A 228791-nucleotide genomic window follows, 5' to 3' on the forward strand; every position below is an offset into this window, starting at 1 on the left:
GAAATATCAAGAATAGACAAATCCATAAAAACAGAAAGTAGATTACTGGTTACCATGAGCTGAAAAGAGTGGTAAGTGGGGAGGGACTGCTAATGGGTAAAGTGTTTCTTTTGGGGATGATGAAAATGTTCTGGGATTACGTGGTAGTGATAGTTGCACAGCTTTGTGAATATACTAAAAAGTACTGAATTGGACACTTTTAAAGGGTGAATGTTATCATATGTAAATTATATATCAATTTCTAAAAATATAGTGAGAATCTGGAGTTCCCAAGAGTGTTCCCAAAAGGATATAGGAGGGTGAGGATGGGAGAGGGAGAGTGAGAGGGGAGTGAGACCATGAGAAGCATAGGCTTATGTGGGGTGGTGCTGTCTTGACATGAGTACAGCCATGTTTGGCCGCTTCATTGACCTATAGCCACCAGCACACAAAGAAATACAAAGCTGCTTTCTGTGTGGTGGGAACTGGCCCTTTCCCGGGAACCGGCCTTTCTCCCACGGAGAGAGTTGCAAGTTGTAACATTTCAAGGCTCTTGGAGCGTCATAGCCCGGAATGGACTGGCCATCTGTGCCGGGCTGAGACGATAACCAAAGAGAACAATGCACGTACACAACTACTGGGCTGGGACGTTAGCCAGGGGGCTCAGTGCACGTACGCCACTGATAACCATTTGTGCATGGAAACACTAAATGCTTGCTCTGCAAACTCTGTAGTTGCTTACTCTGAAAATTACTGATGGTATAAAAACTGCTGGAAACTGAGCCCTAGTGCGAGTTCCACCTGTGGAAGGGACGCCTTGCCCAGGACGTGTGATCCCTGCCCAGCCGCGTCGATTCACAGGGCTCTCCCGGCAGTGGGGCGTGGATGTTGTGAGTAATTGATTTGATGTGAAGTAATTGAGTTGATATGAAGTAATTGATTTGATGTGTTCTCTTTTCGGTCAACCTGGTGTTTCTCTTTCCGGTTGATTTGTGTCATTTCTCTTCAGCCGATGTGGGTGTTTTCCCTTTCCAGTCGGGCTGATGTTTTTTCCCTCTTAATACTTGACCTATTTGGATCTGTTTGCAGACTATCGCCTTTACTATCCTCTATATAATAAAATATACCTTCAGTCCATTTGTTTGGAGTGGAAAGTGTCTTTTACGTCTCCGATCGAATCCCCGAACCTCTTGCAGTAACAGGTGCAGAGGGTGAGGAAAGTCAGTTTTGCAAGAGAAGTGATGGAAAGGAACCAGTAACCACAAGACAAAGGCCATGGAGAAATAGGGAAGGGGCCCCAGGGAAGGTGGGAGAAGTGGAGAAGTGTTAAGAGAACTGAGACGTGGGAAGGGAGAAGGAAAAGAACTCCACAAAAGAGAAAGGGACCTGGGGAGGGACTTTGTGACCCAAGAGTCACAAGTTCATTAAAAAGACATTTTTGAGGAAGAGTTCTCCTGAGGCAAAAGAATGAGAAAAACAATTTTTATTAGGAACCACCATGAAATATATTCTTGGATCTATTTGATATTCTTCAAAAAAGTCTAGTAAAGATGGAAACTCCTATTAAGGCTATGCTTTCTTAAATAGCACACATTGGGCCAGAGATGTGAAAACACAACTCCCCAGGGATATACTATACAATTTTGTGTACAGAGTCCAAAATGATAACATTTTACTGCAAAAATCATTTAGAAACAGATTCTTTACTCACTGCTCTTCTGAAAGGTGAACAAAGCAAGCTTACTTCCTAGATGTGTCAGATGGGCAAAATTATACAACAGGAAATACAGGTGAACTGAGTCCCTGACAGGCCTGAATGGAAATTCTATCCACAACCTCTTGATCCTAAATTCATTTTGTTTAAATCCACTATTTCTCTAAAATTGCTGAGTAAAATGTTGGATACGACTCTTAGGTCTCCCAAAAGTCTCAAAGACTTGCACATTCAACATCAATTTAAAGTAGATACAAGAATATTGGCCTTTTTTCCCCTGTAGTCAAAATACGGGATTTATGCTCTTACAGTTAGAGTGTGTAAAAAATTGTTATGCTATCTTATAGTCATGGAATCAATAATGAGAATTCACAATTTTGTGTACAGGGACTTCTCATAGTTGATAAATCACTTCATTTTGCATAGTACTGATTATTTGCTTTCCAAACACATTACAATTGTTGAAAACATCCATTAGTCAGTATTTACCAACATTTTAGGGAATGATTAAAGTGACTCAGTGCTTTAGGAACATAGAAGAACTACTTGTGCTGTGAAGACATTCGACAGATCCTTTGGGAAGAGAGCAATAAGCAAGAATCTTGGGCCATCTATTAATGTCATTTATTTTCTGCAAGTTGACCAGTTAGCTCTTCACTTCTCCCTAGAAGCATCACAGAAAGAAGAAAAAGTCAAGGGGGGAATACAAATGCAATTGAATATTATAATAGAAGATCTTCACTTACATTGTTTCTGTAGTTCATCTTTGCTTTTGGTTTCCATCCTAATTTTTAAATTGGGGTCAGCAAACTTTTTCTATTTATTCACAGTAAATATTTTCAGCTTTGCAGCCTTAGGGTCTTTGTTGCAATTTTTCAACTCTGCCTTTGTAAGAACAAAGCAGCCGTAGACAATATGTAAAGGAATGGGTGGGGCTGTGTGCCCATAAAACATTATTTTCAAAAAAACGAGCATCAGGCCAGATTTGGTCCCTGGGCCGCAGTTAGTCAACCGTTGGTTTTCACTATACTAGAATCAATAGAGTCATGGGTTATGCTTTACAATGGACACAGGTGTTGTCGTGAATGATTATATTTACATTTATCCTACTTCAGACAAATCACTTGTTTTCTTTTCTCTTTGCGCATTGCCAAACCACATGGCAATGTTATGTCACAGATGTGGAGGTGCCACATTTTAATGGGAAGAGAACATGCTGATATGGAGACAAACATACATCACTCCAAGTCTCCCCAAAATCCTTTGGCCTTTCTCCATCACTCCACGAAGTGGACACACAGTTGAGTCCCCACAGAAATGAAATGACTGGGTGAGAGTCGAACAAGAACTCCTGGGTGGAAGTTGTAAAATGATTATAAAAGCCCTCTGCTTTCTCCCACAAACTTCCTCTTCCCCTTTTGGAGTGGGGTTTTGCTGGTAAGATTTGGGGAGGTGTGTTTTGGAATTGGGTGTGCCTTTGAATGGGAGCCAAGACAGGGCCCCAGGGGAGTGAAGCCTGGTGCCTGCTTCCTTAGCAGGTGGTCACAGGTCACAGGCCCCTCCCTGTCTGCGATGCCCTTTGGTGTGTTCTCAGCCCCCTCACCCCCAATTGTAGATGTGGGAGAGGCTGCTTGTTTCCATGAAGGCTTCTTATCCTAATTCTAGCACGATCTCTATTGCTCAATGGAGCACTCCAGAAAGCCCACCTCAAAGGATCGGTCCAGCAGGGTGGGACTTGCGTTGTCCTGGGTACCCTTGTTCCTACCTGCACAGCTCTGGATGAGCTCAGAACTCCCGATGCCCACTCTTCATTCAAACCTTCCCCAAGAAAGGCCCCCTCTGCTTTGTCCCGCCCTCCCATCTCTTCCAGAAAATGTAACTGTGGCTCCCACTTTCACTGCTGTGCTCTGGCTGGGGAAGCCACTAATTTTTCAACAGGGAAATAATCTTGCATATTAAGATCAATCTTAACATTATCCCAGTCAGCCATGAGGTGTGCACAAATAATCTGCTATTAATAAAAATGTAACAGCTCCGAAACAACATTTAATTATTCTTTCAGTAACTTAGCATGGATTAAATGTTATCCCTGAAATGTCACTTCTGATGTGCTTTTTTTTCTTCGGGGGGAGGGACAATGAAGAAGATTGTCACTGAGCTAACATCTGTGCCAATCTTCCTCTATTTTGTTTGTGGGATGTCACCACAGCACGGTTTGCAGGTCGGTGCCCAGGATCCAAATCCCCCAACCCCAAGCCGCTGAAGCAGAGTGCTTGAACTTAACCACTATGCCACCGGGCTGGCCCCCTGATGTGCTTTCTTGATTTAAAAAAAAGAAAAACCTTGAGTTAGAAAGGAGAGAGAAGTCAACCACTGGTCCTATCACTCGCAACCCAAAAGCCCTTTTTAATAGTTGTGGGAACTGCAAGTTGCTTGTAAAGTGTGGTTTTATAGTCTCTGTTGTTTTCTTTTGAATTCACTCTGGGATATATCTTCAATAAGAAAGACATCAAGGATAAGCAAGGAACATGCGAGCAGCTCCTGCATTGCAAGTGAACAAGAATGCTTCTGTGCCACTCTTCTGAGCAAAGCTAGGGTGCTAGAGAGATTTGCAATTGAGGTGTATTAATTCTTATTTTTTTCAAATATTATTATTTAAAATTTACTGTCATGCATGTATCACAAGAAAAATCAGATGGCTTGAATTTGCCTGTGTCCTTTATTAGCTGGGGTAGCACTTATGCTAATCACAGCTGCACACTTGATCTTTTCATATTGCTAACATTCAAAAATCTGTGAATTCCATTGATTGTGACTTTTAACCAAAATAGTGTTTATTTAAACATATTTATTGTAGTACATGCTTGCTTAATTGTCTGTGGAATAGAGGAAAATAAAACCAACATTCCTTTAAAAAATAATCTATTTCTTAAAATACATTTTAAAAATAATTTTCAAGTACATTAGCAATATTAATTTTTTGCCTATAAAATGACTAGTTTTTGAGATCTTTACATGACTGCTTTACTCAACATGTGGATAAATGTGTTTATGGATGTCATTGAAAAAAGCAGTGTCATTTGCCTTACTTCCCTACAGGATTGTTTATATTTTCTCAAAATCCGAGTCCACTCATGGGATGTGTGATTTTATCAGCTGTATATACAACTATACAGTTTGGGCTGAATGTCATCCATTATATGTTGCAGTGGGTTGAATGGCACTAAAGGGCATTCACAATATGCCACTCTGGCATAAGGACTATTTTGAGCTGATGGCAATTGAGAAACAGCAGATGCAGGAGAAACTCTCTGCCCTCCTCCTTTTGAACCTGAGGGCCAACTTGCATTAACTACACTCAGTTGTTTGCAAAAGTAGCTAGATAAGGCATTACTAAAACCCACCCTGTAGATAACATCTCTGAGGCTTGGGTCACCATGGTAACACATGGAGTGCTTGAGTTTTTCAGGAACTGAGAGACCACCCCTTGTCCACTTCAGGCCGGTTGGGCCTGTGCAAATGCTCGACGACGAGTGACTTTTTGACATCAAGAAGCTAAAAACTCCACCCTCAGATCCTGGTAAAGCCGCCATTTTGGGAACATGCCTTCAAGAGCCATGAAGCTTGACTATGCTTGCGCAGATCATCACTTACCTCACTTCTCCTCACCTCCAATCATCTATTTCCACACTTCAGACTGCCCCACCCCTTTATCCCATAAATATCCCTGTGTCCCGAGGAGGTGGATTTGAGATTGATTCTCCCACTTCCTCACTTGGCCACCTTGTGATTAAATCCTCTCTCTTTGCAAACTCATGGTTTCGGTGACTGGCATAATTACGCGGTGGGGAAAACAATCCTGGTTTGGTAACAATTTCTGCCTCAAATCAGGGCACAAATTTCCATTTGTAAAGGTGCCCCTGCTGCCCCCATACCAGGAAGAGGAAAACAACTCTTATTAATCACCAGAGATTCCTATCACTGGAGATTGCCAACCTGAGTCTGCATAACAAACTTTACTAAATAGGCCACGTCTTCCATTAGTTTCCTCATATATTTACCCTCTCCCCCAGAAGCCTAAACCCCTTTTCCTTTGTCTAGTCATTTCTCTATAATTTTCATCCTTTTAAAAAAGGTATATAAGCTCTCAAGCCTAACTACTGCTTTGGGTTCTTGTTTCTTTTCTGTGTAGCCCCTATGTGCATGCAAAATAAACTATTCTGCTGTTAATGTCTTTTGGCATTTTAATTCACAGGCCACAGTCACTGAACCTAAGACAGTAGAGGAAAAGTTTTTTCCTCCCCTACAGTGTCCTACCCCCCAAAAGAAATGTCCAAGTCCTAAGTCCTGGTACTTGTGAACATGACCTTATTTGGAAATAGGGTTTTTACAGATATAATTAAGTGAGAGATCTCAAGATGAGATCATCCTAGATTAATCAGGTAGACCCTAAATCCAATGACAAGTCCTTATAAGAGAAAAGAAGGAGAAACAGAGAGAGAGAGAGAGAGAGAGGGAGAATGTGATGCGACCACAGAGGTAGAGATAGAGGTGATGCTGCCACAAGCCAAGGAATCCTAAGGATTGCCAGCAACTACCAGAAGGTAGGAGGGAGGCCTGGGGCAGAATCTCTCTTAAAGCCTCCAGAAGGAACCAACTCCACTGACACCTTGATTTCAGACTTCTAGCCTCCTGGGCCCTGAGAGGATAAAATTCTTTTGTTTTAAGCCACCAAGTTTGTGGTAATTTGTTATAACAGCCCTAGGAAACTAATACATATGTGTTGGGGCAGGGAAAAAAATGTTACCACCATACAGATCATACTTGCTCAGGTTTTAAGAGAACAAAAGAACAGGATCTCATTATTGTCAGTCGGGCCCCTGGGAGGAGAACAGACATATGAGGGCCAAAAGAGTTTGCCTGTGATTGGAGCAGGGTGGGTGTGATCTCTTTGTGGGTACCAAATACCAGGTAAATAACTAGGGTTGGTGCAAAGTCAGTGACCAAGAGAAGGAACTCTCCAACAGAACCAAAAAAGAAAGTACATAGTTAACAGACCTATAGTAGGGGTTGGCAAAATTTTTCTGTCAAGGGCCAGATAGTAAATATTTCCAGCTTTGTGAGCCATATAGTCTCTCTCACAACTACTCAACTCTGCTGCTGTAAGGTGAAAGCAGCAATAGACAATTGGCAAACAAATAGACATGGCTGTGTTACAATAAAACTTTATTTACACACTCCTGGATATATACCCAAAGAAACTGAAAGCTGAGACTCAAACAGATATTTGTACATCCATGTTCATCACAGCATAGTTCACAATAGCCAAGAGGTGGAAACATCCCAAGTGTCCATCAATTGATGAACAGATAAACAAAATATGGCATAAATGTATGGTGGAATACTATTCAGCCATAAAAAGGAAGGAAATCCTGTGACATGCTACAACATGGATGAACCTTAAGGATATTATGCTGAGTGAAATAAGCCAGACACAAAAGGACAAATATTGCATGATTCCACTCACATGAGGTATCTAAAAGAGTCAAACTCTTAGAAACAAAAAGTAGAATGGTGGTTCCCAGGGACAGAGGGAAAAGGGAAATGGGGAGTTGTTATTCAATGGGTATAGAGTTTCAGTTTTGCAAGATGAAAAAGTTCTAGAGATCTGTTGCAAAACAATGTGAATAGAGTTAACACTGCTGAACTGCACATTTAAAAATGGTTAAGACAGTAAATTTTATGTTATGTGTTTTTACCACAATTAAAAAGAAGCAATGATGCAAGATGAATAAGTTCTGGAGATCTAAGGTACAATATTGTGTCTATAGTTAACAATACTGTATTGTATATTTGAAATTTCTAAGATGGTGGATCTTAAGTGTCTTCACCCCAAAAAAAGAGATGGTAGCTATGTGAGGTGACAGATATGTTAATTAGCTTGATTGTGGCAATTATTTCATAATGAATATCAAATCATCAAGTTGTACCTTAAATATATACAATGTTTAATTCTCAGCTAACCTCAATAAAAGCAGGGAGGGAGCAATGAAGTACTGACACATGCTATAACATGGATGAACCTCAAAAACATTATGCTAAGCAAAAAACATCAGACAGTAAAGGACAAATACTATATGATTCCACTTACATGAAATATCTAGAATAGGCAATCTGTAGAGACAGAAAGTAGATTACATGTTACCAGGTGCTGGGGGGAGAGGGGAATGGGGAGCTGTTGTCTAATGGATACAGAGTTTCTGTTTGAGGTGATGGAAACATTTTGGAAATAGATAGTCGTGATAGTTATACAACATTGCACTCAACGGCACTAAACTGTATACTTAAAAATGACTAAAATGGCAAATTTTATGTTATGCATTTTACCCAAATAAAAAAAAATTTACGTTTAGAAAAAAACTTTATTTACAAACATAGGGGCTGGCTGTAGTTAGCCGACCCTTGATCTAGAGTTTTCCATAAGATTGAAGTGACTCTTGGTGTGTGTTATTACTCCAGAATTATCTCAGCATAGGAGATACAAGGTGATAAATACTTCCCACGAGCCCTGCGATCCTCCGTCACTGGGCTATCATTTCCGCATAGGTATATACATATGCACATCTGAAACATGCAGGAAGGAGTATTTATATTGGGTTGTGTGACCTTAAAAACCTCCAAACTATGTCAGTTACACTATGCTGTATACCTAAGAAGAGAAAACACACAGGGGGACCGTCTGGTAATGTGAAGATTAAGGGTTTGGGAGACCCAGGCACCATTGACTGCATCGCTCTCAGACACGTCATTTCCCCTCCCTGAACCTCAGTTTGATCAGATGATTCTAATTTGCTGGCTATGCAATGTCCTGCATCAGAAAAAGCACATAGCTTACAGATGAGACGGAGCGAGAGGGCATCCCACCATTCGTGGATGGCTGCCACCATCCTTAGGCATATTTTCATCCAGAAGAATAAACATCCTAGTAGACACAGACATGAAATGCAAAGCTGGCGGTCATAATTCAACGGATAACCTGCAAACCAGTGCAGGTTTATTAGACAGCTAATAAAAATAAATCACGGTGGTGTTTTTTAAATGACTTCCCAAGTGTTGTGGTTACTTCTCGGGCTTCCTGTAAATTAACTGTGAAGTGCTTCTTCCTGCGGGGATTTTTTTTCCCTCCAATATAAAGGGTTATGAGGCTCAAGAATGCAGACACACATCATGTCTGCAGAAATCATAAAAAAAGATCAAATGTAATATTTTCTTTCAACATGGACAAGTGCTTTGAGACTTTCCATTCGAGCGGCCTTGCACACAGCCCCCAGCATTTGCCAATTACTCCTGACAAATACCATTTGGGCCTGAGTGATGTTGTAAGTGAAACAGTGGGAGGAAAAAAACCAGACCATGATAAAAGGCATTTTTTTTGGTCTGCTGAGAACTTACTGTAAGTTATACATTCACGAGGGAAGGCCTCCCTTCCTGCCAGTGATGGACCCCATGTGATCTCGAGCTCTAAGGTGACTTGTTTGACAGTAATAGGAAGGGAAGACAAAACTCAGTTTTCACGTCCCTTAAAAGGTAGTCAGCCCTTTTTTCCCCCTCACAAAGAAAAAATGTATATAAACAAAGGAAGGGACACCAGGCCCTCTCATTCCACACAAAATGAGCTAATGGGCGAGAGCAATGCCATGAAATCAGCCTGGCCAGAACACCCAGCTGCCAGCAGCTCCCCCTGGCTCCGGCCCGCGAGCTTGGAGCATGTCAGAACCCGCTGCGGGTAACCCAAGCCACAGGAAAGAAAAGGCACAGCCAGCACTCAGAGTGCAGTTGTCGGGTCCTCCCCTTGCCCCATCTCTCCTGAACTTTCCTCCTCTTCTGAGGTCTTCCTGTCCCAGGATCCACAGACGGCCTAAGACCAGCAAACACTAAGTCCGTTCCCACCACCACGGCCTCAGTCTTTAAGATTCTAACAAAATTCATCCCTAAACACTACCTCAGCGTTGTGAGGAATCAGAGAGCGACCCACGGAGGTGACCGGAAAGAGGGTGTCTGGATATAAAGCCAGCCCACATGGCATCCATCCAAGCAGCCGGGTCTGTGTTCTTGGGCAAGGAAGGGATTTTGCCTATTGACCCGCTGAGCTGGGCTTGCCTCATCTATCGGGAGGCGAGGATGAAATTGACTCACGGATGGCACCCATCTAGTACCATGCTGGCCCCTAGCAGCTACACAGTCCCTGGAAATGCTACGTCAATGCCATGACCCAGGCTGAAAGCCCCTGGACTCTTCCAGCCAAGGCCCACCAGTCCCGATGCGCCTGCAGCGGCTCAGTGATTTCATAACCAGACCGCTGCACTGGGACCTATTTATTCCCTGTGAATGTGAACCTCAGAAATGTGTGTTAGGGAGACCGGGTTCTGCAGCCCAACTGCCCAGCCGCTCACCAGCCTGTGGTGTGGTGAGGGGCTGGGCAGTTTCTGTCTGGCTGCCTTACCAGGCACTTCAGAGGTATGTGGGAACAGCCATGCCCCAAAGGAAAAGGGGAAAACTGTGATAATCACTCTGATAATTTAGCATCATAGGTCCTCCCGGCAGAGCCCCAGGGTCCCCCTCACTCTTTGTAGCTCAGCAGCTCCAATGGTACCTCGTGTCAAGGATGGGAGTCCCCCAACAGTGCTAAACGGCTTGCTGATGGTCAGATTGACTGGTCCAGGAGGCTGGTAATACTCTGCCCGACTGGCTTACTCCCTGGAGCCAGCGCACTTTTAAGGCACTGCTTCTCTAACTTGCGGATTCAATTCTGTGGCTCCACAGTGGGGCCTGAGATCCTGCGTTTCTAATAAGCTCCCAGATCCTGCTGATGCTGTCGGTCTGCAGATCACCCCTTGAGGAGCAATGCTCTAAGGCAAGTGACCCCAATCAAAGATGCTGACAGCACTTAGCTTCCTGAGGGACATTTTTTGGTGGCAGTGGCCTCCCCCATGGACTCCAGCCACTGGTAGAGTACAAAAGAAAGAAGATGGATTCTGATGGTTGCCCACTGCTAGTATTTTGCTCCTACTGGTATCAGAGACACTGCCTTCTGAATAAAGAGACAGAATATCTCCTGTTTCACACAATTTCTCTCATGGTTGTATCCATGTGAGCTATGGCTCCCAACCTAGGCTACGCTGTGGCTACCTGCCCTGAATAGTGAACCACACAATCAAAGCAGTTCATTATCCCAACCTGAATGTTCTTAAGCAAGATCTGTTTCCCAAACAGGCAGCCACCACCAGTAAGGCAACGCCAATCAGATAGTCATTTGTAGTTTTCTCTACTCTTCCTATTAAGGGGGAAAAAACTTGAACAAGGTAATAAGGGCCTCATCCAGGTCTTGCTAGCACGCTCTAGATGAAACGCCAAAGAGAAAACAAACAACCACTCAAGGCAAGCCGGAATATGTATAAACAGCAAGGGGTGTAGAAGGAGAAGTGTGTCCGAGGGAAACGGTGATAGGAGCTTCCCCCAACCTGCAAGCTGAATTAGTCTTGATCTAAGGTCAGATCACGGAGGCACTGAGCAAGTCCAGCAGACCAAAGGAATCATTTCCAACGAGGCCACCCGCATAGTCACTGTGTGATTTCGTGCTAGGTCACTTCACATCACCAGCCATTGGGGAGTATGTCAGTTGCCTACGGACAGAGAAGTCCAAGAATATCCTGGTGTTGTTTTCACTCTACCTTGAAGTTCTGACCTCAAATCAAACGCACACCTCTAACAACAGATGGGCCAGCCCTCCCATCGGCCAGAAGAAATGGCTCTTTTCCTGCTCTCCACAAAATGCACCACTCTTGGGGCAGGCCCTGTGGCGTAGTGGTTAAGTGCACGCACTCCACTGCTGGCGACCTGGGTTCGGATCCCGACGCACCGCTTGTCAGGCCATGCTGTGGCGGCGTCCCATATAAAGTGGAGGAAGATGGGCACGGATTTGTTAGCTCAGGGCCAGTCTTCCTCAGCAAAAAGAGGAGGATTGGCATGGATGTTAGTTCAGGGCTGATCTTCCTCACAAAAAAAAAAAAAAAGAAAAAAATGTACCACTCTAACTCTAGACACATCCAGCAGAAGAGGAGTCACAGGAATAGATCCCCTATCTTTGTGTGGGTGGTCAATTTAACCTCCTTAAAAGCAACCCGTCTGTCCTCTGTCTGCCTGCATGTCAGGACCTGAGTCCATCTGCTATCAGTGACGATAAAAATTAAAACCTGCTACCTGGTGTTGGGAAATTCTTTCCTTCTCAAAAGAAAGTGCTTATATCCACATTTATTTACAGCTGTCTATAGGCAGAGACAGGGCAGTTCTTGCATCTTATCACCAACCCCCTCCTCTGGCCACCACCTCTCAGCCCACCACCACACGTGGCCAGGCCCCTCCTCTGGCAGCTGTCACCTTGAACTGATGTTTATCTGCCTGTGTTTCTGACCCAAAGAGATCCAACAGCCCACAAGAAAATATGAACGTCTGCGTTTTATCCCAGTAGCAACACACAGAGTTGTTTCTGCCTTGTCTGGATCCTACTACCATCTGGAAAGAAAAAAACAGACGACACTCTGTCGCCTGATTTTGAAGGAGCAGCACTGACCTGACTCAGGATCCTCGCCTCGGCGGTCCTCTCATGCCATCTAGTGTACAAAGATGAAAGTGTCTCAAGCTCATTGCCAAGTCCCACAGAGTCAGAGATCCACTTGGTAATTTTTCAGGCATCAACCCAAACGCATGGGCCACTTACAGGTGTGGCTCATTTTCAAAGGAGACGTGTGAAAAGAACTAGAATATATGGAGCACCTGTTGTGGGCTGGCCACTCATTTAACTGTACTAGCTGAAACAAATATAAAGCATTTGAGCTCTGGATTAACCTGTACTCAACGTGGATTGGTACTTAAAGGGGTATTTAGGCAGCATCAACTTGGGTAGTAGTAGAGCAATTGGCACTCTATCCTGCCTGCTAAAACTACTGTAATTCTAGACACTGGAAAACCAGAAGGTTCCACCTGAGATAGGTTAGAAGAGGCTTGTTCCTACAGCCCAGAGGCTCAGAAAGGGAACTTCGGCGTACATCCGAGTTCACTTGGGGGCTTTAGGACCCCCAATGCCCTGGCAAACCCCAGACCAATTAAATCAGACCCTCCAGGTGGAACCCAGGCTCAGGAAGTTTTAAAGCTCCACCTGTGAGAGGGAGGTGACGTCACCAAGATGGAGGGCTAGGAGGTCCCAACGCTCAGCTCCCCCACACAAACAACAAATAAACAACCACACTCTGACTAAAATACCTCGGGGAAAGCTCTGAACTACAATGAAGAAGCAGCAAAAACCCTGTGGAGCTCAAAATCCGAGGAAGGGCACATGGAGAAGTACGGGAAGCATAGCACCTGCCTCACCCCACCCCCCAGTGCAGAGCAGCTCTGAGCCAGGGGGATCCCCTCAGAGGAATTTCACCCCACGGGGAAAGGAGAGAGGAGAACCCCAGCAAGCCTCACCCCCGTGGACATTTGTAGCCTTTGCAGCTGAGCTCTCCCACTGCCTACAGCAACGCTGATCCCAGCTGACAGAGCTGCCCAGAGCCCTCACCTCTCTCCCTGTCCCAGAGCTGAGCTGTTGAGGTGGTGAGACCTGCCCCCAGGGGCGCTGGTCACTGCTGTGCCTTGCTCTCTGGGATGGGAACCACATACAAGATGGGAGCTCCCACTGCCCTGACCCCTGCCTTCAGTCTCAGGTCACAGCTTTGTCCCACCATTACCACTACCAGGACAGCCTCTGCTGCCCTGATCCCCATGCCCTGGGTCCCAGGTCATGCTTTGGCCATTACCAGGACCACAATGAGGCTGCCCTGAGCTCCGCCCTCAGGTCCCAGGTCGTGGCTATGAACCATTACTGATGGGGCTGTGCTGCCACTGCCCTGAGCCCCATTCCTCAGATCCTAGCATGTGGCTTTAATGGGCTACCACCAAGGACACGCTGCTTCTGTCCTGCAACTGCCCCCTGGGGTCGAAGTTGAGACTTTGACCCACCATCCACAAGCTGTGCTGCTACTGCCCCCTACCCCCTGGGCCCAAGCCACTGCTGCACATTGTCATCCCAGGACCCATTCAGCTGCTGGACCACCCACTTCCAGGTGGAGTCACTGTGGAGAGACCTAGAACCCAGTTCCACAGGAGATCTGCACACACCCACACCTTAGACACCAGTGCCACTGCTGCAGCAAGTGCACCTGTGCCAAGGACCCAGGCGCTGTGGTGGTTCCACATGTGCCTGATCCTAGGACTCGGGGCCCACCACTGTTCTCAGTGCCAGCATGCCAGGCCACATGCCAAGAGGGATCTCCTTGGCTAGAACTTCCTCCCATTACCAAAAAGCAAAGACCAGAAAGACCCCAGCAGCCTCTGCCTCCGAGGGTTCCAAAAGCCTTAGTCACCACTGCCACCCACAGGACCTCTGCAGTCTTGGCCAGAGAAGATCCCACCAGTATGCACCTACGTTGACCTCAGCTCACAGAGCTGCATGGAGACTATGACTCAACGTCTTCCGAGAACCAAAGACACTGCATCCACCCAGCTGTTGCCCTTTCAGCCATCTTTAGGTGAAAGTCTTTCCCACTGAAAACAGTCCAAAAAGTGCAGACATCAATACAAAGCCAACAGAAATATGAAAAAGCAAAGAAACACGACACCACCAAAGGAACGTACTCTTCCAGTCACCAATCCCAAAGAAATGGAGATCTGAGAGTTACCTGAAAAAGAATTCAAAATAATTATTTTAAGGAAGCTCAGTGAGATTTAAGAGAATACAGATAGACAACTTAATGAACTCAGGAAAACAATACATAGACAAAACAAACAGTTCAACAAATAGAATCATAAGAAAAGAAACAAACAGAAACTCTGGAGCTGAAGAATACAATGAATGAAATGAAAAATGGAATAGAGATCTTCAACAGCAGGCTCAATCAGGCAGACAAAAGAATCTTGAAGACAGATCTCTTGATATTATCCAGTCAGAGGAGAAAAAAGAAATTAGAATGAAAAAGAGTGAAGAAAACCCTTGTGAATTATAGGACATCAAACAAAATAATATCTGCATTATGAGTGTCCCAGAAAGAGAAGAGAGAAAAGGACAGAAAATTTATTTAAAGAAATAATGGCTGAAAACTTCCCAAATCTGGGGAGAGATGGTCATCCAGGTACATGAAGCTCAATGATCCCCAAAACAGATACAACCCAAAGAGATCTCCACCAAGACACATTATAATCAAGCTCTCAAAAAAATCAAAATCAAAGAAAATTTTGAAAGTAGCAAGAGAAAAAAGACTCACTACATACAAGGGAATTCTGATAAGGCTATCAGCAGATTTCTCAGCAGAAACCTTGCAGGCCAAGAGAGTGGGGATGATATATTCAAAGTGCTCAAGGAAAAAAAAATGCCAACCAAGAACACCTTACCCAGCAAAGTTGCCCTTCAGAAATGAAGGAGAGAGAGACTTTCCCAGACATATAAAAGCTGAGGGAATTGATCACCACTAGATCTGTCTTATAAGAAATGCTAAAGGGAGTTCTTTGAGCTGAAACAAAAATATGCTCCTTAGTAACATGAAAACATATGAAAGTATAAAATTCACTGGTAAAGGTAAATATATAGTCAAATTCAAAATACTCTAATACTGCACTGGTGGTGTATAAATCACTTTGAACTCTAGCATATAGGTTAAGAGACAAAAATGTTAAACATAACTACAGCTACAATATTTTATTAATGGATATATAATATAAAAAGATGTAAATTTGGAAATCAACAACATAAATTGGGGCTGGCCCCGTGGTATAGCAGTTAAGTGCGCGTGCTCCACTGCTGGTGGCCCGGGTTCAGATCCCAGGCGCACACCGATGCACCGCTTGTCAGGCCATGCCGTGGCAGTGTCCCATATAAAGTAGAGGAAGATCGGCACAGACGTTAGCCAAGGGCCAGTCTTCCTCACCAAAAAAAAAGAGGACGATTGGCATGGATGTTAGCTCAGGGCTGATCTCCTCACAAAAAATTTAAAAAATTAAAAAAAACATAAATTGTGGGGGTGAGCAAGTAAATGTGTAGAACATTTTTATGTAATTGAAGTTGTTATCAGCTTAAAATAGACAGTTATAACTATAAGGCATATTATGAAAGCCTCATGGTAACCACAAAGCAAAAACATATAATAGATACACAAATGATAATGAGAAAAGAATGAAAGCATTCCATTACAAAAAATCATTAACTCATAAAGAAAGACAGCAAGAGAGGGAGAAAGGTACAAAGGAACTACAAAAACAATCAGAAGGCAATTAACAAAATGGCAACAGTAAGTCATTACCTATTAATAATTACTCTAAATGTAAATGGTTTAGTTTCTCTAATTAAAACGTAGAGTAGATGAATGGATTAAAAAAAAACACAAAAAATCCAACTATATGCTGCCTATAAGACACTCATTTAAGCTTTAAGGACACTCATAGGCTGAAATTGAAGGGATGGAAAAATATATTCCATGCAAATGTAAACCAAAGGAAATAAGGGGTAGCTATACTTATATCAGACAAAACAGACTTGAAGTCAAAACTGTAACAAGAGACAAAGCTCATTATATAATGATAAAGAGGTCAATTCATCAAGAGGATATAACAACTGTAAACAGATACATACCAAATATTGGAATACCTGAATATGTGAAACAATTATTAACAGATCTGAAGGCAGAAATAGACAGCAATGCAATAATAGTAGGGGACTTCAATACCCCACTTTCAACAATGGATACAACATCCAGAGAGAAAATCAATGAGGAAATAATGGACTTGAATCACACTTTAGACCAAATGGACCTAAGAGACACACACAGAACATTACATCCAACAGCAACAGAATACACATTTCTCAAGCACACATGGAACATTATCCAGGATAGATAATATGTTAGGTCACAAAATAAGTCTTAAGAAATTCAAGATTGAAATCATATTGATTATCTTCTTTGACCACAATGGTAGGAAACTGGAAATCAGGAACAAGAGGAAAGCTAGAAAGTTCATAAATAGGTGGAAATTAAACATACTCTGAACAACCAATGAGTCAAAGAAAAAATCAAAAAATATCTAGAGACAAACAAAAATAGAAATACCACATACAAAAACTTATAAGATGCAGCAAAAGCAGTTCTAAGAATGAAATTTATAGTGATAAATTAAGAAAAAAGAAAGATCTCGAATAAATAACCTAACCTTACACCTCAAGAAACTAGAAAAAGAAAAACAAACTAAGCCCAAAGTTAGCAAAAGAAAGGAAATAATAAAGATTAGAGCAGAAATAAATGAAATAAAAACTAGGAAGACAATAGAAAAGATCAACAAAATTAAGAGTTGGTTTTTTGAAAAGATAAACAAAACTGACAAACCTTTAGCTAGACTAAGAAAAAAAGAGATGACACAAAATAATAAAATTAGAAATGAAACAAGAGACATTACAACTGATATCACAGAAATACAAAGGATCATCAAGAGACTACCATGAACAGTAAGTTGCCAACAAATTAGATAATTTAGAAGAAATGGATAAATTCCTAGGAACACCCAACTTACCGAGACTGAATCATGAAGTAACACAAAATCTGAACAGACCAATAACAAGCAAAGAGATTGAATCAGTAATCAAACATTTCCAAACAAATAAAAGCCCAGGACCAAATGGCTTCACAGGTAAATTCTACCAAACATTTAAGAAAAATTAATACCAATGCTTTTCAAACTCGTCTAAAAAATTGAAGAGGAAAGAACACCTCCAAACTCATTTTTACAAGGCCAGTATTAACCTGATACCAAAGCCAGACAAGGACACTACAAGAAAACAAAATTACAGGCCAATATCCCTGATGAACACAGATGCAAAAGTTCTCAACAAAATACTACCAAACCAAATTCAAGAACACATTAAAAGACTCACACACCATAATCAAGTGGGATTCATCCCTGGGATGTGAGATGGTTGAACATATGCAAATCAATATGATACACCACATTAACAGAATGAAGGATAAAAATTATATGATCATTTCAATAGATATAGAAAAAGCATTTGACAAATTTCAATATCATTTCATGATAAAAACTCTCAACAAATTAAGTAGATAAGAAATGTTCATCAGCATACTAAAGGCTATATATACAAGCCCATAGCTACATCATACTCAATGGTGAACAGTTAAAAGCCTTTCTTCTATGATCAGGAACAAGATAAGGATGCCCACTCTCACCACTCCTATTCAATGTAGTACTGGAAGTCCTAGCCATAGGTATTAGGCAAGATAAAGAAATAAAAGGCATCCAAATCAGAAAGGAAGAAGTAAAATTATCTCTGTTTGCAGATGACATGATCTTATATAGAGAAAACCCTAAAGATTCCACCGAAAATCTGTTAGAACCAATAAATGAATTCAGTAAAGTTGCAGGATACAAGATCAACATACAGATATCAGTTGCATTTCTTTACACTAACAACGAACTATCTGAAAGAGAAATTAAGAAAGTAATTCCATTTATAATGCCAACATAAACAATAAAATACTTAGGAATAAACTTAACCAAGGAGGTAGAAGACCTGTACACTGACAACTATAAAACATTGATAAAAGAGACTGAAGAAGACACAAATAAATGGAAAGATATTCTATGCTCAAGGATTAGAAGAATTAATATTGTGAAAATGTCCATGCTACTCAAAGTGATCTACAGATTCAATGTAATCTATATCAAAATTCCAATGTCATTTTTCAGAGAAATAGAAAAACTATCCTATAATTCGTATGGAACCACAAAAGACCCCGAATAGCCAAAGCAATCCTCAGAAAGAAGAATAAGTTGGAGGCATCACACTTCCTGATTTCAAGCTATATTATAAAACGATAGCAATCAAAACAGTATGGTAACTGGCATGAAAATAGTCACATAGAGCAGCAGAACAGAAATAGAGAGCCCAGACATAAACTCATGCATATAGGGTCAACTAATTTTTTTGTGTGTGTGTGAGGAAGATCAGCCCTGAGCTAACATCCGTGCTAATCCTCCTCTTTTTGCTGAGGAAGACCGGCTCTGAGCTAACATCTATTGCCAATCCTCCTCCTTTTTTTTTCCCCAAAGCCCCAGTAAATAGTTGTATGTCATAGCTGCACATCCTTCTAGTTGCTGTATGTGGGACGCGGCCTCAGCATGGCCAGAGAAGCGGTGTGTCGGTGCACGCCCGGGATCTGAACCCAGGCCGCCAGTAGCGGAGCGCACACACTTAACCGCTAAGCCCGGTCAACTAATTTTTGACAATGGCATCAAGAACGTACAATGGGGAAAGGATAATCTTTTCAATAAATGGTATTGGAAAAATTAAATATCCACATGCAAAAGAATGAAAATGGACCTCTATCTTAGACTACTCACAAAAATTAACTCAAAATGGAGCAAAGATTTAAATGTAAGACCTGAAACCATAAAACTCCTAGAGGGCAATAAGAGGGAAAAAGATCCTTGACATTGGTCTTGGCAATGATTTCTTGGATAAGACACCAAAAGCACAGGCAACAAGAGTTAAAATGAACAACTTGGACTACATCAAACTAAAGAGCTTCTGCATATCAAAGGAAACAATCAGTAACATGAAAAGCCAACCTAGAGGGTGGAAGAAAATATTTGTAAACCGTATATCTGATAAGGGGTTAATATCCAAAATATACAAAGAGTTCATACAATTCAATAGCAAAAAAGCAAATAATGCAATTTTAGAATGGGCAAAGGACCAGAATAGGCACTTTTCCAAAGCAAACTTACAAAAGGTATATGAAAAGGTAGTCAACATCATTAGGGAAATGCAAATCAAACCACAATGAGATATTACCTTACACCTGTTAGAATGGTCATTATCAAAAAGACAAGAGATAACAAATGTTGACAAGGATGTGGAGAAAGGGAACCCTTGTACATTATTAGCGGGAATGTAAATTGGTATGGTCATTAAGGAAAACAGTATGGTGGTTCCTCAAAAAATTAAAAATTGAACTACCATATGATCCAGCAATCTCACTCCTGGGTATATATCTGAAGGAATTGAAATCAGTATCTCAAGGAGACATCCGCACCCTCATGTTCACTGCAGCATTATTCACAATAGCCAAGTTATGGAAACAACCTAAAATGTCCTTCAACGGATGAACGGATAAAGAAAATGTGGTACATTTATACAATGGAATATTATTCAGCCATAAAGAAGGAAATCCTGCCATTTGCAGCAATATGGATGAATCTGGAGCACACTTTGCTAAGTGAAATAAGCCAGACGGAGAAAGACAAATATTGTATGGTATGACTTGTATGTGGAATCTAAAAAGAAAATATGCCAATTTCATAGAAACAGAGAGTAGAATGGTGGTTGTCAGGGGCTAGAGGGAGAGGAAAATGGAGTGACTTAGGTCAAAGGGCACAAATTTTTAGTTATGAGAAAAATAAGTTCTGAGGATCTAATGTACAACATGATGACAAGTTAATAATACAGTATTTGTATACTTGAAAATTGCTGAGAGATCTTAACCATTCTTACCACAAAAAGAAAAAAAAAAAGTTAACTATGTTACCTATGTGAGGTGATGGATATGTTAATTATCTTGATCTTGGTAATTCTTCTACAAGGTGTATGCATACCAAATCATCACGTTGTATACTTTCAATATATACAATTATATTTGTCAATTATGCCGCAATAAAGTTCAAAAGAAAAAAAGCTCTGCATGCGATTCCAAGGAACAGCTTAGCTGCAAACCAGTGCCATCGCCTTTACTATCTGAGGCCTGGGAGGCCAATTACGCATGCCCTTTATGGGATGTGGGTCGTCATGGTGACGGGGAGGGGGCTGTAAAACTGAAATGCGACTGTAAATGGTGAGGCTGCAGGGAGAGGGCCTGGCCCACGGGGACTTCCAGGCAGGACTTCTTTCTCAGTGCTGCTTGGTTCCTCAGCGCCAGCTTGCAGTGAGGTAGTAAAATCACCTCTTAGAACACAAAAAAACAGACAAAAAGCTTTAAGGTCCCCATCCTGTACCCTAGGCTGCCCATCTTTGGAGGCAGAAACAGGCATAACTGACAAGTGATAGACTTGAATTCAGACACTCCTGGGTTCAAATCCCAGTTGTATGATGTGGGACAAGTCACTTGATCCCTCGATGTCTCAGTTTCTTGATCTCTAATACAAGATGTAACACCTGCCTCATAGAGCTACTGTGAAACTAGATGAGAAAATTAACTGAGAACATAAAGGCTGGGCACAGGGAAGGACTCGGCTCCTGTGAGCCCTTTCTCTACCTTTTCTCGGTCTGAGGCTACCACTTCCCTTTCTCCCCCAATAGCCTCACTCCCATTTCCTGATTCTTCTCTAGAAGAATACAGTTTGGGGAGTTCATATGGGGGAGTGTCTGGATCTTACACTCTGGAAGGAGAATGCAGGAGAGTGGCAAGTCCACTAGAGTTCTGATGCTCAATTCATGACCCAGAGCAAGCTTCTCAACCTCTCGGGGCTTCAACCACAAAGTGAGGGGTCAGAGTGGCTCACCTCGACGACCCCTTTTGCCCGTCCTCTGACACTACATGTATTCAGAGGTTTGGCCTCGGATTCACACAATCAAGGGTCAAGTCCACCTCACACTTCACTCAAGAGCCTGTGAAATGAACAATGAAAACCCTGGGGGCCACGCCTCAGACGAGGGCACAGGCCTCCTCCTTTGGAATCTCTATGTCGGTGGTTCACAAAATCAGGGTGCTCTGAAATCACCTGGGGGCTCGCTGGAAATACACATTCCCAAACTTACCCCCCGAGATTCTGATTCAGTGGGCTTGAGGTGGGCTCATGCAACCTCTCTGTTTCTGAGGCGAGGGTCAGGGGATCACGTTTTGACAAACCTGCTCCAACTGCCTGTGAGGGAAGGTAGCCCCAGCTCCGCCCCAGGGCGCTCTGCACTTTCCTGCTGAGCACATTACCCTCCGCCTGCACGATACTTCCCTTCTCTGAGCCCGTTTCCCCTTCTACAAAATGTGGCTAACAATGCCCCCTCTCAGGGACTGGCTTGTCATTTCTGAGGACAAGATCCCTGGGCCCTGAATCTGCTTTTCCATATATTAGAGTCTCTTTGCTTATCAAAGGTAGGCAGTGGATTGTGCCAGCAGGGAGAGGACGTAAATAGGCAGGACAGTAGTATCCCAGCCCTCCAAACCTCCTTCCAAGGTTGACCAACCCAGCTTCACCTCGATTTTACATGGTCCTCACCAGGTGAGATCTGGTGCCTAGCGAAGCCTGTGTGCGCCTCTCACCAGCACTTTTTTCGGGGTATGAGCATTAGAAGCATGGAGTCTGGAGAGTGACTGAGGTTTGAATCCTAGCTCTGCCACTTAGCAGCTGCGTGACCTTGGCAATAATTTAACCTCTCTGAACTTTTGTTTCCACATTCACAAAATCAGGAATCTATTACCTTATCACTGTAAGGATTAAAGCAGGTGCTAAATGTAATGTTTTGGGCAGGGGGCCTAACACTGCCAGGGCTTTACCATCACCATCAGATTGACAAACTCTGGACCCTCCTGTGAAAAAGTGTTAGCTGAAAGTGAGAAGAGGGATATAATTCTCGCCAATTAGATACTAACCTAACTTTTTTTAAAACATAGCCTTATTGAAATATAACTCACATGCTATACAATCACCCATTTAAAGTGTACAATTCAATGGGTTTCAGTATATTCAGTTGTGCAACCATCACCACAATCAATTTTAGAACATTTTCATCACCACAAAAAGAAACCCTATACTCTTTAACTATCACCCTCAAATCCCTCCAGCACCCACCCCACCCCACAGCAACCACTAATCTACTTTCCATCTCTATAGATTTGCCTAGTCTGAATATTTCATATAAATAAAACAACATGTGGTCTCTTGTGACTGATTTCTTTCATTTAGCATAATGTTTTTAAGGTTCATCCATGTTTTTAGCATGTATGAGTACTTATTCCTTTCTACGGCTTAATAATATTCCATTTTATGGATAGACTACATTTTGTTTATCCATTCATCCGCTGATGGATATTCGGGTTTTGGACTGTTATAAACAATGTTGCTATGAACATTCATGTTTGCATGGACATATGTTTTCAATTCTCTTGGATATGTACCTAGGAGGGGAATTGCTGGGTCATGAAGTAACTCTACACTTAACCTTTTGAGGAACTGCCAAACTTTCCCAAAGCAGCTGCACCATTTTACTTTCCCAACAGCAGTGGATAAGGCTTCCCATTTCTCCAGTCTCAACAACTTATTATTTATCTTTTTGATTATAATTGTCCTAGTGGGTGCAAAGTGGTACCTTACATTTTTGTTAAATTCTACTATACATTTGTGAGCAGTTTTTTAAAATTTACTCACAGCCTAATGTTAAAACTACATGGAATACAAGGAAATTAAACAAGAAAACTTTCCCTGAAGGAAAGGTCACAATAGAATGATAAAGACAGAGAAACGCCCTCTGACAGGTGAGAGGGAACAGCACTGGAGACAGCAGATGGCACTGTCGTACATGGTACACTGGCACTGTTGTATGTGTAACTGACGTTGTACATAGTACACTGGATTGTGTGTGGTACATTGCATCGTTGTATATGGTACAACAGCACTGCTGTACGTGGTACAGTGGCACTGTTGTATGTGGTACATCACGTTGTTCTATGTGGTACACTGGCAGAGCTGTAGAAAACTGCATCAGGCCTACTTTTTCCCCTCCCAATATTCCAGTTCCCTTTAATTCACACATGACTTTCTGAATCTGTAAATGAAAGCCCTTTTCTAAGTGAATCAACATGGCGGCATTCCTGAAAATGCTCTATATTCAAACGACAGCCAACAAATCAATATGGGTTTTGTTATACTTTCCTCCCTGGGACAAAACAACTGAGGAGCTAAACTAAATTCCCCATCTGTACCTGATGGCCCCTCTAAGGGCGTGTCCAGGTGCTTTTCACAGAGTTATATTTCCTCAAAGGTCATTAGCAGTCTCTACCTTCAGGCAGAAGCACTTAGAGCACCCCAGTCTGAGGAGTGCCTCTTCTATTTTTAGCTTGAAAGATCTGAGGCCTGCCTCAGATCATCCTTCACTTCTGGCATCAGTCCCCTCAGACCAAGTCAGCAGTGGGAGGTTTACCACCACAAACTCAGTAACCAGAGGGCAACAAGGGGTGGGTGTGTTAGGAACCTCAGGCATGCCCAAGGCCCTAAAAAACAAAAAACAGAAAAAGGAGGAAGAAGAAAACCGGTGATGGAGGAAGGAGTGGTAAACTAGAGAATACGGAAGAAAACAGCCTCACTGGTAAAGAGCAGCGCCGGCCGCCCCTCCCTGTGGGGGTTCACATGGGTTTTGCTGGGCCTCACAATGACTTTGCAGCGACAAGCCACGGGAGGCGGCGTGTGGCCTGTGAACAGTGGTTTATCCTGTGGGCCACAGACTTCTTGCAAGGAGTCTGACTGCATATATATACACCAAGCATCGTACAAACTGTAAGTCTTATACTACTGTTTTTCAAATAAACGTAGATCTGCTGTGGATGATGAAATACTTGTCATTTGTAAATGTCTCTAAGTAGTTGCTTTTTGCCATTTTCTATTTTTTCTAATCACTGGTTAACTAAAGCCCAACAATTACCACATGAGTCTGCAAAGTGTTTCATGTTAAAGGGGGCTTTATTTTCGAAAGATGTCAAGCACCTTCAAGTGGGAATTAATATATTCAGGTCCTAAACGTCCACTAGTAGGGGACAGAAAACATAAATTATAGTATAGCCAGGGATCAGCAAACAATGGCCTGTGACTTGTCTTTGTAAATAAAGTTTATTCAGACACAGCCATGCAATTTTCTTACATATTGTTTATGGCTGTTGTGCAGTTTAGCTGGAACAAAGACGGTATTGTTGCCGCCCAACGTGGGCCTTCTGCTCGCCGCAAGACATGCCGATAGTCAAGAGGCAAGGTGGTACGAAAAAAAGGACTTTATTATTACAGCTTGCTAGCAAGAGGGAAGATGGCTGACTAACGTCTAAAAAAAACCATCTTGAGGGAGCACAAATCTTATAGCAGTTATCTAGGCTGGTGGGCTACAGGGGAGGGGGCTCGGAATGCTGACCTTCCTGTCCCACAGACTGGGAGTCGCCACACCAGATCCTCCAATCCTCATTGACGATGGCTATCAGCACAGACTCTCTGCCCGGGGGTCATCACACTCCCAAGGAACCCCAAAGAACAAAGCCATTATCTCATCGCAGCTGGGAGGCACACGCACAGGCAGGGGCGCAAAATCAACACCGCAGTTAGATTTCCTGGAGGGTGCACATCCAGGCAGGCTAGTTTGTCAGAGGCCATTCACGGTCACAACAGGGTTTCCTTTCTATAACATGGCTTCCCCCACGCCAACCTTGTCTTGGGCCGGTATCAGTATGGCCCAAGAAGCTTACAATATTTACTATTTGGCCCCTCACAGGAAGAGTCTGCAGTCCCCCCTACAGCATATCATGAGGTACACGGCAGCTATTGAAAGATAAAGTCAGGCACCCAGCCCAGCGGCGTAGTGGCTAAGTTCACGCACTCCACTACGGTGGCCCAGGGTTCTACGGCCCGGGGTTCACGGGTTCTGATCCCAGGCGCGGACCTACACACCACTCATCACGCCATGCTGTGGCAGCGTCCTGCATAACAAAATAGAGGAAGACTGGCATAGGTGTTAGCTCAGGGACCATCTTCCTCACCAAAAAGATAAAAATAACAAAATAAAGTCAACAGCAACTATATATAGGAACAGGGAAGACATTCAAGACATAATAATGAAATGTTTTATTTCTAACTCTCACTGCCTTCTGAGGTGAGTGGATCGCATTCACTTGGTTTTGTTGAGCTCCACGAGAGGAATTCAAGTTCTGGGGAAGAATGAAAACTTGGGAGGGAAAACAGGAGGGCTCTGGGCAACAGAAATGTCTGACCGGGACAGCCCCTGCACAGTCTGTGGCAGGACCACCCACAACCTGGCTCCAACCCCTCCACGTCTTATCCAGGGGTCTCCTGAGGCCAAAGACTGTCGAGAGTTGTGGAAGGAATGCCCCCCTCTTTTCACCCAGGTTCTGAAAAGGATAAAAAAGTAAAGACAGAGGTTAAAATATGACTGTGGTTTTAGGTCCGTTTACCTACACTGAATCCCAGGATCAGGCAGCATCTGGACTGAGGCACCGCTGTGCCGGATGGGGCTCGGCTCCCCAAGTGGAGAGGGCTGCACAGGAAAGACATCAGAAATAAAGCTGAAAGAACTGCGTAGTGGGGCCAGTCCTTCTTCCCAAATTAATACAGTAGTCCCCCCTTATCTGTGGTTTCAGTTACCCGTGGTAAACCACAGTCTGAAAATATTAAATAGAAAATTCCAGAAATAAATAATTTATAAATTTTAAAAGGCGTGCCGTTCTGAGTAGCATGAGGAAATCTCCAGCCATCCTGCTCCTTCCCGCCCAGGACGTGAACCATCCCTTTGTCCAGCAGATCCACGCTGTCCATGCTAGCCGCCTGTTAGTCACTCAGTAGCCGTCTCAGGTCACCAGATAACTGTCACAGTATTCAAGTCACCCTTATTTTACTTTAATAGTGGCCCCAAAACGCAAGAGTAGTGATGCTGGCAATCCGGACATGCCAAAGAGAAGCTGTAAAGTGCCTCCTTTAAGTGAAAAGACGAAAGTTCTCAACTTAACAAGGAAAGAAAAAACCGTATGCTGAGGTTGCTAACATCTATGGTAACTTTTATTATAGTATATTGTTATAAGTGTTCTATTTTATTATTATTGTTGTTAATTTCTTACTGTGCCTAATTTATAAATTAAACTTTATTATGGGTATGTACGTTGAGGAAAAAACATAGTATATATGGGGTTCAGTACTATCCGCAGTTTCAAGGCATCCACTGGGGGTCTTGGAACGTAGCCCCCACGGATGGGGGGACTATTGTAGTCGTAAGATAAGCTCCGCCTCGGAGCTGCGAGAGGCCAGGAGCATGCCTACGGGAAACTCCCTCTTCCTGGAAACCCCGAGTGTCCCCAGAAGGCTTCTCCAACACCCACCTCAATGCGCCCACATAGGGAAGGACACATGAAGGCTGAGAAGCTGTGTCCACAGAGCAGAGAGGCAAGCCCCTCACTTCGCAAACAAGATCCTCTTCTCTCCCAGGACAAGTCAAACTGCGCCTGCACACACCTCCTGCCTTCCTAAGGGAGGAGACCGCAGTGAGGACCAGGCGCTGGCCCACGCCTGCTAAAAGAAAAGGAAAACGAAGGCTGCTCTCTGGCACGGCTCCCGCCATGTTTTTAATCGTGATTTTTAAACTGCGTGGGAGGGAGAGCAATGCCAACCCCTCCGACATCTCCCAACAAAACCCTCAGTGAAGTCCACAAAGCTCACTAATGCTCGTGTAGGAGCACGCAAGAAGCGCTGCCTTCTGCACGTGTGTTGACGCCAGCTGAAAACGGAGATGACACGCAGGGACTTGTGACCTGCATCCCCACGTCAGGACAGCACAGTGAGTTCTGGACACAAACACACCAAAGCCGTGAGAAGACGTCCCCTGAGGGTAAGGTGAGCGGGCATTTTCACCCTACCACATACCAGGAGTATAATTATAATCTTATAATTTCTTAACCTCTGTATTTATAAAACAGGGTAATGGTGAGGCTCATGTAAAACTCTGCACATAAAGGCTTTAGCACAGTGCCCTGCACATAGTAACACTGATATTTAATGTCTTATGTTTCAGTAATGGTCCAGTTTTTATAATAAGCACGTATTTGCCTCTGTGATACGGCATGATAATACTTGCTCTGCCTCCCTTACAGTTGCCACGAATGTTAACTGACAGGCATGGAAATACTGGGGAAAGTATAAATCCAGAGCCCAGATCTAAAAAGTACTAATTAGAGCACCCTTTATATAAAAATCATCCTCAGAGGGAAGTCTATAGCCCAAAATGCTTTTATCATTAAAAAAGGGGAAGGCAAAGATTCAATTCAAAATGGCCAACTGAACACAAAAATTTACCTCCTGTTCCTCCCAATATTCCCATTAAAACAACAGAGAAGCAGCAGAATTAAGAGTTAAACACCCACCACAGAAAGAATGGCAAAGGAACATCGGCTGACGAGATTTAAACACATTTCTGGAAAACTGGAAGCAGAGAGAAGACTGATGAGGCAGGCTCCTCATTTCTCCTGTGCTTAGTAATGGTGAATTAACTTCCCATTCATAAAGCCAGCGTTAGTCCCTCTGATTATCCAATTCCCTGGTTCTCTGAGAGCAGTGAGGCTGAGAAGGGGAGGGATAGCATCACCTGGGGCCTCTGCCTAACACAGGTGCCAGCTCCTCGGGCCTCCCACTGGGCAGGGGAAGCAGGGTGTGAAGGGTTGGAGCACATGGGAACCACTATTCCAGCCCAACAATCTCATTTTCAGATCAGAAATCAAGGATGAAAAATTCGAAGTCACTTGCTCTAGCTCAGAGCTCGGGCTGGGGGTGAAGCCCAGATAGGACCCAGGACTGCCATGCACTGCCCCCAACTCCCCACCCAAAGCCACCAACCACCAAAGTGCCCCTAAACAGGATGGTATCAGAGCATCTAGAAGCACAACTACTTGCCCTTTTACAGCTGCTGAGTCAGATAAGAAGTAGGACACTCAGTGCAAGACCACACGCGGAGCCCCAGGCTGCCTCCTGGCTCCCTCACAGCCTCTCTCTCCCTCTCTAGTTACAGTTCAGTACTTTCCTCAGACTTCTTCCTCAGGGACTCTTGTTTATTTTGAGAGTATCAGAAGTACCATGAGGATGGCTCATTGTTCTTCGCTCACAGCTCCAGAATCCCAGAACCTGCTCTGTCCCCTACAGATACCCTCCAGTGTCCCAGGAGCAGCCACCACTCCACCCCACACACAAAGAAAAGCAAAAGGAAAAGGATTAAGTGTATAATAGTTTAATAGAAATTGCTCATGGACTGTAAATGATTCTATATAAAAGAATCTTAGTTTAAAACTGTTTAAGGATGTTTAAAAACATTTAAGAAGTCACACCCACCATAGGAGGTGATCAAATGCACTTGGGTGAAGTTATGTAAAAGCTGTTTGCAAATCGTTTAGGATCCCAGCAGACGCCTGGAGAATCTTTAGCTCTTCTATCCACAATGTTTCTACTAAAGTTAGTTGGTTTTTCAAAGCCACTTCTTCATCTTTCATATGAGAAACCTGGAAGTTATTTTTAAATGATTTTTTCATTGTAATAAAATATACATAAACATAAAATTTACCATTTTGACCACTGTGAAATGCACAATTCACTGGCACTAAGTACATTCACAATGTTATGTAACCATCACCACTATCCATCTCCAGAACTTTTTCATCATCTCAAACAGAAACTCTGTACTCATTAAACAATAACTACCCATTTCACCCTCCCCAAGCCACTGGTGACCTCTGTTCTACTTTCTGTCTCTACGAATTTGCCTATTCGAGATATCTCCTATAAGTAGAATCATATAATATTTGTTTTTTGTATTCTGGCTTACTTCACTTAGCATAATGTCTTCAAGTTTCAATTAAATTATTTTTTAATCCCAGGAATGTTTTCACTCAAATGAGCTGATTTCTCATTTAATTAAAACATTTACTATATAAAAATTTTAAAAAAAGCATACTTAAAAATCTATTACCAAGAATTCATGCAACAATTTTACCTATTACAAGGTGTAGAGGAAATAGTAACAGTCAAAAAAACAGAAATTACATCAACATTCATCTGTATAAGGCATTAAAGAATGCCATAAGGTGTACTATCTCTATCCAACATGCACAAAACAAGTAACGTCTTAATCAAAATACTTCTTTAAGAAAAGGATGCAATATTCTAGAAACATACCTTTTGAAGCATAGCATTAGTCTCTTCTATGAAATAATGGCATATTTTCTGAGCTATGTCCAAACTTGTCTTCTCATTTGTATCTGAAATTATTTCTCCAAGAAGTACTTTTTTCCAGCATGTACTAGAACCAAAATGTTCAGTAAGATCGTTTCAGCTGGCTCTCAAAAAATAAAGAAAGCTTTTACAATTCAACACAACACACAAACCCTTCTCCTATTTTTCCAGAAGCATAATAAAACTCATTCTATAAGCAGATTCCCTAAAACCTCACGCCAAATGCAGTTGCTGTGTTGAAGCAAACAAGGTACATAAAAAAGAAGGAACACTCAAAAATTAGAAGTACGGGGATGCACACACTTTGCAGGCAGGGACTGAATTTTATCATTCACTCCTGTGTCTGGCACATCAGTAAGTGAGTCACATCCACCAGCCACAGGAATAGAGCTGAAGACAGAAGAGGAAGGTAAGTCCATGGCCAAAAGGATTAGGGACTAAGGAGCAAAGGCGGCAAAGTGTTCCTTCTCTTCAAGGGACGCTCTTTCTTCAAATATGGCAAACTCAAGGGAACACATTTCACAAAGTAAAATGCTCTACAAGTGGAAGGAGGCATCTACAGTGAAGCCCTTCTCTACGGGCAGGGCATTCCCATTTTATACTACGAAAGTCTGTAGGAAATGGGGTTGAGTGGGTGAGGGGGGCCAACGTTCTGCAGGTGGAAGAGTGTAGGTGTTTCAGGGTAGGCGAGAAGGAACCACAGCAGGGTGCTGAGCCCAAAGGTGGCAGAGCCAAATCTGTACACTAGGAAGAAGAGGGAACCAGGGAGCAAGAAGGTGGAGGAACAGATGCTGGGTGCAGAGAATTCCGGAGTAGAAGTTGCTTGGAAGGGGTAAGGTAACATCCAAGTGGAAGTATATACAGGTTGCTTAGAAATTCACAACAGCCAACAAGACACAGAGAGAATAAAGTCTTGAAGTCTTCAGCTTTAGAGACGATGGCTGAACCTCAGGAATAGATGAGTTCTCAGGAAAGAAAGCAAGGAAGGAAGGAAATTACTATGTGCCAGGCACAGAGTTTCATACATAACCATCTAATTTAATCTTCACAATTACTGAGCCAAGAAGGCATTATTATCCCCACATTAGACACAAAGAAACTGAGAACTGGGAATGGTAAAGAACCCACCCTAAGTGTACAAAGCTACAGAGCAGCAGAAATTGCATGCACACACATGTCAGACAGAATCTCACACACCTCTTTCTGCTACACCATTCCAGACAGTTTAAAATAACTCACAGGGAAGAAAAGAGGCCTCAGGATGACCCCTGGGAAACATCCAGTTGTTTTATTTAATTTGAGGTTGACATGCATGAAAAGAACTCACACAGTTTTCCAAGAAGGATTTGAAAAAGCTTATGTGGGTGCACATGAGATAAAATAAAATGTAAGATGAATGGACAGGGAAAATAAGACAAAGAAAAGATGAGAGGAGGAAAGATAAGATATACTCAGGATAAACCGCAGGCCTTAAAATCCTGCACATTTGGATGGACCACAAATTTGCCTCTGAGTTTTCTAGTGAACAGTAAAAAAAGACACATCAGAGGCAGAATTCACAGTGTGTGTAAGATAAATACACACCATCTGCTGAGAATAAACACAACCATTTCTGGTGTTGAGACCAGGGAGTAATTTCTCTCCCCGAGTCCCTACGGAAAAAGAAATAAGCAATAGCATAAACATAACAAGCATCATTGAGTGAGCACCAACTACTTCTAGACACGGTGCTAAGGGTTATTTCTAGATATAATCTCATTTAATCCTCCCAATCGCTCAAGGATGGGGTCGCCATCTTCAGGAGGTCCTCCCTACATACGGTTTCTCTCGCTGAGCTTTTGCTAAGTAGTGGGCATTACTTCCAATTCCCTGACAAGGACCCAGGCTGAAGGAGCTCCAAGGCTGGGCAGCACACAGTCCTTTCCATGCTGACAGTCATCACCACACTGGAGGAAGGACAGACAGCCTCAAGGGACTAGTAAGGAGCCTGACCAGGATGCGAGTCTACACTGGGGGTTCCTCTACCTCCCTCCCCCATAGAAACATCTAGGCCTCTCCTAAAACAGGAAGTCTGGCTGGATCTGCCCCCAGGGCAGAACAAGGTGGAGCCCGTGGTCAGGAGCGCTGCTTGCTCCCAGGAAAACCCTACCTACTCAGAGACTTTCCTTTAAACGTGCCAATGCTCACACTTTTTGAAGTGTTTACCCTAAACAACCAGCTGCAGGTTACCAGGGGGAAATATCCACCAAGAGACTAAAAAGTTCTCAGGACCGCGTACTCTGATTACGACTCTAAAACCAGAATTCCACAAATGGTGAAAACTTAGAAGTGAAACACTCACCACATGAGCAACTTACATAAAGAATAAGTAATCCCAACACACAATGGCATTCCCTTCTCCTCTCCCATTGGGTATTTGAATGTAAGCCAAAAAAAAAACCCCAAAGTTAGGACCAGATTGTAACAACAGCTAGACACACGTGAAACTTACAATTCTCCAGCTTCCAGACATAACAACTTGAGAACTGTGAGTAACCTCCAAGATGGCCCATCCCATCCAAATGTCAAATTTCTACAGTAGAAAAACAAATAACAATGAATCCATCATTTCAGTCTCTCATGACACATGACAAATGGTTGAAGAGCCAAACATTTTTTTAAGGGGCTAACCATTATGTAACCTGCGACCTTGGTCACAAAGACAAAAGAGAAAAATAAGTCTGCAAATACTTAGGAATAAAGCCTGAGTAACAGAAAATTCTCTCTTTGTGTTTAAAAAAGGAAGAGGAAGAAAAAGCTATCTTCCAATTAACTTTGGTAAGGAGCTGAACTTAGATGAGGGGCCACAGTGAGAGGGTACGTATCACAGGTCACAGTGAGATGAATGATGAAGAATCTGGATTATCCTGGATGCTAAACAACTGGCAGCCACCACAGCTAGACTGCCCTCACCTTTCACTACACTATTTAAAACTTAATTTTAGGGCTGGCCCCATGGCTTAGCAGTTAAGGGCACGCGCTCCGCTACTGGCGGCCCGGGTTCGGATCCCGGGCGTTCACCGATGCACCGCTTCTCCGGCCATGCTGAGGCCGCGTCCCACATACAGCAACTAGAAGAATGTGCAACTATGACACACAACTATCTACTGGGGCTTTGGGGAAAAAAAAAAGGAGGAGGATTGGCAATAGATGTTAGCTCAGAGCCGGTCTTCCTCAGCAAAAAGAGGAGGATTAGCATGGATGTTAGCTCAGAGCTGATCTTCCTCACAAAAAAAAAACAAACAAAAAACTTATTTTATCTACAGAAGAAAATATGAAAGGTAGAGCCTTTTACCCTGTTTATCCCATTTGGAATGGAATCACCTAGCCACCATCCCCGGCCCCCCCGCCCCAGGAACCTGAACCATGATGCTCAGTGACTGAGGGCCAGCCTGGCCTGCAGGAGCCCAATGCCATACCCCCGACTACCTATTAGAGACAAACTCACACTGTGCCACCAATCAAGACCTCTGGGGCTCTGTTTAGGGTACAATAATTTAACATTTCAAGCTTGTATCTTATGTCCCCAAGTAAGTTTCTTGAAAATGATCTTACACTCCTTGTGTGCCCACAACAGCAAGCACAATTCACTGTACACAGTAAGTGCTCAATAAACACCTACCTGTCAACTGGTACAGTCAGGAGATCTCTCACACCTATAAAAACCCTAAGCCTCAATTTTTTCATCAAAATTTCCTGAAGGAATAATTTCTAGAGACAGAGAGAAAAACACTTACTCTATAAAGTCATGATCCTTTAAAATGGAAATCTTTTTCTTTATCTGTTTATCTCTTGCTGGAAGATATTTAACAAGTATATCTACATAAAAAAAATCAGAATGAGAATTAGGGTGTCATTCCAAGAAAAGTGTGGACCTTTCCTTCTCAAGTTACTTTCCTTCCCATTAACAATCAAGACGTGTAAACAGTTTTATGTAACTCACACCAAAAAAAGTCTATTCTTCAAATCCAACTCAATGAGTCATTATTTAGCCCTTGAAAAGCTGCAAGAACTCCAAGGCAGGGGACAAAACGTCCACAACTCCAGCTCATGCTCCCACCAAACATGTCAGCCAACAATCAGGTAATTAAGACATAAGCAGGACTGCCGGGAAGTTACACCCACCAAGAGTATGCGCTCTGTACAAACACGAGGAAATGTTCACAACATTAAGTTTTTTGAAAAAGTCAGAATTCAAAACTGTCTGGATATGAGTGACTGCAATCACAAACAACTGGAAGTGAATATGCAAAAATTAACAGAGCTACTTGGAGTAGAAGGATAATCAGAGATTTTTCTATTTTTAAAAGTCCTTTTTATATTTGTTTCTATTTTTTAAATGTAAAAATAATTAAATTTGGTTAATTTTATAAATTTCGTTCAAATCATTTGACAAATCAATATTTCATGGTCATGGATGTGCAAGTTACTCTGATAATATGAGGCTAATCTCAAAGCTAGTTTCTAAGAGACCCGACGAGGCCCAGTTTTTGTTCTTCTATTTGTATTTTGAGAAATAACATTATAATTCTGCCGACAGGATGCAGTAGTATCACCTTGACCAAGTTTCTATTTCCACTAGAACTTATACTAAAACCACCTCAAATTACACAGTTGGTAAATCTCTGGCCACTTCTTCACAGCCTAGAAGACTGCTTCAGCAGACGGGGAAAAGATCAGACTTCTATATCCTGTTGTTAATACTACATTTGGAATTTTCACAGCATAAATTTAATACCAATGATGATGCCTAGTTAGTAAGCCACAAAAGAACATAAATGAAATCAATACTTCATCATGGCATTGAACTCTGAAAACAAGAGCTGTGTAATACATTTACTTCTGTGATTAGCACAGTGCCTTATGTATAGTAGGTGCTTAATAAGTATTTTTTAATTTGTTGCTCTCTAATCCTATTCTATCATTAGTGGCAGTGATAATGTCTCGGTACAAAAATTTACATTTCAGGGGCTGGCCCCGTGGCTTAGCGGTTAAGTGTGCATGCTCCGATACTGGCAGCCCAGGGTTCGGATCCCGGGCACGCACTGATGCACCGCTTGTCGGGCCATGCTGAGGCAGCATCCCACATACAGCAAAAAGAGGAGGACCCGCATGGATGTTAGTTCAGGGCTGATCTTCCTCACAAAAAAATAAATAAATAAATAAAAATTTACATTTCACTCCATCTATTAACGTTGTATTTATTTCCTTAGCAGTTTTCCTTTTCTTCCATTCTATCATCTGACCTGACGCAATAAAACTTTTCTCGGTTCTTCTCATCAATAAAAATCAATGCTTTGCTGTTTTTACTTCAACATTAAAATTATATGGTCAATAAGAGTAAGGCCAGCCCTGCTCAGGAGAAAATAAATGATATACATTATAAGGTTTTGCCATTTTTATTAAAACTTAAAATAAGCACATCCCCAGATGGGGGAAAAAAAATCCTATCATCTTAGTGATAAAAAGAAAGTTGGTTCCAACCTTCTGAGACATAAACACAAGCATGAGGGTTGTGGATGGAAACAAATCCATATTCCAGGAACAGCCGCTGGTTATCATGAGGGCCATAGCAGATGAACACCTCTTCATGCTTCCTACAACTTGAAACTGTTCTAATTTCATAACAGCGAGTTTCCTCATTAAATGCTGCTTTTACCTAGAAAGGAAAATTGTTAAAGTTTTTTAAAGCAAAGCATAAAACTAAGAAGATTAAGTTATTATATGAATCTAAGCCAGATGTAGCTTTCAAACACTCATCACTGAATTTAACCACAAGTGGAAAAAACGCCACATCTGCATGTCAGCCTCTTTTGTTCACCCCATTGGTGAGGGAGGGAGTCCTGCCCAAGGGGTCTGAGGGTCCTGTCAAACACACAACACCTGACAATGGACAGATAAGACTGACAGCAGTTTATCAGTCACATATACAGCCTGGGGGAAAAGGACATAGCAACCATGCAAGGGCCACACCAGGGCTACACTCTGGAGCACAGGGACCAGCAGGGGCCAACGGAAGCAGGCTTTGTAGTAACAAGAGGATGAGGTGACCCCAGTTCCTGTGGGAAGATGTGATTTGCTTTTTGAGTAATTTCGAGGGCTGGCAGGGAGGTGAAACCTGTTAGCTCGAGGACCAGCTGGAGTGCAGCTCGTCTGGCTGATAGGGCAACCAGCTAGGGGCGAAGCCTTTCCTGCTAGGTAGAGGGAATATCTGGTGAGAGCAGGGGAACTCACAGTTAGGCCTTTGGGGGCCTGTGAGGCCCAAAGATGTCAGGTCTTACAACACGGCCTTTGAGCTGTGTGATATTGACTGACACCATCACATGGATTTTGTGACAATTTTGTTAGTTAATAGGTATAGAGGAAAAAAACCAAGACGATCTAATTGCTGCCCACAATAGGGAGTGGGTACAAGCACTAAGGCCTCCTTACTAAGCAGCAAATCCCAGCAAGATGAGGATGAGTAACAGGCTGAAATTCCTCGCTTGCAGCATCAACAACAGATCAAGGCCATGGTTTGGAGTTTCATGCCAAAAGCAAGCCGCAACGCACTTCAGACCAGAAGTCGGCAATCTTTTTCCATAAAAGGCCATAGAGTAAATATTTTAGGCTTTGCCAGGGTTCTGGGACCACAGGTCCATAGCCTGTAGTTTGCAGTGCCCCTAAACGCAACTGCAAAACCACTAGTTTGGAGCATAAATGCGCTAACAACACAATAAAAAAAAGTCAAGCCAATGGGGACTGACTGAGTCCCTGAGACCAGCATCCTATTGTACTACATGACCCCCGACATTATTTCATCGATATCAACCACAGAAACACCCTTGTAACCTTGATCTCCTTTGCTTAATATTGTTAGAGATGCCTCTTTCTACAAAAGCAACAAGCAGACACGCAAGGAGATTGTCTTGGCCTAGGAAAGCACAGTAAGGGCCTCCCTACACTCTCCTCTCACTGGCATGTGGGCTAACCAGCATCATGTCTTCTCAGGGTGGTGTGGGGCATGAAGGGGACAGCAGGAGCATGGGTCCCAGCCAGTGTGCCCCAAGTGAACCCTGAATGGGTTACAGGTGAGCCGACATACGACACTCTTTGCCCTCAAAGCCAGGCTTTGCCCCAGCATGCCCTACAGATATAATCACCTCCTTTATTTGCCACAGGGGAATAGCGCTGGGGAAGAAGAGATCTGTGACTGTCTCCCAAAGCGGGATTCTTTCATGATTTCCCAGACTCCTTTTCCCCACAAATATTCATCCATTCAGTAAACCTTTACTGAACACCTACCACGTTCCAGGCCCTGCACTGAGCCTGGAACAGGCTTTTTGGGGTTACAAAAAGGAATAAGGCAAAGTTCTCGACCTCTAAGACTGCAGAGCTCAAAGGGAGAAGGAGCAGGTTAATCAGTGATCACAGCAAAAATAACTGCTGACAGCGGTGCATCCAAGTGTACAAGGGAATGGGACAGGAAAGCGAGCTAGACTTCAGTCCCAGCCCTGGAAGGAGGAAGGAGGACCCTGCACCAGGGGTGGGAGAAGGAGGGGCGGGCTGTGGGTAAGGCTGTCCAGGGGATATAGCCCCAGGCTCTGCTGGCCTGGAGAGCAGAGTGCAAAAACGGGGCAAGGAAAAGGATGCCAGGAAGGAAAATAGCGTCAGGAGGAAAGACAGGAGCATACCTGACAGCATGGGGGCTTGCCCAAAGCCAGCCACACCTTTCCCTGTGGTTTCACTCATGATTCAAAGTCACAGGTTCTACATGTCAGAGTCCTTCCTATCCAAAGAGAACATGTGCCCTCTTGTCAACTACTCACCTGGACGTCTGGGCTGTGATTGAGCAGATCCAGGTATGGAGCGAGCGCGTAGGTGTCTGGCTCTGCAGAAAAGCAGTGCCTCCGCCTGTGCTTCATGTACACAGCTCTGGTGTTGACGGTGCACCAAGCCCACAGGAGGGCACTGTAGCTAAAGATGCTCTCAACAGTCTCAGAAAATAGAGGCTGCAGGGAAGAGAAAAAGTCTCTGGAGGAAGTAAAGAACTCCTGCACGTGGGTTCTCTGCTCTCTGGCCTTTGTTTTCAATGGTTTGGGAAGAAGATTCACCACTTCTGGCTCCAAACAAACAGGGCAGGTATAGGCCTTCGGTAAAATCTCCAGGTAAGGCTTCCAGGGAGACCGGTCCCCAGCATGCTTTTCTGAAACCAAAAAGGTGCACAGAGCCAGCAGAGGAGACGGAAGAGGCTGCCACCTTTTAAAATTAAAAGCCAAATCACAGGAATTACTTTTATTCAAAATATGGAGTAAGCAACAGATATAGACATCCTAGTGGTTTGCTCTGCTCCCAGGGGTACTGTGGCCAAACTGTCAGTACCCTCCAAGTTTACTCAGCGCACCCAAGAGAGGGTCTTCCTTCCTCAAGGCTCTCCTCTGGAGCACACCCCAATACAAGTGCTCTGAACAGTCACACTGAGACAAGAACTGACTCACTAACCCGACTTTCAGCTTTGTTTGCAAGAGATTCGTTTTTGCAAAAAACCTCTTTGCTTCCAACTTAGTTCTCCAGTTTTAAAGCTTTTGCTGAAAGTCCACTCAGCAAAGTTATCCAAAGCTATCCAGTCATTTCACTGGGATAAGGATATAAAACTTGGTGGGGAAGAAAACTGGTGGGAAGAACCTCGACCTGTCCCTTCCAATACAGTAACCACTAGGTACACACAGCTATTTCAACTTTAATTATTTAAAATTAAAAATAATATTGAAAATTCAATTCCTCAGTCATGCAAGCGACATTTCAAGTGCTCAGTAGCCATATGTGGCTAGTGGCTACCACAATGGATAATACAGGGTGAAACATTTCTATCACTGCAGAAAATTCTATTGTAATATACTACCCTAGATAGAAAACAATATGTTCATTATATACTTGTTACAGTTCTAAAGCTTTTGTTCCTAAACTTACTCACTCTATTGCAAATTATACAATGCAGTATTTTTATGTTACCAATAAAAAGATCTCATGTTGCATGAAATGTATTTAGAAAAGTTTTCATTAACCCTTCAAAGTCCATATTCCTATATTACCATACATTCTACTCAAAATTTCAGAATGATGCAGAAGATGTTAATAAAAACAGGATCCCTGCCTCTACTCAGGCCAATCAAGATATATCAGCCCTCTTACAAAAATATGTCAGGGGGGCAAAAAGTCCAGAACTTACCCTGGGTTAAGAAACAATACAATCTTCCAACTCTCCTAAGTTAGAAACTCCTTCTGAGGATCTCACCCACTCCATCCTCAGAAAGTCCCCCAAAACAAAGGCCCAATATAACACAAGCCAGAAAATAGTTCTCAACTCCCATGCTGGCCTCCTCTCTTCTAAGCTAAACAAAACTAACTCTTTCATAATGTCAACAGCTCTTCAGAGCTAAAGGAGAATTCAAGTAAGCACAATGAGGGTCAAAATAAAAGGGAAGTAACTGACATCTGTCAAGATCTACTACAATGGAGAACAGGCTGCTGTGAGTCAAGGCACTCAGCTGTCATCTACATCCGTTATCCCATTTAATCTTCATTTTCTAGTAAGTGATAGATCAGGATTCAAACTCACATCCCAGGCAGCCTATTAAAAACCTTAAAAATGCAGTTTACAATGAATTAAGCACCAACTTCATACAACAGGTAAACCTTTCGAATCATTTCAGATATTTATTAGCTATGCAAAGAGACTGCATCCTAACAAATTATGCCTTAGATAACATATTTCAATGATAGACTTTAAAGGAGAATCACTTGCACCAGATGAGCATGTGTGTGGTCACTTACTTAGCAATGTACGCCCCTAAGTAGCTTCTGATCACTGTGTCCGTGGTGAGCAGGCAACTCTCAGGCAATGAAATAATCAGCTGTCCCTCCTTCCCCAAAAGAAAATAAAGTTTAGAACACCCATGCTTTGGAAAGGACCTGTGAGTGTAAGTCTTTCAAAGTCCTCAATTCCACAATCATCTACTGAGAACCCAGGATAACCCAACCAGAAACCACCAAACAGCCCACCAACAGACCAGTTCCCAAGTCCCTGAGTCAGCAGATGCAGGCAAGACTGCTCCAGAGCCAGGCACAACCTCAACAACAATTAAAGGTTAATTATGTGACTGACACCCACCACCAGTCAATCCTTCACCAGAAAAGAATGCAGAAACACTTTGACAACTCAAAATCGTTTCTTCACTTTCTTATGCCAGGAAATAGTGCTACCTACAGGAAACAGGCAGAAAACACCCAAAAAAATTCTATTTGGTGAAATCCACGTGTCCAGTCAGTGGCCTACTCTATGTATAACCTGCGTCAACTAGCTAGAGTAACGGCAGCCCACCTAGCACAAGGGTATCATTTTACCACCTGCAAAAGTATAGTTTTCAGTTCCCCCCAACAAAATAGAAACATAGAAAGAAAAATTAAGATGTCAAGTAACAGATACCAGAAACATATGTAAGATTCTGCTTTTGTTATAAGTGGCATCTAAGTTGGTTAAAAATCTCAGCAAAAGTCTTCTGGGCTCAGTTTCTGGTTTCCTCATCTATAAATCCAGATTAAGCTGGATGATCACTATAGTCCCATCCTGCTCTGACATCCCTTGACATTCTGATTTTGAAAAAAGTCACTTAATAAAATGTTCTGTATCTTGATTGGGGTAAATCTCTTCATCATCAAAACTCATCAAACTGGACACTTTGTCCAGTGCATTTACTGTGCATTTACTACGTGTAAAATATGTCTCAATTTTCATAAAGTTTAACAAAAAACCCACATTTAAAGGTACATGTAAAGCAACTGCCAATTACCATTTCATGATCTAAACAAAACTACCTATAGTTACCGCTGTATACATAACAGGTATATTTTTCCTCCCCAAATTCTGCTATGGAATGAAGTCAATTATATCTCCCCTCAAAAAATAAAAATATTGCAGAAAAACGTGAACGTACTTAATACTATTGAGCTGTGCACTTAAAAATGATTAAGATGGTAAATTTTATGTTATGTATATTTTACCACAATGAAAAATATTTAAACAATAAAAATAGTATAATAGAATCACAACATTAAAAGCTACCATTCTTTAGACTAAACAAATGTACCCAGTTGGGTTTTATATAAATCAAATTAAGGAATTAAAATAATTTTTAAATAATTAAAAATAAATTGAGGTATTAATTTCTAGCTTTACAGAAAATTGTGCATTAGATGCACTTTAAACAGCATGGAAAGAACTAAAATGAACCTTGGAGATCATGTGTGTCATTCACCTCCTCGTTTTCCAAGTGAAGACATAGAAGCCGAGGGTGAGAAGCCTTGCTCCAGGCGCCACAGCAAGCTGAAGACAATCCTGGGACAGGCTCCAAGGCCTCCTCCCTCTGCTGGCTCAGCCTCTACTTACTATGCTATGCACAGCCTCTCAGATAGGAGCAGCTCCCTCCCCTGGCACACTTAAAATATGATCTGATTTATAAAATTTTGCAGCAGAGACTGCTAGTTGCCTACCCCAACATGCCTTCTCTCCTCCTCCTCACTAACCTAATCCTATCTGGAGGGCACTGTGCCAGGGAAAGGGTGACACACCTCACCTCCCTCACAGCTAGCTAGGGCCATGTACCTGGTAGCTGGCAGAAAGAATGGGGCTGGAAATTCCTTGACAGTAGGAAGTCTGCCCTTCCTCACCCCCTTGCTCCATCCTGTTGCTCAAGCTCCAGGAGCTACACCCTGGATCTGAGGGTGTAGGGCTCCCTCTAAGGATGTGGATAGAGAGCTGGAAGGAGTCTGGGCCTCTGAAGGCCATGGGGCCACCATACCAGCCAGCTCTGCCTATCCAAGTTGGTTTACGTGACAGCAAAATAAACTTATGCTCTGTTTAAGCATTGTTACTTTGGGTTTGTCTCTTAAAATGCAGCAAACTTAATCCTAACAGACAGAACTGTATTCAAACATATCCACTAGGTAAGAAACGCCTGTATGTCTGAAATATTTTTAATTCACTTGATTTGAACCACAAAAACAAAGCAGCAAAATCTACATGGGGTTTCAAGGATAGGAGAGTTCTCACCTGCAGGGATGTTTTGCTCATCAGCCCTCTTCCAGTACCTAGGAACACAAAGATAGGAAAAGGGTAAATCCTGCTGTATCTTCAAGGTCTTAGAGAGACCATTTTGAATAAAGATGTGAACGAACTTGAAAAGTCCACAAAGCTGAAGCTGAGTGTCTCACATCCTTTGACTCCCAGGGGAAACAGAGGATCAAGAAGCTATTCTGGAAAATGTCCTGACTTCCTTTGGGGTTTATAATCCTTGAAGGGCAAAGTAAGCTTCAGAGTCGAGACCTAAAGATCATCAATTTTATACAGATCTGCTGCCGGGTCTCTTACAAGAGCTTTTAAGCTGTATTCTCTCCCTTGGGGCCTACCAGCTGGGGTCGGAGGGGTCTACTCCTAATGCCCACCCACCCTCAGAGGCTGGATCCTCAGGCCACTTTTATCCATTACCAGACCCAGCTTTCCCCAGTAATGATCTTGGAAGCGCTCTGACTGGCTGACCAGTAAAGCTTACACAGGTCCCACAAAGCCTGAGGACTACACTCTCCCCTCCCCGACCAGGCAACCCATTAGAGATGTGCTCTCCTTGAAGAATGAACTTGGCGGGGTAGATCCAGGGCCAGCTGCTCCCTGTAAGCCAAGGCCTTGACCAGAGCACAGTCACAACAGTAACTTCCCCAGCTGCACTGTCACCACCACCACCATCTAGAAGTTTACTGCTGCATGCCCAAGACTTTCCTCCAGCAACACAGTCAGATGACTGTGTTCTGGCAGGCGTAGGTACAATATGACCTATAATCATTATACGGGGTCTAGAATATTCATTCTTTCAAATTCGTAGTTCTTGAGCTTTTTTCTCTCAGCTAGACAGGAATATAATTCAGCAAAGGTCAATTCCTGTGGGACTAATGGGAGCTCCTTGTTCAGGGAGGGAACTCCTGCCTCGAGTCCTGAATCAGGTGTCTGGCAAGTTTGATTTGATGATAGTTGCTTCCCCGCCCAGAAGCATACCGTCTGCCCAGGCACACAGTTTTGGTTTTAAGAACTTAGTTCATTCTTCTGTGTCCCACGATCAAGTTAATCATCCCTGTGGGCCAGAACCCTTCCTGGAATCAATTACTAATGGGAGGGTTTTTTCTATGGGGTCATCCTTTAAAAGACTCATGCTAATTTAAGTGGAAATTTCTCTCCAAACATATATATGAACAGAACTTGGCATATGGAATAAATCTGGAAGATACTTTACCTATATTTCTATAATACAGTGTTCAATATCACAAAACAGATCATGGTAACCTGGACTTACTATCATTTTATACCAGACAGATTAAGCAAGGTAGGAAGTGGCCATTAGGATCACAAAAGAAAAGCTTATCACAGACTTCTCACTGCCATAAAATTTCTACTATCATATCCACCACAGAGGCCCAGATTTGGCCAGTGTTTTTGATGGTAAAAAGGAAATACTGGTGTCAGTTCCCAAAGCATGAATCAGGTGAGAGTCTAAAGGCTGAATTCTGCTTACAACCTAGGAGCCATGCCTTGCCCCTCCACTAAGATTAATTCCGCCAAATTTTGTTCCCTCCTATCATACACTGATTAAGAGCTAAAGACATATAAAGCACTCAGGGAAGGTGTTATGGACTGAATGTTTATGTTCCTCCAAATTCATGTGTTGAAATCCTAACCTCCAATGTGTTGGCATCAGGAGGTGGGGCCTTTGCTAAGTGATTAGGTCATAAGGAAGGAGCCCTCACAAATGGGATTTAGTGCCCTTATAAGAAGAGATGAGAGAGCTTGCTCCAGCTCCCTGCTCTCCACCATGTGAGAACACAAGGAGCAGATGGCAATTTGCAAACCAGGAATCAGTGCTCACTAGACACCAAATCTGCCCGAACCACGATCCTGGACTTCCCAGCCTCCAGAACTGTGAAAAATAACTTGTTGTTTAAGCCAACCAGTCTATGGTAATTTGTTATAGCAGCTGAGCTGACTAAGACAGAAGGTTCCTTACCCCCAGAACTGTAAAGAAGTGGGCTCTGATCACTGCCAGCCCATTTTGTTCTAGTTCCTATATGGCCATGAATCTGGAGGTGGGCCAAGGGAGAGTTGTTCCCACTTTAAAAAACGGTAACTCTTCACTGCTCCACATTATAGACAGATAACTTACTTCCAGGCATTCCGTTTAAACCATATGCCAATTCCTGCTTGATAAGTTTAAACCTATCCTTCTCAGGACAAAGGACACTGAGGAGTAGGCCAGCCTTAGCACAGTGAGTCCACTCCTGATACTGTTTTCTCTTGATCATCTCATGAAGAACTCCACCCAGTAAAATCTAAGAGAATGGGGGCCAGCCCTGTGGCTTAGTGGTTAAGTGCGCGCGCTCGGCTACTGGCGGCCCAGGTCCAGATCCCGGGCACGCATCACCACACCGCTTGTCCGGCCGTGCTGAAGCGGCGTCCCACATACAGCAACTAGAAGGATGTGCAACTATGACATACAACTATCTACTGGGGCTTTGGGGAGAAAAAGCAAAAAAAAAAAGGAGAAGGATTGGCAATAGATGTTAGCTCAGGGCCGGTCTTCCTCAGCAGAAAGAGGGGGATTGGCGTGGATGTTAGCTCAGGGCTGATCTTCCTCACACACACACACACAAAAAATCTAAGAGAATGGCTTTTACTGATCGTTCCTTGACACAAAAAACAGAAGGTTACACATTCTGTTCAAGGCTGACAATTATGGTTCACCAACATAAAGTAGGAGGAACCATAATAGAAAATGGCTCAAATCAAGTATTTTAGCCCAAAGTCGTCATGTATAACTGATGCATAGGAAACAACTTTACACATATCACTTCACTTGGCCAGGGGCACATGTGGTAAATCATTTATCTTGGGTGACGTACAAGGAAGTTAATTTGCTCAAAGTGAAACTACCCAATGGGTACTTGAATTATCATTTTAATGGCCAAGGGAAGCATTCAGAGGCATATGATTTAATTTTTCTATAAGGTAAAAATGCCTGCGCCTGCCTATGAAGTAGAACTTCAAGGCCCTAATCACACACTGTCTCTGTGCTACAACAGGCCCAAAATCCTTTTGAAGAGCATCTTGGTCCTCCCCTTGGTTACCTCCAGCCCACTTCTGGACAGAGCTGTGTGGCCCTGTATGCAGTCACATACCCATAGCAAGCTATCCAACTTGTATGAGAGAATGTTCCAGAAGAGAATGCTAATCCAAACTCCAAGACAACATCTTCAATTTCCAGAAAAGAATGTTAATCTAACCTCCACAACAAGCTCCTCAACTTCCAGAAGAGAATGTTAATCCACCTCTGCCGAGATGACTGTTGACTCTCGGCCATTAGAGGGCTCCTCCTCCAACACTTGGGAAGCACAGCCAGACCAGCTGAGGGAGCAGTATTTGCTGAGGCCTCTCTAACGACTCCTCTCCTCCAGCCACACCACCAGAGAACAAGAGCCTCCACCGGTTGTTTGGAACCTCCTTCCTCTTAGAAAACGATTTTGACTCACCTGACCTATGGGATAATCCCATCAGCCTGCATGGTTTGAAAAATCCCAGGAAACCACTGTAGTATGTTGATGAGGACACCAGTCACCATCTACATAAATGTGTTTCCTATGAGGACCCAGTGATGACACTTCCCTCAGGACTGAGTTCCAGGAATACCTGCACTTCTGCTGACAAATACTTTAGTTTTGTTCACAGGACATTAAGATTCAGGTAACTGATCATATCAGTTGTCTGGGCTATGGGAAGATGACTGAAATTTGTGGCTCACATCTGACAGGTATACAACAAGATTTTATAATAATCCTGGCTTTTATGTATTATCCTTATCCCTGCCTTCATCTTATTTTTCTATTCTCATTTCCTTTTTTTAATTTAATTTTATTTCACCATTTTGGAATTTCTCCCCATAAGCCGCTTTAATTTATTTTTGTTGTTTTTTTTTTGTTTGTTTTGTGAGGAAGATCGGCCCTGAGCTAACATCTGCCAATCTTCCTCTTTTTGCTAAGGAAGACTGGCCGTGGGCTAACATCCATGCCCATCTTCCTCCACTTTATATGGGACGCCGCCACAGCATGGCTTGACAAGTGGTGCGTCGGTGTGCGCCCAGGATCCGAACCGGCGAACCCCGGGCCACTGCAGCGGAGCACGCGCACTTAACCGCTTGCGCCACCAGGCCAGCCCTAATTTATTTTTGGAACAAAGTAAAATACAAATAAACATTATAGCTCCAAGGCAGGAAGCCTGACACACAACAAAAGATGTGCTCCCATAGAGAACACAGCTCACCTGCAAGAATCACTCCTGCTTTCCTGTCACCTGTGCCCACATGTCTCTCATGTGAGAAAGGTCATGAGGGTTGAATGCCAGACCTTACCTGGAAAACGAGCAGGTGTTAAGTTTGTATCTTCAAACTTCCTATCTCTCAGCCATTTCTTCAGCTCTATAAATGCCGGCTTGTGGCTCTCATTCACTAATCAATGAAAAGAAAAAATAGTGATTAAAATCACCATATAGGGGCCGACCCAGTAGCATAGCGGTTAAGTGTGCACACTCCGCTTCGGCAGCCAGGGATTCGCAGGTTCAGATCCCGGGCGCGCACCAATGCACCGCTTATCAAGCCATGCTGTGGCGGCATCCCATATAAAGTAGACGAAGATGGGCACAGATGTTAGCTCAGGGACAATTTTCCTCAGCAAAAAAAGAGGAGGATTGGCATCGGATGTTAGCTCAGGGCTAATCTTCCTCAGCAAAAAAACAGGAGATTGGCATCAGATGATAGCTCAGGGCTAATCTTCCTCACAGGAAAAAAAAAAAATCACCATACAATCAGATCATCATTTACAAAGAAAATCTCTGATGAACTGTCTCAGTGTTCAGAAACAATTCAGACAGTGTTATCGCAAAAGGGAATAAATTTTAAAACAAACAAATAACGTAAACTGATAAAAACCATACAAGCCTCTCAAAGATGCAGGAAAAGCATTTGATAAAATCTAACATTCATTCCTGACAAATACTCTCAGCAAACAAGGATAGAAGGGAACTTCCTCAACCTGACAAAGAATATCTAACAAAAAATCTACTGCTGACACACCTAATAATGAACAACGGAATGCTTTCCTCCTAAGATCAGGAAAAAGACAAGGAGGTCTATTCTCCCCACTTCCATTCAACACTGTTCTGGTAGTTCTAGGCAGAGCAATAAAGAAAGAAAAATAAACAAAAGGATCTATTTGGGTTGAATTGTATACCTCAAAATTTGTGTGCTGAAGTCCTAATCTCCAGTACCTCAGAATATGACCTTATTTAGAGACAGGGTCTTATGATGAGCAAACAGCTATTTTGAGTTGCTGCCTAGGCATTTTCCAGTATGACAACCCTGCTCACAACCAGAGTCTGGATATTCAGGGAAGGGCCTGAGCTTAGGGTTCCCAACAAAGTTCCAGCATTGCTTTTCCTGGGGCACCTTTTAAAACAACCACTTTGAGTTGAGCCTGCAAAAAGCTAGTGACCACCCCAAGCACCTTATAAATAACAGGTGCTTACTACACTGCTCTCTAGCTCCTGCTCACCTGGGACGTGGGTTGGAGGACGGGCCCTCTAAAGCCCCATTCCCACTTCCAGGATCGTAAGTAATAAATCTTATGACTTTACTTCCTTTGTATGAGACTACTGAAACTGTGCCTTCAATCAAAACGGCCCTGGGGTTTTCACTTCCCCAAAGTGGGAATTCAAATGCTGAGGGAGCCACCTGCTGACCCCATGTGAGTGGCTTGTGCCTCCTCATTCAGCAGGTCATAATCTGCATATTCTTAACTTAACACACCAGCTATGGGCCTTCCAACACAGCTCTTTACAGAGGAAATCAAGTTAAAATGAGGTCATTAGGGTGGGCCCTGATCCAATATGACTGGTATCCTTATAAAAAGGGAAAATTTGGACAGACATGCATAGAGGGAAGACACTAGAAGAGACACAGGGAAAAGACAGCCATCTACAAGGAGAGAGGCCTGGATCCTTCCCTCATAACCCACAATCCTGCTGACACCTTGATTTTGGACTTCTAGCCTCCAGAACTGTGAGACAGGGAAATTTACAGCTGTAAATGCCTACATGAAAAAAGATGACTCAATTAAAAAACAGGCAAAGGACTTGAATAGGAATTTCTCCAAAGATGATCTACAAATGCTGAATGAGCATATACAAAAAAGTTCAACATCACTAATCATTAGAGAAACCCAAATCAAAACTGCAGTGGGTATTGTCTCATACCCATGAGGATGGCTACTATCAAAAAAACGGAAACCAAAAAGTGTTGGCAAGGATGTGGAAATATTGGATGGAACTCTTGTGCACTGTTGGTGGGAATGAGAAATGGTACAGCCACTGACGAAAAAGAGCATGTCTATTCCTCAAAAAATTAAAAATATAATTATCATATGATCCAGCAATTACAATTCTGGATGTACATTCAGAAAAGAAAGCAGGGCCTTGAAGAGATATTTGTCCACCCATGTTCCTAGCAGCATTATTCACAATAGCCAAAAGGTGGAAGTAACCTAACTATCCATCAATGGATGACGGGATAAAGAAAATGTGATATATATGTAGATACAATGGAATATTATTCAGCCTTAAACAGAAAGGATTTTCTGACGGGTATTACATGAATGAACCTTGAGTGCATTATGCCAACTGAAATAACCCAGTTACAAAAAAACAAGTACTGTACGATTCCACCTATATGAGTTATCTAGATGGTCAAGCTCATGGAAAGAGAAAGTAGAATGGTGGTTACTAGGGGCTGGGGGAGAGAAGGTAATAAGAAGTTATTATATAATGGGTACAGAACTCCAGTTTTACAAGATGAAAAGAGTTTTGGAGATTGGCTGCACAAAAATGTCAATGTGCATAACACTACTAAAATATACTTAAAATGGTCAATTTCACATTACATGTATTTTACCACAACTAAAAATAAAAATTTTTCAAAAATCTGAAATCAATAACCTAAATAAATGGAGAGATATACTTTGTTTACAGTTTGGAAGTTTCAATATTGTTAAGATGTCAAATTCTCCCCAAATTGATATATAGATTCAACACAACCCTAATCAAAATTCAAGCAGGCTTTTTTGTAGAAATTGACAAAATGATTCTAAAATTCCTATGGAAATGCAAAGGATCTGGAATAGCCAAAACCATTTTGAAATACTGATTTTAAAACTTATTATAAAGATACAGTAACGAAGATTGTGTGATACTGTCATAAAGACAACAAAGAGATGAATGAACAGAACACAAATTCCAAAAATGGACTCACACATATATGGATCACTGATTTTTCACAAAGGTACAAAGGCAATTCAGAAGAGAAAGGACAGTTTTTTCATAAATGTTGCTTGAAGAATTGGATCTCCATAAGCAAATGAAATGAATTTACTCATACCTTGCACATATATAAAAATTAACTCAAACTGATCATAGACTTAAATATAAAGCCTAAAACCATAAGACTTCTAGAAGAAAACATAGGAGAAAATCTTTGAGACCCTGGGTTAGGAAGATTTCTTAGGTATAACACCAAAAGGAAAATCCACAAAACAACAAATTGATAAACTGGACTTTTATCAAATTTTAAATTTTACTCTTCGAAAGACATTGTTAAGAGAACGGAAAAAAAAGCCATAGAATGATTGAAAATATTTGCAAATCACACATCTCATACAGGACTTGAATCCCGAAAATCCAAAGCACTCTTAGTAGTCAACAAAAAGAACCCAACCTAATAAAAACAAGAGTGAAAGATCTAAACAGTTAACCAAAGAATGCCTATATAAATGGAAAATAAGCACACTAGTCATTAGAAAAATGCAAATCAAGACCACAGTAACATAGCACTTCACACCCCCCTGGATGGCTATAAACAAAAAGACAGACAATAACAAGTGTTGGCAAGAATGTGGAGCACCTAGAACTCTCATAAACTGCTGGTAGGAATGTAAGATCATACAACTACTTTGAAAAACTGTTTGGCAGTGTCTTTAATAATGAAACCTACACCTACCATATAAGCCAGTCATTCTACTCCGAGGTATTTACCCAAGAGAAAAGAAATCACGTGTCCGTGCAAAGACTTGTACACAAGTGTTCGTAACAGCTTTATCTGTAGCAGGCAATAAATGAAGACAACCCAAACGTCCATCAACATGATAAACAAATCATGGAATACAGTCAGCAATAAAAAAGAATGAACTATTGATACACACAGCACCAAAGAATGATCCCAAAATAATTATGCTGAGTAAAAGTAAAGTAAAAAAATTTTAAAAATCCATACTCTATCATTTTATAAAACTATAAAATGCAACCAAACTGATAGTGACAGAAAGTAGATCACTGGTTGCCTGAGGATGGGGGGAGGGAAAAGGGGCAAAAGAAAAGGATTACAAAGGAAAGCAAGGACACTCCTGGAGTGATGGACATGTTCATTATCTTGACTGTGGTGATGGTTTCCCGTGTGCATACATATGTCAAAATCTATGAAATTATACACATTAATATGTGACATTCATTGTATATCAATTATACTGCAATAAAACTGTTTTTTTTAACAACATGATCTAAGATAAAATGCTCCCAAAATATGTTATCACAATCTAGAGAATAGATTTTACAGTAAGAGTATTTAATCAGTGAGCATTTAATGAGCAACTATTACACACACAGCACTATGTTACCACTGTAGGGAATGCTCAACAAGTTCTTCACCTTCAAAAAGTTGACATTTTAGTTGGGAAACAAGACTTCCATGAAAAACAACCAGAAAACCAGTAGATCCTTATGAATAATACCCAGTAGGCAAGATAACAAAGGGTGACATTAGTGAGAATTGGAAATGGCATTACCAAAAATATAATCTCAGCTCAGTCTTGAAGGTTAGAGAGAAACAGAACAAGTAAGAAGGAAAACAGATGTTCTAGGCTGAGGACGGATTAAGAGGAAGAGGTGGAAGGGTGTGGAGCACACTCGGGGAACCGTGAGTAAGAAAAGACTTCCAATACGTGGAGGGGCAGGACAGAGCCACCTACAAAGGGAGCTGATGTCACACAGGAGGAGTTCAGATATCACACAAGAGGGAATGAGGAGGCTGGAGGCTCCCAACCAAAAAAGCCACGTGGAAACAGTCCCTTAGGAAAGTCAACAAATGGAACAACAGGGAAGGAAGAAAAACAAGGGTGTAGGTAAACCAGCAAAGAGCCACCGGAAATCATCTACAGGCAGAACGGAGAAGTTCACCTAAGGCCAGGTGAGATTTAGCAGGACACTGGCTACGGAAGGCAAAGAAGGATAAAGAGTCAAAGATCACCTCAGAAGATGCTGACACACTTGAGGTCCACTAGGAGGAGTGGTTAAATTTTTATCAAAAATAACGACATTTATGTAGTCCTTTCCAGTTGGCCAAGTACTTTCACTTAACGTATCTCGCTCAGACTGGGTTACACTGAACTCGAAATGACGAATTTACATCCAAACACTGATTATCTTATAGATAGCGAGAGGTCAGGAGAGAGGCCAGGACCAGAATCAAAAACCTACAAGTCATCCCCAGAGAAGACAAAGCTGAAGCAAGGAGAGCTGCATTTATATTCCCAAAAGAGTTTAAAAGAATGTAATGGCACTATTAAAAGAGTATTCTTGGGGCCGGCCCCGTGGCTTAGCGGTTAAGTGTGCGCGCTCCGCTACTGGCGGCCCGGGTTCAGATGCCGGGCGCGCACCAACGCACCGCTTGTCCGGCCATGCTGAGGCCGCGTCCCACATACAGCAACTAGAAGGATGTGCAACTATGACATACAACTATCTACTGGGGCTTTGGGGAAGAAAAAGGAGGAGTATTGGCAATAAATGTTAGCTCAGAGCCGGTCTTCCTCAGCAAAAAGAGGAGGATTGGCACGGATGTTAGCTCAGGGCTGATCTCCCTCATAAAAAAAAAAAAAGAGTATTCTTTAAGAAACATTCTTTTTGAACATTGCCCATGTGCCTTTGAGAAAAGCTACGTGTATCTGTTAATTCCAATCAACAAAGGATTCCTTTTTTCATCACTGGCACGAAAAGATCTAAACTGTACCTCCTCTTGATTCAGAACTTCTGAAGAGTTTCCGTCTTCTGATCCGGCTGGTTCTGCCTCTTCCCTTCTTCATACTAAAACTGCAGTTTCTGTTTAGGTGCTCAAACTAAAATAAAAAGCATTTTCTTTGGCTTTCTTTCCAGTTGTACGATAATCATTGATCTTTGTACCTATAACAATACAAATATACAGACACATATTATTTGGTAAACCATTTCTCTAACGTGTTTTTGTATACAAAACCTTTACACTCTGAGCTAAATCATGTTCCCGTGTGCAGTAATGGAGTGCCCATTATATCGTTGCCTCTAAAACAGTTTTATTTTGACGTCCTCCTAAATGCTGATTAATCATGGAAACCCTCATAACTGATTTCATACCCGTGTACTTTAGTGACTTACACATCTCAATTCTAATTAACATTTACTAAGCACCAATCTAACTACACTTGGAATGAACAGTAGCCATGAAGCCACCATCAACTAGGAAGTCTTAGAGAAAAAAAAAGTCCTCTTTCAGTGTGAAGCAAATAACGGTTTGTTTTTAGAACCAGGATCCTGAAGTCAACATGATTAATTGGGAGTTTGCAACAGATTAGGAAGAGAATGAGAGCCAAGAAAGCAGACAAAACAAAGAAATGATCATAAAATCCAAAATGACTATTAGAGTTTCCACATGCTACTTCCTTGGAAGAATAAAAATGAAACCCATTAAATACCAATATGATACAGGCAACAGAGTGGAGTATTATGCAGCCATTCATAGGAAGAAGTTAAGTGCTAAGATGTAAAAATGTCCCAGATATAGGTGAAAAAATAAAGTTGCAGAACATCACAAATTCAATGATCCCTTTTGGGTTTGCTTCTGAGCATATTATATATGCTGATAACAGCAGACTTAAGGAAGGATGTTAAAAAATGTGCAAGGGAGGATGGCATTTACTATTACTTTTGTATCCTCCCGTGACTCGTTTATGTAAGAGCACATAAGTGACATAATGTGAATATTACTTATGTGCATTTATGTGCATTTTAACCTTAAAACTGTTTCTAAAATCTACTACTAAAAAATACCAGACAGGGGCCTGCCTGGTGGCACAGTAGTTAAGTGCGTGTGCTCACTTCGGAGGCCCAGGGTTGGCAGGTTCGGATCCCTGGCGCACACCAACGCACCACTTGTCAAGCACCACTTGTCAAACCATGCTGTAGCGGTGTCCCATATAAAGTAGAGGAAGATGGGCACCGATGTTAGCCCAGCACCAATCTTCCTCAGCAAAAAAGAGGAGGCTTGGCATCGGATGTTAGCTCAGGGCTGATCTTCCTCACAAAAAAGATAAATAAATAAATAAATAAATAAATAAATAATACCGGACAGAAATGAATAACAAAACAAGAACTCCAGGCACTCCTAATACCCTCCTTCAGCTGCGGAAGGTTCACTGTGTCATCTACCCAAAGTTGGCAAGTCGGGTCCCAGGGCCCACCGCAGCTGGTCCCCTCTTGGTGCCCAGCGCTCCGGCCGCACATGGGCCGGCGACCCCCACGATGACCCCTGGCCCGGCTGCGCGCGGCCCCGGGTCCAGGGAGCCAGCTCTGCACGAGCGCCGGGTGACAGCACGGCTACCGGCACCCTCCTCGCGCCCAGTCCTCTGACTCAGACGTGAGGCCACCCTACTGTTCGACACTCGCCGCACCCCCCCCGCCCTGCCTTATTCCGGCGGATGGGCCTCAGGACCCAGAGGGTTACAAACTCACAGCCTTAGGCTCCCTCGCATCCCGCCCGCGCGCCTCCACGGCGGCTTCTTGGGTCAAAGACGCTAAATGAACGGCTTCCAGAGGATGGGGGATACCGTAGTGCGCAGTACAACACCAGGCCTGCTGGGAGTCTGCAATCTGCACTCAGTTCTCCTTTTTACACCAAAAAACTGAAACGTACGGAAAATTCCAAAATTACCCTGCTCCCGTTGCCCGGACAACCCCCGGGTTACCCTGCTTCCATGACCCCGGAAGTCCTTCCGGCCCATCCGGCGCTAGGCACCGCCTCCAAGATGGCTGCGGCGGAGGGCGGGCCCACTGCAGGTGGAAAGCCAACACAGCGCCCCCCTGAACACGAGTTAAAGAAGCGAACCGAAGCCATAGAGAGAGAGAGGCTGAGAGCCGTGAAGACCGCCTCGAGTCCTCGTCGTTAGTCGCCGGGCGGAGCCTCCTCTCCGCTGCAGGCCGACGCCTCCTGGCGTGCGCATGCGCGTTGTTTCCCGGATGCGTCACTGACGCCCACCCCTGCGTGGGTGAAAACCCCCCACTCCAGAGCCGGGTTAAGAAAATCCATTGGCACGCGGGCCAGGAGCCTGCGCTCTGAAGAGTCGGCCTGCGCAGTCTCCTTCCATACTAGCGAAGAGGGACCTCTTAGGGCTCGCGTCTCCAGGCCCGGCCCTTAAAAGAGGCCCTCACCCAACCCTTGGTCCGGGACCTCCGCCTCGCCTTTGGGCCTAGCAGGCCTGGGGCCGCCGCCTAGCGGGCAGCCTTTGCCTCGACCCTGCCCACCCGTCCGTCGGCCGGCTGGGGCCCGCCCTCGCCCCTTTGCCCTGCTAGGCCACCTCAATTCACTCTGTTTGCCTTAACTGTCCCAGAACCAGCCCACAGATTTCCAAATCATTGATGTGAATACTGCTCCCTCCAGGAAACGGAGTTCAGTTTCTGTCCCACCCACCCCCACCTTGATTATGGGCTATAGTTAGTGACCTGCCTCCAATAAAGTATGGAAAGAGGGGAAAAGTGACTTTACAGTGGAGAAACCTGGCAAACACTGCCTCGGCCAGGTGATGAGGGTTAATGTCATCGGTGATGAATCTTGTTGATAGCCTGCCCCCTGGATATAAGAGGGGTACTTCACCTCTGCGATATTCTTCCCAGTTCTTTGAGAAAAACATCAGACAAACCCAAAAATACCTGACTAGTACTCTTAAAAGCTGTCAAAGGTTATGAAAACTGAGTAGACTTGGAGAATTTGTCGTAAACCAGAGGAAAGTTAAGAACTATGTAATGTGGTATTCTGGAGGGAATCCTGGATTAGGAAAAGGATATTAGGCGAAAAACTAGTGAAATCCAAATGAAGCATGGAGCTCAGTTAATACTGCTGTTCCCACATTGGTTTCTTAGTTGTGACAAATGTACCATCAGGGTGAGATGTTGATACTAGGGGACATATGATAAGGCGTATACAGGAATTCTTTGTACGACATTTGCAACTTTTCAATAAATCTATTCTAAAGTTAAAGGTTTATTCAAAAGAAAAAGCGGGGCTGGAAATACGTGGTTCCACATTTGGACCTATGATTCAGTGATGTCATCAAGGATCGAGGCTCTTTCTAATTTTCCACAATACCGTCCTTAGGGAGTTGGCTTTTCACCTTTTAGTATGTTTCCTCCTGGTCTCAAGATAGTCATTGCAGCTCCAGGCATCACACTGTCACACAAAAGTATTCAAGGAAGAAAGGAAGTCAGGAAGAAAGGGGGCAGATAAAATAGGTATTTTCCTTTTATGAAGCAGGAAGATAATGTATACTCCCATTTTTAGATGGGAATTGACACAGAGTCTTTCCTGGACCAAACTCTACCAGGCTTTTCTGAGCCTTCTTCTCAACTAGGCCTCAACCTGGCCTATAAAATCTACAGACTCAGCACAAATGATTTCATTCACTGTCCTCCCCCCACATTAAAAGACTTAAACACTGACATAGTTTCTGATAGCTCAAGGCTGCAAGCCTACCAAGACCCTAGCCTCCTTAACATGTTCAAGGCTGCCGAAAGAATTTACTGTTTGTTCTAGCCCACATCTGACCATGGGCCCTTTACCCCCTTTCTTAGAGCATTTACTTAAAATTTGTGAACCTAGGGTTGGCCCGGTGGCATGGTGGTGAAGTTCCCATGCTCCACTTTGGCAGCCCAGGTTTTGTCGGTTCGGATCCCAGGAACGGACCTAGGCACCACTCATCAAGCCATGCTGTGGTGGAGTCCCATATACAAAACAGAGGAAGATTGGCACGGGTGTTAGCTCAGGGACAACCTTCCTCAAGCAAAAAGAGGAAGATTGGCAGCAGATATTGCTCAGAGGCAATCTTCCTCACCAAAAAAAAAAAAAAAAATTTGTAAATCCTTCTTCTGTCCACTTGAGATAGATACATATCAGCTTGTTGGGGGAGAGGGAGAATCTCCCTCTGCCCTTTTCCTTAAGGTTCTTATGGCTGGCCAAATAATTAACAAGACAGGTTAGCAGGAAAAAATAATACCAAGTTTAATAACATGTATACATGGGAGAAAGCAGGGACACTGCATTTCTCTACACAATAGCAGAAATTCTCGTCTTAAATACCGTGTTCAGCCAATGACAAAGGAGGATTTTGGGGGTGGGGGGAGTCAGTTACAGGAGATTATCACTAAAGCACAGTAAACAAGAGTAAGGTTATTATGCAGATTTAAGGCCTCACCTTCCACATTGATAAGCCTCTAGAAATGAGGCCATCCCCCCCCTTCCCAAAACAGTGAGGGAGATACCTTTACAAATGGAGATTTCCCCTATAAATGTACATGTTTGTCTGGCAACTCCTTGCAGGGCCATCCAGAGAATGTGGCCAGCGAGACAGAACTTCTGATAAGATGGGCTTGTTGGTGCCTTTCCTATTGTAACATTTATACTACATTATCTTTACAGCCATCATGATAGAAGATCTGTTCCAGGAAGGAGCCACCATGTCAAATTCTTTAGGCAGTTAGTGGGGGAGGTCAAATGTCCCTCAGAGAAAACAATCAAGGTAAAGAGATATATTTTAGGATGGCCAAATCTTGATCTCCCACAAGCTACAACTCAGGAGTGTCTTTCTTAAGAACTTGAAAGCCATTCTTCTGAAACGTAATTTTCAGAAAGGATAAGGCTTCTGTCTCTCAATCTCTGTTTAGCAGTCACTGCTGGCCTATTGACATTTACACTGACCATCCCCTTGTAATTTTTCACTTCCCTGACTGTACTCAAGCTCCTCTCTTCCACCTCCCTACTTCCTTACTCTTTCTTTAAATGCCCAGTCACCTCTGTACGGATCCAAGATGAGTTCCGTTCATTCAGGAGCCACTTCCCTATTGCAATAGTATACTGATTAAAATCTGCCCTTACCACTTGAGGATCCAACATTGTTTATCTTTGACAGAATTAAGTAAATTGCTTCCAGTTACATATCTACTTAGCAACTCAGCCACATTTAGATTCTGGGACTCAAAGTCCATGCTCTAACCCTAAGAAAGGCTTACTGAACATCTTAAGCATAAAAGGTAAGAAGAAAAGCCAGTGTCAAGTAGAGTTCTGTGAGGGTAAATAATCATGGGCAAGGGAAGACCCCGAGGGCTTAATAACTTAGAATTTAACAATACTGTTTTCCAACATCTTTTATTTCGATAGACACTGTGGAACTGTGTACTTTAGGACAAATAAAATAACTGCTTTGAACCAGTGGGTAGTAAAGATGTGAGTTTATTCCACAAGTTAATAGATGTGATAAAATTCTTTCTCCATATAGCAGCCAGGATTATCTCAGACTTGACTCTTACAACTATGGCGTATCTTCCATATTGCCATTAGCAGTAATAACAGGTCCAGAGCCTCCACCTTTACATTTTTGTTTCATTTCTCAAATTGTTCAGAACCCAGACAAGGTGCTATGTATGAGGAAGGGTGGGAGGCTCACAAACACACCACCAGGATCAAGATCCAAATTTGACAGGGGAAAAAATATGCAAAATCTTAATACAAGATCTTAATTCACTGGCTTTAAATTAGCATGCTTTCCAAAAACAAACTTTCAATAAGTTTCCCATAGTCAAATCTGTCAGTCCTTTCCTTTGTGATTCTTCTCCTGTTTTTATGCTTACAAAGACCTTTTCCCATACTGAAAAATATAAATTTTACTTATATTTTCTTATACTTGTTTTATGGTCATCTATAAACCCATAAATTTAATAACTGAGAAAGCACTTTCTTCTCTCTCTTTAGAAATTAATTGGTGTACCTTGTAAGATGAGGATCTCTTCCTTTGCAATCATTACTCATTTTCCCCAGTACCATTTTTGGAATAACTCTTTCTTTCCTCCGTTACTTGTTAATGCCACTTTTATAATATACTAAATTCTTATTACTGCATGATATTTTATAGATTGTGTTTTCTGGAGCATGCTGCCCCACTTACTTGTCAATTCTTGTGTTGGTACCGGTGCTAAAAGGATAAACAAATCAGGCTGAAATCATGATTCATGGCCCTCTTAGAATTTGCCTTTTGGAACAGCAGGCCCCTCATCATGACCAGAGTTCCCTGCATGCCATGTGCTATCGCTGAGTGGCTCTAGGTGGATTGAATCCATCCCACTTCCTTCTAGCACTGGCTCACCCCGGCTACAGAAGAAAGTAGATGTAGCTAGGGGTGTGGAGAGAGGCCAGCAAATGACAGACCAAGCATCACTTGGATAAGGGAGAAAATCCAAAACAAAGCTCTTCATCATCCTGAGTGGAAAAAAAAAAAAAAAATCCCAAAAGGTTATGAGGTACCACTTCATCTAAATAACATTTTTGAAATAACACAATTTTAGAAATGGAGAACAGATTACTGGTTGACAAGGGATAAGGTTGGGAGGGTGGGGGCAAAAGACAGGTATGTTTGGTTATAAAAGAGCAACAGAAGGGATCCTTGTGCTGATGGAAATGTCTTATATCTTGATTATAGTGGTGGATACACAAATGTACACATGTGATAAAATTGTATGGATCCAAACATACACATACAAAATAAGTACAAGTGAAACTGAGGAAATCTGAATATGACAGGTGGATTGTTTTGATGTCAATATTCTGATGGGGATATTGTACTAGAGTTTTGCAAAATGTTACCATCGAGGAAAACTGGGTAAAGTGTAAGGAATCTCTATATTACTTCTTACTACTGCATGTGAATCTGCAATTATCTCAAAAAAAATTTAAGTCTGAAAAAAAGCAAAGGTCTTTTCCTGATTGTTAGTTTTGTTTTTTGCACCTGATTGGAAACCTGCCTTGAAATTGTAACATAATTGGAATCTATCTAAAGCATCACTATTTAACAGAACTTTCTGCTGTGATGGAAATATCATGTATGTATACTGGACAATACAGTGGCCACTAACACGTGACTATTGAGCATTTGAAATGTGGCTAGTGCAACTAAAGAACTGAATTTTAAATTGTATTATTTTCATTAAATTTACATTTAAACAGCCACTCGTGGCTACTGGCTACCTTAAGAGACAGCTCAGAAATGAAATTTGACCTTACAGTCCCCTATTCCTCTGTTGTTAGTAGTAAACAGTAAGGAAGAAAATTTATTTCCCACCACTGAACTAATTTATGAACTTTCTGAGGATCCACTTCCTTACATTAAAATGAGGATAATAAGATGCCTCCTGACGAGTTACTCTGAGTGTGCGAAAGGGCTGCAAAGCCCCCTGGCACCTTTATACTGCAGGACCTGGATACAGGTAATTCTATGACTCCGCAAGCGTCTGCGGAAGTAACCCTGTGATGATTTAGTTGCCCACTGTTAGTGAAAACCAGCCAAGGATAAGCCAGCAGGTTCGCTTTCCATACTTAGAGGAGAAATCAACACACACTTGATCCCTCGTCATGCTCTCCCAGCTTATTCCACGTCTCTGGTTCCAAAGACTTCAGTCCAAGCGATATTTTTTAAAACACCAGAAAAAGGCTGTACAAACGCCCCATGTCTTCAAGCGCAACTGTGAAGAGTTGACATGGGGGAATGCGAAGGAAAAACTCTTGGAGAACCAGAGATAAGGGTTCAGTTTAAAAGCAGTCACACGGCCAATCAGATTGATTCTCCACTACCGGGCGGGCAGTCCCCAGCAGCTATCAGGCTTAAGGCTTCAGGTGGTCGGTTTCGCAAAATGGCCGGGTCCCAGTCCTTTGCGTTCGCTTCACGCCAGAGAAGTTCCCCGGCAACCAAGCCCTCACGGGGCGGGGGCTGCGCCTGCGCGCTCAGCCGGGCGGCTCCGGGCGCGCGTCCTGCCAGTGCGCACCCAGGGTCTGCAGCCTCGGAGGGTCTCTCCACCGCGGGGAGACGCTCAGACGCGCGGAGCCCTTTGTACTTGGCAGCCAGAGCCGGTCTCCGACCAGGTGCCCCGCACGCACCCTACGCAGCCATGTCCTCCTACCCTCGCGTGGCGCTGGTGACCGGGGCCAACAAGGGCATCGGCTTCGCCATCGCGCGCGACCTGTGCCGGCAGTTCTCGGGGGACGTGGTGCTCACAGCGCGGGACACGGCGCGGGGCCGGGCGGCCGTGCAGCAGCTGCAGGCTGAGGGCCTGAGCCCGCGCTTCCACCAGCTGGACATCGACGACCTGCAGAGCATCCGCGCTCTGCGCGACTTCCTGCGCAAGGAGTACGGGGGCCTCGACGTGCTGGTCAACAACGCGGGCATCGCCTTCAAGAGTAAGGTGCTGCGTATTCGCAGGGGAGGCGTTCTGCCAGCGTGCTTGGATCTGTCGGAGAATCGCTGTGGTGGGGCTCCTCTGCGTTTGGGGTCCAGAATGGCTCCCTACGGAAGGAGGAGGGATGGGGGATGGGTAAGGCTAGAGCAGAGGCAACAGAAATTGGACTGCTTTCCAGCCAGAGGGACTTTTCTATTTCCTTGGCTCCCACTCCTGGGGATCTTTTCCAGGTTATCATACAGGTTTTCTTTTTTTCTCTTTTTTTTTTTTATTGCGGTCACTTTGTTTTATAACATTATATAAATTTCAGATGTACTTCATTATACTTCTAGTTTTGCATACGTTGCATCATGTTCACCACCCAAGACTAATTACAGCCATCACCACACAATGTGGTTAATCATCCCTTTTGCCCTACTCCCTCCCCCATTCCCTCTGGTAACCACTAATCCAATCTCTGCCTCTATGTGATTGATTATTGTTGCTTTGATCTTCTACTTAAGAGTCGGATCTTATGGTATTTGACCTCCTCCTTCTGACTAATTTCGCCTAGCGTAATACCCTCAAGGTCCATCCTTGTCACGAATAGCTGGATTTTATCCTTTCTTATGGCTGAGTAGTATTCCACTGTGTATATATACCACATCTTCTTTATCCACTCATCAGTTGAGGGACACTTGGGTTGCTTCCATGTCTTGGCTATAGTGAATAATGCTGCAATGAACATAGGGTGTATATGTCTTTACCCATTGGTGTTTTCATGTTCTTGGGATAAATACCCAGCAATGGAATAGTTGGATTGGATGGTAGTTCTATTCTTAATTTTTTGAGGGATCTCCATACTGTTTTCCATAGTGGCTGTACCTGTTTGCACTCCCACCAGTGGTGTATGAGAGTTCCCTTCTCTCCACATCCTCTCCAACATTTGTTGTTTCCTGTCTTGTTAATTATAGCCATTCTGGCAGGACTGAGGTGATATCTGGTTGTAGTTTTGATTTGCATTTCCCTGATAATGATGTTGAACATCTTTTCATGTGCCTGTTGGCCATCTGTATATCTTCTTTGGAGAAATGTCTGTTCAGATCTTTGGCCCATTTTTTAATTGGGTTGTTAGTTTTCATGTTGTTGAAATGTATGAATTCTTTATATATTTTGGATATTAACCCCTTATCAGATGTATGGTTTGCAAATATCTTCTCCCAGTTGTTAGGTTGTCTTTTTGTTTTGTTGATGGTTTCCTTTGCTGTGCAGAAGCTTTTTAGTTTGATGTAGTCCCATTTGTTTATGTTTTCTATTGTTTCCCTTGCCCGATCAGACATGGTACTTGAAAATATGCTGCTAAGACTGATGTCGAAGAGCGTACTGCTTATGTTTTCTTCTAGAAGTTTCATGGTTTCAGGTCTTACATTCAAGTCTAATCCATTTTGAGTTAATTTTTTCTGTGGTATAAGATAGTGATCTACTTTCATTCTTTTGCATGTGGCTGTCCAGTCTTCCCAAGACCATTTGTTGAAGAGCCTTTCTTTTCTCCATTGTATGTTCTTGGCTCCCTTGTTGAAAATTAGCTCCGTAGACGTGTGGGTTTATTTCTGGGCTCTCAATTCTGTTCCATTGATCTGTGTGTCTGTTTTTGTGCCAGTACCATGCTGTTTTGGTTACTATAGATTTGTAGTATATTTTAAAACCAGGGAGTGTGATATCTCCTGCTCTGTTCTTTTTTCTCAGGATTCCTTTGGCTGTTCGGGGTCTTTTGTTGTTCCATATAAATTTTAAGATTCTTTGTTCTATTTCTGTGAAAAATGTTGTTGGAACTTTGATAGGGATCGCATTGAATCTGTAGATTGCTTTAGGAAATTTGGACATTTTAACTATGTTAATTATTCCAATCCAAGAGCATGGATATCTTTCCATTTCTTTGTGTCTTCAATTTCTTTCAACAATGTTTTATAGTTTCCAGTGTACAGATCTTTCACCTCTTTGGTTAAGTTTATTTCTAGGTATTTTATTCTTTTTGTTACAATAGTAAATAGGATTGTATTCTTAATTTCTCTTTCTGCTAATTCATTGTTAGTGTATAGAAACACAACTGATTTTTGTATATTGATTTTGTATCCTGCAACTTTACTGAATATTGGTTTATTATTTCTAAAAGGTTTTTTTATAGTAATTGGCTTTTTTTTTTTTAAGGAAGATTGGCCCTATGCTGACATCTGTTGCCAATCTTCCTCTTTTTTTCTTTTTTCTCCCCAAAGCCCCAGTGCATAGTTGTATTATCATAGTTGTAGTGTTGTAGTTCTTCTATGTGGGACTCTGCCTTAGCATGGCTTGATGAGTGGTGAGTAGGTCTGCGCCCAGGATACGAACCAGTGAACCCCGGGCCGCTGAAGTGGAATGTGCCAACTTAACCGCTGCGCCACCGGGCCAGCCCCTCTAAAAGTTTATTTGGTGGATTCTTTAGTGTTTTCTATATATAAAGTGATATCATCTGCAGATAGTGGCAGTTTAACTTCTTCCTTTCCAATTTGGATCTCTTTTATTTCTTTTCTTGCCTGATTGCTCTGGCTAGGGCTTCCAATACTATATTAAATAGGAGTGATGAGAGTGGGCCTCCTTGTCTGGTTCCTGTTCTTAGAGGGATAGCTTTCAGTTTTTCTCCATTGACAATAATCAGTGCATTTGTCATATATGGCCTTTATTATGTTGAGGTACTTTCCTTTTATACCCATTTTATTCAGAGTTTTCATCGTAAATGGAAGTTGTATCTTGTCAAATGCTTTCTCTGCATCTATTGAGATGATCATGTGATTTTTATTCTTCATTTTGTTAATGTGGTGTATCATGTTGATTGATTTGCAGATGTTGAATCATCCCTGCATCCCTGGAATAAATCCCACTTGATCATGGTGTATGATCTTTTTAATGTACTGTTGTATTCAATTTGCTAGTATTTTGTTGAGGATTTTTGCATCGATGTTCATCAGTGATATTGGCCTGTAATTTTCTTTTTGTGTTGTCTTTGTCTGGTTTTGGTATCGCAGTAATGTTGGCTTCATAGAATGAGTTAGGAAGCTTCCCCTCCTCTGCAATTTTTTGGAAGAGTTTGAGAAGGATAGGTATTAAGTCTTCTTTGAATGTTTGGTAGAATTCACCAGGGAAGCCGTCTGGTCCTGCACTTTTATATTTTTGGATGTTTTTGATTACTTTTTCAGTCTCCTTACTGGTGATTGGTCTAGTCAAATTCTCTATTTCTTCTTGATTCAGTTTTGGAAGGTTGTATGATTCTAAGAATTTATCCATTTTTTTTCTAGATTATGCAGTTTGTTGTCACATAGCTTTTCATAGTATTCTCTTATAATCTTTTGTATTTCTGAGGTGTCTATTGTAATTTCTCCTCTTGCATTTCTAATTTTATTTATTTGAGCCTTCTTTCTTTTTTTCTTCGTGAGTCCAAGTAAAGTTTTGTCAGTTTTGTTTATCTTTTCAGAGAACTAGCTCTTGGTTTCATTGAGATTTTTCTATTGTTTTTTTAGTCTCTATTTCATTTACTTCTTTTCTTTTTTTTTTTGTGAGGAAGATCAGCCCTGAGCTAACATCTGCCAATCCTCCTCTTTTTGCTGAGGAAGACTGGCCCTGGGCTAACATCTATGCCCATCTTCCTTCACTTTATATGGGGCGTCGCCACAGCCTGGCTTGACAAGTGGTGTTGTTGCTGCACGCCCGGGATCCGAACCCTGGGCCGCTGCCGTGGAGCGCGAGCACTTAACCTCTGCACCACCAGGCCAGCCCCTATTTCACTTATTTCTGCTTTGATTTTTCTTTCTTCTACTGATTTTGGACTTTGTTTGTTCTTCTTTTTCTATTTCCTTTAGGTGCATTCTTAGATTGTTCATTTGGGATTTTTCTTATTTGTTGAGGTAGGCCTGTATTGCTGTAAACTTCCCTCTTAGAACTGCTTTTGCTATCCCATAAATTTTGACATGTTGTATTTTCATTTTCATTTGTCTCCAGGTATTTTTTGATTTCTCCTTTGATTTCTTCATTGACCCAATTGTTATTCAGTAGCATTTTGTTTAATATCCACATATTTGTGGCTTTTCTGATTTTCTTCGTATAGTTGATCTTTAGTTTCCTACCATTGTGGTCTGAAAAGATGCTTGGTGTTATTTCAATCTTCTTAAATTTATGGAGACTTGTTTGGTGGCCTAATATGTGATCAGTCCTGGAGAATATTCCATATGCATTCAAAAAGAATGTGTATTCTTCAGTTTTTGGATGGAATGTTCTGTATATATCTACTAAGTCCATCTGGTCCAGTGTGTCATTTAAGACTAGTGTTTCCTTTTTGATCTTCTGTTTGGATGATCTATCCATTGGTGTAAGTGGAGTGTTAAAGTCCCCTACTATTATTGTGTTACTGTCTATTTCTCTTTTTATGTCTGTTAGTAATTGCTTAATGTATTTAGGTGCTCCTATATTGGGTGCCTAGATACTGACAAGTATTATATCCTCTTGTTGGATTGTTCCCTTGATCATTATGTAGTGCCCTTCTTTGTCTCTTGTTACAGTTTTTGTTTTAAAGTCTATTTTGTCTGATATGAGTATGCTATCCCAGCTTTCTTTTCATTGCTGTTTGCGTGGAGTATCTTTTTCCATCCCTTCATTTTCAGTTTGTGAGTGTCTTTAGGTCTGAAGTGTGTCTCTTGTATGCTGCATATATATGGGTCTTGTTTTTTTATCCAGTCAGCCACCCTATGTCTTTTGATTGGAACATTTAGTCCATTGACATTTAAATTAACTTTTGATAAGTATGTACTTATTGGCATTTTGTTACTTTTTTTCTGGGTGTTTTAGTAGTTGTTCTCTGTTCCTTTCTTCTTCTCTTGCTCTCTGCCCTTGTGGTTTGATGGCTTTCTTCAGTATTATGTTTGAGTTCCTTTCTCTTAGGATTTTATGTATTTATTATAGGTTTCTGGTTTGTGATTACCATAAGGTTCATATATAATAACCTACATACATAGCAATCTATATTAAGTTGATGGTCTCTTTAGTTTGACCTCTTGCTAAAAGTTCTACTCTTTTACTCCTGTCTTCCTACATGTTTTGTTTTTTATATCGTATCTAACCTCCTTTTTGTGTCTGTGTATCCATTACCCTCTTATGATAGAAATAGGTAATTTTAGTGCTTTTGTCTTTTGACCTTCATATTCTCTTCATAGATGGTTGATCTGCTACCTTTACTATATTTTTACCTTTACTAGTGATTTTATTGCTTTTGTTTGTTTGTTTATTTAGAATTTTCTTATTCCTGTTTGTGGTCTTTTCTTTCCCCCTAAATAAGTCTCTTTAGCATTTCTTGTAAGACTGGTTTCTTGGTGATAAACTCCTTTAATTTTTGGTTGTCTGGGAAATTCTTTGTCTCTCCTTCCATTCTCAATGATAACCTTGCTGAGTAGAGTATTCTTGGCTTAGGTTTTTTCTTTTAGCACTTGAAATATATTATGCCACTCTCTTCTAGCCTGTAAAGTTTCTGTCAAGAAGTTAGCTGATAGCCTTATGGGATTTCCTTTGTATGTAACTTGTTGCCTTCTCTTGCGGCTTGTAGGTTTCTGGCTTGTAGGTTTCTCTCGTTACCTTTAATTCTTGACATTTTAATTGTGATGTATCTTGGTTTGGGCCTCTTTGGGTTTATCTTTTTTGGTGTTCTCTGTACTTCCTGTACCTGGATGTCTGTTTCATTCCTTAGGTTAGGGAAGTTCTCAGCTATTATTTCTTCAAATAGATTCTCTGCCCTTCTGTCTCTCTCTTCTCCTTCTGGGACACCTATAACACGGATGTTAGTGCACTTGATGTTGTCCCAGAGGTCCCTTAGACTGTCTTCATTCTTTTTAATTCTTTTTTTCTTTTATCTGTTCAGCTTGGGTGATTTCCTCTAGTCTTTCATGTAGCTCGCTTATCTGTTCTCCTGTATCCTCTGCTCTGCTTTTGAGTCCCTGTAGTGAATTTTTCATTTCCAGTATCGTTTTCTTTATTTCTGATTGGTTCACTTTTATATTGTCCATTTCTTTGTTGAAGTTCTCACTGTACTCATCTATTCTTCTCCCAAGATCAGTGAGCATCCTTCTGACTCTTTGTTTGAACTATTTGTCGGGTAGATTGTTCTTTTCTGTTTCATTTAGTGCTTTTTTGGGGGTTTTGTCCTATTCCCTTAGTTGGAACGTATTCCCTTGCTTCCTCATTTTGCCCCTTTCTCTGTGCTTGTAGCTATGTATTAGATAGGTCAGCTACATCTCCTGATTTTGGAGAGGTGACCTTAGGTAAGAGATGCTTTATGAGGTCCAGCAGTGTGCTTCCCTCTTGTCGTCAATTCCAAATGCTCCAGTGTTGACCCCTTTGTGGGCTACATGTGTCCTTCTGTTGTGGTGGGGTTGCTCTTGCCGTAGGTCCCCTGGGAGGCTAGGCTATCCCACTGGCCCCCTGGCTGTAATGCTCAGCTGTGTGTGGCTGCTCTGGTCCCTTCAGTCACTTTATTGGGTGTGGGGAGCCCCAGGACAGTTGGCTGCAAGGTCTAATAGCACAGTCCTGTTGCACTTTTTCTGTTAAGTGAGTAGGCCCCCAGTGTGGCTGGTTGCTAGGCTCAGGGGCTTACAATTGCTGTAGGCTTCTGGCCTATAAAGCTTTTGTCAGCTGTCTCAGGATGGCAGCTGAGAGGGGTTGGCCTCAGGCACAGGAGCACCCAATTGTTTCAGGCTTTGGAAGGTGGGGCCAATCCCCTATGTGGCTGTTTGAGAAGCACAAGTCTTCTGCAGCTGACAAGACCCATAGCCCACAGGGTCACACACACCGTCAACACAGTCCTGCCCAGTGCTTGCACCCTGACCCCCTGAAGTGGACCCAGTCACCCCACTGCAGAGGCCCCACACACTCCACCAATGCCCCACACACTGTACGGGATCCGAGTGCCCGCCCTGCCCCACAGAGGTGAACCCACTCCCCTGGCTACAGAGGATCCAGGCACCAGCCTATGCTGGCCCAAATTTGCCCAAGAGCTTGCTGTTGGGTGGGGCCAGTCCCTAGTGTGGGCTGTCTGCCCTGGCTGAGCTGGATTAAATTGGTGCTCTAGTGGGTGGGGCAGATACTGGGCTAACAACCCGGGGGAAGAACTCCTATGGCGTCTGCCAGCGTCTGTGTCAGCATGCCCGTACTAGGTCACAATAATGGCAGCTGCCAATGTCTCAGTTCCTAGAGAAATCTCACCTCTCACTGAGATGCACTCAGAGCCTATCAGCTGAGTCTCTTTTCCCCAAAGGACTGTGCACCTTTCTTTCTGGTGATCTTAGGTTGCTTTCCAAAATGGGTGAGTTTGTGCATGGGCTCTTTAAGAGCCAGATTTTTCCCCCTATGTCCGGTAGCTTTTCTGGGAGTATTGCATGTTGTTGTCAGTAGCCAGCAAACCCCAGATATTATAACACTCATCTCAGTTGTGCTGAGTCCAAAGGATGCTTATAGCGGTAAGGCTCCCCAACTCAGGTCCCCCACTCCTCCAGGGAAGGCTGCATACCTTTGGATTGCTCCTGGGCGGCTGTGAATCGCTGCGGCTTGTGATAGTGGCTTTTTTTATCTCCAGAAAGGAATTTCTGCCTCTTCCATCTCAGTCAGCACTGTTCATTGTTGCGGGCGTTCTTTTTATCCAGTTTTCAGTTCTCTCTCAGGGGTAATTGTTCCAAGAGTATTTGTAAATTAGTTGTGTCCGTGGGAGGAGGTGAGTTCAGAGTCCTCCTACACTCCCATCTTTACCTCACTCCACCCACACAGTTTTTCTCTGATTGGACTTGAGGGCAGTTGCCTGAATTTTTAATGCATTTTAAAACGAACAAGAAAATTGCACAAACTTGTACACAGAGATCCCATGTGTGGATCCTTTACGGAACATTGTCAAACCGGCAAATTGTCATTGGTACAGTCTATTAACTAGCTGCCAGTTTTACAAAAGTTCACCAAATTTTACATGCACAATTTTTAAAATATAGTTCTCTGGAATTTTACCACATGGTAAACTACCACATGACTACTGTTTATTAACTCTACTCTCATTCTCCCCTAAAAGTTCATGATTCCACACCGTTTCATATTCAAGCAGAAGTGACAATGAAAACAAACTTTTTTGGTACCCGAGATGTCTGCACGGAGCTACTGCCTCTCATAAAACCCCAAGGTGAGTCTGATGAGGAGCCCAAGCTGCAGTGTTTCTGGCATGATCTGGGCCTCCCTGTCTGTGAGCTCATCTAGAAGCCCCTGCTACCTCCCCCTGCTCACTGGACTCCTTGTTGTGTCTCCACTGGGCCAGGTGCCCTTCTGTCTCAGGCTCTGTACACACTTGTTCAGTGGTCATTGGTGCACACTGTTTCACTGGTTTTGTACAACTGATATTATCCTCCAGGTCATTGTTCAAAAGTTACCACAGAGAAGCCCTTTACTTGCTCTGTGCCCCTCACATGTTAGAGTTCCCTGAGTCTTCCATCCCAGACCCTCCCTCCCCCCACCCCCTCTTTCAGAGTGATCTTATTCAGGCTAGTGGAGACTTCACTCCCCCCAATTTATTAGCCCACCCCCAAATCTTTTTTTGAGTCTGATGTAGTGTATTATATTTATTGGTTTTTAGATGCTAAACCAACTGTACATATGTGGGATAAATATCACTTAGTCCTTACAAGTTCAAGAGATTCCCACGACCACCCTCAGGTTCAGTAATTCACCAGAAGGACTCAAAACTCAGCAGAGCTGTTATACTCAAAATTACAGTGTATTATCAAAAATAGAGACAGATTCAGATCAGCAACGGGAAAAGTCTCTTAGGCTGGGGTCCAGGAAAGACCAGGCATGGAGGCTTCTAGTTGTCCTCTCCCAGTGGAGTCCTGCATACAGCATATATTTCTCCCAGCAATGATGTGTGAAAGTGCACGTGGAGTATTGCCAACCAGGGAAGCTCATCCTGCCTCGATGTTTGGCATTTCTGTTAGGGGCTGGTCACACAGACATGGCCCATCGCCCTTACTCCCCAGCCCTTCCAGAGGTCCAGCTGATAGCTGGTAACCCAAAGTTGCCCCATAATCACATTGGTAGCATTGATTCTGTAGCCTGACCCTAGACCCCCAAGTAAACGCACTCAGTCTTATCAGGCAGGACATTCCAAAGGTTTAAAGATTATCTTCCAGTAGCCCTGGGCCAAGGGCCAAACCTTTCTTTGACCAAGCTTAATCCTTTACTTTCACAAGCCAGGCCCTGGTCCTTTGCCAAGGCTCTCTTACAGCAAAAGCATCACTGAGCATCTACATTTAGTGGAGAATTTGTGTAACACATACAGCAATCATATCAGAAATATGCTTAACATTTGGAGGAGCCAGTGTGGGGTAGGAATAGATTTAAAGGAACAGATAATCCATCCCATAAAGCCACTCCATACCCGTTAATGTTTTTGTGCTAATTTGATTCTCTCCTTGATCAACTGCTATTTATACCTTATTTAGCATAGTATTTGTGCAGAACCATTTAGTATTGTTAAGAGATAAACTGAGGCATATTAAAAACTCAAGAATTTATTTGAGAAAAGGTCTATTTGAATTAGGAAGCACCAAACGGGAAGTGGTTAGGAGCGCCCCACCACTTTTATAGAAAAAAGGCGGGAGCAAAGTAAGGAAATAATTGGGCTATAGCTCAAGCCCAGTTGGCTGTTTGTGATTGGTGGTCCTTAGATTTCATTTTTGTAACCTTGAGGCATTTACAGGCTTAGATTTTGGTTTGCTTGATAGGCCACCACAGCATTGGAACCACCTCAGTCTAATGGGCTCCTTGTTTAATTAATTCAGTTGATGGTTAAATTTAGCTGATGGTTAGCTAAATTCAGTTCTTCATTACACGTGATAGTTAAATATTACCAACAAGGCCAGTGTTACGCCACATCACAGTACAGTGGTACATGTAACCTGAAACATAAGAATCAAGAGATGCTGGCACATTGCTAGAGTCCCACTCAGTCATTAACCATCGGTTCAGTTCATCACCATATCGTATGACCATATCTCACAGAGTGATGCCACTCAGGTTCTCAGGCTTCCGTTTGACCTTGTCAGGTCCTGAAAGCAGGAGTGCTCTTAGCAACATGTGGTTTCACATTTTGAGGCGTCTGGGGTATAGTGCAGCTAAGAGACGATACCATATCTTGCTCTGAGCATCTCAAGACACCAATGTAATATTGGATTTCTCTTGTTACATAACCCATTTATTCATTCCTTTATCCTAGTCTACCATTCTTCCTTCTCCTCTTTATCATTGACTTTTTTTTTTAGTAATTTTATTTATTTTCTTTTCCCCCAAAGCCCCAGTAGATAGTTGTATGTCATAGCTGCACATCCTTCTAGTTGCTGTATGTGGGACATGGCCTCAGCATGGCCAGAGAAACGGTGCGTCGGTGCGTGCCTGGGATCCGAACCCAGGCCACCAGCAGCGGAGCACACGCACTTAACTGCTAAGCCACGGGGCAGCCCTATCATTGACTTTTACCCAGACTTTTTCACCTTTCAGAGGGCTGTCAGGTTCAGTCACTGTGCCGATCTTGATTGCCTGCAGCAAAGGCAACTAGTCTAACAAGTGCCTTCCCTTCGGTCCATTCCCATTCATATCGGGTAGGGTTGGGTTGCATAGGTCCAGAACTAGTGGGCTATCTCGACCACTAGGCAATACTGCTGCATTCACTGTCACTCCAGTTTTGCCAGATGGGGTGAAGGCACAATCCACTTCATCAGGCCCTTAGGAATTCTGACATGAAGATTTAAAGCTATAGTTACAAGTTCTTGCTTAGGGATTATTCCTGCTCCCCATATCTGCAGTTGCAGCCCTGGTGTCAGGACTACTGTGTCAGGTAGGAAAAAAGAAAGTTGACGTGATGTGGGGAAGAATCATACAGTCACCCCAGCCCTTCTTCCCCAGATCCCACTGGCAAAACAGAAGAATCTATCTTGTGGGGAATCTCTCTTGGCTCCCCTCATGTTGAGTGTGAGCACATGCTCATCGATGTGTGTAAGCCAGCTGTTCATACCTTTATCTCCTCATGCTTGAGACAACCAGTGTTTCAATTGCCCATTCCAATTCTCTATCAAACCTACTGCTCTGAGGATAAAAGTGTGTTACTTGGTCTGCATAGATGTAATCTGTCAGTCTAAATTGGTACGGTATCTTCTGTTCCAGTCCTGCTATACTACTTGAACATTTGCATCTACTTCTGGGTATGCAAAGCCTGGTCCGGAGATAGTGTCTCCTTTTGTCAGGACCCATTTGTAGCCTCTCAGGGCTATTACCTTCAACTCGACTTGCCAGCTATGTGCAGGGCCTTCCCCTTGGGGGAATCTCTCTCATAACCATCTTCAGTCTTTGTCTCTCTTGCTGGCCGATAGAATGGTTGTTGGCATTTTGTGCTTCACAGAGTGTAAGAGTCATGTTGACAATTATCGCATTGCTTACTGCAGCTCCCCATTTCCACCTATCTCATGGACCAAGGTGGCCACTTCAAGGAAACATACCAGGATATCCACTTGCTGGTTCCAATACCCTTCCAGTTCTGGAAGTGGTCCTTCTGATTGGCATTGACTGACTTGTCCGACTTTAATTTCCCTCTAAATTCCTATAGTTGTTTCCATAGGGCCATGCCCTATATGAGCATCCCTTTAATTGTTCTGTTTTCCACTGCCCCTCTCCGTCACTATATGCCAGGCCATTAGTCACTGTTCCTGAGTGGATAAAAACCCAAACATAGAGAAAACAGCATGCAGTTCAACCCACTGAGCTGATTTGCTTTTACCTTCCTCCATCAGAGTGGCAGCCTTCCAAAGCAGATGCTGTCCATTCACCTAGGAGCTGCCATCCATAAACCAGGCAGCTCTTTGTTGGTCCAGAGAAACCTGATCATAGAGCACTGCCCAAGTGACCATAAGATCCTCAGGTGGTCCCAAAGGCAGCCTTTGACACTAATGAGTACCTCCTTACATTCGCCTTAGCATGTTCCTGTATAAACCATTTTCATTTTCTTATGGAACTTCTGGGCAGTACCCTCCCCATTAAAACATTTCTCTGAGATCATCCGAGACATGGGTAAAACAAGCTTCAAGATTATATTATGTCCTTCACTCATAGAGGCAGTCTTACCTAATGCTCATAGCAAACTGGTAATTGTCTCTCATATGGAAGTTTTGTCATCCAAAATCCCAGCGAATTTGGTATTCATTATTCTTGTGCATCCCTTTCTACATAACGATTTCTGTTATATTTTAGGCAGAGTGGTTAATGTGTCTAGCACTGAGAGTCTCAGAGCTCTTAAAAACTGCAGCCCAAAACTGCAGGAGAAGTTTAGAAGTGAGACCATCACGGAGGAGGAGCTGGTGGGGCTCATGAATAAGTTTGTGGAGGATACGAAGAATGGCATGCACATAAAGGAAGGCTGGCCTAACACCGTGTATGGAGTGACGAAAATTGGCATCACCGTCCTGTCCAGAATCCATGCCAGGAAACTGAGTGAGGAGAGGAGAGGGGACAAGATCCTCCTGAATGCCTGCTGCCCAGGGTGGGTGAGAACCGACATGGCAGGACCAAGAGCCACCAAAAGCCCAGAAGAAGGAGCAGAGACCCCCGTGTACTTGGCCCTTTTGCCCGCAGATGCTGAGGGGCCTCATGGAGAGTTTGTTACGGAGAAGAAAGTAGAACAATGGTGAGTTCAACTCATAGCTCCCGCGGGCCCCATTATACTACGTGCCCTGATTTGATCAAAATGGCACACTGGCAAAAATATCCCTATCCAAAAGTAAAAAAAGAAGAGGAAGAATCAAAATATCCCTATTGAGCACTCATTTTGACTTGGCTACCAATTCTGCGAAGTCTTTGGTGATTTCCTCTGTGCTATAGGGGGAGAAAAAATAGAATCAATGACAATGAATGAAAATCAATAGATGAATAAATGGTTCTTTATAAATGTGCTTTTGTGCAGATTATTTACATGCCAACCTGCTCAGAAATCTCATAGACCTAAAAGTTAGGTCAACAGAAGGACAGTACAAGCCAGGGGTCAGCAAACATTATAGAAACAGACAGTAACTACATATTTTCAGCTTTGCGGGACACGCGGTCTGCGGGAGCTACGCAGATCTGCTGAGGTAGCATCAAAGTAGCTGTAGACGAACCACAAACCAATGAGTGTGATGGGGTTTTGGCTGCCAGCTTTAGTTTACCAGCCTCTAGTATAACATGGACAACACCATGAAGGGAACACATCTGGTATGGTCTCTGTAACACCAAACTCACTGGAAAAATACGATTGCAAAGTGTGAACCCCGAGCAGGTACTCAAGATACATCCATAAGAGAATCTGAGCCAGTGGGGGATATTCAATGTGGATTCTGTGTTAGTGGACATGAGAGAGTTACTGTCAAATCTCTTCAATGCGAAAATGTGTTTTTATATAGGGAGGAAGTGTGATAAGGTCTGCAATGTTAACACAGTTGAGCAAAATGTATATGAAAGATGAACACAAAAATATAGTAAAATATTCATAATTGTTCAATCTAGTCTGGTGGATCTATGGAATATATATATATATATGGGATATATTCTTTCAACTTTTCTGTTTGAAAGCTTTCAAGACAAACATCTGGAAACAAAATCCTGGCTCTGTCACCTCACTCTGTGACTTTGAGCAAAACACTGCATTGTACTGTATCTCAGTACCTCAACTGTGAAACGGGGACAGTAGGCAGAGGATTGCTGTGAAGATTGAATGTCCTGATACAGGTGAAAATGTTGAAAACACAATAAAAGTGCTAAGGGTCTGCTATCATGAGTCCCTGTGACTGGGACCTGACACCACCCAGGGCAGTGATGAGAAGCTTCTTACTGCCCAACACCATCCTGCCTCCCAGTGGGCCTCAGTGAACGTCCACCACATTCCCTCCCTTCACAGAAGCACTGCATGTGGTAAAGATGCCTCTACCACATCATGATTATTCATCCTTCTTCACCAGTGATTTTCAGGCTTACAGACATGAAAAGGGATAACCCCTGAAAGCAAGTGTAGAGCCCTTATTTTAAAGTGAGGTTTACATTACAAATTTCTCCTTTTGACAGGGCTAATTTCCTCCCTGTTATTTTGTTTCTGTGAACCAACACCAGAGGACAATGTCTAGGTGGAGACCACGGCCTCTCAACTGTTTGGAAATGTATACTTGAAATTCCAAAGATGTTTTTCTCCCTAATACCTTAAAAATAACACCTAACTACACATACCACTTATTATCTGTGACCTTGAACAATACCAAAATGTAGACACTTGTGGCAAACAGTAATTATGTAACCATTAAGTAAAACACTGCAGGTAATGTCTTGACACACAATGAGAGCTTCATAAAATATTCCCTCCCACTTGGGGGCTCACTGGGAAGCACAGAGCAAGGTACCCTGCCCACACTGAAAGTCTAATCACAGGACCTAAGTCTCTAATTCCCTTTCTTGAGTTTCTGTAAGAAAGCGAGAGGATCGATGTCATCAGAAGCAGTTACCTTAAGTAATTTCACTGCATGTTAGGAAAAAGCAACCCTTCCAATTCTGCATGGATGATGGGCCCAAGTCCAAGGCAATTACTCTGCACTCCTTTTTCTCCTTTTGGAATTCTCTCAAAATAGTTTCTTTAGTTCAACTGTCATGAATCTCTGGTTCCCTATTGACCCATCACCATCCAGTTTTGCTTTGGGGAGGCACACCTCTCTATCCTGCAATGGAGGATTGCAGGCTTGGCTCAGAGGTGGGGTCAAAAGACAACTGTATCCTGTTTTGGCCCAGGTGCAGCACAGAGAAGGGACGGATACAGAAGTGGAGGTATTAGGAAACCTTCTGGAATATTCGGCACCTCCTGGGAGGGAGGGACAGAGGTGGGGCCTCCTTTTCAGGAAATCACAGCACTGGTCCCAGAACTCACTTCTGTGCAGCCTCTCAGACTGTGGCCAGGCCTACCCGGTGAGTGTCCCTGTGGCCCATAGCCCTGTCTGCTCTCCATGCAAGTGCTCCGCGTGCCCCCTACCCAACCATGTCCTGCACGCATGTGGCTCTGGTGACCGGGGCCAACAAGGGCATAGGCTTTGCTATCACGCGTGACCTGTGCTGGCAGTTCTCAGGGGAGGTGCTGCTCACGGCGCGGGACACCTCGCAGGGCCAGACGGCCGTGCAGCAGCTGCAGGCCCAGGGCCTGAGCCCGCGCTTCCATCAGCTGGACATCAACCACAGGCAGAGCATCCGGACCCTGCGTGACTTCTTGCACAAGGAGTACAGGGGTCCTGACCTGCTGGTCAACAACGCGGGTATCGCCCACATGAGTAAGTGGATATGAGCTGGAAGGGGAGGCGGCCTCCATGAGGATGTCCAGGAATGATTGGTGGGGGTCTGAAATGCTGCTGGGGGGCCCTTAGCTCCTAGCTGATCTAGAACAGACTCCTGAGGGAAACAGGTCAGACTGGAGGCTACAGGGAGAGCAGAATCCTCTGAGACTTGCAAGTCTTCCCAGCAGAGGGCCTTTGCATTACCATGGAACAGACTCTTAGGGATCTCCTCCAGCTTTTCACAGTTTCTCTTGGATTGGATTTAGAGCAATTCAGTCACTTTTTAACTTATTTAGAAAAAAACAAGAAATTGTAAGAATGGTACACAGAGATTTGAGTCTGCCCCCTTCACTTAGCTCCCCTAATGGTGCTGTCTTATGACACTAAACAGTATGAACAGGCCAGGAAATTGGAATTGGTATTGGCACAATATTCTTAACTAAACAAGCCATTACTTGCAATTCACCAGATTTTACATGTAAAAAACAAAATTGCATCATCTTGGATTTTTACCACAAGTACTACTTAATTTATTAACTTTGTTTTCTCTCTCCCCTAAAAGTTCATGATTCCACACCAATTCATATTCAGGCAGAAGTGATAATGAAAACAAACTTTTTTGGTACCCGAGATGTCTGCACGGAGCTACTGCCTCTCATAAAACCCCAAGGTGAGTCTGATGAGGAGCCCAAGCTGCAGTGTTTCTCACATGATCTTGTTACCGCACAAAGGGCACTATCTGCTCGCCGCGAGACAAAAGCCGATCGTCAAGAGGCAAGATGGTGGAAAAGAAAGGGCAGTTTATTACAGCTTGCTAGCAAGAGGGAAGATGGCTGACTAACGTCTCAAAGAGGCATGTTACAGAACAAAGACTACAGGCCAGTTATATAGAGGGCTGGTCTCCAAGTGGGGGAGGCATCTGGTCCCCGGGTGGGGGCATCCATCTGATTACTGAGTGGAGGCATCCATCTGGTCTTAGTTCCTGGCAGTCCTTTGTTTTACCTGGTATGCATCAGAGACTGGAGCAACACCCTATACCCTGATCTCTCAGTCGTCATTGACGATGGCTATCAGCATAGACTCTCTGCCTGGGAGTCATCGCATTCCTAAGGAACTCAAAAGAAGAAAGTTATCAACTTATAGCAGCTGGGAGGGGCCATAAAGTCCAGAGTTAGTTATAGGTCATTCCAAGTCACAATATGGATTCCCCTCTACAATATGGCTTCACTTATGTCAACTTTGTATTGAGCCGGCATCAATCTGGCCCTCCCTGCCTCTGAGCTCATCTACAAGCCCCTGCTACCTCTCCCTGCTCAGCTCACTGGACTCCCTGTTGTGTCTCCACTGGGCCAGGTGCCCGTCTTCCTCAGGCTCTGTACCCAATGTCCAGCTGTCATTGGTGCTCTCTGTCCCGCTGGTCATTGCACAACTGGCTCTTTCTTATCTTTCAGGACTTCCTTCAAAAGTCCTCAAAGTGGGGCTTTACTTGCTCTGTGCCCTCACACACGAGTTCCTTGAGCATTCCATCCTGGACCCTCATTCCTCCCTCTCCCTCTCTCAGACTGATCTTATTCAGGCTAGTGGAGGCTTCACTACCCCCAATTCATTAGGTCCTCCTCAAATCTTTCACCTGTTTAGAACATTTCCAAAGTTCCAGAAACACATATTTGTCTTCTTGCCTCTCCATATCTTCCTGACGAACTCCCTTCCTCCCCTGAATTCTCACATCCAAAACAAACATTTTAAAAATGCACTTGTCCTTTCCCCAAATCATCTTGGTCACTGATCCCCCCATCCAGCCACCAGGATCATGGAGGTCACCATGCCTGCCCCCTTAATATCATTTACCTAGTCCTACGAGTGGTCTTACTCAGTTTTTCCCCAAGCCTTCTCTTCCATCTCAGCTCTACAACAGACCCTCAGCTGTCATTGCTGGACAATTGCAAACCCTCCTAAGGGACCTCCCATTGTAAGTCTTTTCGCACTGGACATTCCCTGTACTCTCTGCATGCTCACTCCCCTCCTGAAAATCATTCAGGAGCAAAGTCCAAGCCCTTAGCAAGGCTTGTAGGGATCTCTGCAATCTGAACTTCCTAATGCCAGGCTAATTTTAACTCCCTTTCAATATGCTCTGTTCAGGACAAAACAAACTATCGTATTTCTGTAGCTGTAAACTCCTGTAATACTTATCCGAAGGCGATGGGATGGAGGGAGCACGCATTAAACAGACCAATTAAGACAAGCAGATACTTTTAGAAGGATTGAGAGGTGTGGCTTGGAATTGAGTCCCATGCCCATAAAATTTACTCACAATTCTGCCTGTTTCCCTGTCCTCTCCTCCAGGAAAGTTCTGCTACTTCTTCTAACACTTGGTTCACTAGGGTCTCAAAGCTATTTTGCAGTCACCTGACCGCTTCACTCACCGCAACACCTGAGGGCAGCAATGGGGTTCCTTGTGCCACAACCACACATTCTACAGGTATTCACCTTAGAGTCATACTGATGTAATCTGGATGGGCATTTTTCTTACTTAACTGAGCTGTGTTAGTTCTTGCTGTGTCTGTGCTTGGTCCAGAAGGAGGAATGGGTACACTCACAGATGTGCTAAGACAGGCTCTATGCAAACAACTGATCTTCCCTCACCAAAGCTACAGTTGATAGAAATATACATACATGCTATATTCTCACTATGAGAGCAAGGTGTTCTTGCCCTTTGAAATAGGAGTGTCTTCCATTATTTGGGGGGAAAGGCAGCCACAGTGGTTCACGTTATCATGACTTTATTCTACCCTCTTTGGGGAGAAAATCTGAGACAAGTCCTAGCTAGGGTAACCAAAAGTAAATGCTGGCCCACCCCTCCCTTATCTCTGATCCTAGGATATGGAGAAACAATCTGGAACGGTTTCCACAGAATCTCTATGGGAAGCAGGAAACATCCAAAAAGGGAAAGTGCAGTTTGTTTTGGCATGGAAGGAGAAAAAGAAAGAGTATTGTGAACTTAAGGATTACTGAGCAATAGTAGGTGTGGATTTCTTTTCATTTTTAATCCTTTCCTTAAGGAGTTGTTCAGAAATACTCTAGACACACTAAGGATAAGAACCCACTCTGCCCATGTGCCCACCACTGAGCTTCACTAATCAATCAGTGTCAATACCATTAAAATCACTTCACCCCTTCCCTTCTCATGTCCCCAGTCTTCCCCAAGGTAAGCATCAACCTGAATTTGAAGAATGCTCTCTTTAATGTTGATAGGCTGTTATCTGATTTTTCTCTTTAAGTTATAATATATAGTTATTTTGAAAAGATATTAAGGGAAAACCGTCTCTGAGGAATGCAGCAAACACTTGAAATCTGGACGCTCTTCTTCATCACATATTAGCTTGAAGAGTCCTAGGAGGAAGTAAATGCCCTGGGTAAGGCTACACTTATCTAGCAAACCTTTAAAGAAGGTGTGATCAACCTTGATTTAAACAGGTACCACTGTTCAACATCCCAGATTCTGAAAAATCACTAGAGGAAGTTGGGGGGCAAATTACTGTACTAAAAGTATCTTCCACCTCTGACATTTTTTGGTTCTAGAAAGGATAGGTGGATGGACATTTCTTGATGTGATATGCTAGGAATTTTAGATATTGTCCCATTAAGAACATGGAGGCATAACGAAACTCAAGGTCACGTGCATAGCTGGGTGCAGAACTAAGTCATGTGGCATCCCAGCTAACTGTTCTTCCTACTACTTCGTGGTCCTCAAATATTTTCTGCTGAGGATACTGCTTTTCAAGGGAAGCTGTACCCAGGCAGGCCAGAGCGACATATTAGAAAAGAAGACTCAGCTTGAGTGGGGCCAATGTCTTCCTCAGCACAGGGCCCCCAGGGCACCTCAGGGAAACCCAAAGGGCTGCAGGAGACACAGTTTAAAAACCCTGCACTGTTTCATGAAAACTCCTTATTAATCCAGAGACTTAACATCAGGTACTCTTGGAATTAGAGACAAATGACCTCATGTGATAAATGTGAAATCCTAAAAGGTCCAGACAATGAGATGTGCACTTAATACCTCTGAATATACAATTAGAATCAAAATGCTTTTGAAGTTTGTTACTAGAGATGACATGATGACTAACAAATCCCTTGTTGTGCAGATGACTTTAGCTCTGGTTTTCAATGGTGAGAGTTTGCAGAGTGAAAAATAGATTCCGAGGCAGAGCCATTCAGGAACACACATCCCACAGAGAGTTCTTGAGCTGCTATTGTGTCTTAAGGGTACATGGGGACACGGTCTATCTGCTTCTGTTTATCTATGCCTTGAGGGAAAATATGGCATCCTTAAAGGAAATTCCTGGTCAGATATAGATAATGTCCTGGGTAAATTGTAACCCTGATACACACCCCAGCCCCACTAGCGAAAGAGTCCTTTCTTAGATGGGTGACATACTTTTCTCAATGATGTCAAGTGAGTATTAAAGGGCCACTGTTTCACACACACACACACACACACAGACACTCCTAGCACAAGAAGTGTGGGCCATTAACACCTCTTAGAGGATTAGCTGTGGCATTCCGGTGCAGTGTCCCTGAAAGCCATGAGTCCACTTTGGAGATGAAACACTTGGATCAGAGTCTTTGCTGTGTAACCTCCAACAAGTGCTTACTGCTTCCTGCCTGTGTGTTTCCTGTCCTGAGTTGTCAGACCAGAAGATCTACAGTCTCACCCGGCTCTGAGGGAGAGGCACCCAGGCAGCTGCCACCTCTTGGGGATTGGTCAGTGGGCGGGACTGGCATGGTGAAGAGGGACTGGGATGCAGCACCCACGTTAGGTATTTACCTACAAAGAGCTTAGGACTCCCCAGTCAGGCTTCCCCACTATGCACAGCTCAGTACTTTCCCAGCTGCTTCTCGACTTTCTGAGACAGAAAATACAATAGAAAAGAGGTCATCACTTCATTACAGTATAAACACCACAGAGAAAGTTAACGGTTTTTCTCAAACTACTGTCTAGACTAAAGTTTCTGAGAACATGATTTCAAAACCCTGTAAGTAATTGTAGCTGGCTTTCTGGGACACCAGTTGCGCGCTCTGGCTTCCTCTCCTGCAGTCTTTTATTTCTTCCTATCTTTCTGTGTGTTGGAACTTTGAATCATGACGTTATGTATTATTTTTAATGTGAGAGGCAGATAATATTATTGAGAATTAATAAAATTTTATTGGGACCTTTGACTGTGCTTGCTAAAACATTTCACAAAGAGGTTCAGTTTACTCTTATACCTCACATGTTCCAGATGAAAGGAAGGACTAGTATAATCGACCCATTTCTAAAATATGTTCATCCTAGAAGACTGCTGGAAGAAATAAAACAGTTTCTGTAATTGATTCTAATTCTAAGATTATTTATTGAGAGTCCTAGTGCCATGGATTATCTATTTTATTGAATTTTTTTTTTGCACTGCCATTCCTTTTGTAGGATGGAGCTCAAGTTCCCCGATTTTGACAGTCTTTCCCAATATTTACATTAAAAAGGGAGAGTTTCCTAATTTACTTGAACCTCCTATTCATGGTATGGTCGCATTTCTTTTTTATACCATTTAAAATATTCATTTAGATGTAAAAATAGTAAACTGTTTCTTTATACATGTTAATATAAATTTATGAATACTAACCAGAGTTTCCAAAAAAATTTAGTGAGAAATGTCTCATTGCTTTACACTTTTAACAGCTTTTTTGAGATATAATTCACATAACGTACACTTCACTCATTTAAAGTATACAATTCACAGGTTTTTGTATTTTTATTGAGGTCACTTTGGTTGATAATATTGTGTAAATTTCAGGTGTACTTCATTATATTTCAGCTTCTGTATAGACTGCATCATGTTCGCCACCAAAAGACTAATTTCCATCTGTCACCATACATACGTGCCCCTTTACCCCTTTTCACCCTCTGCCCCTCTGGTAACCACCAATCTGTTCTCCTTATCTGTATGTTTGTTTGCTTCTTTTTTTAACTACCACATATGAGTGAAATCATGCAGTATTTGTCCTTCTCTGTTTGACTTATTGCACTTAGCATAATGCCCTCAAGGCCCATCCATGTTGTCACAAATGGCACGACTTCATCCTTTTTTATAGGTGAGTAGTATTCCATTGTATATGTATACTACATCTTCTTTATCCTTTCTTCTGTTGATGGGCACTCAGGTTGCTTCCAAGTCTTGGCCATTGTGAATAATGCTGCAATGAGCATAGGGGTGCATACATCTTTTCCAATTAGTGTTTTCATACTCCTTAGATAAATACCCAGAAGTGGAATAGCTGGATCATATGGTATTTCTATTTTTAATTTTTAGAAATCTCCATACTGTTTTCCATAGTGGCTGCACCAGTTGCATTCCCACCCACAGTGTATGAGGTTTCCTTTCCTCCACATCTTCTCCGACACTTGTTATTTCCTTCTTTTTTTTTTTTTTTTCTTTTGGGGAGGAAGATTGTCCCTGAGCTAATATCTGTGCCAATCTTCCTCTGTTTTGTATATGGGATGCCACCACAGCATGACTTGATAAGCGTTGCTGGCTTGATGAGTGGTGCGTAGGTCCACGCCTGGGATCTGAACCCACAAACCCTCGAAGCAGAGCGCGCGAACTTAACCACTACATCACTGGGCCTGCCCCAACACTTGTTATTTCTTGTCTTTTTAGTAATAGCCATTCTGATGGGTGTGAGGTGATGTCTCATTGTAGTTTTGATTAACTTTTCAGTAATAATTAGTGATGTTGAACATCTTTTCATGTCCTTGTTGGCCATCTGTATATCTTCCTTGGAAAAATGTTTTTTCATATCCTCTGCCTGTTTTTTGATCAGGTATGGTTTTTTTGTTGTTGACTCATATGAGTTCCTTATGTATTCTGGAAATTACCCCCTTATGGGATACATGATTTGCAAATATTTTCTCCCAGTTGGTGGATTGTCCTTTTGTTTTGTTGATAGTTTCCTTTGCCGTGCAGAAGCTTTTTAGTTGATGTAGTCCTTTCTGTTTATTTTTTTCTTTTGTTTCCCTTGCCTGAGGAGACATGGTATTCCAAAACATACTGCTAAGACTGATGTCAAACAACATACTGTTTCTGTTTTCTTCTAGGAGATTTATGGTTTCAGGTCTTATATTCAAGTCTTTAATCCATTTTGAGTTAATCTTTATGTATGGCATAAAATAATGGTCAACTTTCATCTTTGGCATGAAGCTGTTAATTTTTCCAAACACTATTTCTTGAAGAGACTTTCTGTTCTCCGTGGTAATGTTCTTGGGTCTTGCTCAAACATTAACTGTCCATAAATGAGCAGTTGTATTTCTGGGCTCTCAGTTGTGTTCTATTGATCTGTTTGTCTGTTTTTCTGCCAGTACCATGCTGTTTTGATTACTATAGCCTTGTAGTATATTTTGAATTCATGGAGTTTGGTACCTCCAGCTTTGTTCTTGTTTTTCCGGATTCCTTTGGCTATGTGAGGTCTTTTATTGTTCCACATAAATTTTAGGATTCTTGATTCTATTTCCATGAAAAATGTCATTGGGATTTTGACTGGGATTTCATTGAATCCGTGTATTGCTTTAGGTAATATGGACATTTTAACTATATTTATTCTTCCAATCCAAGAGCACAAAATATGTTTCTATTCCTTTATGTATCTTCAATTTCTTTCAATAGTTGAAATTTCTTATAGTTGTCAATTTCTCATAGTTGTCAGTGTAAAGGTCTTTCACCTCCTTGGCTAAATTTATTCCTAGGTATTTTATTCTTTTTGTTGTGATTGTAAATGGGATTATATTCTTCGTTTCTCTTTCTGCTAGTTCATTATTAATGTATAGAAATGCACCTGATTTCTGTATGTTGATTTTGTACTCTGCAACTTGACCGTATTTGTTCATTATTTCTAATAGTTTTTTGGTGGGTTCTTTAGGGTTTTCTATATATAGAATCATGTCATCCACAAATAATGACAGTTTAACTTCTTCCTTTCCAATTTGGATCCTTTTTATTTCTTTTTCTTGCCTAATTACTCTGTCTAGGACTTCCAATACTATGTTGAATAAGAGTGGTTAGAGTCGGCATCCTTGTCTTGTTGCTGATCTTAGAGGAATAACTTTCAGATTTGCACCATTCAGTATGATGTTGGCTGTGGGTTTGTCATATTTGGCCTTTATTATGTTGAGGTACTATCCTTCTATACACATTTTGTTGAGAGTTTTATCATAAATGGATGCTGTATCTTGTCAAATGCTTTCTCTGCACCAGTTGAGATGATCATGTGATTTTTAGTCTATATTTTGTTAATGTGGTGTATCACATAGATTGATTTGTGGATGTTGAACCATCCCTGTATCCCTGGAATAAATCCCACTTGATCATGATGTATGATCCATTTAATGTATTGTTGTATGCGATTTCCTAATATTTTGTTGATGATTTTTGCATCTATGTTCATCAGCAATATTGGCCTGTAGCTTTCCTTTTTCGTGTTGTCCTTGTCTGGTTTTGGTATCAGGGTAATGTTGGCCTGGTAAAATAAGTTAAGAATCATCTCATCCCCTTCCTTTTTCGGGGCAAGATTTTGAGAATGATAGGTCTTAAATCTTCTTCGAATGTTTGGTAGAATTCACCAGAGAAGCTGTCTGGTCCTGGACTTTTGTTTTTTTCAAGGTTTTTGATTACTTTTTTTCATCTCTTTACTTGTGATTGGTCTATTCAGATTCTCTCTTTCTTCTTGATCCAGTTTTGGGAGGTTGTATGATTCTAAGAATTTATCCATCTCTCAAGGTTATCCAATGTGTTGGTGCAGAGATTTTCCTAGACTTCTCCTATAATCCTTTGTATTTCTGTGGTATCCATTATAATTTCTAATCTTTCATTTTTTATTTTATTTATTTGAGCATTCTCTCATTTTTTATTAGTGAATCTGGCTACAGGTTTGACACTTTTGTTTATCTTTTCAGAGAACCAACCCCTAGTTTCCTTGATACTTTCTGTTGTTTTTTGGTCTCTATTTCATTTATTTCTGCTCTGATTTTTATTATTTTCTTCCTTCTACTGATTTTAGGCTTTGTTCTTCTTTTTCTAATTCCTTTAGGTATATTGTTGCATTGCTTATTTGAGATTTTTCTTGTTTGTAGAGGTAGGCTTGTATTGCTATAAACTTCCCTCTGAGTGCTGCTTTCACTGCATCCCATAAGTTTTGGTAGGTTGTGTTTTCATTTTCATTTGTGTCCAGGTATTTTTTGATTTCTCCTTTGATTTCTCCATTGATCCAATCGTTGTTCAGTAGCATGTTATTTAGTATCCACCTATTTGTGACTTTTCCAGCTTTCTTCTTGTAGTTGTTTCATCACTGCATACCATTGTCATTAGAAAAGATGCTTGATATGATTTCAATCTTCTTGAATTTATTGAGGCTTTTTTTATCTTCCAACATATGGTCTATCTTTGAGAATGTTCCATATGCAGTTGAGAAGAATGTGTATTCTGCTGTTTTTGGATGGATTGTTTTATATATATCTATTAAGTCCATCTGGTCTACTGTTTCATTTAAGGCCACTGTTTCCCTGTGGACTTTCTGTCTGGTTGATCTATCCATTGATGTAAATGGGATATTAAAGTCCCGTACTATTATTGTGTTGCTTTCTATTTCTCCCTTTGGGTCTGTTAACACTTGCTTTATATACTTCGGTGCTCATATGTTAGATGCATAGATAATTAATAAGTCTTCTTGGTGGAATGTCCTTTTCATCATTATATAATGCCCATCTTTGTCTCTTGCTTTCTTTTTTGGCTTGAAGTCTATTTTGTGCATGAAAAGTATAGCTGCAGCAACTTTTTTTCCTTGCCAGTATCATCTTCCATCCCTTCACTCTGAACCCATTTTCTCTTTAGAGCCGAGATGTGTTTGCAGGAGTCAGCATACTGTTGGGTCTTGTATTTTAGTCAATCCAGCCACTTCGTGTCTTCTGATTGCTGAATTCAATCCATTTACATTTAGAGTGATTATTGATATTTGAGGGCTGAATATTGCCATTTTATCTTCTCCTTTCTGGTTGCTTTATGTTTCCATTGTTTTTTTTTCCTTGTACTTCAGTCTGCCATTTCAGTTTGGTGGTCTTCTGTGATGTTTTTCTCAGGGTCCTCTATATTTATGATTTGTCACTCTGTTCTGTTTTTTGTTTTATGGTTACCATGAGGTTTGAATAAAAGATCTCCTACATGAGATAGTCCTTTTCATGCTGATAGCAACTTCTCTCCATAGCCTATGCAGGTTCAATCCTTTTCCTCTTCCCAGTCTATGTTTTAGTTTTCAGAAATTATCCTTTTCTGTGTTGTGAGTTTTTTACCAAATTGAAGTGCTTATAGTTATTTTTTATTCTTTCTTTCCTATTACCCTTTATGTTGTAATTAAATGTTTACTTAGTTATTCGGATATAGAGTTGCAATTTTCTGATGTACACACCCTGCCACCACTGAAGTGGACAGTGGCTAAGCCACGAGTGCCATCTCTGCCCCTACAGCCTCTGGTCACCAGCACATGAACGTGTGTGAGAATCCAAGTTTTGGATCACCACCACCAGGGGAAGGGGAGGTGGCTTCTCCCCTAGTTCCACTAACCCTTGCAGGTCTAGTCCACCCACCTTCAGATGTATAGATGCATGCATCACTCAGGCATTCTGGTGGGCTGTGCAGGGAGTCCTTTGTTGATCAATAGAGGACAACTGCTTGACACTTATGGGATGAAAGTAGCCATAGACAATCCACACACCAATGAGTGTGACAGGGTTTTGGCTGCCTGCTTTAGTTTCCCGGCCTCTGGTATAACATGGACAACACCATGAAGGGAACACATCTGGTGGGGTCTCTTTAACACCAAACTCATTGAAAAATTACAACTGCGAAGTGTGAACTGTGAGTGGGCACTCAAGATACATCCGTAAGAGAATCTGAGCCAGTGGGGGAAATTCAATATGGATTGTGTGTTAGGAGACATGAGAGAGTTACTGTCAAATCTCTTCAATGCGAATGTGTTATTTACGTAGAGAGGAAATGTGATGAGGTCTGCAACATTAACACAGTTGAGCAAAATATATACGAAAGATGAACACAAAAATATAATAAAGTATGCATAATTGTTCAACCTAGAATGGTGGATATATGAGTGTTTACTATACTATTCTTTCAACTTTTCTGTTTGAAACCTTTCAAGACAAACATCTGGAAACAAAAAATTCTGGCTCTGTCACCTTACTCTGTGACTTTGAGCAAAATACTTCATTGTACTGTATCTCAGTACCTCAACTGTAAAATGGGGACAGTAGACATAGGATTGCTGTGAAGATTAAATGTCCTGATACAGGTGAAAATGTTGTAACCGTGATAATAGTGCAAAGTGTCTTCTATCATGAGTCCCTGTGATTGGGTCCTAACACCACCCAGGGCAGTGATGAGAAGCTTCTTACTGCCCATCACCAAGCCTGCCTCCCAGTTGGCCTCAGTGAACCTCCACCACATTCCCTCCCTTCACGGAAGGACTCCAAGTTGTAAAGACCCTCTACTGTCATGATTATTCTTCATCTTCACCAGTGATTTTCAGGCTTACAGAAATGAAAAGGGAAAGCCCCTGAAGGCAAGTGTAAGTCCCTTATTTTAAAAGAGAGGTTTACAGTTCCTCCTTCAACAGGGTTGTTTATTTCTTCTCTGTTATTTTGTTTTTATAAACTGACATCAGATGACAACCACGTCTGGGTCAAGACCATAGCATCTCAACTGTTTGGAAATGTGTACTTGAAATTGCAAAGATCTTTCTTTCTTAGTACCTTAAAAATAACACCTAACTATACATACCACTTATTATCTGTGACCTTGGACAAAACCAAAATGTAGGCACTTTTAGCAAACAGGGATTACATAACCATTCAGGAAACATTGCAATCAATGGCTTGGCACATAGTAAGAGCTTCATAAAACACTCCCTCCCACTTGGGAGTTCACTGGGAATCACTCAGCAAGGTATCCTGCCCACACTGAAAGTCTAATCACAGGACCTAAGCCTCTAATTCTCTCTCTTGAGTTGCTCTTAAGAAAGCAAGGGGATCTATGCCCTCAGAAGCAGTTACGCTAAGTAATTTCACTGCATGTTAGGAAAAAACAATCCTTTCCATTCTGCAATGGATGCTGGACCCAAGTCCAAAGCAAGTACTCTGCACTCCTTTTTGTCATTTTGGGGCTCTCCCAAAATGGTTTTTTTAGTTCAACTGCCATGAGTCTCTAGTTCCCTATGGACCCATCACCAACCAGTTTTGCTTTTGAGGAAGCACACCTCTCCAGCCTGCAACGACTGCTTAGCTCAGAGGTGAGATCAAAAGAGGACTGTGTCATGGTTTGGCCCCAGGTGTAGTGCAGAGAAGCAGTAGACGCAGGAGTGGAGGTATTAGGAAAACTGGAACATTCGGCCCCTCCTAAGAGGGAGAGATGGAGGTGGGGCCTCATTCTCAGGAAATCACAGCACTGGATCCCAGAACTTATTTCTGTTTGGCTTCTCTAACCGAAGCCAGGCCTCCCCAGCTTGGGCCCCCCATGGCCCATAGCCCTGTCGTCTCTCCATGCAAGTGCCCTTCTTGCCCTCTACCCAGCCATGTGCTCTTATGCCCATGTGGCGCTGGTGACCAGGGCCAACAAAGGTATCAGCTTCACCATCACATGCGACCTGTGCTGGCAGTGCTCAGGGGACGTGCTGCCCCTGGCACAAGATGAAGTGCTGGGCCGGGCATCTATGCAGCAGCTGCAGACTGAGGGCATCAGCCCCTGCTTCCACCAGCTGGACATCGATACCTGCAGAGCATCCTTGCCCTGCACGACCCCCTGCGCATAGAGTACAGGGCCTCGATGTGCTGATCAACAACACGGGTATAGTCTTCAAGACTAAGTGGATGTGAATTCCAAGGACAAGCAGCATCTGTGAGGGCAGCCAGACAGGGTGGGATGGGCCCTGAAACGCTATTGCGGGGCTCTTACCTCCTATGGGATCTAGAATGGACTCCCTAGGTAAGAGGACAGACTGTAGTGTGCATGGAAATCCAAATCCTCTGAGATTTGCAAGGCAGAGGGCCTTTGCATTACCATGGAACAGACTGTTAGGGATCTCCTCCAAGATTTCACAGTTTCTCTTGGGTTGGACTTTAGAGCAATTCGGTGACTTTTTAACTAATTTTGAAATAAACAAGAAATAGTCAGAATGGTACACAGAGATCCCATTCTGCACCCTTCACATACTCTCCCCTAATGGTGCCATCTTATGACACTATACAGCATTAACAAGCCAGGAAATTGACATTGACACAAAACTGTGAACTAAACTGAGGCATTACTTAGAATTCAGGAGATCACACATGGAAAAACATTTTTGTATCACTCTATGGATTTTTACCACATGGTTACTATTTACTAACTCTGTTCTCTTTACCCTTAAAACTCCTGACTCCACACCTTTCATATTAAATCAGAACTGGTAATAAAAACAAACTTTTTGGTACCCAAGATGTCTGCACAGAGATACTGCCTCTCATAAAACCCCAAGGTGAGTCTGATGAAGAGCCCAAGCTAGTGTTTCTTGCATGATCTGGTCCTCCCTGCCTCTGATCTCATCTACAGGCTCCTTCTACCTCTCTCTGCTAAGCTATACTGGACCCCTTGTTGAGTCTCCACTGGGTCAGGTGCCCTTCTCCCTCAAGCTCTGTACACTCTTGTCCAGTGGTCATTGGTGTTCTCTATCCCACTGGTCTTTGCACAACTGACTCTTATCCTTCAGATCTGTGTTCAAAGTTCTCCTCAGAGAAGCCATTTACTTGCTCCACGCCCCTCACATGTTTAAGATCCCTAAGGATTCCATCCCGGACTCGCTCTCAATCCTCCCCCTCTCCCAGAGTGATCTTATTCAGGCTAGTGAAACCTTCACTACCCCAATTTATTAGGCCCCCCTAAAATCTGTCACCTGCCTAAAACATTCCCAGAGCTCCAGACACATTTTGTCTTCCTGCCTCTCCTTCTCCTGATGCCATCTCTCCCTCTCCTGAACCCCTATATCTAAAGCGTTTCCAGAAGACAATCATTTTTTCCTCCATATCATCTTGGTCACTGTCCCCACCATCTGCCCACCAGGATCTTGGAGATTACCATGGGGCCACCTTATTATCACTTACCAGGTCCTAAGACTTGTCCTGCTGATTTCTCCAAAGCCTCCTCCTCCATTCTGGCTGGGGAATAGACCATCAGCTGTCATTGCTGCACAATTGTAAACCCCCTATGGGACCTCCCTTCTTGAGTCATTTCCCTTATGGACATTCTCTGTACTCTCTGCATGCTCATTCCCCTCCTGAAAATCCTTCACAAGCAAAGCCCAGGCATTTAGCAAGGCTTGCAGGGACCTCTGTTATCTGACCTGTCTAACACCAGTCTCCTCTTAACTCCCTTTGAATATGCTATATTCTGGACAAAACAAACTATCACATTTATTTGGATGTAAACAACTGTAATACTTTCTCCAAGGTAATGGGATGGAGAGGAACTACCACCCATTAAATACACCAATTAAGACAAGCAGATACTTCTAGAAAGATTAAGAGGTGTGGCTTGGAATTTAGTACATGCAGGTACTGTTTGTGTGTGTGTGTGTGTGAGAAAGATTAGCCCTGAGCTAACATCCGTTGCCAATCCTCTTCTTTTTGCTGAGGAAGATTGGCCCTGGGCTAACATCCGTGCCCGTCTTCCTCTTCTTTATGTGGGATGCCGCCACAGCATGGTGATGTTGCTCAGGGCAAGTTACCCCAGGAGGCACCACTCTGGTATGCGGATTATTTCGAGCTGAAGACAATAAGGACTCAGAGAGCTCAGGAAGAATATTTGAGTTTCCCCTCCCAAACTGCCTAAAGAATTTAAAACAAAAGATCTGTTTCAGGAAGGAGTTATTATCATGATGGCTGTAAATATAATGTAAAATAGATGTTACAATAGGAAAGGCACCAACAAGCCCATCTTATTGGAAGTTCTGTCTCTCTGGCCACATTCTCTGGATGATGGCCCTGCAAGGAGTTGCCAGACAAACATTTACATTTATAAGGGAAATCTCCATTTGTATTGGGAAGAAGGGGGATGACCTCATTTCTAGAAACTTATCAATGTGGAAGGTGAGGCCTTAAATCTGCATAATAACCTTACTCTTGTTTACAGTGCTTTAGTGGTAATCTCCTGTAACTGACTCCCCCCACCCCCAACATCCTCCTTTGTCATTGGCTGAACATGGTATTTAAGATGAGAATTTCCAGTATTGTGTTGAGAAACGCAGTGTCCCTGCTTTCTCCCATGTATACATGTTATTAAACTTGGTATTATTTTCTCCTGCTAACCTGTCTTGTTAATTATTTGGCCAGCCATAAGAACCTTAAGGAAAAGGACAGAGGGAGATTCTTCCTCTTCCCCCGACAATGGCTTGATGAGCAGTACATCGATCCACACCTGGGATCCGAACCTGCAAACCCCAGGTGGCCGAAGCAGAGCACATGAACTTAACCACTATGCCACGGAGCCAGCCACACATGCATATACTGTTTACTCTCAACTTCTGTCCTGTTTCCCAGTCTGGTCCTCCTGGGAAGTTCTAATACTTCTTCTAACACTTGCTTCACTAGGGCTTCAAAAGGCATTTCTTTTAAAATCCCTGACCCCTTCACTCACCCCAACACTTAGGGCAGCAATGGAGTTCCTTGTGCCACCAACAAACGTTTAACATGCATTCCTCTTGGAATCATACTAATGAATTCTGGATGGATAATTTTCTTCCTTGAATGGCCTATGTTAGTTCTTGCTGTGTCTGTGCTTGATCCACAAGGAGGAATGGGTGCACTCAGAGGTTTGCTAATGCGGGCTCTGTTCAATCAATTCATCTTGTCTCATCAAAGCTAGATTTAATGGAAATGTAAATAGATGCTATATTCATGGTATACAACAAAATTTCTTGCCTTTTGAAATAGGAGAGTTCTTCCATTATTTGGGAGGAAAGGCAGCCACAGTGGTTCACGTTATCATGACTTTATTCAACCCATTTTGGGGAGAAAATCTGGGACAAGTTCTCGCTAGGGTAACCAAATGTAAATGCTGTCCCTCCTCCCCCTTATCTGAGATCCTAGGATACAGAGAACAATCCAGAAGGGGTTCCATACAATCTCTGTGGGAAGCAGAAAACATCCAAAAGAGAAATGTGCAGTTTGTGGCTGGTGTGGAAGGAGAAAAAGGAAAAAGGAAAATGAATGAGTATTGCGACCTTAAGGATTACTGAGGATCATAGATGTGGATTTCCTTTTATTTATAATCCCTTCCTTAAAAGAGTTACTCAGAAATACTCTAGCCACACAAAAGATAAGAATCTACCCAGCCCAGATACCCACTATCGAGCTTCACCAATCAATCAATATCAATGCCATTTAAATCCCTTGACTGCTTCCTATCTCATTTCCCCACTGTTCCACAAAGTAAGCATCATCCGGAATTTGAAGAATGCTCTCTCTAATGCTGGTAGTCTGTTATTCAATTTTTTTCTCCTTAAATTATAATATATATGTGTTTTGAAAAGTTATTAAGGAAAAACCATCTCTGAGGAATAAAGCAAACATTTGAAATCTGGACACTCTTGTTCATCACATGTTAGCTTCAAGTGTCCTAGAAGGATAGAAATGGCATTGTTAAGGCTACACTTACCAAGTAAAGCTTTAGAAAAGGTGTTATCAACCTTGATTTAAACAGGTACGAATTTTCAACTTCCTACAGTCTGAGAAATCACTAGAGGAAGTTGGGTGGGAAATTGCTATACTAAAGGCATCTTCCACCTCTGACAATTTGCAGTTCTAGAAAGGATGAGTGGAAGGACGTTTCTTAATATGATGGGCTAAGCATTTTAGAAATTGTCCCCATTTAGAACATGGAGGAAAAATGAAACTCAAGGTCACATGCACAGATGGGTGCAGACCTAGTTCTTGTGGCACCCAAGCTAATTGTTTTTCCTACTTCTTAGTGGTCCTTAAATATTTTATGCCAAGGATACCGTTCTTCAAGTGAAGCCGTACCCAATTAGGCCAGAGATACAGATGAGAAATGCAGACTGAGCTCACGGGGGCCAATGTCTTCCTCTGGGTGCCACAGGGAATCCATAAGGGCTGCAGGAGACACATTTTAACACCCTGCACTGTTTCACGAAAAGCCGTTATTAATCCAGAGACTTAACAACAGGCACACTTGGAATAAGATAAAAATGGACTTGAGTGATGAATGTGAAATCATAAAAGGTCCAGAGTACCAGAGGTGCACTTAATGTCTCTGAGTAGACAATTAGACTCAGGTAATATTTTTGAATTTTGTTCCTGGAAATGAGATGATGTCTAAAAGATCCCTTGTTGTCCAGATCACGTTGGCTCTGGTTTTGAATGGTGAGAATTTGGGAGTGAAGAAGAGATGCTAGGGCAGAGCCATTAAGGCACAGTCATCCCACAAAGAGTTCTTGAGCCGTACCGTCTGTCAAGCCCTGGGGACATGGTCTGTGTGTTTCCATTCATTTACACCTTTGAGGGGAAATATGGTTTCCTTAAAATAAATCCCTGGTCATATACCAAATAACGGCCTGGATAAATTGTAAGCCTGACACACACCCCCGCCCCACCAGTGAAAGAGTCCTTTCTTCGATGGGTGACATACTTGTCCCCTCGATGTGTAATGACTATTAAAAGGGCTACTGTTTCACACACACACACACCCTAAGCATAAGAAAGTCTGATGGCCCGGAACACCTCTTAGAGGATTAGCTGTGTACATTCCACTGCAGTGTCTCTTAACTGCAGTCTGAAAGCCATGAGTACACTCTGGAATTGAAACACTTGGATCAGAGTCTTTGCTGTATAACTCTGACAAATGCTTCCTGCTTCCTTCCTCTGTGTTTCCTGTTCTGAGTTGTCAGACCAGAAGGATCTACAATCCCACCCAGCTCTGAAGAGAGGAACCCAGGCAGCTGCCACCTCTTGGGGATTGATCAGTGGGAGGAACTGACCTGGGGAAGAGGGACTGGGATGCAGCACCCACAGCCAGGAATTTACCTACAAAGACCTTTTAGCTCCTGGTCAGGCTTCCCTACTGTACAAAGTGACTATTTTCTCAACTGATTCTAGACTTTCTGAGACAGATAATAGAATAGAAAAAGAAAAGAAATAGAAATAGAAAAGAGGTCACCACTTCATTACACTGTATAAACAGCCTAGAGAAGTAGCGTTTCTCCATCTACCTTCTAGACTATAGTCTCTGAGAATATGATTTTAAAGCCCTATAAGTAATTGTAGCTGCCTTTCCAGTATATCTGGCTTCCTCTTCCCCTGTCTGTTTTTTCTTTGTCCTTCTATGTGTTACAATTTTGACTCATTAAGTATGCATTATTTTTATTATGAGGGAGGCAGATAATAACTTTGAGAAAGAATTAAATTCTATTAGGATCTTTGACGGGTCTAGTAAAACATTTCACAGAGAGGTTCAGTTTACTCTTATACTTCACATGTCCCGGATGATAGGAAGGACCGGAATAACTGACCCGTTTGTAAAATGAATTCATCCTAGATGACTGTTGCAAGATTACTAAAACAGTTTCTCTAATTCATTGCAATTATCTAAAAGATTATTTATTGAGAGTCATAGTGCCATGGATTATCTTTTTCGTTGAAATTTTTTTGCATTGCTATTCCTTTAGTAGACTGGATCTCAAGTTAACTGAAGGTAACAGTAATTCTAATATTTACATGAAAAAGGGAGGGTTTCCTAATTTATTTGAATCTATTGCTGGTGGTATGGTCTCATGACTCTTTATAATGCTGGTGGTATGGTCTCATGACTCTTTATAATGTTTAAAATATTCATTTATATGTAAAAATAGTAAGCTCTTTCTTTATGCTTGTTAATATAAATTCATTTATATGAATATTACTATATTTCCAAAAAAAAATAGTGAGAAATTTGTCATTGCTTTACACCTTTAACAGTTTTGTTGAGATATAATTCACATCCCATACACTTCAACCATTTAAAGTATACAATTCAGTGGTTTTCAGTGTAAGTGCAGAGTTGTGGAACCATAACCTCATTAAGATTAAAACATTTTCATCACTCCAAAAAGAAATCCTATCGAACCTTTGTTTCTCTGTTCCTCTTAGCCCTAAACACCAATATTCTACTTTTTGGCTCCAGATTTTGTCACTCTGACAAAATCATATGTGTAGAATCATATAACATATGGTGTTTTGTGACTGGCCTCTTTAATTCAGCATAATCTTTTCAAGGTTCATCCATGTTGTAGGATGTACTTCATTCCTTTTTATAGCATCCTTTAATAGTCCAGTTTTCCCCTGCCCCACTCCATCACCATATTGCCAAGACATTAGTCACTGTTCCTGAGTGGATAAAATCCCAAACATAGAGAAAACAGCATGCAATTCAGCCCACTGAGCTGATTTGTTTTTACCTTCCTCGATCAGAGACTGAGCCTTCCAGAGCAGTTGCTGTCCATTCACCTAGGAGCTGCCATCCATAAACCAGGCAGCTCTTTGTTGGTCAAGATAGACCTGCTCATAGAGCACTGCCAGTGACCGTAACATCCTCAAGTGGTCACAAAGGCAGCCTTTGACGCTAACGTGTACCTCCTTACATTCCCCATAACATATTCCTCTATAAACCATTTTCATATTCTTTTGGAAGTTCTCAGCACTCCCATCCACAATAGAACATTTCTATAACATCATCCAAGACATTATGGGTAAAACAAGTTTCAAGATTGTATCATGTCTTTCACTCATAGAGGCAGTCCTAATAAATACTCATAGCAAACTGGAAATTGTCTCTTGAGTGGACAAAAATCTCAGTGATATTGGTATTTATCAGTCTTGTACATGCTTTCTAGGTAATGATCTGTGTTGCATTTTAGGCAGAGTGGTTAATGTCTCCAGCATAATGAGCTTCATGGCTCATAAAAACTGCAGCCCATAATGGCATGAGGAGTTTACAAGTGAGACCCTCTTGGAGGAGAGATGGTTAGGGCTCATGAACAACTTTGTGGAACACGCAAGGAATGAAGTGCACATAAAGGAAGGCTGGACTGATATCAAGGCCACGATATGTGCAGTGTCAAAGGTGGGCATCACAGTCCAGCCCAGAATCCATGCCAGGAAACTGAGTGAGCGGAGGAGAAGGGACAAGATCCCCCTGAATGCCTGCTGCCCAAAGTGGGTGAGAACCGACATGGGGGGCCTAAAGCCATAAAAATGCCAGAAGAAGGAGCAGAGACCCTCATGTACTTGGTCCTTTTGTCCACAGATGCTGAGGGTCCTCATGGAGAGTTTGTTATGGAGAAGAAAGTTGAAAAATGGGGACTCCTTTAGAATTTCCTCCATTGTTCTAGTATGTTTTGAGCTCCGCTTTGACTGAAAGGACACTTACACCATCAAAAGTATCCCTATCCAAAAAAAAAAAGGAATCACAATACCCCTATAGAGTACTCATTTAGACTTGTTTTGGGGGAGGTTTTTGATTACTCTTTCAATCTCTTTACTTGTGATTGATCCATTCAGATTCTCTGCTTCTTCTTGATTCAGTTTTGGAAGGTCGTATGTTTCTAGGAATTTATCCATTTCCTATCATTTCCTATAGTTTTTCATAGTATTCTCTTATAATCCTTTGTATTTCTGTGGTATCCATTGTAATTTCTCCTCTTTCATTTCCAATTTTATTTGTTTGAGTCTTCCCCTGTTGTTCTTAGTGAGTCTGGCTAAGGGTTTGTCAATTTTGTTTATCTTCTCAATGAACCAGTTCTTAGTTTCGTTGATCCTTTCTACTTTTTTTTTTTTTTGGTATCTATTTCAATTATTTCTACTCTAATTTTTATTATTTCTCTCCTTCTGCTGACTTTGTGCTTTGTTTTATCTTCTTTTTTCTGTTTCTTTTAGGTATAGTTTAAGATTACTTCTTTGAGATTTTTGTTTGTTTGTTAAGGTGGCCCTGGGTTGCTATGAATTTCCCTCTTAGGACCGCTTTTGCTGCATCCCTTATGAGTTGGTATGACGTATTTTCATTTTCATTTGTCTCCAGATATTTTTGGATTTCTCCTTTAATTTCTTCATTGAGCCATTGATTGTTCAGTAGGATGTTGTTTAGTCTCCACATATTTCTGACTTTCTCAGTTTTTCTTTTTTTTTTTTTTGTAATTTATTTCCAGTTTCATAGCATTGTGTTCAGAAAAGATGCTTGGTATGGTTTCAATCTTCTTAAATTTATTGAGGCTTATCTTGTTTCCCCACATATGGTCTATCTTTGAGAATGTTCCATGTGCACTTGAGAAAAATGTGTATTCTACTGTTTTTGCATGGAGTGTTCTATATATATCTATGAAGTCCATGTGGCCTAGTATATTATTTAATTCCACTATTTCCTTGTTGACTTTCTGTCTGGATGATCTATCCATTGATGTAAGTGGGGTGTTGAGGTTCCCTACTGTTACTGTGTTGCTGTTAATTTCTCCTTTTAGGTCTGTTATTAGTTGCTATAGGTACTTTGGTGCTCCTGTGTTAGGTGCATACATATTTATAAGTGTTATGTTCTCTTGGTGGAGTGTCCCTTTTATCATTACATACTGCCCCTCTTTGTCTCTCATTGCCGTTTTTATCTTGAAGTCTATTTTGTCTGATATAACTATGGCAACACCTGCTTTATTTGTTTGCCACTAGCTTGGATTATCATATTCCACCCCTTCACTCTAAGCCTGTGTTTGTCTTTAGAACTGAGATGTGTTTCCTGGAGGCTGTATATTGTTGGGTCTTGTTTTTTGAATCCATCCAGCCACTCTGTGTCTTTCAATTGGAGAATTCACTCCATTTACATTCAGAGTGATTATTAATATATGAGGGCTTAATATTGCCATTTTAGCACTTGTTTTCTGGTGGTTCTGTATTTCCCTTGTTTTTTGTCCCATGTATTTCTGACTGCCAATTCAGTTTGGTGTTTCTCTATGCTGGTTTTCTCAGTTTTCTCTTTATTTATCATTTGCATCTCTGTTCTCATTTTTTGTTTAGTGGTTACCATGAGGTTTGTATAAAAGATCTCATTGATCAGATAGTCCATTTTCTAGTAGCCTCTTATTTCCTTAGTCTAAGCAGGTTCCATCCCTTTCCTCTTCCCCTTCTAAGTTATTGTTGTCCCAACTTATTCCATTTTGTGTTGTGAGTTTGTGATTAAAATGTAGTGATTATAGTTATTTTTGATGCTTTCTTTCCCTTTATCTTTAATGTTATAATTGTTTGCTAACCTGTTTTGATTGAGAGCTGAAATTTTCTTATTTTCTCGGTCTATTTATCTCCTCTCTCAAGGCTTTGTAAACCTTTCTTTTTTTTTCAGGTATGAGGGCCTTCTTGATCATTTCTTGTGGGGGGGGTCTTGTGGCAATGAACTCCCTCAGCTTTAGTTTATCTGGGAAAGTTTTTATTTCTCCATCATATCTGAAGGATTGTTTTTTTGCATAGAATATTCTTTGATGAAAGTTTTTGTCTTTCAGTTTTGAATATATCATTCAACGCTCTCCTAGCCTGTAAGGTTTCTGCTGAGAAATCCACTGAAAGCCTCCAGGGGTTCTGTGTGGGTTATTTTCTTCTGCCTTGCTGCCCTTAATATTTTTTCTTCGTCATTGACTTTTGCCAGTTTTACTAATATATGACCTGGAGAAGGTCTTTTTACATTGGTGTGATTAGGAGTTCTATTAGCTTCATTTACATGTAATTCCAGCTGCTTCCCCAGGCTTAGGAAGTTCTCAGCTATTATTTCTTTGAGCAAGCTATCTGCTCCTTTCTCCCTCTGGAATACCTACAATCCTTATGTTGCATTTTCTTATTGATTCAAATATTTCTTGGAGAATTTCTTCATTTCTTTTCAGTCTTAGTTCTCTCTCCTCCTCCACTGAAACATTTCTATATTTCTGTCCTCTAAATTAATAACTCTGTCCTCCGTAATATCAGCTCTGTTTTTTAAGGATTCCAGATTTTTCTTTATCTCATTCATTGTGTTCTTTGTCTTCAACATTTCTGATTTTTTTTTTTTTATAGTTTCAATCTCTTTTGTGAAGAATTCCCTCTGTTCATCAATTTTATTCCTGAGTTCATTGAACTGGTTTTCTGGGTTTTCATGTAACGCATTGAGTTTCTTTATGATAACTATTTTGAATTCTCTGTCATTTATATTATAAATTTCTGTGACCTCAGGATTGATTTCTGGGTACTTGTCATTTTCCTTCTGGTCTGCAGTGATAATATACTTCTTCATGCTATTTGATGGGATGGACTTTTGCCATAGCATAGTGATAGTATCTGGTCACAGATTCCACTAGTCACCAAGGGGGGGGGCAGGAGCTATGTTTTCTGAGCCTGCCATGATCCCTGGCAGTTGTGCCTGTCTGGAACTCTTTTGAAGATCCTCTGCTCTGACCAACCAGCCTAGCTGGCAGGCCAGGCGGGAGGGGGCGCTTTTGTTCATGTGTGTGATCCAGCATGCTCCCACTCTGCACTCACTGTCTGCCCAACCAGGGCTGCTTGGCTTCATGGGTTGCCCCCCACAATTGCTTAGCCACCTCGGTGTAGAGTGTTCCTATGGGCTGGGAGGCAACTCCAAGAGCAAAAGTGTTCCTGTGGAGGGCTGCCTTTTCCCCCTTCTCCTCTCAGAGTCACATGCTGTCCACCATGTGAGGTCCCATGCTGTAGATCACTGCTGCTCCAGAGGGACAGGTGATCCACTTACCTCATTCCACTGCCTCCCAGGGGGTCCAGCACCCCCCCTTCAGAAGTATGGCTACACGGATCTCTCAAATATCTGTTTTTCTGTGTGAATGTCCTCTGTTGGCTTATGAATGTCCTTTTCATTGTTTCTTAGGGGGGATAGGACCCTTATATTAAAAGTGAGGTTTATGTTACAAGTTTCTCCCTTTAACAGGGCTGTTAATTTCCTCCCTGTTATTTTACTTTTAAAAACTGACACTAGCAGACAACAATGCCTAGGTCAAGACCATAGCACCTCATCTGCCATTTTGTAAACCCATACTTGAAATTGCAAAGTTCTTTTTCTCCCTAATACCTGAAAAATAACAACTAACTATAGATACTACTTATTATCTGTGACCTTGGACAAAATGAAAATGTAGGCACTTTTAGCAAATAGGGAATATGTAACCACTAAAGAAACATTCCAATCAATGGCTTGGCACACAGCAAGAGATTCATAAAATATTCCTTCCCACTTGGGGGCACAGCAGGAATCAGACAGCAAGGTACCCTGCCCACGCTGAAAGTCTAATCACAAGACCTATGTCTCTAATTCTCTCTCTTGAGTTTCTCCTAAGAAAACAGGGACATCTTTGTCCTCAGGAGAAGTTACCCTGTCTACATAATTGCATTGCATCTTAGGAAAAATCATCTCTTCCAATTCTGCAGGGATAATGGGCCCAAGTACAAGACAATTACTGTTCCCTCCTTTTTATACTTTTGGGGTTCTCTCAAAATAGTTTCTTTAGTTCAGCTGCAATTAATCTCTAGTTCCCTATTGACCCATCACCACCCAGTTTTGCTTGGGGTAAGCACATCTCTCCACCCTGCAAACAATTGCTGGGCTCAGAGGTGAAATCAAAAGACAGCTGTATTCTGAGTTGGCCCAAAGTGCAGCATGGAGAAGCAAAAGACCTGGGAGTTGGGGTATTAGGAAACCTTCTGGAACATTCAGCCCCTCCTTGGAGGGAGTGATGAAAGTGGGGCCTCCTTCTCAGTAAATCACAGCACTGGATCCCAGAGCTCATTTCTGTGTGGCTTCTCAGGCCTGGCCGTGCCACCCCATTGGGCACCTCTGTGGCCCATATCTCTGTCCACTCTCCAAACAAGTGCCCCAAAGGCCCACCACCCAGCCATATCCTCTTACCACTGTGTGGTGGTGATGACTGGGGCAAACAAAGGCATTGGCTTCTCCATCACATGTGACTTGTGCTGGCAGTTCTCCAGAGACTTGGTGCTCGTGGCACTGGATGAGGTGCTGGGCTGGGCAGCCATGCAGCAGCTGCAGGCCAAGGGACGGAGTCCTTTCTTCCACCAACTGGAATCAATGGCCTGCAGAGCATCTGCACCCTGAATGACTTCCTGCACAAGGAGTATGGGGGCCTAGATGTGCTGGTCAACAACACAGGCATAGTCTTCAAGAGTAAGTGGACATGAGCTTAGAGGTGAGGCACCCTGCATGAAGGTGGCCAGCCAGGGTGGGGTGGGGCAGCAAACGTTGCTCTGGGGCCTGTGGCTCCTAAGGCATCTAGAACAGATTCCCTAGGGAAAGAGGTCGGACCAGAGGCTACAGAGAGAGCAGAATCCTCCAAAACTAGCAAGCCTTTCCACCCAGATAGCCTTTGCAGTTCCATTGAACTGATTCTTAGGGATCTCCTCCCGGTTTTCACACAGTTTCTCTTGGATTGGACTTTAGAGCAGTTCAGTGACTTTTTAACTTATTTTGAAATAAACAAGAAATCGTAAGAATGGTACACAGAGATCCCATTCTGTGCCCTTCACTTACCCTCCCCTAATGGTGACATCTTACAAAACTATAAAGCATTGACAAGTGAGAAAATTGACATTGGCACCATACTGTGAACTAACCAAAGACATTACTTAGAATTCAGAAGATTTCACATGTAAAAGAAAATTTTGTATTGTTCTATGGATTTTTACCAAATGACTACTATTTACTAACACTGTTCTCTTTACCCCTAAAAGCTCCTGATTCTACATCCTTTCATATAAAAGCAGAACTGACAATGAAAACAAACTTTTTTGGTACCCGAGATGTCTGCATGGAGCTACTGCCTCTCATAAAACCCCAAAGTGAGTATGATGAGGAACCCAAGCTATAGCGTATTCAGCATGATCTGGCCCTGTCTGCCCCTGATCTCATCTACAAGCCCCTGCTACCTCTTCTTGCTCAGCCACACTGGCTTCCCTGTTGTGTCTCCACTCGGCCAGGTACCCTTCTGCCTAAGGCTCTGTAAACTCTTGTCTAGTGGTCTTCAGTGCTCTCTGTCACGCTGGTTTTGCATAACTGAGTCTTAGCCTTCAGGTCTGTGTTCAAAACTTTCCACAGTGAAGCCCATTACTTGCTCCATGCCCCTCACATGTTGCAGTTTCCTGAAGATTCAGTCCCAGACTCTCCGTCCTCTCTCATCCTCTCTCAGAGTGATCATATTCAGGATAGTAGAGTCTTCACTCACCCCAATTTATTAGGCCCCTCTAAAATCTGTCACTTGCCTAGAACATTCCCAGAGCTCCAGACACATTTTGTCTTCCTGCATCTCCTTCCCCTCTTGAAGCCCTCTCTTCCTCCCCTGAATCCCCAAATCTAGAACATTTCCAGAAGATGCTCACTTATTCCCCATACCACCTTGGTCACTGACCTCATCATCCACCCACCAGGATCCTGGATGTCACTATGCCCGCCCCCTTATTATCACTTACAAGTTCCTACAAGTGGTCTTACTCAGTTTCTCCCCAAGCTCTTCCCTTCCCTCTCTGCTCTACAAAAGACCCTCAGCTATAATTGCTGCACAGTTAAAAAAAAAAAACCCTCCTGAGGGACCTCCCTTCTTGAGTCATTTCTTTTTTGAGCATTGTCTGTACTCTCTGTAAGCACACTCCCCTCCTGAATATCCTTCAGGAACAAAGTCCAAACCCTTAGCAAGACTTGGGGAGATCTCTGTAATCTGACCTGCCTAACTCCAGGCTCATTTTAACTCCCCTTAAATGTGCTATGTTCTGAAAAAAAAACAAACTATCATATTTCTTTGGTTGTAAACTACTGTAATACTTACCCGAAAGTAATGGGATTGTGGGAACAACCACACATTAAATATACCAATTAAGACTCGCAGATACATTTAGAAAGATTAAGAGGTGTGGCCTGGAATTGAGTATCCACATGAACAGTTTACTCACAATTCTGCCCCTTTTCCGTGTCCTGCCCTCCAGGAGAGTTCTGTCACTTCTTCTAACACTGGTTCACTAGGGACATAAAGAGCAATTCTTTCAAAGTCCCCTGACCCCTTCATTCACCCCAACACTTGAGGGCAGCAAAGGAGTTCCTTGTGCCACCATCACACATTCTACATGTATTCATCTTAGAATCATACAAATGAATTCTGGCCAGTCATTTTTCTTGCTTAACTGGGCTGTGTTAGTTCTTTGTCTGTGCTTGGTCCAGAAGGAGGAATGGGTGTACTCATGGATTGCTAAGGCAGGGTCTATTCAAACAATTTATCTTGCCTCACCAAAGTTAGGGTTAATGGAAATGTAAATACGTGCTACATTTTTGATATGGAGCAAAATTTTCTTGCCTTTTGAAACAGGAGAGTCCTTCCAGTATTTGGGGCAAAAGGCAGCCACAGCAGTCATATTATCATGACTTTATTCTACCCTCTTTGGGGAGAAAATCTGGGACAAATCATAGTTAGGGAAACCAAAATTAAACACTGTCCCTAGTTCCCCTTATCTCAGATTTTAGGATGTAGACAACAATCTAGAATGGTTTCCATAGAATCTCTGTGGGAAGCATGAAAGTTCCAAAGAAGGAATTGCAATTTGTTTCTGGAATGGAAGAGTATTGTGATCTTAAGGATTACTGAGGGATTACAGATGTGGATTTCTTTTTATATTTAATCCTATCCTTAAAAAAGTTATTCTGAAATACTCTAGCCACACAAAAGGTAAGAATCTACCCTGCCCAGATACCCACTACTGAGCTTCACTAATCAATCTATATCAATGCCATTTAAATCCCATCACTTCTTCCCATCTCATTTCACCACTGTTCCCCAAAGTAAGCATCATCCTAAATTTGAAGAATGCTCTCTTTAATTCTGGTAGCTGTTAATCTGCTTTTTTTCCCCTTAAATTATAATATGTGTTTATTTTGAAAAGGCATTAGGGAGAACCATCTCTAAGGAATCAAGCAAACATCTGAAATCTGGACACTCTTGTTCATCACATATTAGCTTCAAGAGTCCTAGGAGGAACGAAACAGCTTTGTTAAGGCTACACTTACCAAGTAAACATTTAAAGAAGGTGTTATCAACCTTGATTTAACGGGTACCACTTTTCAACTTCCTACTGTCTGGGAAATCACTAAAGGAAGTTGGGTGGGAAATTACTGTACTAAAGGTATCTTCCACATCTGACATTTTCTGGCTCTAGAAAGGATGGGTGGATTGACTTTTCTTGATGTGATGTGCTAGGAATTTTAGATATTGTCTAAATGAAACTCAACGTCACATGCACAGCTGGGTGCAGACCTAGTTCTTGTGGCATCCAAGCTAATTGTTCTTCCTACTACTCAATGGTCCGCAAATATTTTTTACCGAGGATACCGATCTTCAAGTGAAGCTGTAGCCAGTCAGACCAGAGTGACTGATGAGAAAGGAAGACTCAGCCCTTTGCAGGCCAATGTCTTCTTCAAAAGAGGGCGCCCGGGTGCCTTGGCAAATCCCAAAGGGCTGCAGGAGACACGGTTTAAAACTCTTCAATGTTTCATGAAAACCCCTTAATCCAGAGACTTAACAAGCAGTACTCATGGAATTAGATGAAAATGGACTTATGTGATGAATGTGAAATCACAAAGGGTCCAGAGAACCAGATGTGCACTTAATGCCTGTGAATAGACAACTAGAATCAAGTAATGCTTTTAAAGTTTGTTACTGGTGACAAGAAGGTGTCTAAACTACACTTTGTCCAGATCACTTTGGCTCTGGTTTTGGATGGTGAGAGTTTGTAGAGTGAAGAAGAGATGCTGGGACAGACCCATTAGGGAAGAGACATCATACAAAGAGTTCTTGAGCAGCTACTACGTGTTAAGCCCTTGGGACGTGGTCTATGTGTTTCCCTATTGATTTACACTTTTGACAGAAAACATGGCTTTCTTAAAATAAATCATTGGCCATATACAGAATAGTCGCCTGGATAAATTTAAGCCTGACACACACATCAGTCCCACCAGTGAAAGCATCCTTTCTTAGATGTGTGACACATTTTTCTCAATGATGTGGAGTGACTTTTAAAGGGCTACTCTTTCACGTACACACACAACACACACCCTAAGCATAAGAAAGTCTGGATGGCCCACCACACCTCTTAGAGGATTAGTAGTGTGCATTCCAATGCAGTGTTCCTCAACTGCATTCTGAAAATGATGAGTACACTCCAGAAACAAAACACTTGTATCAGAGTCTTTGCTGTGTAACCTCCAACAAGTGCTTCGTGCTTTTGTGTTTTCTGTCCTCATGGTTCAGACCAGAAGATCTACAGGCTCACTCAGCTCTGAGGAGTAGCACTCAGGCAGCTGCCACCTCTAGGGAATTGGATGGTGGGAAGGACTGTTGTGGGGAAGGGGGACAGGGATGCAACACCCACATCCAGGAATTTACCTAGAAGATCTTTACACTCCCTAATCATGCTTCCCTACCATACACAGGTAAGCATCTTCCCAGCTGATTCGTGACTTCCTGAGGTAGATAATAGAGTAGAAAAAGGGTCATCACTTCATTACAGTGTATAAACAACATAGAGACATTTAATGGTATTTCTCAATCTACTGTCTAGACTGAAGTCTCTGAGAATACGATTTGAAAGCCCTATGAGTAGTTGTAACTGCCTTCTGGTATACCAGTTGTCCACTCTGGCTTCCTCTCCCCTAGCTTTTTTCGTCTTCATCTCCTGTGTGTTGAAATTTTGATTCATGAAACATGTATTATTCTCGTCATGAGAGAGGCAGATAATGATTTTGAGAATGAATTTAATTCTATTAGGACCTTTGACTGTGCTTACTAAAACATTTCACAAGGAGGTTCAGTTTATTCTTATACATCACATGTTCCAGATGAAAGGAGGGACTGGAATAATTGACTCGTTTTTAAAATGTGTTCATTCTAGAAGACTGTTGGAAGATTAACAAGACAGTTTCTATAATTCATTGTAATTATGTCAAAGATTATTTATTGAGAGTCATAGAGCCATGGAATATCTTTTTTATTGATTTTTTTCCACTGCCATTCCTATAGTAGGATGGAGCTCAAGTTATGGGATTTTGAAAGTCTTTCTCAATATTTACTTTAAAAAGGGAGAGTTTCCTAATTTACTTGAATCTCTTATTGGTTGTATGGTCTCATGATTTTTATAATGTTTAAAATATGCACTTAGATGTAAAAATAATAAACTCTTTATACATGTTAATATAAATTCATTTTTACGTATACTAACCATAGTTTCCAAGAAATGTTAGTGAGTATTGTGTCACTGGTTTACACTTTTAACAGCTTTATTGAGATATAATTCACACACCATACACTTCACCCATTTAAAGTATACAGTTCAAGGGTTTTTATATTTTTATTTTTGTCACTTTGGTTTATAATATTGTATAAATTTCAGGAGTACATAATTATATTTCAGCTTCTGTATGGACTGCATTGTGTTCACCACCAAAAGTCTAATTTCCATCTGTCACCATAAATATGTGCTCCTTTATGCCTTTCACCTTCCCCCCACTCTCTGCCCCTATGGTAACCACCAATCTGTTCTCCTCATCTATATGTTTGTTTGTTTATCTACCACTTATGAGTGAAATCATACAGTATTTCTCTTTCTCTGCCTGACTGACTTAACTTACCATAATAGCCTCAAGGCCCATCCATGTTGTCACAAATGGCACATTTTCTACTTTTCTTATAGCTGAGTATTTTTCCACTGTGTATATATATATACCACATCTTCTTTGTCCATTCGTCTGTTGATGGGCATTTGGGTTGCTTCCAAGTCTTGGCCACTGTGAATAATGCTGCAGGGAGGATATAGATGCATATATCTTTTGAAATTAGTGTTTATGTGTTCTTTTGATAAATACCCAAAAGTGGAATACCAGGCTTACATGGTATTTATATTTTTTATTATTTATTTATTTATTTATTTATTTATTTATTTATTTATTTCTTGGTGAGGAAGATTCACTCTGAGCTAACATCTGTTGTCAATCTTCCTCTTTTTTTTCTTTTTTTCTTCAGGAAGATTCGCCCTGAGCTAACACCTGTGCCAAACTTCGGCTATTTTTTGTGTGGGTCGACGCCACAGCATGGCTGACAAGTGGTGTATGTTTATGCTCGGGATCCGAACCTGCGAATCCTGGCCCACCAAAGTGAGGCATGTCGAACTTAACCACTATACCACTGGGCTGGCCCCTATTTTTAATTTTTTGATAAATCTCCATACTGTTTTACATAGTGTCTGCACCAGTTTGCATTTCCACCCACAATGTATGGGGTCTCCTTTTCTCCACGTCCTCTCCAACACTTGTTATTTTCTGTTTTATTAATAACAGCAATTCTGACCGACATGAGGTGATATCTCATTGTTGTTTTGATTTGCATTTCCTTAATGATTAGTGATGTTGAACATCTTTTCATATGCCTATTGGCCATCTGTATATCTTCTTGGGGAAAATGTTGGTTCATATTTTCTGCCCATTTTTTTACTGTGTTGTTCATTTTCTCCTGTTGAGTTGTATGAGTTCTTTATAAATTCTGGAAAATTAACCCTTTAACAGATATATGATTTGCAAATATGTTCTCCCAACTGGAGTGTTGTCTTTTTGTTTTGTTGATGGTTTCCTTTCCCATGCAGAAGTTTTTTGGTTCATGTAGTCCCATTTGTTCATTTTTTCTTTTGTTTCCCTTGCCTGAGTAGACAAGGTATTCAAAATATACTGCTAAGACAGATATTGAAGAGCATACTGCCTAAGTTTTCTTCAAGAAGTTTCATAGTTTCAGGTCTTACATTCAAGTCTTTAATCCATTTTGAGTTAGTTTTGTGTATGGTTTAAGATAATGGTCTACTTTCATTCTTTGGCACGTGGCTGTCCAGTTTTCCCGACACCACTTACTGAAGAAACTTTCCTTTCTCCATTGCATATTCTTGGCTCACTTGTTGAAAATTAGCTGTCCATAGATGTATGGGTTTATTTCTGGGCTCTTAATTCTGTTGCATTGATTTTTGTGTCTGTTTTTGTGCCAGTACCCTGCTGTTTTGGTTACTATAGCTTTGTAGTATATTTTGAAATCAGGGAGTGTGATACATCCACCTTTGTACTTTTTTCTTAGGATTCCTTTGGCTATTCATGGTCTTTTGTTGTTCCATATAAATTTTAGAGCTCTTTGCTCTATTTCTGTGAAAAAAGTTGTTGGAACTTTGATAGGGATTGCATTGAATCTATAGATTGCTTTAGGAAGTAAGCACATTTTGACTATGTTAATTCTTCCAATCCAAGAGCACTGAATGTCTTTTCATTTCTTTGTGTCTTCTTTGATTTCTTTCAACAATGTTTTATAGTTTTCAGCATACAGGACTTTCACTTCTTTGGTTAAATTTATTCCTAAGTATTTTATTTTTTTATTGCAATTGTAAATGAGATTGTATTCTTTTCTTTTTTTCTTTTTTTCTTTTTTTAATTTTATTTATTTATTTATTTTCCCCCAAAGCCCCAGTAGATAGTTGTATGTCATAGTTGCACATCCTTCTAGTTGCTGTATGTGGGACACGGCCTCAGCATGGCTGGAGAAGCGGTGCGTTGGTGCGCGCCCGGGATCCGAACCCGGGCCGCCAGCAGCGGAGTGCGCTCACTTAACCGCTAAGCCATGGGGCCGGCCCTGAGATTGTATTCTTAATTTCTCTCTCTGCTACTGCTTTGTTAGTGTATAGAAATGAAACTGATTTTTGTATGTTGATTTTGTATCCCGCAACACTACTGTATTCATTTATTATATCTAAAAGTTTTTGGTGAATTCTTTAGGGTTTTCTATATATAAAGTCATGTCATTTGCAAATAGTGACAGTTTCACTTCTTCCTTTCCGATTTGGATCCCTTTTATTTTTTTTCTTGCCTGATTGCTCTGGATAGGACTTCCAATACTATGTTAAATAGGAGTGGTGAAAGTGGGCACCCTTGTCTGATTCCTGTTCTTAGAGGGATAGCTTTCAGTTTTTCACCATTGAGTATGATATTAGCTATGGGTTCGTCATATATGGCCTTTATTATGTTGAAGTACTTTCCTTCTATACCCATTTTCTTCAGAGTTTTTATCATAAATGGATATTCTATCTTGTCAAATGCTTTCTCTACATCTATTGAGATGATCATGTGATTTTATTCATCATTTTGTTAACGTGGTGTATCACATTGATTGATTTGTGGATGTTGAACCATCCCTGCTTTCCTCGAATAAATCCTACTTGATCATGGTGTATGATCTTTTTAATGTATTGTTGTATTCAATTTGCTAGTATTTTGTTGAGGATTTTTGCATCGATGTTCATCAGTGATATTGGCCTGTAATTTTCTTCTTTTGTGCTGTCCTCGTCTGGTGTTGGTATCAGGATAATGTTGACTTTGTAGAATGAGTTAGGAAGATTTCCCTCCGCTTCAATGTTTTAAAAGAGTTTGAGAAGGATTGGTATTTAGTATTTGAATGTTTAGTAGAAGTCTCCAGAGAAGCCATCTGGTCCTGCACTTTTATATTTGGGGAGGTTTTTGGTTACTGTTTTGATCTCCTTACAGGTTATGGATTTATTCAAATTCTCTATTTATTCTTGATTCAGTTTTGGAGCATTGTATGATTCTAAGAATTTACACATTTCATCTTGATTATCCAATTTTTTGGCATATTGCTTTTTATAGTGTTCTCTTATAATCTTTTGTATTTCTGAGGTGTCTGTTGTAATTTCACCTCTTTCATTTCTGATTTTACTTATTTGAGCGTTCTCTCTTTTTTTCTTGGTCAATCTAGCTAACGGCTTATCTATTTTGTTTATCTTTTCAAAGAACCAGCTCCTAGTTTCATTGATTTTTTCTGTTGTTTTTTAATTCTCTATTTCATTTATTTCTGCTCTGATTTTTATTATTTCCCTCCTTCTACTGATTTGGGGTTTTGTTTGTTCCTCTTTTTACAGTTCCTTTAGGGGCACTGTTAGGTTGTTTATTTGAGATTTTTCTTCTTTGTTGAGATAGGCCTGTATTGCTATAAACTTTCCTCTTAGAGCCACTTTTGCTGTATTACATAAATTCTGGCATGTCGTATTTTCATTTGTCTCCAGGTATTATTTGATTTATCCTTTGATTTCTTCATTGAGCCAATTGTTGTTCAGTGACATTAATCTCCACATATTTGTGGCTTTACTCAATTTCTTCCTATAGTTGATTTCTAGTTTCATACCATTGTGGTCAGAAAAGATGCTTGGTATTATTTCAATCTTCTTAAAGTTATGGAGACTTGTTTTGTAGCCTAACGTGATAAATTCTGGAGAATGCTCCACGTGCATTTGAAAAGAATGTGTATTCTTTGGTTTTGGGATGGAATGTTCTGTATATATCTACTAAGTCCACCTGGCCTATTGTGTCATTTAAGGCCAATGTTTCCTTATTGATCTTCTGTTTGAATGATCTATCCATTGGTGCTAGTGGAGTGCTAAAGTCCCCTACTATTATTGTGTTATGGTCTATTTCTCCTTTTATGGCTGCTAATAATTGTTTTACATATTTAGGTTCTCCTACGTTGGATGCGTAGATATTTATGAGTGTTATACCCTCCTGTTGGATTGTTCCCTTGATCATTATGTAGTTCTCTTCTTTGTTTCTTGTTACAGTTTTTGTTTTAAGGTCTATTTTGTCTGATATGAGTATTCCTACCCCAGCTTTATTTTCGTTGCCATTTGCACGGAGTATCATTTTCCATCCCTTCATTTTCAGTTTGTGAGTGTCTTCAGGTCTGAAGTGTGTCTCTTGTATGCAGCATACATACAGTTCCTGTTTTTTTATCCAAGCAGCCACCCTATGCCTTTTGATGGGAGCATTTAGTCCATTGACATTTCAAGTAGCTATTGATAAGTGTGTACTTACTGCCATTTTTTTTTTCTGGGTGTTTTAGTAGTTCTTTTCTGTTCCTTTCTTCTTCTCTTGCTCTCTTCCCTTGTGGTTTGATGGATTTCTTTACTATTACGTTTGGGATCCTTTCTCTTAGTTTTTTGTGTATTTATTATAGGTTTCTGGTTTGTGATTACCATGAGGTTCATACATAATAACCTACTTATATAGCAATCTATACTAAGTTGGTAGTCTCTTTAGTTTGACCTCTTTCTAAAAGGTTTTACTCCCCTCCTCCCACATTTTATGTTTTTTATATCTTATCTAATCTCTTTTGTGTGCATGTGTATCTGTTACCCTCTTATACAATTTAATAAGATAATTTTTTCCTATTTGTGGTCTTCTCTTTCCCCCTTAAATAAGTCCCTTTAGCATTTCTTATAGGACTGGTTTCTTTGTGATAAACTCTTTTAATTTTTGCTTGTCCCAGAAACTCTTTATCACTCTTTCCATTCTGAATAATAATCTTGCCGTGTAGAGTGTTCTTGGCTGTATGTTTTTCCCTTTTAGCACTTTAAATGTATTGTGCCACTCTCTTCTAACCTGTAAAGTTTCTGCTGAGAAGTCAGCTGATAGCCTTATGGGGTTTCCTTTATATGTAACTTGCTGCCTTTCTCTTGTGGCTTTTAGGATTATATCTTTATCCTTACTTCTGGACATTTTGATTTAATGTGTCTTGGTGTGGGCCACTTTGAGTTTATACTTTTTGGTTCTCTCTGTGCTTCCTGTACCTGGATGTCTGTTTCCTTCCTTAGGTTAGGGAAGTTTTCAGCTATTATTTCTTCATATAGATTCTCTGCCCCTTTGTCTCTCTCATCTCCTTCTGGGACACCTACAACACGGATGTTAGTGCACTTGATGTCATCCCAAGATGTTGTCCTTACACTATCCTCACTCTTTTTAATTCTTTTTTCTTTTATCTGTTCAGCTTTGGTTATTTCCTCTAGCCTTTCATCCAGCTCACTGATCCATTCTTCTGTATCCTCTACTCTGCTTTTAAGTCCCTCTAGTGAAATTTTCATTTCCAGTAATGTATTCTTCATTTCTGATTGGTTCTTTTTTATGTCTTCTATTTCTTTGTTGATGTTTTTACTGAGTTCATCCATTCTTCTCCCTAGGTAAGTGAGCATCCTTATGACTCTTTGTTTGACCTCTCTGTCAGGTAGATTTCTCATTTCTACTTCGTTTAGTTCCTTTTCTGGAGTTTTGTCCTGTTCCCTTACTTGGAACATATTCCTTTTCCTCCTCATTTTGCCTCTTTCTCTGTGCTTGTATCTATGTATTAGGTAGATCAGCTACGTCTCCTGATCTTGGACAGGTGACCTTATATAAGTGATGCCTATGAGGCCCAGCAGTGTGCTTCCCTGTCGTCACCAGTTCCAAATGTTCCAAGAGTGACCCCCATGTGGGCTACATGTGTCCTTCTGTTGTGGCAGGGTTGCTTTTGCCATACATGCCCAGGGAGGCTGAGCTGCCCCCTCAGCAAGCTGAATGTAATGTTCAGCTGTGTGTGGTTTTTGTGGACCCTTCAGTCTCTTTATCAGGTGTGGGGAACCCCAGCAGAGTTGGCTACAAGGTCTAATAGCACATTCCTGTTGCAGATTTTCTATTAAGTGCATAGGCCCCCAGTTTGGCCTGTTGTTAGGCTCAGGGGCTTACAATTGCTATAGGCCTCTGGCCTATAGGCTCTTGTCAGCTCTCTGAGGATTGCAGCTGAGTGGGGTTGGCCCCAGGCACGGGAGAACCCCGTTGCTTCAGGCTGTGGAAGGTGGGGCCGATCCCCTCTGTGGCTGTTTGAGAAGCACAAGTCTTCTACAGCTGGCAAGCCCCACCCCCACGAGGCCACACACACCATCAACACAGTCCTGCCATGTGTACGTGCCCTGACCCCCTGAAGCAGACCCAGTCACCCCATGGCCAAGGCCCCACACACTCGACCTACTCCTCGCACCCTGCCTGCAGAGGTAGACCCACACACCAGGGTGCAGAGAATCCAGGCACATAAGTTCCCCGAGGGCTTGTTGTTGGGTGGGACCAGTCCCTATGGTGGGCTGCTTTCCTTAGCTGAGCTGGATTAAATCAGTGCTCTAGCAGGTGAGGGCAGACCTTGGGCTAGCAGGTCATGGGGGGAACTCCAGTGGCAACTGCCAGCATGTATTTCAGCATGCCCACACCAGGTCACAACAATGGCTGCTCCCAATATCCCAGTCCCTGGAGAGGTCTCATCTCTCACCAAGATGTACCCAGAGCCTATCAGGTGAGTCTCTTTTCACCAAAGGGCTGTGCACCTTTTTTTCTGGTGATTTTAGGTTGCTTTCTGAAATGGGTGAATTTGTGAATGGCCCCTTTAGGAGCCAGCTTTAATTTCTTTATGCCCCAGCTTTTCTGGGGGTATTCACCATTGTTGTTAGTAGCCAGCAAAGCCATATATTATGACATTTGTCTCGGTTGTGCTGGGTCCAAAAAATGCTTACAGCAGCAAAATGCTCCCAGCTCATGTCCCCCACTCCTCCAAGGAAGGCTGTGTACCTTTGGATTGCTCCCGAGCAGCTGTGAAGTGTTACAGCTTGTGAAGGTGGTGCTTTTTCTCTCCAAAGGGGAATTTCTGCCTCTTCCACCAGTCAGAATTGTTGTTTGTTGCAGGGGTTCCTCTTATCCAGTTTTCAGTTCTCTCTCAGGGGTAATTGTTCCAAGATTAGTTGTAAGTCCACTGTGTCCATGGGAGGAGGTGAGTTCAGAGTCTGCCTACACTGCCATCTTGACTTCCCCTCCTCTCTGTGGATATTTGAATGAAGACCTGAAAGATAAGAGTCAGTTGTGCAAAGACCAGTGGGACAGAGAGCACCCATGACAGCTGGACGCGTGTGTACAGAGCCCTGAGACAGAAGGGCACCTGACCTGGTGGAGACACAACAAGGAGGCCAGTGTAGCTGAGCAGGGAGAGGTAGCAGGGGCTGGTAGATGAGATCAAAGGCAAGCAGGGCCAGATGATGCCAGAAAGAGTATAGCTTGGGCTCCTCATTAGACTCACCCGGGGTTTTATGAGAGGCAGTAGCTCCGTGCAGACATCTCATGTACTAAAAAAGTTTGTTTTCATTGTCACCTCTGCTTGAATATGAAATGGTGTCAAATCAGGATATTTTAGAGAAGAAAGAGAACAAAGTTAATAAATTAAGTTTTTCTCATGCTAAAAATCCATAGAATGGTATAAAAAAAAATTTGCATGTGCAATTGGGTGAATTCCCAGCATGTCTGGGTTAAGTTAAAAGTATTATGGCAATGTCAATTTCCTCGCTGTGTAATGCTGTATAGTTTCATAAGATGGCACCATTAGGGGAGGCTAAGTGAAGGATGCAAAATGAGATCTCTGTGTACCAATCTTACACTTTTTTCTTTATTTCAAAATATGTTAAAAAGTCACTGAATTGCTCTAACGTCCAATCCAAGAGAAACTGCGAGAAAACCCAGAGGAGATTCATGTGTCTGTTCCATGGTAATGCAATGGCCCTCTGATGGATAGGCTTGCAAGTCTTGAAGGATTCTGCTCTCTCTGTAGCTTCCACTCTGCCATATTTCCCCAAGGAGTCTGTTCTAGATCCCATAGAAGCTAAGGGTCCCACAGCAGCATTTCAGGCCCCAAACTACCCTGGCTGGCTTCCCGGCACAGAGGCTGCCTCCCATCTCAGGTCACATCCACTTACAGCTGATCTATGCTAGCTACTATGTTAGCATTTTTGACCAGCATGTTGAGCCTGCTCTAGTCCTTTTGCAGGCAGTTGCGCAGGGCACGGATGCTCTTCAGGTTGTCGATGTCCACCTGGTGGAAGCAAGGCCTCAGGCCCTCAGCCTGCAGCCTCTACATGGTCATTTGGCCCCATGCCCTGTCCCATGCCATGAGCACCATGTCCCCTGAGAACTGCGGACAGAAGTCCAGTGAGATAGCGAAGCCAATGCCCTTCTTGGCCCCATTCACCAGCCCCACAAGGGTGTAGAAGGACATAGGTGAGTAGGGAGCATGTGGGGCACTTGTGTGGAGAGCAGACAGGACTATGGGCCACAGGAGCACTCGCTGTGGGGGCCTGGCCACAGTCAGAGAAGCCACAAAGAAATGAGTTCTGGGATCCAGCGGTGTGATTTCCTGAGAAGGAGGCCCCACCTCCATCCCTCCCTCCAAAGAGGGATTGAATGTTCCAGAAGGTTTCCTAATTCCCCACTCCTGGTTCCACCCCTTCTCTGTGTTGCACCCTGGGCTAAACCAGGACACAGCCCTGTTTGGGTAAGAGCCAAGCAATGGTTGCAGGTTGGAGATATGTGCTTCCTCCAAGGCAAAATTGGTTGATGAGGAGCCAATAGGGAACTAGAGATTCATGGCAGTTGAACTAAAGAAACTATCTTGGGAGAACACCAAAAGGAGAAAAAGAAGTGCCAAGTAATTGCCTTGGACATAGGACCATCATCCACTGAAGAATGGGAAGAGTTGTTTTTTCCTAAGATGCAATGAGATTACTTAGACAGGGTAGCTGCTTCTGAGGACATCAATCCCCTTACTTTCTTGAGATAAAATCAAGAGAGAAAATTAGAGAATTAGATCCTGTGATTAGACTTTCAGTGTGGGCAGCGTACCCTGCTGTGTGATTCCCTGTGTTCTCCCAAGTGGGAGATAATGTTTTATGAAGCTCTTACTGTGTGCCAAGCCATTGGTTGTAATGTTTTATTTAATGGTTACATAATCCCTATTTGCTGAAAGTGCTTACATTTTGGTTTTGTCCAAGGTCACAGATAATAAGTGGTATATATAGTTAGCTGTTATTTTTCAGGTACTAAGAAACAAAGGATCTTTGCAATTTCAAGCATATATTTCCAAACAGTTGAGATGCTATGGCCTTGACCTGGACATTGTTGTCCCCTGGGTTAGGTTTACAGAAACAAAATAACAGGGAGGAAATGAACAGTGCTGTTCAAAGGAGAAACTTGTAGTGTAAACCTCTCTTTTATACTGAGAGACCTACCCTTGCTTTCAGGGGTTATTCCTTTTCATGCCTGTAGGCCTGAAAATCACTGGTGAAGAGTGAAAAATAATCATGGCAGTAGAGGCATCTTTACCACATGCAGTGCTTCTGTGAAGTGAGGGAATGTGGTGGATGTTCACTGAAGCCCACTGGGAGGCAGGATGGTGTTGGGCAGTAAGAAGCTTCTCATCACTGCCCTGGGTGGTGTTAGGTCCCAGTCACAGGGACTCATGATAGAAGGCACTTTGTACTTCGCACAGTGCAATGTTTTCAACATTTTCACCTGTACCAGGACATTTAATCTTCACAGCAATCCTATGCCTACTGTCCCCATTTCACAGTTGAGGTACTAAGATACAGTAAAATGCAGCATTTTGCTCAGTCACAGAGTAAGGTGGCAGAGCCAAGATTATTTGTTTCCAGATGTTTGTCTTGAAATTTTTCAAGCAGAAAAGTTGAAAGAATAGTATAGTAAGCACCTATATATCCACCAAACTAGGTTGAACAATTATGAATATTTTACTATATTTTTGTATTTTTTTATATAGTTTTCTGAACCCTGTTAATGTTGCAGATGTGATGATACACCATCCCTACATAAAAAACGCATTCACCTTGAAGTGATTTCACAGTAATTCCTCCCTATTGAGTACTCACTTTGAATTGGCTACTAATTCTCAATGCATGTTCAATTTCCCCCACTGTCTCAGATTCTCTTATGGACGTTTCGTAAGTGCCTTCTCACAGTTCATACTTTGCAATTGTTTTTCCAATGAGTTCAGTATCAAACAGACCACATCAGATGTGTTTCCTTCATGGTGTTGTCCATGTTATAATAGAAGCTGGTAAACTAAAGGTGGCAAGACAAAACCCACCATGCTAATTGGTTTATGTAATGTCCACGGCTACTTTCATGCTACCTCAGCAGATCTGAGTTGTTCAAGCAGAGACCGTGTGGCCTGCAAAGCTGAATATATGTACTCACTGGCTGTTTCAATAATGTTTGCTGACCCCTGAGTTGTGCTGACCTTCTGTTGACGTAGTTTTTAGGTCTATTACATTTCTGAGCTCATTGGCATGTAAACAATCTGCACAAGTGGACATTTCTAAAGAACCATTTATTTCTCTATTGATTTTCATTCCACATTGTCATTGATTCAACATTTTTCCCCCTATATCACAGAAGATATCATAGAAGACTTCACAGAATTAGTAGTCAATTCAAAGTGGGTACTCAATAGAGATATTTTGGTTCTTTTTTTATTTTTTAGATAGGGATATTTTTGACGGTGTAACTGTCATTTTGGTCAAATCAGAGGTCATAACATACTGAGAACCATGGAGGGAACTCTAAGAGGGGTCCCCTGCTGGTGAACTTTCTCCTCCATTAAAAACTCTCCATGGGGTCCATTGGCATCTGAGGGCAAAAGGACCAATTACATGGGGGTCTCTGCTCCTTCTTCCGGAGCTTTTATTGCTTTGGGTTGCCCCATGTCAGTTCTCACCCACCCTGGGAAGCAGGCACTCAGGAGAATATTGTTCCCTCTCCTCTGCTCTCCCAGTTTCCTGGTATGGATTCTGGACAGGACTGTGATGCCCATCTTTGACACAGCATATGCCATGGCCCTGATATCAGGCCAGCCTTCCTTTATGTGCACTTCATTCTTTGTATCTTTCATGAACTTGTTCATGGGCCCTACCAGCTCCTCCTCCATGATAGTATCACTTGTAAACTTCTGCTGCAGCTTTGGGCTGCTGTTTTGAAGAGCTCTGAGACTCACAGTGCTAGACACATTAACAACTCTGCCTAAAATGCAACACAGATTGTTACCTAGAAATGCATGTCCAAAAATGATGAACACCACATTCACTGGGATTTTGACCACTTGAGAGACTATTACCAGTTTGCTATGAGCATTAATTAAGGCTGCTTCTATGAGTGAAGGACATGATATAATCTTGAAGCTTGTTTATTCATAATGTCTCAGATGATGTCATAGAAATGTTCTAATGTGGAGATTAGTCCCCAGAAGTTCCATAAGAAAATGAAAATGGTTTGCACAGGAACATGCCAAGAGGAATGTGGGGGGGGGGGTACTTATTACTATCAAAGGTTGCCTTTGCAACTACTTGAGGATATTATGGTCACTTGGGCAGTGCTCTATGATCAGGTCTCTCTGGACCAACAAAGAGCTGACTGGTTGATGGATGACAGCTCCTAGGTGAATGGACAGCATCTGCTTTGGAAGGCTGCCACTCTGATCAAGAGAGGTAACAAATCAGCTCAGTCAGCTGAATTGCGTGCTGTTTTCTCCCTGTTTCGGTATTTATTAACTCGGGAGCAGTGACGAATGGCCTGGCAATAAGGTTATGGAGAGGGGCAGTGGAAAACTGGACTGTTAAATTGATGATATAGAAAGAAATGAAGTGCATCCTACAACACGGATGAACCCTGAATACACTATGCTAAATTAAAGAGGCTGTTCAGGTAAGATCATCAATACATATGAGATGTCCAGAAGAAGAAAATCTGAAGACAGAGAGTATGCTAGTGGTTTCTAGGGCTAGGAGGAATGGGGGAACAGAGAGGTGATAGAATATCTTTTTGGGGTGATGAGAATATTCTAATCTTGAACGCAGTGATGGTTCCACAACTCTGCAAATATACTAAAAATCTCTGAGAGTGATGCAGCATCGTGGTGGAACGAGTTGCTCCTTTTATTTCCCCTATGTAAGTTACAATAAGTTGTAGATCCATGGACCAACAAAGGACTCCCTGCACAGCATACCAGAATGCCTGAGAGATCTGTGCATCTATACATCTGATGTATAGGTGGGTGGGCTGGATCGACAAGAATCGGTGGAACTAAGGGTTCAGCCTTGTCCCCTTCCCTGGTGGTGTTGATCCAAAACATGAGTTCTCACACCAGGATGCCTGCTGGTGACCAGAGGCTGTAGGGGCAGACATGGCACTCATGGCTTAGCCCCTACCCCCCAGCAGTGGCACATACCACACACACCCTGAGGCTTCTGGACACAGAGCAGTGCCTAGAATGGAGCCCTCTCACTCCCTCCCGGCAGTGGCACCAATTTTTCCAGCTTAAGGGACAGTGTGCAACACTCAGAATTCCTCAGCAAGGGCAGGATTCCCTGACCCGAGGTTTTAAAAAGCACATTGGTCATGCCAGTGACCAGAGGCTGCAGGATGAACAACAACACTAATGGCTTAGCCCCTGCCATCCCACAACAGCACCATGTGGCTCCTGTGACTTGAGTCTTCAGGAAACACAGCAGAACTGGTGTCCCAGCCCCCAGCGCAGCATCACTGACACTGGCTCTACCAGCGACAGGAACTGCATATAAGAACCCAGGTCCTGAATAGTGACAGTGACACAATAACCACAGTGCCCCTGACAGTGGTGCTGCCAGCACACCTGGATAACCCAGGAAAAGCAGCATAGGTGGTGCACGGGGCAGCATCTCCTAGCTTATGGAGAGCCCACAGAGAGTCAGTGGGGTAACATGAAACCTACGCAACCCCAGTGGCACCAGAGGTGCTTACAGCCTGGTGACCCAGGTGGCGACACCTAAGAAGCAATGATAATGTGAGCAGCAAGGCACCAGCAACCTCAGAGGCATAGGCAGCACAAGGAGGGCACTGGAGACACCTTGGGCACAGGGAGTGGCAGGTGGAAAGTGCAACCAGAGCCACCAAAGTCTTCCCGAAGAAAAGTGTTTACTACCATAAATGCATTGGCAAGGATCAACTCAACTCATCAAGTACTATGAAGAATTACAGTAACATAGCAGAATAGAAAGAAAATGACAACTCTCCAGAAAGCAAACTTGAAGTCACAAAAGATTACAGTCTAACAGAGAGAGAATTCAAAATACCTGTGGTGGAGAAACTCAACAAGTTACAAGAAAACTCAGAAAGAGTGTTCAATGAGCTAAGAAAAAAAAATTAATGCACAGAAGGAGTCCTTCACCAAAGAGATCGAAACCTAATGAAACAAACAAACAGGAATTCTGGAGATGAAGAACACAACTGGTGAGATAAAAAATAAGGTAAAAAGCATTGAACCTAGAGCAGACCATATGGAAGAGAGAATTAGTGAGCTCAAAGATAGAATCTAGAAATGATTCAGATGGAAGATGAGAAAGAACTAAGATTTTTAAAAATGAAGAAATTCTATGAGAAATATCTGACTCAATTAAGAAAAGCAACATAAGGATAACAGGTATCCCAGAAGGAGACGAGAGGGGGAAGGAGGCAGAGAGCTTATTCAAAAAAATAATAGCTGAGAACTTCCAAAACGTTGGGAAGGAACAGGATATACAAGTACATGACACTATTAGAACTCCTAATTATCTCATCACAAAAATACCTTCTCCAAGGCATACTATAATAAAAGTGTCAAAAGTCAATGACAAAGAAAGAATATTAAGGGCAGCCAGGGAGAAGAAAATAACTTACAAAGGAGCCTCCATCACCCTATCAGCAGATTTCTCAGCAGAAACTCTACAGACCAGGAGAGAGTGGAATCATATATTCAGAATATTGAAAGACAAAAACCATAAGCCAAGAATAATCTATCCACCAAAGTTATCCTTCAGTTGTGAAGGAGAAATAATAGCTTTCCGAGGAAACAACCGCTGAGGGAGCTCATTGCCACAAGACCTGCCTTACAAGAAATATTGAAAGAAGCTCTCCTACCTGAAACAAGAAGACAAAGATTTATGATGCTTTGAGCGAGGTGATGAATATAAAAAATCAGAAAAATTCAGCGCTATATCAAAATAAGTTAGTAAACAAATCATTATAACATAGAGGGTAAAAGGAAAGAAAGCATCAAAAATAAACATAAGCACTTCAATTTGGTAACAAACTCACAAGACAAGAAAGGATAATTTCTGAGAACAAAAACATGTAAGAGGAAGAAGAAAAGGATGGAACCTGCATAGGATAGGAGACAAGATGCTATCAGAAGAAAAAGAACTATCTCGTCTATGAGATCTTTTATACAATCCTCATAGTAACCACAAAACAAAAAATTAGAGCAGAGTGACAAGTCATAAACAGAGAGGACACTGAGAAAAACATCACAGAAAACCACGAAACTGGAATTGCATACCAAAATAGAAGGAAAAAGAAAAAATGGAAATATAGAACAACTAGAAAAGAAAAGATAAAATTACAATATTCAGCTCTTATATATCAATAATCACCCTAAGTGTAAGTGGATTGAACTCACCAATCAAAATACACAAAGTGGCCAGATGGATTATAAAACAAGACCCAACAATATGCTGCCTCCATGAAACATGTCTCAGCTTTAAAGACAAACAGAAACTCAGAGTGCAGGGATGGAAGATAATACTTTCAGCAAATGGCAAGGAAAGAAAGAGAGTGTAGCTATGCTTATATCATACAAAATAGACTTCAAGCCAAAAAAGACAAGAGACAAGGATGGACATTACGTAATGATGAAAAGAACATTCCATTAAGAAGACATAACACATATTAGCATGTATGCACCTAATATAGGAGCACCAAAGTATATAAAACAAATATTAACAGACCTGAAGAGAGAAATTGACAGCAACACAATAACAGTAGTGGACTTTAACATCCAAGTTACATCAATGGATATGTAACCTAGGCAGAAAGTCAACAAGGAAATATTGGCCTTAAATGAAATATCAGACCAGATGAACTTAATAGTTATATATAGAGAACATGCCATCCCAAAGCAGCAGAATTCACATTCTTCTCAAGTGCACATGGAATATTCTCAAAGATAAACTATATGTTGGACAACAAAACAAGTCTCAATAAATTTAGAAAGATTGAAATCATATCAAGCATCTTTTCTGTCCACAATGGTATGCAACTAGAAATCAACTACAAGAAGAAAGCTGGAAAAGTCACAAATATGTAGAGACTGAACAACACGCTACTGAATCACTATTGGATCAATGAAGAAATCAAAGGGGAAATCAAAAAATACCTGGAGACAAATGAAAATGAAAACACAACATACCAAAATTTATGCAGCGAAAGAGGTACTAAGAGGTAAGTTCATAACAAAATATATCTAACTCAAAAAACAAGAACAATCTCAAATAATCTAACAGTATATATAAAAGAGCTAGAAAAAGAACAAACAAAGCCTAAAGTCGGAGGAAGGAAGGAAATAATAAAAATCAGAGCAGAAATAAATGTAATGGAGACTAAAATAACAATAGAAAGGATCAATAAAACTGAGGGCTGGTTCTCTGAAAGGATAAACAAAATTGACAAACTCTTAGCCAGACTCACCATGACAAAAAGAGAGAAGTCTCAAATAAATAAAATCAGAAATGCAAGAGGAAAAATTATAATGGATACCACAAAAATACAAAGGACTATAAAAGAGTACTATGAAAAGCTGTGCACCAACAAATTGGATAACCTAGAAGAAATGGATATATTTTTAGAATCATACAACCTCCCAACACTGAATCAAGAATAAATAGAGAATCTGAATAGAACAGTCATATGTAAAGAGATTGAAATGGTAATCAAAAACCTCCAAAAAAACAAAATTCCAGGACCAGATTGCTTTCCCGGTGAATTCTACCAAACATTCAAATATTTAAGACCTAGCCTTCTCAAACTCTTCCGAAAATTTGAAGAGGAAGAGACACTTTCTAACTCATTTTACAAGACCAACATTACCCTGTTACCAAAACCGGACAAAGACAACACAGAAAAGGAATATTACAGGCCACTATCACTGATGAACATAGATGCAAAAATCCTCAACAAAATATTAGGAAATCAAAGTCAACAACACATTAAAAGGATCATACACCATGATCAAGTGGGATTTATTCCAGGGATGCAGGGATGGTTCAACATCCACAAATCAACCAATGTGATATACACTTCCACAAAATGAAAAATGAAAATCGCGTGAACATCACAATAGATGCAGAGAAAGCATTTGACAAGATTCAACATCAATTTATGATAAAACTCTCAATAAAATGGGTATAGAAGCAAAGTATCTCAACATAATAAAGGCCATATATGACAAATCTACATCCAACATCCTCCTCAACAGTGAAAAACTGAAAGCTATTCCTCTAAGAACAGAAACAAAAGAAGGACGCTGACTCTAACCACTCTTATTTAACAGAGTATTGGAAGTCTTAGCCAGTGCAATTAGGCGGGAAAAAAACTGAAAGAGATCCAAGTTGGAAAAGAAGAAGTAAAACTGTCATTGTTGGCAGATGACATGATTCTGTGTAAGAAAACCCTAAAGAATCCACCAAAAAGATATTAGAGATAATGAACACATACAGTAAAGTTGCAGCATACAAAATCAACATAGAAAAATCAGGTGCATTTCTATACATTAACAATGACCTATCAGAAAGAGAAATCAAGAATACAATGCCATTGACAATTGCAACAAAAAGAAGAAAATAATGAGGAACAAATTTAACCAAGGAGGGGAAAGATTTATACATTGAAAACTATACAACATTGCTGAAAGAAATTGAAGACAACACAAAGAAATTCTAAGATACTCCATGCTCATGGATTGGAAGATAAACATAGTTAAAATGTCCATATTACCTAAAGAAATATACAGATTCAATACAATCCCAGTCAGAATCCAAATGACATTTTTCACAGAAATAGTAAGAAGAAGAATGAAGTTTATATGGAACAACAAAAGACCCTGAATAGTCAAAGCAATCTTGAGAAAAAAGAACAAAGCTGGAGGCATCACAATCACTGAACTCAAAATATACTACAAAACAATAGTAATCAAAACAGTATGGTACTGGCAGATAAACAGATACACAGCTCAATGGAACAGAATCAAGAGCCCAGAAATGAACCCACACATCTACTGACAGCTAATGTTTGACCACGGAGTCAAGAACATACAATGGAGAACAGAAAGTCCCTTCAATAAAGGGAAAAATTAACAGGAACATGTCAAAGAATGAAAATAGACCATTATCTTACACCATACACAAAGGTTAACTCAAAATGCATTAAAGACTTGAATTTAAGACCTGAAACCACAAAACTCCTAGGAGAAAACATAGGCAGTCCACTCCTTGACATCAGCCTTAGCAGTATCTTTTGGAATACCATGTCTCCACAAGCAAGAGAAGCCAAAGAGAAAATAAACAAATGGGACTACAACTGAAAAACCTTCTGCATGGGAAACGAAACCATCAACAAAATGAAAAGATGACCCACCAACTGGGAGAATATATTTGCAAATCATATATCCAATCAGGGGTTAATTTTCCAGAATTTATAAAGAATTCATACAACTAAACAACAGAAAACAAACAACACAATCAAAAAATAGGCAGAGGATATGAATAGACATTTTTCCAAAGAAGATATACAGATGGCCAACAAGCATTTGAAAAGATGTTCAACATCACTAATTATTAGGGAAGTTCAAAACAAAACTACAATGGGTTATCACCTAATGACCATCAAAATGGCTATTATTAAAAAGACAAGAAATAACAAGTGTTGAAGAGGATGTGGAGAGAAGGGAACTCTCATACACTGCTGGTGGGAGTGCAAACTGGTGCAGCCACTATGGAAAACAGTATGGAGAGTCCTCAAAAAATTAAGCATAGAACTACCATATGATCCAGCTATTCCACTGCTGGGTATTTTTCCAAAGAACATGAAAACCCGAATGCATAAAGATACACGCACCCCTGTGTTCATTGCAGCATTGTTCACAATAGCCATGACTTGGAAGCAACCTAGGTGCCCATCAAGAGATGAATGGATAAAGAAGATGTGGTATACATATACAATGTACACTACTCTGTCATAGGAAACGAAGAGATCTGGCCATTTGTGACAACATGGATGGACCTTGAGGGTATTATGCTAAGCGAAATAAGTTAGAGGGAGAAAGTCAAATACTGTGTGATCTCGCTTATAAGTAGAAGATAAAACCAACAACAATCACATAGAGACAGAGATTGGATTGGTGCTTAATAAAGGAGACAGGGAGGGGGAGGAGGGTGAAAGAGGTGATTAAGCGCATGTGTGCAGTGATGGATTTTAATTAGTCTTTGGGTGGTGAACATAATGTGGTCTACACAGAAATCGAAATGTAATGATGTACACCTGAAATAAAAAAAAAAGAAAAAGAAAATGTGTTCGGGAGGGATATGTCTTCACCTCAAGCAATAGATGGAGTCTTCAACTATGTGAACTACCGTAGTTGCCACTGACTTGGGTGTAGTTTAGATTTAATGTAATATACTCATGATAGCTGCTGTGAAGATGGTTTAGGAGTACCTTAACCAGTTTATCTTGCTAACATTGTTTTCTAAATAAGTATGAGAGTGATATATAATAAAATTTATCTTTAAATAAGCCAAAAAAAAAATAGTTGCTTTACATAACTTTGGTGCTACTATTTTTGGTGCATATATATTAATGAGTGTTATATCTTCCTGGTGGAATGTCCCTTTCATCATTGTATAATGTCTATGTTTGTCTCTTATTGTCTTTCTTGGCTTTAAGACTATTTTGTGTGTTATAAGTATGGCTACACTCACATTCCTTCACTTGCCGTTTGCTTGGAGTATCATCTCCCATCCCTTCACTCTGAGCTTCTCTTTCTCTTTAGAGCTGAGATGTGTTTCCTGGAGGAAGTATATTGTGGGGTCATGGTTTTTAATCCATCCAGCAAGTCTATGTCTTTTGATGGGTGAATTCAATCTTTCTACATTTAGAGTGATTATTGATATATGAGGGCTGTTACTGCCATTTTATCTTCTCTTTTATGTTTTTTCTATATTTCCATTGTTTCTTTTTCCTTGTATTTCTGCCTACCATTTCAGTTTGCTGGTTTTCTGTGATGTTTTCTCACTTTCCTCTTTATTCATGATTTGTGACTTTGCTCCGATTTTTTGTTTTGTAAAAGATCAGGGTTTTATAAAAGATCTCATAGATGAGATAGTCCTTTTTCTGCTAATAGACTCTTTTCTCCATTAGCCTATGTAGGTTCAGTCCTTTTCCTCTACCCATCTATGTTTCTGTTTTCACAAATTATCCTCTTTGTGTGTTGTGTGTTTGTTACTAAATTGAAGTGGTTATAGTTATTTTTGGTGCTTACTTTCATTACCACCTTTATGTTTTACTATTAATATAATGTTTACTAAATTATTCTGATATAGAGTTGCTATTTTCTGATTCTGTCTTCTTATCGCCTTGCTCCAAGCTTTGTAAATTGTTGTCTTTTTGTTTCAGGTAGGAGTGCTTCTTTCAACATTTCTTGTAAAGTGGGTCTAGTGGTGATGAACTCCCTCAGGTTTTGTTTCTCTGTGAAAGTTTTTATTTCTCTTTCACATCTGAAGGGCAACATGTTTGGATAGAATATTCTCAGATGATAGTTCTTGTCTTTCAATACTTTGAATGTATCATTCCACTCTCTCCTAGCCTGTTGTTTCTGCTCAGAAAACTGCTGATAGCCTGAGGTTCCTTTGTAAGTTATTTTCTTCTCTCTGGCCACCCTTAATATTCTTTCTTTGTCATTGACTTTTGACACATTTAATAATATGCTTTTGAGAAGGTCTTTTTATGATAAGATAATTAGGAGTTCTATTAGCTTCATGTATTTGTATTCTAGTTCCTTCCCCAGGTTTGGGATGTTATTGGTTATAATTTCCTTTAATAAGTTCTCTGCTCCCTTCTCTCTCTCTTTTCCTTCTGGGATATCCATTACTCTTATGTTGCTTTTCCTAATTGAGTCATATATTTCTCATAGAATGTCTTCATTTTTTGAAAATCTTAGTTCTCTCTCCTCTTCCACCTGAATCATTTCTAGATTTCTGTCTTAGAGCCAATTAAATCACTCTTCCATATGGTCTGCTCTATTTTCAATGCTTTTGACTTTGTTTTTCATCTCATTGTGTTCTTCATCTCCAGAATTTCTGTTTTTTGTGGGTTTTTTTAGATTTCACTCTCTTTGGTGAAGTAATCTTTCTCTTCAGTAATTTTATTCCTGAATTCATTGAATTGTCTTTATGAGTTTTCTTGTAACTGGTGGAGTTTCTTTATGACAACTATTTTGAATTCTCTGTCAGTAAGACTGTAATCTTTTGCAACTTCAACTTTGGTTTCTGGAGAGTTGTCATTTTCTTTCTGTTCTCCTGTGTTACTGTAGTTCTTCATGCCACATGATGAGTTGATCCTTGCCAGTGCATTTCTGGTAGTAAACACCTTTCGTATTCGGATAATAGTTTGATTGCTTTGGTTCTGAGCTGCTTCTGGTTGTATTTGAGAGCCTGCACTTTCCACACTACATTGCATCTGCTAGAGGCATCATCAGTGTCCTCCTTGTGCTTCATGTGCCTCTGAGGCTGCTGGTGACTTGCTGCTTATAATGTCACTTCAGGCTTAGGTGTTGCCCCTGGGGTCACCAGACTGCAAGCACCTCTGCAGCCTCTGGGATTGCCTAGGTCTCATCTTCTCCCACCAGCTCTCTGAAGGCTCTCCATTGACTCAGAAGCATCTGTCACATGAAACATCTGCACTGCTACTCCTGAGTTATCTGTATGTGCTGACAATACCACTGCCAGGGCCATTTGGTTCACAGGAGTCGCTGTCACTGCTGGGGTCCTGGGATCTTGTATGCATCCCACACTGCTGGTAGAGCCTAGTGTCAGGGATGCTGCCACTGGATGCTGGATCACAGTTTCTGTTGTGTTTCCTCAAGCCTTAGGTGACAGCGGTGACCTGCCACTGCTTGAGTAGGGCAGGAGCTAAGCCACTAACGCTATTGCTGTTTCTGCAGCCTCTGGCCACTGGGGTGAACTGATGTGCTTTTTAAAACTTCAGGTCAGGGAACTATGCCCCTGCTGAGGAAATCCGAGTTGTGGAGGCTGTCCCCATTGATATAAAAACCAGAACCACTGTTGGGGGACATGGAGAGGGCTGGGTCACTGACACTGCTCTGTGTCCTGATGCCTCAGGGTATGTGCACACCCCGCCACCACTGGGAAGGCCAGGGGATGAGCCACAAGTGCTATGCCTGCCTCACAGCCTCTGGGAAACAGCATGTGTGCTGGTGGAAGAATCCACATTTTGGATCACAACCACCAGGGTAAGAGGAGGGACTGCTCCCCTCATTCCACTGCCTCCCAAGGTCCATTCCACCCACCTTCAGAAGTATAGATGCATGGATCTCTCAGGCATTCTGGCATACTGTGCAGGGAGTCTTTTGTTGGTCAATGGATGTACAACTGGTTGTAACTTAGAGGGGAGAGAAAAAGGGAACATCTCACTCCACCATGATGCTGATGTAACTCTCAATGTTTTTTAGTATATAAGCAGAGTTGTGAAACCATCACCTCATTCAAGATTAGAACATTCTCATCACCCCAAGAAGAAATCTTATCACCCCTTTATTCCCCTAGTCCTCCTAGCCCTAAGCAACCAATAATCTACTTTCTGTCTTCAGATTTTCTTGTTCTGGACTCCTCATAAATATAGAATCATATAATCTGTGGTCTTTTGTGACTGGCCTCTTTAATTTAGCATAATGCTTTCCAGGTTCATCCATGTTGTAGGATGTACTTCATCCCTTTTTATAGCATCCCTTTAATAGTCCAGTTTTCAACTGCTCATCTCTATCACCATATTGCCAGACCATTTGTCACTGTTCCTGAGTTGGTAAAAACCCAAACACAGAGAAAACAGCATGCAATTCAGCCCGCAGAGCTGATTTGTTATCTTTCTCGATCACAGTGGCAGCCTTCCAAAGCAGATCCTGTCCATTCACTTTGGCACTGCCATCCTTAAATCAGTAAATGCTTTGTTGGTCAAGAGATACCTGAACATACAGCGCTGCCCAAGTGACCGTAACATCCTCAAGTGGTCCCAAAGGCAGCCTTTGATACTAATGAGTACCTCCCTACATTTCCTTTAGCATATTCCTCTGTAAACCATTTTCATTTTCTTATGGAACTCCTGGGCTATACTCTCCCCGCAAGAACATTTTTCTGACATCAACCAAGACATTATGGATAAAACAAGTGTCAAGATTGTTTCATGTCCTTAACTTACAGAAGCAGTCTTAATTAATGCACATAGTATACTGGTAATTATCTCTCAAATGGACAAATCCCACCAAATTACGTATTCATCACTCTTGTGCATTCCTTTCTAGATAACAATCTTTGTTGCATTTTACGGGGAGTGATGAATGTGTCTAGCATAATGAGCTTCATGGCTCTTAAAAACTGCAGCCCAGAACTGCAGCAGAAATTTACAAGTGAGACCATCATGGAAGCGGAGCTGGCAGGGCTCATGAACAAGTTCATGGAAGATAACAAAGAATGGAGTGCACATAAAGGAAGGCTGGCCTGATATCAGGGGCATGGCATTGGGCATTGGGTGCCCAATGTTGAAGATGGGCACCACTGTCCTCTTCAGAATCCTGCAAGGAAACTGAGTGAGAAGAGGAGAGAGGACAAAATCCTCCTGAATGCCTGCTCCACAGGATGGGTGAGAACTGACATGACAGGACACAATGCCATAAAATTCCCAGAAGAAGGGGCAGAGACCCTGGTGTACTTGGCCCTTTTGCCCTCAGATGCTGAGGGGCCTCATGGAGAGTCCATTATGGAGAAGAAAGTTGAATGATGGGGACCCCTCTTAGAGTTCCCTCCATGGCTTTCAGTAGTTTTTGAGCTCTGAGATGATCAAAAAGACAGTTACACTGTCAAATGTATCCCCATCCAACAAAATAAGATCAAAATATCCCTATGGAGGAAACTAAAGAAAAAATAAACAAGTGGGATTTTGTCAGATTAAAGAGCTTCTACAAGACAAACGAAACCAGAATCAAGATGAACAGACAACCCACCAGCTGGGAGAGAATATTTGCAAAACATACATCTGACAAGGGGTTGATTTCCATAATATATAAAGAACTCACACAACTGAACAACAGAAAAACAAACAACCCAATCAAAAAATAGGCAGAGGAAATGAACAGACACTTCTCCAAAGAAGATATACAGATGGCCAATAGGCACATGAAAAGATGTTCAACATCACTAATCATCAGGGAAATGCAAATCAAAACAACACTAAGATATCACCTCGTGCCTGTTAGAATGGCTATAATCACCAAGACAAAAACCAACAAATGTTGGAGAGGATGTGGAGAAACAGGAACACTCATACACAGCTGGTGGGAATGCAAACTGGTGCAGCCTCTATGGAAAACGGTATGGACATTCTTCAAAGAATTAAAAATAGAGATGCCCTCTGATCCAGCTATCCCACTACTAGGAATCTACCCAACGAACTGGAAATCAACAATCCAAAAAGGCTTGTGCACCCCTATGTTCATTGCAGCATTATTCACTATAGCCAAGAAGTGGAAGCAACCTAAGTGTCCCTTGACTGACGATTGGATCAATAAACTGTGGTATATATATACAATGGAATACTACTTGGCCATAAAAAAAGACAAAATCATCCCATTTGCAACAACATGGATGGGCTGGGGGGTATTATGTTAAGTGAAGTAAGCCGGAAAGAGAAAGACAAACACTATATGATCTCACTCATATGTGGAACATAAACCAACACATGGACAGAGAAAACTGTATTGTGGTTACCAGGGGCAATGGGGGTGGGGGGTGGGCACAAGGGGTGAAGGGAGACGTATATATGGTGATGGACAAACAAAAATGTACAACCCAAAATTTCACAATGTTAAAAACTATTAAAACATCGATAAAAAAATAAATTAAAAAAAAAATATCCCTATGGAGTGCTGACTTTGACCTCGCTACTAATTCCATCTAGTCTTTTGTGATTTTCTGTGATGTAGGGGCAGAAAAAGTGGAATCAATGACAATAATTAATGAAAATCTTTAGAGAAATAAATCATTCTTTATAAATATCCATTTGTGCAGACTATTTACGTGCCAGCCAGATCAAAAATCTAATACACTGTAAAGTTAGGTCAACAGAAGAACAGTATAACTCAGGGGCCAGCAAACATTATAGAATATAATGAGTACATTATACAGTGAATACATATTTTCAGTTTTGCAGGCCACACAGTCTCTGTTGGAACTACGCAGATCTGCTGAGGTAGCATGAAAGTAGTCACAGACAACAAATAAACCAATGACCATGGTAGGGTTTGACCTTCTAGCTTTAGTTTACCAGCCTCTAGTATGGACAACACCAGAAGGGAAGACATCTGGTGTGGTCTCCTTAACACCAAACTCATTGGAGAAACACAATTGCAAAATGTGGACTATGAGTGGGCACTTAAGCTACATCCATAAGAGAATCTGAGACAGTGGGGAAATTGAATATGGATTCAGTGTTAGTGGACATGAGGAATTATTGTCAAATCTCTTCAATGTGAATGTGTGATTTATGTGGAGAGGAAGTGTTATGAGGTCTGCAACATTAACATGGTTCAACAAAATATATACAGAAGATGAACACAAAAATATAGTAAAATATTCATGATTGTTCAACCTAGTCTGGTGGATACACGGTGTTTCCTATACTATTCTTTCACATTTTCTGTTTGAAGCTTTCAAGACAAACAACTGGAATCAAAAAATCCTGGCTCTGCCACATTACTGTGAGACCATGAGCAAAATACTTCATACTGTATCACAGTTTCCTCAACTGTAACATGAGAACAGTAGGCATAGGATTGCTGTGAAGATTACATGTCCTGATACAGGTGAAAATGTTAAAACACAGTAAAAGTGCAAAGTGTCTTCTATCATGAGTCCCTGTGATAGGGACCTAACAGCACCTAGGGCAGTGATAAGAAGCTTCTTACTGCCCATCACCAGGGCTGGCTCCCAGTGTGCCTCATTGAACCTCCACCACATTCCCTGCCTTCACAGAAGCACTCCATGTTGTAAAGATGCCTCTACTGTCATGATTATTCTTTATTCTTCACCAATGATTCTTGGGCTTACAGACATGAAAAGGGAAAGCCCCTGAAAGCAAGATTAGGGTGCTTATTTTACAAGTGAAGTTTAGAGCCAGCACTGATGGCATAGTGGCTAAAGTTGGACACGCTCTGCTTCGGCCAACCAGGTTTGTTTCCCTGGCATGAAACCACACCACTCATCTGTCAGTGGCCATGCTGTGGTAGCAGCTCACATTGAACAACTAGAAAGACTTAAACTAGAATATACAACTATATAGTGGGGCTTTTGGAGGGAAATAAAAAGAGAGAAGAACATTGGCAACAGATGTTAGCTGAGGGCGAATCTTTGCCAGCAAAAAAAAATTAAGTGAAATTTACAAGTTTCTCCCTTCAGCAGGGCTGTTCATTTCCTCCCTGTTGTTTTGTTTGTAAACTGACACCAGAGGACAACAATGTCTAGGTCAACACCACAGTATCTCAACTGTTTGGAAATGTATACTTGAAATTGCAGAGATCTTTTTCTCCCTAATATCTTAAAAATAACACCTAACTATATATACCATTTATTATTTGTGACCTTGGAAAAAACCAAAATGTAGGCACTTTTAGCAAACAGGGATTATATAACCATTAAATAAAACATTGCAATCAATGGCTTGGCACACACTAAGAGCTTCATAAAACATTCCCTCTGACTTGGGGGCTGGCTGGGAAGCACACAGCAAGGTACCCTGCCCACACTGTAATTCCAATCACAGGACTTAATTCTCTAATTCTCTTTCTTGAGTTTCTCTTAAAGAAAGCAAGAGAATCTATGTCCTCAAAAGCAGTTACCCTGTCTAAGCAATTTCATTTCTTGAAATTAATAAAGGAAACCATAACTAAATAAGAGTCAGAAGGACTATACGGTGAGTTATGCTCTATCATCCATCATCAATTACACCAAACATGAAAAGAGGGAGGCTTGCATCCTGGACAGGAAGTAAAACTACTTTACTACTGATGGAAGATTTCCCTCCCCACCCGGCAACAGCCCAGCCAATGAGAAACCTCCTGGCCCAGCCAATGAGAAGCTCTTGCTGCTCTGAACTGTTACTTTAGCCCAGTAGATTTTCCTTTAGAACAGCCGTTCCCTAGCTATCAAAAGAAGGATGTGTCCTGGTTTGGTTGCACCATGATGGGGCAGACCGGGAGTGGGGGTATTAGAAAACCTTCTGGAATATTTGGCCCCTACTTGGAGGGAGGATGGAGACGTTTCCTCCTTCTCAGCTTGTGGCCCCCCTCCCATGGCACAGCCAGGTCTGATCTCCATGCAAAAGCCCTGTGTGACCCCCCACCAAGCCATGTCCTCCTATACCTGCACGGTGCTGGTGACCAAGGACAACAAGGGCATCAGCTTTGCCATTGCGAGGGACCTGTGCTGGCAGTTCTCCAGGGACGTGGTGCTCACAGCACGGGACAAGGTGCAGGACCAGGTGGCCATCAGCAGCTGCAGGCCAAAGGCCTGAGCCCAGCTTCCACCAGCTGGACAATGACCACCTGCAGTGTATCTGCTCCCTGTGCAACTTCCTGCACAAGGAGTATGGGGGGCTCTATGTTCTGGTCAACAACACAGACATCACCTTGAGGAGTAAGTGGATGCGAGCTCGGAGGGGAGGCAGCTGCCATGAAGGTAGACAGCCAGGGTGGGTTGGGGCCTGAAACACTCCTATGGGATCCAGAACAGACTCTGTAAGGAAAAAGGTCAGACTGGAGGCTACAGAGAGAGAAGAATCCTCCAAGACTTCCAAGAATTTCCAGCAGAGGGTCTTTGCATTTCCACGGAAGACTTTTAGGGATCTCCTCCAGGTTTTCACACAGTTTCACTTGGATTGGACCTTAGAGCAGTTCAGTGAATTCTCAACTTATTTTGAAACAAACAAGAAATTGTAAGAATGGTACACAGATCCCATTCTGCACCTTTCACTTACCGTCCCCTAATGGTGACATCTTAGAAAACTACAGAGCATTTACAAGCCAGGAAATTGACATTGGCACAATACTGTTAACTAAACCAAAACACTACTTAGAATTCAGAGAAATCAAATGAAAAGAATTTATAACATTCTATGGATTTTTACTACATGTCTACTGTTTGTTAACTCTATCTCCGTTCACCTAAAAGCTCCTGATTCCACACCCTTTCATGTTAAAGCAGAAGTGACAATGAAAACAAACATTTATGATACCCAAGATGTCTGCAAGGGAGGTACTGCCTCTCATAAAACCCCAAGGTGAGTCTGATGAGGAGCCCAAGCTAGTGTTTCTGGCATGATCTGGCCCTGACTGCCTCTAATCTCATCTACAAGCCCCTGCTACAACTCCCTGCTCAGCTACACTGGCCTCCCTGTTGTGGCTCCATCAATCTAGATGCCATTCTGCCTCAGGACTCTGTACACTCTTGTCCAGTGGTCTTTGGTGTTCTCTGTCCCACTAGTCTTTGCACAACTGACTTTCTTTTCCTTCAGGTCTTACCTCAGAAGTCTCCTCTGAGAGGCCCTTTACTTGCTCCATGCCACTCACACATTGGAGTTCTCTGGGTATTCCATCCCTGACCCTTTCTCCTCCCTCTCCTCTCCCTCTCCCTCACACTCACACAGACACACAAACACACACACATACAATTGTTTCATTTTCTCTGGAAAATCCTGACTAATTGGCTAATACATATGGCAAAAGAATAAATGTTACTTCATATTACAGAAGATGTGATTAAGTTAAGATTTTGACCAAAGGAGCTTATCCTGGATAATCTAGCTAGGCCCTAAATGACATCACAAGTGCCCTTATATGATAGAGATGGAGCAAGTTTTGAGAAGGAAGAAGAGGCATTGTGACCACAGAGGCAATGATTGGAGTGATGCAGCCACGAGCAAAGAAACATCTGCAGCCCTCAGAAGGTAGAAAGGCAAGGAAGTGTTCTCCACTAGAAACTCTGGAGAGAGCACAGCACTGCAGGTACCTTGATTTCAGACTTCTGACCCCCAGAACTTTGAGAGAATAGATTCCTGTTGTTTTAAGCCACCCAATTTGTGCTAATTTGTTACAGTAGCCCCAGGAAAGTAAGACACTCATGTTCCTGCTTACTTAGCAAACAATTTGGCCACATTTGTGACTCAATGAAAGCTTTGGCAGAGCACCCCAAACAGCCCTCATGGAAAGATCTCTGGCACCTCTTTTTGGCTACTACCCCTAGGATTACTGGCTGTACCAAGGTATTGCTATTGGAGAACAAATAGCTCAGGGAGTTTCTTGCTTTAGCCAAGGAACATTCACAACCAGCAATTATGTCTCTTCCTTTGTGTGTACTTTTGGTCTATGTGGTAGGGTTCTCACCTCTCCCTGCAGATAGAACATGCTAGCCAGTGCTATAGGACACTGCTGGCTCTTCAGGCAGTTCAAGAAAGGAGAGGCTACCAAATAGACCTCAGTCCAGGAGGAAGTGACTTTGAAGCAGCTGCAGGAAAGTGGGCTGATCTCCCTTGCCCATCAGTGACCTGTGCTATTTCCCAAATGCAGGACCTAAACAAGTGTCAGTCAGCTGGGAAGGGATCAAGGGGAAAGAAGTGGTGGGAATGAAAAAGGTTTTGTGCTCCACAGGTTGAGTTCACAAACATGCTACCATGACAGTCTAACAATTCAGAGTAAAGAGGTTGATGGTAGAGCCATGCATAGAACATGGTGATATAAGAAAAGCAATATACAGAAGTGTTCTGTAACTTGTGCTGGAAATTCTGAAAAGCCAGAACACCTCTGGCTTCTACTTGAGTTCTGCCAATGGAACCCCAAGCTCCTTCCCATTGGGCTCAGCAACAGCTTGCTTGGTTGTGTGTTTCAGAAAGATAAGACTATAGACAAACTCTTTAAGCACAGACTATTTTAGCAATTGGTCTAATTTACCACTTCTTGTCAATCTCTACCCAGATCCCAGTCTTAATAATGCCTGCCTTAAAACTCTCGTATGACTAACTCTTCACCAAAGAAAACTTATAAAACAAGTGCCCAAACTATTTGAGGGGACACTTTGATTGGATTCATTTGGTCAGTGGCACCCTTGCCAGGCAAGTTTATAAGAAACTCAGCTTGTGGGGATTTTTTTTAATCACACAAGTTTTCTGGTGGTTTTGTGGGTTGTGTTAACTGACTTGAAGGTCCCAGTGATATCTAGCAAAATCCCCTCGTCCATTTTGGCCCGAGACTCCACATCAGTAACAGTATACATCCCAAAGCCCCTTGAGTGCCCTAATCTGAGGTCCCCAGCTGTCACAGTCACTAAGTCTCCAACATTAAGTCTGAGCTCCTATTCTTTTTCATTGAGCTCCCAGCTGAAATTATTTTAAATCCAATCATTATCCTTTAGGAATTGTTCAACTTCCAATACAATTCTATTCACATTCCTTTTTCATTCCCACCACTTCTTTCCCCTTGATCCCTTCCCAAGTGATTGACATTTGTTTAGGTCCTGCATTTGGGAAATAGCCAGGTCACTGATGGGCAAGGGAGATCAGCCCACTTTCCTGCAGCTGCTTCAAAGTCACTTCCTCCTGGACTGAGGTCTATTTGGTAGCCTCTCCTTTCTAAGTGGTACATTAAAACAGAGAAAAAATAAAACCCCTAATACTCTTGGTCAACACTTTTGATTGCCATGAGGAAGCTTCAAAAAGAAATTCAAATTCACATTGTATCCTTACAATCTAGCTTTGCCAAAGCTAATAAGAAGGTGAAAAGCTTAAAACTGTGTGTCCATTAGATTCGCCATTAGAAAGACCAATACATGCACCCTGTATAAAAAATCTACCTCTTTTTCCTTCTTACATGCCTTCTCCACCTCCTGCTCTCTACCTGGCTCTGATTCCTATTCCTGTCGCCCTAGTCTACCTGAATTACCTAAGGCCCAATAGCCCCTTAAAGTCAGACAACTGGAAAACTTAAAATAGACCTGAAACTGCTGTCCACCTCAGCATTTTGAGCCATCAATGGCTATCCTAAAATTTTACTGAGAAATTCAGAATATTCTTATGAATTTATAATCCTGGACTGCCAGGCATATATCGATAGTTCACACACTGGTAGGTTCCTCGGATGCTAAAACTTGGATGGAAAATACTCACTAAGATGAGGCCACAGAGAATCTCAGGTACCCTGAGTTCCATGGGACAGCCAATGGGGCCAACAAGCCTGTCAAAATAGGACACACTCTCTTAGGGGTCACATCTGAGGTATTCCATGTAAAGACTGACTAGACTGTTATTCAGTTTTGTAAACAAGACTGCAGACATGTTTTTGTCATTTGTCAATGGAGTAGAACCTTAATAAGGAGATTTGATTGATTAGCAAAAACAATTTAAAATGGAAAATAACTCCCTACCTCAAATACAGAACACAGCAGAATACTTTTAGAGAGAAAAAAATCAAACCTAAACTAAAACTCAGAAGAAATGTAAGATTCTGCAACTCAAACAATGACACGTTTCCCACAGAAACAATTGCTGGGACACATACACTGGGAGATTCCCAGGTAAGTGGACCTGCAGGTATTAAAAGGTAAAAGGGGGTAGGAAAAATTATTATCCTGTATTAGCTATGAAATTTAAAAAAAAATTAAGATGCCCAAACAAAAATGCTCTGACAGAAATAAAATCATCCAATTTCCTGTTGTACCTTTTAGTTCACAAGGAAACATTTATTGAACATAGAGGATGAACATGCAAATTTATGAGTGATGTGGGTATTAGGTTGAATAGAGTCCCCAAAAATTCATGTCCACCCCAAACCTGTGAATGTGATCTTATTTGGAAACAGCATCTTTGCACATGTAATCAAGTTACATGGGACCCCAGTACATGGAGTCATGCTGGATTAGAGTGGGTCCTATAAGGGTGGGCCCTATTAAGACTTGTGTCCTTATAAGAAGGCCATGTCAAGACACTAAGGACATCGAGGGAGAATACCATGTAACTACAGATCAGAGATTAGAGGGATGCTTCTACAAACCAAGAGAATGCCAGGAATTGCTGACAAGCACCAAAGGCTAGGAAGAGGCAAGGAAGGATTCTTCTCTAGAGTCTTCAGAGGTAGCATGGCCCTGTCAACACCTTACTTTTAGACTTTAAGCCTCCAGAACTGTGAGAGAATAAATTTCTGTTGTCTTAAGCCACCCAGTTTGTGGTAATTTGATATGGCACACACAGATATGAATACAATATGGATATTACAAAACAACTACAAACCCCTCACTGTCACACAACCCCTCCTTCAGAGGTGGAGGCCAGCCCACCAACCCCAAATCCCATGTCCAAATACATAGCCCTCACTTTTGGACATTAACAGAACGATAATCCTTCTTTCTTTGTGAAATCTTATCTGCTCATTTAAGAGAGACATACCCTCTCTACCAATGTAATTGGCAGATGAAATATCCTTGGAGATTTCCTCTTGAAATTCCTGAAGTCTTTATTTATAATCAGGGTAAAATTAATTTAAACATTAACTTACCACTGTCATCATGTTTAAATCAACCCCCAACTGAAGAACTCTGGACTTCTTTGGGACAAAGAATTCCACTGACTTAGCAGAATTACTGGTGCAGAAAACATTGTTAGGGGTTGATCCCTCTAACCATTACTTGAAATTTCACAATACCCTCTAGGACCAGTAAAGAGATAAAGGCCTGTAGGGAAACCATGCTAGAAAGAAAGTTTATCCTACCTTGTAGAAGTCTGATGAAGAAATCCAACGGGCCAGGCTCTTGATTTGTCCAGGACTTTGGAGCTGTAAATATAAACAATCATAATCATTTCCTTGTGATACCAAACCCCAGTACAATCCTATCCTTAATGCCACCTGAAGCCACTTTCTTAACAGTCATACACCTGTCCACTGCCTTCCTTAGTACCCTATGGATTGGGATACCAATGCTTGCTGTCTTCTTCTGGGAAGGACAACCATTATGCACCATGGGTTTACAGAAATCCCTTCTACTTTTTACCATTTTTAATTAAGATCTTAAACTCCTTAAATTTCTCTCATTCCTCTCTTATCAGAACATCGGTGACATTTTGCTATGGTCTAAGAATAAGACAAGATCCCAAACAGGTTCAGTAGCCTACTTACTATTTTTATTCACAAAGAATATAAGGTTTCTAGGGGAAATGTAAAATTTTGGAAGAACATGAAATATTACCTAGGGCATAGTCTACCCTACGAAGGTATTTCCCTCACAAGGGTTATAAGCCATTCAGAACTGCCCCCATCTTGATACTAAGAGACAGTTAAAGGGGATTTAGGGTCACACTGGCTATTGCAGAAAGTGAGTTCCTAACATTTGTAATCACCACACTTCTGTGACTTTAAGTCCTCAATGTCAGAGCACCCCATTCCTGGGAACTGTAGTTGATTGAACGGTAGCCCCCAAAAGACATGTCCACCTCCCAGAACCTGTGATTGTGACCTCCTTTGGAAAAAGAGTCTGCGCAGATGTAAAGATCAAGTTAAAGTTCTTGAGATGAGATTATCTCGGTTATTTGGGTGGGCACTAAATCCAAAGACAAGTGTCCTTATAAGAGACATAGAGTACAGACACAGAGAGAAAAGGTCATATGAAGAAGCGCAGAGATTGAAGTGATACAGCCACAAGCAAAGGAACACCTGCAGCCACCAGAAGCTTAAGGGGGATGGAAAGGAAAGGTTCTACTCTAGAGCTTTTGGAAGGAACACAGCCATGCTAACAACTTGGTTTCAGACTTCTGGCCTCTAGGACTATGGGAGAATAAATTTCAGTCATTGTAAGTCACTAAGTTTGGAGTAATTTGTTATAGAAGCTGCAGAAAACTGATACAGGAACTTAAACATGAGCAGGCATTTTGTAATCTAATATTAGCCCTCCAGTGACTTCCCACAATGACTCTACCTAACTATAAAACTTTCTACTCACTCATACCCAAAGCCTTCCAAGTTTTACCCAGCTCTCTGGGGACTAGAGGCAAAAACCTTATGACAGCCTTTTTTCTTGACCCAGTGGCAAAGGCTCCCTCGCCTTGCCTGAGGCAGCAGCATTAGCCCAAGAATCGGGAGACCTGCCAATTTATCCCAGGACCTCCATTTAACTTAATGGCCCCTCATGCCATACAATTTTTTCTGCTCATTGAAAATAGTCAACATTTCTCAGCAAACACACTCATCTCCCATGACATTTTATTACTTTCTCCCTCACCCATTTATATCTGCAGTTGTAATCTCTTGATACCTAACACACTTGTCCTTTACCTCAGGAACCATCTACACCTCAGACACAATTATTGGAGACTCCTATAAAAACTTCATGTTCTGGTTTGTAGAAATGAAACAGGAAATTATCAGGCTCTATATACTAAAACAGATTTTAAGTCATCTTTAGAAGAGAACCTCTAATTAAAAGAGAAAAATCTACTAAACTTGATGTACTCACTAGAGCTTGCCAATTGGCTGTAGATAAAAGAGTTAATACACATATTGATAACTCATATGTCTTTGGGTTGGTACATGATTTGGGGATGTTCTGGAAGCAATGAAGTTTTATGATATCAGTGAGGACCCAAACTAAAAATGGTCAGTAGTCAATAGAGAAACTCCTAGATGCCTTGATGTTTTCTATTGAAATGGCTGTCATAAGGATATAAACATACTCAATGAAAGAACAGCAGGAAGCTAAAGGAGATACTCTTGCTGAACACCATATCAAGTAGGTGGCCCTCACTAACACCATGGTCCTTACAGTTTCTCAGAGCCAAATATCAAGATTGGCTTAAAGAGGCCAACATGTCAAATGTCAGAAAGTGGCTCTGAGGAGGCGGAGTCAAGATGGCGGTGTAGGCAGACTCTGAACTCACCTCCTCCCATGGACACAGCCAATTTACAACTACTCGTGGAAAAATTACCCCTGAGACAGAACTGAAAACTGGATAAGAGGAACTCCTGCAACAACGGACAATCCTAACTGGGGTAGAAGAGGCAGAGACTCCCTTCCGGAGAGGAAAAACGCCGCCTTCACAAGCCGCCAGCTTCACGGCCGCCGGGAGCAGCTCACAGGCACGCACTCTCCCTGGAGGCGCGGGGCCCTGAGCCGGGGAGCGCCCCCACTGTGGGCATTTTGTGGACCCAGCACAATCGACACCAGCGGCATAATACCTGACTGTGCCTGCTACTAAAGCATTGGGGAGCACCCCCAGAAAACTCGGTTCACAAAGAAACTAAAACTGGCTCTTAAAGGGCCCACGCACAAACTCACCCGTTTCAGAGAGCATCCTAAAATCACCAGAAAGAAAGGTGCACAGTGCTTTGGTGACAAGAGACTCACCTAATAGGCCCTGAGTGCATCTCGGTGAGGGGTGAGACCTCTCCAGGGACTGGGACATTGGCGGCAGCCATTGTTGTGGCCTGGTGCGAGCGTGCTGACACAGACCCCATTGGAGTTCTCCCTAAGGCCTGCTAGCCCAGGGTCTACCCCACCCGCTAGAGCACCGATTTAATCCAGCTCAGCCAGGGCAGGCAGCCCACCCTAGAGACTGGCCCCACCCAACAACAAGCCCTCAGGCAACGTGTGGGCCTGCATAGATTGGTGACTGGATTCTCTGCAGCCTGGTAACTGAGCCGACTTGAGCGGGGCAGGGTGTGCACAAGGAGCTGGTGGAGAGTGTGGGGCGGTGGCGGAGTGTGTGGGGCTCCCGCCGTGGAGAGACTGGGTCCGCTTGGGGAGGTTGGGGCGCTCACACGGGGCAGGACTGTGTTGACTGTGTGTGTGGACCTGTGGGCGGCAGGGCTTGTCAGCTGCAGAAGACTTGTGCTTCTCAAAGACCCACATAGGAGGTTTGCTCCACCTTCCAAAGCCTGAAACAATCGGGTGCTCCTGTGCCTGAGGCCAGCCCCACCCAGCTGCAATCCTCAGAGAGCTGACAAGAGACATAATAGGCTAGAGGCTTACTGCAATTGTAAGGCCCTAAGCCTAACAACCTGCCACGCTGGGGGCCTACTCAGTTAAAAGAAATACTGCAACACACATGTGGTATTAGAACTTACAGCCAACTGTGCTGGGGTGCCCCACACCTGATAAAGAGACTGAAGGGCCCACAACAACTACAAGCAGCTGAGCATTACAACAGCTGGCCAGGAGCATAACTCAGCCTCCCTGGGCGCCTATAGGGAGAGCTAACAGGCCACAATAGAAGGACACACGTAGCCCACATAGGGGCCACCCCTGGAACATTGAGAACTGAGGGAAGCACACTGGAAGCCTCCTAAGGCATCACTTACATAAGGTCACCTATCCAAGAGCAGGAGACATAGCTGACCTACCTAATACGTAAAACAAGCAAAGGGAAAGAGGCAAAATGAGGAGGCAAAAGAATACATTCCAAGTAAGGGAACAGGACAAAACCCCAGAAAAGGAACTAAGTGAAACAGAAATGAGCAACCTACCTGACAGAGAGTTCAAACTAAGAGTGTTAAGGATGCTCACTGATCTGGGGAGAAGAATAGATGAACTCAGTGAGAATGTCAACAAAGAAATGGAAGATATAAAAAAGAACCAATCAGAAATGACAAATACAATACTGGAAATGAAAAATTCATTAGAGGGACTCAAAAGCAGAGTAGAGGATACAGAAGAACGGATCTGTGAGCTAGAAGAAAGACTAGAAGAAATTACCCAAGGTGAACAGGTAAAAGAGAAAAGAATTAAAAAGAGTGAGGACAGTCTAAGGGACCTCTGGGACAACATCAAGCGCACTAACATCCGTGTTATAGGTGTCCCGGAAGGAGAAGAGCGAGACAAGGGGGCAGAGAATCTATTTCAAGAAATAATAGATGAAAACTTCCCAAACCTAAGGAAGGAAACAGACATCCAGGTACAGGAAGCACAGAGAGCCCCAAACAAGATAAACCCAAAGAGGCCCACACCAAGACACATCATAATCAAAATGTCCAGAATTAAAGATAAAGAGAGAATCCTAAAAGCCACAAGAGAATGTCAAGTTACATATAAAGGAAACCCCATAAGGCTATCAGCTGACTTCTCAGCAGAAACCTTACAGGCTAGAAGAGAATGGCACGATATATTTAAAGTGCTAAAAGGAAAAAACTTACAGCCAAGAATACTCTACCCAGCAAGGTTATCATTCAAAATGGAAGGAGAGATCAAAATTTTCCCAGATAAGCAAAAATTAAAGGAGTTTGTCACCAAGAAACCAGTGCTACAAGAAATGTTAAAGGGACTGATTTAAGGGGAAAAGAGAAGACCACAAATAGGAAAAATGATCTATTTCCATGATTAGAACGTAATGGATACAAATGCACAAAAAAGAGGTTAGATATGATATTAAAAACATAAAAGGAGGGAGGAGGGGAGTTAAAGAGTACAGCTTTCAGACAGAGGTCAAACTAAAGTGACCATCAATTCTGTATAGAAGCAGTAAGGAACAGAGAAGGACTACTAAAACACTGAGGGAAAAAAAAAAAGTTAAAAACTGGCAGTAAGTACATACTTATCAATAGCTACTTTAAACGTCAATGGACTAAATGCTCCAATTAAAAGGCATAGAGTGGCTGACTGGATAAAAAAACAAGACCCATATATATGCTGGATACAAGAGACACACTTCAGACCTAAAGACACTCACAAACTGAAAGTGAAGGGATGGAAAAAGATACTCCACGCAAATGGCAATGAAAAGAAAGCTGGGGTAGCAGTACTCATATCAGACAAAATAGACTTTAAAACAAAAACTGTAAAAAGAGACAAAGAAGGGCATTACATAATGATCAAGGGAACAATCCAACAAGAGGATATAACACTTGTAAATATCTACGCACCCAATGTAGGTGCACCTAAATATATGAAGCAATTATTAACAGACATAAAAACAGAAATAGACAGTAACACAATAATAGTAGGGGACTTTAACACTCCACTTACACCAACGGATAGATCATCCAAACAGAGGATCAATAAGGAAACATTGGCCTTAAACGACACTCTACAACAGATGGACCTAGTAGATATATACAGAGCATTCCATCCAAAAACCGAAGAATACACGTTCTTTTCAAAGGCACATGGAACATTCTCCAGGATTGATCACATATTAGGCCACAAAACAAGTCTCCATAAATTTAAGAAGATTGAAATAATACCAAGCATCTTTTCTGACCACAACAGTATGAAACTAGAAATCAACTATAGGAAGAAAATCAGAAAAGCCACAAATACGTGGAGATTAAACAAAATGCTACTGAACAACAACTGGGTTAACGAAGAAATCAAAGAAGAAATCAAAAAATACCTGGAGACAAATGAAAATGAAAATACGACATGTCAGAATTTATAGGATACAGCAAAAGCAGTTCTAAGAGGGAAGTTTATAGCGATACAGGCCTATCTCAACAAACAAGAAAAATCTCAAATAAACAATCTAACAATGCACCTGAAGGAACTGGAAAAAGAAGAACAAACAAAGCCCAAAATCAGTAGAAGAAGGGAAATAATAAAAATCAGAGCAGAAATAAATGAAATAGAGACCAAAAAAACAATAGAAAAAATTAATAAAACCAAGAGCTGGTTCTTTGAAAAGATCAACAAAATTGACAAACCTTTAGCTAGACTCACCAAGAAAAAAAGAGAGAAGGCACAAATAAGTAAAATCAGAAATGAAAGAGGAGAAGTTACAACAGACACCTCAGAAATACAAAAGATTATAAGAGAATACTATGAAAAGCTATATGCCAACCAATTCGACAATCTGGAAGAAATGGATAAATTCTTAGAATCATACAACCTTCCAAAACTGGATCAAGAAGAAGTAGAGAATTTGAATAGACCAATCACCAGTAAGGAGAGCGAAACAGTAATCACAAACCTCCCCAAAAATAAAAGTCCAGGACCAGACGGCTTCCCTGGTGAATTCTACCAAACATTCAAAGAAGACTTAATACCTATCCTTCTCAAACTCTTCCGAAAAATTGAGGAGTGGGGGAAGCTCCCTAACTCATTCTACGAAGCTGACATTACCCTGATACCAAAACCAGACAAGGACAACACAAAAAAAGAAAATTACAGGCCAATATCACTGATGAACATCGATGCAAAAATCCTCAATAAAATACTAGCAAATCGCATACAACAATACGTTAAAAAGATTATACACCATGATCAAGTGGGATTTATTCCAGGGATGCAGGGATGGTTTAACATTCGCAAATCAATCAACGTAATACACCACATTAATAAAATGAAGAATAAAAATCACATGATCATCTCAATAGATGCAGAGAAAGCATTTGACAAGATACAGCATCCATTTATGATAAAAACTCTGAATAAAATGGGTATAGAAGGAAAGTACCTCAACATAATAAAGACCATATATGAGAAACCCACAGCTAATATCATCCTCAATGGTGAAAAACTGAAAGCCATCCCTCTAAGAACAGGAACCAGACAAGGATGCCCACTGTCACCACTCCTATTTAACATAGTACTGGAAGTCCTAGCCAGAGCAATCAGGCAAGAGAAAGAAATAAAAGGGATCCAAATTGGAAAGGAAGAAGTGAAACTGTCACTATTTGCAGATGACATGATTTTATATATAGAAAACCCTAAAGAATCCACCAGAAAACTTTTAGAAGTAATAAACGAATATGGTAAAGTTGCAGGATACAAAATCAACATACAAAAATCAGTTGCATTTCTGTACACTAACAACGAAGTAGCAGAAAGAGAAATTAAGAATACCATCCCATTTACAATTGCAACAAAAAGAATAAAATACCTAGGAATAAACTTAACCAAAGAGGTGAAAGATCTGTACACCGAAAACTATAAAACATTTCTGAAAGAAATTGAAGAAGACACAAAGAAATGGAAAGATATTCCGTGCTCTTGGATTGGAAGCATTAACATAGTTAAGATGTCCATACTTCCTAAAGCCATCTATAGATTCAATGCAATCCCTATCAAAGTTCCAACAGCATTTTTCACAGAAATAGAACAAAGAATCCTAAAATTTATATGGAACAACAAAAGACCCCGAATAGCTAAAGGAATCCTGAGAAAAAAGAACAAAGCTGAAGGTATCACACTCCCTGATTTCAAAATATACTACAAAGCTGTAGTAACCAAAACAGCATGGTACTGGCACAAAAACAGACACACAGATCAATGGAATAGAATCGAAAGCCCAGAAATAAACCCACACATCTATGGACAGCTAATCTTTGACAAAGGAGCCAAGAACATACAATGGGGAAAAGAAAGTCTCTTCAACAAATGGTGTTGGGAAAACTGGATAGCCATATGCAAAAAAATGAAAGTAGACCCTTACCTTACACCATACACAAAAATTAACCCCAAATGGATTAAAGACTTGAATGTAAGACCTGAAACTGTGAAACTTCTAGAAGAAAACATAGGCAGTACGCTCTTCGACATTGGTCTTAGCAACATCTTCTCCAACACCACGTCTGACCGGGCAAGAGAAACAATAGAAAAAATAAACAAATGGGACTACATCAAACTAAAAAGCTTCTGCACAGCAAAGGAAACCATCAACAAATCGAAAAGACAACCTAACAATTGGGAGAAGATATTTGCAAACCATACTTCTGATAAGGGCTTAATCTCCAAAATATATAAAGAACTCATGCATCTTAACAACAAAAAAGCTACCAACCCAATTAAAAAATGGGCAAAGGACCTGAACAGACATTTCTCCAAAGAAGATATACAGATGGCCAACAGGCACATGAAAAGATGTTCAAAATCATTAACTATCAGGGAAATGCAAATCAAAACTACAATGAGATATCACCTCACGCCCGTCAGAATGGCTATAATTAACAAGACAGGAAACAACATGTGTTGGAGAGGATGTGGAGAGAAGGGAACTCTCATACACTGCTGGTGGGAGTGCAAACTGGTGCAGCCACTATGGAAAACAGTATGGAGATTCCTCAAAAAATCAAGGATAGAACTACCATATGATCCAGCCGTCCCACTGCTGGGTATTTATCCAAAGAACTTGAAAACACCAATTTGTAAAGGTACATGCACCCATGTGTTCATTGCAGCGTTATTCACAATAGCCAAGACTTGGAAGCAACCTAAGTGCCCATCAAGGGATGAATGGATAAAGAAGCTGTGGTATATATACACAATGGAATACTACTCAACCATAAGAAACGATGAAATCCAGCCATTTGTGACAACATGGATGGACATTGAGGGCATAATGCAAAGCGAAATAAGTCAGAAGGAGAAGGTCAAATACCGTATGATTTCCTTCATTAAGTAGTAGATAATAACAACAATAAACAAACACATAGGGACAGAGATTGGATTGGTGGTTACCAGAGGGGAAGGGGGGAGGGAGGAGGGTGAAAGGGATAATTCGGTACATGTGTGTGGTGATGGGTTGTAATTAGTATTTTGGTGGTGAACATGATGTAATCTATGCAGAAATAGAAGTACAATGATGTACACCTGAAATTTTTACAATGTTATAAACCAATGTTACTGCAATAAACAAAAAATTAAAAAAATAAATAAATAAATAAATAAATAAATAAAAGTTGCAGGATACAAAATCAACATACAAAAATCAGTTGCATTTCTATACACTAACAACGAAATAGCAGAAAGAGAAATTAAGAATACAATCCCATTTACAGTTGAAAAAGAAAAAGAATAAAATACCTAGGAATAAACTTAACCAAAGAGGCGAAAGTTCTGTACATTGAAAACTATAAAACATTGTTGAAAGAAATTGAAGGAGACACAAATAAATGGAATGATATTCAGTGCTCTCGGATTGGAAGAATTAACATAGTTAAGATGTCCATACTTCCTAAAGCAATCTATAGATTCAGTGCAATCACTACCAAAGTTCCAACAACATTTTTCACAGAAATAGAACAAAGAAACCTAAAATTTATATGGAACAACAAAAGACCCAGAATAGCCAAAAGAATCCTGAGAAAAAAGAACAAAGCTGGAGATATCACGCTCCCTGATTTCAAAATATACTACAAAGCTATAGTAACCAAAACAGCATGGTACTGGCACAAAAACAGATGCACAGATCAATGGAACAGAATTGAGAGCCCAGAAATAAACCCACACATCTACGGATAGCTATTTTTTGACAAGGGAGCCAAGAACATACCACGGAGAAAGGAAACTCTCTTCAGTAAATGGTCTTGGGAAAACTGGACAGCCATATGCAAAAAAAATGAAAGAAGACCATTACCTTACACCCTACACAAAAATTAACTCAAGTTGTATTAACGACTTGAATGTAAGACCTGAAACCATAAAATTTCTGGAAGAAAACGTAGGCAGTAAGCTCTTTGACATTGGTCTTAGCAACATATTTTCAAGTACCGTGTCTGACCGGGCAAGGGAAACAATAGATAAAATAAACAAATGGAACTACATCAAACTAAAAAGCTTCTGCACAGCAAAGGAAACCATCAACATAATGAAAAGACAACCTAGCAATTGGGAAAAGATATTTGCAAATCATATATCTGATAAGGGGTTAATCTCCAAAATATATAAAGAACTCATACATGTCAACAACAAAAAAAAAAAACCAACAACCCAATTAAAAAATGGACAAAAGACCGGAACAGACATTTCTCCAAAGAAGATATACAAATGGCCAACAGGCACATGAAAAGATGTTCAACATCATTAACTACCAGGGAAATGCAAATCAAACTACAATGAGATATCACCTCATGCCCATCAGAATGGCTGTAATTAACAACACAGAAAACAACGAGTGTTGGAGAGGATGTGGAGAGAAGGGAACTCTCATACACCGCTGGTGGGAGTGCAAACTGATGCAGCCACTATGGAAAACAGTATGGAGATTCCTCAAAAAATTAAGAATAGGACTACCATACGATCCTGCTATTCCACTGCTGGATATTTATCCAAAGAACATGAAAACCTGAATGCATAAAGATACATGCATCTGTGTTCATTGCAGCATTATTCACAATAGCCAAGACTTGGAAGCAACCTAAGTGCCCATCAAGGGACGAATGAATAAAGAAGATGTGGCGTATATACACAATGGGATACTACTCAGCCGTAAGAAATGATGAAATCCAGCCATTTGTGACAACATGGATGGACACTGAGGGTATTATGCTAAGCAAAATAAGTCAGAGGGACAAGGTCAAAAACTGTATGATCTCACTCATAAGTAGAAGATAAAAACAACAACAAACAATCACATAGAGACAGAGATTGGATTAGTGGTTACCAGAGGGGAAGAGGGAAGGGAAGAGGGCAAAAGAGATGATTAGGCTCATGCAGGTGGTGATGGATTGTAATTAGTCTTTCAGCAGTGAACATGATGTAATCAGTGCAGAAATAGAAGTATAATGATGTACACCTGAAATTCATACAATGTTATAAACCAATGTTACCACAATAAAAAATAAATAAATAAAAGAATACTATCCCATTTACAATCATGACAAAAAGAATAAAATACCTAGGAATAAATTTAACCAAGGAGGTGAAGACCTAAACGATGAATACTATGACATTATCAAGAGAAATTGATGATGACAAAGAAATGGAAAGATAGTCCATACAGGGACTGGAAGAATAATTATAATTAAAATGTCCATACTACCTAAAGCAATCTACAGATTCATTGCAATCCCAATCAGAATCCCAATGACATTCCTCATGGAAATAGAACAAAGAATCCTAAAATCCTAAAATATGGGGCAACAAAAGACCTTGAATACTTGAAGCAATACCTGAGGAAAAAGAAGAAAGCTGGCGGCATCACAATCCCTGACTTCAAAATATACTACAAAGCTATAGTAATCAGCCCAGCATGAGACTGGTACAAAAAGAGACACACAGATCAAGGGAACAGAATTGAAATTCCGGAAATAAAACTACGCATCTACGGGCAGCTAATCTTCGATAAAGGAGCTAGGAACATACAATGGAGAAAGGAAAGTCTCTTCGATAAACGGTGTTGGGAAAACTGTACAGCCACATAGAAAAGAATGAAAGTAGACCATTATCTTTTCCCATACACAAAAATTAACTCAAAATGGATCAAAGACTTGAAGGTAAGACCTGAAACCATAAAACACCTAGAAGAAAATACAGGCAGTATATTCTTTGGCATGGGTCTTAGAAGAATCTTTTCGAATACTATGTCTACTTGGTCAAGGGAAAGAAAAGAAAAAATAAACAAGTGGGACTTCATCAGACTAAAGAGCTTCTGCAAGGCAAAGGAAACCAGGAACAAAAGAAAAAACCCACCAACTGGGAGAAAATAGTTGAAAATCATATATTTGACGAGGGGTTAATCTCCAAAATATATAAGAACTCACACAACTGAACAACAAAAAACAAGCAACCTGATCAAAAAATGGGCAGAGGATATGAACAGACATTTCTCAAAAGAAGATATACAGATGGCTAATAGGCACATGAAAAGATGTTCAACATCACTAATCATCAGGGAAACGCAAATCAAAACTACACTAAGATATCACCTTACACTAAGGGCTATAATCACCAAGACAAAAAAGAGCAAATGTTAGAGAGGATGTGGAGAAAAGGGAACCCTCACATGTTGCTGGTAGGAAGGCAAACTGGTTCAGCCACTATGGAAAACAGTATGGAGACTTCTCAAAAAACTAAAAATAGAAATACCATATGATCCAGCTATCCCACTACTGGGTATTTATCCAAAAAACTTGAAATCAACAATTCAAAGAGACTTATGCACCCCTATGTTAATTGCAACATTATTCACTATAGCCAAGAAGTGGAAGCAACCCAAGTGCCCATCAACTGAGGATTGGATAAAGAAGATGTGGTACATAGATACAATGGAATACTACTCAGCCAGAAAAAGACAAAATCATCCCGTTCGCAGCAACGCAGATGGACCTTGAGGGTATTATGTTACGTGAAATAAAACAGACAGAGAAAGACAAAGAGCGTATGATTTCACTCATATGTGGAAGATAAACTAACACATGGACAAAGAGAACAGTTCAGTGGTTACCAGAGGGGAAAGGGGTTTGTGGGTGGGCACAAGGGGTCAAGGGGTGCATTTATATGGTGACTGACAAATAATAATGTGCAATTGAAAGTTCACAATTTTATAAACCATTAAGACCTCAATAAAATTTTAAAAAAAGAAGAACTACAGTCTCACCCAGCTCTGAGGAGTGGCACACAGGCAGATGCCACTCCTTGGGGATTGTTCAGTGGGAGGGACTGGTGTGGGGAAGAACAACTGGGAGGCAGTACCCACATCCAGGAATTTATTTACAAAGACCTTTGGAATCCTGGGTCAGGCTTCCCTACTATACACAGGTCAGTATTTCCCCAACTGATTCTAGACTTCCTGAGATAGATAATAGAATAGAAAAGTGGTCATCACGTCTTTACAGTGCATAAACAGCCTACAGAAAGTTAGTATAGATTCTCCATCTACTACCTAGACTAAAGTCTCTAGAATATGATTCTAAAGCCCTATAAGCAATTGTAGCTGCCTTTCTGGTACCAGTCGCCCACTCTGGCTTCCTCTCCCCCTATCTTATCTTTTTCATATCCTTCTGTATGTTGCAACTTAGATTCATGAAACATGTATTACTTTTACCATGAGAGAGGCAGATATTATTGAGAATGAATTAAATTCTTTTAGGACCTTTAACTGCTCTTACTAAAACATTTCACAAACAGGTTCAGTTTATTCTTATGCTTCACTTGTTTCAGATGAAAGGAAGGACTGGAATAATTTACCCATGTCCAAAATTTGTTCATCCTGGAAGACCGTTGGAAGATTAACAGAAAAGTTTCTATAATTCATAGTAACTATCACAAAGAGTATTTAATGAGAGACATAGTGCTATGAATTGTCTTTTTATTGAATTTTCTTTGCACTGCCATTCCTTTAGTAGAATGGAGCTCAAGTTAATCGATGATAACAGTTTCCCAATATTTACATTAAAGGGAGAATCTCCTATTTGACTCAAATCTCTTGCTGGTGATATGGTCTCATGATTTTTTATAATGTTTAAAATATTCATTTAGATGTAAAAATAGTAGACTCTTTCTTCATACATGTTAATATAAATTTATTTTTATGAATACTAACTATATTTTCCAAAAATAATTAGTAACAAATTTCTCATTGCTTTACACTTTTTACAGGTTTAATTGGATATAACAAACATACCATACACTTCATCCATTAAAGGATACAATTAAGTGGGTTTCAGTATGTGTGCAGAGTTGTGGAACCATCATCTCCTTCAAGATTAGAATAGTCTCATCACCCCAAAAAGAAATCCTATCACTCCTCTGTTCCCTCATTCCACCTAGCCCTAAGCAACCACTAGTCTACTTTCTGCTTCCAGATTTTCTGGTTCTGGCCATCTCATGTATGTAGAATCATATAATATGTGGTCTTTTGTGACTGGCCTCTTTAATTTAGCATAATGTTTTCAAGGTTCATCCATGTTGTAGCATCTACTTCATTTATTTTTATAGCACTCATTTAATAGTCCAGTTTTCCACTGCCCCTCTCCATCACCATATTGCCAGGCCATTAGTCACAGCCCTTGAGTTGATAAAAACCCAGAGAAAACAGCACACAATTCAGCCCACTGAGCTAACTTTGTTTTACATTCCTTAACTAGAGTGGCAGCCTTCCAAAGCAGATGCTCTCCATTCACCTAGGAACTGCCATCCATCAACCAGTCAACTCTTTGTTAGTCAAGAGAGACCTGAACACAGACCACTGCGCAAGAGACTGTAACATCCTTAAGTGGTCCCAAAGGCAGGCTTTGACACTAATGTGTACCTCTTTACATTCCCCTTAGCATGTTCCTCTAGAAACCATTTTTATTTTCTTACGGAACTTCTGGGCACTACTCTCTCCATTAGAACATTTCTCTCACACCATCCAAGACATTATGGGTAAAACAAGTTTCAAGATTATATCATGCCCTTCGCTCATAGAGACAGTCTTAATTAATGCTCATGGCAAACTAGTAATTGTCTCTCGAGTGGACAAAATCCCAGTGATTTTGATATTTATCATTCTTATGCATGCCTTTCTAGGTAACAATCTGTGTTGCATTTTAGGCAGAGTGATGGATGTGTCTAACATAATGAGCCTCACAGTTCTTAAACCTGCAGCCCATAACTGTAGCAGAAGTTTACAAGTGAGACCATCACGGAGGAGGAGCTGGGTGGGACTCATGAACAAGTTCATGGAAAATACGAAGAATGGTGTGCACATACACGAAGGCTGGCCTGATATAAGGGCCATGGCATATACAGTGTCAAAGATGGGCATCACAGTCCTGTTCAAAATCCATGCCGGGAGACTGAGTGAGCAGAGGACAGGGAGCAAGGTCCTCCTTAATGTTCTCTGTCCAGGGTGAGTGAGAACCATCATATAGGGACCTACAGCTACAACCACCACCATAGAAGGAGCGGAGACCCATGTGTACTTGCCCCTTTTGCCCTCGGATGCTGAAGGGCCTCATGGAGAGTTTGTTATGGAGAAGAAAGTTGAACAATAGGAACCCCTCTTAGAGTTCCCTCCATGGTTCTCCATACATTACCTATCCTGATTTGACCAAAAGGATACTTACACGATCGAAAATATCCCTATCCACAATTTAAAAAAGAAGAATCGAAATATCCCTATCGAGTACTCGATTTAACTTGGTTACTAATTCTGTGAAGTCTTTTGTGATTTCTTCTGTGATACAGGGGAAGAAAAAGTGGAATCAATGGCAATGAATGAAAGTCAATAGATGAATAAATGGTTCTTTGTAAATGTCCACTTGTGCAGATTGTTTACCTGCCAACCAGCTCAAAAATCTAATAAACGTAAAAGTTAGGTCAACAGAAGGACAGTATAACGCAGGGCTCAGCAAACATCATAGAAGCCAGTGAGTACATATTTTCAGCGTTGCAGGCCACATGGTCTCTGTTGGAACTCCTCAGATCTGCTGAGGTAGCATGAAAGTAGCCATAGACAATACATAAACCAATGAGTGTGGCAGGGTTTGGCTTGCTGGCTATAGTTTACCAGGATCTAGTGTAATATGGACAACACCATGAAGGGACACATCTGGTGTAGTCTTTTTAACACCAAACACATTGGAAAAACACAAGTGCAAAGTGTTAACTATGAGGAGGCACTTAAGATACATCCATAAGAGAATCTGAGACAGTGGGGAAATTGAATATTGATTGGGTATTAGTGGACATGAGAGAATTATTGTCATATCTCTTCAATGTAAATGTGTGATTTGTGGAGGGAGGAAGTGTCATGAGGTCTACAGCATTAACATGGTTCTGCAAAATATATACAGCAGATGAACACAAAAATATAGTAAAATATCATGGTTGTTCAAGCTAGTCTGGTGGATATATGGGATATATTCTTTCAACTTTTCTGTTTGAAAGCTTTCAAGACAAACATCTAGAAACCAAAAATGCTGGCTCTGTCCCCTCCCTGTGTGACATTAAGCAAAATACTGCATCTTCCTGTATCTCAGTACCTCAACTGTGAAATGGGGACAGTAGGCAGATGATTGTTGTGAAGATTGAATGTCCTGATACAGGTGAAAATGTTGAAACCGCAATAATAGTGCAAAGTGTCTTCTATCATGAGCCCCTGTGATTGGGACCTGACGCCACCCAGGGCAGTGATGAGAAGCTTCTTACTGCCCAACACCATCCTGCCTCCCACTGGGCCTCAGTGAACCTCCACCACATTCCCTCCCTTCACAGAAGCACTGCATGTGGTAAAAATGCCTCTACTGTCATGATTATTCTTCATTCTTCACCAGTGATTTTCAGGGTTTCAGAAATGAAAAGGGACAGCCCAGGAAAGCAAGTGTAGAGTCCTTATTTTAAAAGTAAGCTTTACAAGTTTTCCCTTAAACAGGGCTGTTAATTTTCTCCCTGTTATTTTTCTTGTTAACTGACACCAGATGATGACAATGTCTAGGTCAACACCATAGCATCTCAACTGTTTGGAAATGTATACTTGAAATTGCAAAGATCCTTTTTTTTTTAGTACCTTAAAGATAACACCTAAATTATATACCACTTCTTGTGTGTGACCTGGCACAAACCAAACTGTAGGCACATTTAGCAAAGAGGGATTATGTAACCATTAAATAAAACATTCCAATCAATGTCTTGGCACACAGTAAGAGCTTCATAAAACATTCCCTCCCACTTGGGAGCATACTGGGAATCACACAGCAAGGTACGCTGCCCACAGTGAAAGTCTAATCACAGGACATAATTCTTCAATTATCTCTCTTGAGTTTCTCTTAAGAAAGCAAGATGATCTATGTCCTCAGAAGAAGTTACTCTGTCTAAGCAATTTCATTGCATCTTAGGAAAAAGCAACTCTTCCCATTTTGCATGAATGATAGGCCCAAGTCTAAGACAATTACTCTGCACTCCTTTTGGAGTTCTCCAAAAATGGTTTATTTAGTTCAACTGCCATGAATCTCTAGTTCCCTACTGACCCAACACCAACCAGTTTTGCCTTGGGGTAAGCACTCCTCTCCAGCCTGCAACAATTGCTTAGCTCAAAGGTGAGATCAAAAGAGGACTGTGTCCTAGTTTGGCCCATGGCTCAGCTCGGTTAAGGGGCGGACCCAGGAGTGGGGGTATTAGGAAACCTTCTGGAACATTTGGGCCCTCCTAGGAGAGAGGGAAGGAGGTGGGGCCTCCTTCTCAGGAAATCACAGCACTGGATCCCAGAACTCATTTCTATCTGACTTCTCTGACTGTGACCCAGCCTACCCAGTGAGTAACTCCATAGCATAGCCCTGTCTGCTCTCCAGGGAAGTGCCCTACACGCCCCCTACCCAGCCACATCCTCCTACACTCATGTGGCGCTGGTGACCGGGGCCAACAAGGGCATCGGCTTTCCCATCACGCGCAACCTGTGCCGTCAGTTCTCAGGGGACGTGGTGCTCACGGCACGGGACACAGCGCTGGGCCAGGCAGCCGTGCAGCAGCTGCCCACTGAGGGCCTGAGCCAGCGCTTCCACGAGCTGGACATCGATGACCTGCAGAGCATCCATGCCCTGAGGGACTTCCTGCACAACAAGTATGGGGGCCTTGACGTGCTGGTCAACAACGCAGGCATCATCTTCAGACCTAAGTGGATGTGAGCTTAGAGGGGAGGCAGCATCCACGAGGGCACCCAGCAGGGTAGGTTGGAGACTGAAATGCTGCTGGGGGGCCCTTTGCTTCTATGGGATCTAGAATTGATTCCCTAGGGAAAGACTTCAGAGTGGAGGCTACAAGGAGAACAGAATCCTCTGAAACTTCCAAGCTTTTCCAGCCAGAGAGCATTTGCAGTACCATGGAACAGACTCTTAGGGATCTCCTCCAGGTTTTCACACAATATCTGTTGGATTGGACTTGAGAGCAGTTCAGTGAGTTTTTAACATATTTTGAAATAAACAAGAAATTGTTAGAATGGTACACAGAGATCCCATTCTGCACCTTTCACTTACCCTCCCCTAATGGTGCTGTCTTACGACAGTATAGAGCATGAACAAGCCAGGAAGTTGGCATTGCATAATACTGTTAACGTAACCCAGGCATTACTTGGAATTCACCAGATTGTGTGTGTGAAAAAAATTTTGTGTCATTCTCTGGACTTTCACCATGAGTACAGTTAAATTTATTAACTCTGTTCTCTCTCTCCCCTAAAAGATTCTGATTCCACACCTGTTCACATTCAAGCAGAAGTGACAATGAAAACAAACTTTTTTGGTACCCGAGATGTCTGCACAGAGCTACTGCCTCTCATACAACCCCAAGGTGAGTCTGATGAGGAGCAGAAGCTGTAGTCGTTCTGGCATGATCTGGGCCTCCCTGCCTCTGAGCTCATCTACAAGCCCCTGTTACCTCTCCCTGCTCAGCTACACTGAACTCCTTGTTGTGTCTCCACCGGGCCAGGTGCCCGTCTGTACACTCTAGTCCAGTGGTCATCAGTGCTCTTCGCCTGGTTGGTATTTGCACAACTGACTCTCTCTTATCTATCAGGTCTTCATTCAAAAGTCCACAGAGAGGCTCTTTACTTGCTCCGTGCCCCTTACACATTGGTGATCCTTGAGGATTCCATCCTGGACCCTCTCTCTCCCCTCTCCCTCTCTCAGAGTGATCTTATTCAGGCTAGTAGAGCCTTCACTACCCTCAATTCCTTAAGTCAAATCTCTCACCACTCTAAAACATTTCCACGCTTCCAGACACACATATTTGTCTTCCTGCCTCTCCATCTCTTCCCGAGCCCTCCCTTCATCTTCTGAGTTCCCCCATCCAAAACACACATTTTCAAAAGACACTTGTCCTTTCCTCAAATCATCTTGGTCATTGACCCCACCATCCACCGAACAGGATCTGGGAGGTCACAATGCCCACTCTCTTACTATAAATTACCAGGTTCTACGAGTGGTCCTATCAGTTTCTTTCCAAGGTTTCTCCTCTATCCAAGCACTGCAACAGACCCTCAGTGATCATTGCTGGACAATTGCAAATCCTCCTATGGGACCTCCCTTCTTGAATCTTTTCCTTTCTGGACATTCTCTGTACTCTCTGCATGCTCGCTCCCCTCCTGGACATCCTTCAGCAGCAAAGTCGAAGCCCTTAGCAAGGCTTGGAGGGATCTCTGTAATCTGATCTTCCTAACACCTGGCTAATTTTAACTCCTTTTTGATATGCTCTGTTCTGGACAAAACAAACTATTGTATTTCTTTGGTTGTAAACCTCTGTAATACTTACGTGAAGGTAATGGGAGGTGGAGGGAAACCACCACCCATTAAATTCACCAATTAAGACAAGCAGATACTTGTAGAAAGATTAAGAGGTGTGGCTTGGAAATGAGTACACACACATACAGTTTACTCACAATTCAGCCCCATTTCCCTGTCCTGTCCTCTGGAAAGTCCTGCTACTTCTTTGAACACTTGGTTCACTAGGGTCACAAAGGGCAGCTCTTTCAAAGTCACCCTTCACTCACCCCAACACCTGAGGGCAGCAATGGAGTTTCTTGTGCCACAACCACACATTCCACATGTATTCCTCTTATAATCATACAGATGAATTCTGGCTGGACCTTTGTCTTACTTAACTGGGCTGTGTTAGTTCTTGCTGTGTCTGTGCTTTGTCCAGAAGGAGGAATGGGTGCACTCACAGATGTGCTAAGACAGGCTCTATTCAAACAACTGATCTTCCCTCACCAAAGATAGAGTTAATTAAAATGAAAATACATGCTATATTCTCAGTATAAAGCAAAATTTTCTTGCATTTTGAAATGGGAGCATTCTCCATTATTTGGGGGGAAAGGCAGCCACTGAAGTTCATGTTATCATGACTTTATTCTATGCTCATTGGGGAGAAAAATGTGCAACAAGTCCTGCCTAGGGTAACCAAATGTAAATATTGTCCCTCCTCCCCATTATCTCAGATCCTAGGATACAGAGAATAATCTGGAGTGATTACCACAGAATTTCTGTGGGAGGCAGGAAACATCCAAAAGGGGAATGTGCAGTTTGTTCCTGATGTGGAAGGAGAAAAGAAAAGAGTCTTGTGACCTTAAGCATTATTGAAGGGTAATAGATGAAGATTTCTTTTATTTTTAATCTTTTCTTTAAAAAAGTTATTCTGAAATACCCTAGCCACACAAAAGACAGAAATCTACCCTGCCCAAGTACCCACCATGGAGCTTCACCAATCGATCAGTATCAGTACCATTTAAATCCCTACACCCCTTCCCACCTCATTTCCCCACTGTTCCCCACAGTAAGCATCATCCTGAATTTGACGAATGCTCTCTTTAATGCTGGTAGGCTGTTATTCTGCTTTTTTCTCTTTAAATTATAGTATACATTTATTTTGAAAAGATACTAAGGAAAAACCCTCTCTGAGGAATCAAGAAAACATTTGAAACCTGGAAACTCTTGTTCATCACATATTAGCTTGAAGAGTCCTTGGAGGACATAAACAGCCTTGTTAAGGCTACACTTACCAAGTAAACCTTTCAAGAAGTGCTATCAACCTTGATTTAAACAGGTACCACTTTTCAACTTCCTTATGAAAAATCACTAGAGGAAGTTGGGGGGCAAATTACTGTACTAAACATATCTTCCACCTCTGACAATGTGGTTCTACAACGATGGGTGGACAGACCTTTCTTAATGTGATATGCTAGGAATTTTAGATATCGACCCATTAAGAGCATGGAGGCATACTGGAATTCAAGCTCACATGCACAGCTGGGTGCAGACCTACACCTTGTAACATCCAAGCTAATTGTTCTTGCCACTGCTCAATGGGCCTCAAATATTTTATGCAGACAATACTGTTCTTCACGTGAAGCCATACCCAGTCAGGCCAGAGTGACAGATGAGAAAGAAGACTCAGCTTGATTAGAGCCAATGTCTTTCTCAGCACAGGGCACTTCAAGGACACCCAAAGGTCTGCAGGAGACACATTATAAAACCCTGAAGTGTTTCATGAAAACCCCTTATCAATCCATAGATTTAACAATTTATGCTTACGAAAGCATAAAAGGTCCAGAGAACCACTTATACACTTAACACCTCTGAATAGACAACTAGAATCAACTAATGCTTTTGAAGTTTGTTACTGGAGATGAGACTATATCTAACATATATCCCTTGTCATCCAGATCGCTTTGCTGCTGGTGTTTGATGATGACAGTTTGGAGAGTGAAGAAGAGATGCTGGGGCAGAACCATTAGAGGATACTTATCCCAGAGTGCTTGAGCAGCTACTGTGTGTTAGGCCCTGGGGACATGGTCTATGTGTTTACATTTTTCCCTGTTGTCCTACACTTTTCTACTCTGTTTACACTTTTGAAGGAATGCATGGCTTCCTTAAAATAAATCCCTGGTCAGATACAGAATAATGGCCTAGACAAATTGTACACCTGACACACACCCCAGCCCCGCCTGTGAAAGAGTCCTTTCCTAGTTGGGTGACATACTTTTCTCATCAACGTGGAGTGACTATTAAAAGACCACTGTTTCACATACACACACACAGAGACACCCTTAGTATAAGAAAATCTGGATGGCCCATAACACCTCTTAGAGGATTAGTTGTGTGCATTCCAGTGCAGTGTCCCTGAACTGCATTCTGAAAGGGATGAGTCCACTCTGGAGATGAAACTCTTGGATCACAGCCTTTGCTGTTTAACCTCCAACAAGTGCTTGCTGCTTCATGCTTCCTGCTTCCCCCCTGTGTGTTTCCTGTCCTGTTGTAGGACCGGAAAGGTCCATAGTCACACCCTGCTCTGAGGAGAGGCACCCAGGCAACTGCCACCTCTTGGGGATTGGTCAGTGGGAGGGGCTGGTGTGGGGAAGAGGGACTGTGCTGTCGCACCCACAACCAGGAATTTACCTGCAAAGACCTCTGGACTCCCCAATCAGGCATCCCTACTATACACAGGTAAGTATTTTATCCAGCTGATTCTAGACTTCCTGAGAAAGAGAAGAGAATAAAAAAAGAAATCATCACTTCGTTACAGTGTATGAACAGACAGAAAGTTAGTACAGATTCTCAATCTACTATCTATACTAAAGTCTCTGAGAATATGATTTCAAAGCCCTATAAATAATCGTAGCTGCCTTTCTGGTAACCAGTTGCGCACTCTGGCTTCCTCTCTTGCTTTCTGTTTTTCTTCATATCCTGTCTGTTGCAATTTTGATTCATGAAACATGAATAAGTTTTATTATGAGAGAGGCAGATAATCTTTTTGAGAATGAATTAAATTCTATTAGGACATTGGACTGTGCTTACTAAAACATTTCACAAACAGGTTCAGTTTACTCTTATACTTCACATGTCCTGATGGAAGGAAGGACTGGAATAATTGACCCACTTCTAAAATGCGTTCATCCTGGAAGACTGTTGGAAGATTAATAAGACAGTTTCTATACTTCATTCTAATTCTCTCAAAGATTGTTTATTGAAGGTCCTAGTGCCATGGATTATCGCTTTTATTGAATTTTTTTTGCACTGCCATCCCTTTAGTAGGACGGAGCTTAAGTTAACCGATTTTGACAGTCTTTCCCAATACTTACATTAAAAAGGGAGAGTTTCCTAATCTGCTTGAATCTCTTTTTGGTGGTATGGTCTCATGATTTTTTTACAATGTTTAAAATATTCATTTAGATGTAAAAACAGTATATTCTTTCTTTATACATGTTAATATAAATTCATTTTTATGAATACTAACCATATTTTCCAAAAAAAAGTGAGTGAGAAATGGGTCATTGCTTTGCACATTAACAGCTTTATTGAGATATAATTCACATACCATGCACTTCACTCATTTAGAGTATACAATTCAGTGGTTTTTGTTTTTTTATTTAGGTCACATTGGTTCATAATATTGTGTAAATTTCAGGTGTACATCATTATATTTCCGCTTCTGTATAGACTGCATCATGTTCACCACCAAAAATCTAATTTCCATCTGTCACATACATATGTGCCCCTTTACCTCTTTTGCCCTCCCACCATACCCGCCCCTCTGGTAACCACCAATCTGTTCTCCTTAGCTATACATTTGTTTGTTTTTTATCTTCCATATATAAGTGAAATCATACGGTATTTGTGTTTCTCTGTGTGACTTATTTCAGTTAACATAATACCCTTAATGTACACCCTTGTTATCACAAATGGTACAATTTCATCTTTTTTTATAGCCGAGTAGTATTCTATTATATATATATACCACATCTTCTTTATCCATTCATCTGTTGATGGGCACTCGGGTTGCTTCCAAGTCTTGGCTATTGTGAATAATGCTGCACTGAGCATAGGGATGCATATGTCTTTTCAAATTAGTGTTTTCATGTTCTTTGAATAAACATCCAGAAGTAGAAAAGCTGGATAATATGGTATTTCTATTTTTAATTTTTTGAGCAATCTCCATACTGTTTTCCATAGTGGCTGCACCAGTTTACATTCCCACCAACACCGTATGAGGGTTCCCTTCTCTCCACATCCTCTCCAACACTTATTCCTTGTCTTTTTAATAATAGCAATTCTGACAGGCGTGAGATTGTTTCTCATTGTACTTGTAATTGGGATTTCCCTAATAATTTGTGATGTTTGACATCTTTTCATGTGCCTCTTGGCCATTTGAATATCTTCTTTGGAAAAATGTCTGTTCATATCCTGTGCCCATTTTTGGATTTGGTGATTCATTGTTGAGTTGTATGAGTTCTTCATAAATTCTGGAAAATTAACACATTATTGGATATATGATTTGCAAATATGTTCTTCCAGTTGGTGGGCTTTTTGTTTTGTTGATAGCTTTCTTTCCCATGCAGAAGCTTTTCAGTTGATGTAGTCCCATTTGTTTATTTTTTCTTTTCTCTTGCCTGAGGAGATATGGTATTCCAAAATATACAGCAAAGACCAATGTCAAAGAGTGGACTGCATATGTTTTCTTCTAGGACTTTTACAGTTTCAGGTCTTACATTCAAGTCTTTAATCCATGTTAAGTTAATCTTTATGTATGGTGTGAGATAATGGTCTACTTTCATCTTTGGCATGTAGCTGTTAATTTTTCCCGGCACCGTTTCTTGAAGAGACTCCATTCTCCATGGTATGTTCTTGGCTCCAAAGTCAAACATTAGCTGTCCATAGATGTGTGGGTTTATTTCTGGGCTCTCGATTCTGTCCCATTGATCTGTGCGTCTTTCTGCCAGTACCATGCTGTTTTGATTACTATAGCTTTGTAGTATGTTTTGAATGCATGGATTGTGATACCTCCAGCTTTCTTCTTTTTTCTAATGATTACTTTGGCTATTCAGGGTCTTTTGTTGTGCCATATACATTTTAGGATTCTTCTTTCTATTTCTGTGAAAAATGTCATTGGAATTTTGACTGATATTGCATTGAATCTGGAGATTACTTTAGGTAATGTGGACATTTTAACTATGTTCATTCTTCCAATCCATGACCACAGAATATCTTTCGATTTCTTTATATCTTCTTCAATTTCTTTCAGTAAGGTCTTATACTTTTCAGTATATAGGTCTTTTTTTTTAACTCATTGGTTAAATTTATTCCTAAGTATTTTATTCTTTTTATTGGGATTGTAAATGAGATTGTATTCTTGATTTCTCTTTCTGCTAGGACATTGTTAATGTATAGAAATGCACCTGATTTTTGTATGTTGATTTCACACCCTGCAACTTTACTGTATTTGTTCATTATTTCTAATAGCTTTTTGGTGGGTTCTTTAGGGTTTTCTATATATAGAATCACGTCATCCACAAATAATTACATTTTTATTTCTTCCTTTCCAATTTGGATCCCTTTCATTTCTTTTTCTTGCCTTATTGCTCTGGCTATGGCTTCCAATACTATGTTGAATAAGAGTAGTGAGAGTGGGCATCCTTGTCTTCCTCTTTTTCTTAGAAGAATAGCTTTCAGTTTTTCACCATTGAACATAATGTTGTCTGTGGGTTTGTCTTATATGGCCTGTATTATGTTGAAGTATTTTCCTTCTATACCCATTTTCTTCACAGTTTTATCATAAATGGATATTGAATCTTGTCAAATGCTTTCTTTTTACCTATTGAGATGATCATGTGATTTTTATTCTTTATTTTGTTAATGTTGTCTATCACATTGATTGATGTATGGATATTGAACCATCCCTGCATCCCTGGAATAAATCCCACTTGATCATGGTGTATGATCTTTTTAATGTATTGTTGTATTCAATTTGCTAATATTTTGTTCAGGATTTTTGCATCTATCTTCTTCAGTGATATTTGCTTGTAATTTTCCTCTTTTGTGTTGTCCTTATCTGTTTTTGTATCAGGGTGATGTTAGCCTCATAATATGAGTTAGGAAGTGTTCTATCTTCTTCAATTATTTTGGAAGAGTTTGAGAAGGATAGGTATTAAATCTTCTTTGAATGTTTGGTAGAATTCACCAGAGAAGCCAACTGGCCCTGGACTTGTTTTTTGGGGAGGTTTTTGATTACTATTTCAATCTCTTTACTTGTGATTGGCTTATTCATATTCTCTGTTTCTTCTTGGTTCAGTTTTAGGAGGTTGTAGATTCAAAAAATTTATCCACTTCTTCTAGGCTATCCAATTTATTGGTGCATAGCTTTTCATAGTATTCTTTTATAATACTTTGTATTTCCGTGGTATCTATTATAATTTCTACTACTTCAGTTCTGATTTTATTTATTTGAGCTTTCTCTCTTTTTTCTAAGTGAGTCTGGCTAAGGATTTGTCTTTTTTTAATACTTTCAGAGAACCATCTCTTAGTTTCAATGATCATTTCTATTGCTATTTAGTCCCTATTTCATTTATTTCTGCTCTAATTTTTATTATTTTCTTCCTTCTAGTGACTTTGTGCTTTGTTCTTCTTTTTCTAATTCTTTTAGGTATAATATTAGTTTGATTATTTGAGATTTTTCCTGTTTCTTAAGGTTGGCATGTATTACTACAAACTTCCTTTTTAGCACTGCTTTGGCTGCATCCCATAAGTGGTGGTATGTTGTGTTTTCATTTTCATTTGTCTCCAGGCATTTTTTTATTTCTCCTTTGATTTCTTCATTGATCCAATCATTTTTCAGTAGCATGTTGCTTACTCTTCACATATTTGTGACTTTTCCAGCTCTCTAGTTGTAGTTGATTTCTAGGTGCATGCCATTGTGGTAGGAAAAGATGTTTGATAGGAGTTTAATCTTCTTAAGTTTATTGAGGCTTGTCTTGTTTCCCAACATATGGTCTATCTTTGAGAATGATCCATGCACATTTGAGAAGAATGTGTATTCTGCTCCTTTGGAATGGAAAGTTCCATTGATATCTATTAAGTCCATCTGGTCTACTGTTTCATTTAAAGTCACTGTTTCCTTGTTGACTTTCTGCCTGGATGATCTATCATTTGATGTAAATGGAGTGTTAATGTCCTCTACTATTATTGTGTTGCTGTCTCTTTCTCCCTTTAGATCTGTTAATAGTTGCTTTATATACTTTGGTGCTTCTATGTTAGGTGCATATGTATTAGTAAGTGTTATACTTTCTTGGTGCAATGTCCCTTTTATCATTATATAATGTCCATCTTTATCTCTTGTTTTCTTTCTTGACTTGATGTCTATTTTGTGTATTATAAGTATGGCTACACCCACTTTCTTTTGCATGCCATTTACTTGGAGTATCATCTTCCATCCCTTCACTCTGAGCCTCTGTTTGCCTTTAGGGCTGAGATGTGTCTCCTGGGGCCAGCATATTGTTGGGTCTTGTTTTGTAATCCATCCACTCTGTGTCTTTTGATTGGTGAGTTCAAACCATTTACATTTAGAGTGCTTGTTGATATATGAGGGCTGAATACTGACATTTTATCTTCTCTTTTCTAGTTGTTTTATATTTCCATTGTTTCTTTTTCCTTGTATTTCAGTCTGCCATTTCACTTTGGTGGTTTCCTCTGATGTTTCTCTCAGTGTCCTCTTTATTTATGACTTGGAACTCTGCTCTGATTTTTTGTGTGTGTGTGCTCACCATGAGGGTTGTATAAAAGATCTCATAGATGAGATAGTCCTTTTTCTGCTGATATCATCTTATCTCCATTAGCCTATGCCAGTTCTGTCCTTTTCCTCTTCCTATTCAATGTTTTTGTTTTCACAATTTACCCTATTTTGTGTTGTGAGTTTGTTACCAAATTGAAGTGTTTATAGTTATTTTTGATACTTTCTTTCCCTTTAGCCTTTATGTTATAATTAAGCATTTAGTAACCTATTCTGATATAAAGTTGCAATTTTTTGAGTCTGTCTGTCTATTCATCACCCTGCTCAAAGCTTTGTAAACGTTTGCCTTTTTGTTTCCGGTAGGAGGGCTCCTTTCAACATTTCTTGTAAGGCAGGTCTACCGGGGATGAACTCCCTCAGGTTTTGTTTCTCTGAGAAAGCTCTTATATCTAGTTCATGTCTAAATCAAAACTTTGCTGGATAGAGTATTCTTGGTTGATAGTTTTTGTCTTTCAATATTTTGAATATATCATTCCACCCTCTCCTAGCCTGTAGAGTTTCTGGTCATAAATCTGCTGATAGCTTGATGGTGGTCCCTTTGTAAGTTATTTCTTCTGTCTGACTGCCCTTAATATTCTTTCTTTGTCATTGACTTTTGACACTTTTCATATAGTACACCTTGGGGAAGGTCTTTTTGCAATGAGATAATTAGGGGTTCTCTTAGATTCATGTATTGTATATCCAGTTCCTTCCCCAGGTTTGGGAATTCTCAGCTATTATTTCTGTGATTAAGCTCTCTGCTCCTTTCTACCACTCTTCTCCTTCTAGGATACCTATTATCCTTGTGTTGCTTTTCTTGAATGAGTCAGATATTTCCCATAGAATTTCTTCATTATTTAAAAATCTTGGTTCCCTCTCCTCTTCCATCCGAATCACTTCTAGATTTCTATCTTTGAGCTCACTAATTCTCTATTCCATATAGTCTGTTCTATGTTCAAGACTTTTGACTTTTTTTTTTTTTTTGGTGAAGACTAGTCCTGAGCTAACATCCACTGTCAATCCTCCTCCTTTTGCTGAGGAATGTTGGCCCTGGGCTAACATCTGTGCTCATCTTCCTGTATTTTATGTGGGATGCCTGCCACAGCATGGCATGAAAAGCAATGCATAGTTCCATGACTGGGATCTGAACCTGCGAACCCCAGGCTGCCAAAGTGGAGTGTGCAAACTTAACCACTACTCCACCATGCCATCCTTTGACTTTATTTTTCATCTCATTAATTGTGTTCTTCATCTCCAGAATTTCTGGTTTTTTTTTTTTTTTTTAAGATTTCAATCTCGCTGGTGAACTACTTCTTCTGTTCATTAATTGCATTCCTGAGCTCATTGAACTGCCTTTCTGAGTTTTCTTGTAACTGGTGGAGTTTCTTCATGACAGCTATTTTGAATTTTCTGTCAGTTGGACTGTAATCTTCTGTGACTTCAAGTTTGGTTTCTGGAGAGTTGTCATTTTGTTTCTGTTCTGCTGTGTTACTGTCATTCTTTGTGGTACTTGATGAGTTGATCCTTGCCAGTGGTTTATGGTAGTAAACACCTTTCTTATTCAGGTAAGACTTTGGTTGCTTCAGTTCTGAGCTGCTTCTGGTTGTATTTGAGAGCCTGTACTTTCTACCCTCCACTGCCTCTGCTACAGGAGTCTTGTGCTGCTTGTGCCTCTGAGGTTGCTGGTGCCTTGCTGCTTACAATGCCACTGTAGTCTTACATGTCACCACCAGAGTCACCAGGCTGCAAGCACCTCTGCTGCTTCTGGGATCCTCTGGCTCTCAGGTTCTCCCACTGGCTCTCTGCGGGACTCCACGGACACAGGTGCTGCCCCATGCAGCACCTGTGCTGCTGCTCCTGAGTTATCTGGATGTGCTGGCAGCACCACTTCCAGGCCCACTGTGTTCATGGGCATTGCAGTCACTGTTAGGGTCCCGGGGTCTTGTATGCAGCCCCTGCTTCTTGTAGAGCCAATGTCAGGGATGCTGCCACTGGGGTCTTGATCACAGGTTCCCCTCTGGTTCCTGAAGCCTTAGGTCACAGCTGCCACATGCCACTGCTGTGGGAGGGCAGGAGCTAAGCCACAAATACTGTTATTGTTCCTGTAGCCTCTGGTCACTGGTGTGAACTGATGTACTTTTTAAAACCTCAAGTCAGGAAACTCCATCTTTGTCAAGGAAATCTGAGTTTTGGATAATGTTCCCACTGCTCTTAAGACCACCACCACTGCTAGGGGTGGAGGAGGGGGCTGGGTTGCTGGCACCACTCTGTGTCATGAAGCCTCAGGATATGTGCACAACTTGCCACTGCTGGGCAGGGAGGGCTATGCCACAAGAGCCATGTCTGCCCCTACAGCCTCTAGTCAGCGGCCCATGTGCTGTTGTGAGAATCCACATTTCAGATCACCACCACCAGGGGAAGAGGAGGGGGCTGCTTTCCTCATTCCACTGCCTCCCAAGGGTCCAGTGCACCCACCTTCAGATGTATAGACACATGGACCTCTCAGGCTTTCTGGTGTTCTGTGCAGGGAGTATTTGTTGGTCAATGAATGTACAACTGGTTGTAATTTAGGGGGAAGAGACAAAGGGGACAACTCCCTCCACCATGATGCGGTCATTTTCAGTGCTTTTCAGCATACATGCAGAGTCATGCAACCATCACCTCATTCAAGATTAGAATATTCTCATCACCCCAAAAAGAAATCCTATCATGGCTCTGTTCCCCCATTCTTCCTAGCTTTAAGCAACCACTAATATACTTTCTGTCTTCAGATTTCCTTGTTCTGGGCATCTCACATGTATAGAATCATATACGTAGTCTTTTCTCACCAGCCTCTTTAATTTAGCCTTCTGTTTTCAAGGTTCAACCATGTTGTAGGATGTACTTCATTGCTTTTTATAGTGTCCATTTAATAGTCGAGTTTTCCACAGCCCTCTCCATCACCATAGTGCCAGGCCATTCATCACTGCTCTTGAGTTGATAAAAACACAATCATAGAGAAAACAGCATGCAATTCAGTCCACTGAGCTGATTTGTTATCATCCTTGATCAGAGTGGCAGCCTTCCAAAGCAGATACTCTCCATTCTCCTTGGCACTGCCATCCATAAACCAGTCAGCTCTTGGTTGGTCAATAGAGACATAATCATAGAGCACTGCCCAAGACCATAACATCTTCAAGTGGTCACAAAAGCAACCTTTGATACTAATGAGTACTTCCCTACATTCCCCTTAGCAAGTTCCTATATAAACCATATTCGTTTACCTGTGGAACTTCTGGGTACTACTCTCCCAATTAGAACACTTCTCTGATATCAACCAAGACATTATGGGTAAAACAAGTTTCAAGACTGTGTTATGTCCTTCACTCATAGAGGCAGTCTTAATTAATGTTCATAGAAAATTGGTAATTGTCTCTCAAGTGGAGACAATCCAAGCAATTTTGATATTTACCATTCTTGTGCATGGCTTTCTAGGTAACAATCTGTGTTGCATTTTAGGCAGAGTGGTGAATGTGTCTAGCAAAATGAGCTTCACGGCTCATAAAAACTGCAGCCCAGAACTCCAGGAGAAGTTTACAAGTGAAACCATCACGGAGGAGCTGCTGTTGGGGCTCATGAACAAGTTGGTGGAGGATACGAAGAGTGGAGTGCACAAAGAGGAAGGCTGGCCTGATATCAAGGTAATGGCATATGGAGTGTCGAAGATAGGCATCACGGTCCTGTCCAGAATCCATGCCAAGAAACTGAGTGAGCAGAGGAGAGAGGGCAAGATCCTCATGAATGCCTGCTGCCCAGGATGGGTAAGAACTGACATGGGGGGACCCAAAGGCATAAAAACCCCAGAAGAAGGAGCAGAGACTCCTGTGTACTTGGCCCTTTTGCCCTCGGATGCTGAGGGGCCTCATGGAGAGTTTGTTAGGGAAAAGAAAGTTGAACAATGGGGACCCCACTTATAATTCCCTCCAGGGTTCCCATTATTTTAAGAGCTCTTATTTGACCAAAAGGACTGTGCCAAAAAAAAAAAAAGATCAAAATATCCCTATCAACTGCTCACTTTGACTTCACTACTAAACTCATGAAGTCCTTTGTGATTTCTTCTCTGGTATAGGGGCAGAAAACGTGGAATCAATGACAAGAATGAATAAAACTAATAGAGGAATAAATGATTTTATAAATGTCCATTTGTGCAGATTGTTTACATGCGCAACAGCTCAGAAAAGTAATAGACCTTAAAGTTAGGTCAACAGAAAGAAAAAATAACTGAGGGGTCACAAACATTATAGAAATAGCCAGTGACTACATATTTTCGGATTTACAGGTCACACAGTCTCTGTTGGAACTACTCAGATCTGCTGAGGTAGCATGACAGTAGCCATAGACAATGCAAAAGCCAATGAGCATGGCAGCATTTGGGCTGCCAGCTGTAGTTAACCAGCCTCTAGTATAACATGGTCAACACCATGAAGGGAACACATCTGGTGTGGTCTCTTTAACACGAAACTCATTGGAAAAACACAATTGCAAAGTGTGAACTATAAGTGAGCACTAAAGATACATCCATAAGAGAATCTGAGACAGTGGGGAAATTGAATATCAATTGGGTGTTAGTGGACAAGAGAGTATTGTCAAATCTCTTTTGACAATAGTGACAATAGTGAATGTGTTATTTATATATGGAGGAAGTGTCACGAGATCTTCAACACAAACATGGTGCAGCAAAATATATACAGAAGATGAGCACAAAAATGTAGTAAAATATTCACAATTGTTCAACCTAGTCTGGTGAATATATGGATGTTTACTGTACTATTCTTTCAACGTTTCTGTTTGAAAGCTTTCAAGACAAACATCTGGAAACAAAAAATCCTGACTGTGTCCCCTCACTGTGTGACATTGAGCACAATACTTCATCTTACTGTATCTTAGTACCTCAACTGTGAAATGGGGACAGTAGGAATAGGATTAAATGTCCTGAGACAGATGAAAATGTTGAAAACACAATAAAAGTGCGAAGGGTCTTCTATCATGAGTCCCTGTGACTGGGACCTGACACCACAGGGCAGTGATGAGAAGCTTCTTACTGCCCGTCACCGTCCTGCCTCCCAGTGGGCCTCAGTGAACCTCTGCCACATTCCCTCCCTTCACAGAAGCACTGCATGTTGTAAAGATGTCCCTACTGTAATGATTATTCTTCATTCTTTACCAGCGATTTTAAGGCTTACAGACATGAAAAGGGATAGCCGCTGAAAGCAAGGCTAGCGCCCTTATTTTAAAAGTAAGGTTTACATGTTTCTCCCTTCAACATGGCTGTTAAATTTCCTCCATGTTGTTTTTGTAAACTGACACCAGAGGACAACATTGTCTAGGTCAAGATCCTAGCATCTCAACTGTTTGGAAATGTATACTTGAAATTGCAAAGATCCTTTTTTTCATAGTACCTTAAAAATAACACCTAACTATATATACCACTTTGTATCTGTGACCTTGGACAATACCAAAATTTGATAACCATTAAATAAAACAGTGCAGTCACTGGCTTGGCACACAGTAAGAGCTTCATAAAACATTACTTGTCACCTGGGGGCACATAGCAAAGTACCCTGCCCACATTGAAAGTCTAATCAGAGGACCTAATTCTCTAATTCGCTCTCTTGAGTTTTTCTAAGAAGGCAAGGGGATCAATGTCCTTAGAAGCAGTTACCCTGTCTAAGTAATTTCATTGCATCTTAGGAAAAAGCAACCCTTCCCATTCTGCAGTGGATAATGGACCCACATCACAGTGCAATTGCTCTGCACTCCTTTTTCTCCTTTTTGGGTTCTCCCAGAATAGTTTCTTACGTTCAACTGCCATGAGTCTCAGGTTCCCTATTAACACATTAACAACCAGTTTCGCCATGGGGAAGCACATATCTCCACACTGCAACCATTTTTTAGCTCAGTGTAGCGATAAAAGAGGACTATGTCCTAGGATGGCCCCTGGTGCAGCACAGTTAAGGGGTAGACCCAGGAGTAGAGATATTAGGAAACCTTTTGAAACATTTGGCCCCTCCTAGGAGGGAGGGATGGAGGTGGGGCCTCCTTCTCAGGAAATCACAGCACTGGATCCCAGAACTCATTTCTGTATGGCCTCTCTGACTGTGACCTCCCCACTGAGTGCCCCCATGGCCCATAGCCCTGTCCGCTCTCCACACAAGTGCCTCACACACTCCCCACCCAGTCATGTCCTCTTACCCCTTGTGGCACTGGTGACCAGGGCCAACAAGGGCATCGGCTTCACCATCACATGTGACCTGTGCTGGCAGTTCTCAGGGGACATGGTGCTCATGGTACCAGACGAGGTGCTGGGCCAGGCAGCTGTGCAGCGGCTGCAGGCCTAGGGCCTGAGTCTCTGCTTCCACCATCTGGCCATCGAAGACCTGCAGAGCATCGTGCACTGTAAGACTTACTGCACAAGGAGCACGGGGGTCTCCATGTGCTGATCAACATTGTGGGCATCACCTTCAGGAGTCAGTGGATGTGAGCTCAGAGGGGAGACAGCCTCCCTGAGGGTGGCCAGCCAGGGTGGGTTGGGTCCTGAAACACTGCTATGAGACCCTTAGCTCCTACGGGATCTAGAATGGACGCCCTAGGGTAACAGGTAAGACTGGAGGCTACGGGGAGAGTAGAATCCTCTGAGATTTGCGAGGCTGTCAGCAGAGAGCCTTTGCATTTCCATGGAACAAATCTTAGGGATCTCTTTCAGGTTTTTGCACAGTTTCTAATGGATTAGACTTTCGAGCAGTTCAATGAACTTTTAACTTATATTAAAATAAGCAAGGAATTGTAAGAATGGTACACAGATCCCATTCTGCACCTTTCACTTAGCCTCCCCTAATGGTGACATTTTAGAAGACTATACAGCATTTACAAGCCAGGAAATTGACATTGCATAATTCTGTTACCTTAAATCAGGCATTACTTGAAATTCAGGACATTTCACATGCAAAAAGAAACTTTGTATCACTCTACGAATTTTTAACACAAGACTACTGTTTATTAACTCTATTTTCTTTAGCCGTAAAGTTCCTGATTCCATACCCTTGCATATTCAAGCAGAAGTGACAATGAAAACAAACTTTTTTGGTACCCGAGATGACTGCACGGAACTACTGCCTCTCATAAAACCCCAAGGTGAGTCTGATGAGGAGCCCAAGCTGCAGTGTTTCTGCCATGACCTTCCCCTGCCTCCCTCTGACATATCAACTGGCTCCTGCTACCTCTCCCTACTCAGCTACACCGGCCTCCTTGTGTCTCTACTGGGCCAGGTGCCCTTCTGCCTCAGGCCTCTGTACACTCTTGTCCAGTGGTCATCAGTGCTCTCTGTCCTGCTGGTCTTTGCACAACTGACTCTTCCACTTCAGGTTTTCGTTCAAAGTCTCCTCAGAGAAGCCCTTTACTTGCTCTGTGCACCTCACGAGTTAGAGTTCCACTTCCTACTGTCTGAAAAATCACTACAGGAAATGGGGAGAAATTACTGTACTAAAAGTATCTTCCTTCTCTGACATTTTGTGGTTCTAGCAAGAATGGGTCGACGGGCATTTCTTAATGTGGTGTACCAGGTATTTTAGATATTGTCTCCATTAAGAACATGGAGGTATAAGGAAACTCAAGGTCACACATACAGCTCGGTGCAGACCTAAGTCTTGCGGCACCCAAGCAAATTGTTCTTCCTACTACTCAACAGTCCTCAAATGTTTTAGGCTGATAATCCTGATGTTCAAGTGAAGCTGTACCCAGTCAGGCCAGAGTGACAGATGAGAAAAGAAGACAGCCTGACTGAAGCCAATGTCTTCCTAAGCACAAGGCCCCCAGGGCACCTCAGGGAAACCCAACGGGCTGCACATTTTTAAATCCTGCAGTGTTTCGTGAAAACCCCGTACCGTTCTAGAGACTTAACAACAGGTACTCTTGGAATTAGATAAAAATAGGCTTATGTAATGAATGTGAAATCATAAAAGGTCCGGAGAACCACATGTGCCTTTAGCCTCTGAAAAGACAATTAGACTCAAGTAATGTTTTTGCAGTTTGTTACTGGAAATGAGCTGATGTCTAACATATCCCTTCTTGTCCAGATCATTTTGGCTCTGGTTTTGGATGGTGAGACTTTGGAGAATGAAGAAGAGATGCTGGGGCAGATCCACTAGGGGTTAGTCATCCCACAAAGCATTCTTGAGCAGCTACTATGTGTTAAGCCCTGGGGACAGGGTCTATGTGTTTCCTTTGATCTACATTTTTGAAGGGAAACATGACTTCCTTAAAATAAGTCTCTGGTCAGATACAGAATAATGGCCTGGATAAATTGTAAGCCAGACACACCCCAGCCCCACTAGTGAAAGAGTCCTTTCTTAGATGGGTGACATACTTTTCCCAACAATATGGAGTGTCTATTAAAGGGCCATTGTTTCACGCACACACACACACACGCTGCAAGCATAAGAAAGTCAGGATGGCCCATAACACCTCTTAGAGGATTAGCTGTGTGCATTCCAGTCCCTGAACTGCCATTTGAAAGCCATGAGTACACTCTGGAGATGAAACACTTGGATCAGAGTCTTTGCTGTATAACCTCCAACCAGTGCTTCCTGCTTTTTGCCTCTGTTTCCTGTCCTGAGTTGTCACACTTGAAGATCTACAATCTCACTCAGCTCTGAGGAGTGGCCCCCAGGCAGCTGCCACCTCTTGGGGAGTGGTCAGTGGGAGGGACTGGTGTGGAGAAGAGGGACTGGGATGCAGCACCCACATCCGGGAATTTGCCTACAAAGACCTTTGGACTCCTTGATCATGCTTCCCTACCAGACACAGGTAAGTATTTTCCTAGCTGATTTTAGACTTCCTAAGATAGATAGTAGAATAGAAAAGAGGTCATCACTTCATTACAGTGTATAAACAGCCTATGGAAAGTTAGTACAGATTCTCCGTCTACTGTCTAGATTCATGTTTCTGAGAATATGATTTCAAAGCCCTATAAGTAATTGTAGCTGCCTTTCTGGTATGCGAATTGCCCACTGTGGCTTCCTCTCCTGCTCTTTTCTTCATATTCTTCTGTCTGTGGCAATTTTGATTCAAGAAACGTGTGCTATTTTTGTTATGAGAGAGGCAGATAATAGTTTTTGAGAATGAATTAAATTCTATTAAGACATTCCACTGTGCTTGCTAAAACATTTCACAGAGAGGTTCAGTTTATTCTTATACTTTACATATTCTAGATGAAAGGAAGGACTGGAATAATTGACCTGTTTCTAAAATGTGTTCATCCTGGAAGACCGTTGGAAGATTAATAAGACACTTACTATAATTCATTGTAATTATCTCAAAGGTTATTTAACGAGAGGCATGGTGCCATGGATTATCTTTTTTATTGAATTTAATTGCACTGCCATTCGTTTAGTAGGATGGAGCTCAAGTTAACTGCTGGTGACAGTCTTTCCCAATATTTACATTAAAAAGAGAGAGTTTCCCAATTTAATTGAATCTTATTTGTGATATGGTCTCATGATTTTTTATACTGTTTAAAATACTCATTTAGATGTAGAAATAGTGAACTTTTTCTTTATACAAGTTAATATAAATTCACTTTTATGAATATTAACTATAGTTTCCAAAAAAATTAGTGAGAAATGTGTCATTGCTTTACTTTTAACAGATTTATTGAGGTATAATTCACATACCATATACTTCACCCATTTAAAGTATACAATTCAAGGGTTTTGGGGGTTTTGAGGTCACTTTGGTTTATAACGTTGTGTAAATTTCTGGTGTACTTCATTATATGTCAGCTTCTGTATAGACTACATCATGTTCACTACCAAAAGACTAATTTCCATCTGTCACCATACATATGTGCTCCTTTACCCCTTTTGCCCTCCCACCACTCTCTGCCCCTCTGGTAATCACCAATCTGGTCTCCTTATCTATACATTTGTTTGTTTGTTTATCTACCATGTATGAATGAAATCATACGGTGTTTGTTTTTCTCTGTCTCACTTATTTCACTGAGCATAATACTCTCAAGCATCATCCATGCTGTCACAAATGGCACAATTTCATCTATTTTTATAGTTGAGTAGTATTCCATGGTATATACATATCATATCTTCTTTATCCATTCATCCGTTGATGGGCACCAGGTTGCCTCCAAGTCTTGGCTATTGTGAATAATGCTGCAATGAGCGTTGGGGTGCATATATCTTTTCGAATTAGTGTTTTCATGTTCTTTGGGTAAATACCCAGAAATGGAATAGTTGGATCATGTGGTATTTCTATTTTTAATTTTCTGAGCAATCTTCATACTGTTTTCCATGTGGCCATAGCAGTTTGTATTCCCACCAGCAGTGTATGAGGGTTCCCTTTTCTCCACATCCTCTCCAACACTTGTTATTACTTGTCTTGTTATTTATAGCCATTCTGACACGCATGAGGTGATTTCTCATTGTAGTTTTGATTTGAATTTCCCTAATATTTAATGATGTTGAACATATTTCCATGTTTCTGTTGGCCATCTGTATATCTTCTTTGGAAAAATGCCTGTTCATATACTCTGCCCGTTTTTTGATCACATTGTTCATTTTTTGCTGTTGAGTTACTTGAGTTCTTTATAAATTCTGGAAAATTAACCCCGTATTGGATATATGATTTGCAAATATTTTCTGCCAGTTGGTGGATTGTCTGTTCCTTTTGTTGATGGTTTCCTTTCCCATGCAGAAGCTTTTTAGTTGATATAATCTCGTTTGTTCATTTTTTATTTTGTTTCCCTTACCTGAGGATACACGGTATTCCAAAAGATACTGCTAAGACTGATGTCAAGAAGCGTACTGCCTCTGTTTTCTTCTAAACGTTTTATGGTTGAGGTCTTACATTCAAGTTTTTAACCCATTCTGAGTTAATTTTTGCATATTGTGTAAGATCATGGTCTGCTTTCATTCTTTGGCAAGTGCCTGCTAATTTTTCCCAACACCGATTCCTGAAGAGACTTTCCTTTCTCCAGTGTATGTATGTTCTTGGCTCCTTGGTCAAACGTAGCTGTCCATACATGTGTGGATTTATTTCTGAGCTCATGATTCTGTTCCATTGATCTGTTTGTCTGTTTTTGTGCCAGTACCCTGCTATTTCGATTACTATAGCTTTGTAGTATATTTTGAATTCAGGGAATGTGGTACCTCCAACTTTCTTCTTTTTCTCAGGATTGCTTTGGCTATTCAGGCTCTTATGTTGATCCATATAAATTTTAGGATTCTTGGTTCTATTTCTATGAGAAAGTCATTGGGATTTTGACTGGGATTGCATTGAATCTATAGATTCCTTTAGATAATGCAGACATCTTAACTATGTTTATTCTTCCAATCCATGAAACAGAATATCTTTCCGTTTATTTATGTCTTCTTCAATTTCTTCCAATAATGTCTTGTAGATTTCAGTGTACCAGTCTTTCACCTCCTTGGTTAAATTTGTTCCTAAGTATTTTATTCTTTTTGTTGTGATTGCAAATGGGATAGTATTCTCGATTTCCCTTTCTGATAGTTCATTGTTAGTGTATAAAAATGCAACTGATTTCTGTATGTTGATTTTGTACCCTGCAACATTACTACATTAGTTAGTTATTTCTAATAATTTTTAGTGGATTCTTTGGGGTTTTCTATACATAGAATCATGTCATCCACAAATAATGACAGTTTTATATCTTGCTTTCCAATTTGGATTCCTTATACTTCTTTTTCTTGCCTAGTTACTCTGGCTGGAATTTCCAATACTATGTTGAATAAGAGTGGTGAGAGTGGGCATCCTTGTCTTGTTCCTGTTCTGAGAGAAATAGCTTTCAGTTTTTCACCATTGAGGATGATGTTGGCTGTGGATTTGTCATATATGGCCTTTATTATTTTGAGGTACGTTCTTTCTGTACCCATTTTATTCAGATCTTTATCATAAATGGATGTTGAATCTTGTCAAATGCTTTCTCGGCATCTATTGAGATGATATTGTGATTTTTATTCTTCATTTTGTTAATGTGGGGTATCACACACTGATTGATGTGTGGATGTTGAAACATCCTTGCATCCCTGGAATAAATCCCAATTGATCGTGGTGTATGATCCTTTTTATATACTGTTGTATTCGATTTGCTAATATTTTGTTGAAGATTTTTGCATCAATGTTCATCAGTGATGTTGGCCTGTAATTTTCCTTTTTTGTGTTATCCTTATCTGGTTTTGGTATCAGGGTAATGTTGCCCTTGAACAATGAGTTAGGAAGTGTCCCATCCTCTTCAATTTTTTGGAAGAGTTTGAGAAGAGTAGGCATTAAATCTTCTTTGAATGTTTGGTAGAATTCACCAGAGAAGCCAACTGGCCCTGGACTTTTGTTTTTTGAGAGGTTTTTTTTGATTACTGTTTCAATCTCTTTACTTGTGATTGGTCTATTCATATTTCCTATTTCTTCTTGATTCAGTTTTGGGAGGTTGTATGATTCTAAGAATTTATCCATTCCTTCTAGGTTATGCAATTTGTTGGTGCATAGCTTTTCATAGTACTCTCTTATAATCCTTTGTATTTTGTGGTATCCATTACAATCTCTCCTCTTCCATTTCTAATTTTATTTATTTGAGCTTTCTCTCTCTTTTTCTAAGTGAGTCTGGTTAAGGGTTTGTCAATTTTGTTCATCTTTTCAGAGAACCACCTCTCGTTTCATTGATCTTCTATTATTTTTTTAGTCTCTATTTCATTTATTTCTCCTCTGATTTATATTTTTTCCTTCCTTCTATTGATTTGGGGCTTTGTTTGTTCTTCTTTATCTAGTTCATTATGTATAATGTTAGATTGCTTACTTGAGATTTTTCTTGTTTTCTGAGGTAAGCTTGTATTGCTATAAACTTCCCTCTTAGTACTGCTTTTGCTGCATCCCATAAGTGGTGGTATGTTGCGTTGTCATTTTCACTTGTCTCAGGGTTTTTTTTTTTTTTTTTATTTCTCCTTTGATTTCTTCATTGACCCAATAGTTGTTCCATAGTGTGTTGTTTAGTCTCCACAGACTTGTGACTTTTCCACCTCTCTACTAGTAGTTGATTTCTAGCTGCATACCATTGTGGTTGAAAAAGGTGCTTGATATGATTTCAATATTCTTAAATTTATTGAGGCTTGTTTTGGTTTACAACATATGGTCTATCTTTGAGAATGTTCCATGTGCACTTGAGAAGAATGTGTATTCTGCTGATTTGGATGGAATGTTCTACACATATCTATTATGTCCATCTGGCCCACTGTTTCATTTAAGGCCACTATTTCCTTGTTGACTTTCTGCCTGGATTATCTATCCATTGATGTAAGTGGGGTAGTCAAGTCCCCTACTATTATTGTGTTGCTGTTGCTTTCTCTCTCAAGGTCTGTTAATAGTTGCTTTATATACTTTGGTGCTCCTATGTTAGGTGTACATATATTAATAAGTGTTATAGATTCTTGGTGGAATGTCCCTTTTATCTGTCCATATTTGTCTCTCGTTTTCTTTCTTGGCTTGAAGTCTATTTTGTGTGTTATGAGTATGGCTAAACCCACCTTCTTTTGCATGCCATTTGTTTGGAGTATCATCCTCCATCCCTTCACTCTGAGCTTGTGTTTACCTTTAGGGCTGAGATGTGTTTCCTGGAGGCAGCATATTGTTGGGTCTTGTTTTGTAATCCACCCACTCTGTGTCTTGTTTGGTGAATTCAATCCATTTACATTTAGAGAGATTATTGATATATGATGGTTGAATACTGCCATTTTGTCTTCTCTTTTCTGGTTGTTGTATATTTCCATTGTTTCTTTTTCCTTGTATTTCGGTTTGCATTTCAGTCTAGTGGTTTTCTGTGGTGTTTTTCTCAGTGTCTTCTTTATTTATGATTTGTCACTCTGCTCTGATTTTTTCTTTTTCGCTTAATGTAAGGGTTGTATAAAAGATCTCATAGATGAGATAGCCCTTTTTCTGTTGATAGTATCTTATCTCCATTAGCCTATGCAGGTTCTGTCCTTTTCCTCTTCCCCTTCTATGTTTTTGTTTTCACAAATTATCCTTTTTGGTGTTGTGAGTTTGTTACCAAATTGAAGTGGTTATAGTTATCTTTGATGCTTTCTTTCCCTTTAGCCTTTATAATTAAGTATTTAGTAATCTATTCTGATATAGAGTTGCAATTTTCTGGTTTTGTCTGTCTACTCATCAACTTGCTCAAAGCTTTGTAAACATTTGCCTTTTTGTTTCAGGTAAGAGGGTTCCTTTCAACATTTCTTGTCAGGCAAATCTCATTTTCTTATAACTTGTTGAGTTTCTTCATGACAGCTATTTTGAATTCTCTATTAGTTAGATTGTAATATTCTGTGACCTCAAGTTTGGTTTCTGGAGAGTTTCATTTTCTTTTTCTTCTGCTGGATTACTGTAGTTCCTCATGGTACTTGATGAATTCATCCTTCCCAGTGAATTTGTGGTAGTAAACACCTTTCTTACGTGGGTAAGAATTTTGTTGCTTTGGTTCTGAGCTGCTTCTGGTTGTATTTGAGAAGCTGCACTTTCTACCCTCCACTGCCTCTACTAGAGGCATCGTCAGTGCCCTCCTTGTGCTGCTTGTGCCTCTGAGGCTGCTGGTGCCTTGCTGCTTACAATGTCGCTGCATCTTATATGTTGACACCAGGGTCACCAGGCTTCAAGCACCTCTCCTGCTTCTGGATTCACCTGGGTCTGATGTTGTCCCACTGGCGCTCCACAGGTTCTCCACAGACTCAGGTGCTGCTGCCCCATGCACCATCTGTTCTCCTGCTCCTGGATTACCTGGATGTGCTGGCAGCATTACTGCCAGGGCCACTGGGTTCATGGGTGTCACTGTTGCTGCCAGCATCCTGGCGTCTTGTATGCAGCCCCTGCTGATGGTAAAGCCAGTGTCAGGGATGCCACCACTGTGGGCAAGATCACAGGTTCTGCTGTCGTTCCTGAAGTCTTATGTCACAGGGGCAACCTGCCACTGCTCGGGGAGGACAGGGGCTAAGCCACAAATGCTGTTGCTGTTTCTACAGGCTTTGGTTGCTGGTGCAAACTGATATACTTTTTAAAACCTCAGGTCAGCAAACCCCACCACCACCAAGGAATTCCAAGTTTTGGATGCTCCCCACTGCTGGAAAGACTGACGTCATTGCTGGGGGAGTGGGAGAGAGTTGAGTCACCAGCACTGCTCTCTGTCCTGAAGCCTCAGGACATGTGCACCACCTGCCACCAGTGTGTCTGCCCCTAAAATGCCATGTCTGCCCCTAAAACCTCTGGTCACCAGCATGCACGCTGGTATGAGAATCCTCATATTGGATCACCGCACTAGGGGAAGGAGAGGGGGCTACTTCCCTAGTTCCGTGGCATCCTGGGGGTCCAGTCCTCCTACCTTCAGATGTATACAGGCATGGATATCTCAGGCATTCTGCTGTGCTGTTCAGGGATTCTTCTTTTGGTCAATGGAGGTACAACTCATTGTAACTTAGAAGGAAGAGACAAAGAGAACAATTCACTGTGCCACAATGTTGATGTCACTCTCAGTGTTTTTTAGCACATGTGCAGAGTTGTGGAACCATCACCTCATTCAAGATTAGAACATTTTCATCACCCCAAAAAGAAATTCTATCACCCCCTTCTTCCCCCATTCTCCTAGCCCTAAACAACCACTAATCTTCTTTCCAGCCCCAGATTTTCTTTTTCTGGACTTCTCCTATGTACAGATTCATATTATATGGGGTCTTTTCTGACTGTCCTCTTTAATTTAGCATAATGTTTTCAAGGTTCACCTATGTTGCAAGATGTAATTCATTCCTTTTAAAATATCCTTTTAATAGTCCAGTTCTCTACTGCCCCTCTCCATCAACATATTGCCAGGCCATTCATCACTGCTCCTGAATTGATAAATATCCAAACACAGAGAAAACAGCATGCAATCCAGCCTACTGAGCTGACTTGTTACCTTTCTCTATCAGAGTGGCAGCCTTCCAAACCAGATGCGGTCCATTCACCTAGGCACTGCTATCCATCAACTAGTCAGTACTTTCTTAGTCAATAGAGACCTGATCATAGAGCACTGCCCAAGTGACTGTAAGATCCTCAGGTGGTCCCAAAGCAGTCTTTGATACTAATGAGTACCTCCTTACATTCCCTTTAGCATGTTCGGGTATAAACCATGTTCATTTTCCTATGGAACTTCTGGGCACTACTCTCCCCATTAGAAAATTTCTCTGACATCATCCAAGACGTTATTGGTAAAACAAGCTTCAAGATTGAATCATGTCCTTCTCTCATAATGGCAGTCTTAATTAATGCTCATGGCAAACTAGTAATTGTCTCTCAAGTGGGCAAAATCCCAGTAAATTTGGTATTCATCATGATTGTGCATGCCTTTCTAGGTAACAATCTTTGTTGTATTTTAGGCAGAGTGGTGAATGTGTCTAGCATAATGAACTTCATGGATCTTAAAAACTGCAGCCCAGAACTTCAGCAGAAGTTTACAAGTGAGACCATCACGGAGGAGGACCTGGTAGGGCTCATGAACAAGTTCACGGAAGATACAAAGAATGGAGTGCACATAAAGGAAGCCTGGCCTAATATCAGGGCCATGGCATATGGAGTGTCAAAGATGGGCATCACGGTCCTGTCCAGAATCTATGCCAGGAAACTTAGTGAGAAGAGGAGAGGGGACAAGATCCTCCTGAATGCCTGCTGCCCAGGGTGAGTGAGAACCCACATGGGGGGCCCAGAGCCATAAAAAAACCTAGAAGAAGGAGCAGAGACCCCGGTGTACTTGGCCCTTTTGCACTCAGATGCTGAGGGGCCTCATGGAGAGTTTGTTATTGAGAAGAAAGTTGAACAGTGGGGACCCCACTTAGACTTTCCTCCATGGTTCTCAGTATGTTATGTGCTCTGATTTGACCAAAATAGACACACTGTCAAAAACCTCCCTAGTCAAAGAAATGTATACATCAAAATGTCATTATTGAGTACTCACTTTGACTTGGCTAAAAATTCTTTGAAGTCTTTTGTGATTTCTTATGTGACATTGGGAGAAAAAGTGATATCGATGAGAATAATGAATGAAAAGCTTTAGATGAATAAATAGTTCTTTATAAATGTCTACTTGTGCAAGTTATTTACATGTAAACTAGCTTATAAATCTAACAGACCTAAAATTAGGTCAACAGGAGGGCAGTACAACCCAGGGGTCGGCAAACATTATAGAAAAAGCCAAGGAACACTCAAAACTAGCCATTATGTCTCTTCCTTTGTGTGTGCTTTTGGTCTATGTGGTAGGGTTCTCACATCTCCCTGCAGATAGAACATGCTAGCCAGTGCTATAGGACACTGCTGGCTCTTCAGGCAGTTCAAGAAAGGAGATGCTACCAAATGGACTTCAGTCCAAGGGGAAGTGGCTTTGAAGCAGCTGCAGGAAAGTGGGCTGATCTCTCTTGGCCATCAGTGACCTGTGCTAGTTCCTAAATGCAGGACCTAAACAAGTGTCAGTCAGCTGGAAGGGATCAAGGGGAAAGAAGTGGTGGGAACGAGAAACACTTTGTGCTCTGCAGGTTGAGTTCACAAACATGCTACCGTGACAGTCTAACAATTCAGAGTAAAGAGGTTGATGGTAGAGCCATGCATAGAACACGGTGATATAAGAAAAGCAATATACAGAAGTGTTCTGTAACTTGTGCTGGAAATTCTGAAAAGCCAGAACACCTCTGGCTTCTACTTGAGTTCTGCCAATGGAACCCCAAGCTCCTTCCCACGGGGCTCAGCAACAGCTTGCTTGGTTGCATGTTCCAGAAAGATAAGACTATAGACAAACTCTTTAAGCACAGACTATTTTAGCAATTGGTCTAATTTACCACTTCTTGTCAATCTCTACCCAGATCCCAGTCTTAATAATGCCTGCCTTAAAACTCTCGTATGACTAACTCTTCACCAAAGAAAACTTATAAAACCCAAGTGCCAAACTATTTGAGGAGACACTTTGATTGGATTCATTTGGTCAGTGGCCCCCTTGCCAGGCAAGTTTATAAGAAACTCAGCTTGTGAGGATTTTTTTAATCACAGAAGTTTTCTGGTGGGTTCGTGTGTTAACTGACTTGAAGGTCCCAGTGATATCTAGCAAAATCCCCTAGTCCATTTTGGCCCAAGACTCCACATCAGTAACAGTATACATCCCAAGACCCCTTGAGTGTCCTAATCTGAGGTCCCCAGATGTCACAGTCACTAAGTCTCCAACATTAAGTCTGAGCTCCTATTCCTTTTCATTGAGCTCCCAGCTGAGATTATTTTAAATCCAATCATTATCCTTTAGGAATTGTTTAACTTCCAATACAATTCTATTCATATTCCTTGTTGGAAGTCTGACAAAGCATTTATTTGCCATTAATTGTCCTTTTTGCCTCCCTGTCATTGACGTTTTCCATCCGTAAGAGGAAGCTCTTAGGGTAAGAAGCATACATAGGTCTGATGAGTCTATCTCCAAACTGGCCCTGAAGATAAATGAGTAAAAGGTCTTGGGAGTCTGGCTTCCTTTCTTACACATCTTTGCCTTAGGTCACCCATCAAAACTTTACAAGAGCTTTCTTTAGTCTGGTCTATGTAAGACCTGTCTGTGTAAGAAGTTGGTTCTCAAAGAGACCTTCTCTCACCACACTCCAACGTCCAGGACCATTGATTTCTCACTTCAATGACTGGAAATGGCTCAACTTCAGGTTGAGGGGCTTAAGACATGGGGGACAGAAGCAACAGTTCTTGACTGCTAAAGCCAATTCCACACCCATTCACCTGCTAGCAAATCTATAACTCTTGGGGCCAGCCTGGTGGCATAGTGGTTAAGTTTGTGTGTTCGACTTTGGTGGCCCAGGGTTTGCTGGTTCAGATCCTGGGTGTGGACCTACTCACTGCTCATCAAGCCATGCTGAGGTGGCTTCCTACATAGAAGAGCTACAATTCTACAACTGTGATACACAACTAGGTAATGGGACTTTGAGGAGGAAAAAAGAAAAGAGGAAGACTGGCAACAGATGTTAACACAGGGCCAATCATCCTCAAAAAAAAATCTATAAGTCTTCCTGGTAGAAGTCTGGCTTCTTACATGTATTTTCACTTAATCCTAACCCCTGCTATTGTCTCTTTATAGGTCATAATTCCACCAAGAGTAACATGGATTTGCAGTGGCCACTTTGGGGAATTATTGATAGAACAAAAACTGATCATCTAAAGGGTACATTAAAACAGAGACAAACCAAAACCCCCAATATCCTTGGTCAACATTTTTGATTGGTATGAGGAAGCTTCAAAAAGAAATTCAGATTCAAAACTGTACCCTTACAATAGAGCTTAGCCAAAACTAATGAGAAGGTAAAAAGCTTAAAACTGTGTGTCCATTAGGTTCACCATGAGCAAACACAAACACATGCACCCTGTATAAAAAAATCTACCTCTTCGTCCTACATGCCTTCTCTACCTTCTGCTCTCTACCTGTCTCTGACTCCTCTTCCTGTCCCTCTGGTCTACCTGAATTACCTAAGGCTCAATAGCCCCTTAAAATCAGACAACTGGAAACCTGAAAATAGACTTGAAACCACTGTCCAGGTCAGAATTTAGAGCCATCAATGACTATCCTAAAATTTTACTGATAAATTCAGAATAGTCTTATGAATTTATAATCCTGGACTTCCAGGAATATATAGATTAGTTTACAACTGGTGAGCTCCTCAGATGCTAAATCTTGGAAGGAAAATACTCACTAGGATGAAGCTACAGAGAATCTCAGGGACCCTGAGTTCCATGGGACAGCCAATGATGTCAACAAGGCTGTCAAAATAGGACAAGCTCTCTTAAGGGTCACATTTGAGGTACTCCCTATAAAGATTGACTGGGCTCTTATTCAGTTTTATAAACAAGACTGTAGACCTGTTTTTGTCATTTGTCAATGGGGTAAAAGCTTAATGAGGAGATTTGATTAGCAAAAGCAAGTTAGAAGGGAAAATAACTCCCTTATCTCTACTACAGTACCCAGCAGAATACTTTTAGAGGGAAAGAAATCAAACCCAAACTAAAACTGAGAATAAACGTAAGATTCTCCAATTTAAACAATGACACGCTTCCCACAGAAACAATTGCTGGGACACATACACGGGGAGATTCCCAGGTAAGTGCACCTGCAAGTATTGCAAGCAATAAAGAGATAGGAAAAATTATTATCTTGTGTTAGCTATGAAATAAAAAAAGAAAATTGAGATGCCCAAACAAGAATGCTCTGACAGAAATAAAAGCATCCAATTCCTTGTTGTACCTTTAAGTTCACATGGAAATATTTATCTGAACATAAAGGACAAACATGCAAATGTACGATTGATGTGGGTATTGGGTTGAATAGGGTCCCCAAAGATTCGTGTCCACACCAAGCCTGTGAATGTGATCTTCTTTGGAAACAGGGTATTTCCAGATGTAAGTTAACATGAGGTCATGCTGGATTGGAGTGGGTCTTATAAAGGTGGGCCCTATTAAGACTTGTGTTCTTATAAGAAGGCCATGTGAAGACACTGAGGACATCAAGGGAGAATACCATGTAGCAACAGAATCAGAGATTAGAGGGATGCTTCTACAAATCAAGGGAATGCCATGAATTGCTGACAACCACCAAAGGCTAGGAAGAGGCAAGGAAGGATTCTTCTCTAGAGTCTTCAGAGGTAGTATGGCCCAGTCAACACCTTACTTTTAGACTTTAAGCCTCCAGAACCATGAGAGAATAAATTTCTATTGTTTTAAGCCACCTGGTCTATGGTAATTTGATATGGCAGACACAAGAAATGAATACAATATGGATACTACAAAACAACTACGAACCCACCACTGTCACACAACCTCTCCTTCAGAGGTGGAGTCCAGCATACCAATCCCCAAATCCCATGTCCAAACACATAGCCCTCACTTTTGGACAGTAACAGAGGGACAATCCTTTCTTTGGGACATCTTATCTGCTCATTTAAGAGAGAAATATCCTTTCCACCAATGTAATTGCTGGATGAAATATCCTTAGAGATTTCCTCTTAAAATTCCTGAAGACTTTATTTACAATCAGGGTAAAATTAAACTAGATATTAACTTAACACTGTCCTTATGTTTAAATCAACCCCAAATTGAGGAACTCTGGACTGCTTTAGGACAAAGAATTCCACTGACACTAGCAGAATTAGTGGAGCTGAAAACATTAAGTTAGGGATTGATCCATCTAACCATTACTTGAAATTTCACAGTACCCTCTAGGAACAGAAATTAAAGAGATAAAGGCCTGTAATGGAAACCATGATAGAAAGAAAATTTATCCTACCTAGTAGGAGTCTGATGAAGAAATCCAATGGGCCAGGCTCTTGATTTGTCCAGGAGTTTGGAGCTGTAAATATAAACAGTCATATCTCATTTCCCTGTCGTACCAAATTCCAGTATCACTCCATCCTTAATGCCACCTAGGGCACTTTATTTATAGTCATACACCTTCCTACTGCCTTCCTTAGTACCCTATGGATCAGGATACCACTGCTTGCTTGCCTTCTCCTGGGAAGGACAACAGTTATGTCCCATGGGTTTACAGAAACCCCTTCTACTTATTACAGTTTTTAATTAAGATCTTAAAAACCTTAAATTTCCCTATGATTCCTCTCTTATCCAGAATGTCAGTGACATTTTGCTATGTTCTATCAATAATATAAGCTCCAAAACAGATTCATTTGCCTACTTACTATTTTTGTTCACAAAGAATATAAAATTTCTAGGGGAAATGTATAACCTTGGCAGGACAAGGTACATTACCTAGGGCATAGCCTATCCAGGAAGGTAAATCTCTCACATGGGTTATAAGCCATTCAGAACTGCCCAGTCTTTAGACTAAAAGACAAAGAAATAGGATTTAGGGTCACACTGGCTATTGCAGAAAGTGAGCTCCTAACTTTTTTGTAATCACCACACTTCTGTAACTAAAGCTAAGTCCTCAGTGTAAGAGCACCTAGTTCCTGAGACTTTAGTTGATTGAACAGTGGCCCACAAAAAACATATCTACATCCCAGAACCTGTGATTGTGACCTCCTTTGGAAAAAAGGTCTTTGCAGATACAATTTAGTTAAGGATCTTGAGATGATATTATCCCAGGTCATCTGGGTGGCTGTAAATCCAATGACAAGTGTCCTCATAAGAGACACAGAGTAGAGACATGCAGAGAGAAAAGGTCATATGAAGAAGGGTGGAGATAGGAGTGATGTAGCCACAAGCAAAGGAATGCCACCAGAAGCTGAAAGAGACAAGGAAAGGTTCTACTCCTAAGCTTTTGGAAGGAGCACAGCCATAACAACAATTTGACCTCAGACTTCTGGCCTCTAGAACTGTGGGAGAATAAATGTCAGTTGTTGTAAGTCACTAACTTTGAAGTAATTTGTTACGGAAGCTGCAGGAAATTGATACAGGAATTTAAACATGAGCAGGCATTTTGTAATCTAATATTAGCCATCCAGTGACTTCCCACAACGGCTCTACCTAACCATAAAACTTTCTACTCACTCGTACACAAAGCTTTCCAAGTTTTACCCAACTCTCTGGGGACTAGAGGCAAAAACCTTATGACAGCCTTTTCCTTGATCCAGTGGCAAAGGCTCCCTCATCTTGCCTCAGGGAAGCAGCCATAGCCCAAGTTTCTGGAGACCTGCCAACTTACCCCCAGGATCTCCTTTTAACCGACTGGTCCCTCATGTCATACAATTCTTTCTGCTCATTGAAAATAGTCAACATTTCTCAGCAAACACATTCACCTCCCATGACATTTTACTACTTTCTCCCTCAACCATTTATATCTGCAGTTGTAATCTCTTGATCCTAACACACTTGTCCTTTACCTAAGAAAGAGAACCTTCTGATGCTTATCCTCTGTTTTGATGGTTCAGGAACCACCTATACTTCACACAGAATTATTGGAGACTCCCATAGAAACTTCACATTTCTGTTTGTAGAACTGAATAGGAAACTATCAGGCTCTGTATACTAAAACAGATTTTAAGTCATCTTTAGAAGAGAACATATACTTAAAAGAGAAAAGTCTACTAAATGTGGTGCACTCACTAGAGCTTGCCAATTGGCTGTGGATAAAAGAGTTAATACATATATTGACAATTCGTATGTCTCTGGGGTAGTACATGATTCAGGGATGTTCTGAAAACAATGAAGGTTTATGATATCAGCAGGAAATCAAATTAAAAATAGTCAGTAGTCAATTTAGAAACTCCTAGAAGCCTTGATGTTTTCTGTTGAAATGGCCATTATAAAGATAGAAACCTATTCAATAAAAGAACAACTTGAAGCTAAAGGAAATGCTCCTGCTGAACACCATACCAAGTAGGTGGCCCTCACTAACCTCATGGTCCTTACAGTTTCTCAGAGCCAAATATCAAGACTGGCTCAAAGAGGCCAACATATCAAATGTCACAAAGTGGTTCTGAAATTGGAAAACAGAGCTCAAGAAAGATCTGGCTGAAGATGGTTAGAGAATGACCTCTATTGTTCTCAGGGTACGCTCTTGGTGCCAGAAGACCTCAAAATGAACACTGGGAGATCTATATATGAAGTTGGCTACTATATTTGATCAGCTTTGGTGGGGAATCTTTACTAAAGCTACTGAGGGTGTTTCTGCATGTCTCATCTGTTACCGACAAAATGCTGGGAAAACTGTAAAGATAGGACATGGACAAAAGCCCAGGCTTCGGCACCCCTCAGAGCATTTCCAAATAGACTTTATAGATTTATTGTCTTCAATGGATTTTGGATACATTTTGGTCACATTTTGCTTATTCTTGAGATGAATAGAGGCCTCTCCTTCTCAAAGCTACAGCTCATACAGTAGCTAAAAGACAGCTTCCTTTCATGTTTCCTACTTGGGGAATCCCTACCCATTCCTTCATTAACAGAAAAGTCCAGATCACTGGAATTGTCATTAGAGAACTCTGCAAAGTCTTTACACTCAATAATTTCATTGCTTTTACCATCTTCAATCTTGAGGGAAAGTCAAGAGGATAAATGGTATTTTACAATTAAAGCCAGCAAAAATCTCTGAGACCCTTGAACTTCTATAGACAAAGGGGTTACCAATGGCCTTAATGACCATGAGATCAAGACCTTCTTGAGTTCGTCAACTCACTGTTTATAATTTGGTAACTGTCCATACTATGTGTCTGAGAACATCACCCACAATCCCGGCCTACACCCTGTTCAGGCAGTTATAGCTTAATACTGAAAAAGAATAATACAGTATACTGAGTCTTATCATCCGCAGATACAGGCAGCCTTTCCTCAGCATCCTCCCAATCACTGCCTTTATGACCTAAAACCTGGAAATGTGGACCTCTAGAAAGGACATCAGAGCAAGGTAGATCCCAAATCTGATGAAAAGAGCTCTTATCAGGTTCTACTGATCACCACACTATGATCAGATTACAAAGGATTGATCCTTAGATTCTCATCACTCATTTAAGAAGACACAAAGCTACTTACACCACCAAAAAGCCTTCCAAACTGGAGATCTCACACTAAGGACTCTTATGAATCCTTCAGAAGCTGACACCTTAGAAAGGAGACTGCTGGGGCCGGCCCCGTGGCGTAGCGGTTAAGTGCGCCTGCTCCACTGCTGGCGGCCTGGGTTCGGATCCCGGGACGCACAGACGCACCGCTTGTCAGGCCATGCTGTGGAGCCGTCTCACATAAAGTGGAGGAAGATCAGCCAGATGTTAGCTCAGGGCCAGTCTTCCTCAGCAAAAAGAGGAGGATCGGCATGGATGTTAGCTCAGGGCTGATCTCCTCAGGAAAAAAAAAAAAAAAGAAAGGAGACTGCTAACCTAAGATCTCAAGTCAATGTGATGTATAAAGCTTCCACCCAGGATGTTAGAACTAGATCTCAAACGCCTAGAACACTGATTGCCATACATATCTTCACGTGTTTTGTTATTTATTTGCCAAGTTATTTTTTCTCTCTCTGTTGGCTTAAAGTTCTGGATAATGAATAGATATTTGTTACCTCTGAACTGTGGCACAAATTTGGCCCCTTATTCTTAAAACTGTTCTTTGCACCCCTGGTCACTCCATGGCTCAAATATATAATTCAACTCACCATTGGGTTTATAACCACTTTCCTTTGAATGTCACCCAGTTTCCTTCAGTACCAATCCCTTACAGTGATCAGTTGATTTCTGAATGGTAGAACTTAACATTTTTGTGAATCCATAGATGACAAATATTATAACAAGCCAGATAGCCAAAAATCTAAGACCCTCCTTCACATAACATAAAGAATGGGTATTTCCTGTCTCCATTAAAATGAAACCTAGGTATTTTTCATAGAAATTAGCACTTCAACAAAACATACAAATAGAGCTTGGTAAGAGATTAAGTGATAAGAGCCTATGCAAGTGGAGGATTCCTCTCTTATACAGATCCTACAAAGAAAAGTCAGTCAGTCTCCTTGACTATGGCTCTACCTGCTGATCTCTACTGTGTGTCTCACTGTCTCATGCTTGATTACACTTGTTGACTTGTGTCAAAGCTGTAGGACACAATCAGAAAAACTCATAGGGGTATTTTGGCCAACAATGGGTCATTGGGTGGTTCTCAATGACTGATATTGGTTTTGTTCCACAAAAAAAAAAAAGCCTATTGGCTACTGCCCACAAATTGGACACAGACTTGCCACCTCAGCGAACTGATGCCTACTCTCAAGAAATTCACTGATATTACTCTGGGTCCATTCAGCCCATTGATTTTCCCTAAGAAAAAGAAAAAGTGGTCTTTATACCTCTTAACTCAAGAAGGAGAAAATTTGAGCCTCAATTTAAAACCCCAAATCTTAACCTTCGAGGAACAATTCTGGGCTGCTTTATTCTTGCCTCAGGCATGCATATTTCACACTTTAAAGAAGATCCAAAGACTGGTGCAAAAAACCCTACATGCTCTGGTTCAGAGACTGACAGAAGAAACAGACAGTGCCACTAAGGCCAAAGATCTCCTTGCCTGAGAAATTTACAAGATTGAACAGGCAGTGGGTTAAAACAGAGTCATCCTAGACATATTATTGCCTTCTCAAGGCAGAACATATGCCATCTTAGAGAAAAGATGTTACACTTCTATCCCTATAGTCTTTTCTATGATCTTTAATGTTAATTAAAGAGATCTGGAAAACAAAGACATTAGAAAATTCAATAATCTGGATGATACCCCCATAGCTTGTTCAACTGGCTCTTCAAACTGGGGGTGGGATCTGTTTTCCTGGCTTAAATTGGACAGAATTTGTTCTTGGCTTAGAAGTAGAGTACCAACTCAGTATTTGTCAGTGTTGCAATGATCAAATATGTAGTTCTACAGAATCTTAAATATTGCCACACAGTCACTGTTTTATCAGATTATCTTGCTGACAGAGGCAAGAAGATCTAACATCTACTGAAAATCAAGTGACCTCCATCATGACCCATATACTTAAGCCAGAGGTGTAGCTCTAGACTTATCATGTGGTCAAGGTTACGGTCTGTCCCATAGTTGTGGTTGAAGTATGCTCCAAAAATTGTGACTGAGAGATAGACAGGTGATGCAATTATATCTTGCCAAACAGACAAATTGTACAGAAACCACAAACTTAAAATACAGCAAGATTGTTTAAGCTCAAACAGCTGGAGCGACAGTTGGCTTGGCAGACTCACATGTTTCAGAAAGATAAGCCCAGACATAAACTGGTCAAATACGAATCACTTCAGCAACTCTCCTAGTTTACAAATTCTGATCAACCCCAGCTTAGATCTCAAATTCTAATTTCTGCCTTATGACTAACAATCCAAACAAAACCTTATGAAACCTAACAGCTCAAGACCATAGGGGAGTCTATTGGATGGAATTCATTCAACCAGTGACTCCCTTGCCTGGCAAGTTTCTAATAAACTTAGACTTTTATTATTCTTTTTAATAACCACAGATTTCTCTGATGCTCTCATATGGGGTCTTTAACAGCTCATTGGTAATATTCAGGAAAAGTAAATAGGGCTTTGTATTCCCTTAAACTTGCTTTCCTCTGTACTATTTATGGCCAATGATTCTGGGATGGGGAGCATAAGAATGAGGAAATAGTTTTCTCAGATTGCATATTCCCTTACTTTCCCCAATCTCTAACAAAATCATGCTATGCAACTCAAAACTGAGAAGCATAACTGCAGTAAGCCACTGCCAGTAATGGGGGCATGGTGCATCCCCCAGTAGTGCTGGAGGAAAAAATGTTGAACCACTGGATTATAAATCACCAATGCAAGCCCACATAAGAAGGAGATAAGACAATAAGTTAGTATAACTGATTTTTTAAAAACTATGACTTCAAGAAGTATCTCTCCAGGTCACTGCTCCCATCTGTCCCTCCTATGTGATATCACCTGCTTCCTGGATGGGTGAGAGTTCTGTTTTTTCAGGGCAGGGGGGGAGTTGGGAGGCGACAAGCACCAGAGATGGTCAGGTCACTGGAGGTGGGGTGAGGCAACGTGCAGGCGTGGGGCCTGGAAGCGCCACTATTGTTCACATTACTAGTGCTGCTGGTGCTCGTTCACCCCAATTCTATGTCCAAACCCAGCATTTCTAAAGCACTGCTGGGGCCGGCCCAGTGGCTTAGCGGTTAAGTGCGCGCGCTCCGCTGCTGCGGCCCGGGTTTGGATCCCGGGCGAGCACCAATGCACCTCTTCTCCGGCCATGCTGAGGCCACGTCCCACATACAGCAACTAGAAGGATGTGCAGCTATGACATACAACTATCTACTGGGGCTTTGGGGGGAAAAAATAAACAAATAAATAAAATTTAAAGCACTGCTGCCCTTCATGCACATCCACTCCATGCTAAAGGCTTTTAAGGGTGGCCACCAGTGGAAATACAACCAGGTCCTTTACAGGACTGATCTTTGACTGGACAATTGAGAAGAACACAGAAGCAGACAGTTTCTAGGCAAGCTGCGAGAATTCTCGAATTCTCGGAATCTATGCATTAACTTACATCTCCAAGATGGAGAGGATGACCAAGCATGGGGAAACTATCTGGTGTCCAGGAAGAAGATCAGAAGTTTCAAACAAAAGATACAATCCAGGAGGCAGTCTACAAGGACATATCCTACAGAATTCAGGTTGCTGATTTTGGAGAACACAGTTCTGAACACAGCTTATGAAGTCCACCTCCTGGAGTGGACCCCTGTTCACTACAAGGTACAGAAAGCCTGACAAGGAAAATTATAGAACTTGCAATGCTTTTTGACCAATATGAACTGAAGCTTCAGAACAATGTTCTAGGCCCCAAAGGAGTTCTGAACCAGGCTGTTGCCATTTTGGTCCAAAAAACATCATGATTATTGCATTGCAGTCAGGACAGAGTAACCTCATCCTCTGAATCAGGAGCATCTGCACTCAAGGTTACCCAACAGCAGAATTCGGGTAGTTGATCTGAATTCTGAGGGTCACTTTAGTTCAGTGCTGTCAACAACAGGTTTAGGGAGGTCTCAGCTTCTCAAACAATTGTCCTTCACAAGAAGCTTCACACTGAGAGCACAGTGCTCCCCACGCAGACGACTTACAGGCAGAGCTCATCAGCTGCCCGTTTCAGTTTGAGCAAGAAGACTTTGATTTCCCAGCAGGTGAGATCTCACCACAAAAGTGGGGTTTTCTGCTGCTCTGGGCCAGCTTCTCTGCCCCAACAAGATGCACGGGCTGACCTGAGCCCAAAGATGACCATTCTGACATTCATAGGCTCCATCTCCAGAGGCACCGAGGGATCCGTCAGCCCAGGTCTCCATGCCAACCAGGCTCATGTTTTCAGCACTAGCTGGAGATCATGGTCTCCAGTGCCAAGGAGATTCTAGGGATAAAACCCAGAAATAAAATCGAGGTCCCAGCTGTGCTGGTTTTTGTGAAGGATCCTTCAGACTGCCCCACTTCCTCACATGCATTGTCAGGGCCCTCAATCCTGCAAGCAGCAGTCAGAGGCCTCTGCCCACTGCTCTGGTCTCATCTGCCCCCACGACCACCAGGTCATCACCATCCCAGTCACGGTGGCCTTTGCAATTAGAATGAGCCTCTTTCAGCCCTTCTTGGATTCCTCCCAAGTCAAATTCTTCAAGCTCTTTGTGCTGCTGGCTGGGACTCTGTGTTCTGCCTACCCCAGAAGTTTGCTACACACCCAGGATTTGCTCACATAACTAGCCTTCGGCACAACCAGAACCATTTTCTACAGCATCTCCAACATCACTGCACATTTCACCTCCAAGGCACTGTGAAACCCAGCCTACCCTCCCCATTAATCAGCTTAACGAGTTGAGCAGATAAGCCAAGTCCTCCCTGAGGACAGCCTCAGAGACTTGCAGGCTTCTAGTAATAGTGACACCCTGTGTCCACACTAGAGCTAGCCCTAGAAGACCCAAGCCCCTCTCTCAATGCACATTTCACTGTCCCATCTGTTTGATAGACCTATAGTTCAGTTGTGTTCATTAGTTTATCTTCATATGTAGTAGCTTTAAGATTTTTTCTTTTTTGAGTCTTACAAACTCATTGCCTCAGATTTGATCCATGATTGCCTGAAACTTCTAGGCACATGCAAAAATTCTTCCTAGATTGCTAAAATCTCCTCCTCCACCATGTTTTTTAGAACTTCTATTTAGAAGTTGTCAATAGATGAGATGATTGTGGTCAGTCTCAGGGAAAGGACTGATTTTTTGTTCGAGTTCTATTTTTCCCCAGTGAAAAAAAATTTTTTCACTCAGACTGCTTCCCTAGGGAATTAGGGAAGAAAATAATCATGAACGTCTGCCCTGAAGGAGCTCCCATCACCACCTCAGGGAGCCTCAAAATGTATTGCATGAATGAACAGCCTCTGTTCTCAGTTAAATGGCAAGAAGCCAAAATGCCACATGAGTGTTAAGAATAAACCTTTCTATTTTCACTGTCTTTGGGCCAATGTGAATAGAGCAGTTCAGCCTTCTTGTTTCATCCTTTTCTAAGTAACTAAGGCACATCTTGGGCTTGGCTTCAGCCAGCTCCCAGTGGTACACCTCAGGCCCAGGGGTTCCCGAATCTTCTCCACCATCACACAGGAATATCTGGAGTTGTCCCCAGGGAGCATCCTTGTTCTGGGGCAGGGGTCTTCCTTTGCTATGTTGAGAAGCCATCAGGGTCTGCCTGTGAATGAAGATTTGGTGTTATTTGTTACTCTTTTTGTACAATTCCAAATACAGCAGACCCAAGCCTTCATCCTGCCACCCAAGAGAAGGTGTTCATCTAAGGCCTCATTGGCAGTCAGCTCACCAGGCTGCAGGACACTCTAGGCAGCTTCCAGCTGGCACCAGACCTCAGCCAGCTGCCCTTGCACAGAGAGGAGGGCTGGCTCAGTGAAGAGAAGCCCATTTTTCCACCAAGGAAGAGATTTATCAAGCTAGGGGAAAGGAGAAGTTTCTCTCTCTTCTGGGCTCTTCCTTAGTCACAGTCTCTGAAACTTTTGGAGAGTGGCCTCCTCTGTTCTTGGACGCTGAAGAGCCAGTGAGTGACTGGATGTTCCTCAGAGCTGGTGGCCCTCTGCCTGCTGCCCTCAGGAGGGTCTGGGGGCCCACCCCAACCACCAGACTTAGTGACAGGCAGATGCTGGCTTTGGAAGGTCCAGTAGATTCTTGAAGACAAGGTAAAAACCTATCCCAATCCTTTGGGATTAAGCTACTGGATTTATTTTCTAATGCTGGAGATACAGGATGTAAATATGAGCATTTCTATATGGTTTATTTAACAAATCTCTGTGGTAGGCTAAAACATGCCCCTCCAAGATGTATTCACTTCCTAATCCTAGAATCTATGAGTATTACCTTATATGGCAAAAGAGTAAATATTACCTCATATGACAAAAGATGTGATTAAGCTAGGGATCTTGAGTGGAAGAGCTTATCCTGGATTACCTGAGTGGGCCCCAAATGCCATCATAGGTGTCCTTATAAAAAAGAGGAAGAAGGAGTCTTCACAGACACACAGAGAAGGCCATGTGAAGACAGACACAGAGAGTGGACCTACGCAGCCATGCCTAACTTCAAGGGAGGCTGGAAAATGTGGTCTAGAGCTGGGCAGCCATGAGTCCATCTAACACTTAGACGATTCAACAAAAAATCAGATGGTTTTATGACTGAAAGAAATGATATTCACCACTCCCCAAGGAAGACCAACGGATGTTCTAGCTGGTTACTGGATCCAACATCAAGATGTATCTCCTTATGACTCAGGACCTGTAAGTGAATCGACAACTTATGCCTCCCTCTCCAAACACTCATCCAGTATGCAACCATGGAGTACAAACAGGAAAGCCATGATAAAAACATGGGAAAGAAAGGGGAACTCACTGAAGCCAATACACAGGTCCATCATCATAGAAAAAAATCTCCTGGGGCAGAAATTGTGAGGAATCCAGTCCTGACAGTGAAGCAAATGTCTCTATTCACCTACGGTTCTGTATTTGGAGAGGTTCTTGCTCGTCCATTCCCCTCCTTGGCCACATCTGATGTGGCCACTGTGGAGGATGCTCCTTTGGAGGAGCTTTGGGAACAGAACCACCAAAGCCTTTTGTCAGCTGGGCTTCTGTTTTTCTTCAGAATACAGTTACCTCAAAACCTTACTGGCTTCCAGAATACAGGTGTCCCCCACCTAAAGTCTACACCTGTTCCTGAAGACCATAGAGGCAGTGCCAAAACACCAGTGAGAGGATCACTTCCCATGTTCTAGATGGGTAAATAATGTATTGCACTTTATACATCTGACCCAACCCCAACCAACTTCCTGAAATACCACCTAAACACAGCAAAAGCCTATTTGTAAGAAACAAGCTGTCCTTAGGCTGTAAAATGCTTCACAGAGCCCTTCCTAACTGTGTAGCTCTTAAATATATTCTTTCCTATTGCAATGGCTTTTCTCACCTGCTTTTCTTCCTTATCCTCAATTCTAGCCTGTTCTTAGCTTTTTTGGGACTTACTGTAGAACACAGGCAAAAACAAGGACTAAATATTGAAAGTATTGTAGAGGCACATGGAGGACAAGTGCTTGGTCTCTGAGAGAGTCTCACACCAAGGAAGATGCTGTGATATCTCCTTCAGCACCAGAAACATCCGGGACACACATGGCTCTGGTGAACCTCAGCAAGCTTCTCAAACTTCCCAAGCTCCCCACCTTTTCCTTGCAAGGTGTTCCCAGCAAGCAGAACACCTGAACATGGTTCTGATGTTCTGTCAACTGCACGTGACTATAACGTCAGACTTTAAGGAAACAGTGTACAGAAAGTTGTTATTGATTTATGAAAAAGAGTATCCTTTTTCCTGAAAGCATTAGCTTATCTAGAAAAGAAGAGTGCCATATTTTCTATGAGATTTTGGTATTAAAAACTAAGAGGGCTTCTTCGTTTTGGGGTATTAAAAACTAAAAGGGCTTCGTAGTTTGGGGATATTAAAAACTAAGAAGGCTTCTTAGTTTTGGGGGTATTAAAAACTAAGAGCTCAAAAAATGCGAATGGGGGCATCATTCTGTGGGATCTGCCTACATTCATTCCCAGTTAATTCCCTGTAACAGTGACTATTCCAAAGATATCTTCTGGTCATAGTTCTTAAACCCAGAAAATCTCCTTCAACATATTGGTTTCTGTATTTACCCTCCCTTCCACTTAATGGCATTATTGTGGGCCTTCTAAAAATAAGAGGCTTGGGCAGGAGTATAACATCCTCAATATGATAGGATTAAACCTATCATATTAAGGAACAATATCCTTAATACGATAAGTTTCTCTGTGCTCTTTTTTCACTACTGTGTGAAGTTTAGAAGAGAGGCTCCAAGTTTCTGGATTACTGGTTGATTTAGATTGAAGGCTGTAGGAAGAGTCCTCCCTTAGCCAAGCTCTGTTCTCCTCCTGCATATAAACTTGCCAATTACTACCTGAGCTTATTTCTTATAGGATTTTGCTAAAAGCAGCCACCATACACCACTATTCTGAGTTTGTCCCATGTGGAAAAGATACATGATCTGCTTGCTTTCTGAGTTATCATAGGGAGAAGGTTATCAAATGTTTTGCAACAGCACAACAGTGGTCATCAGCTTTCCGGGTGTTGTCTACCCAACCACTGAGCTAATATCAGCAATTTTAGCATATCAACAGAGCATTGCGCTTCTAGTGCCAAAGTCTGAATTAGTTCATGTTGAGGCTAAGATGCTGTAATATAAACTTGGTAATAAAATTGTTTAAATACTACAGAAGTCTGCTTTTTCACATAATAGTATAAAAGTAGGCACATGGTCTAGGACAAGCCAACAGCTCTGGGCCTTGTGGCCATCTGAGGTCCAGACTGCAGGTGGCTCTGCCATCCTCAACATGTGGCTTCTACCATCTGTGTCCAAGTTTGAGTCTACCCCTATCATATTTTTCCCACCAGCAGGAAGATAAAAGGAATAAGTCCTGAGTAAACACCTCAAAACAATGACTTATTATTTCTCATAATTCTTCCAATTATCTGGCTGGATATTCAGGTCTGGGCCAGTTTGGCTGGGACTGGGGAGTCTAGGAGGCCTCATTCATGTGTCTGGGACTGTGGTGGGGCTTCTCTCTCCATGTGGTGCCTCAGCCTAAGCTTGCATCCTAACTAATATACTTACATATTTTTTAATTTGTATATTTTTAAAAAATAACATATTGCATCAATAATGAAAGCAATTAAATTAAAAGATGGTCAAATGATATGTATAGGTGTTTCTGCAAAGGAGAGATACCAATGGCCAATAGGCACATGAAAAGATGCTCAAAGTTATTAGGCATCAGGGAAATTCAAATTAAAACCACAAAGAGGAGTGACAACAGCATCATGGTGGAGTGAGCTCCCCCCTTAGACTCTCTCCTCTAAGATACAATGAAAAGGATATTCATAAACCAGCCGAGGACATTCACACAAGACAAAAGATGTCTGAGAGACCCACTCAGCCATACACTTGAGGCAGATGTGCTGGACCCCTGGGGGAAAGTGGAAGGAGGCAAGGGGACCTCCTCTCCCTCCTGAATGGCAGCATCCCAGGGAATGGGACCATGCAGCTCTGAGAATAGAGGGGGGAGGGGTGGTTCTCTGCAGGAACACAGTAGCTCCCCAAGTTCCCTCACAGCCCCTGGGAAAGCCCCATACAGAGGTGGTGGCTAAGCTATTGCGTGGGTGTCTTCAACAAGCCAGCACCCCAGGAGAGCAGATAGCTAGGGCAGAGCAAGAACACCCCCAGGATCGTGCACACAGAAGAAAGCACCCCTCCCCCCACCAGGCACTCCAGCTCAGCCGGTCAGCCAGAGCACCCACGCATATGTTAGAAAAGCAGCAGCCGTAAGCAAGGGAGTCAGGGATCACAATGGGCTCAGAATACACCTCTCCTGCCCTCTCCATGGTAGTGAGTGGAATCCGCAACCAGATACCATCACTATGCGAAGACAGAAATCCACACCATCAAACAGTAGGAAGAAATATATTATTACTCCAGACCAGAAGGAAAATTACAAGAACCCAGAAATCAATCCTGAAGGCACAAAAATTTACAATCTAAATGACAGAGAATTCAAAATAGCCATCACTAAAAACTCAATGAGTTACAAGAAAATATAGATAGACAGTTCAACGAAATCAGGAACAAAATTAATGAACAGACGGATTGCTTCACAAGAGATTGAAACTATAAAGAAAAACAAATCAGTAATGTTGGAGATGAAAAAACACAGTGGATGAGATAAAGAAATATCTGGACTCCCTGAATAACAGACCTGATATTATGGAGGACAGAATTAGCAGTCTGGAACACAGAAATATAAAAATGCTTCAGAGGGAGGAGGAGAGAGAACTAAGACTAAAAAGAAATGAAGACATTCTCTGAGAAATATCTAACACAATTAGGAAATGCAACATAAAGATTATAGGAATTCCAGAGGGAGAAGAGAGAGATAATGGAGCAGAAAGCTTGTTTAAAGAAATAATAACTGAGAAATTCCCAAACCTGGAGAAGGAACTGGAAATACAAGTAAAAGAAGCTAATAGAACTCCTAAAGATATCAATGTAAAAAGACCTTCTGCAAGGCATATAGTAGTAAAACTGGCAAAATTCAATAACAAAGAAAAAATATTAAGGGCAGCAAGGCAGAAGAGAATAACTTACAAAGGAACCCCTATCAGGCTTTTAGTGGATTTCTCAGCAGAAACCTTATAAGTGAGGAGAGAGTGGAATGATATATTCAAAATTTTGAAAGACAAAAACTTTCAGAAAAACAGAAACTCTATCCAGTGAAAATATCCTTCAGATATGGAGGAGAAATAAAAACTTTCCCAGATAAACAAAAGCTAAGGGAGTTCATCACCACAAGACCCCCTTGACAAGAAATGATCATGAAGGCCTTCATACCTGAAAAAAAAAGAAAGGGTTTACAAAGCCTTGAACAAGGAGATAAATAGGCAGACAAAATCAGGAAATTGCAGCTCTCTATTAGAACAGGTTAGCAAACACTTAATTGTAACATTAAAGATAAAGGGAAGGAAAACATCAAAAGTGATCATAATCTCGTCATTTTAATCACAAACTCACAACACAAGATGGAATAAGTTGTGACAATAATTACTTATAAGGGGAAGAGGAAAGGGATGGAATCAGCTCAGACTAAGGAAATAAGAGGCTATCAAAAATGGACTATCTCATCTGTGAGATTTTTTGTGTGTGTGTGTGTGTGAGTAAGACCAGCCCTGAGATAACATCCAATGCCAATCTTCCTCTTTTTTTGCTGAGGAAGACAGGCCCTGAGCCAACATCTGTGCCCATCTTCCTCTATTCTACATGGGACCCCGCCACAGCATGGCTTAACAAGCAGTGCATCAGTGCGTGCCCGGGATCTGAACCGGCGAACCCCAGGCCACCACAGTGGAGCACGTGCACTCAACCTCTTGCACCACTGGGCCAGCCCTATGAGATTTTTTTATACAAACCTTATGGTAACCACTAAACAAATAATCAGAACAGAGACACAAATGATAAATAAAGAGAAAACTAAGAAAACCATCATAGAGAACTACCAAACTGAATTGGTAGTCAGAAATACCCAGGACGAGAAACAAGGAAGAAATGGAAAATGAGTGATGAAATGGCAGCACTAAGCCCTCATATATCAATAATCACTCTAAATGTAAATGGATTGAGCTCTCCAATCAAAAGACACAGAGTGGCTGGATGCATTAAAAAACAAGATCCAACAATATACAGCCTCCAGGAAACACATCTCAGCTCTAAAGACAAACACTGGCTCAGAGTGAAAGGATGCAAGATGATACTCCAAGCTAATAGCAAACAAAAGAAAGCAGGTGTTGCCATATTTATATCAACAAAGTATATTTTAAGATAAAAAAGGCATTGAGAGAGAGAAGTCAAGATGGCGGCATAGGTGGACTCTGAACTCACCTCCTTCCACAGACACTGCCAATTTATAACTACACTTGGAAAAATTACCCCAGAGAAAGAAGTGAAAACTGGATAAGAGGAACTCTTGTCCTAATTGAGGTGGAAGAGGTGGAAATTCCCTTTTGGAGAGGAAAAAAACGACACCTTCACAAGCAGCAGCACTTCACAGCCGCCCGGGGGCAGCCCAAAGGTACACAGCCTTCCCTGGAGAAGTGAGGACCTGAGCGGGGGAGCGCCTCCACTATAGGCATTTTTTGGACCCAGCACAATCAAGACAAGTGGCATGATGCCTGACTTTACTTGTTACTAAAACATTGGGGAGTACCTCCAGAAAAGCTGGTTCACAAAGAAATTAAAGCCAGCTCTTAAAGGGCCCATGCACAAATGCACCCATTTTGGAAAGCAACCTAAAGTCACCAGAAAGAAAGGTGCACAGTCCTTTGGTGAAAAGAGATTCACCTGATAGGCTCTGAGTGCATCTCGGTGAAAAGTGAGACCTCTCCAGGGACTGGGACATTGGTGGCAGCCATTGTTGTGGCCGGGTGTGGGCATGCTGACACAGACACTGGCAGATGCCATTGAAGTTCTCCCTGGGGCCTGCTAGCCCAGGGTCTGTCCCACCCACTAGAGCACTGATTTAATCCAGCTCAGCCAAGGACAGCAGCACAGCCTAGGGACTGGCCCCACGCAACAACAAACGCTTGAGCACCTTGTGGGTCGGCTAAGTGAGCTGCCTGGATTCTCTGCAGCCTGGTGAGTGAGTTCAACTCTGTGGGGCAGGGCATGAAGAAGGAGTGGATGGAGAGTGTGGGGTGGTGGTGGAGTGTGGGGGGCTCCCACCTTGGAGAGACTGGGTCCACCTCAGGAGGTCGGGGTGTGCATGCAGGGCAGGATTGTGTTCACTGTGTGTGTGGACCTGTGGGTGGTGGGGCTTGTCAGCTGCAGAAGACACGCTTCTCAAAGACCCACATAGGGGGCTGGCCCCACCTTCCAAAGACTGAAAGAATTGGGTCCTCCCATGCTTGAGGCCAGCCCCACCCAGCTGCAATCCTCAGATGGCTCACAAGACACCTCAAGCCTGGAGGCTTATAACAATTGTAAGCCCCTGAGCCTAACAACCTGCCACACTGGGGGCATAGTCGCTTAATAGAAATACTGCAACAGGAATGTGCTATTAGAACTTGCAGCCAACTGTGCTGGGGCTCCCCACACCTGATAAAGAGACTGAAGGGCCCACAACAACTATACAGCTGAGCATTACAACAGCTGGCCAGGGGCATAGCTCAGCCTCCCTGGGCACCTACAGGAAGAGCAATAATGCCACAACAGAAGAACACACGTAGCCCACATAGGGGTCATGCCTGGAACATTTGGGACTGAGGGAAGCACACTGCTGGACCTCATAAGGGATCAATTACATAAGGTCACCTCTCCAGAGCAGGAGATGTAGCTGACCTACCTAATACATAGAAATAAGCACAGGGAAAGAGGCAAAATGAGGAGGCAAAGGAATACGTTCCAAGTAAGGGAACAGGACAAAAGCCCAGAAAAGGAACTAAGTGAAACAGAACTGAGGAACCTACCCAACAGAGAGTTCAAACAAAGAGTGGTAAGGATGCTCACTGATCTTGGGAGAAGAATGGATGAACTCAGTGAGAATGCCAACAAAGAAATGAAAGATATAAAAAAAGAACCAATCAGAAATGAAGAATACAATACTGGAAATGAAAAATTCACTAGAGGGACTCAAAAGCAGAGTAGAGGATACAGAAGAGTGGATCTGCAAGCTGGACAAAAGACTAGAGGAAATCACCCAATCTGAACAGATAAAAGAAAAAAGAATTAAAAAGAGTGAGGGCAGTCTAAGGGACCTCTGGGACAACATCAAGCACACTAACATCCATGTTATAGGTGTCCCAGAAGGAGCAGAGCGAGACAAAGGGGCAGAGAATCTATTTGAAGAAATAATAGCTGAAAACTTCCCTAACCTAAGGAAGGAAACAGACATCCAGGTACAGGAACCACAGAAAGCACCAATCAAGATAAACCCAAAGAGGCCCACACCAAGACACATCATAATTAAAATGTCCAGAATTGGGGCCAGCACCATGGCGTGCTGGTTAAGTACGCGTGCTCCGCTGCTGGTGGTGGGGGTTCAGATCCCAGGCACACACCACTTGTCAGGCCATGCTGTGGCGGCATCCCATATAAAGTGGAGGAAGATGGGCATGGATATTAGCACAGGGCCAGTCTTCCTCAGCAAAAAGAGGAGGATTGGCATGGATGTTAGCTCAGGGCTGATCTTCCTCACAATAAATAAATAAATAAATAAATAAATAAATAAATAAATAAAATAAAAACTCCAAAAAATAAAAATGTCCATAATTAAAGATAAAGAGAGAATCCTAAAAGGCACAAGAGAAAGAAAAGTTACATACAAAGGAAACCCCATAAGGCTATCAGCTGACTTTTCAGCAGAAACCTTACAGGCTAGAAGAGAGTAGCATGAAATATTTAAAGTGCTAAAAGGAAAAAACCTACAACCAAGAATACTCTACCCAGCAAGGTTATCATTCAGAATAGAAGGAGAGATAAAACGTGTCCCAGACAAGCAAAAATTAAAGGAGTTTGTCACCAAGAAACCAGTCCTACAAGAAATGCTAAAGGGACGTATTCAAGGGGAAAAGAGAAGACCACAAATAGGACAAATTATCTATTTCCATGATAAGAGGCTAACAGATACAAATGCACAAAAAAGAGGTTAGATATGATATCAAAAACATAAAATGTGGGAGGAGGGGAGTTAAAAAGTAGAGCTTCCAGACAGGTCAAACTAAACAGACCATCAACTTAATATAGATTGCTATATATGTAGGTTATTGTATATGAACCCCATGGTAATCACAAATGAGAAACCTATAAAAATACACAAAAAACTAAGAGAAAGGAGCTCATACATAATACTAAAGAAAGCTATCAAACCACAAGGGAAGAGAGCAAGTGAAGAAAAAAGGAACAGAGAAGAAATACTAAAACACTGAGAAAAAAAGTTAAAAAATGGCAGTAAGTACATACTTATCAATAGCTACTTTAAATGTCAATGGACTAAATGCTCCAATTAAAAAGCATAGGGTAGCTGATTGGATAAAAAAACAAGACCCATATATATGCTGCATACAAGAGTCACACTTCAGACCTAAAGACACTCACAAACTGAAAGTGAAGGGATGGAAAAAGATACTCCACGCAAATGGCAATGAAGAGAAAGCTGGGGTAGCAATACTCATATCAGACAAAATAGACTTTAAAGCAAAAGCTGTAACAAGAGACAAAGAAGGGCACTACATAATCATCAAGGGAACAATCCAACAAGAGGATATAACACTTGTCAATATCTATGCACCCAACGTAGGAGCACCTAAATATGTAAAGTAATTATTAACAGACATAAAAAGAGAAATATACAGTAACACAATAATAGTAGGGGACTTTAACACTCCACTTACACCAACGGATAGATCATCCAAACAGAAGATCAATAAGGAGACATTAGTCTTAAATGACACACTAGAACAGATGGACCTAGTAGATATATACAGAACATTCTATCCAAAAACCAAAGAATACACATTCTTTTCAAATGCACATGGAACATTCTCCAGGATTGATCACATATTAGGCCACAAAACAAGTCTCCATAAATTTAAGAAGACTGAAATAATAGCAAGAATCTTTTCTGATGACAATGATATGAAACTAGAAATCAACTAGGGGAAGAAAATCAGAAAAGCCACAAATATGTGGAGATTAAATGAAATGCTACTGAACAACAATTGGGTCAAGGAAAAAATCAAAGGAGAAACAAAAAATACCTGGAGACAAATGAAAATGAAAATACAACACGCCAGAATTTGAGGGATACAGCAAAAGTGGTTCTAAGAGGGAAGTTTAGAGCAAAACAGGCCTATCTCAACATACAAGAAAACTATCAAATAAACAATCTAACAGTGCAACTAAAGGAACTGGAAAAAGAGGAACAAACAAAGCCCAAATCAGTAGAAGAAGGGAAATAATAAAAATCAGAGCAGAAATAAATGAAATAGAGACCAAAAAAAATAGAAAAAATTAGTAAAGCCAAGATCTAGTCAAAAGATAAATAAAATTGACAAAACTTTAGCTAGACTCACCATGAAAAAAAGAGAGAAGGCTCAAATAAGTAAAATCAGAAATGAAAGAGGAGAAATTACAACAGACACCTCAGAAATACAAAAGATTATAAGACAATACTATGAAAAGCTATATGCCAACAAATTGGACAACCTGGAAGAAATGGATAAATTCTTAGATTCATACAACCTTCCAAAACTGGATCAAGAAGAATTAGAGAATTCGAATAGACCAATCACCAGTAATGAGATCAAAACAGTAATCAAAAACCTCCCCAAAAATAAAAGCCCAGGATCAGACAGCTTCCCTGGTGAATTCTACCAAACCTTCAAAGAAGACTTAATATCTATGCTTCTCAAACTCTTCCAAAAAATTGAGGAGGTGGGGAAGCTCCCTAATTCATTCTATGAAGCCAACATTACCCTGATACCAAAACCAGACAAGGACAACACAAAAAGGGAAAATTACAGGCCAACGTCACCGATGAACATTGATGCAAAAATCCTCAACAAAATACTAGCAAATCCCATACAACAATACGTTAAAAAGATTATACATTACGATCAGGTGGGATTTATTCCAGGGATGCAGGGATGGTTCAACATCCACAAATCAGTCAACGTGATACACCACATTAATAAAATGAAGAATAAAAATCACATGATCATCTCAATAGATGCAAAGAAAGAATTTGACAAGATATAGCATCCACTTATGATTAAAAAAAAAAACTCTGAATAAAATGAGTGTAGAAGGAAAGCACCTCAACATAATAAAAGCATATATGACAAACCCACAGCTAATATCATCCTCATTGGTGAAAAACTGAAAGCTATCCCTCTAAGAACAGGAACCAGATAAGGATGCCCAGTTTCACCACTCCTACTTATCATAGTATTGGGAGACCTAGCCAGAGCAATCAGGCAAGAAAAAGAAATAAAAAGGATCCAAATTGGAAAGGAAGAAGTGAAACTCTCACTATTTGCAGATGACGTGATTTTATATATAGAAAATCCTAAAGAATCCACCAAAAAACATTTAGAAATAATAAATGAATATAGTAAAGTTGCAGGATACTAAATCAACATACAAAAATCAGTTGCATTTCTATACACTAACAATGAAGTAGCAGAAAGAGAAATTAAGAATACAATCCCATTTACAATTGGGATACAAAAACAAAATAATAAAATACCTATGAATAAACTTAACCACCGAAGTGAAAGATCTGTACACTGAAAACTATAAAACACTTTTGAAAGAAATTGGAGAAGACACAAAGAAATGGAAAGATATTCTGTGCTCTTGGATTGGAAGAATTAACATAGTTAAAACGTCCATAGCAATTGTCCCAAAGCAATCTATATATGCAGTGCAATCCCTGTCAAAGTTGCAACAACATTTTTCACAGAAATAGAACAAAGAATCCTAAAATTTATATGGAACAACAAAAGACCCAAAATAGCCAAAGGAATCCTGAGAAAAGAGAACAAAGCTGGAGGTATCACACTCTCTGATTTCAAAATGTACTACAAAGCTATAGTAACCAAAACATCAGGGTACTGGCACAAAAACAGACAAATAGATCAATGGAACAGAATCAAGAGCCCAGAAATAAACTCACAAATCTACGGACAGCTAATTTTCAACAAGAGAGCCAAGAACATACAATGGAGAAAGGAAAGTTTCTTCAATAAATAGTGTTGGGAAAACTGGACAGCCACATGCAAAAAAATGAAAGAAGACCACTATCTTACACCATACACACACACACAAAAAAAATGGATTAAAGACTTGAATCTAACACCTGAAACCATGAAACTTATCAGAGAAAACATAGGCGGTATGCTCTTTGACATCAGTCTTAGCAACATATTTTCAAGTACTGTGTCTGACCCGGCAAGGGAATCAATAGAAAAAATAAACAAATGGAACTACATCAAACTAAAAAGCTTCTGCACAGCAAAGGAAACCATCAACAAAACAGAAAGACAACCTAACAATGGGGAGAAGATGTTTGCAAACCATATATCTGATAAGAGGTTAATCTCCAAAATATATAAAGAACTCATACATCTCAACAACAAAAAAACTAACAACCCAATTAAAAAATGGGCAAAAGACCCAAATAGACATTTCTCCAAAGAAGATATTCAGATGGGCAACAGGCACATCAAAAGATGTTCCACATCATTAACTATCAGGGAAATGCAAATCAAAACTACAGTGAGATAAGACCTCACGCCCATGAGAATGGCTATAATTAACAAGAGAGGAAACAACAAGTGTTGGAGAGGATGTGGAGAGAAGGGTGCACTCTCATACACCACTGATGGGAGTGCAAACTGGTGCAACCACTATGGAAAACAGTACGGAGATTCCTCAAAAAATTAAGAATAGATCTACCATACAATCCTGCTCTTCCACTGTTCAGTGTTTATCCAAAGAACATGAAAACACAAACGTGCAAAGATACATGCACCCCTGTGTTCATTGCAGCATTATTCACAATAGCCAAAACTCAGAAGCAACCTAAGTGCCCATCAAGGGATGAATGGATAAAGAAGATGTGGTATATATACACAATGGAATGCTAGTCTGTCATAAGAAACGATGAAATCAAGCCATTTGTGAGAACATGGGTGGACATTGAGGGTAGTATGCTAAGCGAAATAAGTCAGAGGGATAAGGTCAAATACTGTATGATCTCACTCATAAGTAGAAGATAAAAACAACAACAAACAAACACATAGAGACAGAGATTGGATTGGTGGTTACCAGAGGGGAAGGGGTGAAGGAGGAGGACAAAAGGGATGATTAGGCACATGTGTGTGGTGATGGATTATAATTAATCTTTGGGTGGTGAACATGATGTAATCTATACAGAAATAGAAGTATAATGATGTACACCTGAAATTTATACAGCGTTATAAACCAATGTTACTGGAATAAAAAAAAGGTAAGTGCTTCTATTACTGCCATCTCCAGAATCACGTGGGCGCCACTACGGTCACCAGAATTTATCACTTTTTGGAAAAATGGTATATAAACCTCTGGGTGTGGTCATTTTTTTCTTTAATTGTGGGGGGCTTGTTGCCATGCTCAGCTGCATGTGGCTGTTGTGGACCCTGCACTCTCTTTATCAGGTGTGGGGAGCCCCAGCACAGTTGACTGCAAGGTCTAATAGCACATTCTTGTTGCAATTTTTCTATTAAGTGAGTAGGCCCCCAGCACGACTTGTTGTTAGGCTCGGGGGCTTACAACTGCTATAAGCCTCCAGCCTATAAGGCTCTTGCCAGCTCTCTGAGGATTGCAGCTTGGTGGGGCTTGCCCCAGGCAGGGGAACACCTAATTGTTTCAGGTTTTAGAAGGTGGGGCTGATCTCCTACATGGCTATTTGAGAAGCACAAGTCTTCTGCAGCTGACAAGCCCCACTACCCACAGGGCCACACAGTCAACACAGTCTTGCCCCGTGCACATGCCCTGACCCCCTGAAATGGACCCAGTCATCCCATAGCAGAGGCCCCACACACTCCACCAATGCCCCACATGCTCCACCCACTTGTCGCGCATGCCCTGCCCCACAGAGGTAGACTCCCTCACTAGGCTGCAGAGACTCCAGGCAAGTAGCCTATGCAGGACCACAAGTGGCCCGAGGGCTTGTTGTTGGGTGGGGCCAGTCCTAGGGCAGGCTGCTTTCCTTAGCTGTGCTGTATTAAATTGGTGCTCTAGTGGGTGGTGCAGATCTTCTGCTAGTAGGTCGCAGGGAGAACTCCAAAGGCATTTGCCAGCATGTGTGTCAGCATGCCAACAGCAGGTCACAACAACGGCCGCTACCAATGTCCCATTCCCTGGAGAGGTCTCACCTCTCACTGAGATGCACCCACAGCCTATCAGGTGAGTCTCTTTTCACCAAACGACTGTGCACCTTTCCTCCTGGTGATTTTAGGTTGCTTTCTGAAATGGGTGAATTTGTGCATGGGCCCTTTAAGAGCTGGTTTTCCTTTCGTTATGTCCCAGCTTTTCTTGGGGTATCCCCCATTGTTGTCAGTAGCCAGCAAAGCCAGATATTATGACTCTCGTCTTGGTTGTGCTGGGTCCAAAAAATGCTTATAGAAGCAATGCTACCTGGCTCAACCTCCCACTCCTCCAGGGAAGGCTGTGTACCTTTGGGTTGCCCTGGTCAGCCATGAAGCATTGTGGCTTATGAAGTTGGTGTTTTTTCTCTCCAGAAGAGAATTTCTGCCTCTTCCACCTCACTTAGAACTGTCGTTTGTTGCAGGGGTTCCTCTTATCCAGTTTTCAGTACTCTCTCAGATGTAATTGTTCCAAGAATAGTTGTAGCTCTGCTGTGTCTGTGGGAGGAGGTGCGTTCAGAGACCGCCTATGCCACCATCTTGACTTCTCTCCTGGAAGCACTTCCTGATTGTGGTGCCCCCGGATGGAGCTGTCAGCTGTAGCAATATTTTCTCAAGTTGGCCAGTGGCTTCCTGATCACAAAAGAGGGAGCAACCCCCTGTGGCCCAATTCCATGGAGTGGCTTTGACATGTGCTCATGAAACCTCAGTCTATTCAGTCCTCCCAATGAGCCTAAACTGTTTAATACTCTGCATTAAATCTTTCTGCTTAAAATAGTTACAGTGGATTTTGTTCTGTGCCGTGACAACTCTTTGACACTCTCACCATAGAGCGGTAGCTTCTACTTCTCCTCCCTTTGAATCCAGGTTGGCCAGGACTGCTTTGACCAATATAATATGGTGGAAGTGACAGAATGCCAGTTCCATATCTAAGGTTTCCTCCTTGGTCTCTTGCAAGCACTACCCAGTGGAAAGGAGAGGAGAGGCTCTCCTCCATGAGGAGGCACCCTGGGACTGCCCCAAGATGGAAAAGCGACCCAGTTGAGCCCAGCCTTCCAGCCTTCCCCACCAAGGCACCAGACACGTGATTGAAATCATCTGGGACCCTCCAGATCAACCCAGCCATCAGATAAATATCACCAAGTAATTCCATCAATGCCACATGAAGCAAAAGAACTGCCCACAGAATCATAAGAGTAAAATAGTTTTCATTTCTGAATGGATAAAGAAGATGTGGTATATATATGCAATGAAATACTACTCAGCCATAAAAAAGACAAAATCTTGCCATTTGTGACAACATGGATAGACCTCAAGAGTATCATGCTAAGTGAAATAAGTCAGAGGGATAAAGTCAAATACTACATGATCTGACTCATAAATAGACGATAAAAACAACAACGAACAAACAAACACATAGATACAGAGATTAGATTGGTGGTTACCAGAGGGGAAGGAGGGAGAAAGGAGGGAGAAGGAGGTGACTGGGCACAGGTGTATGGTGATGAATGGTAATTAGTCCTTGGGTGGTGAACATGATATAAATCACACAGAAATTGAAATACAATGATGCACACCTGAAATTTATATAATATTTTAAGTCAATGTTACCTCAATAAAATAAATTTAATTTAATTTAAAAATTTAAAAACATAGGTGTCATTTCAAGCCAGTACATTTTTGGGGCAACTTGTTAGATGCCAACAGACAAGCAGAACTCCTGACTAATACAACTATCTTAATAGAAAAATGGGCAAGTATCTTAAACAGATAATTCACAATAGAAGAAATATAGGCTACTAATAATATGGAGAAAGAGGGTCTTAACTTCATTATTAATTTTTAAAAACTATTCTAAAAAATGGAACATGCATCAAATTGGGAAGTTTTTTTATTTATTTAAATAATACCTGGTATTGGTCAGTTTGTGGTAAAGTGGTATTTCCTTACATTTCTGATTAAGAATATAAATCTTTCTGAAGAATTTTGTCAGTAAGTTTCAGCAACATTAGATTTTATTCTATACACATACACACATCCTTTGACCATTAATTCTACTTCTAGGAATTTATCCGCCTAGAGAAGCAATCAGATGTGTACAATGCTTTATAGACACAAAGGTCCCTGAAATGTGAGTAACCAGAGTGAAAAACTAGACACAACCTAGATGTCCAACAGTATCAGAGTGATTAAATTACGACATGTCAAAAAAGTGAAGTATTACGCCAATATTAGAAATCATGTTTTTAAGGAAATTTTATTGCCTTTATGTTTTAATTTTCAAATTTTTCTCAAATTTTTATTTTTATTTTATTTCCTTTATGGTTTATTTTTACATTTCCCACCAAAACCTTTTTACTGGTTATAAAAATCTTAGGCATCATTTATTTGGGTCAAAAGTTAAATATCTCTAATTGCGTGCATCTTAAAACTTTAAACTTGCTTCTTAGGACCAACCACCTGGTGTCTTCAAAACATAAACTGCTCCCAAAAAAAAACAAAAATTCTGGGGCCGGCCCGGTGGCGCAAGCGGTTAAGTGCGCGCGCTCCGCTGCGGCGGCCTGGGGTTCGCTGGTTCGGATCCCCGGCGCACACCGACGCACTGCTTGGTAAGCCATGCTGTGGCAGCGTCCCATATAAGGTGGAGGAGGATGGGCACAGATGTTAGCCCAGGGCCGTCTTCCTCAGGAAAAAAAGAGGAGGATTGGCGGATGTTAGCTCAGGGCTGATCTCCTCACACACACACACACAAAAAAAAAAAAAAAAAAAAAAATTCTGACTGGGGACATATAGATTAAAAGAGATGTAAGTAATTGTGGTATATGCACCTTATTTGGATCTCAATTCAAATAAAATATTTTTTAAGTGAGACAACTGTGGAACTTTAAATACTGGTTGGATATTTAATTAGCAATTGTTCATTTTTTTAAGGTTAGATAATGGTATTGTGGTTATGCTTTAACAAGAGTTATCTTTTACAAATTAAAACACACATAGCTCCCACTAAGACCCTCCACAGTCATTTTACCATAAGTATGCAAAGAGAAAGCGGTGACATACCTGAGAAAGAAGAGATGATAAAAGATTTTCCCAGGAAGGAAATTATATCTTTAGCTGGAATCTAAAGTGCCAAGTAAGTTGGATGATCAAAGAGGTGATAGAATGTCCTTGAATAGGATCAGTGAGAACCAAGGCCCCAAAATGACAAAAGTCCCACAGAACGAGGGCAGATAGTGTTTTTTTAAGCGCCTACCATGTGTTTTATCCTGCTGTTGTCTTCAACTTCAGGTCCTGATGCCTCAGCTTTTTAGGTATTGAAAACTATTTTCTGGTTGAAAAATGGGGAGCCACATTTGAGAAAACATCCTTTAAATGTTGTGCTAGCTTGGATTTCATCAAAAAATGAGTACAAATCCCTGCAAGTTGTATCATAACCCTTAAGGCATTCACTTCGAGATTCATTCACAAGAGCCATAAATTTTGGGTACACCTTCACTTTATTTGGTGTGCAACTTGGTTTTGTGGAGTGGGCCCTATTTAGGGAAAACAGAGTGTAGATCTAGAATTAAGTATTGTCTGTAAAGCTAAATACACAAGGTACAGTTCTTTCTTCAGCCAGCCCTGGTGGACTAGTGGTTAAGATTCGGTGCTGTCACCACCATTGCCTGGGTTCATTTCCTGGTCAGGGAACCACATCACCCATCTGTCGGTTGTCACACTCTGGTGGCTGCATGTTTCTCTGATGCTGAAAGCTATGCCACTGTACCAGCAGGGTCACCCATGCTACCAGCAGGGTCACCCATGGTGGACATGTTTCAGCAGAACTTCCAAACTAAAACAGACTAGGAAGAAGGACCTGGACCCACTTCCAAAGGTCGCTAGGAGTCAGAATGAACTTGACAGCACTAACACACAACAGGTCTTTCTTACCTGAAACAAAAGTTTGAGGCATCCAAACACCGGGACACACTTGGGAGGGTTAGTGGGGGAAACTCACGAACCAGGGAGGTAAGTGTTAATAACATCTATCCAGTGATGACTAGGTGTGCCTTTTTAGAGATGTTTACACAGGCTCCTGTTTAGTCCTCATAATACTTCCATGAGCTGGTACTATTATAACCCCCATTCTTCAATGGAGGAAACAGACTTAAAACATAATGGGATTGTAAAGAAATCAGTGAAACTGAATGCAACTGGTCTGTGCGCTGAAGCCTATCAGCACTCATCCTTACAGGATTCAAGATGAATGAACACAGGCAAGGTGAGAGCCGCCTGACCAGGACATACCAGAAAGAGGGAACGGGCGCCATCTAGTGACCGTCTTGGTGGTCGGATGCAGCTGAAATTTTTTTCAATTACCTAGTACTTAAGATACCGTATGATTTCCTTCATTAAGTAGTAGATAATAACAACAATAAACAAACACACAGAGACAGAGATTGGATTGGTGGTTACCAGAGGGGAAAGGGGGAGGGAGGAGGGCGAAAGGGATAATTCCGCACATGTGTGTGGTGATGGGTTGTAATTAGTATTTGGGTGGTGAACATGATGTAATCTACGCAGAAATAGAAGTATAATGATGTACACCTGAAATTTATACAATGTTATAAACCAATGTTACTGCAATAAACAAAAAATTAAAAAAAAAAGATACAGGAGAAGACAAACAACACTGATGAACCACGCAGCTTAAGAGCTTTACATTTTTTATTCACTTATTTTAAATAAATATATGCACACTGATTAAAAATAAAAATGAATAAAGGAAATATACAGTGAAAAATCGGCCTCCTTGTCCCCCAGCTACTCTCCCTAGAAGCAAGTGCTGTTACCAGTTTCTTCTGCACCCTTCCAGAGATATCTGTTTAAATATATTTTTTTTATACAAAATGGTAGCATACTATGGTAGGCAGAGCAATGCCTCCTCCCCAAGAAGTCGTCGTCCTAATCCAGGGAACCTGTGATTATGTTACCTTACATGACAAAGGGATTTTGAAGATGTTGTTAAGGTTATGTATTTTTTTTACTGAGGTCATCATAGTTTATAACATTGTGAAATTTCAATTGTACATTAATATTTGTCAGTCACCATACATATGTGCCTTTTTAGCCCTCATGCCCACCCCCCAACACCCTTTTCCTCTGGTGACCACTGATCTGTTCTCTTTGTGCCTGTGTTTGTTTATCTTCCACATGTGAGAAAATCATACCGTGTTTATCTTTCTCTGTCTGACTAATTTTGTTTAACATAAGCTCCATCCATGTTGTTGCAAATGGGACGATTTCATCTTTTTTATGGGTGAGTAGTATTCCACTGTATATATATGATGCATCTTCTTTAGCCATTCATCAGTCAGTGGGCACTTGGGTTGCTTCCAAGTCTTGGCTATTGTGACTATGGTGCAATGAACACAGGGGTGCATAAGTCTCTTTGAATTGTTGATTTCAAGTTCTTTGGATAAATACCCAGTAGTAGGATATCTGGGTCATGTGGTATTTCCATTTTTAATTTTTTGAGAAATATCCATACTGTCTTCCACAGTGGCTGCACCAGTTTGCATTTCCACCAGCAGTGTATGAGGGTTCCCTTTTCTCCACAACCTCTCCAACATCTGTTGTTTTTTGTCTTGGTAATTACAGCCATTCTAACAGGTGTAAGGTGAGACCTCATTGCAGTTTTGTTTTGCATTTCCCTAACAATTAGTGATGTTGAACATCTTTTCATGTGCCCGTTGGCCATCTGTATATCTTCTTTGGAAAAATGTTCATATCCTCTGTCCATTTTTTGATCAGGTTTTTTGTTTTTCTTGTTGTTGAGTTGTATGAGTTCTTTATATATTTTGGAGATTAACCCCTTTTGGATATATGATTTGAAAATATTTTCTCCCAGTTGGTGGTTGTCTTTTTGTTTTGTTCCTGGTTTCCATTGCCTTGCAGGAGCTCTTCAGTCTGATGTAGTCCCATTTGTTTATTTTTTCTTTTGTTTCCCTTGCCCGAGTAGACATGGCATTCAAAAAGTTCCTTCAAAGACCAATGTCAAACAGTGTACTGCCTATAGTTTCTTCTAGGAGTTTTATGGTTTCATGTCTTACCTTCAAGTCTTTAATCCATTTTGAATTCATTGTGGTGTATGGTGAAAGAGAATGGTCTACTTTTATTCTTTTCCACGTGGCTGTGTGGTTTCCCCAAGACCATTTATTGAAGAGACTTTCCTTTCTCCTTGTATGTTCTTGGCTCCTTTGTCAAAGATTGGCTGTCCGTACATGTGTGCTTTTATTTCTGGGCTTTCAATTCTGTTCCATTGATCTATGTGTCTGTTTTTGTACCAGTACCATGCTGTTTTGATTACTATAGTTTGTAGTATATTTTGAAGTCAGGGATTATGGTGCCTCTAGCTTTGTCTTTTTCCTCAGTATTGCTTTAGCTATTTGGGATCCTTTGTTGCTCCATATAAATTTTAGGATTCTTTCTTCTATTGCATGAGGAATGTCATTGGGATTTCTGATTGGGATTGCATTTAATTTGTATATTGCTTTAGGTAGTATAGACATTTTAGCTATGTTTATTCTTCCATCCATGACCACAGAATATCTTTCCATTTCTTTACGTCATCATCGATTTCTTTCAGTAATGTCTTATAGTTTTCATTGAATAGGTCTTTCGCCTCCATGGTTAAATTTACTCCCAGATATTTTATCCTTTTTGTTGCACTTGTGAATGGGAACATATTCTTGAGTTCTCTTTCTGCTGGTTCATTATTAAAGTATAGAAATGCAACTGATTTTTGTAAGTTGATGTTGTATCCAGCAACTTTGCTGTAGTTGTTGATTATTTCTAATAGTTTTACAATGGATTCTTGAGGGTTTTCTATACATAAAATCAGGTCATCTGCAAACAGCAAGAATTTCACTTCTTCATTGCCAATTTGGATCCCTTTGATTTATTTTTCTTGCCTAATTGCTCTGGCCCAAACCTCTAGTACTATGTTGAATAAGAGTGGTGAGAGTGGGCACCCTTGTTCCTGTTCTCTGAGGGATGGCTTTCAGTTTTTCACCATTGAGTATGATGTTGGCTATAGGTTGTCATATACGGCCTTTATTATGTTGAGGTACTTTCCTTCTATACCCATTTTATTGAGAGTTTTTATCGTAAATCGATGTTGGATCTTGTCAAATGCTTTGTCTGCATCTATTGAGATGATCATGTGGTTTTTATTCTTCATTTTGTTAATGTGGTGTATCACATTGATTGATTTGCGGATGTGGAACCATCCCTGAGTTCCTGGTATAAATCCCACTTGGTCATGGTGTATGATGCTTTTAACGTATTGCTGTATTCAGTTTGCCAATATTTTGTTGAGGTTTTTTGTATCTATCTTCATCAACGATATTGGCCTATAATTTTCCTTCTTTCTGTTGTCCTTATCTGGCTTTGGGATTGGGGTGATGTCGGCCTTGTAAAATGTGTTAGGAAGTGTTCCCATCTTCTTCAACTTTTTGGAATAGTTTGAGAAGGATAGGTATTAAATCTTCTTTGAATGTTTGGTAGAATTCTCCAGAGAAGCCATCTGTTCCTGGACTTTTATTTTGGGGGAGATTTTGATTGCTGTTTCAGTCTCTTTACTTGTGATTGGTCTTTTCAGATTCTCTATTTCTTCTTGATTCACTTTTGGGAGATTGTATGAGTCTAAGAATTTCTCCATTTCTTCTATATTATCCAATTTGTTGGCATATAGTTTTTCATAGTATTCTCTTATAATCCTTTGTATTTCTGTGGTATCTTGTAATCTCTCCTCTTTCATTTCTTTTTTTTTTTTTTTTTTGTGAGCAAGATCAGCCCTGAGCTAACATCCATGCTAATCCTCCTCTTTTTGCTGAGGAAACTGGCCCTGAGCTAACATCTATTGCCAATCATCCACCTCTTTTTTTCCCTTTTTCTCCCCAAAGCCCCAGTAGACAGATGTATGTCATAGTTGCACATCCTTCTAGTTGCTGTACGTGGAAAGCTGCCTCAGCATGGCCGGACAAGCAGTGTGTCAGTGCGCACCCGGGATCCAAACCCAGGCCACCAGTAGCAGAGCGCACACACTTAACCACTAAGCCACAGGGCTGGCCCTTGCATTTCTAATTTTATTTATTTGAGCCTTCTCTTTTTTTTTCTTAGTGAGTCTGGCTAAGGATTTGTCAATTTTGTTTGTCTTCTCAAAGAGGTAGTTCTTATTTTCATTGATCCTTTCTACTGTTTTTTTGGTTTCAATTTCATTTATTTTTGCTCTGATTTTTATTACTTGCTTCCTTATGCTGACTTTGGCCTTTGTTTTTTCTTTTTTTCTAGTTCTTTTAGATGTAGTTTAAGATTGCTTATTTGAGATTCTTCTCATTTGTTAAGGTGGGCCTGTATTGCTATGAATTTCCCTCTTAGGACCACTTTTGCTGCATCCCATATGAGTTGGTATGGTGTATTTTCATTTTCATTTGTCTCCAGACATTTTTTTGATTTCTCATTTAATTTCTTCAATGATCCATTGGTTGTTCAGTAGCATGTTGTTTAGTCTCGCATATTTGTCACTTTCCCAGCTTTTTTCTTGTAGTTGATTTCTCGTTTCATAGCATTATGGTCAAAAAACACTCTTGATATGATTTCAATCTTCTTAAATTTATTGAGGCTTGCCTTGTTTCCCAACATATGGTCCATCTTTGAGAATATTCCATGTGCACTTGAGAAGAATGTGTATTCCACTGTTTTGGATGGAGTGTTCTATATATATCTAAGTCCATCTGGTCTAGTTTTTCATTTAATTCCACGTTGACTTTCTCTCTGAATAATCTATCCATTGATGTAAGTGAGGTGTTAAGGTCCCCTACTATTATGTCACTGTTAATATGTCCTTTTAGGTCTGTTAATAATTGCTTTATGTACTTTGGTGCTCCTGTGTTAGGTGCATATATATTCATGTGTTATGTCCTCTTGGTGGAGTGTCTCTTTTATCATTATATACTGCCCCTCTTTGTCTCTCATTGTCTTTTTTATCTTGAAGTCTGCTTTGTCTGATATAAGTATAGCAACACTTGCTTTCTTTGGTTTCCCATAAGCTTGGAGTGTCATCTTCCTCCTTTCACTCTGAGCCTGTGTTTGTCTTTAGAGCTGAGATGTGTTTCCTGGAGGCAGCATACTGTTGGGTCATGTTTTTTTTCCATCCTGTGACTCTGTGTCTTTTGATTGGAGAATTCAATCCATCTACATTTAGAGTGATTATTGATATATGAGGGCTTAATGCTTCCACTGTATCACTTGTTTTCCAGTTGTTCTGCATTTCTCTTGTTTCTTGTCCCATGTATTGCCAACTGCCAATTCAGTTTGGTGGTTCTCTATGATGGTTTTCTCAGTTTTCTCTTTATTTATCATTTGTGGCTCTGTTCCTATTTTTTGTTTAGTGGTTACCATGAGGTTTGTATAAAAGATCTCATAGATGAGATAGTCTATTTTCCAATAGTCTCTTACTGCCTTGGTCTAAACAGGTTCCATCCTTTCTCTCTTCTCTGTCTAAGTTATTGTTGTCACAACTCATTCCACTTTGTGTTGTGAGTTTGTGTTTAAAATGAAGTGATTATATTTATTTTTGATGTTTTCCTTCCCTTTATCTTCAACTTTATAATGAAGTGTTTGCTAACCTATTCTGATATAGAGTTGCAATTTTATGATTTTCTCTGCTGATTTATCTCCTTTCTCAAGGTTTTGTAAACCCTTTCTTTTTTTTTTTTTTTCAAGTATGAAGGCCATTTTGATTATTTCTTGTAGGGGGGGGTCTTGGGGCAATGAACTCCGCAGCTTTTGTTTATCTGGGAAAGTTTTTATTTACCCATCATATCTGAAGGATATTTTCATTGGACAGAGTATTCTTGGCTGACAGTTCTTGTCTTTCAGAATTTTGAATATATCATTCCACTCTCTCCTAGCCTACAAGGTTTCTGCTGAGAAGTCCACTGAAAGCCTGATAGGGATTCCTTTGTAGGCTATTTTCTTCTGCCTTGCTTCCCTTAGTATTTTTTCTTTCTCATTGACTTTTGCCATTTTTATCATTATATGTGCTGGAGAAGGTCTTTTTACATTGATGTTGTTAGGAGTTCTATTAGCTTCTTTTACTTGTAATTCCAGCTCCTTCCCCAGGTTTGGGAAGTTCTCAGCTATTATTTCTTTGAACAAGCTCTCTGCTCCTTTCTCTCTCCCTTCTCCCTCTAGAATATGTGTAACCCTTATGCTGTATTTCCTAATTGAGTCAAATATTTCTCAGAGAATTTCTTCACTTCTTTTTTGTCTTAGTTCTCTCTCCTCCTCCATCTGAAGCATTTCTATATTTCTGTCCTCTAAATTGCTAATTCTGTCCTCCATAATATCAGCTCTGTTATTTAAGGACTCTAGATTTTTCTTTATCTCATTCATTGTGTTTTTCATCTCCAACATTTCTCATTGGGTTTTTTTATATGGTTTCAATCTCTTTTGTGAAGAATTCCCTCTGCTCATTAATTTTGTTCCTGATTCCATTGAACTGTCTATCTGTATTTTCTCATAACTCATTGAGTTTTTTATGATGGCTATTTTGAATTCTCTGTCTTTTAGATTGTAAATTTCTGCGCCTTCAGGATTGATTTCTGGGTGTTGCCATTTTCCTTCTGGTCTGGAGTGTTAATATACCTTTTCATACCATTTGATGGAGTGGATTGTGCTGTCACATAGTGGTAGTATCTGGTTGCAGATTCTACCTGCCACCACTAGGGGGCAGGAGCTGTGTATTCTGAGCCTGCCACAATCCCTGGCAGCTGTGCCTGTCCTTTGGCAGTTGGGCCCATCTGCGTTTGCCCACTGGCCACTGCTGCTTTACACACGTATGTGTGGGTGCTCTGGTGGGGCTCCCTTGCTCTGGCCAACCAGCCAAGCTGGTGTGCCAGGTGGGGGGAGGGGCTCTTTCTTTCATGTGCATAATCCCAGGGATGCTTCCACTCTGCACTCACTGCCTGCCCTCCTGGGCTACTTGGCTTGGTGAAGACACCCCTGTGATTGCTTTGCCTCTGTGGTGTGGAGCTTTCCCACAGGCTGGGAGGCAGCTCCAACAGGGAAATTGTTCCCCCAAAGGGCTGCCCATTCCCCCATCTTCTCTCAGAGCTGCACATGGTCACATGCTCTAGATCACTGCTATTCAGGGAAGGGGAGGGGATCCCCTTACCTCCTTCCTTCAACTGCCTCCCAGGGGGTTCAGCACCTCCACCTTCAGACATATGGCTGTGTGGATCTCTCAGACATCTGTTGTGTTGTGTGAATGTCCTCTGTTGGTTGATAAGTATCCTTTCTGTTGTATCTTATGGAGGAGCATCTAAGGGAAAAGCTCGCTCCACCATGATGCTGATGATGCTGACATCACTGTGTTCAAGGTTAAGGATTTTGAGATGGGGAGATTATCCTGGATTATCCAGGTGGGCCCAATGTCATCATACTAATCTTTAAAACTGAGACTCTTTCCAGGCTGTAGTCAGAAGGAGGTATGATCATGAAAGAATGGTCAGAGATGCAAGTTGCTGGTCTTAAAGATGTAAGAAGCCAGGGAATGCCGGTGGCCCCTAGAAGCTGGAAAAGGAAAAAAAAAGGATTCTCCCCTAGAACCTCCAGAAAGGAATGCAGCCTAGTTAACACTTCGATTTTAGCCCAATCAAGACCTGCATTGGACTTCTTACCTACAGAACTGTAAGATAGTAAATTTGTGTTGTATTAAGCCACTAAGTTTGTGATAATTTGCTGCAGCAGCAATAGAAAACTAATATACACACTAGATGGTACTATGCTTTTCTCATTTAATATATTTTGAAGCCTCTTCCTTTTCCCTACATTTAGAGCTGCCTCATTCTTTTTAATGGCTGCATAGCATCCCATCATATGGGTATTTAACCCTTCTGTTAAGGATGTCATTAGGCTGTTTGAGTCTCCTACAAATGAGTTATAAATAAGCCTGTAATGTAACACTTCCCAATTTTCCTCATCTGATAGCACATACAGATATGCTAGCATTTATATAGCACACTGAAGTGGATTGGAGGCACTTAGGCCATTTACATTGAGCTTTGATTTAAAAAACATTATTATATCTTCTTTATATTATATAATTATAAGAATAAAATATAAAGTGCTAGGAAATATATTAAATTCGTATAAAACTTCTAAAGTCTTTTCAATTTTTAAGGGAGAAACTTGATTTTCCAATAGTTTTTCATTTTTAACATGAGGCTTTATAAAAATATTTTTAATATCAGGCTGTATGCTTGCAATAGAGTTGGTTCTCATTATTCACAGTAATTATGTTCTATAAAGTCCCTGCAAACACTAAATTAGTGAAAACTAAATTATTGCTTCTTGGGCTTAGGTTCCTGACAGCCTCTGGTCAGAACATTTTTAACTGAAATTCCATTTGCCAACATCCCTGTAAAACAAACCAGTTTTGTTAACATTGACAACCTGCTCTTCTCCATAACCCTTTTCCTGACAATACTCAGCAGTTTCTTTTTTAACTCTTTCAGTCTCCTGATCTGCAGAACTTGTCTACCACATTTTTAACAGAGTATCACCTTTTGAGACATGCAAGCCAGCCAGCACTGGCCAAAAAGGTTTTCACAGTTTTCCTGATCCTGGATAATATAAATGTAAATTTCTTCGGTTTTCAGCCTGACAGTGATGCTCTCGACTACACTTTTCTTTTTTAAAATCAGTCATCATCTCATGAATCCACAAATTTGGCCACATTTCCATCTTTTCCTTAGCTTCATCACACACCATAGGTGTTACTTGAGCACTTCCCAGAGCAGCCTCGTGTACAGACTGGTGAATTTCCTCTTCCTTTTTGTGGATGTACAATATTGTTGATTCATTAACATTCAACTCACAGCCACCGGCACTAAAACTTGAAGGGTATGCCTTCAAATATGCCAAAATATGCCTGCAGGAGTTCATGACATGCAACCCTAAAACGTGCTGCTTTGGCACATTGATAATTTTGAACTGTAGGCACTTGGAAAAACAGCAAATGCAGGGAGAGCTTTCTCTGAACTCCCCTTATCTGCCTAAAGACAGATCCTCCAAAAGGAACTCAATTGTCATCAATCCCCTCCCCAGGAGTGTCATCAACCATGCAGGATGGACTCTTATCATAGGAGAGGAGACTAGAAGGAGACATCACCCCTAGCAAACTTTGTCACAAACTATCATACCTCCCATCCAGTCTTCTAAGGGCCCCTGCAGCTTTCCTAAAAATCACTTGCTCTCCCCTAAGAAGCCTAAATACCTCCTCCCCTTTCCCTATTAAGATGGTATTTAATCCTGAGTTCCAAGCCATTTCAGGAGTTATTCATCGTTCCCTGAGTATCTCCCATGTATGTATGAGGTAGACATGTTAATAAACTTGCTTGTTTTTCTCTTGTTCATCTGTCTTTTATTACAGGGGTCTCAGCTAAGAGCTCAGAAGCATAGTAGTTACATTAAAGTAAAAATAAACTAGTGAAAATAGTTTTAACATATTTTATTTAACCCAACACAAAATATCATCACTGAAACATGTAATGAGTATGAAGAATATTAGTGAGATAATTTACAAGTTTTTGTACTAAGTCTTTGAAATTTTAACATTGATGGCACATTTCAATTTAGACTAGTTATACTTCAAGTGTTTAATAACCACATGTTCTTGGTGGCTACCATATTGGACAGCACAGTTTTATCCCAAAATAACGACAAAGCCTTTCCTCAAGCATGTGCAAATATTACTCTACTAACTGTATAATTCTTCTTTAGGATTCAATTTATAAAACTGACTAGTGATTGCTGTACACAACTTCTAAACATTCTTTTTTTTTTTTTATCTGAGGAAGATTCACCCTGAGCTAACATCCGCTGTCAATCTTCCTCTTTTTGTATGTGAGCTGCAACCACAGCATAACCACTGACAGACGAGTGCTGTAGGTCCACACCCAGGAACCAAACCTGGGCCGCCAAAGCGGAGCTTGCCCAACTTAACCACTAGGCCACTTGGGCTGGCCCTAAACTCTTTTTCAAAAGTTGAATTTTTGCTTTAAATGTACAAACTTTTTCAATATACATTTATATATATGTAGACACATATAAAATATATTTTCACATGGTCCATGCAATATTCTTTAAGTTCAGGTGTTTAAAAGCCAGTTAAAAAAAAGAAAAGGAGTGACATCAGCAACATGGCAGAGTGAGCTGTTCCCTTTGTCTCTCCTCCTTTTGAACTACAACTAAATGGACATTCATTGACCAATGGAGGAAGCCCACATAGCACAACAAGATGCCTGAGAGACACAGGCAGCTATACACCTGAGCGTGGATTGACTGGCCCTCCAGGAAGTGGTCGAGATAGGTGAGCACTCCCTACTCCTGCAGCCCTGTGCATGCACACAAATGTTTTCCAGCCTGGCTCAAGCACCCCAAAAGTGGGAACATACCCCAGGGTGACTATAGGAAGAGGCGGTAGCAGCCTTTAGCCCACTCATGATCGTGTTCCCAGTGGGAGGGAGCCCATCAGGCCCCTGTGGCCCCAAGGAGTGGCCCTGGCTGGGTCTCCACAAGGAAGCCATGCCCACCAAGCACAGCAGCCAATGGGACCACAAGCAGAGACCGTGGCAGATCTACACAGCAGGGCAAGCACACTCTAAGCCCGCACAAGCACTTGTAGTACCACTGAGCCCCAAAAGAGGGAGCACACTCTGGGGTGACTGTAGGAAGAGGTGGCAGCAGCCCTTAGCCCACTCAGAATCATTTTCCTGGTGGAGGGGGAGCCAGCATGCCCCTGTGGCCCCAAGAAGTGGCCCTGGCTCAGTCCCCATGAGGAAGTCCTGCCCACCAAGCAAAGCAGCCAGTGGGACTGCAAGCTGAGACTGAGGCAGATCTACACACTAGGGCAAGTACACTTTAGGCCCACATAAGGACCCATAGTACTGATGAGCCCTGAAAGAGGGAGCGTGCCCTAAGATGTCTATAGGGAGAGGTGGCGGAAGCCCTTGACCCACTCGCAATCAGTTTCCCAGTGGTGGAGGAGCCCACCATGCCCCTGCGGCCCCAAGGAGTGGCCCTAGCTTGGTCCCCATGAGGAAGCCCTGCCCACCAAGCACAGTCCACACAAGCACCTGAATGCTCTCCAGGCCAGTGCAAGCACCCATAGCACCCACACAACTTCCAGAAGACAGGGTGGGACCAGAAACTTTGCTCCTGTTTCCCCCTAGCAGCAGCAGGTGGAATCTGTGACCTAATATTATCATAAATGCCCCAACAAAAGATTAGTTCACCAACCACCATGAGAAACTGCAACAACAATTCAGACCAGAAGGAAAATGGCAATTATCCAGAAACCAACCCTTAAGCCACAGAAATTTATAATCTAAATGACAGACAATTCAAAATAGCTGTCATAAAGAAACCCAATGAGTTACAAGAGAACACAGAAAGACAGTTCAATGAGATGAGGAGTAACACGAACCTCTTCACCCAAGAGATTGAAGCTATAAAAAAAAATCAAGCAGAAATTCTGGATGTGAAAAACACAATAAGTGAAATAAAAAATAATCTAGAATTCTTAAAGAATAGATCTGATGTTGTGGAGTAAATAATTAGTGATTTAGAGTAAAATACAGAAATGCAACATGTGAAGGAGGAGACAGAACTAAGATTTTTAAAAAATGAAGGAGTTCTTTGAGAAATATCCAACTCAATTAGGAAAAGCAACATAAGGATTATAGGTATTCCAGAAAGGGAAGACGGGGAGAAAGGAGTAGAGAGCTTGTTCAAAGAAGGAATAGCTGAGAACTTCCCAAACTTGGGGAAGGAACTGGATTTACAAATATACAAAGCTAATAGAACACCTAATTACATAAATTCTAAAGACCTTCTCCAAGGCATATAATAGTAAAACTGGCAAAAGTCAATGACAGAGAAAAAAATATTATGGGCAGTAAGGCAGAAGAAAATAACCTACAAAGGAGCCCCTATCAGGCTTTCAGCAGATTTCTCAGCAGAAACCCTACAGGCTAGGAGAGAATGGAATGATATATACAAAATACAGAAAGACAAAAACTTTCAGCCAAGAATACTCCATCCAGCAAAATTTTCCTTCAGATATGATGGAGAAATAAAAGCTTTCCCAAATAAACAAAAGCTGAGGGAGTTCATCACCACTAGACCTCCCCTACAAGAAATGATTAAGGATGCCCTCACACCAGAAACAAAAAGGCAAAGGTCTACAAATCCTTGAGCAAAGAGACAGACAGACAAAATCAGAAAACTGTAGCTGTCTATCAGAACAGGGAAAGAAATACTCAATTAAAACTTAAAAAGATAAAAGGAAGGAAAGCATCAAAAGTAACCACAAACACTTCAACTTAATCACAAACTCACAACATTAAAAACAGAATAATTTGTAACAATAACAACTCAGAAGGGGAAGAGGAAATAGATGGAAACTGCTTAGGTTAATGGAGATAGGAGGCTATGAGAAAATGGACCATTTCATCTATGAGATCTTTTATACAAACCTCATGGTAACCACTAAACAAAAAATCAGATCAGAGCTACAATTCACAAAAAGAGAGAAGACTGAGAAAACCTCCTCAGAAAACCACCAAAATGAACTGGCAGTCAGAAATACAAAGGAAGAGAAACAATGCAAACATAGAACAACCAGAAAACAAGTTGTTCTATGTATTAAGCCCTCATATATCAATAATCACTCTAAATGTAAATGGATTGAGTTCTCCAATCAAAAGACACAGAGCAGCTGGGTGGATTAAAAAAAAAAAAGACCCAACAACATGCTCCCTTCAGGAAACACATCTCAGCTCCAGAGACAAACATAGGCTCAGAGTGAAGGGACGGAAGACAATACTCCAAGCTAATGACAAACAAAAGAAAGCAGGTATTGCCATACTAATACCAGACAAAGCAGATTTTGAGTGAAAAAAGACAGTGAGAGACAGAGAGAGGCAGTATATAATGATAAAATGGACATTCCACCAAGAGAACATAACACTTATAAATATATATGCACCTAACACAGGGGCACCAAAGTACATAAAGCAACTATTAACAGACATAAAGGGAGAAATTAACAGCAATGCAATAATAGTAGGGGACCTCAACACCCCACTTACATCAATGGACAGATCATCCAGACAAAAAGTCAACAAGGAAATAGTAGATTTAAATGAAACACTTGATCAGATGGATTTAATAGATATATACAGAGCATTCCCATCCAAAAACAACAGAATACACATTATTCCTAAGCACATATGGAACATTCTCAAAGATAGACCATATGTTGGAAAACAAGGCAAGCCTCAATAAATTTAAGAAGACTGAAATCATACCAAGAATCTTTTCTGACCACAATGTTATGAAACTAGAAATCAACTACAATAAAAAAAGCTGGGAAAGTCAGAAATATATGGAGACTAAACAACAGGCTACTGAACAACCACTGGATCAATGAGAAATCAAAGGATAAATTTTTAAATACCTGGAGAAAAATGAAAATGAAAATACAACATACCAACTCTTATGGGATGCAGCAAACGTGATCCTAAGAGGTAAATTCATAGCAATACAGGCCCACCTCAACAAACAAGAAGAACCTCAAATAAGTAATCTTAAACTGCACCTAACAGAACCAGAAAAAGAAGAACAAACAAAGCCCAAAGTCAGCAGAAGGAGGGAAATAATAAAAATCCTTGCAGGAATAAATGGAATAGTGACTAAAAAAATGGTAGAGAAGATTAATGAAACTAAAAGCTGGTTCTTTGAGAAGATAAACAAAATTGACAAACCCTTAGCCAGACTCACCAAGAAAAAAAGAAAGAAGTCTCAAATAAATAAAATTAGAAATGAAAGAGGAGAGATTACAACAGATACCACAGAAATACAAAGGATTATAAGAGAATCCTATGAAAAACAGTATGTCTACAAACGGGATAACCTAGAAGAAATGGATAAATTCTTAGAATCATACAACCTCCCAAAACTGAATCAAGAAGAAATAGAGAATGCAAACAGACCAATCACAATAAAAGAGGCTGAAACAGTAATCAAAAACCTCCCAAAAAACAGAAGTCCAGGACCAGACGGCTTCTCTGGAGAATTTTACCAAACATTCAAAGATTTAATACCTATTCTTCTCACACTAGTCCAAAAAATTGAAGAAGACAGAATTCTTCCTAACTCATTCTATGAGGCCAACATTATCCTGATCCCAAAACCAGACAAGGAAAACACAAAGAAGGAAAATTACAGGATAATATTACTGATGAGCATAGATGCAAAAATGGTCAACAAAATATTGGCAAACCGAGTACAGT

At 41.4% G+C, this 228791-nt stretch overlaps 3 protein-coding genes and 4 pseudogenes across 9 annotated transcripts; 6 read left to right on the forward strand and 1 right to left on the reverse strand.

Annotated features, from left to right (window-relative positions):
• Nucleotides 1–25633: 25633 nt before the first annotated feature.
• On the reverse strand, nt 25634–54547 carry SETD4 (SET domain containing 4). 6 transcript variants are annotated; one of them, XM_058523061.1, is made up of 12 exons: nt 54043–54545; nt 52090–52259; nt 46336–46431; nt 41943–41980; nt 39668–39756; nt 37663–38092; nt 35339–35513; nt 33592–33673; nt 32307–32387; nt 29759–29882; nt 28919–29085; nt 25634–25941 (listed from the first exon to the last, which is right to left on the reverse strand). In XM_058523061.1, exons 2-11 carry the CDS (start codon nt 52160–52162, stop codon nt 28951–28953), a joined length of 1323 nt encoding a protein of 440 aa, XP_058379044.1. In that variant the 5' UTR covers nt 52163–52259; nt 54043–54545; the 3' UTR covers nt 25634–25941; nt 28919–28950. The 6 variants fall into 6 exon arrangements, 5 of the variants coding, with proteins under 5 accessions (XP_058379044.1, XP_058379046.1, XP_058379045.1 ...); XM_058523063.1 differs by lacking the exon at nt 25634–25941 and adding an exon at nt 25975–26087; XM_058523062.1 differs by lacking the exon at nt 25634–25941 and having other exon boundaries at nt 27622–29085; nt 54077–54545.
• A 5642-nt stretch (nt 54548–60189) lies between these two features.
• Nucleotides 60190–73621, forward strand: LOC131392853 (carbonyl reductase [NADPH] 1). Of its 2 annotated transcripts, none has more exons than XM_058523066.1 (3): nt 60190–60672; nt 68707–68814; nt 72924–73621. In XM_058523066.1, exons 1-3 carry the CDS (start codon nt 60315–60317, stop codon nt 73358–73360), a joined length of 903 nt encoding a protein of 300 aa, XP_058379049.1. In that variant the 5' UTR covers nt 60190–60314; the 3' UTR covers nt 73361–73621. The 2 variants fall into 2 exon arrangements, with proteins under 2 accessions (XP_058379049.1, XP_058379050.1); XM_058523067.1 differs by having other exon boundaries at nt 60194–60603.
• Nucleotides 73622–75164: 1543 nt separating this feature from the next.
• LOC131392980 (carbonyl reductase [NADPH] 1-like) lies at nt 75165–96491 on the forward strand (annotated as a pseudogene).
• Nucleotides 88670–89652, forward strand: LOC131392989 (carbonyl reductase [NADPH] 1-like; annotated as a pseudogene).
• A 4315-nt stretch (nt 96492–100806) lies between the features above and the next one.
• On the forward strand, nt 100807–129831 carry LOC131392981 (carbonyl reductase [NADPH] 1-like; annotated as a pseudogene).
• A 3621-nt stretch (nt 129832–133452) lies between these two features.
• On the forward strand, nt 133453–153763 carry LOC131392854 (carbonyl reductase [NADPH] 1-like; annotated as a pseudogene).
• A 1019-nt stretch (nt 153764–154782) lies between these two features.
• LOC131392982 (carbonyl reductase [NADPH] 1-like) lies at nt 154783–182518 on the forward strand. The gene is made up of 6 exons (XM_058523362.1): nt 154783–154833; nt 156059–156373; nt 156938–157049; nt 169293–169474; nt 172849–172964; nt 182249–182518. The coding sequence occupies exons 1-5, from the start codon at nt 154783–154785 to the stop codon at nt 172852–172854; spliced, it is 666 nt and encodes a 221-aa protein (XP_058379345.1). The 3' UTR covers nt 172855–172964; nt 182249–182518.
• Nucleotides 182519–228791: the final 46273 nt, after the last annotated feature.

This window comes from Diceros bicornis, chromosome 27 (genome assembly GCF_020826845.1).
Source record: "Diceros bicornis minor isolate mBicDic1 chromosome 27, mDicBic1.mat.cur, whole genome shotgun sequence".
Taxonomy (NCBI): Eukaryota; Metazoa; Chordata; class Mammalia; order Perissodactyla; family Rhinocerotidae; genus Diceros; species Diceros bicornis.

Bases quoted from the DNA above. Each gene is read 5' to 3' on its own strand.
- LOC131392982 (XM_058523362.1), top strand. From the start codon at position 154,783: ATGATTGTTGTGAAGATTGAATGTCCTGATACAGGTGAAAATGTTGAA. The intron at 156,374-156,937 runs AGACCTAAGTGG...CTCTCTCCCCTA, and splicing joins ACAACGCAGGCATCATCTTC to AAAGATTCTGATTCCACACC. The intron at 157,050-169,292 runs GTGAGTCTGATG...GTTGCATTTTAG, and splicing joins GCCTCTCATACAACCCCAAG to GCAGAGTGGTGAATGTGTCT.
- SETD4 (XM_058523061.1), bottom strand. From the start codon at position 52,162: ATGAAGAAGGGAAGAGGCAGAACCAGCCGGATCAGAAGACGGAAACTC. The intron at 33,674-35,338 runs GTTGGAACCAAC...TTTTTTATGTAG, and splicing joins TTGTGTTTATGTCTCAGAAG to ATATACTTGTTAAATATCTT. The intron at 29,883-32,306 runs GTAAGTTTCACG...TTTTGGTTCTAG, and splicing joins TGTCTGGAAGCTGGAGAATT to TACATGCTGGAAAAAAGTAC.
- LOC131392853 (XM_058523066.1), top strand. From the start codon at position 60,315: ATGTCCTCCTACCCTCGCGTGGCGCTGGTGACCGGGGCCAACAAGGGC. The intron at 60,673-68,706 runs GTGGGGCTCCTC...CTCCCCTAAAAG, and splicing joins TCTGTCGGAGAATCGCTGTG to TTCATGATTCCACACCGTTT. The intron at 68,815-72,923 runs GTGAGTCTGATG...GTTATATTTTAG, and splicing joins GCCTCTCATAAAACCCCAAG to GCAGAGTGGTTAATGTGTCT.